Genomic DNA, 260,250 nt, shown 5'->3' with positions numbered 1-260,250 from the left:
GTGAACCCTCCCTTTTGGATGGTTGTGAGGATTAAGTAAGAGAATATGTGCATTGCTTTTCAATTGTTGTGTAATAACAAGGCTTTTATTTAAAAAAATTATGTATTTGTTAGTTTACCATTCTCTAGGTCAGACGTCTGAGCAGACTCAACTGGGTTCTTTGCTTAGGGCCTCACAAGATATCAGCCAGACTTGGCAAATTTTTTTTTTTTTTTTCTGACTGTAACTGCAGCATGCAGAAGTTCCCAGGGCAGGGACTGAACGAGAAGCATAGCACCCAGGCTGCTGCAGTGACAATACCAGATCCTCAACCTGTAATACAACAAGGGAACTCCCAGACTGAGCTCTTATCTGGAGACTCTGGAGAAGAATCTGCTTCCAAGCTCATTCAGGTTGTTAGTAGTATTCAGTCCTTGTGGCTGTAGGACTAAGGCCTCTGTTTCCTTTCTGGCCCTTCTTTTTTTAACCTTTTTTTTAGGGCTACACCTGTGGCACATGGAAGTTCCCAGGCTAGGGGATCTAATCAGAGCTATAGCCGCCGGCCTACACCACAGCCACAGCAACACCAGAACCAAGCCGCATCTGCAAACTATACCACAGCTCACGGCAACACCAGATCCCTGACCCACTGAGTGAGGCCAGGGATCAAACCTGCATCCTCATGGGTACTAGTCAGATTCGTTACTGGTGGGCCACAGTAGGAACCCCCATCCTTTCTGGCCCTTGGCCAGAATACATTCTAAGTTTCCAGAAGTGGCTCTCCTCCATCTTCATGATCATTATCAGAATGTCAAACACTTCTCATCCTTAAAATCTAACTTCCCTTCTGCTTTACAGGCCTGAGAAAACTCTATGCTTTTTTTTTTTTTGTCCGCACCCGTAGCATATGAAAGTTGCTTGGCCAAGGCTCAAATCTGAGCTACAGCTATAATATATGCCACAGCTATGGCAGTTCTGGATCCTTAACCTGCTGTGTCACAGCAAGAATTCCACAAACTCTGCTTTTAAAGTGATCTTGTGATTAGATTACATCTACCTGGCTAAGCTCCTGTTGACATATAATGTGATATAATCCTAGTAGTGGTATCTCAGCATATTCTCAGGCCCCGCTCACACTCATACTGGAGGGGATTTTAGCAGGGTGAGGATCTTTGAGGTCATTCTTACAAGTCTTGCCTCTGAAGATAGAGGTAAAACACCTCGCACAGTGCCTAGCACCTGGAAGTCCCCCAGATCCCTCCCGCCTTCTGAGGAACCACACCTAGACCTTGAAGGCAGCCTGATGTGATTAAGAGTCAATGTAGCCCCCATTGTCCCCATTATGGTAATTGGCACGCCCCCCCCCCCCCCCCCGCATTGTTCAGGCCATAAATCTTGGAGTCGTCTTTGATTTTTCCCTTTCTCTTACACACCACATTCAATCCGTCAGCAATTCCTATCGATTCTACACCTAAAATGTATCCAGAATCTAACTACTTCTCCCACCTCCATCATGACAACGCCCAGCCAAGCTCCTATCATCTCTCACCAAGCTCCCTAAGACCAGGGCAGAGGGGAGACAGGCCAGAGCAAGAGCAGAGAAGGCCTTTCAGGAGGGCCAAGGACAAAGGGGAGGGCAGAGAAGCTTGGCCTGGAGTTGGGGAAGGAGTCTTAGGCCCCACGAGGAGTATCTGAGATACCAGCAATGAGACAGCTTTAGAGGGTTCAAATTCCAGCTTCTCTGCTTATCATCAGGGTCCCTGTGGTAGCTTTAAAATGTATGCGCAGAAGTTCCCTGTGGCTCAGTGGGTTAAGGAGCCAGCGTTGTCACTGCTGCAGCTCGTGTTGTCTCTGTGCCATAGGTTCCATCCCTGGCCTGGTAACTTCTGCATGCTGCTGGCAGGACCAAAAAAAAAAAAAAAAAGTGCATTCTTTGACTGTCCTCCCATTGAGAAATAGGATCTGTGTCTCCTCTTCTTAAATCTGGGTCAGTCTTAGTGACTGGCTCGCAAGCAGTAAAATGCAAGACAAGTGCTGTGCATAACTTCTGAAGCTGGGTCAGAAAGTTTCTGCAGCTTCCTGGCTTGCTTGGGTTACACACTCTGGAGGAAGCCAGCCTCCAAGAATGAAGCCTGACTACCCTGAGATGGCCGTGCTGGGAAAGCCACAGCAGGTACAGGCGAGCTCCCAGCCGATAGCCAGCATCAACTGCTAAGCACAGGAGTGCGTGTTCTTGGGTGTCCGTGTTGGATGCAGTCCCAGCCAACATCTGATGGCAACGTCTTGAGAGATACTGGAGCAAGAACTGCTTAGCTGAGCTCCCTTGCCCAAATTCCCAACCCACAGAGTGAATGGTTGTTTTTTACACCCCTACATTTGGGGGTAATTCTTTTTCAGTGCAAACTAGTATTTCTTCATGGCACACTTCACCCCACTACCCAAAGATAATCACAGTTAAAATTTTGATATATTGCCTTCTTGAAATGCAAGATTAAAATTACTTTAAAAATTTAGGAGTTGCCATTGTGGCTCAGTGGTTAATGAACCTGACTAGTACCCATGAGGTTTCAGGTTCGATCCCTGGCCTCGCTCAGTGGGTTAAGGATCCGGCGTTGCTGTGAACTGTGGTGTAGGTTGCAGACTCGGCTTGGATCCCGTGTTGCTGTGGCTGTGGTGTAGGCTGGTGGCTACAGCTCGGATTAGACCCCTAGCCTGGGAATCTCCATATGCCACAGGTGCGGCCCTAAAAAGACAAAAAGACACAAAAAATTACTTTAAAAATTTAAAACTTCGATAGATAAATTGTTTCTTACCGTTGTTTTAATGTGCATTCCTTTGATGCCTAACAATGTAAACACTTTTTTGCATTTACATGCTCTTTAGATTTCTTCTTCAGCAAATTGTCTATTCATACCTTAATACTTTTTTTTCTATAAAACATTCATTTTTATCTTTTTTACTTGGAAAAATATTTTATATATTTGAGAATTGTCTGGGGAGTTCCCGGCGTGGCTCAGTGGTTAACAAATCCGATTAGAAACCATGAGGTTACAGGTTTGATCCCTGGCCTTGCTCCGTGGTTAAGGATCCGGCGTTGCCTTTAGCTGTGGTGTAGGTCGCAGACTCAACTCAGATCCCGAGTTGTGTGGCTCTGGTGTAGGCCAGCGGCTACAGCTCCAATCCAACCCCTAGCCGGGAACCTCCATATGCCATGGAAGTGGCCCGAAAATTAGCAAAAAGACAAAAAAAAAAAAAAAGAATTGTCTGGAGTTCTCTTGTGGCCCAGAGGGTTAAGGGTCTGGCGTTGTCACTGCAGCAGCTTAGGTCACTGCTGTGGTGAGTGAGGATCCATCTCTGACCTGGAAACTTCAACACGCCACAGGCATGGCCAAAAAAAACAAAAAAAACAAAAAAAAACCACAATAGGGTATTGTCCTTGTAGCAAACATTAGCATTTTCCCTTCTTGACATTTGCCTTTCTACTTTGTTAATTCCTGTCTGCATATATATATATAATTTTACAAATTTTGTATATAAACAAATCTATCCATCTTTTCATTGTGGTTTTTGCCCTGGAGGTCGTGTTTACAGTCTGTCTCAATTCCAAGATTAGGATATATTTACCAATCTTTTCTTCTAGGATTTAATCACTTTGTTCTTTCTTAAGTCTTTAGTCTACTAGGGATTTACTTATTTGAGTGTAAAGTAGGACAGAAAAATATAACCTAAAATGTTTCCTGAATGATTAGGCCAGAAGAGCTTTCACCAAAGACACATGCATATGCTCTTCCCAGGACAAGGACCACCAAGTAAGGGCTGTCACAGCGACTTAGTGAATAGCCCATTCTTCCCTGACTCGGTTAAAGTGTTGCGTTTGTTATGTACTACTGCTCACAAATCTGTTTCTGGACCTTTGCTCCTGTTCCTTTGTCTGTCGGTTTTGAAAATAGTAAGTGATTCTAATCCTGTAGTCTAACTTTACAACATAGATTTTATTTTCAAATATTTTCTGGCTCCTCTTACACACTCAACCTTTAAGATGAACTTTAGAACTTTTTTCAAGTCCTCCCCACCAAGAGTGCATTGGGATTTTGATTTTGTTATTGCTGTTGTTCTTGTCTTCATTGTATCATTTTTTATCAGACTCCACATATGATATCACATGATACTTGTCTTTGTCTGACCTATTTCACTTAGTGTGATAACCTCTAGATCCAGCCATGTTGCTGCAAATGGCACTATTTCCTTCTTTCCTTTTTTGGATTTTTAGGGCCCCACCCGAGGCATATGGAAGTTCCCAGACTAGGGATTGAATCGGAGCTGCAGCTGCCAGCCACAGCCACAGCCACAGAAACGTCAGATCTGAGCTGTGTCTGCAGCTACACCACAGCTCACAGCAACACCAGATACTTAACACACTGAGTGAGACCAGGGATCGAACCCTGGCCCTCATGGATTCTAGTCAGGTTCTCAACCCACTGAGCCACACCAGAAACTCCTATTTCGTTCTTTTGTGTAGGGTAATATTTTATGCCACAATGGAAGTGTGACCATGAGGAAGTGAATTATTCTCTTCCAGGCCTCAGTTTCTTCGAATGTAAACTGGGAACAGTGCCTCCCCAATGTGTGTCATCATCCAGCGGGGAATAAATGTCGAATACTTAGAACAGCATCCAAACCATAAGTTCCCCCCAAGTGTGAGCTCCTGTTACTAAGGACAGGACGGCACCATCTGTCAGAGGTAGACGGCCAGCGCTGGAAGGAATCTGAATTTCCTCTTGGGAGAGAGAGGGAAGTCGAGGCCAGAAAATGCCAGGGCCTGCCTAATACCATGTAGCACGTGGGGCAGAGCTGCTGCCAGGACAGAAGCCTCCCAACCTGGGCCAGTACTATTCCTACTGTGCTTTGGGTAACCTGCTCACCTGGCAAGGGTGGCCGGGGCCTCCCAGGGGTTAATGGGGATGAGGCTGGTGGTGTAGGGGAGGCCAAGGATGTAGACGGTGGACTCCTCATGGGATTTCTCTGTTCTTTTTTTTTTTTTTTTTGTCTTTTTGCCATTTCTTGAGCTGCTCCTGCAGCATATGGAGGTTCCCAGGCTAGGGGTCGAATTGGAGCTGTAGCCGCCGGCCTACCCCAGAACCACAGCAACGCGGGATCCGAGCCGCCTCTGCAACCTACACCACAGCTCATGGCAACGCCAGATCCTTAACCCACTGAGCAAGGGCAGGGACCAAACCCGCAACCTCATGGTTCCTAGTCGGATTCGTTAACCACTGAGACATGACAGGAACTCCCTAGGATTTCTCTGTTCTTGATTAGCTCCTCTCTCAAATCCTACCAGCAGGGTTTGGACCCGAAAGCTTAAATGTTTGACCCCTTTAAATATGTCATTTCCTCATGGGAAACCTAAATTGCCTGCTACTCACACCTGAGTATGAATGACATATTCTAAGAAGAAGATCACTGGTGAGATGCTTGAGGTGGTGGGTCGGGGACATAATGAGTTCAGAAGAGGGAAGCGGGGTCTCTTGGTGGCCTAGAGATTAAGGATCCAGTGTTGCCACTGCGGTGGCTCTGGTTATAGCTGTGACACAGTTTTGATCCCTGGGCCAGGAACTTCCGAGTGCTGCAGGCGGAGCCAAAAAGAAAAAGAGAGAGACGTGGGAACATAAAAGATAAACATGCCAACTTGGGCTTACAACCCAATGAGATGGAGGCCGCCTGAGTTAAGTGGCCCAATGGATTGGAGCTGAAGTATTGCCTTTCCTTGGGATCCAGTGCTTGTCCTTATTTTAACTATGTGACCTTGGGCAAATCCCCTCGGGGATCACATTCAAAAAATGAGTATCATCAACATTCACTTTGCAAAGTCATGGTGAAGACTGGATGTCTGTATAGTGCCTGGCATGTTCTTACTTCATCAAAGTTCTGAGTGTCCACCCTGTGCTAGCCATCGAATCTGGCTCTAAGAACACGGAGGTGAAGGAAACGGACTGGTCTCATGGAGTTTAGAGTCTGGCAACATTAAATGAATACTTATGCCAATAATTACTTAAATACATCATTATATAGCAGTGTAACTATAATAATAATTTTAATTAGAATTTTGATATGTCAAGATATATATATTAACACTTAAAAGATATATACGATACATCACATATATCACTTATAAGACATACATGTACTTTTTTTTTTCTTTCTTGGCCACCCCGAGTCATTTGGAGTTCCCTGGCCAGGGATCAGATCCAGGTCACTGCAGCTGTGGCAATGCCAGATCCTTAACCCACTGTGCTGGGCCAGGGATCGAACCTGCATCCCAGTGCTCCAGAGATGCCACCAATCCCATTGCACGACGGTGGGAACCCCTTATTTTATTTTTCTAAATAGTGCCTTTTTTTGGCTATGCCCACAGTATGCAGAAGTCTCTGGCCAGGGATTGAACCCGAGCCACAATAGTGACAACATCAAATCCTTAACTGCTAGGCCACCAGGGAACTCTCACGACATATATATGTACTTTATAGAGTATGTTTGTTCACCTGCAATTGTGTGTGTGTGTGTGTGTGTGTATGCACACATGCACATGCACACTCAGGTATATAAGGGTATCTTACCCAGCCTGAGGGGATCTAGGAAGGCTTCTTCGGGGAGGTGACATTTAAGCTGAAAATGGCATCTGCTATGTGCCTGGCACTGTTCTTGGCATGGGGATATATATACCAGCGAATGAATAAAGTCACTGCCCTCACATTTGCATTTTAAAATAGTCTCTGGGCCTGCTCTGGGAGGAATGGATTGGAGTGAATTCAGAGGATTGCTTCCCCCCTTCTCTTCAGATAAATCCTGATTTGAACCAAAACGCCACTGATGGTTTTTAAAATGCAAATGGCAGGGGGAGGCTGAGAAAGAATGTCCCGTGGGAAGGTGAAGTGGAGGAGGTGGGGGGACTGTGGGTCCCGAGGCCAGATGGCAGGCTGTGGGCCTTGGGTGGGAGGCGACAAGGGCCAAGGCTGCGGAGAGGGCAGGAAGGGCTGAACCTGAGAAAGTTTCCGAGCTGACTTGGGCAGGATTAAGAGACAGACTGGAGGGTGAGATCGGGAAGGGACAGGAGGGACAGAGGCACTGCCAAGCTTTGCTGCACCAAGAGAAGACAGCACATATGGATGGAACTCCTCCTCTTCAGCATCTCTCCTCTAAGAGGAAGCACAGAGGGAAGTGGCCCTGAAATTCTGCATATGTAGCAAGAGCCAGGTGAGTGCCTTTCTGGAGGAAGGGAGAGGTGGCTGGAATGTAGCTAAACCCAAGAGGGCCCTTGCGGCTGCTTTGTCACCAAGAAAAAGACTGAGCCTGTTTATGTTCTATATGCTGGGGTAGGGTGTGTGTGTGTGTGTGTGTGTGTGTAAAACATCTCTGTGAACATGTTTCTGAATAGATGGCCACATCTGCATATCTGTGTCCTTGTCTGTGAATGACCTTGTCTCTAAATATGTCCTCGCAAGATGCATGTTCTTGTGCCAAGTGAATCCAGTCTGGCTTTAAACGCAACATGCATCCTGGTCTTTGTGTGCATTGGGTGTGTGTTTGGGGGTGGGGGAGAGAGGGAGACAGAGACAGAGAAAGAAACAAAGACAGAGAAGGACAGAGACGAACGCAAGGGAGCGCTTGTCCATTCTCTGGGCACAGGACCCAGGTGTCCCAGTCTTTGTGTGGGTCTGCATCTGCTTCAGTGGGTGTGAGCTGGTATCTCCCATTGACAGTGTGTCCTTGTCTGTGTCTGCTTTATGTCTGGGTGTATCAGTGTCTGAATGTGTGTGTATGCAGCTGGGCTGGGCTGTGTTGATTACATTTGGGTATCGCTGTCAGATTTCTGTTCTCTGTGTGTGTGTGTGTGTGTGTGTGTGTGTGTGTGTGTTTTCTTCCCAGCATACTGGTCAGTGTGAATTTATCCTTGAGTCTGTGTGAATGCTGCTGTGTATGAACTTGTCCATGCGGACTGGTAGCTTGAGAGAACGCTCATATTTTCTTGGATTCATCTTTGCCTTTAAATGACTCATACATGACTGAGCTGATGGGAATAGAGATATTAAGGTCTTTTATTAAGTCCAAGTCCCCTAGCCAACTGCCCAACCATCCTAATCCTTAATTTATGCTTCATCCATCCATTCAACCATCCATCCATCCGTCCGTCCATCTATCCGCCCACCTACCAAACCATCTCAGTTGCACTGACGTTAGCTAGCTATATATTTATCTCTCTTAGACAAATTACTTAATTTCAGGAATTCCTGTTGCGGCTCATCAGGTTAAGAACCTGACTAGTATCCATGAGAATTCAGGTTCAATCCCTGGCCTCACCCAGGGGGTTAAGGATCCACTGTTGCCGCAAACTCTGGCTAGGTCACAGATGTGGTTCCGATCTGGCATCGCTGTGGCTGTGGCATAGGCCGGTGGCCATAGCTCCGATTCAACCCCTAGCCTGGAAACTTCCATATGCATGGGTACAGCCCTAAGAAGACCAAAAAAAAAATTACTTCATTTCTGTGTCTCCGTTTTCTCATCTATAAGATGGGGATGATACCTGATAGGGCTGGGAGTGGGGGTGTGAAGAGTTAAGAGAGATATTGCATATAAAACACTTAGCATATTGCATGGTGCATAACAAGTGCTTACTATATTAACTATTATCATCATCATTGTGGCAGCCAGTATATGTCAGCAAATTCTCATCACCAGCTTCCTAAGAGCCAGCCCTGAGCTAGAAGCTAGTGAAGCCCTACCGGTAGAGGCTATTAAGTGCCTCTGCCACCACCTTCTTATGTGACCTCAGATAAAGCCTATGCTCACTCTGGACCCATGGAATGGATAGAGCACACTTGCCTTACCTCCCTTATGGAGATTCTGAGCATATTCGCCCTTTAAAAACTGCAAAGAGCTGTGCACAGTTATGAAGCAGTCTGGGGATGCCCCAGAGCCTCAGAATGGCAGAGGGCCATGGAGTTCCCATTGTGGCTCAGCAGGTTAAGACCCAACTAGTATCCATGAGAATGCGGGTTCAATCCCTGGCATCACTCAGTGGGTCAAGGATCCAGCGTTGCCACAATCTGTGGCATAGGTCACAGATGTGCCTTGGATCTGGCCTTGCTGTGGCAGTGGTGTAGGCTGATAGCTGCAGCTCGGATTTGACCCCTAGCCTGGGAACCTCCATATGCCGCAGGTGCAGCCCTAAAAAGAGCATCTTCATTTACTACTTGGTGAGGGACCTTGTGGTGTAAAAAATAAATACATAAAGGAACTGCGTAGGCTGTGTGACTTCTGCCTTAATAAAGCAGCCCTTGGGACAAGAAACAGAGAAAGAAGGAAACAAAGGGTCAAAAGAGACAGAGACTGCGACATAGTAACAGAGAGACACAAGAGGCAAAGGACAAAAGAGGCAGAGGCAGAAACAAGAGAGAGGGAGGGAGAGAGAGACAGGAAGACAGAAGGAATGAAGTCAGGCTTTATTGCAGAACTGCTTGGGGAGCCCCAAAGCAGCTTCCTGTAGCAGCCCCTGAATCCAGGGCTGCTATACTTCCTGAATCATCCTCAACAAACACACACAGACACACTCACACACACATACACACTCTCTCTCTCTCACACACACACACACACAGAGCACTGGGAGGGGAGGTGGTGAGGGTAGAGGTAGGGACAGATTCTGTCCATAAGCAACTTTCTGTATGACCTTAGGCAATGCTAAGCAGTAATTTGGGTCTCAGTTTTCTCATTTGGAAAAATAAGCCCACAAACCTCATTCTGTGGTTTCAAGGCTAAATAGGAGAATGCGTGTCAAAGATTTTAGAAATAATGAGGAAAAAATGGAAAAGAACCTTTGGAACTAGACAAGCTGATTTTACAGTTCATAAAGAAAAACAACCTTGTAAAAATTGTAGGGAAAAATGTGGAGTTGGGGAGAGTACAGAAGAATCACAGGAAATAATGAGCTCTGTCAGAGAATAAAGTATTATAAAACTCCAGTAAGTTTTTTAATGGCTAAAAAATGATGGATTTCCTTAATAAATAAAGAGCTTTTACAAAGCAATGTGAAAAGGCCATTGCTCCAATAGGAAATGGAGAAAAGACATGAACAGACAGTTCACAGAAAAAGAAATACAAATGATACATAAATAGCAAAACATTGCTCAATATCTTTGAATACAATTAAGGGAACCTCAATTAAAACAAAAGTGAGCCATCATTTTCCAGCCATCAGTCTAACAAAGAAGAAATTGCTTGACAATAAATCGTATGGTAAATGGACATGGTCACACGTTGATTGATGCAAATTGCTGAAAACTCTTTGGAGATTAATTTGGTGGTATCTATTAAATTTTCAAACCCACAAATCATTTAATTTAGAAATTCACCATTTTACTTAGCAATTCCACTGCTATGAATTTATTCTATAGTACACCTGCATATATGCACATATATAATACGTATAAAAATGTTTGTTGCAGCATTGTTGCAGTAGCAAGAGATTGAAAACAAGACACATGTTAATTAAATAACTATGGTACATCTATGCAGGGAATTCTACAGTCATTTTAAAGAACAATATAGGTCTCCATATGCACTGATATCCTAGATATACAATTAAATAAAAAAGCTAAGTCTGAACAGTATATATAGTATGAACCCATCTGTGTATATGTGTTTATATCTATGTATATGCATGTATGCATATATATATATTCATATTTAAATATTTATCTTTGAATAGACATACAAATTTCAGGAGCAATATATAGGAAGATCCTAACTGTGGTTTCCTCTGGGAAGTAAGACAAAACTTTCAAACTGGAGTATCTTTTGCTTTGTGCTCTTCTTTATGATAGGAATTTTTTTAACCACAAGAATGTATTATTCTGAATAAAATAATTTAAGTACATTTTTCACCAAAAAAGGGGTGAGTATCAATGATTAGTAAATAGTTGAAGTGTTGTTGTGTTAATTGGGCCACAGTTACACACTAACTCCCTGTTAACTCTGACTCCAGCAACATGGGTTAGGTGGGAACATGCTTCAAAGTCCAGTCTCTTGGGAGCAGGGAAGTAGGCCAAGCTGCCCCAAATAACCGCCTGCCATCTCCCAAGCCATCACCTGCTCTCCCAAGCCAAGGGAGGCCCTACCTGGGGGCAAATGGTCAACTCTTCCTACTGCACCCCTTCTCTCACCAGGCAACCTCCACATCTGAAGCTCTCCTTTGATGACACTTAGATCAAAAGAAGGAGGCAGCTGGGGTCTAGAAGCACAGAGCAAGATGAAGATTTGCTCTGTCACAAGTTCGTGGTGTGACCTGGGGAAGCCATTCTCTCCCTCTGGGCCTCACATGTCAAAAGGGTGTGGCAAAGCATGACCACTAAAGGCCCTCCCAGCTCTGCCATCTTGTTGAGTCTAATTTGGTTTGGGTGTTCCTTCCATTTCTGTGAGTGACTCCCTTGGGTTGGAGAGTCTTGCGTTCAAAACTGAGCCTCTGAAAGTCACTAGCTGTGTGATATTGGGCAAGTCACTTCTCTCTGAGCTTTAGTTTGCTCATCTGGAAACCAGGGAAAATAAGAATATACCTCATAGGATAGTTGGCAAAGAATAGCAGCTCGATAAAGACTAACCTTCATCAGTTTTCTTCTCCTCCTTCTCCTTCCCTTTCCCTTTCTCCTCCTCTTCCTTCTTCTTCCTCTTCTTCTCCTTCTTCATCATCCAGAGTCTCACTTAGACCTGTCCCTCTCTCAGAAGTAGCCCCAGTTAAGGACTTTTCCCATCCTACCTCCTACTCCTGACCAGATAGGAGTCCGTCAGCCTAAACCCCAGTACTTACTGCTGAATTCATGTGAAATCATGGCTTAACATGCGGCCTCTGTCCAAATTACCCTTGAGTGTTACAATTAACTCACAAAGGTTTAGCATCCAAGATGGGCAGGAAAGGCTGGTGGGTGGAAAGAATTGGGGGATGGGGCATCTTGGAATTCACCTGGGCTTCATTAGCAGTATATTTTCCAGGAGTGATCTTTTCCTTCAAGATACAGTGACAATCTCTTAAGATTCGGGGAAAGTTTAATTTTGGCACCAAGTAAATTATGCTACGTGGGTCAGCTCTGTTTTCACCTCTATGTCCAGTTGTCCCCACTGAGAAGTAGCTGAATATTCCTCCACTTCCAAATATCCCTCCCATCCTGATAATAAGGGAGTGGACTCTCTCTCCCTGTTGTATCTCGTGCCCTTTTTTAACCATGGCACTCATGTCCTCTTGGAGCTCCATCTCTCCATCTTCAAAAAAGAAGCAGTTTCCAAACTGCTTTCCTGGCCGTAATTTCGCTTCATCCTTACAGCGGTCATTGCTGGGTAAATAAGTACATGAGGTATGGCGGGAGCAAGGGTTCATTCACTTGGGATCAGGGTGATGTTGGCTCCATAGCATGAACTCTCCTCTCTTTATGACGTTTCCCATGTTCTTGGACACTCATGTTAGTGGGGTCATATATTATTTAATTTTTTTCTAATTTCTTTTTCTCACCAATGTGTGTATGAGATTCATCTACATCATTGCACATAATTCTAACTCATTCTCTTTTATTGCTGTGCAGTACTCAGTTATATGACTACAGCACAATTTATGTATCCACTCTACAGTTTGCTGGTTGATTCCAGGTTATGACCACAGTCAGCTCTCTGTATCCATAGGTTCTGCATCATTTGTGTTCTTCACAGAGCCGTTTATCATATTTTAACAATTTAACAATGTTAGACACATTGAATCCCTACATCATGTGGAACCTGCAGATTTGGAGACCCAACTTACTACAGCATTCAGATAAGGGATTTCGGGAGTTCCTGCTGTGGCTCAGTGGAAACAAATCTGACCAGCACCCATGAGGACGAAGGTTCGATCCCTGCCCTTGCTCAGTGGGTTAAGGATCCGGCGTTGGTGTGAGTTGTGGTGTAGGTCGCAGACACAGCTCGGATCTAGTATTGCTGTGGCTGTGGTGTAGGCAGGCTGCTACAACTCTGATTCCACCCCTAGCCTGGGAACCTCCATATGTTGCAGGTGCAGCCCTAAAAAAAGGACTAAATAAATAAATAAATAAGGGACTTGAGCATCCATGGAAGTTGGTATCTGCAGGGATCCTGGAACAAATCTCCCTTGGATACCAAGAAATGACTGTATCATAAATTAACTACTATAGGAAATACTACTATGAAAGTATTTGTACATTTTTTGGTAAATAATACATGCACTCATCTCTCTAGGATACATAGCTACAAGTCAAATTGCTGAATCAGAGTGTGGTCATGTTGATTTTTAATGGGTACTTCTAAACAGTTTCCAAAGTATTCTCAATTTACAGTTTCATCAGCAGTATGTGAGAGTTCCAGCTGCTGCCTATCCTCACCAACACTTTGTATTGTTCGTCTTTTTAAATCCTACATATTCTCCTGGTTTTGTAGTGATATCTCTTTGTGGGTTTTCATGTTCATATTTATCTCTGTGATGCATCTTAAATTGTTTTAATGTATAAGGTAATGTATAAGGTAAAATCTTAATGTATAACATTTAATGTGCAAGGTAAAAGGTCAGAGTTTTTTTCCACATAAAAATCTGATTGACCTAGTAGCATTTATTGAAAAAAACCATCCTTTCCCCATTGTGGCCCCTCTGTCATCAATGAGGGACTATACAGGTGTGTTTATGGACTTAGACGACTAATACTTTGATGAACTTCTTACCGGACCTCTCATCCTGCAGAAAAATGCATTCATTTTTAAATAAACAAGGTCAGATTTTGTTACCTCTTATAAATTATCCATTATTACATGAATCAACAAATAAGCACAGGGCTCCATCATAGGGAGGTCTCTACGTCCCCGTAATTTAATCAACCCTTTTTGGATGACAGTTGCACTGTATCTAACTTAGAATATTATAAACATCCCTGTGAAGACCATCCACGCATATACCTCATTGCGCTGTTGACTTATTCCTCCTCAGAATTGATTTCCAGAAGTGGCAAAGTCAAATCAAGGGGCATGTGTTTGTTACATACTGACACTTACTAAAATTGCCCTCTAAAATAGATACTCAGAGTTCCCGTCATGGCGCAGCAGAAACAAATCCAACGAGGAGCCATGAGGTTGTGGGTTCGATCCCTGGCCTCGCTCAGTGGGTTAAGGATCCGGCGTTGCTGTGAGCTGTGGTGCAGGTTGCAGACGCAGCTCAGATCCCACATTGCTGTGGCTCTGGCGTAGGCTGGTGGCTACAGCTCTGATTAGACCCCTAGTCTAAGAACCTCCATATGCTGTGGGTGTAGCCCTAAAAAAATAAATAAATAAAAATAAATTAATTAAATAAAATGTTGTATCCTCCACCAGTGTATAGGATTTCATGGCAGAATTAAAAAATACCTCATCCCCCAGACCCTGATCTTCCCAAGACTACATTTTTCCCACTTGGCTTTAATTATCATCTTTTTTTTTTTTTTTTTTACCACCACACCCATAGCATATGGAAGTTCCCAGGCTAGGAGTCGAATCGGAGCTGCAGCTGCTGGCCTACACCACAGCCACGGCAACGCTGGATCCGAGCTGCATGTACAGCCTATGCTGCAGCTTGCGGCAATGCTGGATCCTTAACCCAGTGAGTGAGGCCGGGGATCGAATCTGCATCCTCATCCTGAGCCACAAGGGGAACTCCTAGTTATAATCTTTCTAAAACGGAGTAACTAAATGTGGCACAGTCTTCTCAGAATTGAAAGAAACTAGGAGTTCCTGTCGTGGCGCAGTGGTTAACGAATCTGACTAGGAACCATGAGGTTGCAGGTTTGATCCCTGGCCTTGCTCAATGGGTTAAGGATCCGGCATTGCTATGAGCTGTGGTGTAGGTTGCAAACTCAGATCCTGCATTGCTGTGGCTCTGGTGTAGGCTGGTGGCTACAGCTCCAATTAGACCCCTAGCCTGGGAACCTCCATATGCCATGGGAAGCGGCCCTAGAAAAGGTAAAAAGACAAAAAAAAAAATTTAGAGAAACTATACAATTTCTATAACGTTTTCTCATAGGCACTGCTAGATTGTACTCCCCAGCCTCCTTTGTAATGAGAAAGGGCCCAGGTGGCTTAGATCTGAGTAGTGGAAGGTAGCAGGCAGTGAGAGATGTCACCTCCAAGCCTGTCCCATAAAACCCTGGAGCCTTCCCCATCTCCCAGCTGAATGGAGAGGGCTCCACAAACTTAGAGGAGGACAGAGCCAAAAACACAGGAGTTAACTGGGTGACTGAATGACTACCTAGAGCAGAGTGCCTGTGTGTGTACACACACACAAATTGGATTGTGACAGAAGCAAGAAATAAAATTTTAGGAGTTCCTGTTGTGGCTCAGTGGGTTAAGAACCCAACGTGGTGTCTATGAGGATGCGGGTTTGATTCCTGGCCTTGCTCATTGGGTTAAGGATCTAGTGTTGCCACAAGCTGCGCCATAGATCGCAGAGGCGGCTTAGATCCACTGTGGCTGTGACTGTGGCATAAGCCTCAGCTGAAGCTCCGATTTGACCCCTAGCCCAAGAAGTTCCATATTCCGCAGGCGAGGCCATAAAAAGAAAAAAAAAAAAGATAAAATTTTATCATCTGAAGGCACTGAGATTTTAGACTTCTTTGTACAGCCATTAGCCTCTCTTGGCTACTACTGGGTCTTGAACTTGAATTGGGAGGAGAAATTAAGTTGGGGCCAAAGAAGCCTTGTCTGGACCATGGGCCATGTGCCGTGTGGGGTGAGGAAAGCCAAAATTCCCAGAGAAACAGGAGAGTGAACAGAGAAAATCAACATGTGGAAATAGGAAGGGGCCAACCTTGGTACCTGATTCCTCAGTCGTGAGATCATCTGAAACACACATGTTGGGTTGCTCCCCAAAATCCATCGTCCTGCCCCTTCCTCTGTGTTTATTGGGGTAATTCAACCTCCACTACACAGCCCTTCCTCCCGCCAGTGTTTGATTTATGTGTATGACTCAGTTCTGGCCAGTGTGAGATGAGTAAAACTTTAGGGGCAAGTAGCTCCTTGGAAAGCATCCCTTGCTCTTCAAAAATAGACATATTAGACAGAAACATTATCTTTCCCATTGCTGAATGTATACTAACTGCAAGGAGGAGAGAAGCAGCTAAATTAGGACAAACCTGAAAAACTGGATGGCAGAGCAGGTGAAAGAAAGAACCCAGATCCTTAATGATGTCATCGAGCCACTGAATTAACCAACCTTGGAGCTGCCCTACTTAGCGGCTTAATGTAATTGTTAGCATGTACATTTCATTACTGTTTAATACATATCGCTTTGGGCTTTTTGATTTTGTTTTTGGTCACCAGAAAGCATCCCAGTGGATACATGCATCTGACTGTATTTCCTGCCAATGATTCTTTGACATTCCCCTGCATCCCTTCAAAACATCTTGTCTTGTTTCTTAAAACCAAGTAAACCCAGACACAACCGGAGCTTCTCACAGCAACCTCTAAATGTAGATTTTAATGGCAGGCATCCTTGTTTCTGATTCAGGGAAGAAAGGGGCAGGAAGGAGGGAGGAATGTGGGTTCAGGTCCTGGACCGGGAGAGAAACGTGGGAGAGAGGAGGAATGTAAGAGTAGCTATCCCCAGCCTTGTATCCCCAAATCAGGCCAACTCCCTTGCATATCCCAGAACCCTTAGATAGTAAATACTTACTGAGAGTAATTTCCACTGTGGCTTGGCGTGTTTAGAAACTGATGTTTTTCTCTGTGAGGATGTGGGTTTGATCCCTGGCCTCACTCAGTGGATTAAGGATCCAGTGTTGCCACAAGCTGTGGCATCGTTTGAAGATGCAGCTCAGATCCCAAGTTGCTGTGGCTGAGGCGTAGACCAGTGGCTACAGCTCTGATTTGAACCCTAGCCTGGGAACTTCCATATGCCATGGGTGTGGCCCTAAAACAAATAAAAAACAATGCTCAAACAGAAAAAAATATCTGTTGTCATGAAGATGATATTCTAGTGGGGAGAAACAGACAATGAAGAGAAAAGCTAAAAACTGTGATAGTGTGGCGCTCCCACTGTGGCACAACAGGATTGGCGGTGTTTCTAGAGCACTGGGACACAGGTTCGATCCCCGACCTGCCACAGTGGGTTAAGGATCCAAGTTGCTGCACCTGTGGGGTAGGCTGGAATCTGATCCCTGGCCCTGGAACTCCATATGCCTCAGGGCAGCCAAGAAAGAAAAAACAAAAATCTGGTAGTGTTTAGATGGTATTAAGTGATGTTGAAAAAAAAAGCAAAGTAGAGAAGGAGTCTTGGGAGTGTCTGGAGAAGGATTTATAATGTTATGCAGGATGGCCAGGGAAAGTATTATGAGAAGGTGACATTTGAGGAAAGACTTGAGAGGGTGATTCATGCAAATAACTGGAAAAAGTGTTATAGGCAAAGGAAACAGCGAGTGAAAAAGCCCTAAGGTGGGCATGTGCCTTATGTGTTGAGGGAAAGGCAATGAGGCCAGTGTGACTGGTGTGGATGAATGAAGGTTCTGGAAGGTGGTACAACATGCGGTCAGAGAGGCAATAATGGAGAGTTTGGAGAAGAGAGTATAAAGCCTTCTTGATTTGTGTAATAGTCATAAGCCACAAATATTACTGTTTTGTTATTTTTCCTCAAATAGATTTATTTCTTGTGGAGATGCATTTTTGAGGTGATGATTTTGTACTACCATCATCAATGAGGAACCAGTATCACTTGCCGTAAATAGAAGGTGACCAAGTAAATAAATAGGACAAAATTGAAACGACATTAAATTGTAGGGAGATAATGTGGCCGGCAGAAGGCATGAGCCTGAAGTTATCAATCTCTTTGATAAAAGGCTGATTGGCAGTCTAGGGAAGTGATAAGACACAGTAGCACCAAACGAAGACTTTCTCGGTGAAATGGAGACTACTTAAAATCATCTTACATTGTAGGAAGTAGAGTGACCAACAGTTAGGGCTTCCCTAGGATTAAGGGTTTCCCAGGATGTACTTTCATTGCTGTAACTGGGAGAGTCTAGAAGAAAACAGGATCGTTGGTCATCCTACCACCAGGGGGCGCCATACACTCTTTGGTCTCGGACCATCTTGCTTAGGCTCGTCTTCTCTAAGTTGCTCTCTGGGATGGGCTGACCCTAAGATGATCCTTGCCTCTTGGATTCGTACCCAGGCACAGGGCACCCGCGAATACCTTTGAGTCTGGGCACAACCTGTGACTTGTTTCTAATCAGTAAAACATGGCCAGAGGGTGGCCAATCAGTCCCATAATTAGATTACAAAAGATGGTGACTTCAAAAGCCTGACATACTCTCTGGCTTGCCTTCTCAGCTTGCATGCTTAGAGCAAGTGGCTGAGGGCAACTCTGGCCAGCAGCCAGCTTGGAACAAAGACCCTCAGTCCCAAAAGCCCAGAGGAATCAAATGTTGCCAAAAAGCATGTGATCTCAGAGGCAGAGTCTTCCCGTCAAGCCTTCACATCAGAGCCCAGCTCTGGCCGACACCTTGGCTGCAGTTCCGCAAGAGACCCTGAAACAGAGGACCCAGTGAGCCCTGTCCTAACTCCTGGTCCAGAGAAACTGAGATAAAAAAATATATCTGTGTGCATTTTTAGGACATTGTTTGTGGTAATTTGATACTCACCAATTCAGTAGTTCCTTCCTTATCTGCGGTTTCATCTACCTGCAGTCAACCGTAAGTCCAAAAATATTAAATGGAAAATTCCGGAAATAAAGTATTCATGAGCTTTAAATTGCATAGCTTTCTGAAGAGTGTGATGAAATCTCGTGGCATCCTGTGCTCCGGACATGAATCATCCCTTTGTCCAGGGTACCGCCTGTCCCGCTTATCAGATCAGCTGTCATGATATTGCAGTACTTGTGTTCAAGTTACCTGTGTTTTACTTAAGAATAGCCCCAGATCGCAAGATTAGTGATACTGGCAATTTGGATATGCCACAGAGAAGCTGTTAGTGCTCCCTCGAAGTGAAAAGGTGAAAGTTCTCAACTTAATAAGGAAAGAAAAAATCATATCTAGAAGTTGCTGAGCTCTAAATTAAGAACAAATCCTCTATCCACAAAATTGTGAAGGAAAAAGAAATGTGTGCTGGTTTTGCTGTCTCATCTCAAACTGCAATTTGTGGCCACAGTGTGTGATAAATGGTTAGTGAAAATGTTTAGTGAAAATGGCAAAGACGTTAAATTTGTACAATAAGATATTTTGAGAGAGAGGGACCACAGTCACATAAATTTTATTTATAGTATATATTATAATCATTCTATTTTATGAATAGTTGTCATTAATCTCTTACTGTGACTAATTTATACATTAAGATTTATCATATTGGAGTTCCCATCGTGGCTCAGTGGTAACGAACCTGACTAGTATCCATGAGGATGCGGGTTCAATCTCTGGCCTCACTCAGTGGGTCAAAGACCTGGCGTTACCGTGCGTAGTTCACAGAATTGGCTTGGATCCCGAGTTGCTGTGGCTGTGACGTAGGCTGGCAGCTGCAGCTCTAATTTGACCCCCAGACTGGGAACTTCCATATGCAGCAGGTGTGGCCCTAAAAGAAAAGAAAACAAAACAAAACAAAACAAAACACAGGAGTTCCCGTCGTGGCGCGCAGTGGTTAACGAATCCGACTGGGAACCATGAGGTTGAGGGTTCGATCCCTGCCCTTGCTCAGTGGGTTAACGATCCGGCGTTGCCGTGAGCTGTGGTGTAGGTTACAGACGCGGCTCGGATCCCGAGTTGCTGTGGCTCTGGCGTAGGCTGGCAGGTACAGCTCCGATTCAACCCCTAGCCTGGGAACCTCCATATGCTGTGGGAGCGGCCCAAGAAATAGCAAAAAAAAAAAAAAAAAAAAAAAAGGCAAAAAAAACCCCCAAAAAACAACAAAAAAAAAAACCCTGGATATCTCAAGTTTTAAGGAATTTAGTGCTTTTCTTTGTATGAGAAGATGCAAGAGTCTGGGCTCACTGAAATCAATCCTTTGATGTGCACCTGTGGAAAGTAACATGCTGTCTTTTCTATCAAAGGAAATCTTGATTACTCCATTTTGCTCCGGTTTGGGCTGAAACACCTTCCTGCGACCCCCCTCCTCTTTCCCTCTTCTCCCAGTAACAATTTGTTTCAAATTAGCCAACTGGGAAGAATGTGCGCCCTGACCTGACCAATGGGAAGGGGACAGCTACATCACCTGCGTTAGGGATACATAGGGGAGGGTCCTTTGTTCGGCGCACGTGCTTTTTGGAGTACCCTTCTGCAGAAGTAAAGAGCCTTGTCGCACTCTCCTCATGTTCATGTGTCTCATTTTTTGACACGGACCATCCAAGCCACGTCCCCAACACACTTCAACTCTCTGGAGCCAGTATCCTCTGCTTTCTCATCCCGAGTCTCCTCAGGGTGCACCATGGGGGTGGCAGCAGCAGGTGACTACTAGAGGGTGGGCATTCTGTTTCCATCCTAAGTTCCTTCAGGGCTCACCATCAGGGCAGCTGCAGAGTGACAGCTTGATGGCTGCGACATCCTTTGTTTATTGATATGGCAGGCAGGATTTTTTTCATTGATACTTTCTCTTGTAAACATTTTCCCACAGCAACAAGCCCACCTCTATGTCATTATTTTAAATTATTGAATAACATTCCGTATTGTTTAACTCATTCTTACTGTTTTTTGCTCTCATGTTAAAGTTTAAAGAAATACTCTTCCAGCTAAATTGCTGGCACAGCCATTCTAGGTTCACTGGCAGTGGAACCCCTGGGTGAAAAGTGTGGCCTGAACACCTGTGCTGAATAGAAACTCGGAGCCAGAGTTTTGGGTGAAGGAGGAAAAAAAATAGCTTCTATTGCTTTGCCAGGCAAAGGAGGCCACACAGCAGGCTAATGCCTTGAAGACTGTGCCTTCCCTTGGGGAAGAAATTCAGGGAGCTTTACAGTCTAAAAGGAGAAAAACAGGGGCAGATAAGAATCAGAATTGGGGCAAACATGCATTCTTCTTTCTTTGGGGGAATCTTCGTCATCAAAGCTGGAGGCAGGAGATCTCAGCCTGATCCCAGTGGTAGTCTTCTGCATTATTGCCTGGAGTAACAGTACTTGCGAAAAGGCATATCAATCAAAGATTAGGACAAACTAGAGAGTTCCCAAAAAACATCATGTGCTAATAATCTTTAATCCATAGGCAGTTGTGCTCAGGGTGCCTACTATTTAGCTCACAGGTGCTTGTATTTAGGGTTCAATCAAATGAGGGAGAAGCACAAGGAAGGGCTCCAAGCTGTTCAGTTTTTCAGCATTCATTTCTTTTCTTTCTTTCTTTCTTTTTCTTTTCTTTTTTTTTTTTTTTTGTCTTTTTGCCTTTTCTAGGGCCACTCCAGCGGCATATGGAGGTTCCCAGGCTAGGGGTCCAACGGGAGCTGCAGCCACCGGCCTACACCACAGCCACAGCAACGCAGGATCCGAGCCACATCAGGGACTTACACCACAGCTCACGGCAACACCGGATCCTTAACCCACTGAGCGAGGCCAGGAATCAAACCCTCAACCTCATGGTTCCTAGTCGGATTCGTTAACCACTGAGCCACAATGGGAACTCCCTACAGTATTCATTTCTAAAAGAAGCATAAGGAATAGAACTTTTCTCTTAGGTGTATAAGATGCCTACGCCATCATGTGTATCCCTTGAGAGGGAACCAGGATCCTGCCCCAAGGCGGTGCTATTGTTTCTGGATGAGTCCTCCCTTGTCTTTGCAGCCCCTTCCCTCCCTGATCAGCGGCTGTATGAACCCGCCCCTTGGAACTCAGGGAAGGCCATGGAGGTGATATGAGACCCGTTTCCTAAAAACAAGAAATGGGGGACACAGAAAGGTCTTTGTGCCCAGGAGCCCCACAGGGGCCTGCTTGGTGATGTTCCCCCCCCCCTTTTTTTTTTGCTACTCCTCCATCTTGGAGAGAACAGGTGTTGGGAAAGAAAGGGGATAATCTTTTTTTTTTTTTTTTGTCTTTTTGCTATTTCTTTGGGCCGCTCCCGCTGCATATGGAGGTTCCCAGGCTAGGGGTCCAATCGGAGCTGTAGCCACCGGCCTACACCAGAGCCACAGCAACGCGGGATCCGAGCCGCGTCTGCAACCTACACCACAGCTCACTGAGCAAGGGCAGGGACCGAACCCGCAACCTCAAATTTCCTAGTCGGATTCATTAACCACTGCGCCACAAGGGAACTCCGGAATAATCATTTTGGATGGAGACATTAGCCATGAACCTGGCAAAGGAGCTCGGTTTTAGGGGAACTTGGCTTGACATCCCCACTTCTGTTTGAAAAGGATGTATGTTTTCAAGGCTTCTGATAACTATTGACAATCTCCCCTAATAATATTACAACACTCTTTACGCTCTCCAGGAGCCTGTACATTATTCCCCATTCTCCCAAACTAGCTCTGCTCTTTGTGATTCTTTTGTTGCTGTCTGCCGTCACAGAGCCAGGATTTCACAGCTCCCACCGCTGCCAGACACCCACCCACTCTGATGTGTCAAATGTATAAACGTAGACAATCCACCCTCAAAACCTTTATGCACATGTATGTATATCCACAAACAATATGTAATACTGGTTTGGGAGAGCATTTTTATTTTTTTGTCTTTTTAGGACCGCACCCCTGGCATATGGAAGTTCCCAGGCTAGGGGTCGAATTGGATCTGCAGCTGTGGGCCTACCCCACAGCCACAGCAATGCTGGATCCGAAACCCACTGAGCAAGGCCAGGGATCGAACGTGCATCTTCATGGATACTAGTTGGGTTCATTACCACTGAGCCACCACAGGAACTCCTGGGAGGGCATTTTTAAAACCTCCTGTAAATGCTGTTGTGTTAGTATTTTATTCTATTGCCCCTTTTTGTTCAATTGATACTTTTTTGAGGTCTGTGTTTATTGAACTACTGTAATTTTTGTCTTCACTTTTTATAAATTCATTTTCAGACAGATGTAACTAGGGGCCATCACTTTGCTGTTATAAACAATGCTGTGATGGTTGTCTTTATACTTTTCTCCTTTTTCTGAGCAGAGGTGGAATTGCTGGGTGGTAGGATTGGCAGTGTCTTTCAAACGTACTTGGCTGTGACTCACAAGGAGAAATACATCTTACATCAAAAGCCGGTAAGACCTCCTCCGTACACAAGAAAAACAAAAGTTTCATGAAATAATACTTATCCTTATTATGAGAAAAGCTTTTTGATGTGTTTTATTCTATTTAAGTCAACTTCCTATTTGGATGTTGATCACAACCTACTAAACAGATTATTTAACATATTAATGGGCTGTGACTCACAATTTGAAAAATAATAGCTTAAAATGTATTCGGTCTCACTACATTGAAATTACTCCTTAGAGTGGCTACACTAATTACAAAGCATTAGGTTCTTTTTTCTTTACATCCTACTTGGCACTTGAATTTTTTTTTTTTTTTTTTTTGCCAATCTGATGAATGTAAAGCAGTATGTCATTGTTGTTTCAATTTTTCTTTCTCTGGTTACTAATAAATTGAGTTTCTCTCCATATGTTTATTCACTACTTGACTTCCTCAGAGAGTGAGTTTGCCTATTCTTCTATTGGGTTGCCAGATTTTTTCTTGCTGACTTACTGAGTTTCTTGTATAATTTAGATTTTAATCCCCCCCCCTTTTTTTTTTGGCTGCATCCACAACATGCAGAAGTTCCCAGGCCAGGGACTGAACCAAGCCACTGCAGTGTCAACACCAGGTCCTTAACTCACTGACCCAGAAGAGAACTCCTGGATTTTTATTCATTATTGATTGTTGTTGCAAATATGCTGCAAGTGGCTTTTCCCAATCTGATAATTACTTGTTAACTTTGCCTGGGATGTCATTTATTGAATAGAAATCCATCAGTCATTTTCTTTATGATGTTTTATTTAAGAAATGCTTTCTTCACTCCATAACAATTTGCTTTTCAATTTTTTTTATAGCTTCTTAAACCATCTGAGGTTTGTCTTTATATGGTATGAGATAGGATGTAATTTTATGTATTCCATAGAGTGGATCTACTTTTCCCAACACAATTAAAATAATCCATCCTTTCCCCCTCTAATTAATGTTGCCACTCCCATCACATACTGAATAGCCGTATACATTGGTCCATTTCTGGATTTTTCTCTTCTGCTCCATTGATCTAACATTAATAGAATACTTTGAAAAACTAGACTCTATGTTTTAATATCTGGTAGGGTAAGTTTCCCACCTTTGCTTTTATTTTATTTTGTTTTTTGTCCTTTGTCTTTTTAGGGCTGCTACCCATGTCATATGGAGGTCCCAGGCTAGGGGTCTAATCAGAGCTGTTGCTGCCTGCCTACACCACAGCCACGGCAACGCCGGATCCGAGCTACGTCTGTGAACTACACCACAGCTCACGGCAACGCTGGATCCTTAACCCACTGAGTGAGGCCAGGGATTGAACCTGCAACCTCATGGTTCCTAGTCGAATTCGTTTCTGCTGCGCCACAACAGGAACTCTGGGTGCTTTTATTTTTGTCTTAACTACTTATGGAAACTTATTTTTCCATGCAAATTGTAGAATTAGCTTATTCAATTCCTCTCTTCAAAATATTAGTGAGAAATGTATGAATTCACACCATTACAGTGCTTCCAGGAACAGTATGTTTTTCCATCAGGAGATAAAAATCTCCTTTAGTAGGTCTTCTCTGGCATGTTTGGCTAAGTTAATTTCTAGATACTCCCTTTTGTTTCTCTTTTTTTTTTCTAAAAAAAATTTCTCGAATTTAATAGATGGGAATGGTACCTTCTTTCAGGACAGCCAGGGTTTTCTATAATCTTCCCTTCATGACTCTATCTCCTGGATCACCTCTTTGGTAAGGGATGACCCCAAAGATCTCAGAAACTCAGGGCCCTAAGGATGAAGCAAAACCGGTACCCCTTGTGTTAAATGGGCAGTTGCCAAGAGTATCAGAATAATAGAAGATCTATAGCATCCCTGAGGTGCCACAGCAACTCTGGGTATGAAAGTGAGATGAAGAGAATTACATTGACTGGAATACCTCTCAGATTTATCACTATACCTATTAGAAAGTGATATTTTAAAAAACTACTTGGGGTGTTAGGAGAGGAAAGAGATGCTTTGGACTGTTAAACTGCCTTCTAAGGAAGATGGGTCTGCTTCACTTCAGGACACAAACCTCAGTAAGCCAGATATGCAAGTTTGGGGCCAGAGCTGAATTGCTTGTTGCCACAAGGAGCCTTCCTCCTCAGCTGTTCCCTCATGTTTCATAGAGCCTCTCTTCTAAACAAATAGCTGGGGTCCTAGCAAGCAGGAAGCAGAAGCCCAAACCTAGAGGAACCAGGATATCAGGTGAGAACTTGAGAACAGGGACCAAGACCAAAGCCCTCTTACAGGGACTGCAGCCCATGCAAGGTGGAATAGGACCTCTTGAATTGAGTCATGACACAGTTATTAAAACACCAGCACCTTCCCCAAAAGAAAAAAAGTGGCCAACGACCTGACCAGGCAAATTTCTTTTTTTTATTATTATTATTTTTTTTTGGCTTTTTTTGCTATTTCCTGGGCCGCTCCTGCGGCATATGGAGGTTCCCAGGCTAGGGGTTGAATTGGAGCTGTAGCCACCGGCCTACGCCAGAGCCACAGCAACGCGGGATCCGAGCCGCGTCTGCCACCTACACCACAGCTCACGGCAACGCCGGATCGTTAACCCACTGAGCAAGGGCAGGGACCGAACCCGCAACCTCATGGTTCCTAGTCGGATTCGTTAACCACTGCGCCACGATGGGAACTCCTAGGCAAATTTCTAAGTGAAGAAAAACAAGTGGCCGGTATTAACAAAGATGTTCAACTTCACTAGAAAGCAAGACAATAAGAGATTTTGCCCCTCTCTGATCGGCAAGGTTGCTTTTTTTCTTTTTCCTTCTTCTTGCTTCGTGTTCTTTCTTGCTTGCTCGCCTCCTTTTTTAATGATGATACTCATTGTGGAGAGAGAAGGGAAAGGGCATTCTCACACACAGCTGGTAGTTCTGTGAATTGGCACAGCTTATCGGGAGGGCAATTTGGCAGATTGTGTTAAAAACCCTAAAGACAAGCAATCTTTCTGATCCAGCACTTCTACTTCTAGGAATTTTTCCTACAGAAATAATTAGAAATGAACACACGGATGAATAATAGCAGCTCAGCATTTACTGGGTGTTCACTCTGTGCCAGACAATATGCTAAGAACTTTATTCTTTACTCATTTAGCCTTTGCAGCCACATACGATGCGTATTGCGTCTAATTTCAGATGGAGAGGTTGAGGCTAAAATTGCGATGTAGTAAACTGCACAAGTTCATGCAACAGGTAAGTGACAGACTGGGGCTCACATCCCTTTGACTCCAAAAGCCATGATCTGAACCACCCCACTATACTACCTTCTGGAAAACTATGAATAAAATGATGCTCCAGGAGTTCCTGTTGTTGCTCAGTGGTTAACAAACCTGAATAGTATCCAAGAGGACACGGGTTTGATCCCTGACCTCACTCAGTGGGTTAAGGATCTGGCATGGCCGTGAGCTGTGGTGTAGGTCTCAGATGCGTCTTGGATCCTGCATTGCTGTGGCTGTGATGCAGGCCGGCAGCTGTAGCTCTGATTCGACCTGTAGTCTGGGAACCTCCATATGCCATACGAGTGGCTCTAAAAAGACAAAAAAAAAAAGATGCTCCAGTAGCTCCCTGGTGGCCTGATAGGTTAAAGGTCCATGGTTGTCACTGCTGTGGCTCTGATTACAGCTGTGGCAAAGATTTGATCCTTGGCTCGGGAACTTTTATCTGCTGTGGGTGTAGCCAAAAAAAAAAAAATAATAATAATAATAAATGATGCCTCGCCTGGTACTCTACAAAACAGCAAAAATTCAGAAATCATTTAATTGTGCCAAAATTGAGGGAATACTTAAATAAATCATGGAAAATCATATGATGAAATACATAGTCATTAAAAAATAAGTTTTGAAAAAATTAGGACGTGGGGAAATATTTACGGAATACTAAATGAAAAAAATGGTGTAAAACAGTTATGTCCCATTTAAAATTTTTAGATGCATATATGTCATTTTTATGAAGTTCAAAACTAGGGAAGACTACTATGGTGATCAAGATTTGGGGTTGGTGTATCAGATGGGAAGCCCGTGGGGGCACTAGAAATGTTCTAGATCTTGATCTGGGTTCTAGTCCGCTTGGTGTATCATACATAAAAATTAATCCAGTCGTACAGTTAAAATGTGTGCTTTATGTAAGTGTATATATTCTATCTCACTGAAAAAGAAAAAGAGCATAAATGCATAGAAAAATCTTGTAGGAAGAGAACAGAAAAACGTTAGCAGTTAGCAATCAACAAAAATGATTGTTGCTCAGTATAATTTTCATTTTATTCTTTGTACTCTTCCATATTTCCTTTTCTTTCTTTTGTTGTAATAAGCCTGTATTGTGTTTATAATTAGAAAAATAACGTTAAGTTTATTATTGTGGAAGAGGGGAGGGGAAAAAGCCACGCGCATGTGAACCATCTGTGGTCCAGACTTGAGACTCTAGGGGTGGACTGAGCTCTGCAAGGATCTCCAGTCCTGGATGCCCTCCTGAGGCTGGCCTTACAGGCAGGATGCCACGGTTCGAAGGACAGAGAGAATGGAGGAGAGAAGCGCAGTGCCCAGCCCCGCTTGATAGATGAAGCTGAGTGACTGGCCCTGAGGAGCCTGGGATGGACTAGAAGCAACACCCTTCAGACAAATTCCTCCAACTTTCAAATCCAGCTGCATGGGTGCTGCACAGAGGCATCCCGGTCACGACAACAGCCCATCATTCCGCTGCCAGTTGGAAACCTTGTTGTTCACTGGTGAGGACATCAGGCCTCCAGGGAGCATGTGGCCTGTCAATCAGAAGTTTCTGTTCCCCTCTGTTTCCTCTCTCTCTCTCTCTCTTTCTGATGCTCATTTTTTAAAAATTAAACTATAGTTGATTAATAATGTTGTGCTGTTTTCTTACCTCCTCTCTCTTTTAAAGGAGCAATTTGTGGGGTTCCCTGGTGATCCGGCGGTGAAGGACTCGGCCATTGTCACTGCTGTGTCACAGGTTCAATCCCTGGCCCAGGAACTTCTGCATGCCCTGGGCACAACCAAAACACAAAAAAAAACTTAAATAAATAGATGGTTAGTTTCTGCCTAGATAAGGCAGCCAGGTTTGGACAACTGTGATTTTTTCCCATTTAAGAGTCTTGATTCCAGGGCGGTAGAGAAATTAGGGCGGTGCAGGGCAGGTTTCTGTGGGTGCTTCCTAAGGGTACCCTTGACAAAGAAATCCTGTCAAAAAAGATGTAAATCACATAAAGAATTTAAGTATAAGGAAGATTGAGGATATGTGATTATAATATTTAATAGTATAAATTAGAATATTATAAATACTAAATATGCTTAAATATAAAATAAGAAAAAAATAACAGAATTAGCTTTCTTTACTAAGAGATACCAATTTTATTAGGGCCATCAAATGTTCCTAGGACAAAAAAAATCCAACCTTTCCTCTCCTCTGTTGCAGCTAAGGGTGGCATATAACACAGATAAGCCAATGAAAGTTTTCCTTTCTTTCTTTTCTTCTCTTTTTTTTTTTTTTTTTTTTTTTTGGCCTGCAACATGTAGAAATTCTGGGCCAGGGATCCAATGCATGCCATAGCAGCGACAATACTGGATCCTCAACCTACTGAGCCACTAGGGAACTTCTTTCCTTTCTTGATAGGAAGAAGAATGGGATGCCTGGAGCTGCAGTAGCTCTGTTGTCATCATGAGGAAAATCCCAGAAGAATTGCATAGAACCCAATCCTGACATCCTTAAGGCACTGAACCAGTAACAGTAACTGCCTAACACTTCACTATTTGTTTATTGAAGCCACTTTCTGCTCAAGTTTTCTTCTCATGCGTCATTACTAAAGGGAATCTTTAACTGATTACTCAACAATGTAAAATAAATAATGTAACTAATACACGACAGGACACTTAAGGGAAAGAGATGCAAAAAGTGTAAGAGCGCCAGTGTTTCATTGCAGGTAGTCACTATCTAAAATTGAAATTCATGGTTAAAAATGATCATGGCTGCAACCCCGATGCTTTCCAGAGGGGTCTTTGGGGAGCTAATATCTCCTCTAGTGTGGAAAAATCGCTATCTAAACTTCAGAAATTCTTGGAGTTCCCGTTGTGGCTCAGTAGTTAACAAATCTGTCTAGGAACCATGGGGTTGTTGGTTCAATTCCTGGCCTCGCTCGGTGGGTTAAGGGTCCTGTGTTGCCATGAGCTGTGGTGTAGGTCCCAGACTCGGCTTGGATCTGGCATTGCTGTGGCTGTGGTATAGGCTGGCAGCTGTAGCTCTGATTAGACTCCCAGCCTGGGAACTTCCATATGCTGTGGGTGGGGCCCTTAAAAGACAAAATAATAATGATAATAATAATAATAAAGTTCAGATATTCTTGGGAATTCCCATTTTGGCACAGTGGAAACGAAACCTACTAGTATCCATGAGGATGTGGGTTCAAGCCCTGCCCTGGCTCAGTGGATTCAGGGATCTGGCATTGCCATGAGCTATCGTATAGGTCACAGACGTGGCTCTGACCTGGCATTGCTGTGGCTGTGGCCTAGGCCAGCAGCTGGAGCTCTGATTCAACCCTTAGCCTTGGAACTTCCATATGCTAAGTGTGTGGCCCTAAAAAGCAAAATAAAATAAAGTTCAGAAAGTCTTTCATTCTTACTTTTATCTTTAAAATACAGTTAAATCCAAGGAAAATAAATAAAATATCTTTCAAAATGTAGGAAGAGTATTATGAGACAATTTATGTACATATATTTTATGGCTGCACCCATGGCATATGGCAGTTCCCAGGCCAGGGATTGAGTCCAAGCCTCAGCTGCAGCAATGCCAGAACCCCAACCCAATGGATTGGACAAGAGATCAAACCAATGCCTCCACAGCAACCCGAGCTGCTGCAGTCAGATTCTTAACCCACTATGCCACAGTGGGAACTCCCGTATGGGACCATTTATATACAATTATCTCTGATGATCTCCCTGTATACCTGCATGGAAAGATGTTTGGCATGACGTTCATCTCACTGAATCATGGAAATTTCAGACTTGTTTGTATTTCTTGTTTTGTTTTTACTTTTTTGGCCACCCATGGCCTATGGATTTCCTGGGCCAGGGATCGGATTCGAGCTGCAGTTGCAACCTACTGCCACAGCTGTGGCAACGCCTGCTCCTTAACCCGCTCTGCTGGGCTGGGGGTCGATCCTGCCTCCCAGCACTCCAAAGATGCCACCAAAAACATTGTGCCACAGTGGGAATGCCTATTTTTCATTTTAATTTTGAAATGACTGCAGATTTATGGAAGAGTTGCAAAGATAGTACTGCAAGTACCACCCCATCTACTCTTCCCCCAACTTCCTTTAATGTTAACTTCTACCTAAGCCTGACACAGTCACCAAATCAAGAAATTAGCTTGGTGATTGGCATAACACTGTTAACTACAGCAACGGCTGCATTCAGGTTTTTCCACTGACGTCCTTTTCCTGTCACAGATTCCAAACCAGGATACCACGTGGCATTTAGATGCCCTGGTTCTTTGTCTCTGTTGGCCTATGCAACTTTCTCCATCTTTTCCTTGTCTTGACACTTTCAAAGTCTAGCAGTCAGATATTTGGTAGGATATCCCTCAGTTATGGAGTTCCCATCGTGGCTCAGTGGTTAGCGAACCCAACTAGCATCCATGAGGATGCAGGTTCGATCCCTGGCCTTGCTCAATGGGTTAAGGATCCGGCATTTCAGTGAGCTGCGGTGTAGGTTACAGATGCAGCTTTGATCTGGCATTGCGGTGGCTGTGGCCTGGGTCAGCAGCTATAGCTCCAATTTGACCCCTAGCCTGGGAACTTCCATATGTCACAGGTACAGCCCTAAAAAGACAAAAGACCAAAAATAAATTTTAAATAACAAAAAAGAAGATCGCTTGGGAGTTCCCGTCGTGGCACCATGGTTAACGAACCCAACCAGCATCCATGAGAATGCAGGTTCGATCTCTGGCCTTGCTCAATGGGTTAAGGATCCGGTGTTGCCACAAGCTGTGGTGTGGGTTGCAGACTCGGCTCGGATCCCGCATGGCTGTGGCTCTGGCGTAGGCCAGTGGCTACAGCTCCACTTAGACCCCTAGCCTGGGAACTTCCATGTGCCGAGGGAGTGGCCCTAGAAAAGGCAAAAAGACCAATAAATATATAAAAGAATATCACTCAATTTTGGCTTGTCTGACGCTTTCTCATGATTAGCCTGGGGTTATAGATTTTGGGAGAAGAAGACCTCAGAGGTGATGTGTCTTCTCATTACATCATGTCAGGGGCACGTGACCATGACACGACTCAACCACTGGTGGCGCTGACCCTGATCACTTGAGGTCTTTAAACTTTCTTCTTCGTACTTTTCCATATGGCTTTCATTCCTATAGTAAGTATGTGAAAACAGTGAATCTGGAAGCGCTTCATAAATCGAAGACCTCCATGAACATGAGGGTTAAATTTTGTCTTTGAAAAAGAGGATTGATGGCCAAGGCTGAAAGAGGGAAGAGGAGATAAGTATAGCTGCAACATCAATGTTTAATTGCTCAGGAGGCTCGCCAGGGTGGCAGGGAGTGATGGAGGATGACTTGGAGATATATATAACTGCTAGCAGAACAAAGAATTAGGGCCTCATCCAGATATTTTTAATAGAATATTTTCCCCTTTATCCTATAACCCTGCATAAGAGTGGTAATGGCAGAACAGCGGGGTGGGGGGGGGGGGGCTGATTCCAATGGAAAGGCACGTGGGAATGGAAATGAACACTGACTAAGCATCATTTATGCTCCGGGGGCTTCACTTTGTTCGCTGGTTGAATCTTCACACCTCCACTAGGTAAGTACAATGGTCATCTCCATTTTATGGATGGGGAAATGGAGACTCAGAGAGGAGGAGGGACTTGCCCAAAGCCAGGTAACCATCACCCGTCACTTAGGCAATGCACTGGGCGTGTGTGGGAAAGCCACGGCTTGAATCATTAAACTTATGCTGTCTCTCCCACAGCACCTGCTGCCCAGGAAGAACTGTGGGTGAAAGAATTCCAGTCGTGGGGAAAAGTGATGAGCTTTGGTGACTGTCCCCTATCAATCACAATCTCCCTGTCTCCACATTGATCAGAGAATCCCCTGGGCATGATGCCCCCTGGTTCAGGATCCCATGACCCTCTAGGTGCCTTGAAAAACTACCGCCTGCAGTCAGAGCTAAGGGCCTGGGGTGGCTGGGACAGCCTTCCCTTAGCTCCTCTGAAGAAGGATGCTAGTTTGCAGACAGAAACAAAGAAAGATTTGGAGAAAGGAGTAAGAGAGAGGAGAGGAATTCAGGCTAGTTCAAGTTTGGTTTCTACAACTCGAAACCAAAGTATCCTGAGGAGCAATTTCTACTTATTCTAGTTTCTGCTCTTTCATATCATCACTGTGTCTGTGCTTTTTGCCTGTCTAAGCCCCCAGCTCTGCATCCTGAGTGGTTATGAATACAGGCTCTGCAGGCAGAAGGACAGGGAATTGAATCTCAGTTCCTCCATCAAGCAATGTGGTCTGGGGCAAGGACTTGACCTCCTTGAACTTGTGCCATCTGATAAAAGGGATGATAGTATTCCTGCAAGGGGTACTATAAGAACTATGCAAGATGATGCATGCCACTTTAGCTTAGCCTGCAATAAATGCTAGCTATGATGATTATCTTTATTCAACTCTACTTGCCAATTGACTGCAATTTATTGATTTCCCAATTCCATGAGACATCTGCTGGCCTAAGCCATTTTTTCTCACCAGACCACATAACTCATAACCACTGAGTCTATCTCAGTCCCCTGAATTACAGCTTAGGGTTGGAATTCCAACAAAAGTTTGAAATAGTGTGGCCAACCTGTGCCTGGTCGTATGCTGGTGACTATGAAACAACTAGCACCCCAAAGCAAACAAACAATAACAGCAAAAGGTGTCTGCCCATTTCCATGGTGTAAATATCCCCACCATGGCTGCTCTCAAGCCATCCATGTGATGTCCCTGAACACAGAGGTGGCAAGGTTGGGGGTGACTAGCTCTCATGAGCTAGAGCTGGCCACTCCAACACACCACTGCCTGTGCAGGAATTCCCTCAAGGAGGGGTGTGGACAAAGGAAAGCATTCCAATATACGTCCACTAGAACAGGCATTGAAGTGGTATGAGTGCATCTTATGTTGAGTTTCTGTGAGCAAAATCTGAAATGGGATTCTTGTACAAGTGATTTATCAAGGGACTTCTCAAGTGAACTCTGTTATGAGATAAGGGAAGCAGAATAGGACAAGGGAGAAAGCTAAGCAAGAAATACGGGTTCAGGAGTTCCCATCATGGCTCAGCTCAGTTCTCATTAATGAACCCAACTAATATTCATGAGGACATGTGTTCGATCCTTGGCCTCACTCAGTGAGTTAAGGATCTGGCGTTGCTGTGAACTGTGGTGTAGGTTGCAGATGCAGCTTGGATCCCGAGTTGCTGTGACTGAGGCATAGGCTGGCAGCTATAGTTCCAATTTGACTCCTAGCCTGGGAACCTCCATATGCTGTGGGGTGCAGCCCTGAAAAGACAAAAAAGAAAGAAAGAGAGAAAGAAAGAAATATGGGTTCAACTGAAGTCTAGCTTCAGCCTGATCCCAAGGAGCGCTTTGGAGCATGCGTATCATCAGTCCTGACGTCCAACGATGGGACTTGGTATTTTTAAACATCACAGGGTGCAAAAGTGATATTCGTTCAAGAGAAACTGTACTTTGGAGTTCCCATTGTGGTGCAGTGGAAATGAATCTGACGAGTAACCATGAGGTTGCGGGTTCGATCCCTGGCCTCGCTCAGCGGGTTAAGAATCCAGCGTTGCCATGAGCTGTGGTGTGGATCAAGATGTGGCTCGGATCTGGCATTGCGGTGGCTCTGGCAGAGGCCAGCAGCTACAACTCTGATTGGACCCCTAGCATGGGAACCTCCATACGCCCTAGGTGCAGCCCTAAAAAAAAGGGAAAAAAAGTGAGAGAGAGAGAGAAACTGTACTTTGAATTTTGATCTTTTTCCCAGGGTAGCAATTTGTGGTACAATAGTCTTGCGATGCCGCAAAGTGGCAGGCAGCAAGCCTTAGCTCCCAGTCAGCCATGAGATCTCGAGGGTTAAAAAACTAATACATTTCCAGCTCTTCTATTCCAATACAACCATTCTGTTTTCTTTCAGTGCGGTGTTCAGTAAATCCCATGAGACATTTAACACCTGACTACAAAATAGTTTCCGTGTTGCATGAATTAACCAACTGTAGGTTAATGTAAGTGCTCTGAGCACATTTAAGGCAGGAGAGGCTAAGTAAGCTAAGCTGTTTAGAAGGGCAGGTGTACTAAATGCATTTTTAACTCACAATATTTTCAGCTTGTGAGGAGTTTATTGGGATGTCTCCCCATCATGAATTGAGGGAGTCCCAACCTGAGGCAGGAGGGTCGGGGACTTACACCTCCCAGCTAATCAGTCATTGGGTGCAAGCTGCCTTCAGGGGTGTAACTTCCCTGGGTGTTCCCTGGCAAGGGTGTTCCGCTGGCTGAGGGGAATCCTTAGGAGAAGGGAGTAGCTGCGACCTGTGAGCCACCACCTCTCACAGCAGCTGGGGGATGAGTGCACCAGCCTGGTAAAGAGGCTGCGGGGGGGGGGGGGTGGGAGGCAGGATCCTGTGCTGCGTAGTGATGGCAAGGCTGATGCTGATTCCCACAGGGAGGATGATAGAGATGGAGATGCATGCATTGTCAGGGGAAGAGTCTACAGAATGGACATCTTTTCATCCATCTCCGTGTCTGCCTGGATCTCCTCCCTCCCTCCCTCCCTCTCTCCCTCCCCAGAGTGAGGTGATGAGGCAGGAGAGGCTGCTCCCATTCCACTCCAAGGGGCTCTATCACATTAAACGTCTGACAGAATAGCTCGCTGCTTAAGAGCTATTCTGGGACGAATGTAAAATGCGTTCGCTCATTCACCAAACACGCATTGAGCGTCAGCTACAAACCATGCACACTAGTCTGGGTGCTGGGGATACAACAGTGATGGGAAAAGACAAAAATCTCTGCCCTCAAGAGCATATATCCTGCTGGGTTTAAGTGAGGAAATTGATGGTAAAAGAGGTGAATTGACTTGACCAAAGACAGCAAAGAGCAGAGCTAAGGTTTTTCTTTTTTCTTTTCTTTTTTATGGCCACACCTGCAGCATATGGAAGTTCCCAGGCGAGGGATCAAATCTGAGCCTCGGTTGCGACCTACAGCCGCAGCTGTGGCAACACCCAATCCTTAACCCACTGTGCAGGGCTGGGCATCGAACCAGCAACTCCGAAGTAACCTGAGTCACTGCAGTCAGGTTCTTAACCCACTGCACCACAGCAGGAACTCCAGGCAGAGCTAAGATTTTTTTTTTTTTTTCTTCTCATGGCTGCACCTGCTGCATATTGAAGTTCCCAGGCTAGGGATAAAAAAAAAAAAAAAAAATCAGAGCTACAGCTGCAGGCCTACCCCACAGCCATAGCCACACAGGCTCTGAGTTGCATCTGTGACCTATGCTGCAGATTTTGGCAACACTGGATTCTCAACCCTCTGAGCAAGGCCAGGGATCAAACCAGCATCCTCAGAGAGAGAACTTCAGGTCCTCAACCTGCTGAACCACAACGGGGAAGTCCCAAGAGCTAAAATTTTAACTAAGGTCAGCCAGCTTCCCAGACCCATGCCCTTGACATTCTATACTGTCTGCAGGGGACACTTTTTTGGTTTGTTTTTACCACCCAACTTCCTCTCGCCGATCTTCTGGTACTTGAACCCTCAGATGGCTTCAGGAAAACCGCTCTTCCCAATACCATCCAGAAAGACCGTCTGTCAAGGTGTCTGGTCCTCATTTAACTGTGGAGTGACCAAGCCGTCACCCCAATACTTATTTCTGCCACCCAGACCTTCCGGAACTGTGTCTGCCTTTGTATCCAAATTGGTTTTTCAGCCCCATCTCATATTCTTCCCCCAAATTAATTTCTCTCCTGTTAGAAAGCCCACCTGGTTACTTGAGTGATGTAACACAGGGGGGCTCCACTGTCTGGACCTCAAGCAAGTTTTGTTGTCTGCTGACACTGAGGTATGACACCCACCTTGTAGGAGGCAGGAAGAATAGAGGTTTTATCTCCTTGAGCCAGGTCTTGCCAGCCTCCCCGGTTTTAGTGCCTTTTCAGACCCTAACCTCCCAGGAGAAGCTTCCTCATTCTTCGCTGGGGCTGCCAGACGTGAGGCTTCTGCACACTCAGCAGAAGCACTGGAGGAGCCTGAGCTATATTTGAGCTTTCCTGAGAAGGCACAGCCGCAGCCTTCTGTGCTCTGCTGGCCGGGGAGAGGATGGAACAGGTGATGACTCAGCGAGTTCAGAATCGCATCCATGTCCAATCCCTCCTCCCCACCCAGGTCTATTTTTGGGTCACCCACAGATGCTTATGAAGGCCACATGTCACAGCTACAGGGCAGAGGACAGACTTTTCTTGGAGAACCAGTCAGTTAGGGTTGCACAGAGTTGCATGAAACAGAAATCTGACCCAGTCAAGCTTTCCTTTTCTCACATAACAAGAAGTCTTGGGGTAGGCAGTCCAGGCTAGCACAGAGGCTCAAAAACACCATTAAGAACTGAAGTTCCTTCTATCTTCCTGCTCTGCTATCCTGAGCAGGTGGCTGTCACCCTCATGGTCACAAGATGGCTGCTTCACTTCCAGAAATCTCACCTACATTCCTGGCAGAAATGAAAGCAAAAGCAAGGAGGAAAAGTACATGCCTTCTAATTTCTCCCACCCCTTCGCTGAGGAAGACAATAGATTCCCAGGAAGTCCTACCCCAATTTCTACGTACATCTTATCAGTCAGACCTGGGTCAGAGAACCACCCCCAGCTGCAGGGGAATATGGGAGGTATTTTTAACGGAGCACATTTTATCCAAAGTTGGGATTCTGTTACTAAGTAAGAAGGGAAGAATAAATTTTTGTTAAGCAATTAGCAGTGTCTGTCAAAGGAGGTGAGATGGGAAATGGATGGAACTGTCACAGCAATAATCAGAGTCACAGCAGTAACAACACAATTCTTCTTCTTTTTTTTTTTGGCAGAACATGCGGCTTGTGAAAATTCCTAGGCCAGGGATCAAACCCGCAACACAGCAGCAACAACGCCAGATCCTTAATCTGCTGAGCTACAAGAGAACTCCAACACTGGATTCTTAACCTAAGCCACCAGGGAATTCCAACAATTTTTTTTTTAATCTTTTTGTCTTTTTAGGGCTGCACCCGTGGCATGGAGGTTCCCAGGCTAGGGGTCTAATAGAAGCTGTTGCTGCTAGCCTACACCACAACCATAGCAATGCCAGATCTGAGCCTCATCTGCAACCTACACCACAGCTCATGGCAACGCCAGATCCTTAACCCACAGAGTGAGGCCAGGGATCGAACCCACAACATCATGGTTCCTAGTCAGATTCATTTCCACTGCGCCATAATGGGAACTCCCCAACACTTTTTTTTTAATGGTCACATCCACGGCATATGGAAGTTCCCAGGCCAGGGGCTGAAGCCAAGCCACAGTTGCAGTAACACTGAATCCTTTAATCCCCTGCATCAGGCTGTGGATGGAACCCATGCCTCTGAAGCAACCCACAACACTGAGGTCAGATTCTTAACACCAAAGGAACACGGCAGGAACTCCTCCAACACTTATTAATATAACTAAATGCATGAATGAATGTGTGAATGAAAGAATGAATAATGCCAGTCTCAACAGCCGCATCGTGAGATTTGGAAATAAACAATGTTATTAATTTACGTTTTAGATACCAGGGCTCCTTTTTCTTTCTTTCTTTCTTTTTTTTTTTTTTGCTTTTTAGGACCACACCCACGGCTTCTGGAAGTTCCCAGTTCCCAGGCTAGGGGTCAAATAGGAGCTGTAGCTGCTGGCCTACACCATGGCCACAGCAACACAGGATCCAAGCCTTGTCTTCAACCTACACCACAGTTCACGGCAACGCCAGAGCCCCAACCCACTGAGCAAAGCCAGGGATCGAACCCACATTTTCATGGATACTAGTTGGATTCATTTCCACTGCACCACAACGGGAACTCCCAGATAGCAGGGCTCTTGATAGTTCAGTTGAACAAAAAGATTTAACAGAGATGAAGGTTGGACAACTCCATGGTTTCACACTTGAGGGATCATCAGAATTTTAAGGAAAGTTTGTTCAAAATGCCAATACCCAGTGCCTACCCGCAGAGATTCTGGGGACGAGGCTGGCCATCAGTTTTTTTTTTTTTTAAAGCTCTTCAGGTGACACTGATGGACCTCCACAGCTGAGATTCCCAGCCCTGGACCTCCTGAAACAATCTCTTCGACAGCGGATCTCAACCTTGAAAGCTTTGGAAGGTACAGGTGTGGGAGTCCCACCGCCAGTGATTCTGAAGTCATTAGACTGGGGTGAGGCCTGAGATTCTTTATTTCAGTGATTATGCTTTTCAGCTCCAGAATTTCTATTTAGTTCATTTTTATCATATCTATTTCTTTTGATAGAATATTGATATTCACATCTTGTTCATACATTGTTTTTCTAAGTTCTTTTAGTTCTTTGTCCATGGTTTCCTTCTGTTCAGTAAACATATTTAAGACAGTTTGTTTAGAAGTTCCTTGGTAACTCAGTGAGTTAAGCATCCGGCTTTGTCACTGTTGTGGCTTTGCTCACTGCTGTGGCACAGGTTCAATCCCCAGCCCAGGAACTTGTGCATGCTGGGGGCACAGCCAAAAAAAATAACAATTACATTTAAAAAAATTTTTTAAAATAACTGGTTAATGGTTAAAAGTCTTTGACTGATAAGTCCAATGTCAGGGCTCGCTCAAGGATAATTTCTGCCCATTTTGTTCCTTTGACTGGACCATACTTTCCTGTTTCTTGGCATGCGTTGTGATTTTTTTTTTTTCTGAGATCGGACATTTGAATATTATAATGTGATAACTGGAAATCAGATTCTCCTCCTTCCCCAGCGGTTGCCGGTTTGATTGATGAAGGCTGCCATCACTACTGGCTTAGTGATTTTCCCAAACTATTTTACAAAGGCTGTATTTCATGTTATATGTAGTCAAAGAAGTCTGTTCCTTCAGCTCATGTTCAAATAGCATGTTGATAGAGATTTCCCCGAATGCCAGGATCTAAAAAAAAAAAAAACACAAGATAAACACAACACGCCTCCCAGGGCTTGCGGATGGGCTTTATTTGCAACCTGCCTTAGACAATACTCACTGCTTGCAGGGAGCCATCTTTACGATGCTTTTTTTTTTTTTCCTTGCTTCAGCATTCACTTGGTTGCTGTAAACCTTGATGGTTTTCCAGAATTCTTACAAAGTTGGTTCTGACAGTTTCTGCTTATTTTTTCAATGTTTCTGCGGAGGAGCTGGGAATGCCTTTTCTTAGCAGTGGTGCGGGCTGCTAATAACAGAAATACTATACACTGAGTGGCTTAGCATCAACAGCAATTTATTCCTCACAGTTCTGGGGGTAGAAGTCCAAGGTCAGGGTGCCAGCATGGCCAGGCTCTGGTGAGGGTCCTATGCACTTGCAGACTGCCGGTTTCTCATTGTATCCTCACATGGCAGAGAGCAGAAAGAGGAAACGCGCTCTCTGTGAGTCCTGTAGGGGAACTATCCCCACTGGTGAGGCCTCCACCCTCATAGCTGCATCTAATCCTGTTTACCTCCCAGAGGTCCCCCCTCCTCATACCATCACAGGCTGGGGGAGGAGGTATGGTTTCCACATGGGCATCTGGGGAGGACACAAGCATTCAGTCCTTAACACACTGACTCCGCCATTTTTTTATTTTTTATTTTTATTTCTTGCCTTTTGTCTTTTTAGGGCTGCACCCATGAGTATATAGAGGTTCCCAGGCTAGGGGTCCAATCGGAGCTGTTGCTGCCAACCTACACCAGAACCACAGTAACACTAGATCTGAGCCGCATCTGCAACCTACACCACAGCTCATGGCAATGCCAGATACTTAACCGGCCAGGGATCGAACCTGAAACTTCAAGGTTCTTAGTCGGCTAGTCGATTCCTTTCCGCTGCACCAAGACGGGAACTCCCTTTTTTTTTTTCGGTCTTTTTGCTACTTCTTGGGCCGCTCCCGCGGCATATGGAGATTCCCAGGCTAGGGGTCCAATCGGAGCTGTAGCCACCGGCCTACACCAGAGCCACAGCAACGCGGGATCCGAGCCGCGTCTGCAACCTACACCACAGCTCATGGCAACGCCGGATCGTTAACCCACTGAGCAAGGGCAGGGATCGAACCCGCAACCTCATGGTTCCTAGTCGGATTCGTTAACCACTGCGCCACGACGGGAACTCCTCCTTTTTTTTTTTTTTTTAAAGCTCCCCAGGTGATTCTAATGTATAGCCACGGTTCATACCCACTACTCTGGAAGCAAAACTTTGGCATGACGGCTTTCAACAAGCTCCTTAGGTGATTCTGATGTAGCCATTCCAAGCTCTGGGGTCCTGCAGGTTCAGTAAGCCTTGGGTGGGAGCTCAGGAAGTCCACCTTCTGTCATCTTCCGCCACTTCCTGGGACCCAGATGAGGAGGTCAGGCTGAAGGAGGAAGAGATCAACCTTTGTGGGCGTGGCTCACCATCCAGGGACTCCAGCACACGGTGCCACGGGGACACCTAGTGGTGAGTTGCTCCATTGGGGGGTTAAGGAGAGGAACTGGCTTATTGCTCCCATTTGCTTCAGAGGAATTAGAACGGAAATTAAGAAAGGAGCCCAGGATGGGCCAGATTCCTGCCTCCACGTGTGACCGATGAGTTAAAAGTTTTTCAGCAGTAGATTTCTGTTGGGACTCAGCATATGGGTCACCTGCACCCGAGCTAGCGGCCCCTGAAATTGCTAAGACTTCCAGTTACATAAGGTACAAGCTCTCAGGTAAATGCAGCTGAGGATGAAGGCTTCTCAGTCCAGCTGAGCTCCAGGGTTCACCCCTCGCAGACATGAGGTCCTCAAAGAGTAAGTAGTTCTGGGATAACCAAGAGATTTTTTTCCCTATCTCACCAGGTGTGATCATGGACAGGGCTTTAATTATCTGACTCTCAGTTTCTTTACCTGTATGGTGAAAGTAATTACCTGCCTCAGTTCTTCTATGGAAGATAAACGCAATGTATTACCTAGTAAAAGAATTTTAAAAATAAGGGAGTTCCCGTTGTGGCGCAGCAGAAATGAATCTGACTAGTATCCATGAGGAAGTGGGTTCGATCCCTGGCCTTGTTCAGTGGGTTAAGGATCCCACGTTGCCGTGACCTCTGGTGTAGGTTGCAGGCATGGCTTGGAACCCACGTTGCTGTGGCTGTGGCGTAGGCTGGCAGCTGCAGCTCCAATGAGACCCGTAGCCTGGGAACTTCCATAAGCCGCAGGTGTGGCCTTAAAAAAAAAAAAAGGCAAAAAAATAATAAAAAATAAAGTAATAATAATAAATGTGTAGTTTGATCCTGTTTTGTTTAAAATCATGAATATATCTTTATACATATATTTATCTTTATATAAGTTAGTATGGGTGTGTATATGTATATTTACGTATGTATGCATACAGCGCTAGAACAGTGCTCACCAAACAGGTAGTGAGGTTGGAGGTGATGTTTGCTCTCCTTTTTGTACTTGTTTATGACGTGCGTGTACTGTTTTTTACAAAAGAATACTGAACCTTTGGGTCAAGAGGTCTGATTAAATATATCTGTTCATCTCTCATCTCTCCTCGCTCCAAACATCCCACTGAAATGACAAAGTGAGCATTTCCAAGTACTAATGAGAGTTCTTCAAATAATAATAATAATAATAATAATAATAATAATACTCTTAGAATAATGAGGATTAAAATCTGGCACATAGCACTTGCAGTAATTACCTCCATTCCCCAACTACTTGTAGCTCTAAAGAGAACACGAATAAAGGGATTTTTTTTTGACTCTTTGTGTGCCGTAGACCCATGAACCTGGTGAAGCCCAGGGACCTCTTCTCAGCATATTTTTAAATGAATAAACAACCACACATAGGATTACAGAGGAAATCACTTATATCAAAACGCAGTTATCATAATATTTTTAAAACAAATCTGTCATAGAGTAACATATGTGCTTCTATATTAGAATTTAGCAATGTGTCTAATAAATAGAATGAACAGAAGTGATATTTTGAGATAACTTCAGCAATATCACCATGATAGGAAACTATCTGTTTTCCATTGGTGATAAAATCACAGGAACTGCCAAAACCACCATGGTTTATTGCTTATGTTCCTATGTGAATGTGATGCGGAATTTAAGTTCAACTTCATGAAAATAAAGACCATTTTTCTCATCCAATGTCATGGACCTCCAAAGATAATAAAATAGGTGCTCCCATAGGTCTTTGCTTAAGTCTGTTTGATTTCTTTCTCTATTTGCATCTTTTTTTGTTGTTGTTGGCCACGTTCACAGCATGCGAAAGTTCCCAGGCCGGGGATCAAACCCGAACCACAGCAGGGACCTGAGCCACAGCAGTGACAAGTCCCGATCCTCGACCCACTGGGCCAACAGAGAATTCCCTTGCGTCTTTCTTCCAATATGTGATGATCCTTGGTTATGGCTTTGGTGTGACTATCCATTAGGGAGCTCCCAATGTCAGTATCTTTCTATAGGTCTTTCCTCCTAGCTGGTCAAATTCTCCAGAGAAGACTCTTACAGCAGCTCTTTAGGAGACCCTAATCCTCTGGGCCAGCATTCTGGAATCGAGGTTGGGAGAGAAGTCTGAGGGGAGGAGATGGCGCAGGGCATCTCAATCTTCCCCTGTAAATATTCAGGTAACCCCGCTGCTCTCAAGATGGCGCCCCATCATCCACTGTGCATGGTGGTTCCCAACCCAGTGCCCTTCTGTTCCTCTACAGCTGCACTTGCCAACACAGCAACCTCTGGTCTCCTGCAGCTATTTACATTTAAATTAATTAAAATAGGAGTTCCCGTCATGGCTCAGTGGTTAACGAATGCAACTAGGAACCATGAGGTTGAGGGTTCGATCCCTGGCCTTGCTCAGTGGGTTAAGGATCTGGCGTTGCCGTGAGCTGTGGTGTAGGTAGCAGACGTGGCTCAGATCCCCAGTTGCTGTGGCTCTGGCCCAGGCCGGTGGCTGCAGCTCCAATTCGACCCCTAGCCTGGAAACCTCCATATGCCACAGGTGCGGCCCTAGAAAAGACAATAAATAATTAATTAATTAAAATGAAATAAACTTTCAATCTCTTAATCGCACTAACCACATTTCACACAGTCAAGAGCCACATGAAGCTAGTGGCTGGCAACTGTATTTTTTTTCTTTTTTTCTTTCTTTTTTTTCCCCCTGCTTTTTAGGGCTGCACCTGCAACACATGGAAATTCCCATTTCCCAGGCGAAGTGTCGAATCGGAGCTACAGCTGCCAGCCTGCATCACAGCCACAGCAATGCAGGATCCGAGCTGAGTCTGCAACCTACACCACAGCTCATGGCAATGCCAGATCCTGAGCCTACTGAGCGAGGCCAGGGATCAAACCCTCATCCTCGTGGATGCTAGTTGGATTCGTTTTCACTGCGCCGCAATGGGAACTCTAGGCAACTGCATTTAGACAGTACATGACACTCCTGGTCTTTGAAGAACGTTCTCTTGAATAGAGCTGCCGTAGAGCAAGGGTAGGCAAGTTTTTTTCTCTAAAGGGCAGACAGTAAGTATTTTTGGCTTTGTGTACCATAGGGTCTCCATTGAGAGTTCTCAATTATGTCACAGGGGCATGAACACAGCCATTAACAATGCAGGGAATATGCACTGAAACACACAGCTTTGTTCCAACAAAACTTTATTTATGAATACTGAAATCTGAATTTCCTAACATTTTCATGTATCATAAAATGTTATTCTGCTTTTGACTTTTCCCCAACTATTTGAGAATGCAAAACTAGTCTTAGCATATGGACTGTTCATAAACAGAGATCCTTAACCACTAAGCTACCAGGGAACTCCTTAGGCTATTTTTTTTTTTTTTTAATCCCTGTTCTGTTAGTTTTAGTAGGTTCAGAGAGGAAGCAGAGCTTAAGGTGTGCTTATCTAAAAGTCTCATGATTTGCTCTGGGCCTGTCTTCTCTGTGTATTTTAGGGTCTATGAGCACAAAACTCCATCTCTCTTATTGACTGTTCTCTGCCTTGGGTCCAGCCTTTGGTCCAGCATGACACTTGACATGTAACAGGCTCTTAGTCAATAGGGCTGAACAAAGACTCATCAAGCCATCTTTTTTCCATTATTTGGCACGATTTCACTTTTTCCTTAGATTCACCTTCAGGGAAGAATGTACTGTCATGCTGATGGGAAAATTGCAGTCTGCTTAACAATCCAACTTCTGGTTATCAGCGAAGACACAGACATTCCGATTTTCCACATCAGTCCCATGAGCTTGCTAAATGTAATTCCACCTCTGAGAGAAGACATCAGTACCTAAGCCTGCGTAGGATCAAACAAATCTTGGCTACAGAAGTGTAAGTCTCAACCGAATCTGATAAGAAGGCTTGTAAAGAGAACGGAAGTAATCTGGCGAACACGAGTACTTGGAGATTTTAAATGCTGGGCTGAAATTGCCTTCTTAGCAAGATAAGGAAGAGAAGGTTATAGAATGTTAACACTGCCAAGACTGTAAGAAGATAATAAGCCAAGGGCATTATTGGAAACCAGTTGGAGGGGGGACAAAAGCCACAGGCTAGATGAAAACTATATGTCCCCCTGAGTTCCCTGGCGACCTAGTGGTTAAGGATCTGGCGTGGTCACTGCTGTGTCTTAGATCACTGCTGTGGTGTGGGTTCAGTCCATGGCCCGGGCACTTCTGCATGATGTGGGCATGGCCAAAATTTTTTTTTAATTAAATTAAATTTTTAAAAAACTATGCATGCCCCAAACTCCTACAAGCTAACAGGGGCTAGCCTTGGGTATGGTAATATCTTTCAAAATATAACATTGAAGGAACAGTCCATGAAAGAAAGAATTGATAAACTGAAATTCATTAAGGTTAAAAACTTCTGGAGTTGTGACGCAGTGGCTTAGGGATCTGGCATTGTCTCTGCAGCAGCACGGGTTCAATCCCCAGCCCAGCGCAGTAAGTTAAGGTGTTGCTGCAGGTATGGTGTAGGTTGCAGCTGAGGTTTGGATTTGATCCCTGGCCTGAAAACTTCCACATGCCACAGGTGTGGCCAAAAAAGAAAAAAAAAAAAAAAGGCTAGGGAGTTCCCATTGTAGCTCAGCAGAAAGGAACCTAACTAGTAACCATGAGGATTCAGGTTCCATCCCTGGCCTCACTCAGCGGGTTAAGGATCAGTGTTGCCATGAGCTGCGATGTAAGTCCAAGATGTGGCTCGGATCTGGTGTTGCTGCAGCTGTGAAGTAGGCCGGCAGCTGTAGCTCTGATTTGACCCCTAGCCTGGGAACCTCCATATGCCGCGGGTGCGGCCCTTAAATGCCAAAAGATTAAAAAATAAATGACCCAATTCCAAAACACTGACAGCATCAAATGCTGGTGAGGATGTGAAACGAGAGGAATTCTCATTCACTGTCTCGAGAAAGTGTTCCTTCCCTATTTAATGGCCTTCCACCTCACAGTCTGCCTGAACCGGATCCGAGGACCGTAGGTTTTCTGATTATTGGTTTTTTTTTTTTTTTTTTTCCCTGCAGTGAGCAGCAGCTTGATGTGGGATCTCAGCTCCTTGTCTAGGAATTGAACTCAGGCTGCAGCCATGAATATGCTGAGTCCTAACCACTAGACCACCAGGGAACTCCTTGGTGGTGAAGGTTCTGGGAGACCATCGAACATACCTGCTTGTGCTGCCCTTGGGCCTGTGTGACTTGGTCTTAACGGAGGAGTCAGGCCTTGTGGCCAGGCTGAGAACCGGCTCCTGACTTCCAGCCCAGGGCCCTGCGGGCCACCCCTGCAGTCTCAGATTCCTAAGTGCATTTGGCTCTGGGCATAAGAGAAAAGAGAGCCATTTGGGAGGAATTGAAACATTTCCTCCTGTGCAAATTGTTTCTTTTTCTGCTGGCAAGTCCAAGGTGTTCTGACAAAGGTCAAACGTATTTATTTTCTTGAATATTCTAGGGGTGAGAGTGAAACACATGAGGGCGAGAGCCAGAGCGGTTGGGGGTGGAGATTTGCCAACTTTGAGAGCCCAAGGGGCTTCTTTTTATCCCAGGAAATGGTTGGTGTTTTGGGCACAGAAACAACCTCTGGTTTTCTTTTCAAAACAGCAGAAATTATAATGTGGGAAAATTAGGAAATGGCTGAACAGACCCATGAGGCGCTCGAGGCCATTCCCCATGGGGGCCCTGGGCTCCAGCCCAGCCTCCCCTCCCCCTCTCCCCACCCCCACCTGATACCTGAGCTTTTCCGGCCCAGCACGGAACTCCCCTGGGCTGTTACCTCTGCCTGGACTGGCCCCCGCCCCAATTCCTCCGTCTGCTGAGTGCCCCCCCCCAACCCCCAGGACTAAAATTTGACACCACCTCCTCCTCGAAGGCCCCCTCCCCCACGCCCGCTTCTCGCCTCTGCCACATTATATCACGTCTTTCAGTCTTTGCACGTATCAGGATGTGTCAAATCTGCCCATACACCCATCTATCTCTCCCTTGGGGCTGGAGCTCATGCACTGGACCGTCTGGCTCCGATCTGACCCTCAAATAGAATCCTGTTTTATTTGGCCTGCACCGTTTGGGCCTATGCAGGGTTTTTCAGGGTTTTTTTGCATTCATTGCCAAAAATTCAAAATCAAGAGATTTCACAGAGTTCCCTGGTGGTCTGGGGGTTAGAATTTATGCTTTCTCTGCTGCGGCCCCGGTTCCATCTATGGTCAGGGAACTGAGATCCTGCAACAAGCTGCTGCATGCTGCATCCAAAAAAAAAAAAAAGGAAGAAGAAAGAAAGAAAAGAGAGAGAGATTTCAAGTAAAAGTCCAGATTTCTATGCTCTTGACAACTTGGAAATCCAGCAACCCGGATGCACTTCCTCACCCTTGTGACGGGGTCTAGTTTACGGAGAGCATCGTTTCCCCATTTGGCCACAATTCCCAGAATGCCCTGTGTCGTCTCAGCATTGAAGCCTCTCATCAGAGCCATTTGTCATAATTCTTACAATATTGTTTTTTCTGTTTTGTTCTGTTTTTACAGTGGAGTGAAAAACTAAAATATTTCTTTTACCCGTGTTCCGCCCTCCCACATGGCCCACTGAATACCTCATAGGTAACCATGTTTGTAAATTTTTTCCTTTCAAATCTCTTATTTTTGCACTGGCTAGGATCTTAAACACAATGATAAATAAAAATTGACGTATCGAGAATCTCTTTTTTCTTTTTTTCTTTCTTTTTTCCTTTTTTTTTTTTTTTTTTTTTTTGCTATTTAGATCCACACGTGTGGCACATGGAAGTTCCCAGGCTAGGGGTCAAGTCTGAGCTACAGCTGCCGGCCACAGCCACAGCGACACCAGGTTCAAGCCACGTCTTCGACCTACGCCACAGCTCATGGCAATGCCGGATCCCTGACCCACTGAGTGGGGCCAAGGACTGAACCGGCATCCTCATGTATACTAGCTGGATTCGTTTCTGCTGTGCCACAGCATGAACTCCGGGTTTTGTTTTTTTTTTTGTCTTTTGTCTTTTTTGTTGTTGTTGTTATTTCTTGGGCCGCTCCTGCAGCATATGGAGGTTCCCAGGCTAGGGGTTGAATCGGAGCTGTAGCCACCCGCCTACGCCAGAGCCACAGCAACGCGGGATCCGAGCCGCGTCTGCAACCTACGCCACAGCTCATGGCAACGCCAGATCCTTAACACACTGAGCAAGGGCAGGGACCGAACCCGCAACCTCATGGTTCCTAGTCGGATTCGTTAACCACTGCGCCACGACGGGAACTCCCGGTTTTTTTCTTGATCTCAGTGGAAATGCTTTCAATATTTTCCCATTAAACATGATGGTTGCTATGTATTCTATGTAGAGAATCTTTATCATATTAAGGAAGTTCCCTTCTACTCCTAATTTCTTAAGGTGTTTTTGGTTTTGTTTTGTTTTGCTTTAAGAATAAACTTGTCTTGGAATTCCCGTCGTAGCGCAGCAGAAACAAATCCAACCAGGAACCATGAAGTTTCCGGTTCGATCTCTGGTCTCGCTCAGTGGGTTAAGGATCTGGCGTTGCCGTGAGCTGTGGTGTAGGTCGAAGATGCAGCACAGATCTGGCGTTGCTGTGGCTGTGGCGTAGGCTGGCGGCTGTAGCTCTAACTGGACTCCTAGCCTGGGAATCTCCATATGCCGTGGGTGCAGCTCTAAAAAGCAAAAAAAAAGAATAAACTTGACTTGAATATCAAATACTTTCTTTGTACCTACTGAGATGGTTATATATTTCTCCTTAATCTGTTAAAGTGGTAAAGTTTATGAGTTCATCTCCTAGTGTTAAACCCACTTTATATTCCCGGAGTAAAAAGTCATATTGGTTTAATAATAATTATTATTATTATTATTATTATTATTTTATTCATAGACACTATTTTTCATGTGATTGTTTTTTCTGAACTATTCCTTTCTTTCTAGTTTCTCACCCTCCATTAACTTTACTCTCCACCTTTGGCTCAAGATAACCCATGATTTTTTTTTTATTTTTTTATTATTCGATGAATTTATTACAGTTAGAGTTGTACAATGATCATCACAGCATTTCCATCCCAAACCCCCAGCGCATCCCCCACCCCACAAACAGTCTCCTTTCGAAACCATAAGTTTTTCAAAGTCTGTGAATCAGTATCTGTTCTGTAAAGAAGTTCCTTGTATCCTTTTTTCAGATTCCACACGTGAGTGATAGCGTTTGATGTTGGTGTCTCATTGTCTGACTGACTTCATGATAATTTCTAGGTCCATCCATGTTCCTAACAATGCCAGTATTTTGTTCCTTTTAATGGCTGAGTAATATTCCATTGTGTACATGTACCACATCTTCTTCTTCTTTTTTTTTTGTCTTTTTGCCTTTTCTAGGGCCGCTCCCATGGCATATGGAGGTTCCCAGGCTAGGCGTCCAATCTGAGCTATAGCTGCCAGGCTATACCAGAGCCATAGCAACTCAGGATCTGAGCTGCATCTGCAACCTACACCACAGCTCACGGCAATGCCGGATCCTTAACCCACTGAGCAAGGCCAGGGATCAAACCTGCAACCTCATGGTTCCTAGTCAGATTCGTTAACCACTGCGCCACGATGGGAACTCCGTACCACATCTTCCTGATCCACTTCTCTGTCAATGGACATTTAGGTTGTTTCCCTGTCTTGGCTACTGTATAGAGTGCTGCAATGAATACTGGGGTACATGTGTCTTTGCAAGTCATGGTTTTCTCTGGATAGATGTCCAGGAGTGGGATTGCTGGATCAAATGGTAGTTCTATGTTTAGTTTTCTGAGGCATCTCCATACTGTTTTCCACAGTGGTTGCACCACTTTACAATCCCACCACCAGCGTACTAGGGTTCCTTTTTCTCCACACCCTCTCCAGCACTTCTTGTTTGTAGACTTTTTGATGATGGCCATTCTGGCTGGTGTAAGGTGGTACCTCAGAGTGGTTTTGATTTGCATTTCTCTAATAATGAGTGATGTTGAACATCTTTTCATGTGTTTTTTTTTGGCCATCCATATGTCTTCTTTGGAGAATTGTCTGTTTAGATCTTCTGCCCATTTTTTGATGGGGTTGTTTGTTTTTGGGGTATGGAGCTGCAGAAGGTGTTTATAAATTTTGGAGATGAATCCCTTGTCAGTCGATTCATTTGCAAATATTTTCTCCCATCCTGTGGGTTGTCTTTTTGTTTTGTTTAGGGTTTCCGTTGCTGTGCAGAAACTTTGAAGTTTAAGTCTCATTTGTTTCTTTTCGTTTTTACTGTCATTACTCTAAGAGGTGGATCTGAGAACATGTTGCAAGATAACCCATGTAAACAACTGCTGTGCACATGTACAGACTTTTCTCTGAGACGGTATAATCTCACACACACACACACACCCCTCTACCTACCTATATAGAAGGCCTGCTTTTACCTCCTACAATACACATTTTAAAGGACAGTGAATCACTAAAGGTGGCCTTTGGGGCCGAGACTGGTTGCTGAGGGGGCGATGGGGTTTCTGCCCATGCCGGGAGCCCTTCTTGGCACCCCTATGCTGCACTGCTGAGATGACCTTCAGGTAAGCTCATTCCTCCAAGGCTCTGGAGTGAGTGAGCGAGGCTGAGGGTGGGCACCCTCTGTCCCACCAGGTTCTCAGCGGGTCTCACTGCTTCCAGGAATGCTGGCTGGCCAGCTGCAAATCCGAAGGCACGGCAAAGTCACTTCTATGGGGAGCTTCTGAATCCAGGCCAGCTAATTGCTCCCCCTCCCAAGCCCTCCACACTTCCTTTATGGGTTTTTCTTTTTTTTCTTTTTCCCCCTGCTTGGTAATTTTAATCAGTCCAAGAACCAATTGCTGTGCCCTCAGATCAATAGCCCCTGGGAGGGACTGAGGATGGTGTCGGGGGAGGCCCTTCAGCTGCTCCTGCAGGGGAATCAGTTCCTTCCTGCCTCAGATTCACTCTAATCAAGCTTCTTCCACTTCATTGCTTTATGAAAGCAGCCTCCTCCAAGAACCTGAGCTGGCACCAAGTCAGGATGACCAGAATAAAATCAGTGGCTAAAACGTATCTTTTCATATCTTAAAATCCAATTTTCCAGCAAGGGCTTGGAGTTTTGTTTTTTTTGTTTGTTTGTTTCTTTCTTTTTATTCTTTGTTTATTTGTTTTTTGTTTCTTTGTCACCATGTTTTAGAAGGGATTTAAAGCTGCTCTTTAGCTGAAGTAAGAGCTCAATAAGCATGCATTGAGGAAGAGATGAAAGAATAAATGATGGACTAGTCCGCACTTGGTAAAGGTTAATGAAGGAGAACCAAATAATATAATGTATGCGAAACATATGTTATCAGTGAAGAGTGAGAATTATAACTGAGCTGGACAGAACTGCAGTCTTACTCTGTGGCGCCATCTGCTGGAAGTAAGTTAGCACTACATGTCCATTTCTGCTTTAGAGAAGCAGGCGGACATGAGGAAAATACAAGCAAAGGGCTGAGTAAAAATGGAACACATTTCAGCAAAATCTAACATTTGCCAGATACCGTGCGAGAAACATGCATTATTTCTCTTCATCCTCACTGTAACTATGAGAGGCGTATACTATGATTATTTTATCTTTAGAGATTAAATATCTGAGGGCTTCTTGGCATTCCCTGGTGGCTCATTGGGTTTTAGGATCCAGCCATTATCAGTGCTGTGACTTGGGTCCCTGCTGTGACTTGCGTCCTGCTGTGGTACCAGTTGAATCCTGGCCTGGGAACTTTTGCATGACACAGGAGCAGAACAAAAAAAAAAAAGAAAGAAAGCAAAAAGAAGGAAAAGAAAATGAAAATCTAAGGCTTATCAAGGATTCTAGCGAATATATATATGAATGTCTGAGCCCACAGAGCTAGTGGGTATTTGGCATAAGACTCAAAACACAGTTCCATCTGACTTCAGAGCCTCTCGTGGGTTAGTTCCCCAGGAATTAAACTCAAACATGGGGATATGCATGCAGGAAGATTATTACAGAGTGTTTTAGGATCACAGATGGAAGGGAAAAATCAAACTTCATGCAGCCTCAGCAGAGGCCTCAGCTGATGCCAAGAGGTTAGAATGGAGCTGGGATGGCAAGAAGGCTGGGACTCCCGCTTCATCCAATCTTTGCATGTAGAACTTGGGCTAGGTTGCTTTCCTCAGCCAAGGGCAAATCCTCAAGGACTCAGCTGAGAACTGTCAGTAGCCTAAGATCCCAGCAGCTGGGGGAATAAACAAGCACCGCATTCCTGGAGTGCGGAGGTCTGCGCATCATGCCACAGTATCCACTACAGAGCCCCTATACTTGTCACATCTGCACTGCTGCTCAAATAGGGGGTAGGTAACCAAGGTCAATGTCATGGGTAGTAGGGGGGCAGGGGTTAATGAGCAAACATAGTTCTGCCCACCAACCACTCAGTGAAACTGATTCAGGCCATGCCTACCATTCAGTTGCAATAACTGATTTATACAGAAATAATATATAGATTGCTTTATGGGTTTCAAGCCATTAACAAAGAAGTAAAATGCAATGTTCAACTAACTGGGCAAGTGATTGGTGATGGATTCCTTGATACATTCAAATAAGAAATGGGGGGAGTTCCCGTCGTGGCGCAGTGGTTAACGAATCCGACTAGGAACCATGAGGTTGCGGGTTCGGTCCCTGCCCTTGCTCAGTGGGTTAACAATCTGGCGTTGCCATGAGCTGTGGTGTAGGTTGCAGACGCGGCTCGGATCCCGCGTTGCTGTGGCTCTGGCGTAGGCCGGTGGCTACAGCTCCGATTCAACCCCTAGCCTGGAAACCTCCATATGCCGTGGGAGCCGCCCAAGAAATAGCAACAACAACAACAACAACAACAAAAAAGACAAAAAGACAAAAAAAAAAAAAGAAATGGAAGAATCGAGGGCCACATATTCACTAATGTATAAATCAAGAGTTCCTGTCATGGCTCAGCAGCTAATGAACCGGACTAGCATCCATGAGGACATGGATTCAATCCCTGGCCTTGTTAAGCAGGTTAAGGATCCGGCATTGCCGTAAGCTGTGGTGTAGCTCACAGATGTGGCTTGGATCCCACGTTTCTGTGGCTGTGGTGCAGGCTGGCTGCTGTAGCTCTGGTTCAACCCCTAGCCTGGGAACCTCCATATGCTGCAGGTACAGCCTTAAAAAGACAAAAAAAATCATTCGTGCCATATATTCTACTCCAGACAGATCCTGCTGTATAGAACAGGGAACTATATCTAGTCACTTGTGATGGAACATGATGGAGGATAATGTAAGAAAAAGAATATATATATATATAATGTATTTTTTTACATTTGTATGACTGGGTCACTTTGCTGTACAGTAGAAATTGACAGAACACTATAAACCAACTATAATGGAAAAAATTATAAAAAATAAATCATTTAGTGGCAAATGAAATTGTTTAAAAACATTTCGCTCCCTCTCCCACACCACTTCTATAGGAGGAGTGAAATTTTAATGTTGGGAGGTGTTAGCCTCGGTTCTGTCAGCCACCCACTGACCTTAGGCTTGGTCATGTGACTTGCTTTTCCCAATGAGATGTGTGCAGTTACTGGCACAAGCAGAGGCTTGAAATGTACTTGGGTGGTTGGCCTTGCCTTCTTGTGCTTCTGTCATGCCCTGGCTGCTAGGTCACTGAGACTGCAGAACTATACATCAAAGTCAGTAGGAAAATTGTTGTTTTATATCACTAAGTTATGAGGTGGCTTGTTTGGCAGCTTTGGTTAATCAATACACATTTACCAAGCTGTGGAGGATAACATACAGGAATGTATCAATAATAATTTTGACTGTATATGATTTTTCCTAAGAACAGTCCTTAAACCTTAGTCTCCATAAATGATCTGAATCTCATGCTTAAATATGGGAAAAAATTGGGCCAGGCATTATTTTGGGCATCTGTGGCAGAGACCACTAAATGCCCCTTAGTCAATGTCTCTATATTTATTTCTTGAGCAATGATAAACTCCAGTGTCCCCAAACCATCAGGAAACAGGGGTATAATATCTGTGCAGTCCTCCCAGAAAGTGATACTAGAATCTGTTCAATTTGGCCATGAGGATACTGGACAAGGAAGAGTGTCCCCAAGGGAAGAGCCAAGGGTCATGGAGGTCAGAGGTCAGGTAGGAGGTCAGAGGACAGGTACACTCATCCTAGAAAGCAGGATCAACTCACCTGACAAAGGAGGATGTCTGTCCAATACCTGGACTTATTTATTTATTTATTTATTCATTTATTTATCAGGCCCATGGCATGTGGAAGTTCCCAGGCCAGGAATGGAACCTGAGCCACAGCAGTGACCATGCCAAATCCTTAACCGCTCGGCCACCAGGGAACTCCTGAATTTTTTAATAATAGTATTTAGAGGTCATTTCCCTTGTGCCCAGGCACATGATCCCCCAAATACATGCTAATCTTCCCAACCTTCCTTATAGCCAAGTGTGGGCATGTAACTGAGTTCTATCCAGTGGGGTGCAAATCAGATAATCACATAGCAGATTCTAGAAACTTCATTAAGAGACAGCTGGGTTACACCAAATACCTCTACCTTTTTCGCTCTGATATCTTCTTTCCTTCTGGTTTAGATGCAGGTGTAATGGCAGGAGCTGGACCAGCCAATTTGGACTATAAGGTAAGTTTGATTCAAATGGGCAATTAATGTAGAATGAAGCAACAAGACTAAAGGAGCCTAAGTCCTGGAAAATTTGATGGCACAAACCGCCAAATCAACCCCAAATTTCCTATCTCTAACTTTTACAGGAGAGGGGGAATAAAACAACTTCATCTTATTCAAGTCAATGATATTTGGCCTCTCTGGTATTGGCAAACACACCTAAACCCAACTGATACAGCATCCAACTATTGACAACTCATAGTCCTTACATTTAATTAGAAGGAAAGAGATCTTGTTACTGTTTATAAAAAGACACTCTAGATAGAAATTTATGTTGGAGTTCCTGTCGTGGCGCAGTGGTTAAGGAATCTGACTAGGAACCATGAGGTTACAGGTTCAGTCCCTGCCCTTGCTCAGCGGGTTAAGGATCCGGCGTTGCTGTGAGCTGTGGTGTAGGTTGCAGATGCGGCTCAGATCCCGCGTTGCTGTGGCTCTGGCGTAGGCTGGTGGCTACAGCTCCAATTCGACCCCTAGCCTGGGAACTTCCATATGTCGCGGGAGCGGCCCAAGAAATAGCAAAACGACCAAAAAAAAAAAAGAAAAGAAAGAAATTTATGCCTGTGATTCAGTGTGCTGGAAAAAAGACTATACTGGAGTTAGAAGAACCAAATTCTAGCCCTGGCACTGTTGCTGATGAATCATATGACCTTTGCCATATTTCTCTGATAAATAAAATGAGAGGGTTGGGAGAGGAATAAATATAGGAAAATCAATAAACATAGAAGATGCTTACCATCATAAGAGAGGTGCAAATTAAAACAAGCAGATACACATTCACTCCAATGAGATTGGCAGAATCAAAGTGCCTAATAAGTCCAGGTGTTGATGTGGACATGGGGGAAACAGAATTTTCCTACAATGCGGGTGGAAATGAAACTTGGTACAACCAGTGAAAGTCAACCATTTGCAATAAAGCTGGAAATGTGCCTGTCTTGTGATCCAGCAGTTCACCTTCTAAATAAATACCCTAGAGACTCTTGCTGTCATGTCCCGTTTGATGATCTAGGCCACCGATGAAAAGACCTATGATCTCCACATGTATTATAGAAACAAATTAGGTAAGGACATTGTCATATATTCAGGCAATGGAGTACTATCACAATAGGAAAATGCTCCTTCAGGCTTAGCCTCACTGTTACCTGTCCTGGGGTAGCATACTATTCTTTGTAAACCCTGTGAAATTCTCCTAATGGGTGCACCATATTAGGATACAGAGAGAAACCTAGCAGTTCCTTTGGAACGATTCATGAGCTCTTCATGACCCATTCCTCTTCTCGGTACCCATCCCAGAGAAAAAACTTGCATATGTGCATGAGGGCCAAGTACAAGGATATTTGCTATACTTTTATTTGCAATAATAAAAAGTTAGAAACCATTAAAATGTCTTCAAGTAGGATTATTATTTATCATCATCATCATAATTATTATTATATAATGCAGCTTGGATCTAGTGTTGCCGTGGCTGTGCAAGTAGGCCAGCAGCTACAGTACCAGTTGGACCCTTGGCCAAGGAACCTCTATATGCCACAGGTGCAGCTTCAAAAAGAAAAAACTTAAATTAAGTTTAAAAATACATACCCACCCTACTGAAGTGAGCTTGTCCATGTCATTTTTTTTTTTTTTTGACCAAGGAAATGTAGGTAAAAGTGACATGAGACTTCTAAGCAGAAGCTTTAAGAAGTTCCACTACTTCTTTTCCTTCTGCCTTGAGATTAGCATAACCTACCTGCTTCTTCGACCTGTGTCCAGAGATACACCTGAAGCCAACCCATGACAAACATGAAAGGATCAAGAAATAAACTTTGTTGTTATAAGGCACTGAGATTTTGGGGGATGTTTGTTATTGCAGCAAAAGCTAACCTCCCTTGGCTAATGCAGGCTGTTATATAATTGATACATGGGTACTTTCTGGGGAGGATAAATGGCATTGAGGGCTGGTGATCAAAAGAGACTTTAGGGTTTTGTTTTTGTTTTTTTTGCCTTTCAGAGCCATACCTGCAGCAAGTTCCCAGGCTAGGGGTCAAATCAGAGCTGCAGCCATAGCCATAGCGACATGGGATCCAAGCTGTGTCTATGATCTATGCTACAGCTCAGAGCCACACTGAATCCCCAACCCAAGACCAAGTGAACAAGACCAAGGATCGAACCTGTATCCTCATGGATACTAGTCACGTTCATAACCTGATGAGCCACAACAGGATCTCCAAGACTTTAGTTTTTAATCTTTAATATTTTAGGTTTCTTACACTGAAAATATATTCATACATCACCAGGTAATAAAAATACATGATTAAAAATGAATACAGCAGGTGTTTGCTTACTTAAAATTAAATGCTAAAAAATATCATTCTTAAAATACACACACAAATGCCCCAAAAAATTAATGGTTCTTCTCCCCCAGCTGGCACTCTGAAGAAAGAGACTGGAGGCGGATACCTCTGTGAACTTTCCAAGGCTAGAGGAAGCACTGGAGCATGATGATACCTCACCACTTTCTCCGCAGGTAGAAATTTGCAAAGCCTACGCACACCATGAAACTTATTTCGGGTTCAGTTCTCATGAAATTGAAATATGGATCCACATTTTTTTCATTAATGATGCCTACCTTCCCAGTGACCTCATTTAGATAAGAGCCTAGGTGGTGATTATGTCATCAAAATTCAATCCAGTGAGTTTGGAGAAGTCTGGTCTCCTTGACCCAGGCTACTCTTGTCTGCCAAAGTCAGTGAGAGCTATTAGAGCTCTGTTTCTGATTATACCTATAGAACTCTCTGAGTCAAGGGTTCGCCTTTTGTTCCTTTAAAATGAAAAGCCAAAATTGGCTGGATGGATATCAAAGTCCTCATGCAAGCTCACATGTCATAGACACCCCTGCAATTTCAAACTCTTATTCAAGCCACACAACCACCCCCTTGTCTTTGAACTTCACTTCTGAGTCAAATGTCAGTAGACAGACTTCCTGATCCAGTGCCCAGTCCCTGGCTTCATGTAGTCAGGAAGTTACTGTGGCAGCAGCAAAGGCAGCAAACCTGACCTCTCAATCACAGCTATGGTGACTTTGAAACAAAAGTCCCTCCTGACTTCAGCAACCCCAGCTCTTCCAATGAGTCTGCAAGGACCAATTCCCTGTATTAAATCTCTTTCTGCTTAAAATACCTAGAGTGGCTTCTGAGCCTATCTTCTGCACAGAACTCCGACTAAATACAAGTTGGAAGATCCTATTCAGAACGTAGACCCAAACACAAAACGATAAGAAAATAACAGAGAGGAGGAAAACTAAAACAATAAAATTAGAAAACCATTGTAAGACCTCAGCTATCCAAATACTTGGGGTTCTAGAGAGTGAAGATGTGGATAGAAAATAGGAAGATGAAGGAAGGAAATCTTTGAAGAAATAACTCACGAAAAATATTTTGGAACTGAAAGAAATGGGTTTTCAGATTGAAAGAGGTCACTGAGGAACAATTATATGCTTCCTGATCTGATATAGGAAATAGTCCCACCTATAAAATGCTCTTGCCAAAAACTGAAATGTAATCAAGACTCTACCAGTTTACAGGACATTCAAAGGACAATGTCACATTTTTAAAACAATGCAAGGATCTAGTCAGTCAAAATCAGATGGTGAGAAACTCTACAGGAGAATTTACCCAGTTTCTTCAACAGTTCAATTATATATTTTTTTAAAGGAGGGGTAGGAATAACTGTTACAGAATCAAAGAGAATTAAGAGACTTAGAAGCTAAATGCAAAGTGTAGGCATTTTCGGATCCTGATTTAAATAAACCAATGTGACAAGTCATTTTTGAGATAATTAGAGAAAATTGATCCTGGATTATGTCTTGCAAGATTGTAAGGAATTGTTATTAATTTCGTTCAGCATGATCATGGAGTTATGGTTGTTATTTTTTTTTTATTCTTACTGTTGGAGATATATACTAATATGTTTATGAATGCAATGATATGATACCTGGGATTTGCTGTAAGATAGTGCTGTTAAAAAAAAAGTGGGATGGAGTTCCCTTCGTGGCTCAATGGTTAACGAATCCTACTAGGAACCATGAGGTTTCGGGTTTGATCCCTGGCCTCGCTCAGTGGGTTAAGGATCCGGCGTTGCCGTGAGCTGTGGTGTAGGTCGCAGACGCGGCTTGGATCCCGCATTGCTGTGGCTCTGGCGTAGCCTGGTGGCCACAGCTCCGATTGGACCCCTAGCCTGGGAACCTCCACATGCCTTGGGTATGGCCCTAGAAAAGACAAAAAAAAAAAAAAAGTGGGAGTTCCCATCGTGGTGAAGCGGAAAGGAATCCGACTAGGAACCATGAGGCTGCGGGTTCAATCCCTGGCTTTGCTTAGTAGGTTGAGGATCTGGCATTGCCGTGAGCTGTGGTGTAGGTTGCAGACCAGGCTCGGATCCTGCGTTGCTCTGGCTGTGGTGTAGGCTGGCAGCTGTAGCTCTGATTCTACCCCTGGCCTGGGAACCTCCATATACCACAGGTGCGACCCTATAAAGACAAAAAACAAAACAAAAAAAAAGTGTGAGAGCTTGCAGAAGAGTAAAATAAAGCTGAGTGATGGGTACATGGAGTTTACTGTACTATGCTCTCTACTGTTGTGTTGCTTTGGAAATTGGTACAATAAAAAGTGAAAGAAAGAGAATGAAAAGAGGGAGTTCCTGTCATTGCACAGAGGAAACGAATCCGACTAGGGACCATGACGTTGTGGGTTCGATCCCTGGCCTCTCTCAGTGAGTTATGGATCTGTCATTGCCGTGTGTTGCGGTGAGCTGTGGTTTAGGTTGCAGATGTGGCTCTGATTAGACCCCTAGCCTGGGAACTTCCATATGCTGTGCAGGTACGGCCCTGAAAACAACAACAAAAACAAAACAAAACAAAAACCCAAAGGGTTTAGAAAGACTGGCGCTGGCATGTTGGGAGGATAAGGAATCATCCAATAGAACTGGAGTTTTGTGATGAGGAAGAAATAGCAGAAAGAGGCTGAAGGATAGGGGCAGCTTCTAGAAAAACTTGATTGCCACACACAAAGAGCTTATCAATAAGGATTAAATAAGATCTGAATAAAGAATTTAAGCAAGAAAAGAACACAATTAGAATGTTTTTTTATGTTTGTTTTTTGACCTCACCTGTGGCAGGTCAGGGGTTGAACCTGTGCCACAGCAGTGACAAAGCCAGATCCTTAACCCACTGAGCCACCAGGGAACTCCTAGAATGGGGTTTTGAAAAGATCATTTCAGGGAGTTCCCATTGAGGCTCAATGGGTTAAGAACCTGGCATTGCAGAGGGCTACGGAGTAGGTCACAGATGCGTCTCGGATCTGACGTTGCTGTGTCTGTGGCTTAGGCAGGCAGCTGCAGTTCTGATTCACCCCTAGCCCAGGAACTTCCATATGCTGCGGGTACGGCCCTGAAAAGAAAAGAAAAGATCATTTCAGCAGTTGATGGGAGCAGGGCTTGAGGTAGCATGAAGAGTTAGAAGTCTATCATTAAGCTAAAGCAAAGGAGAAATGACAAAGGCTTATTTACTTACTTTGTTCTATTTCGTATCAGACTATAAACTCTAAGACAGCAGGGCCACGTCTATCTTGTTCTTGCTGTGTCTCCCGCACGAAACAAAAAGTCTGCTTCATAAATATTCGCTGAAAGAATGAATGAAAGGGAGGCAGTGGAGGTGAGGCATTTTGAAGAACTGGGCTTAATAGTCAATGGCCTTGGCAAGGGCAGAATGGTGATAAATGGTGAGAGCAGATGGGAATGGAGTGGGGGGTGTCGTGGAGCCTGGTTCCTTAAGATTCCTTTAAGAGCTTGGGTAAGGGGGTATTCTATCACGGACACAGGCTTCCAAAAAACAAAACAAAACAAAACAAAACTTCACAGGTCTAATTCCTGGCCTCCTCAGTTCACAAAAGGAGGAAATGATCAGTACTTTGAAAGACTGAAGGGAGAATTAAGGAAAAATTTAGCAAAAATTTCTGTCCTTCCTTAAACGCAGTGTTTCCAAAGCACACAGCAAAAGGGGACTAACTTCAACCTCACTCTGTGACGATGGTTTTTTGGGTGGGGTGGGAACCAATGACCTCAGAGACGCTGGGCCCGGCCAGGGCGACTCCCTAGCCTAAGCCTCAGGCCCGCCCAACCCTAACCTTGCCCAGCCCCCTTGTTTCCACAAGTCGCTTTTCTAGATTCCCCCCTCAGCCCCGCCTCCACTCCGCCCACCTCCTTTTTCAGCTCCCCGCCCCCATTTCCGTCCCCCTACACCCGCCTCCTCCTAGCTCCCTGCCCCGACCCCCGCCCTCCCCCCCCGGCCGCAGCATCCCGGCCCTTAGCTCTCGTTCCTCCTCCCTCTGTCCGCGCCCCTCTCGGGCGGCCGGGGCAACCCCGTGCTCTGCTCACCCAATGAGGAGACTGCGCAGGGGCGGGGCCCGAGCCGAAGCGGAAGTGGTGACCGGAGCGGAAGTGGAGCCGCCGCCACCGCCGCCGCCGATTCCGGAGCCGGGGTAGCTGCTGCCGCCGCCGCCACTGCAGCTGCCGCCGCTGCCGCCAGAGGAGTGGGCTTGGGAAAGAAGCGGTCACCGCGCCGGGAGCTCCGCTCGCAAGCTTTTTTGCCCCCTGCAGCCCTCCCACGGTGAGTGCGGCGCGGGGTCCGCCCGGGGCCCCCAGGGGCCCGAGCCCCAAACTACCCCCCCACAGGCGGCGGCTGAAGCAACGAGGGCGACCCGCAGGTGGGCCCGGGGGGCAGCGGCGCGCGGCCTGTTCAGCCCCGTGCGGCCGCCTGCGGCGCGGGCTCGGTCTCGCCGCGGCCCCTCCCTGTTTCCGGGGCCGGGCCCTTAGCTCTGGGAGAGGCCCCGGCTGCCCTCGCCGCCTGCGGCCCTGCCCGGCGGGCGGGGTGCGGCTCCGTGCCGGGCCGGAAGGGAATCGTGTCCCGGACCCCTGACCGCCCCTCATCACCCATCTTCGATTCCCTCGAGACCCCTCCCTGCGCCTTGAGCAGCCAGAACCGACCCTTTCAGCCTTGTCACCCCCTGCTCCTCGCTTTCCGGTTCCCAAAAATGAAATTTAACCAAATGCAGGCGAGTTCTTGAGCCGCAATGGCCCTGCTCGACTCCCTCTGGATGGGTAAGGGGTTTAACCTTGGGAGAGAGCAGAGAGAAGACCCCCTCCCACTTTGCAGTAAAGCCATTTCATCATCGTTCGCTGGTGCGGAAGCCTGACAGAACACGAGATTCCCTAGGAAGCACAGGGTTGAGGTTTGAATCGAGAAAATGCGTTTGGTGGAACCGGTTACTGAGTCAGGCCGGACCCACAGAAAAAAAAAATACTAATAAAAAATGTCAGAGGTTGAGAATCGGAATATTTTCCCACGTTATTTCCCATCATTTAATGCCAGAGTCTCTTTTGTTCTCGCCCCAAATTCCCCTATACTGTGGGCTAGCACGTTTTTAGGACTGAAATTTGCCTGGTGGCCTCCCCGGTGGTGGAGAAGGGGTGGGTGTGATTAGGCCCCTTTTCTTCCCAAGATGAATACATCTTTGTCTATTGCAAATGGAGAACTCACGTGTAATGGGGCTTTCAAAGGCGGCAGTATTGGTAAGACAGTTTGCCAACCTTTCTGTGAAAATTCATGTCTTTTGTCCTTGCCGTCACTGCTTTTCCCTTTGGTAAGGCTAGATGGCATCAGGTTCTGATTTTGCTTGCCCTGTGTGGGAGATGGAATTTGGCAATCAAGCGGCCACAGGAGCCAGAACAGAAGGATGAAGCACTTGGAAGAATGTGAAAATTGTCTGCATTTCTCACTCTGTCTCAGTTGTTCACATGAAACCGCACACGTATGTGGTTTATAGAACCAGACACGTGGGTACTCAGTTTTTTGCATTTTCATGTTAGAAATTCATATATGTTAATATTACTTGGTTCTTGGTCATTTCCTTCTTGACTGCTTCCAGAGCACTCCTTTTCTTATCTAGGAACGTGTCAGAGCCCTCATTTTTCTTGGATCTGTGTTCTTAGCACAGGTGGTGAGGGTAATATCTGTCAATTTGACTGGACCCAGGTTAGAATTGTACAGGTGATCTTCACAATGGAAGGCTAATAATCCAGAAGCAACTGCTGAATTATTTTCCTGGTCTCTCCTTTCAGTGAGATAAGAAACCATTCATCCATCTAACCCACAAAGTCTTTATGAGAAATAAGATGCTTTGGCCTAGACCACACACCTGGTTTTCAGGTTGAATATCCTCATTCATCAGTAGCAAATATTTATGGCCCGTCAGCCCCTGGAGTATGGCTCCTACCCTATAATCTTCTGTACATTTCCCATCATGCAGTGCTTGTATTACATTGAAGCCATTTTAGAATTGGAGCTCTGTAGATCTGGAAGCAGCCTGCAGAAAACCAGGCTGAGTAAGTTCCCACAATGCCAGTTCTCAAGGCAGAGTCTCCAGAGATTCAGGCCGCTGCAAAAAGTGCATTTTACCCATTTGGCTGTGGCTGTTGAAGCAGAGAGAGCACTGGACTTGGAGTCAGGTAAATTTGATTCCAGTTGTGTTTGCAGCATTTTCTAGCCATGGGCAGCTTAATCTCTGCTGCTTGGTTTTTCTATCTCCAGAGTTGTCAAGAGACTTTCTCACAAACTGTTAATTGTTAAATATAAGCTTCTGGTTTTGTGTTTGAATCACAGGGTTCACTATTAAGGGCTTTCTTTTTGCCTTGATTACATTCTGAGGAGACCCAATCCTCTTTGTATACATGTTGCTTTCAAAGAATGATACATTATGATAGAATTGAACTTTGTGTAGAGCCTCTTCAGCCTTTTCTGAGCCCATTTTCTCATCTGACCAGTGCCAGTGGTAATAGTGTTTGATATGTTATTGCGACAGACTCAATAATTAAAATCAAGGTGTGAGATCTAACTAGATGTTTGGTAAATGTTTTGATTGTATTCATGAATATTATGCATTTATGGACTAGCTACCATTTATATGTGCTGAGTGTTGCTCTCAGCACGTACACATTAACTAAGCTTTCATAACAACCAGTGATAGGTAAACACTGTTAGCCACATTTTACAATTGAGGAAATTGAGGCACAGAGAAGTTAAATAATTTCCCTGAGGAGGCACTCGCACACACACACACACACCCCCACACACCCCCCCCCTCACTGGGTAGGTGTTGGAGCCAGGAAATCTGGATCTACTGATAGATTTCTTCTTGTAGAACAATTCACATGTTTCAGGTGAACACCATTTAGTAGTTGGTTTTTCTTTATATGTATTTTATCCAAGAAAGCGTATTTGGACAAGAATTTTAGCAATTTTTGAAAATACGTAAGATGTAATTTATTGGGAAGGAATATATTCTTTCTGGCATGCAGGGAAGATACTGCTAGTGTGCACTAGGAAGCAAGCTTGCGAAAAACCCAGCTTTTCTAGTATTTGCTTCATACCAGGGAGAAAATTCATCTGTTAGTTTGTGGCACACTGATTTATCAAATCCTAGGTAGGTGTAATAGAATTTGGTTAGGACCAAATATTTTTATATCTATATAGGTAGTAGAAGAACCATTCTAAATTATAATGTCTGGTTACGCTGCCTGCTCTTTCAGTGGTATTAAAGTAAGCAATTTTCCTTTAAATGATAGCTTGGAGAATGAACTAACATTTACTTGTAAAGGGAATTTAAGTTCCTGGGTTCGTACATTTTTCTAGGAACAGAGGATGACAATTCACACTGGCCAGGAGGCAAGAAATTGTATGATAGCTGTTTTCAAGCTTTAGAACCATCTTGATCTCTACACGAATAGATCTTAGTCTTCTGTATGTCATGGCGGAGAAACCATGAGCTGGATTTTGAGGGAATTTTTTTTTGTCTTTTTGCCTTTTCTTGGGCTGCTCCCAAGGCATATGGAGGTCCCCAGGCTAGGGGTCTAATCGGAGCTACAGCTGCTGGCCACAGCCACCGCCACAGCAACATGGGATCCAAGCTGTATCTGCGACCTACACTACAGCTCACAGCGACATCGGATCCTCAACCCACTGAGCAAGGCCAGGAGGGATCGAACCCGAAACCCCACGGTTCCTGGTTGGATTTGTTAACCACTGCGCCACGACGGGAACTCCTGAGGGAATTTTTCTAAAGGGAATAGTTAGGGAAGAAGAATGAACAAAAGTACTTTCTATCATGTGAGTGCTAAATTGTTCTGCTTTCTCTGCTAAAAGATCCAACATAGGCGTGGCTAAACGTTTCTGATACTTAAAATGAGATGAAATTGATTGATGGCCTTGAGATCAAGGGCTTCCAGCAGACTATAGGTTAGTAAGGTGACTTTTTTTTTTTTTTTAATAATCTAGCCAGTTCTCTATCATATACGTTTTTTTCCTGTACTGGTTTATTTCATTGTTTTTCCTCAACAATAAAAGTTATTTCTGAATGGCCTTGACCAGGACAGAGATTGGAGGTGACAGTAAAGTGGATATGAGCCTTGGCCATTGTTATTGTTTGCCCACAAACTTCTCCCTAAAGCTTGTTTGACATTTTGATGAGTTTTTGGCATCGATGTTTTTAACTGCCAATTTGATTTTGATTTTTAAAGCTTGGTAAATTAAATCCAATTCTCATGATTGGATGATTGGATGATTCTCTGAAAAATTGTTCATTCTCTGTTTTCCTTAATTAACCATTGAATATCACAATTGATCTTTAGGAGATGGTGCTGCATAGAGGAAAGAGCATGTACTAGATACACTTCTGTGACCTTGGAAGGCAATTGGCATCTACAAAAGAGGACAGTGACACCTACCTCATAGGATACTTGGATTAAAGGAGTTGATATAAACTCCTAACTCCACATTTAGGCAGATCATAAATGATGGGGGGTTTTGTTGTTATTTATTAAGCCAATGGCTTTTTGTATAGCTAATTGGTTGGACTTTAGAGGAGTCCAAGGGGTTTTTGAAATTCAGTTTGAATCTATAAATATAGCGATTGGTACCTGAGAAACGACTGGTCAGAAAACATAGTGTTGTCTCCTGATTGGAACTGAGGTGGCTCTTCGCAAAGAGGAAGCCAGGACAGAATATAAATTAGTCTGTATTTTATAGGTCAGATGTAGTCTCCTTACCTCTGTCCACATAGGAGATTGCAACCTTGTTCACTTTAAAAAGTGCATCAGGGAGTTCCCTGGTGGCCTAGTGGGTTAAGGATCTGGTGTTGTCACTGCTGTGGCACTGATTCCATCCTGGCTCAAGCCATGCTGTGGGCGTTGACCCCCCCCCCAAAAAAAAAGTGCATCGGTTGATCAGGTAGTTTCACATTCAGGGTAGCCGGCATTGTGCTATGTGTGGTGCCCAAACACAGTCTGGGTTCCTACCTTAAGCTCACAGTCTAGCGTGGGAGTCAACAAAGACATTTACGCTAAACAGTGAAAAGTGTTTCTTTAGAAGTAGGCATGGGTGGAAGTTCCCTTGCAGCTCAGTGGGTTAAGGATCTGGCATTGCTGCAGGTGTGGCCAAAAAAAAGAAGAAAGGCAGAAAAGAAATAGGCATAGGTAAATTAACACGTGCCTTCCCTTTAACAATCTTAAAGAAAGCCACTTGGCTTTAAAAGAAATGAGGCATGTAATAAGTGTCCCTTCAGTGGCTAACCATTTTTTTTTAATAGACTTTTGTGTGAAATGTACTGTGGCTGCCATTTTAGTGCTTACAGTGTGCAGAGACTTGCTCAGTGTTTTGCATCATGAACTAATTTACTCCTTACTCAGAACCCTGTTATGTAGATTTGCCTATTTTATGCATGAGGAAACTGAGACTCAGAGAGGTCAAATAACCTATTGAGTTGGCACGTGATACTGAGAAATTGGACTGGGTCTTTGCGTTAAATTGGTTGGCCCAAAGCCTTTGACACCTATTCACAAGATTGACCAGTTGGATTATCCTTATGGATCAGAGTTAGCATACTTTTTGTTGTATTCTGTTTTATTGATTACTTCCAGGCCAAGAGATCAATTTATGTCATATATGTTGTTGCTTCACATTGTGTGACCTTGGGCATATCACCTAACACCATCATTGTTTTAGGTTTAATTCTGGCTAATTATATGTAATAACGATATTCAGCAACTGATTAGAAAGTGGAATAGGGTTTTGAAATAGAAGTGATGTTTCCCTCTGCAAGTCAGTGTTCGTTGGATATCAGGGCTGTTGCCGTATGTTTTAGACATGGTGCGTCTCATTTTCTAACAAAGAGCCTGCAAATGTGTGAATAGAATTAAGTTTATTACAGGACTCTGAGTTTTGTGTGTAGAATGGCACACAGGCATTTTTTATTTTTTTTATTTTTTATTTATTTATTTTTTTGTGTTTTTGCCATTTCTAGGGCCACTTCTATGGCATATGGAGGCTCCCAGGCTAGGGGTCTAATCAGAGCTGTAGCTGCCGGCCTACGCCAGAGCCACAGGAATGCAGGATCCGAGCTGCGTCTGCAACCTACACCACAGCTCACTGCAACACTGGATCCTTAACCCACTGAGCAAGGCCAGGGATCGAACCCACAACCTCATGGTTCCTAGTCGAGTCATTAACCACTGAGCCATGATGGGAACTCCGAACACAGACATTTTTCGAGCGGGTGTTTTTCAGTGAGTAGTTGGACTTCTTTAAGAGCCCGGAGTACTTCATTTTTTCCGGGCAACACCCACTAAACACCTGGTCCCACTGACTTTCTCAGTCCTTCTTTCCACTGTAGCTTGGCATCTCTTTTTCTTTCCGCAGTGACTCCAGAACTGAAACTTTGACTTGATGGTGCTGTGGCTGCTGTGGCTGGATGGTACACCAGCGAAGGCTGTGCAAAGTTTACTGTCAGTTCCTTACCCCATGGCACCTTTTAGCCTAGGTTTTTAAGATGCTCCTGTCAGTTTCCTCTCTCCAGATTTGTAACTGTTCTCATTTCCTCCTTTACTTTGGCCTGCAGTTTGTTTTATCTAGAAAAACATACATGTAATTTATTCATCCATCTGTGTTTTGTGTCCCTTCCTGGAGCCCCATTCTCTCCTACACAGAACCCTTCCAGGTTTAGTTTAGTTAAAACTAAACCTCTTCTCTTGAATTCTACATGATTGCTTCTTCAAGGAGAAGCTTTGTAGCCCTTAGATACGTGCTTCCTTCTCATCTTCTTACCCTAGAAGTTAAGCTCTCTAACGGGAGGACCATGCTATTCTGAACTCCAAAAAAAGTTCTTGGAAATACTGGTGGTTTTTTTCTTTTTTTCTTTTTCTTTTTTGTCTTCTTAGGGCTGCACCCAAGGTTTGTGGAGGTTCCCAGGCTAGGGTCCAATCCGAGCTGTAGCCCCTGGCCTACACCACAGCCACAGCAAAGCCAGATCCAAGCCGCATCTACAGCCTACACCAGAGCTCACCGCAATGCCGGAATCTTAACCCACTGAGCGAGGCCAGGGATTGGACCTGCAACCTCATGGTTCCTAGTCGGATTCATTTCCGCTGCACCACGTTGGGAACTTCTCTGGTGGTTTTTTCATTTGCAGTTATTTCAACACACATTAAATCATTTGTGTGAAGTAACTTAAGGGTAAGAACGTGCGCCTGTTGAGTTTTTACTTTGACCAGCACTGTCTTTGCATTTTATGTACATTATCTAATTTGGTAGCTTTTACTGTTTCTGTTTAACATTGAGGAAACTGAGATTCAGAGACATTGTTTTTACAGATTACCCAATTTCTCTTTAGAAGCCCAGATTTGTCATATGTAGTACTTTCCTAAAAACAGGTCCCACTCATATGTATTTCATATTAGACCTTTGGTAATTCTGACACATGATAGATAGTGTTTTGTTTTAAATTTCTAGCAAAGTATTAAACTCAAAGCTCAATATTTTGAAATTAAGGGTGTCCTTTTCCTTGAAAACACAACATAGCTGAAAGTTAATACCATCATTGACATGAGGTCTTTTTGAAACTGACAGTATTAACGACCTGAACTAGCCAGAACACAGATTGGGACTTGAACCCAAGGTTTTATTTTATTTTATTTTTTTAAATTTTTATTTATTTTTAATTTTTTTATTTTTTGTCTTTTTTTGCCTTTTCTAGGGCCGCTCCCGTGGCATATGGAGGTTCCCAGGCTAGGGAGCCACCTGCCTATGCCAGAGCCACAGCCATGCGGGAATCCAAGCTGCATCTGCAATCTGCACTACCAACTCATGGCAACGCCAGATCCTTAACCCACTGAGCAGGGCCAGGGATCGAACCTGCAACCTCATGGTTCCTAGTCGGATTCGTTAACCACTCCGCCACGACGGGAACTCCCCAAGGTTTTAAATTAGAATCACTCACCCTGTGCCTGGACTCACTGAGGTTCAGGTTCTTCATGTCTCCGCATAGAAGGAATTCAGCGAGAGACAAAGTGATAGGCAAGAAATAGATTTATTAGGATAGGACGCTTGTGAGAGATGCAAGCAGGCAGGCACGGAAGCTCTGCCCCTAGGAGGATCCGGATCCAGTGGGCCACAGTTTTATCCTCCAAGGGGAGTGGGGGTTGGAAAAGCCCCCCTCTTCCTTTCTGGGAGCAGTAGCTCCTCCTTAGTAACCGGTAAGGTGTGTATTCACATCCACAGAAGGGTGATCCTCAAACTCCTGCCCTTGGTCTGACCCTGAATGCAGGCCTCATTCCATCCCCACCACCGACCTGAGGTGATTCTCTAGGCTCCACTAATGGAGCAAAGCTGCCTTGTTCTGATGGCTTTTTTGAGCAGTTTATTTACTTACAGCGATCTCTCAGTGTTCCCTAAGTTTCCCTCGTTATCTGTGGTCCTTTAGTGGGACTTCTAAAAATGCCTGTGTCTACTCTATCACTATCACTTTGCGGTGCCTTTTTTTTTTTTTTTTTAATGTAGACTGACAATGGATAGTCATTCTTGTTTTCATTCCCCCCCCCTCTTATCCTTGGATGTCTGCTGCTGGCTACTGGGACATGACCTCTAGCCTTCTCCCCTAGCTAGAAACATGTCCCTTAGGCAAAGAATTGAGGTAAAGGGGCTACGCGGTTCAGCGTTTACTGTCTGATTTAGGGTTTTGTTGATTTGAGGGAAGCTATATTATTTCCTGGGCACTTTTAGAACTAGCCTTCGTAATATTCCTTAGGGGATATCTTATACAAATGAAAGACTGTTGTGCAGGAAGCTCCCCCCCCCCCCATTACACCTCTTTAACAACTCTTTCTATGACATTAAATCCCATCTTTGGATGGCCATGTAATCTTGTACCAGCTATGTCTTTTTAATGGCTCCCCATTAGATATTTGGGTGGTTTCCTATTTTCACTAAGCAGTTGTTGGTTTAATCAGCACATGCTCCCCATCCTCTGAAATGCCGCCTGCAGTGGCTAAGAAGAGAGAGATGCTCGGGCTGGAGAACTCTGTTCTGAGACGTGTCAGGGTCTTCCTGATCTGGGAAATCTCTGGGTCCAGTGCAGGGTTAGACCCCTTGTGGCCTCTCATAAGTTTGTCTGCTTTGGAATCCTGACTCTCTTGTTAGCGCCAAGCCTGACTGTAGTCTCTTTAGGAGTAAAGGAAGGCTCTTACTGTTGGTTTTCTTGGTTCCAAAGTCTCAGGAGAAAAGTAGGTCCTGATTATAAACCATCATTACTTGACATCTAGTAATTAGAAACTAATGAAAGTGTTACGGTTTACAAGTGTGTCCATTTTTCAGGACATTGAGGGGTGGAGTCATAGCTAGGATTGTTAACATTGTAACATACTCACTTCCTGTACAAGATTAATCTAGACCTGTTTTTCCTTCTCATGGATTGTATATTAAAAAAAAAATTTCAAGCTCACCTTTGTGGGCTTTGACATTTGTGTAGGTACTGTGAGAGGAATAGCATAATTCCAGTTTGTTTTGCACTATGCGCTTTTTTAAAAGGTTGCCACACTTCTTATTCTTTCATCGCCTGCCCCTCATCTTCACAGCAGCTCTTCTGAGGTGGCTGCTGTTAGAGATGGGAGGACTACGATAGGCCTGGAGCCCAGGGGCTTATGTAGTGGCAGCTCCTGCTCTTACACGCGGGCCTCTTGCCTTCCTGCCACACCACATACAGGCGGCCTCCCAGGAATGGCTGGCTGAAAACATTCACAGGTACTTATTTGAGTATAGTTTTATACACTTGGCAAAGTTTTAAGCGTTAAATGAGAAACAAATGTGAAGCTTTCCTTTGAGGACATACACACACGACCCTGTAAATGGTACACCGTCCATCACCGGTGCCGTAGACATAGAGAGTGGAGGCCTGGAGAAGCCGGGATTGTGTAAGATGCTACAAGCATGTTTGGATTCATAGACAGGGAAGATCAGTGGGGGCTGGGGTGGTCAGGGAAGGCTTTCTAGCCCTAGATGGATGCATAGAGTGTGCAGAGACCGGAAGTAAATAGGAGAGCTTTCTAGATGGGGGCCAGTGTGGCAGTAATTTCTGGCATGTTTTAAGCAGGGCATTTAAGGGTATGCCCTGACAGCCAGCCTGGGAGAAAGGAGCATGTCGGAGAACAGTGGGTGAGAAAGCCTAATAGGTGCAGAGGAGCCAGATGCTGAAGGACTCCGCAAGCCAGGTAGAGTTTAAATTTGATCAAATAGCCAAAGAGAGTCCGTAAAAGGTACTGAGTAAGAGCGGGGGGGATTTTAGGGTGCAGAGTACATGGAGTGAGGTAGGAATGTAATGAGGATTTCATGTGCTTGTGAAGAAGAGGTGCTTTGACTTATCTGAGAAGAGAGAGAACTACTAAATTTGCAATTTTAGGATCTGTTCGTTCAGTCAGTGAAAATTTGTTCATGCGGATTATATGCAAGGTGCTGCGGGGGATGTGCCCTAAAGGAGTTGATGGTGTAGGAAGGGACTTGAAGGATATAGACAAATAATTTTAGTACTGAAGAAATGGGATGAGAGAAATGTGACAGAGGTATAGGTGAAATGCTTTGGGAAAATATTTCCAGCCTAGAGCAGTGCTCTCTAGGAGAAATAGAATGCAAATCCCATGTAATTTAAAATTATCTAGTAGCTACATTTAAAAAGGAAAAAAAAAGGTGGAGTTAATTTTAGTAATTTTTTTTTGGTCTTTTTTTGTCTTTTTTGTTGTTGTTGTTGCTATTTCTTGGGCCGCTCCCGCGGCATATGGAGGTTCCCAGGCCAGGGGTTGAATCGGAGCTGTAGCCACCGGCCTGCGCCAGAGCCACAGCAACTCGGGATCCGAGCCGCGTCTGCAACCTACACCACAGCTCACGGCAATGCTGGATCGTCAACCCACTGAGCAAGGGCAGGGACCGAACCCGCAACCTCATGGTTCCTAGTCGGATTCATTAACCACTGCGCCATGACGGGAACTCCTAATTTTAGTAATTTTTAAATATTTAATTCCATATATAAAAACAGTACAATTGTAACATGTGGTCAACGACTGTCTTATTAGACAGCTTAGGTTTAGCAGCTTGAGAAAGGCTTCATGGAGGGAGGGGGTGCCCTTTGTGTTGTGCTCTGAGAATTTTATATGCAGAAGAAATGGGGAAGGACATTCCAGGTAGAGGGCGTGGCTTGGTGAGCAAGCACATGTCAGAAAACCGTTTTGGCAGAAGCACATGCTGTGTGGAAGGCAGGTTTTAGGGGAAGTGGGAATATAGCTTGGAAAACGTTCCCTGACAGAGGAGGAAATCTGACTCTTCTGTCGGTAATAGGGAACTTTAAAGAATTTTGAGCAGGAAGTGACGTGATTAAAGCTTTAAGAATGGCTCTGATAACGCCCTGAAGGGAGTTAAAGATGTTGAGAGACTGAAAGCAGTGGGGAAGGTGATGGATGGGAGGTTATTAGAGATGTGGAAATAGGAACAGTTTCATTCCTCCCTTGTCTGCTGCCTTCCTCCAAACTGCTGGGTGTTGTGTAATCCATTTCCTGTTGAAATTGGTCTGCTGCTTCAAAATCCATGTTATATAAGTCAAAAGTTACATAAGCAGTAAGCATCAGGACATTGAGCTATGAATTTTTGTTTGTTGTAAGCTGTTGGTAGGGGGTATGTGTGTGTGTGTGTAGTTAAAAATTTTTAAGCAGATGGATAAGTGTTTTAAGGCATACCTTCGGTTTTACCATATCATGGTGGTTCTCTGTCTCCAAGAGCTCTTGCAGTAATCCCAAAAGAAGCTTGAAATAGTTGGCCCCAAACCAGAAAGGCCACATTTTATTTTGAGAAATAGGGCGTGTACATGTGGGAGGTTCCAAGGAGTACTCAGGAATCTTGAAAGAGCTATGGTTTAACTTTTAATGTTTGGGAAGAGAGAAGTGTGCCCCGGGGTAGGGGAGGGCTGGGAGGGATATTAGGGGGCCTTAATTGATGGGCCCAATAGGGCCAAAGAGGTTCATGGCATCCTTTAGCAGTGCTGATCCATTACACTTGTAACACTGCTTGGGTGGCTTAACTTTTAATTGGCTTTGGCTGGTACCTTTATGAATTGGAATCTGTCTGGGTAGAGTTGCACAGATGCCGTTTTATGAACTTTAGAGCAGGTAACTAAGTGACCTCTAACTTTGAATGAGTCTACAGACTGGAATATTTCTAAAGTTTGTTGAAAGTTGGCTTCCCTTAAGGGACAATGAAGTAGGGTAATTTAATGATGGAGATAGTATCCTGATCAGAAAGACTTTATGATCAAGAAAGTTAGACATATGGGGAAAGCATATAATTTTAAGAGGTTGAATGATGTCCTTGTGATGTCCTTGTGTTAGAGTAGACTAGGTTGCGTTGCGGTAACAAACTGCCCCAACATTTCAGGGGCTTCGGCCAACAAGGATTTCTCTCCTTTTCACAGTGCATGTCCAGTGTGGGCCTGCAGGAGCCTCTGTATCACAGTCCCTCTGGGACTTGGGCTCCAGAAGCTCTGCTCTTTCTTGATAGCGCCCTCATGATGGCGTCTTGCAGTTTCTTCCAGCACCTGGGAGTAGCATCATTTTGCTGTTTCACTGGGTAGAACTGTTTGACCCCCTCCTAAGTGTGGGGGTGGGTGAAATGTAGGGAAACAGGTGGATCGTTGTCTCTGTTATAGTCTCATTCTAGTGATTTGGGTGAAGCTGTCAGACAAATCAAGGTGAGACTTGCTTCAGAGTGTAAGGTTAGAATTAGTGAGCCTTATATGGGACACAGCTCTGAATATGATTTAGATAGTAAGTGGTGGGAAGAAAAATCATAGTTCTGAACTAGAAAACGAACGCTTTCTGAATTATCTAGATTCGGGGTGTATCTTAAAATCGTGTTCCATCTAATGAAACATTTTTATGTGGTAGGGTCCTGCCTATAGAATTTCTCCCTTGAAAATACAGAAATGACTTTTGAGACAAAACCAGAATTTGAAATTATGAGAACGTGTAACAAAAAGATTTGTTTTAAACATACTCGTATTTCTGGAGTTCCAGCTGTGCCACAGCAGGTTAAGGGATCCGGCGTTGTCTCTGGCAGCACCGGTTTGATCCCTGGCTGGCGCTCAGGTTGTGGATCCACAGTGTTGCTGTGGCTGTGGTGTGGGTCATGGCTGTGGCTCACATTCAGTCATTGGCCTGGGAACTTCCACATGCCGCGGGTGTGGCCAAAAAAAGAAAAAAAAATAGTGATAGTCCTACTTCTGTTTAAAGTAGTATTTTATCTTTTTACACCTTATTAATGTATATTTACACTGTAGCACAGATGGGTGTATAATTGAAATTTAAGCCAGCAGTACATAAAAGTCTTACGGGTTAATACACAATTTTTAACATGTTATCCAAAAATGATTACGTTCTCTGTTAACGGTGATTACTGCAGTAGAGAATTGACTAAGGTGAGGTGAATAATTCAAGAAGTATTCATTGATTGGTGTATAGAATGACAAAATGACAGATTGAAATCACTGAAGTTTTTGTCTATTTTAGAAAAGCTTAAATTCATTTCTGGCTCATAGTTCTCTTGCCGTGCATCTTGGTGATACGCCATCTCTTTCTGCAGCTTGTACCCCACACACAATTAGTGCCTGGCCTTTGTATGTCAGGCTCTAACCCTTGCATAGCGCCTTCCCCCGGATTAGGCCGCTTGCTCTCACGGCCTCCTCCCCGGGAGGGTCTGTAATGTTCTTATTCTCCCGTTAGGAAACGGAAGCTCTCAGGGGCTGAGTGATTTGACCAAGGTCATACCACTTGTAAGTAGTGGAGCGGGTGCCAGAGAAAGCCATATCTGCCGCCCTTGGTCTGTGCTCTTGTGGACAGTGTGTCCTTGTGACCAAGTTGGCGAATTGCAGAAGCTAAAATAGAAATGGCTCCTATTTTCTAGGTACCTGCTGCTTGATAGGCCCTGCCTGATAGAACCCTGAAAGTCGTGTCTTTTGCTTTAAGATTGATTGAAGCTGGAGTTCCCTTGTGGCCTTTGCTCAAAACCAGACAAGTCTCAAAAGAAGAAAAGGACGTATATTTAACACAAGTTTCTAACGATTTAGGCAGTCTGTGTGTATTAAGGAGGCAGCTTAGGAGAGTGGAAGGAAACAGCTGAGAGACAGAGAGACCTGCGTTTGAGCTCTGGCTTTCCCACCTCGTATGGAGCCTTGGGCACATCACAGCCCTGGCCTTCTCTGAACCTCCATTTCTTTACTTCGAAAAAGGGGAAAGGGATTGTGAACATCTCTCTCCAGTAGGACTGCTGGGAAACGAAAATGACCAAAACAGTAAAAGCACCTGAGCAAAGCACTTAACCCTGTAAGCCCCCGTGGTCAATACCATTGAGGACGTTGGTAGGAAATGTTCCCCATTTAGGTATGTTTCTTTCCGGAAGGGTCAGAAGATTTGCACGTGCATCTCCCAGGCCCTGAAGCCTGACATTTGCTTTCTCTCCCTCTTGCTCCTGGTCCAGGGAATGACCATGGATAAAAGCGAGCTGGTACAGAAAGCCAAACTCGCCGAGCAGGCTGAGCGCTATGATGACATGGCCGCGGCCATGAAGGCAGTCACGGAGCAGGGGCACGAACTCTCCAACGAGGAGAGAAATCTGCTCTCCGTCGCCTACAAGAATGTGGTTGGTGCCCGCCGTTCTTCCTGGCGTGTCATCTCCAGCATCGAGCAGAAAACAGAGAGGAACGAGAAGAAGCAGCAGATGGGCAAAGAGTACCGTGAGAAGATCGAGGCAGAGCTGCAGGACATCTGCAACGATGTTCTGGTAAGAGGCCAGCGTTTCTGTCCTACAAAGGATTTCTGATAGTATTCATTTAATGTACACATGCAGACCTTCAAACAGCTCAGGAGAGAAAGGTGTCTGACTGTACTGGAAAGCCGCACACCATTTGCAGCTCATTTTTAAGCATCTAATGTGATTTTTTTTTTTTTCCCCCCTCTCACCTCTTACTGATCAGAGGTTGCTCATCACTCATGGGGTACTTTGCTTACCCTTCCAGAGACCCCTGAAGAACAGGAGCACTTGGTCAACATCCCTCCAGCTTTGCTTTAGAAATCGAGGCCAGAGAGGCAGGATTTTTGATGGGTGCAGCCTCGGAGAGGCAGTTCTCCGTGTTGGCCTGAGTGGCGATGCCGTCCCCAGTCAGGGAGAGAGGAGCAGAGAGCTGACTGCCCGCCGGCCTCTCCCCATCAGGCCTGCACTGTGTAAAGTCCTGTTGGAAAGTTGGGCGCCTCTGTCAGGTGGGGCCTGCGTTCCAAAGGCAGATCCGAAGGGGTCTGGGGGGGATTCTCTCCCCTGTGTTTTGTGTACACCTCAGGCAGATGCTTGACTCCTCACGCGCTCACCTGGGCTTGGAAGGGAGGGTGCGGATCCCAGAGCAAATCATGGCCATGTTGTCTTTCCCTCGCATCCTGAGCCCACTGGCACCTTTGTTTTTCTTCCGGGTGAAATCAGGTAAAAATGAACGCTGAGGGCCGCTTTGAAGGGAAAAGGAATTCACACGTGTGGATCTGCCTCCTCCCCTGCTGGCTGCCTCTCCGAGTCACTGCCCATGACACCTTTCTTTTGAAAACCAGTACAGAGCTTGTCAGCCACCAGGCAGTGCTCCTCATCCTTAACCCATGAGGAGTCACACCCTGTCTGTCTGCAAAGAATATTAAAACGACTACTGCCCCCTGCATCCTCTCACTTTTGATGAAACCCCCTTACAGCTAAGCTTTTGCCTTGAGCTGCTCTTTTCTGTTAGACTCTCGGTGGTGTAAGAGTGTCGTGGCTAAATTTGTTGCCCGTTGGTAATTGGGGGGGGTTGTTAATGGTGCACTAATTCCTGAATGTTAGGTCCATCTGGTGTTCAGATGAAGTATGGCATGCATTCCAGAGGCAAGAAAAGAAAGTTCCCTAATTCCTGAACTGTAGACCAGCTTATAAGAGCATCTGAGAGAATGTGAAGAAAAGCATGGTACTTACTGCCTCTTAACCAGTTTTTCAGGATGCCACATTCTAAAACAACTCTTCGAAAATATTGCTCTGTATACGAAGCTTGGACTCCTTCAGAACTGCTTTTGTTGTAAGCATAAATGTTTAAAGGAATTTATTATTAATAATAGAATTAGCTACTTTTGGAGTGCTTACTACGTGCCAGGCAACGTGTTAAGCGCTTTCTGAACCTCAGCTCATTTCTTCTCCTGACTGCTCTAGGAGCTGGCTTCTGGGCTTCCTCGTGCCGTGGCGAGGAAACTGAGGCTCAGGGCGATGAGGTCATTTGTTCAGGGTCATGCAGTTAGTTGGCGGCAGAGGAGGGATTTCTACCCAGGTCTGACTAATTCTAAACTTTCTTCTTTTTTTTCCCAAAATGGAAAGATTTTTTTTTTTACCTCCTCTAATTACAGAAATAAGTTCATTGTTTTAAAAAGCATAGGGCAGAAGAGTATAAATAAATAAGAAAATGAAAAATCATTTCTAATCCTACCACCTAGAAAACCATTAACATCTTGGTAAATACCCTTCCAGACTTTTCCCCTAGGTATTTGTGTGCGTGTACACATACATGTTTTAATATTAAATTAGATTCGCATGGTATTCACGATGTCCTTGTTTTTCCCACTTAGACTTCTTTGTGAGAGCCTTTCCACGTTAGCAGTGTAGTTCTACATCCTCGTTTTTAATGCCTCTGTAGCATTCCATTGTGTGGCTGTACTTTAATCAACCCCTTATGAATGGTCAGAGTGATTTTTAATGAATGAATACAGGCATCTGTTATGACCTGGGCTAAACATTTAAAAGCTCTGGATAAAAATTACGTTTTTTTCAAACTTCCAAAAAGACATTTAGGAGTGGTAGTGTGAATCTTGAGTCTCAAACATAGTTTGAACATCTCGTAAGTAATATTTCCAGATTCTTAACAGAACGTGAATCATTTTTTAGGAGCTGTTGGACAAATACCTAATTCCCAATGCTACACAACCAGAAAGTAAGGTGTTCTACTTGAAAATGAAAGGAGATTATTTTAGATATCTTTCTGAGGTGGCGTCTGGAGACAATAAACAAAGTAAGTAACTTTTTTATTTTTTTAAGTTTTTGTTTTGTAGTCAGAAATTTAAAGAGCCACAGCACCGTGCTGACCGATGATGAACGGGGTCCTGGGGGTGGACAGCTGTATCTAAGGAGCAAATGTGAAGGGCATGAGAAGTCTGGTGCAGTAATGCATTTAAAGAGTCCTTCATTTTAAGGATTATTTGGTAGTTCTCTTTTATTTTTATTTTTTAGCTTTTTAGAGCTGCATTCGCAGCATATGGAGGTTCCCAGGCTGGGGGTCTAATCGGAGCTGTAGACACCGGCCTACGCCAGAGCCACAGCAACTCGGGATCTGAGCCACGTCTTCGACCTGCACCACAGCTTATAGCAACGCCGGATCCTTAACCCACTGAGCAAGGCCAGGGATCGAACCCACAGCCTCGTGGTTCCTAGTCGGATTCGTTAACCACTGCACCACGACAGGAACTCCTATCCATTTTTTCTGATAGGGAAACCCCGAAGGCTCACAGAGATGTTCACTTAGTCCAAACCACACAGCCGGTGAACAAGAGTTGGGGATTCCAGGTTTGAGTCTGACTCTGAAGCCCATGATCTTTCCGTTAGAGCATATTGTCTCCATGCTGTCTCTTGTTCAAGGTTGTTTCTGTATTTCCTAACGGCTTTTGTCGGCTTTACCACCATTGTCTTTGTTTTCCCTCAAAGCATTTAATATAGTCCGTGGTTAGAGTAAACATTTAATCGCTGCTTGTTAATCAAGAGACTTCCCGCCCCTCGTTTGATAGCACATATGCTCCCAACCCAGTTTGGTAAAATAATTGATAGTGGATCCAGCTATGATGCAACCTCTGAAAGACCCAACCTTTGATCTTTTTTATCTTTGTTCCAGCCACTGTGTCGAACTCCCAGCAGGCCTACCAGGAAGCATTTGAAATTAGTAAGAAAGAAATGCAGCCTACACACCCAATTCGACTGGGCCTGGCACTTAATTTCTCCGTCTTTTACTATGAGATTCTAAACTCTCCTGAAAAGGCTTGCAGCCTGGCAAAAACGGTAAGAAAAGACTCTCTGGGGTTTCTGATGATAGTAAAGCTGCGTGTGCTTTCTAGTACCCTTTGTTTTAAATGACGTGAACATAACTAATTGTCTTGGACTTTTGTGAAGATTTCTCTGGGGGTAGGAGTACATCTTTTATGAAATAAATATAGACCTATTACTTCTTGATTTCTTCTCAGCATGTCTTGCTGATTTTTGTGTTGTTTGATTATTCTTTGCATTGCTTCTCCTTGTCACACTTTGGGCTATGGGCCTTCCCTGTTCACTTTCATCCTTGTGCCAAGATTGGCGGTTAGGGCTGTGTAAAGGAAGGAAATCAGATCTTGGTGGGTTTTTTTGTATTGAAAGTACCTTTGGTAACCCAACTGCCATTTCTACATATTTTTACAGTCTTTGAACATGCACGTCATTGAAAACAATTTTAATTAGTAAAAAAGTGTGTGAAATGAATGCTTAAAATTCTGTCACTTAATTGAATTAGATTTAGTGGTATGGACTTCTGTACTCCATTTATCCCTTGTATCCAGGGCTTTTGAGTTTCAGCTTAAAGAAAAAGGTAGGGGGATTACTAGAAATGTCTTTGATAACTAAAGAATCATACCAATTTGCTTAGAATGAGTGTGCCGGGTTAACAGTAGTACCTATTAATAGGTACAGTGAAGTTTTCTTATCTAGGAATGTTTGTCACTTGTTGCTTCAAGCTTTATAAACCAGCATTATATGGTTGCTGACATAACTGGCAAACAAGGTAACAGAGGCCTTGGTTCCCCCAAAGTACTGTACAGGGAGAGAAATGACGCAGGGAAAGAATTGGGCTGAACTAGTTCCAAGGCACCTGTGACTTCTTTGCTAAAGGCTCTTTGTTGTAGGCATTTGATGAAGCAATTGCTGAATTGGACACCCTGAATGAAGAGTCCTACAAAGACAGCACCCTGATCATGCAGTTGCTCAGGGACAATCTCACTGTAAGTACTGCTCATACCAGTGACCACTTCTGGAGGCTTTCGCTCATTCCTATTCCCTCTGCCTCATGCGTCAGTCCTGCCCAAGACGCAAGAGGGGATTTCTACCCTGTGAGTACAGTTCAAGTTTTTGTTCATTTGCTTATCAGGGCCTGCTGAAAGTGCGACCCTTGTAATCACTGTCTACAGTAATAGAGGAAGAATTTTTTAAACAGTTGAGTGAGATGAGGTGATACAGACTGGGCCACCTCCCCGAGGACAGTTTTGGTAGGCCTGCTTTGATCATAGCTCTCTTTCTCTTGCAGCTGTGGACGTCGGAAAACCAGGGAGATGAAGGCGATACTGGGGAGGGAGAGAACTAATGTCTGTCGTGCTGCGTGATCTCTTCAGTGTCACTCTGTACCCTCCACATATACCCCTTTGTGCGATAAAAAAAAAAAAAAAAAAAAAGAATCGTACGTCGACTTCCAATTTTTCACAGCCTCAGCCTAGCAAAAATGGTCCATGGGATAAACAGCTGGTATTTGTATCTAAAACTCAGATTGGTCACATCAATGCCACGGCATTCCCAAATTTTGATTTCGATTAACATTGACAGGATTACTGTGTTTAATTTTTTAAAAAACTGAACACTGTGATTATGGGGTTTTGTAATTTAGCAGAACTCTTACTGGTAGAAAAAAAAAATAGACCTGAATTATGTGTAACTTTTTGGAAAGTTTAATCCAATATCAAAATAGTCACTGAAATACAGTTCCATTGTAAAGTTGTACAGAAAGTTATAGAGATTATATTGTGACACTGGGACTTGGAGTGAGACACCTTGGTTGGCATTCGAGTTTCATCGTAATTCACAGTAATTCTGCCCGTTCTGTTCAGGGCTTGTAGACCCTTGACTGGTTGGGGCTGTTGCCACTCAAAAGTTGATGACTGCAGATGGCCACAGCGCCTTCCTCCAAGGAAACTCGAAGCCAGAAATTAACATTCTTTGTGGCAGATAACTGGGTTATGACACCATGAAAAGGTCCAGTGCTCATAGACCACTCGTGACTCAAACCCCTTTCCTACAGCAGCGTGTTACTGACTGGCAACTTGCGCCTCAGTGGTGGCATCTGTTTTCCTTGAAACCACAAGCGAGAGAAGAAAAAAAAGCCGTGTATCTTAGGAATGGCCTTATCTGGTTCTTGGGTGAACCCTCTTAAGAATCATGTTCTGCAGAGATTGCCTTTCACTTGAGGAGTAAGTACTCAGTCTGGGTTCTTCCTAGCTCGGGGCCTTTTAATTTTAAAATCTAAACATTCTTCCCCACTGTCCTTTTTTGACTGTTGACTTTGGTTTTCTCTTCCCTCTCTAAATTTCTGTCCTTCCTTCTGCTTCCTTACATTGTTTTTTTCCTTCTGACTTCTCTCTCGGCCCGTTGTTTCTGGTTTAATACTATATGGGCAGGGACAGGGGCCCTGGAGGGGGTGAGAGGCGTTGGTGAGCACTTGAGTGAGCCAGCCTTGCTTCAGAGAGTCGAAAAGAGCTTCCCACGTCACAGCTCTGTCTTCCTCCAGTTCTCTGCACAGTGGTTGCTCTCCAGTCGTACCAAGATCTGAATCAAAAAAGAATTTTAAAATATCCATGCTTTCTCGTTATTGCAACCAGCCCTGATAATGCTTGTTAGCACCTGTCACCAGCTCTCCCAAGTGTGCCCATCCAGTCAAGTTCACAGACATGTTTCAGCAAGACCCTGTGCTGCAGGGAAGTTGCATGAACACTGCAATGGGGAGAGTCAAGAATAGCCAGGCCTACCAGTCTCACAGTATCCCCCCTTCTCCCTCGAACATTCCACATAGCCGTAGTGTCCATCTGTTTGTCCATCTGCTGAAATGAGAAAAGAAACATTCATGCACTGATTTCAAACAAACCGAAAGAAAAAAGAAAAAAAAAAGAAACCCTCTCTCCTTTCTAGCTGAACAAAAATGTGCAGTTCATACTTGGCGCTTGAAAATGCAGTAGTGACTGTGGAACGAGCCTGTCTGTATATCTGGTAGCTCTCTCTTGCTTTGTTTTTCCTTACCAGTATTCTGCCTCACGTTTGCTTCTGTGATGGTTATATTGCCTAGCAAGCACACCCGTGGTTGTGAAAATAGTATAGCAAAAAAGAAAAAAACCCCGGTTATTGATGTACTAGATTTGTGTATGTCTTTTAAACATTTCTAGTTTCCACCTTCTACAGAATAATCAGGAAACGTGTAAAAACTCAAAAGTGAAATAAAAAATTTTATCAGTTGGCCTGTGCATTGATGTGTGGCGCCACCCATGTCACCACCAGAACTAGCTGACTACTCTGATCACACTTGGGGCCTTGCTCTTAAATGGAGGCAGCAACTTAATTTCATCTTTTAGAACCAAAAGTCAGCGTGCTGTGAAGAGGGGGAAATTGCCATGAATTAACACAGAGCCGGAGTTCCTGCCGTGGTGCAGTGGTTAACAAATCCGACTAGGAACCATGAGGTTGTGGGTTCGATCCCTGGCCTTGCTCAGTGGGTTAAGGATCCAACGTTGCTGTGAGCTGTGGTGCAGGTTGCAGATGTGGCTCGGATCCCGAGTTGCTGTGGCTCTGGCGTAGGTCGGTGGCTACAGCTCCAATTGGACCCCTAGCCTGGGAACCTCCACATGCCGTGGGAGTGGCCCTCGAAAAGGCAAAAAGACAAAAAAAAAAAAACAAAAAACACGGAGCCTCTCTACGTTGCACAACAAACCATCCAGGTGTTGGGTCCACTTTTGTGGCTTCTGAGATTGGGTGTGGACTGTGGTTTTGCATCCTATTCATAGATGACGCCCCCCCACCCCTTTTTAAATCCTGAGATGTAACCAAGCCAGGGAGAAATGGTTGCATAAGTCTTGATCATCTCCAAGGTTAGGCCCATCTCCGTCCTCCCTCCTAGCACTGTTTAAGGTAGCCTGCAGCGCTGACTTTCTTCCTGGGGCTTGTCCCCCACGCCCCAGTCTAAAAGCATCCATTAAAAAAAAAAAAAATCAAGATAGGTTTTTTTGGGGTTTTTTTTTGTTGTTGTTGTTGTTGTTTTAAGCCCAGGATTAGAACTGGTTGATGCTTTCTTGCTAGTGTAAGCTGGGCAACCAGACGGGCTCCTGCCCTTCGTTCCCAAGGCTGCTTGTTCCATCTGTCACACCCAACCAAAGGTCTCTGGGAATCGGTTTTATTGAAGCAGGAAATGAGAAGCCGGGTGAAATATCAGTTTTCAAAACTGGCCCTACATCACAGGTTGGGGCTGCAAACTCTGACACTTGGTGCTTTTTGGGGGGCCAGCACTCTGACCTTGTCCTGTTGGGTTCCAAGAATCGCGGTGAACCTTCCTGGTGGCCTGCGGGTGGGATGGATTCGTGCGCAGAGCCTCTCCCAATGGCCTTGCTGGGGTCAAGGAAGGTTTTCACTAAAACTGGAAATGCTCACATGGAGCCTTCAGTCCCAAGTCACCCAGCCGGGTCCTGAAGGCTGGGACTGGATCCGTGCCTTCCGGACGAGAAAGCCTCCTTTCGGGAGGGTAGGCAGTAGGAACACAAGCCTAGAAGTCGGGCGTCCCGCTCGGAATTCGTCCGTTACTGTGTGAAACATGCGCGGGGCACACGGTCCCTCGTGTAGAGGGAATCCTCCCAGTTTCACAGAGAAGGTTCAGGACAAAGGCATCTTGGGGATTAGAACCCAGGGCTCCTGCCGCCCGGTCCCCGCTCTCTCCGCGCTGCTGGCGCGGGCTCGGAGCTCCCCCGGCTTCCCCGCAACTCTACCCGGGGCCAGGTGAGGGCTGTCCTCGCCTCTCGTCACGGAGGCAGAGATGCCCCCACCTGGGGCTTCTCGAAGGCTGAGGGGTCGCAGGTGTGCGGCGGGGCCGCGCGCGTCCGCGATTGGTGCGCCGGGCTTCGGGGGCCGTAAAAGCCGGGGGCCGACGCGGGTGGGAAGAGCCCTGCCGCCCCGCGCGTCCCCGCTGCCGAGGCTCCCGCCGGGGTGAGCGCACCCGGGCGCCGAGCGCGGGGCCGCGCCCACCATGAACGCCAGCGGCCCGGGCTACCCGCTCGCCTCGCTCTACGTGGGCGACCTGCACCCCGACGTGACGGAGGCCATGCTCTATGAGAAGTTCTCGCCCGCCGGCCCCATCCTGTCCATCCGCGTGTGCCGCGACGTGGCCACCCGCCGCTCGCTGGGCTATGCCTACATCAACTTCCAGCAGCCCGCCGACGGTGAGCGGGGGTGGCGGGGGGGGGGAGACGGACAGACCCACCGACCGACAGACAGCTAGACAGCATCCCGGCCCCCCGTGCCCTTTCATCTCTGGCTGCTCTTGCATCTTCCGTTTTGCAGCCTGGGGTCGAGAGATACAGGTGGTTAGAAGGGGCCCTGAGATGAGAACTGGCAATTAGTGTGCGCCTACTGTGTGTTTTGCTGGTGCTCCGTTTTTACGGAGGAGAGGTGTTACGGCTGAGGGAAAACGGCCAAGGGCTTTGGGGTCAGCCAGACCTGGGATGAGAAAGCCGGCAGCTGTGCGGCTTTGACCAAATAAACCATTCTGAGCTTGGGGAGGGGGGCTGTCTGCAAAAGCGGGTGGTAGCTGCCTTATAGAGGGGTTGGGAGGATGGGCAATTCAAAGCACCTGGTGAGGAAGGTGCCAGAGGAGACCCAGGTGATGACTGGGGAAGCCAGAAGAGCTTTCCCGGCAGCGTGACCCGAGGTCGGCCCCAGCCGCCCCTATTTTTCGGAACCACGAGGAGCTGCCTCCGCTCCAGGCTGCACAGCCGGTTCTTCAGAGCTGATAGGACTGGTCGAAGCCGCCAGCCGTCTGTCCTCACTTCTGTTGAGTGGAGAGCTTGCGCGCCGGGTTTCGCTCGAGCTCTGCCGCTAGGGCGCGAGCTTGAGCAAGATTTCACCCTTGGCCGCCTTTACCTGCAAAAACGCGGCTAAGACTTCTTCCCCAGGGGCATGGAAAGCAGGAGGACTGTGTCTAGGCAGTATCTCCAGCACTACCTCATGTGGTGCATTGTGAGCGTTCAGTAAGTGCTAACCTAAGAAATAGAGTAACTCTCACGTTCAGCTGTAAGATTCCAGAAACGAAGCATAAAAGGCCTTGCCCCAGCCAAGTCCAAAAGAGGGCACCTTGACTCTGAGTCTTCTGGGAGGGGGAGGAGGTTCCCTGAGCTGGGAGTTTGCTGGGGTGGTTCTGTGGGTTTCCCGGCAGGTGGCTGAGCTGGGTTCCAGGGAGCCCTCTGCTCTGCTCAGCTTTACCTGCCCCACTGCCTCTTCCCACCTTCCTCCCAGCCTGTACCACCTGACCTTTTTTTGCCAGACTTTGTAGATGGGGAAACTGAGTTCCAGACAGGAGAAGGGTTTTGCTCCTGGGTGTTGATGGCAGGGCTAAATGGAACACCCAAACTTGCAGAAACTTGTCCACTGAGTATTCCACAGTTTGCCAACACGCCTCTGAAACCAGACAGTGTACCACCTGGGGCGGGGGGTGGGGTGGGGGGGTGGGGTGGGGTGAGGACAGGCTGTAGCAGTGGCAGGAGGATGGGCAGAGGCTGCAGTTTTTAGACACACTGCCATTTGCCAGACACCTATTTTGTGCCAGGCACAAAGGACAAGACGCCTTGCAAACCTTGTTTAATGTTCAACCTGACAACCTGGATACAGATGCTATTCCCTCCCTTTGTTATGTGTACAAAGGTGGGTAATATTATCATCATCTCTTTACAGGTGTAGAAATGGGCTCAGAGAAGCGATGTTCATGTCTCCAAAAGTCATTCACCTTAGAGAGTTCCCTGGTGGCCTAGGGGTTAGGATTCAACACTTTCACCACTGCAGCTCAGGTTCAATCCTGGGTCTGGGGACTGAGATCTGCTGCATACTGTGGCAAAAAAATAAAATAAAATAAAAAATTGAGATTATACTCCTCGGGATCAAATCTCAACTCTGCTGCTCAGCACCATTGAGCTTCTGTTTCCTCAAACTGCTGCCGCCCTTGTCACAGAAACCCTTTAGATCTTTCCTCTTTCTGAGCCTCAACTTGCCCTTCGTAAAATGGCATAGGTTTTCACGCTCACATCACCATGGTGAAGAGTCGAATGAGAAGGTGGGAGGAGTGCCAAACACCTGGTTTCTTTATGTTTATCCCTCCTGAGCCTTCAAGTTCTTAGCTCAGGTGAGACCCAGACAGTGGCTTTTCTTTTTCTTTTTGTCTGTCTTTTCTTTTCTTTCTTTCTTTTTTTTTTTTTTTTTTGAGATTCAATTCCCGATTAAGCTCTTCGGAACTCGAAAAGAAAACACCTTTAAATTTGGTCCTTTCTCTTCTCCTGTGCAGCGGAACGGGCACTGGACACAATGAACTTCGAGGTGATCAAAGGCCAGCCCATCCGAATCATGTGGTCCCAGCGAGACCCAGGACTTCGCAAGTCTGGTGTGGGCAACGTCTTCATCAAGAACCTAGAGGACTCCATTGACAACAAGGCCTTGTACGACACCTTCTCCACCTTCGGGAACATCCTCTCTTGCAAGGTGGGTGTGCCTTTTGTTTGCATTAGACGCCTGTGTGGTGCTAGAGGGGATACCACGCAGCCCCTCACTTTCCAAGGTCTTGTCAGTAAAGCTCCAGGTTTAGCCAGCGGGCGAATGGTAGTTTTTCTCAGTATTATTTTCATAGAACTGTCAGTGGTCACCTGTGTATCAGCTAGCTCTTTCTAGGTAACCACCTCATAGCTTAGTAACTGTCAACAATAACCATTTCTTTTGCTCATGATTTGCCATTGGCAGTTGGGGCTGAGTTCAGCTGGGCTGTGCTTTCTCTTAGCTGGCCTCCTTTATATGCCAGCTGTGAGCTGGATGGCTTGGGTGGCCATCGGCTGGAATGTCTCAGCTGTCCTTGCTGTGGTTTCTCATCATTCAGCAGGCTCACCCAGGCTATTCTTCTAGCAATGGCAGGGTCCCAAGAGATGGAGAGTGGAAGCTTGCTAGGCCTCTAGAGATCTAGGCTCCGAACTGGCACACCGTCACTTCCAGTGCATTCTACTGGCCAAAGCAAGTCATGAGAACAGCCTAAATGTGCGTGAGAGGGCAGTAAAAATTATAGCACAAGGCAGGCGCATACAGGTTGGCCATCAATCAGGGCAATGATAGCAATGGACCACATTTTGTTTGTAACAGTTCTCTTAGAGTGGATGTTCCCTAAGACTAGGGATCTTGGAGTTCCTGTGGTAGCTCAGTGGTCAACGAACCCAACCAGTATCCACGAGGACGTGGGTTTGATCCCTGGCCTTGCTCAGTGGATTAAGGATCTGGTGGTATTGTGAGCTGTGGTGCAGGTTGCAGACATGGCTTGGATCCTGCATTGCTGTGGCTGTGGTGTAGGCCAGGGGCTACAGCTCCGATCTGACCCCTAGCCTGGGAACCTCCATATGCCGCGGGTGCAGCCCTAAAAAGCCAAAAAAAAAAAGAGAGAGAGAGAGAGAAGAAGAAGAGAGGCATCTTGTTCTTATTCACCACTCTATCCCAGTCCCTAAAGAAGATGTGAAGACATAGTAGGTGCTCAATAAATATTTGTTAAGCTAATGGCTGTTCTCATTTGGGAAAGGCTGTGTTCATTTCTCTGACTTTGTAGTTGAGGGTCAGGGCCATGCAGAAGGTCAGTCTGTTCTGACAGATGGCTTAACCCTGGGTGTTTTGCTCCCTTTTTTTTTTTTTTTTTTTGGCTACACCCGCAGCATATGGAAATTCCCGGGGCCAGGGATTGAATCTGAACCGCAGCTGTGACCTACACCAAAGCCATGGCAATGCCACCTCCTTAACCTACTGTGCCACAGTGGGAACTCCTGCTCCCAAGATTTTATGAGGATGGCTGGTCAGTTACCCTGCAGCCTTTGGTATGTTGAGCTTTCTGGGGAGGCAGCAGGGAGATGGGGAGACAGTGGGGAATGACAGCACCCTCTGTGTTAGAACTCTCCCTGGACTCGTCCTGGGTGGCAGGCGCAGTCTTAAAGATCTCAAGCGAGGTGTCACCACCTCCCTGTTAATGAGGAGCAGACAGACTGGAGGATGCGCAGTAGCTGCTAAGGACTCCTCATGACGGACAGAAAGGGCTGGTTCCTGCCTTCGAGCATCAGTGGGGGAGAGGGAGAAAAAGAGAAAGAGTCTTAACTGTGTGCTAAGTTCTTACAATAAAAACAGCAGATTGGAGTTCCCTGGTGGCTCAGCATGTTAAGGATCTGGCATTGTCACTGCTGTGACTCAAGTTGCTGCTGCTGTGGCATGGGTTTGATCCCTGGCCTGGGAACTTCCACAGGCGTGGCCAAAAAAATGACAACAATAACAGCAGGTCATCCAGTACTTTCTATGTGCTGGATTTTCCGCATACACATGCTCATTGAATTTCCCACAGCAGCATCTTAAGGTATAAGTTGGAGGATCCCTGAGTTACCTTTGAGGGCAGAGAGGCTCAGAGTCGAGGGTCACTTGTTCACAGTTGTATATTGGGGTGGGAGGTGAGTGGCTGGGCCAGGATCTGAACTTATGGCTTTGCAGGCTTAGTTGAAGCTAACCTAACAGGAAAGAGTATGTCTGTCCCCATTATCTGGGCCTTGAGACTCCCTCTGGGCCACTGAGGCTTGGACAGAAAAGCTTTGGACAGAAAGCTGTGTGTGACTCGGGCAGGTCTTGGCAGGCCTGAAGAAGCCCTGTCGTGGGCCTGGTTGGATACAGGGCACTCAGTGTGGTCCGTACCCCCGTGTGTTTGCCTTTAGGTTTTATGGGGATGGCTGGTCAGCTTCTCTGGCGTGTCTCCCCTTCTGGAAGGTGGAGGGGGAAGGTGGGGAGGATGGGAGTGATGGCGCCCTCTTCTGGGAGTGCGACTAAGTGCTCTCAGGGTCTTTGGCGATGGTGAGATTTTTAGGAACAGCCGGAAATTGGGCTCTGAGGGAAGTGCACGAGACCCATGACGTCCAGGGCCCTGGAAGGCGCTTGCCCTGTGGCAGAGGAGAGGTTGCTGAGCAGGCGGGACTCCACCGGCCTGCAGTCAGGCCACCCAAGTGCGAAGCCTAGTCTACCAAGCAGAGAGGCGACATGACATAGTGGCCCTGACCTTGGACTTTGGGGCCAAGTGTCCCGAGTTCAAATTCTGACTCTTGGAGTTCCCGTCATGGCTCAGTGGTTAACGAATCTGACTAGGAACCATGAGGTTGCGGGTTTGATCCCTAGCCTTGCTCAGTGGGTTAAGGATCTGGCGTTGCCGTGAGCTGTGGTGTAGGTTGCAGACGCCCCCATGTTGCTGTAGCTATGGCGTAGGCCAGCGGCTACAGCTCCAATTCGACCCCTAGCCTGGGAACCTCCATATGCCACGGGAGCAGCCCTAGAAAATGGAAAAAAGACAAAAAAAAAAAAATTCTGACTCTCGCATTCACTCCCTGGCACTGTGGCCTTGGGCTGGTTGTTTAACCTCTTCCCACCCCAGTTTCCTCTGAGGCAGTGGTAGAACCTGCCTCATAGATGGTTGTAAATGTTTCTTAATTAGGACAATGTCACAACATGGGTAGCCCTTGAAAGAGTAGCGGGCGCCTGGTTAAGCATCTGAGGAGTAACTGCAAGAATCAAATGGTGGAGCTCCCCTGTGGGCGCAGTTGGCTACGAATCCAGTGTTGTTACTGCAGCACCTCAGGTTCGATCCCTGGCTCAGAAACTTCCATCTGCCATGGGAATGGTCAAAACAAAATCAAATTGTTATTTTTGCTGGCTGGCTGACCTTGGACAAGTCATTTATTCCCATTTTCTCTAGTCAGGCAGCTGGAGCTCAGAGCTTAATAATTGGCTGGAAGGGTTCTTATGACAAGTATGACAGTATGTGATGCCCTGAGCAGGTGCCTGGCCCAGAGTGGGACCAGGTCAGTGTGATTAAATCTGTATGGAAGAGCTGGGCCTGAGTTGAAAGTCGAGGATGCTGCTCAGGGCTGGAGAGGGGCCTATTGGGTGTGGATCTGGAAGCAAGACTTGTGCAGGGCCAGTTGGAGAGCAAGGTGGTGTCATTGTGTGGACAGCAGGGGCCACTGGAGGCTATTTCCCCGAGGGATGTGGTCACAGGCACATTTTAGAAAAAGCATCCCAGGGGTCAGCCTGGTAGTGGGGCTGGGAGATTGGGGTGGGGGTCAAGGCAGAAAATGCCACTTAGCTGAGCTGGGGCAGTGGCTGAAGGGTCGAGAGGCATTAGGGGCCTTAATGCAAGTCTAGCCATAGGGACGAGAACTATGTGAACCGAAGATCTTTCCTGTTCTTAATGTTTGTCCTAATAACTTGAGTCAGGAGCCTTGCAGACTGGGGATAGGATGTTTGTGTCAAAATTTGAAACAAGGAGTTCCCGTTGTGGTGCAGCAGAAATGAATCTGACTGGGAGCCATAAGGTTGCAGGTTCAATCCCTGGCCTTGCTCAGTGGGTTAAGGATTCTGCGTTGCCATGAGCTGTGGTGTAGGTCGAAGATGCGGCTCGGATCTGATGTTGCTGTTGCTGCAGCTGTGGTGTAGGCCAGCAGCTGTAGCTCTGATTGGACCCCCTAGCCTGGGAACCTCCATATGCCACAGGCGTGGCCCTAAAAAACCCCAAAAAAAAAAATTGAAACAAGTTTGCTGTTGAAATAATATTGGTAAAATTTAAACAGTGTGGAAAGGGATAAGGTAAAAAAGTTTCCATCCTGGAGATAATAATTAACAGTTTGGAGAGTTCCCATTGTGGCTCAGCAGTTTAAGAACCTGACTAGTATCCATGAGGGTGTAGGTTTGATCCCTGGACTCACTCAGTGGGTTAAGGATCTGGTGTTGCCATGAGCTATGGTGTAGGTCGTAGATGCAGCTTAGATTCTACCCCTAGCCTGGGAACTTCCATATGCTACAGGTGCAGCCCTAGAAAAATAATAGTAAATGAAAATAAATAAGTAAATAATTAACAGGGTTTTTTTTTCCTGTGCGTGTATTTAAAAATTTCTCTGCCAAGGTATATGGAAGCAACCTAAGTGTCCATCAACAGATAAATGGATAAAGAAGATGCAATAGGGAGTTCCCGTCGTGGCACAGTGGTTAACGAATCCGACTAGGAACCATGAGGTTGCGGGTTCGGTCCCTGCCCGTGCTCAGTGGGTTAACGATCCGGCGTTGCCGTGAGCTATGGTGTAGGTTGCAGATGCAGCTCGGATCCCGCGTTGCTGTGGCTCTGGCGTAGGCCGGTGGCTACAGCTCCGATTCGACCCCTAGCCTGGGAACCTCCATATGCCGCGGGAGCAGCCCAAGAAATAGCAACAACAACAACAACAACAAAAAGACAAAAAAAAAAAAAGAAGATGCAATGTATGTTTATGTGTGTGTGTATACACAATGGAATACTACTCAGCCCTTAAAAAGAACAAAATTTTGCCATTTGCAGCAGCATAGGTGAACTTGGAGGGCATTATGTTAAGTGAAATAAATGAGACTAAAGGCAAATATTATGTGATATCACTTATATGTGGAATCTAAAAAATATAACAGACCAGTGAATATAACAAAAAAGAAGCAGACTCAGAACAAACTAGTGGTTACCAGTGGGGAGGGGGCGGAGGGGTGGGGGAGTGGGAGGCACAAACTATTGGGTGTAAGATGGGTTCAAGGATCTGTTGTACAACACGGGGAATAGAGCCAATATTTCGTAATCACTGTAAATGGAAAGTAATCTGTAAATACTGTATTAAAAATTTTTTTTAAATTAAGTAATCATCCCACACTTTCTCTCTCAGTACTTTCCTTCTTTCTTTCCCCTCTCCCTTCCTTACTTTCTCAATCTCTGTCTCTCTGGCTGTCTCCCACTTTCCAAAAAATTTCCACTGAATATGTATTACTGTTAGTGGAAATATAATTAAATGTTACCGAAAATGTCAAAAAATTCTCAAAAGTGTAGATGCCCACTTTAAAGCACATGAGCTTGATTTTATTTAATTTTTCACTTGACAATATAACTTGCTGTGGTGCAGTGGGTTAAGAATCTGACTGCAGTAGATTCTTAACCCACTGCAGTGGAGGTTGAGGTTCAGGTTCAGTCCCCAGCCTGGTCCAGGGGGTTAAAGGATCCACCGTTTGCATCTGCAGCATAGATCACAGCTGTAGCTCAGATTCAGTCCCTGGCTCAGGAACTTCCCTATGCAGTGAGTGCGGCCATAAACTTAAACAAAACACAACATACCATGCGGATAATTCTACCAGCTGTGAACTTGATCACATCCTCTTTGAATAGATTATGCACATCTTTGTAATTTACTTAACCAGTCTCCTCCTGACGATCCTGGAGTTGCTTCTAATTTGCTGTTAGAAACAAAGATTCAGGAAGGAGGGGAGGTGGTTTGAATTTAATCCTTTTATCCATCACCTTAGGAAGATCATTGAAAGCTGGTCTGTGGTATATGTGAGACCTATGTTCAATTTCTAGACTCTGTCCCTCCTTACTGTGTGATCTTAAGCAAGTAGCTTGACCTCTCTGAGCTTTCATTCCCCACCTCTAAAATAGGGCTGTTGTGTGGTGTGGGAATGTCTTCACAGGCACAGTGCAAGCTCTCAGATATTAGTCATTATCACCATTGCCATTCTTTTCTACCGAACCCTCTGTTGGATGCTCTCCATGTCCTGCTTCCCTGTGGCCCAGGTGGTGTGCGACGATCATGGCTCTCGAGGCTTCGGCTTTGTCCATTTTGAGACCCACGATGCTGCACAGAACGCCATCCGCACCATGAACGGGATGCTGCTGAATGACCGCAAAGTGTGAGTGGTGCAATGTGGGGGCGGGACCAAGGCTGAAGGGGCAGAATCATGGGTACCCCACCCCGGGACTGAGCAGCCTCTGCCTTTCTTCTTGGCACTGTGACCTCGGCTGACTCAGTGTCAGGGACTCCCTTTCTCCCAAGTAAAAAAAATGGTGCTGCTGTGTTAGATTCTGAGTAACAAATGATGTGGATGCTTTAGAAATTTTAACAGGAGCAGCGAATAGCCAAATCATCAATGAACTGGGTGATTTTTGACTTGTTTTCCAGCCTTCTCAGCATGACTGTGAATTTTATTTATTTATTTATCAACTTATTTATTTACTTACTAATTTATTTCTGCACCCACGGCATATGGAGGTTCTTGGGCCAGGGATTGAATCTGAGCTGCCGCTGTGGCAACACAGGATCCTTTAACCCACTGCGCTGGGCTGGGGATCAAACCCACACCTCCAGTGTGACCGAAGCGGCCATAGTCAGTTTCTTAACTCACTATACCACAGCGGGAACTCCCATGGCTGTGAATTTCACTGGACTTTTATTTCCTGGGATTTGGGGACCGAAAGGAAAGTTGGCATATACTTAGCCTGCCATCTTCATGCCTTTAAGCTTAGCATCATCCCCACTTCACAGATGGGACAATTGAGACACAGATGCTGGGCAGCTCCCTCCCCCAGTTCTGATGCTGCTCATCTGAAGGGCCCGAGGCTGAGCAGTGGAGGAGGCTTTGAGGTGGGAGATGCAGCCAGAGCCATTTTGTCCAGAGTTTCTCAGGGGAGTCACCTGTCAGCAACCCTTAACTTTGGAAGGCTTATCCTGATTCTCCAGAAGCGTGTTTCTCTCTTTGTTGGCTTTATTTTGCCTCTTTTCCCTTGTCATTCAGTTTCCTCCAATTTGGGGGGCCAGCTATAACTCATTTTACCTAATGTCTTATAGATACCATCAAATTTTGTCTTGCTTGCTTTGTTTTTCATAATCTAGGATACTTTCCTAGATGTGTTTATGTGAACTAGGAAATTCTAATTTTAAAAATTAGCATTGTGATTAAATGATTTCAGCCCCCTGGTCTCAGCAACCCTGGCATAAACTGCATCTAGTTCTCTTATAACCACTTCCCCAGTGCACCCAGCACATGTTAAATGAATGAGCAAATCCCTGTGAAGTGAGTTTGCCTTTTTTTTTTTTTTGTCTTTTCTAGGGCTGTACCCGAGGCATATGGAGGTTCCCAGGGTAGGGGTCCAATTGGAGCTGTAGCTGCCGGCCTACACCACAGCCACAGCAACGCCATATGCTCAACCCACAGAGCAGGGCCAGGGATCGAACCCGCAACCTCATGGTTCCTAGTCGGATTTGTTAACCACTGAGCCACGACAGGAACTCCCCTAGTTTGATCCCTAGTTTACAGGAATGAACCCTGAGGCTCAGAGCCATTGAGTAACTTGCTCAGGGTCACACAGCTTGGCACCTGTAGAGCAGGGATTCAAGCCCTTGTCTCTGTGACTCCGTAGTTCGTACCCTTATCTCCTGGCATGCAGGAGGAGATCCCTGTGCATTTGCCACAAGAGTGAAGTCATCTTTTTTTGGGGGGCGGGGGGCACCCTGAGGCATATGGAGTGCCTGGTCGGGGACCAGATTGGCGCCGCAACGCCAGATCCCTAACCCACTGTGCCTGGGATCCAGCCTTCATCCCAGTACTACGGAGATGCTGCTGATCCCTTTGCAGCACAGCGGACACTCCAAGAGGGAAGTCATCTTGACCTTATTCTGGAATACAGAATCTTGGCTGTTGGAGGTGCCGGCTTTGGATGCATACCCTCTGCCCTGTCCCCTGATGAGGGGTACAGAGGTCTGAAGGCTGGCGGCAGCTGACCTAGGGTTGCTGGGTGGGCTGGGGCTGGGCAGGGGGTGGCTGATGGCAGCTGCCCACCCTGTCCATGTGTCCACAGCTTCGTTGGCCACTTCAAGTCCCGACGGGAGCGGGAGGCGGAGCTGGGAGCTCGGGCCTTGGAGTTCACCAACATCTACGTGAAGAACCTCCACGTGGACGTGGACGAGCGTTGCCTGCAGGACCTCTTCTCCCAGTTTGGTGGGCTTGTTTCCCAAAGGAGTCGGGGATGACTTCTCCTCCAAGCTTGGGCTGGGAATGGGGCGGCCCTGGGGCTTCCTAAATAGAGACTTGGGAGAAGGGAGGGGGACCCCCGTGGGGCTGCTTCGACTCCCTTTTGAGCCAAGTTGCGCTTCCCAGGGAAGATTCTGAGTGTCAAGGTGATGAGGGATGACAGCGGCCACTCCCGAGGCTTTGGCTTTGTCAACTTTGAGAAGCATGAGGACGCCCAGAAGGTAGGAGCCTCCCCATGGCCCTGTCTTGTGGAGGAGGTACGGCACCAGGACTAGGAAGAAGGGGGATCAGGAGCAGAGGGCTCCAGCTGCCTGTGGAGGAAAAAAATCCCTCCCCAGCTTGGGTCCATACAAGCCAGGGCCCTTCCTGCCCGTGGTGAAGGCAGCCACCTTCAGCCTCCTCTGGTTGCTTCCATACCCTGAGGCTGGCTGGCTTTTCATAGAATCTTTTCCCATGCAAAGGAGCTCAGATAGGGGCCTTTGGGACAGCCATTACCCCTTTCTTGACTTGATGGTGGGCTTGAGGTCAGCCTTTGCAAATATCTTCTCCAAACACTTCCCTTCCCCTACTCTTTAGACCCATGTGTCCAATAGAAATGTAACATGAGCTGCATGTGCAGTTTCAAATTGTTCAGTAGCCACATTAAAAAGGGTAAAAAAAACCAAAAACCTGTAATCTTAATATGTTTTACTCAACTTATTCAAATTATCACTTCAATGTGATTTAATATGGATATAATTGATTGTGATATTTATGTTGATAAAAATTGAGATTTCACATTCCCATTTTTGGCTAATTTTTTTGAAACCTGGTACCTCTGGCATCTGTTGGTTCAGACTAGCCATTATTTCAGGTGTTCAGTGGCTGCATGTGACTGGTGACGCCGTACTGGACAGTGTAGCTGGCAGTCATTGATGGGTCTCGGCTCCTAACTTTCCCTCCGTCAGGAAGCCCCCTCTTCCTGGCTTCACGTGCTTCTGATGAGCTGCCCCTCCTGTCTGTCTCCATCCTTAGCACAGATCTCCCTGGAGAGAACCGAGGGTGGGGGCTGGCTCTCGTTTCACCATTAAATCTCCAGTATTTCATTGCTGGTAGGTTCCAGATATGCATTTGCTGAGCAAGGGAATGGGCCAAGGTCATACCATTAGTAACGAAGCAGGACCACTGTCCTGTTTGGCCTCCCACCATGAAGCACTTTCTACAGATTTCATTGATCACAGAAGAGCTCTGCTCATGGTGGATTCTGGCTGGAGACCTGGATCCTGGGGCCATCGGGATGGCGGCCACTTCTCACTAAGCACTGACCACGGGCTGGGCACTGTCTGCTTTTGCATACCCTCTCCTGTCTCCTTCCACCCATACGGGCTGTACGGTTGCTCTCAGCTTCCAGCAGGCTGCAGCTCGGAAGAGAGATCCACTGGGATGAGAACCAACCCTTTCTGACTCTCAAGTTTTGTTCTTAAGTAAAGGGCTCCTTTGAAAGGTAACTTTTTGAGTGTCCTCGGGCAAGTCCCGCCCTCTCTCTAGAGTTTGGTTTCCCTAATTCTAAAAGGACACCTTGAGTAAATGGGTGAAGCTGATATAGAACAGGCAATTCTTGGAGCCCCAGGTCACTTTGCATATATTTACATATATTTGCGTGTCTAGGTAAGGAAGCAATTCATTATGTGAAAATATTTATTAATGAACTGACCACTTAAAAAGTCAGTTCCCTTTCAAACATTTCTCCTCCCTAACACCAGTGTCTAATCCAAATCTTTTGAGTCAGTGTACATGTGGGTCTGCTTTTTGCTGAATTTTGCAGGTAAGTCAGTGCAGATTGAATTCAGTATAAATGGATTGCAAAGATATTGCTCATCTTGCAGAAGATGTACAATTTCATGCAGTCAAGGCCACTGGTGATGTGGGATCTGGCAGCCTTAGGCCAGTTAACTGAAAAAAAGAAAAATCAGCAAAGGTTAAGACGTGTGTGTGTGTGTGTGTGTGGGTGTGGGTGTGGGTGTGTGGGTGTGGGTGTGGGTGTGTGTGTGGGTGTGGTCTTTCTAGGGCTGCACCAGCAGCATATGGAGGTTCCCAGGCTAGGGGTCCACTCAGAGCGGTAGTCGCCAGCCTACGCCACAACCATGCCAGATCTGAGCCTCATCTGTGATCTACACCACAGCTCATGGCAACGCCAGATCCTTAACGCACTGAGCGAGGCCAGGGATCGAACCCACAACCTTATGGTTCCTGGTCAGATTCTTTGCCACTGTGCCACCCCAGGAGCTCCAAGACGCCAATGTTTTTAAAACTAAAGCCCTCCTAGTTAGCCTTCCCTGTCTTGGCCCAGGAGATGGGACTGGAGGCCAGGGCCTCTTGGGGGTGGTTACCAAGCGCTGGTTGCCTCTTCTCTGCACAGGCGGTGACAGACATGAATGGGAAGGAGGTGAGCGGGCGGCTGCTCTATGTGGGCCGGGCCCAGAAGCGGGTGGAGCGGCAGAATGAGCTGAAGCGCAGGTTCGAGCAGATGAAGCAGGACCGGCTGACCCGCTACCAGGTGAGGGTCAGCCTTCGTGAGGGCAGCTGCTTCCATGTGAAAGTGTCTGTGCGTGGATGGCCCTCTCTCCTCCAGCAATCCCACTTCCAAGAACTTGCTTGTAGGGACGGGGGGCGGGGGGGAGAGGCTGCAGCTTCCAGGTGATGGGCTGAGTGATGGGTGGGGTGCATGGGTGCTTTGTGAGACCGGGAACTAGAGGCTTGGTGGGGGGGGGGCTTCCCGTGCCCAGGTGGCCCATATCGACCCCTCCCCCATCCCGGGGCATTCACAGCTACATCTAGGGGTCTTAACTCCTAGGGCGTGAACCTGTATGTGAAGAACCTGGATGACTCCATCGATGACGATAAACTGAGGAAGGAGTTTGCTCCCTATGGAATGATCACCAGTGCCAAGGTGAGGGCCAGGGGCACCTACAGGGGATGCACAGCCTTCCCCTCCTGCCCTCACTGCCCCACCCCCGCCCTGTGGCTTCCAGGGAGTTGGTGCTGTGCTGCTCCGTCTCGAGTTTGGGGGCTGTATCTGACCCCACTGGAGCTTGTTGTCCATCTGTGGGCTGGTCTGGCCTGGAGGGGAAGAGGGTAGAAATACAGTCCCAGCCACACAGCTGAACTTAATTGTAACCTAGGTTTATTCAGCATTTATTGAGTGCCTACTGTATGCCAGAGTCCAGAAACTTATGTCACAAAATTTCCATTGACTTTTGTTGTCTGGGCTTGGCCCATGACATAATTCCTTTCAGGCCTCAGTTTCCCCATCTGGAAAATGAGAGGGTTGGACTGCATTATTCTTTTTATTTTTTTAATAATGGCTACACCCATGGCATATGGGAGTTCCTAGGCCAGGGATCAAATCTGAGCTGTAGCTGTGACCTGTACCCCAGCTGAGGCAACACCAGATCCTTTAACCCACTGCGCGCCTGGCCAGGTATTGAACCCATGCCTCCGTGGTGACCCGAGCTGCTGTAGTTGAATTCTTAACCCACTGTGCCACAGCAGAAACTCCAGGCTGCATCATTCTTCATTCATTCTTCTCCTTTTATTGAGCACCTACTGTGTTCCCAGCCCTCCTAGCACCAGAGATGTGATGTTGGCTCTGTGACCTTGAGCAGATGTCTTCTGAGCATCTATGAGATGGTTCTGAGCTCTGGCTTCTTATTAAGATCCCCTCAGGAGCTCTTAAAAAGACACTGGGGTCAGGCAGACTCAATGTAGGTCTCTGAGAGTAGGGCCTGAGCATCCGAATTTTAAAAGTGCCCCAGATGATTTTAAGATGACCCAGTGTTTGTTCATGTCATACTCAAGCACCTACTTGTTTGCCAGGCCCTATGGGTAGCACACAGGAACAAGTCAGCCGTGGTCCTTACTCTTGGGTTGCTTATAGTCTCGTGTGGAATTCGGACACATCACTGATTCAAGTCTACTCTAAGGTGTGATAAGGGTGGGGTAAATAGAGGAGGCAGAGCTGTGGTAGCTCAGTGGAACAGGAAGGAGGGCTTCCTGTAAGAAGTGGCAGTGGCAGCAGAGTTCGACTGGGCTGTGAGGAGGTAGGGAGCTGTAGGTGGGAATAAACAACTTTCCAAGGAGATCAGTGTGTGTCATGGAGCCAGTGTGATGTGATGGCTGGGCTTTTAGGAAGTGGTCTAGAAGTTCTTTTATCTGTCAAATCCAATTTTGAACGTCCTTTGGAGTTCCCTTGTGGCACAGAGGGTTAAGGATCTGGTGTGTCATTGCTGTGGCTCTGGTTACAGATAAGGTGCAGGTTTGATCCCTGGCCCAAGAACTTGCTCGTGCTAGGTGTGGCAAACAAACAAGCAAACAAAAAACACTAGGTCTAAATCCCAATCCTACCATTAGCAAGCTGAGGAAGGCTGAAGGAAGTGATTTTGCCATTTGGACCCTACTTACCCATCTGTAAAATGGGAGCAATGTTACCCACTCCTAGAGGTGTCTTGAGAACTCAGAGACCTGTATGTGGAGCACCTGCCCATAATAAGTAGTAAAATAATGATTTAATTGTTCATGCACATTGCATATACTTTCAGGAGTTTCACTGACCTCCTGAGGCCCTCTTGAATGAAAGGAGTCGTAAAAGTCTGGATTGTTTCCAGCTGAGGCACATTGGAGTGACTATATTGTTATAAAATGGGAATTTTATTTAAGTTTATATATATTTATACAATTAATGTATTCTATTTTATAAAATTGTGATTGTAAATGAGATCATCTATATAAAGTGCTGACAACATATCAAGTTCATAGTAAGTGCTATATCACTGTTAGTTATACTAATCTTATCTTTTTTTAACTACCTAACAGAAGTTCTTATTAACTTGTTCTGACAATATTTTTTGTACCAAGAAAATTTGGCTGTCTGACCCCTCCTGAGGATATTTTTAAATGCATAAAAAGAAATTCATAGTGCTACACAAAACAATTATATTGAAATATATTTATTAAAATACTGGGGCAACAGCAGTGTGTGCTGCTGTGTTAATGCATCACATTTATAAGATCTAGTGAAGCAGCAGCATAAAAGATTTTGAGGTCAGCAATAATTAATGTGATGACATATTTTATTCTTCCTGACAAAGTCAGAAGCATAGCTAATACTACTATAGCTTTCATTGCCTGTTTTCAAAATAGAAGAATATGCTAATGTGAAAATAAAGGTGCCATTTTCCCCCCATCTGAGCTCACAGATCCCCTGAATTCTATCCGTCCCCGGGGGAGCTGTGAATGCTCAGGTCAAGGCCCCTGTGTACGGGTAGCCAAGTGCAGCTGAAAATCACCAATGTTAGAGCAAGAGCGCCAGTAGAGCAGATTTAAAATTTTCTCAGCTCAGATCCTCATTCAGTTGGCCAGTGTCTCAATCTAAAAAAAGAATCAAGAATCATGAATGCAATGTGGATTGGATCCTTGAAGAGAAAAATGTTAGAAAGGCCAGCGAAATCTGAGTGAAGTCTGCGGTTCCGTTAACAGCGTTGTAGTTAATATTGCAGATGATAATTAGCAGTATTGTCTCCATGTTGATATTACAGTTTTGACAAATGTACCGTGTTAACATTGGGACAAGCTGGGTGATAGATATACAGCGACTCTATACTATTTTTGCAACTTTTGTATAAATCAAAAGAAAAAGGTTATTTTTTAATAAAAATGGCTAACAATATCTCCCCCAGATTCCTCAAAGAACTTGGCTTTATGCCTTGCTGGTAAACCTTGCAATGAAGGTTTACCAGAACTGTGGATTGGGTTCAAGTCATGGCTGATGTGTGATCCACTGGCTGGATGACCCTGAACAAGTCCCCCCCCTTTTTTTTTTCTCGTGGTATTGACTTTTGTTTCTATTTTAATCAAATGAACATTTGAAAGCACCAAAAGCATAAATTCAAATTATTTTTTCCTATTCCACACAAATCTCCTTATTGAAGTCTCTAAGAAATACAGCTCTTAAGAGCATTCCACTTGGTCCATGATGCACAAATGAACTACAGAATTGTATGGGTGGCTTAATAAAATCCAGGGAATAGTTGAAATTGCAGGTTTTCATCCTAGCGTCCTCAACCGAAAGGTTTAAGACTGTGATCTGGCTGATGGACTCTGCCCCTAGATGTTAATGGGTCCCAAACTCTGGTCCCACTTCATCACTGCCCCGCTGGCAAAGGCGGATACAGTTAACAGCTTAACCCTGCTTTCCATCACAGCTTAGGAGAATCTTTTCAGAAAGAAACTTGAGAGAGAAAATTAGCTCTGCAGAGCAGCTGTTCTCACTAACTCTGAGGGACAGTCTAGTAAATTAGCGCGTGGACTGGTCTCGCTAAGTCGCTGAGCCTCAGCTCCAGCACCTGTCAAGTGGGCGTGGCCATGCCCGCCCATCAGAGGGCCGTGCCTGTCCAGTGAGAAGGCGTGTCAAACATCTGGCATGCGGTGGGCCTCAGTAAATGTGGGGGTGACAGGACCCACCTCCATCGCAGTTTCTCCTGGGCCTGCTCAGGGTGGGGCTGGGCCCCCCCGGGAGGGAGGGGAGCATGGTCCCCGGCGTCTTCCTTCCCCGCCCCCAGCAGCCCTTGTCTTGTCTTGCTTTTAGGTGATGACAGAGGGTGGCCACAGCAAAGGGTTTGGCTTTGTGTGTTTTTCCTCTCCAGAAGAGGCGACGAAGGCCGTGACAGAGATGAATGGGCGCATCGTGGGCACCAAGCCACTGTATGTGGCTCTGGCCCAGCGCAAAGAGGAGCGGAAAGCCATCCTGACCAACCAGTACATTCAGCGCCTCTCCACTATGCGGGCCCTGGGCAGCCCCCTCTTGGGCTCCCTGCAGCAGCCCACCAGCTACTTCCTCCCCGCTGTGCCCCAGGTGAAGGCCCACCCATGTCCTTTCCCTGACAGTCAGACAGGGCAGGAAGATAGAGCTGGATCCTCAACTTGCTTCTGCTGGAAACTCACTCGGCAGGCACCTGTTTTCACCCCATCTCTCTCTCTCTTTTTTTTTTTTGCTTTTTACTGCCGCACCTTTTGTATGTAGTATTTCTCAGGCTAGGGGTCGAGAATCCGAGCTACAGCTGTCAGCCTGCACCACAGCCACAGCAACGTGGGATCCGAGCCTTGTCTGCAACCTACACCACAGTTCACCACAATGCTGGATCCTTAACCCACTGAGCAGGGCCAGGGATTGAATGCACACCCTGAGCCACAATGGGAACTCCATTTGTTTTCAATCTTTTTTTTTCTCTTTTCATTCCGTGCCAGTGATTTCCACTAGTCTGTCTTCCACCTCACTTATTCATTCTTCTGCCTCCTGTTTTCTGTTGTTCCTTCTAGTGACTTTTTAATTTCAGTTATTGTATTTTGCATCTCTGATTGCTTCATCTTTAAATCTTCTATTTTTTTGTTCAGTGTTTCTTGTCATTATTCAATCTTTGCCTCCAGTTTATTTCCAAGATCTTGAATCATCTTTACAATCATTAGTCTAAGGTCTTTTTCGTGGAGTTTGCTAATCATCAGATAGCAAACTGGAGATTAACTGTTTTTCTGTTTTTTTTGTTTTGTTTTGTTTTGTTTTTCTTGTTCCTTTATATGGGTCACAATTCTAGGGCTTTTCTTTTTCTTTTTAGGGCTACACATGGCATATGGAAGTACCTGGGCTAGAGGTCAAATTGGAGCCACAGCTGCCAGACTACTCTGGAACCACAGCAACTCAGGATCCAAGCCACAACTGGGACCTACACTGAAGCTTGTGGTGACGTCAGATCTGTAACCCACTGAGGCCAGGGATCAAACCCGCATCCTTGTGGATACTAGTTGGGTTCTTGACCTGCTGAACCACAGGGAGAGCTCCTTCCTTTTCATTTTGTGTAGATTTTTTGTATGGTCTCATTGCAGGCAATAGCGTTGTAGCCTTTCTTGCTTCTGATGTCTGCTCCCTTGTCGCTGAAGTTGGTACAGGGGCTTGCTTCAGGCTTCCTGATGGTAGGGACTGGTACCTGCCCATTGGTAGGTGGAGCTGATTCTTAGCCCTCTAGTGGGTGGGGCTTTGACTCCAGGTGTGATTAGAGGCCACTGTGTGCCTAGGAGGTCTTTAGGCAGCCTGTGCTTATGGGTGAGGATGTGTTCGCACCTTGTTTGTTTGCCCTGGGGCTTCTCAGTCCTGATGGGTGGGGCCAGATTTTTCCAAAATGGCAGCCTCTGGGGAGTTCATGCTGATGATTCTTCCCAAGACCTTTGCCTCCAATGTCCTTCCTCCACAATGAGCCGCAGTCGCCCCCTGTGATCCCCAGGTAGGTCTGACCCAGATTCTTACGGAGTCCCTGCTTTGCCCTGGGACCCAGTGCCCATGAAAGCCTATGTGTGCTCTTCAAGAGTGGAGTCTCCGTTTCCCCCAGTCCTGTGCAGCTCCTGCACACCAGCCCTGCTGGGCCTTCAATGCCAAATGCTCCAGGGGCTCCTCCTTCCAGTGCCAGACCCCCAGGCATAGGACCCTGACCTGTCACTCCTTGGGGTGAGTCTTTCCAGTCTGTGGGTTGCCTACCTGGTGGGTATGGGATTGCTTATGTCATGTAGGCGCCCCTCCTACTATCTGGATGTGACTACTGCTTTGTCATTTGGTGTTAGGATATCTTTTTTGGTAGTTTCCAGTCTATTTTGTTGATGGTTGTTCAGCAGTTGGTTGTAATTTTGTTGTTTTCATGAGAGAAGGTGAGCTCCAGGCCTTCTACTCTGCCATCTTAATCCCGTCTCCCACCCCATCTCTAAAAGGGGTAATAGCTTTGCTGTCAAACAGTGCTTCCCAATCTGTGGTCAGATACATTTGGGAATGGAGTTCCTGTTGTGGCTCAGCGGTAATGAACCTAACTAGTATCCATGAGGACTCGGGTTTGATCCCTGGCCCCACTTAGGGGGTTAAGGATCCAGCATTGCCAGTTAAGGATCCAATGAGCTGTGATTGCAGATGTAGCTTGGATCCTGCATGGCTGTGGTGTCGGCCCAGCAGCTGCAGCTCCAATTCGACCCCTAGCCTGGAAACTTCCATATGCTGTGGGTATGGCCCTAAAAAGACAAAAAAAGAAAAAAATACATTTGGGAAATATTGTATTCATCCAGAGAAGCCTGGATTTCCCCCTTCCCCATAGCAGGCAGCAGCTCGATGTGGGATCTCAGTTCCCAGACCAGGGATTGAACCTGAGCTGCAGTGGTGAAAGCACCAAATCCTAACTATTAGACCACCAGGGAACTCCCTCGATTTCTTTACTATATACCTTCTTCTACCCTAATATGCCAGCGTGCGCTGTGACTTTCCCAATGTGGCAAAGAGTGTGTAGCATTCCTCCAACTTAGATGGTCATTTTTTGTGGGATGTCTGCCAGCATCTCTCCTGGATGTTGCTGTCCGTGGGGCATGGTTTGGGGAAGGAATCTGGGAGACTTGGAGGAAATAGAAAGATGTCAGTAGAAAGGCGAGTGGCTCTGAGGCTGGGAACATTCCTCCCCCTTCAGCAGTTACACTGGCACAAGTTACAGTGGGAGGTGTCACTATTTTATCCAGGTTCCTGGGCAGGTAGTGCTGATCATTGGGGCAAGGATTGAACCTGAGATCTTGCCTGGAAGGGTCCAGGACTAGGGGACCTCCTGAGATGGGAAGTGAGAGCCTTCTTCCCAGCATCGTGGGTCTCTACTAAGCAGTCCCCTGGCGGGGGCTGGCGGGGGTGTGTGTTCCTGCAGCGCTGTGCCTGCTAGGAGGCAGTTTCTCACCTCCCCAGCCGCATCTCCCCACCCCTCACTCTCGGTCCTTTCCTCCCATGCAGCCTCCAGCCCAGTCGCCATACTATGCCTCTGGCCCACCCGTCCAGCCTCCCCCCAGGTGGACAGCCCAGCCACCCAGGCCCTCATGTGAGTGACCCAGGCTGTCCCCATGGGCCCCACGGGGCAGTGCGTAACAGCGGTTCAGGACACACGAGGTTGGGAGTCCAGCCTGGCCCTGCCCCTTCCTGGGGTGTTAGTTCGGGTGGGTAACCTTGCCTCTCTGAGTCCGTTTCCCCTTTCCAACGTGGGCCTGAATGAGATGTGCGTAAAGCCCCGAGAACCACGCTGAGCCTGTAAAAGACATGCCCTGTAGCCGTTATCCTCAGGGAGCTCCAAAGGCTCTAAATCCCTGCAAAACTGAGAAAATGTTAACTCCTGGAGTTCCCTGGTGGCTCAGTGAGTTAAGGATCTGGCATTGTTGCTGCTACGGCACGGGTTTGATCCCTAGCCCAGGAACTTCCATATGCCTCAGGTGCGGCCAAAAAAAGAAAGAAAAGAAAACATGGAGTTCCCATTGTGGCGCAGCAGGTTAAGAACCCGACTAGTATCCAGGAAGAGGCAGGTTCGATCCCTGGCCCCCTCAGTGGGTTGCCATGAGTTGCAGTGTAACTTGGATCTGGCATTGCTGTGGCTGTGGTGTAGGCCCACATCTGCAGCTCCGATTTGACCCCTAGCCTGGGAACCTCCATATGCTGCCCTAAAAAGGAAAAAAAAAGAATGCAAAAAGAAAAAAAGAAAATGTAACTCCTTTGGCCATGCTGTTGATGAATGGCCCTTCTCCAAGAGTGCAGTTCACCCTGACCTGAAGCTGCCCTGGGGACCAGGGTTGTGTGGTCCTGGTACCTGTGCTTCTTGAGGCTCTGGGGAGACAGAAGTTGGCTTTGTGATTGCAGATTTCCACCCCCTCCCCTGGACTTCTGGGTCTGCTAGTGAATTCATTCATCTTTCTGCTGATGAAGGTTCTGGTTCCCCTTCCGATCCCCTTCCCTCTACCTCCAGAACCGTCAGGCTGCCAGGTGCCCTCCCCCCCGCCCGATTGTCCCCTTCCACCCAAACTTTCTCTACGTTCTCTGTGCCACCAGCCGCCTACCCACCTGCTGCCTCAGTGGTCCGGCCAGCAGCCGTGTCTCGGCGCCCCTCCGTCCCCATCAGCAGCTCCAGGCAGGTCTCCATCCACGTGCCACGCCCGGTGCCCCAGACCCAGGGAGTAGGTGAGTGTGGGCAGGGTCCAGAGGAACAGAACAGAACCGCTCGGGGGTGGGGGCAGAGGCTTGCTGCTGGCTTCGGCATCAGAGGAGACTCAGAACCCACCTCCATGGTGACCCTGCCACTCGCCCGCCTGGAGGCGGTGCTGGATTTGGAGGCCCCGTAGTCTAGTAGTCAGCGTGGGCTCCAGGGTCCTACAGGCCCAGTTCCGGGCTGGCTGACTGTGTGGTCTTGCTCACTGCTGTATCCTCGTCTCTAACACTGGAGTGAAAATAGTACTCCCATTTTGTCATGTGGGCGATGCGATCAGACGTGCAGGGGCTCAGCACCAGCTCTGAACCCAAGTGCGGCGGGTGGCAGCTGTGAACAGAGGTAGAGGTTTTGGCTGTCAGACAAGCACACCCATTCTCGTTCAGCAGATGTTTGCGTTTCTGTGTGCTGGCCCATGCTTGGGCGCTGGGGATCTATGTGAATGCTGGTCTTGAGGTTTTATGCCTTTAGTGTTGCTGCCAGGCCTGACCGTCCCTGCTTCTTATAGCCAACATTGGTACCCAGACCACAGGACCTGGCGTGATGGGATGTGCTACACCAAGCGGGCCTCTCCTGACCCACAAATGCTGTTCAGCAACGCACAACAGTCCCAGGGTAAGGCTGGCCCGGCTGCCCTCTTAGCTGGGGCTCTGGTGGGGGGCCTGGCTCAGAACCTGTCTGAGGCCTTGGTTTCCTTTCTTTTCTTGGCTTGTAAAGTTTCATTTATTAATGTGTACCATCAAGAAGAGACCTCCCCCCACCCTTACAACAGAAGAGGAAAAGAGGCCCAGGGGCACTCTTTTTTTCTTTTTAGGGTCACACCCACTCGGCACATGGAAGTTCTGGGCTAGGGGTCGGAATCAGAGCTGGAGGTGCCAGCCTACACCACAGCCGCAGCAATGCCAGATCCAAGCTGCATCTGTGACCTACGCCTCAGCTTGCAGCAACGCTGGATCCTTAACCCACTGAGCCACAGTGGGAATTCCACGATCACATTTTGTGTATTCATCATGATTTGTTTTGCCTGGGTTTTTACCAAAACTAATTTGGCTTAGTATTAATGTGGTGAATAGCAAGAATGTAATTAATCTGAAGAACAGAACTGAAAATATCTTCTGTGACGTTAAAAGGCTGTGTTTATCTCCCGCCCCCTAAAAAAAGTCTCCAACTCAGCATTTTCTTTTTTTTTTTTTTTTGAGTTTGAAAATTTTATTTATTTTTTTCCGCTGTACAGCATGGGGACCAAGTTACACATACATGTGTACATACTTTTTCCAATGTTTCCTCCCATTGTTGTGTTGCAATGTATCTAGACATAGTTCTCAATGCTACATAGCAGGATCTCATTGTGAATCCTTTCCAAGAGCAATAGTTTGCATCCATTAACCCCAGGCTCTCGATCCCTCCCACTCCCTTCCTCTCCTCTGGGGCAGCCACAAGTCTGTGATTTTCTTTTCTGTGGAAACATTCATTTGTGCTGTATGTTAGATTCCAGTTATAAGTGATATCATATGGTATTTATCTTTCTCTTTCTGGCTTATTTCACGCAGTATGAGTCCCTAGTTCCATCCATGTTGGTGCAAATGGCATTATGTTGTTCTTTTTTATGGCTGAGTAGTATTCCATTGTGTATATATACCACATCTTCCTAATCCAATCATCTGTCAATGGACATTTGGTTGTTTCCTGCTCTTGGCTATTGTGAATAGAGCTGCAATGAACATGAGGGTGCATGTGTCTTTTTTTTAAGGAAATTTGTGTCCGGATAGATGCCCAAGAGTGGGATTGCTGGGTCATATGGTAGTTCTATGTATAGTTTTCTAAGGTACCTCCATACTGTTCTCCATAGTGATTGTACCAGCTTACATTCCTACCAACAGTGCAGGAGGGTTCCCTTTTCTCCACACCCCCTCCAGCACTTGTTATTTGTAGACTTATTAATGATGGCCATTCTGACTGGTGTAAGGTGGTATCTCATGGTAGTTTTGATTTGCATTTCTCTAATAATCAGGGATGTTGAGTGTTTTTTCATGTGCTTGTTGGCCATCTGTATATCTTCCTTGGAGAACAGTCTATTCAGGTCTTTTGCCCATTTTTCCACTGGGTGGTTGGCGTTTTTGCTGTTGCATTGTATACGTTACTTGTATATTTTAGAGATTAAGCCTTTGTCAGTTGCATCATTTGAAAATATTTTCTCCCATTTTGTAAGTTGTCTTTTTGTTTTCTTTTTGGTTTCCTTTGCTGTACAAAAGCTTGTCAGTTTGATTAGGTCCCATTGGTTTATTTTTGCTCTTATTTCTGTTGCCTTGGGAGAATAACCTGAGAAAATATTCATGAGGTTGATGTCAGAGAATGTTTTGCCTATGTTCTCTTCTAGGAGCTTGATGGTGTCTTGTCTTTTGGTTACGTCTTTCAGCCATTTTGAGTTTATTTTTGTGCATGGTGTGAGGGTGTGTTCTAGTTTCATTGCTTTGCATGCAGCTGTCCAGTTTTCCCAGCAATTCTTGCTGAATAGACTTTCTTTTTCCCATTTTATGCTCTTGCCTCCTTTGTCAAAAATTAATTGACCATAGGTGTCAGGGTTTATTTCTGGGTTCTCTATCCTATTCCATTGGTCTGTCTAGTCTGTTTTGGTACCAGTACCACACTGTTTTGATGACTGTGGCATTGTAATATTGCTTGATGTCTGAAAGAGTTATGCCTCCTGCTTGGTTTTTGTTCCTCAGGATTGCTTTGGGAATTCCAAGTCTTTTATGGTTCCATATAAATTTTTTGGATTGTTTGTTCTAGTTCTGTGAAAAATGTCATGGGTAATTTGATAGGGATTGCACTGAATCTGCAGATTGCTTTGGGTAGTATGGCCATTTTAACAATATTCATATTACAACCCAGGAGCATGGAATATCTTTCCATCTCTTTGAATCCTCTTTAATTTCCTTGATTAATGTTTTATAGTTCCTGATTTTTTTGGGGTGCAATATTATTTATTTATTTAAAAAAATTTTTTGTCTTTTTACCTTTTCTTGAGCCGCTCCCGTGGCATATGGAGGTTCCCAGGCTAGGGGTCTAATCGGAGCCATAGCCACTGGCCTACACCATAGCCACAGCAACGCCGGATCCTTAACCCACTGAGCAAGGCTGGGGATCGAACCCGCAACCTCATGGTTCCTAGTCTGAATTGTTAACCACTGTGCCACGACGGGAACTCCTGGGGTACAATTTTAAAAGGTATTTTTGTATTCTGTTTCTAATATTTCATTGTTAGTATACAGAAATGTGACTGATTTCCGAATGTTAATCTCATATCCTGCTACTTTGCTGAATTTGTTAATCAGTTCAAGTAGGTTTTTTTTTTGGTCTTTTTTTTTTTTTTTTTTTTTTTTTTGCTATTTCTTTGGGCCACTTCTGCGGCATATGGAGGTTCCCAGGCTAGGGGTCTAATCGGAGCTGTAGCCACCGGCCTACACCAGAGCCACAGCAACGCGGGATCCGAGCCGCATCTGCAACCTACACCACAGCTCACGGCAATGCCAGATCCTTAACCCACTGAGCAAGGGCAGGGACTGAACCCGCAACCTCATGGTTCCTAGTCAGATTCGTTAACCACTGCGCCACAATGGGAACTCCTCAAGTAGTTTTTGGGTTGAGTCCTTAGGGTTTTCTATGTATAGTATCATGTCGTCTGCATACAGTGACAGTTTTATCTCTTCTCTTCCTATTTGGATGCCTTTTATTTCTTTTGTTTGTCTAATTGTTGTGGCTAAGACTTCCAAAAGTATGTTGAATAGCAGTAGTGAGAGTGGGTATCCCTGTCTTGTTCCAGATTTGAGTGAGAAGGCTTTCAGTTTTTCTCCATTGCATATTGGCTGTGGGTTTGTCATAAATGGCTTTGATTACGTTCAGGAGTGTTCCCTCTATACCCACTTTGGCGAGAGTTTTTATCATAAATGGATGTTGGACTTTGTCAAATGCTTTTTCTGCATCTATTGGGATGATCATATGGCTTTTGACTTTTCTTTTGTTAATGTGGTATATGATGTTGATAAATTTGTGTATGAACTCAGCATTTTCATATCCTATATAGAATTCTTATGTGTATATTTTGAACTATTTCTTGTAAAATGAGGTAGGCTTTACAGAATAAAATGATTTTCTTTTTTTCTTTTTATTCTTTTTAGGGCCGCACCTGTGGCATATGGAAGTTCCCAGGCTAAGGGTTGAATCAGAGCTGCAGCTGTGGCTTACACCACAGCACCTCTGGACCTGTGACCTATGCCACAGCTTGTGGCAATGTCATAGCCTTATCCCACTGAGTGAGGCCAGGGATTGAACTCACATCCTCATAGAGACTATATCAGGTTCTTAAGCCGCTGAACCACAATAGGAACTCCAGCAAAATGATTTTATTTATTTTGTCTTTTTCTTAGGGCCACACCCTCAGCATATGTAGGTTCCCAGGCTAGGGTTAGAATCAGAGCTGTAGCTGCCAGTCTACACCACAGCCACAACAATGCCAGATCTGAGCCACATCTGCAACCTACACCACAGCTCATGGCAATGCCAGATCCTTAACCCACTGAGCAAGGTCAGGGATGGAACCTGCATCCTCATGGATACTAGTTGGGTTTGTTAACTGCTGAGCCACAACGAGAACTCCCAGCAAAACTTACCAAGACGTGAAAGGGTGAGAAACATGCAGGGGCATCGGCCACAAAGCTACTTGATTTTATTTGGCACCCAGTGGTCAAGAACATGTGGCTTTCAGTTGGCAACATGCATCGGGTTTCTGACACCATGGAAAACATCTGCATCAGAACGAGACTTTGGGAGTTCCCGTCGTGGCGCAGTGGTTAATGCATCCAACTAGGAACCATGAGGTTGCGGGTTCAATCCCTGGCCTTGCTCAGTGGGTTAGGGATCTGGCATTGCCATGAGCTCTGGTATAGGTCGCAGATGCGGCTCGGATCCCGCGCTGCTGTGGCTGTGGCTGGCGGCTACAGCTCCGATTAGACCCCTAGCCTGGGAACCTCCGTATGCTGCAGAAGCGGCCCTAGAAAAGGCAAAAAGAAAAGAAAAAAAAAAAGAACGAGACTTTGTCATCCAGTCCACCGAGCCCTTGCTAGAGCTTTTGTCCCACCTGATCATCCCTCCCTTGCCCCCTGCCCCCTGCTTTCCAGAGCCTTCCTGAGGCCTGACAGGGGTAAGGGTTTTGAGGCCTTGCCCATCCATTTGGCTAAGGGACGTGTCCCTGGCACCATGTGTAGGTCCAGGAGCCTGGTGTGCGCGTCCCCAGACAGGAGCCCCTGACCGCGTCCGTGCTGGCTGCAGCCCCGCTCCACGAGCAAAAGCAGATGATTGGTGAGTGGCTGGCTCCCCTGCTCTGGAGCTGGAAGCAGGTGCTGTGAGCTGGCTTGCCTGGTGGGAAGCACCCTAAGCAGAGGTCAGACCTGAAGACAAGATCCCCAGCCTTGCGCTGAACTGCCTGCCGGATGGCCTTGCCCAAAGCGCATTTACTGGCTAGGCCCCCATTCTCTCGTCTTAAAGCACTGTTTAGACCACATGGTCCCCAGGGTTCTTCCAGCAACACCGCCTCTGGCTTTGCTTCAGGGTGGGAGAGCCCCTGGGTGTGGGGAGATGAGGAGCCGGGAGGAGGAGTGGAAGGGTGGGGTCTTGGGTTTCTGCCAGGAACTGGCCCAGAAGGTGGGTGCTGTGGTTCCTCACGCCTCTCCTGATGTCTCATTAGTCTCCCAGTGCCCACCGCAGAGAGGTAGGACATAAACGTGCACGGGGGAATGAACCGTGTCCCCCACTGGCCCCTGAACTCCTGGGCCATGCACCTGCACCCCAGCATCTATGGCAGGCCCGCTAAAGGAGGCCACCACCTGTTGAATGACTGAATAAGCTTACTGCGGTTCCCAGGCTCTTCTGTGAAGGCCCGCATTGCCACCACCCCATCGTTAACCGGCTCTCTTGGAGTTTGGCCACTTAACTACCTACTCCTCAAAATTTCTCAATGGGCTCAGCGGAGGTAGAAAGCTGTCTGCACTTCCCTGGATGCATTGTCACTCTTCTTGTGGGAAAAGCCGTCCCCCTCAAGGCACCCGGCACCCCATCCTGGCTACACCCTCCACGTGTCGCCAAGATGGGCCAACCATCAACACTAGGCCCTGTCGCTAGAAGTGCCCAGTGGTGGAAGGTGAATTTATCTTGTGTTTGGCTCTCCTGTCCCTCTAAAGAGTCAAGTTCAGCATTAGCATATCCTGTGTTGAATTTCCACGTGATACTTCAAATGATTTCTGACAAGCTGAACAAGAGTAGTCTTTACAACACAACCAACTTTGTGTCCGACTCTCCTCTGCAGTGTCCTTTATGTGTAATGTCAAATCTGATTCTTCAAACCGGCCTCCAAGGCGAGGTCTGCTATGCCCTCTTTCCAGTTAGGGCTCCTGCTAAGGCTCAGTGACACACCTGGAAGGAGCCATTTGGGGACAAGAACCTGGATCCCTCTCTGCTCTGTAGCCCAATACCACCTGGGGATGCTGGGCTGTCGCCAGGTGTGTGCTGTTCCGTGCAGGTGAGCGTCTCTACCCCCTTATCTACAATATGCACACGCAGCTGGCCGGCAAGATCACGGGGATGCTGCTGGAGATTGACAACTCGGAGCTGCTGCTCATGCTGGAGTCCCCGGAGTCCCTCAGTGCCAAGGTGGGTTGGGGCCTTTGAAGGAGCAGGGAGCCCTGAGGGCCAGAGGAGGGTAGCTGCTGCTCAGACAGATGTTTACCTTCTTGCTAAAACCTGGAGTTCTGCTATGGTGCAGGGGGTTAGAGATCTGGTATTGTCTCTCCAGCAGCTCAGGTCACTGCTGAGGTGCAGGTTCAATCCCCAACCTAGGAATTTCCATGTACCCTGGGTGGACCAAGCCCCCCCCCCAAAAAAAAACCCTGCAAATACCTGCTGCATGTGGGTGTGGGAGAAGCCCTTAGTGAGGGGCTGCGCCTTCAGCCCCTCCAGACTCCCTGAGGCTCCCACAGGCAAGGAGCTGTGTGGCGACTGAGGGTTAGGATTTCCTGGCTGTTGGGCAGTGTAGGCAGCGACCACGGGTTTGTCCTGGGAGCTGGTAGCAGTCAGGTGGCAGCTGTGCCACGTGGCAGTGGACAGAGGGTGGGGGAGCCCTCGAGTCTGCATGCTGAGCAGGGGGAGGCAGGGCTCTCCTGCGGAGGCAGCTGCACCAGCCCTTCCCACGTGTGTCCCGCAGGTTGAAGAGGCTTTGGCGGTGTTGCAGGCCCACCAGGCCATGGAGCAAGTGCACGTGCGCTGAGACCAGGTGCGTGGGTGCGGTGGGAGGATGCTGACAGAGCAGCCGAGCCCACGACCTGTAAGAGCCTGGGAAGGGACACTGACAAGAGTCACAGAGAACCCTGTAGTGTCAACCGGCTTTCTCTGAGGCACCAAGGAGGAGTCCAGGGGTAGCTGTGATGATTAAACACAAGGACAGCCTGTGTGATGGGAACTGCGTGGACTATGGTGCAGAGCGGAGGGGGCGGCCCACCCTGGCACCCCACTCAGATAGGTTGGCCTCATCCTGGGCCCGGCCTGGCCCTGCGCTGCCGGCCTGGCTTGGTCTAGTCTCTGTCCTTACTTGAAGGTGGGGCATCTGCCATACTTTAGAAACAATCATTTTCTTTTTCCATCCCCAGAAAATGGAATCCTCAGCCCTTGGCTGATGGACCGACCAGCATCTCCTGCTCTTGGCTCTAGGGCCTTGGGAACTGTTAACTTCCCCGCTGGGCTGTATCTGTACTTGAGCTTTTTGTGGAATGAGGGCTGGTCACCCAGCCAGCCTCTTATCTGTTGCTTTGTGTATTAAAAGTGTTGCAAACTCCGTCTTGTCTCCCAGGAGGCCTTCTTGTGTCAGAGGGAAGCGGGCAAAGGGTGGCTTGGACAGGGTCGGGACCTCGGCTTCAAGGAACAGACGCCCACAGTGTGCCGAGCACAGAGCGGGGGTAAAGCCTGCACCTGACAAAGGAGGGCCTCTGGTAATAGCCCCCAGGGAGCAGCTGCCACCCGCCAATGGCGCAGCGGGGACTACAGGGTTGTCATCACAGCACAGAGAAAACGAGCTGCAGCTTCAGGCACCCACATGTTCCTGGACGCCTGTCTTGAGCAGGCGAACACCCTGGGAGCGGCACCTGCTTCTACACTCCTGGCTGAGTGATTGGGGGGTTGCTGACGCTCTACTCCTATAGAAAGGCTTTAGGGTACCTCCCCAGGGTGGGGATCTTCCTCCCCTACAGGGAGAAAAACCTCTTCAGGTAATAAATCCAGATACCTGCTGTACAGGCCCCAAGAAAAGAATGTCAGGTGTGACTAGATGTCACCTCTAAACCTGCCCCAAATCAAAGTGATGCCTGAAGAAAGAAAAGGGGTACAGCTGCCTGTTTTGAAATGGTCCCTGGATCAGACCCATGAGTGTATCTGTGACGTTAAAAATCCGCTTCAGCCTGGAGGTCTGACTGCTCCGAAGGTAGGCTCGGCCCTCGGGGGCAGAAGCAGCAAGCCAAGGGCCGCTGTGATGCAGGAGCAAAGGGCTGAAAAACCCTGTCGGCTCCGCTTTATGGAGTCATCAATCTTCTTCTTAGGGCAAGGGACCCTTTTCCTCCACAGGGTCGAAGCTCCCTAGGTAGGGAAAGTGTTGTGGGGCCACTTCTTGAACCCGGAGCTGGCTGCAGTGTCACTCTCGCATGACCACTCTCCCGCATCCCACTGGATGGACGGCCCTCTGAGAGCAGGGACTGTGTCTCATCACTGCTCTTTCCCCAGCACTCCATACACACAGGGCCTGGCCCAGGCAGACAGGCCGGTGAATTTGCTCAAAGAATGGATAAATGCTCACGCAGTAGTTTTTTCTGGTTTTTTTTTTTTTTTTTCAGGTTTTTTACAGCCATGTTCCAAAATGAACCAAAGCTGGAAAAGCACAAACAAAAGTACAATAGACACTGACGGAGAAGATGTTTACTTCAACAGCGGAAACCCACAGCTCAACAACTCAGTTCAGTTCAAATTAACATCAACATATAACGAACCTAAGAAGCCCAGAGGGGCCACCACTGGGGTCAAAAGGCAAGTCCCTGCTGGGAATGGGACACTGACTTCAAAAGGGCCCTTCTCCCATCCCACCTTCGGGAGCAGCAGCCACCCCTCTGGGCTCTTGAAACAGCTTAGGTACCTCCGCACGGGAGGTGGCAGCACAGAGCCACAAAACTAGCCAAGGGTCAGGTTCTGCATCCCCACCAAAGGAGGGCTCGGCCAAAAGGCACTGGGGTTCACAGCATGAAGCATGGGCCAAGGACAGGGCCGGGACAGCAGCCCTGGAGAACCAGCTCAACAGGCTGCATTGGGTGAAGGCGGCCAGGGTGTTCCAGCCACCAACCCCACCCCAGCTTGGGTTGCTCAGATGGACTGTGGTGAGGTGGCCTGGTGACACTGGAAATGCAGCACTCAGGCTGGAGCATGCTGGGTAGGGACAGAGCCAGAGCCAAGTGCTTGGCTGACAAGGACCCATCTGTGTGACCCACTAGCTGTCTGCAGCACAGGGGGATGCAGAACAGGGAGAGACCTTTTTAACAAACGTCTGATTTTTGGCTATGCTGAGCTTAGCTTGAACAAGCAAAGCCTCTAAATGGGCAGGAGGCCATCAGGTCTGAGGAGGGAGCTCTGGGGCACGTCGGGTCCCACGAGCAGGCACAGGAAGGAGGTCAGGCAGGTGTCCCACTGCCCTTTTGGGATTTTAGTTTAAGCTCCGGTTGACTTCCTGCCGCAACTTCTGTGCAGGGCCGTTCCTGGGCTCAATCTGCAGGAGGCTGTTGATGTCTGCAAAGCTGGATGTATAGTCCTGAGAGGAGACAGAGGGTTGGGGGGTGCAGCCCTGACCCAGGGAGACCAAGCAGGGTGGGGGCAGCTGCTGAGACGCCAGGGCCTTCACACCCCAGCCTGGAGGCCTGCCCCGAGCACCTGGACCCGAAGGGACAGGGCAGCTACCACCTTGCTGTGACTGCTCTGGAAGTGCCACCATAGGCACAACTGGCTGTGGCTCTCTTGGTGCCTCTGGTCAGGATCTTTTTACCTTGAGTGCCTTGTAGGCTTGAGCCCGTCTGTAAAAGGCCTTCACATTTCTTCCGTCCAGCCTGAGGGCTTCGGTGCAGTCCTTCACGGCCTCCTTGTACTGCTTCAGCACCAGATGGCAGAGCGCTCTGGGGGAAAGACGGATGCAGAGGTTTCAGCCACTCCCTCCGGGCCACCCCCCAGCCACACAGTCCGAGGAGTGACCTGTGATTCCCTGAACACCTCCTGTGCTGGCTGCTTCCTCCCGAGCCCCTCCCCCTTTTACAGAACAGAAGGGCTGGTCAAGGTACCACCACTTCTGAGGGGCAGAACTCAATCCAGGTTCGAATGATCTAGATCCTGACAGTGTTCAGTGCCATCATTCCATCCACCTTACACTCCCACACTGTACTCTTTCAGGCAAAACAAAAAAAAGGATTTCTTGAAACCTTCCCTTTAATAAATTATCTACCTTAACAAAACCCACAAAAGTCCTACTCTAAGTACATGCATGTTGACATGTTAGGAGTGAAATGTAAAGGTGTATACAGCTTATGCATCAAAAATCATTTAAGAGGAGTTCCCGTTGCCACTCAGTGGGTTAAGAACTCAACTAATATCCATGAAGACGCAGGTTCAATCCCTGGCCTCACTTGGTGGGTTAAGGATCCAACATTGCCATGAGTTGCAGTGTAGGCTGCAGATGTGGTTCGGATCTGGCATAGCTGTGGCTGTGGTATAGGCTGGCAGCTGCAGCTCCAATTTGACCCCTAGCCTGGGAACCTCCATAGGGTGGGGGTGTGGGCATAAAAAGAAAAAAAAAAACCCAAAAACAAAAATTAAGATAGCTCTATAGATGGCTATAGTGATAAAGTGAATATAACAATGCTTTTTAAAACTGAGGTATAGTTGATTTCATAACAATGTTCATGAATTTACTTGGGAAGTATATACAAGTGTTCAATGTAGAATTCTTTCAACCTGTATTTTGAAAAACTTCACATTCTGCATCAATGGGGGAAAAGTGCATGTGTGTTTCTTTCTCATTCAGTTTAGTCCTTTTCCCCAAAAAGAGTCACTAAAAACAAAACAGACATCCACTCCACCTATTTCCAATAGGTGCAGAGTATTCTCCTGTATGTACCATAATTTATTAATTCCTTGTCAGGAGATATTTTTCGTGGTTTCAAGTTTATAAGTAAATGACGCTGCCTTGAACATCTTGGTGCATAAAACTTAGATGCCTATTAGGAGGAACTGCTGCATCAAAAGTTTACATGCATTTAAAATTTTGAAGCACACTATTTCATGATAAAAAGATCAATTCAAGAAGAGGATATTACTACACTTGTCATTATATATGCCCCTAATATAGGAGCACCCAAATACATACAACAAAGACTAACAGACGTGGTAAAAGGAGGAATTGATGGGACTGCAGTAATAGTAGGAGACTTTAACACCCCACTCACATCAAGGGACAGATCCTCTAAACAGAAAATCAATAAGGCAACAGAGATCCTAAATGACACAACATAAAAGTTAGACTTAATTGATATTTTTAGGACATCACATCCAAAAAAAATCAGTATATTCTTTTCAAGTGCACATGGAACATTACCAAGGACTGACCACATACAAGGGCACAAAACTAACCTCAACAAATTTAAGAGTGTAGAAATTATTTCAAGTGTCTTTTCTGACCACAATGCCATGAAACTAGAAATCAATCACAGGAAAAGAGAAAAAACTGACTACATGGAGACTAAACAACATGCTACTAAAAAACCAATGGGTCAACAAGGAAATCAAAAGGAAAATTAAAAAATACCTTGAGACAACTGATAATGAAAACACCATTCGAAATCTACAGGATGCCACAAAAGCAGTTCTGAGAGGGAAGTTCATAGCAATACAGGCCTTCCTCAAAAAAGAAAAATCTCAAATCAACAACTTAACCTACCACCTAAAAGAATTAGAGAAAACAAAACCTAAAGTCAGCAGAAGGAAAGAAATCATAAAGATTAGAGAAGAAATCAATAAAATAGTCAAAAAACAATAGAAAAGATCAATAAAACCAAGGGCTGATTCTTTGAAACGGTAAACAAAATTGACAAACCTCTGGCCAGACTCACCGAGAGGAAGAACTCAGACAAAATAAGAAATGAAAAAGAAGAGGAGTTCCCGTCGTGGTGCAGTGGTTAACGAATCCGACTAGGAACCATGAGGTTTCGGGTTCGATCCCTGGCCTTGCTCAGTGGGTTAACGATCCAGCATTGCCGTGAGCTGTGGTGTAGGTTGCAGACGCAGCTCGGATCTCGCGTTGCTGTGGCTCTGGTGTAGGCTGGCAGCTACAGCTCTCATTGGACCCCTAGCCTGGGAACCTCCATATGCCACGGGAGCGGCCCAAGAAATGGCAAAAAGACAAAAACAAACAAACAAAAAACCCCCCAAAAAAAACAAAAAGAAAAAGGAGAAACCTCAATGGATACTGCAGAAATATCAAAAACCATAAGAGAATACCATTACAATTATATGCCAACAAATTTGACGGCCTAGAAGAACTGGACAACTTTCTAGAGACATGCAGCCCACCAAAACTGAATCAAGAAGAAACAGATCAACTCAACAGACCAATCACTAGAAATGAAATTGAATATGTAATAAAAATACTCCCTCCAAACAAAAGGCTAGGACCAGATGGCTTCATAGGCAAATTCTACCAAACATACAAAGAAGAACTTATACCCATCCTTCTTAAACTTTTCCAAAAGGCTGAAGAAGAAATAAGCCCAAAGACATTCTATGAAGCCACCATCACCCTAGAATCCATACCAAAGACACAACCAAAAAAGAAAATTATCTTTGATGAATATAGATGCAAAAATTCTCAACAAAATTTTAGCCAACTGAACCAAAAACAGATAAAAAAGATCATACACCATGACCAAGTGGGATTCATCCCAAGTTCACAAGGATGGTTCAACATAGGCAAATCAATCGACACGATATACCACATTGAAAGAAATGTCAAAAACCCCGTGATCATCTCAACAGAGGCAGAAAAAGCATTTGACAAAATCCAACGTCCATTCATGATAAAAATTCTTACCAAAGTGGTTATAGAGGGAACATACCTTAACATAATAAAGCCATTTACGACAAACCCACAGCCAATATACTACTCAATGAAGAAAAGCTGAAAGCCTTCCCGCTAAAATCTGGAACAAGACAAGGATGCCACGCTCAGCACTTTTATTCAACAAAGTACTGGAAGTCCTAGCCACAGCAATCAGACAAAAGAAATAAAAGGTATCCAAATTGGAAGAGAAGAGGTAAAAGTGCCCCTCTATGCAGATGACAGTGATATTATATATAGAAAACCCTAAGGACTCTGTACAAAAACTACTCAAACTGATCAATGATTTCAGCAAAGTAGAAGGAGACAAGATTAACATTCAGAAATCGGTTGCATTTCTGTATACTAACAAATATCAGAAAAGAAATATAAAAATGCAATACCTTTTAAAATTGCACCCACAGAGTTCCTGTTGTGGTGCAGCAGAAACGAAACGAACTAGTGCCCGTGAGGATGGGAGTTCAATACCTGGCCTCACTCAGTGGGTTAAGGATCTGTCATTGCTGTGAGTTGTGGTGTAGGTTGCAAATGAGGGGCAGATCCATCATTGCTGAGGCTGTTGCATAGGCTGATAGCTGCAGCTCTGATTCAACCCCTAGCCTGGGAACTTCCATATGCTGCAGGTGTGGCTGTAAAAGCAGAAATAAATTGCACCCCCCAAAATTAAATACCTAGGAATAAACCTGACCAAGGAGGTGAAACACTTATATGCTGAGAACTATAAAACATTAATCAAGGAAATTAAAGAGGAGTCAAAGAAATGGAAAAGATACCCCATGCTCCTGGACTGAAAGAATTAATATTGTTAAAACGGCCATATTACCCAAAGCAATCTACGGATTCAATGCAATCACTATTAAATTACCCATGACATTTTTCACAGCACTAGAACAAACAATCCAAAAATTTATATGGAACCATAAAAGACTTGGAATTCCCAAAGCAATCCTGAGGAACAAAAACCAAGCAGGAGGCATAACTCTCCCAGACCTCAGACGATATTACAAAGCTACAGTAATCAAGACTGTGGTACTTGGAGTTCCCGTTGTGGCTCAGTGGTTAACGAATCCGACTAGGAACCATGAGGGTAGGGGTTCGATCCCTGGCCTTGCTCAGTGGGTTGATGATCTGGCAATGCCATGAGCTGTGGTGTAGGTTGCAGACGCAGCTGGGATCCCACGTTGCTGTGGCTCTGGCGTAGGCCAGCGGCCACAGCTCCGACTGGATGCCTAGCCTGGGAACCTCCATATGCCGAGGGAGCGGCCCTAGAAAAGGCAAAAAGCCAAAAAAAAAAAAAAAACTGTGACACTGTACAAAAACAGATGAGAGACCAATGGAACAGAATAGAAAACCCAGAAATAAACCCAGAAACCTATGCTCAATTAATCTTCAACAAAGGAGGCAGGAACATAAAATGGGAAAAAGTCTCTTCAGCAAATGGTGCTGGGAAAACTGGACAGCCGCATGCAAATCAATGAAACTAGAACACACCCTCACACAGTGCACAAAAATAAACTCAAAATGGCTTAAAGACTTAAATGTAAGGCAAGACACAATAAAACTTGCAGAAGAGAATACGGGCAAAACATTCTCTGATATCAATCATACAAATGTTTTCTTAGGTCTCCAAAAGCAAAAGAAATAAAAGCAAAAATAAACCAATGGGACCTAATTGAACTTTTGCATGGTAAAGGAAACCATTAAAAAAAAAAATAAGATAAGCTATGGAATGGGAGAAAATAGTTTCAAACAACACAACCAACAAGGGCTTAATCTTCAAAACATACAAACAACTCATACAACTCAACAGCAAAAAAACAAACAACCCAACTGAAAAACGGGCAGAAGACCAGAATAGACAATTCTCCAAAGAAGACATACAGATGGCCAACGGGCACATTAAAAAATGCTGAACACCACTGATTATCAGAGAAATACAAATCAAAACTACTATGAGGTACCACCTCACACCAGTCAGAATGGCCATCATTAATAAGTCCACAAATAACAAATGCTGCAGAGGGTGTGAAGAAAAGGGAACCTTCAACACTGCTGCTGGGAATGTAAACTGGTACAACCACTATGGAAAAGAGTGTGGAGGGACCTCAGAAAACTAAATACCGAACTACCATATGACCCAGCAATCCCACTCCTGGACATTTATCTGGACAAAACTACCATGGAAAAAGACACATGCACCCCTCTGTTCACTGCAGTGCTATTCCCAATAGCTAAGACATGGAAACAAACTAGATGTTCATCAACAGATGAAGGATTAAGAAGATGTGGTACACAACAGAATACTACTAGGCCGTAAAAAGAACTAAATAATGGCATGTGCAGCAACCAAGATGGAACTAGAGACTCTCATACTAAGTAAGAAAGAGAAAGACAAATACCATACAGTACCACTTAATATCTGGAATCTAACATATGGCACAAATGAACCTATCTAAAGACAGAAACAAACTCATGGATGTGGAGAATAGACTTGTGGTTGCTGAGTGGGAGTAGGAGGGGAGGGAGTGGGTGGACTGGGAGTTTGGGATTAGTATGTGCAAACTATTGCATCTGGAGTGGGTAGGCAATGAGATCCTACTGTAGAGCACAGCGAACTCTATCTAATCACTTGTGATGGAACGCAATGGAGAATAATGTGAGAAAAAGAATGTGTATATATGTATGACTGGATCACGTCGATGTACAGTAGAAATTGACAGAATAGGAGTTCCCGTCGTGGCGCAGTGGTTAACGAATCTGACTAGGAACCATGAGGTTGCGGGTTCGGTCCCTGCCCTTGCTCAGTGGGTTAACGATCCAGCATTGCCGTGAGCTGTGGTGTAGGTTGCAGACGCGGCTCGGATCCCGCGTTGCTGTGGCTCTGGCGTAGGCTGGTGGCTACAGCTCCGATTCGACCCCTAGCCTGGGAACCTCCATATACCACGGGAGCGGCCCAAGAAATAGCAAAAAAAAAAAAAAAAAAAAAAGACCAAAAAAAAAATTAAAAAAAAAGAAATTGACAGAACACTGTAAATCAACTATAATAAAATTAAAAAAAATTTTTTTTGATTATTACCAAAATGGTCTCCAAAAAAAGCAGGTGACCCTTGAGCAACATGGGTCTGAACTGAGCAGGTCTCCTTATATGCAGATTTTTTTTTTTTTTTTCCAGTAATAAGACTGTTACAATACCACATGGTTCGCATTTGGTAGACTCAGTCATGTGGCAGAACCGCAGGATGTGGAAGGCTGATTTTTGACTACAAGGAGGGTCAGTGCCCCAACAGCCATCTTATTCAAGGATAAAGTATACTTAAGAACAGTTCCTAACAGAGGCTACCTTCCTGCAACTATACCCTGGGTCTCAAAGTTTAACTTTTGCCAATATGGAAGAAAACAGTGCCTGCTTTAATGTAGTTGATTTAAAGCTGAATATCTTTATATAAGGCTTTTTAAATCTCATGAAATAAAATTTATCCAACTTCTTTAGTGACTTCTGCACCCCCCCATCACTACCTAATACCTTCCCCACTGCAAGATAATTAACCCACACATTATTCTAGAACTTGGCTTTACTGTTTACATTTGAAGCTGTGATCCACGTAGAATCTATTTTAAAATAAAGAGTGAGGGTAGGGATTCAGGTTTCTTTTTAACTCTCTCCAGCCAACCCAACACCATGCATTGAATAATCCTGCTTTTCCCCACACTTTCATACACTAAATTCCCTTATGCTGTTATTTTTTTCCTGACAAATTAGAGATTACTAAGAATGGTAAAAAAAAAAAAAATCCAGAATTTTCATTGAGATTGCATGGAATTTATAAATTAATTTAGAAAAAGCTTCTCCCTGTAGGAATTTAAAAGCAGGCACAAATTCTGCGGCATTCTTCCCATTGCAGGGGTCCTACGAAAGGGGTCTCTCTCCTCCAGCTGAGGCAGGTTCCATGACTGCTCTGACCAGGAGGGTGCAGAGGAGGCCCACAGTGTGAGTTCAAGCCTAGGTCACAGAGGTCTTGTAGCTTCTGCCCTGGTCTCAGGGAACACTTGCTCTTGGAGCCTTTAGTTGCCATGTGAGAAGCCAACTACTCTGAGGCCTCCTTGCTGTGAGGAAGCTCAAACCAGCCCATGTGAAAAGGCTGCCAGGAGAGAAGAAAAAAGGCTCCTGCTTGCTCCATCAGTTCCATTCTCCAGCCATTCCAGCCACCCCAGCACCGGTGCCGGATACCCAAGAGAAGTCTTCAGGTCACCCCAATCCCAGCGACCATCTCATTGACCCTGAATAAGAGACCCTGAGTAAGAACCGCCCCTTCTGGATTCCTGGCTCACAAATCACGAGCAAAATAAAATGGCCGTGGTAAGCCACTAACTTTTAGAACCATAGTCCTTGACTTAAATCCAAACACAGAACAAGTCTAAGGAAACTAAAGTGTTCTCTCAATGGCCTCCAGTGATTTAAAGAATTAGCCAAGTTTCTGGCAAGTAGAGGAGCCACAGCATAGGCATTACGTACCATTTGGTGACTTTAGAATGTGAACGTTGTTGTGAAAGGGATTATACATGGGCTCTAGAGTATATTTAAGATGTTAAAAATGCCTGACTTTGGTGTATAAAATAAACACCCTCGGCTTCTGGTAAACAGAATGATTTTATATCCAATCAGAAGGGTTTTCATTACAAAGGCATCTGGGAGATGACATGGGTGAGGGGAAAGGAACCCCGGCTTAGGAGTCACAACCCCTTGACTGAAATCCCAGCGCTACTATGTATTCGTTGTTTAACTTTATGGTCATTAATTCACCTTTCTGAACCTGTTTTCTCTTAGGTAAAATGGGACCATGCCTGCCCTGAAGAAGTGCTCTGAGCACTAAATGAGAGTTTTGCGGAGGTCCATTCCAGGCCTGGCCAACCACAGGTGCCACGAGCCTGAGTGATGACACCCACTCAGGTGTCAACTGCACAGAGACCTGAAGCCGAAGAGGACTCGGTGGCCCACACAGATGCATTCGCACGAAGTGGGGCATTAAAGTGGCATCAAGGATTTCAGCCACAGGGGACAGAAAATTCCGTGTTGTATGAAGTTTCCGTTTTGGATAAAGTTATCTGTCTTCTAAATCACATTTATAAAATCGATGTAATTACAACCAAAGACCCAACAAGATATGGTTTGGAATTTGTCAGAGAGTTTAAGGTTTAGCTAGATCAGTTTCCTTGGGAAAACTTCTAAGGACACTCTGATTAAGAAGAATAAGGAAAAGACCAGCCCTTCAAGCAAATGTAACTAAAACAGTGGCAGAGACACATCTGCATGAAAACCAGCATTTAAATAAAACATGGTCCTGAATGCGGTAAAACTCCAGCAAAATGGGTTAATAGAGGCCTCCAGCAACATGCGGTGAGCAAGGCCCCCGACCACAGAGAGGACTGAGAAGATGCTGCTGAACAAACCTGGATGGACGGGCTGCGGCCTTTGCCCCAAGTTAGCCTGGCTGACAAGGCACCCCAGTCCCGGCACCCAGTAAACCACAAGTCCAAAATGCCAAAATCCAAGCTTTCAGAGTTTCCCTTTCAACTAATTTTGCAGCAAAACGTGACCTGAACGGACATGAGGCTGCTTAGTCTTTCTTCACACCATCCCACATGACTGTGCAATTTCCACGTGTTTCTCTGCAGAAATGCTAATGATTAACTTCTGAAAGCTGCCCAGGCCCTGCTGGATGGAGTGCTCTGTGACTCAGTATATGCACCATCGTACCCTCCTAAAATCTGAAACACTTCATCCCAAGGGTTCTGGGTAAGGAATGGTGAGCCTATAGCAGATCCAAGATTTTTGAACCCAAGAGTCGTATGTATATATGTTGGTTGGGAAGGAGAAATAGGCTCACAAGATTTATTGATAAATGTTTTATAAGATATGTTTGGATCAGATCAGGACCCTTGCTGAAAGTTTCAAGCTGCTGACAGTAAAACTCACAGATCTCACTGGAGCCAGGTTCCAATTCCGTCTCTGCCATTTATGGGCTGGGTGAGCTGAGGCAAAGCCTTTCCTACTCTTAGCTTTCTCAACTTTAAAACAGGAAGAGTGGAGTTCTTGTTGTGGCTCAGTGGGTTAAGAACCTGACACTATCTCTCTGAGGATGTAGATTCAATCCCTAGCCTTGCTCAATGGGTTAAGGATCTGGTGCTGCTGTGAGCTGTGGTGTAGGTCACAGACACAATTCGGATCTGGCATTGCTATGGCTGGGGTGTAGGCAGGCAGCTGCAGCTCCTAATCGACCCCTAGCCTGGGAACCTCCATATGCCAGAGGTGCGGCCCTAGAAAGACAAAACCAAACCAAAGTGGGAAGAACAGCTACTACCGACGCCCTGACCTGCTGTGGCACAGCAGTGACTTCTGCACAGTAACGGGACGGTGCCCTTGGTCCCAGGCCCTTCTAGAGCCCCACTAGCAACACCTATCTCGTGGTGACCAAATCAAGTGTGAATGCATGTTTTGAGCTGTAACACACCGGCATACCTTCACAGCTATTTTGAAGATTTCTGGCAACCCTGCATCTGGCAAGTCTATTGGCGCCATTTGTGTCTCTTTCACATTTGGTAATTCTCATAACATTACAAGTTTTTTCATCATTATTATTCTTTTTGGGAGGGGGGCGAAGGAGAGAAAATAGCTTCCTTGCTTTGCCAGGCAAAGGAGGATCCCAGCAGACTAAGGCCTCAAAGCCTGTGCCCTCATTATTATACTTTTTACGGTGAATTGTGATCAGTGATCTTTTTGTGTTACTGTGATGCCTTGTTGCTCACAGGACAGTTGGTAATTGTTAGCAATAAAGTATTTTTAAATTAGGGTATGTATATTTTTCTTTTCCCTTTTCTAAAAAAGAGATAATGCTATTGCACAGTTAACAGACTACCTTATAGCATAAACATAACTTCCGTACTTGGAAACCAAAAAATTCGTGTGACTCGCCTTACTGGCTTTACTGAGGTGGTCTGGAACTGAACCTGTGATATCTGAGATAGGCACATGCTGACGAGATGCTAGGATGCCAACCCTTCAGGGTCTAAGAGAAGACTGTGGAAGAATGCCCAGCGTCCTGAAAGCCCCGAGGCCAGCGGTGCGGAAGGTACCTGTTGCTGTACGTGGCGGATTCCACGTTACTAAACCAGAGGCTCTCACTGTACTTCTCAATCGCTTGCTTATGGTTCCCCTTCTTCACAAGCTCATTGCCTTCCTCCTTCAGAACTCTGGCTCTCTCCATATCCCCAGCAGAAGGCACTAGATACAAATTCAGAAGAGGAAAAAACCATGGAGGAAGTGCCCAGCTGAGATCAAGGAGATCTCTTGGGCCCTGTCCCTTCTAAGCCGCCTACAACCCCCAGCCCCCGAGGTTGCCTGCCCTATGTAAAGCATCCTTCCTGAGTAATGAAGGCATTGATGGCTTCTGGGAAATTAAACAGAAGAGAGGCTGGAGACTCCTGATATGAACATACTTATACACACACACACAATAATATATACATGATAAAAAGTGACCCGAGTTCTGCCTGGGCACTGCCACTCAGTGGCTCGAGGTCTCATGTGACCTTCCTAATGCTTATGGAACTCAATTTCCTCACCGACATGTTGGGGTAATACCTATCCCACAGAGGGCTGCTGTCAGCGTGAAATGTGAGAAAGCACGAGAAAGTGCAGAGCACCATCCAAACTTCAAGCAGGAGAGGATTTAAATAAATAAGCATCTTTGAAAGAAAGGGTGTGGCTCCTGGGCTTGCAGAGAGGGGCAGGCATCTTCTGCTCCCCAGCTGTTTGGGGCTGAGCCCATGAGTTTCCCCTGCCACCTGACACCCAGCTCCACCCCAGCTGTCAGGAGAGAGCAAGGTGAAACCCCAGCTGCTCCACCTGGCCTCGGGGCCCTTCACCGAGGGGCCTGATGAATTATTCCAGCCCAGCTCCCATATCACCAGCTTTTTCAATTTTTAAAAACTATCTTTATAGAATACTGAATATTTATGACCAGGGTAAGGTTTTAGGAATAAAACTAATATCCTTGAACTCATCCCTCACCTTAAGAAAGAACATTTACAGGAGTTCCCCTTGTGGCTCAGCAGGTTACAAACCCTACTAGTGTATCCACAAGGACTCGGGTTCGATCTCTGGCCTTGCTCAGTGGGCTACGGATCCAGCGTTGCCACGAGCTGTGCTGCAGGCTGCAGACGCGGCTCGGATCTGGCTTTGCTGTGGCATTGGCTGGTAGCTGTAGCTCCGATTGGACCCCTAGCCTGGGAACCTCCATGTGCCATGGGTGTGGGCCCCCACCCCCCCCAAAAAAAGCAACAGAACATTTACTAAGACCTTTGAAACCTTGCGAACCTCTCCCCTAATCAATCCACGCCTAGACGAAACCATTATCCCCAGTTCTGTGCTTCCATCCCCGGCCCCCTTTTATGTTTAACTATATCCAACAGTATTTAGAAACCATTGCTTGTTTTGTTTCTGAACTTCAAATAAAGGAATATGTAATTCCCCATGTATTCTATGAGCTGGTTTTGTTTCCCCTGAGATTCGATTCCTGAGATTCACGCATAACTGCAGCTCCTTCATTCGGTCTCCGTGCTACAGTACAACACTCATTTGCGGAGGTTTGGGTTATTCCGCTTTTGCTCTAACAATCTGCTCTCAACATCCTTGTATACACCTCCCTGTGCGCATGTGCATGAGTTTCTCTAGAAGGAGAGCCAGTAGGCTGCAATGCACACACAACCTCAGCACCACGAGGCACCCCCCACTGCACGGAGTTTGTCCCTCTGGCCACCCTGAGCTTCATTCTCAACCTCCTTCCACTGTCGCTGCTGAAAACCCCCTTTCCTTCTCACTTGCAGAAGGTGCTCTTTAAGGCCCAGCTCAACCTGTCACCTCCACCGCTCCCCTTCCACGAACCTCTCCCCAGCTGCTCAAGCACAGCGCTGCCAGTTCTCAACTGCAAGTGATCCTCAAACACTCAAGACTAAAATACCTGTTTTTCTTCCTGTGTTATTTATTTACTTTGCTTTTTAGGGCCGCACCTGCCGCACATGGAGATTCCCAGGCTAGGGGTCCAATTGGAGCTACAGCTGCCGGCCTACACCACAACTCCCGAAACGTGGGATCCTTAACCCACTGACGAAGCCAGGGATCGAACCCGCAACCTCACGGTTCCTAGCTGGATTCGTTTCCACTGCGCCATGACTGGATCTCCTCCTTCCTGTATTTAAGTTGCTCTGTTTAAGTGTCTCAGTCTCTCACTGGGCCGAGAACTTCCGGAGGGCCTCTGGGCCACAATGCTTAGCACCAGGCCCGGGACACCCATGACCATGACTCCAAAAGAATGAAACAAATGGTAGGTGCCTGGAAGCTGTTGAGTTCATTAGTGCCCCACGTTCTCACTCAGGGAAGAGCAGGGAACACTTACCAGGCCCCCACACACCAGAGGAGGGCCCTCCACGGCCAGACAGGTTTCCTAGTGGGAAGAGGAGCGGCTTCTGCCCTCTGCATACCCGCGACAAGACTCCAGCCTGACCCCTCTGCGCCTCCCTCTCCGGCAGGAGAATTCTCCTGGGGCATTATGAGTTTCTCGTTACCCCTGCCTGAAGAAGGCTGCTTTGTATTCCTGAGGTGGACAGTCTCCTGCTTTGGGCTCCCTGGCTTTGCTCCCCCTTCTCTCATCCATCCTTTTCTAGGGACTCACACAGTGTTCGTTCTGGGGACGCACCACCCTTATTCCTGGGAAGCTATGGAGGTGGAGCAGATGGCTTAGGGCTGAGCTATCACAAAATCTCAGGCCCTGGACATAGTGACTGGCTCAGGAAGTGGTCTGTGACCAAAGAGGCCAGAACAAATTAAGAAAAGACAAGCTAGGGAGTTCCCATAGTGGCTCAGTGGTTAACAAACCCAACAAGGATCCATGAGGATGCAGGTTCGATCCCTGGCCTCACTCAGTGGGTTAAGGATCCGGCATTGCCATGAGCTGTGGTGTAGGTCACAGATGTTGCTTGGATCCCGCGTTGCTATGGCTGGCAGCTATAGCTCCAATTCGACCCCTAGCCTGGGAACTTCCATATGCCTCTGGTGTGGCCCTAAAAAGAAAAAAGAAAAGATGAGCTAGGAATTTTAAGGAAAGAAATGCTTTCTTAGGGAACTGTCAGGAAAGAAACCTTCCCTCCCTCTGGGTCAGGAGGCATGGTGCATGGATGTGAGACAAGGAACTGTACTGTACTATGTAGGAGGGAAGACTGCCTGCAGACAAGGCTGACACACACCATAGAGGGGCAGAGTAATAGAGCCAGAGTCTGATGATGCAGTGAGCTGCTGGAGCAAACCCTGCCTGAACCTGAACTGCATGCACACTTCTCAGGCACATGAACCAATAAATTATTATTTTTACCACATAGAGTTTTCTATTCTTGAAACCAAAAACATCCTAAATGATATACCCCCAAATGCGGCCAAAGGAATGAGAAGGGAACTAACACCGGCTACTTGGGCGCCAGGCTTAGAGTTCAGCATCCCTCTCGTCACCTGTGTGGTAGGCTTTCTTGTCACCCTCCTGTAGATCCGAGGAGACGGTCTCTAAGAGGTTAAGGCTTTTCTGTTTTGTCGTCTTCTTTGCTTGAAAGGTTTTTAAAAATGACTCGTCTTAACCGAGTTATTTTCTAGAATGACTAAATCCACTTTTTAGAGCACTTCTCTACAGAAAGAGGCTCTCTGGGCAGGAGTCACAGCTCACCTCTGCTCTTGGCGGTTGTGGTTTCTTTGGATTTGCTTTTGGCTGTCTCTTTGCGGTTTTCCGAAGGCAAACATTCCCACCTCTTCTGAGCTGAAACAGGCACCAAGGGGATAGAGGGCAGCTTCAGGCGCCACTCGGACCCAAAGGAGTCCATGAGAGCTCTTGTCATCCTGGAAAGGCAGCCAGATTACACAAAGGTTTCCATCTGGGTCAAGAAGATCTCCTCTCGTGAGCCTGCAGGAGGTGTCTAAGAGCCAGTTATCATCTCCCCCGGGCTGTACCCTTCTGACACGCAGCAGGAAAGGAACAGGAGGCTGCAACCCCTACACGTCTCAGATCAGCCACCATGGCACCCCTTCCCCACCTGGCCCTTGCCTGGTCACACTATGTTAACTTCAGAGCGGTGATCTGGAGCCTGCAAAGGCACTTCAACCTTACCCTCAAGGGACCACATTTGCCCTAAGAAAGGACCACGTGTTTTATACTTTTTAAAAATGGGTCTATTACAAGGCCATGCAAACACCTGACGTTTGCTTAATGCTCAGAGTTTTTTTTTAAATGCAAATCTTGGCGTGCCTGCCCTGGCTCAGCGGAAACGAATCTGACTAGTATCCCTGAGGACAAGGGTTTGATCCAGTGGTTAAGGATCCCACATTGCTGTGAGCTGTGGTGTATGCAGGTCACAGACACAGGTCCGATCTGGCATTGCTGAGGAATAGGCCAGTGGCTCCAGCTCCGATTCAACACTTAGCCTGGGAACTTCCTTATGCCATGGGTGTGGCCCTAAAAGACAAAAAAAAAAAAAAAGGAAATCTTACCACGCCAAGTCTCAAATTTTAAAATCCTTCAGTGGTTCCCACTTTGCTACGTTAGCCAGGCTTGAGACCCGGTCCCCTCCCGTCTCCCCGGTTTCATCATGTACCACATGCCTCTTGATCTTTATGTTCGAGCCTTTGCACGTGCTCTCCCCTCTACCTGGATAAGCTCTCCCATCTCCCGTTCCCCACTCCCACCTTCTCAGCTCCATGACCGTGCTGGTTTTGTTAACTGATCTCCAGCACCCAGCACACCTGGCACCCACCAAGGCCCAATCAGTTTGTGTCGAGTGATAATGAAGCCAACTGTAACACCTTCTGCTCCTGCAACCGTGCCCCTGTGTTGCTGGAATGAAGTGCTCGAAGTCTGGTATCACTACAAGTTCATGGTCTCTGACTAAGCCCCCAAAGCTGCTTTCCTGCCTGGCCTGCTATTTCAAACCCCTACCCTCCTTCACTCTGCTCCCTGACCCGCCTCTTTTTTCAGAGCAAACTTCCTCACTCTATAAATACAAACCTACCTGTTCGGGCACACACCACTTCCTATTTCTCTCCTGTCACAAAGAAGAGATGACAAGGCTATTCCCTCCACCTCAGCTCAGGATCCACCTCTCCCTGCCTCTCCTGGGCCACACTCAACCAGCATCTCCCACACCTGCATCTTTCTGTTCCCTCCTTCCTCCCCCCCCCCCCCCCCCCAGAGCCCTCTGCCATCACGAGGACACTCCTCTGCCCTCACAGCCAGACCCTGGGAGCTCCTGCCATCTGGCTTCTGACCCCACTGACCTGCTTCCGTGAGCATCACCAGTGCCTGCATTCCTCAACATGTAATTACTTGAGCTCAGTGAAACACCCGCCACTCCCCATGCCTTCACCCTTCTGGAAACACTCCTGCCTTTGTAACACGAGATGCTAAGTTTCCTCCTCTTGCTCTGGCTGCTGTTCCTCCGTAAGCCCCTCAAATGCTGGAATTCCTCAAAGCTCCGCCCCCTCCCCCTCCACACTGGCTGTGGTAGGTTTTGGTTTTCTCCTACAACCTCAAGCCACATCTACGCAGATGACCTTCAAATCCCTACATCTGGCCTGTATCTGTTGCTCCAAACCCATGAAAATGCCCAGCTGCCTTCCTTACATCTCTAGCCTCCTGCCCCTCAGGCACCTCCAACTCCGAGTCAACCACCTGGCTGCCTCCTCCGTTCTTCCCTCCTCCCCAACCCCAACCCCTCAAACCTGCTGAAGTACCACCTACATGTCCCCTGAATGGGTCCCACTGTCCTGTTTCCACCAGCTCTCGGATTATGGCCTGCTGCCTCCCTAGCCTCTTCTCCTTCATTGTCACCACAGCAGGCAGCCAGTCAGCTTTTCTCCCGTGTTGTCCCCTGCTAAAGTCCCTTTCACGAGGCCTCACTGTGTTTGGATTAAGTCCAAGCCCTGAGCACCAGGCCCCGGGTGATCTGTCCTCCTCACCCATCCGGGGCCGAGCAGCATCGTGTACGTGGACCTCTCTCAATTCCTGTGCCACCGCCTACTCACTCAGTGTGCACGTGCGGGCCCCTGCCCAGAGCGCTGTCCACCTCTCGGTCTCAGCTCACCTCCTCGGGGAAGCCTTCTCTGGTCTCTCCCTGGCTGATGAGGAGCCACCTTTCTGCCCCTACAGCCCCCTGTGCTGCCTCCTGCCACAGCGCTCGTCACACTGCAGGGGCCCTGCCGATGACTGACCACTGCTCTCCAGGGGACCGGGAGCCCCGTTACAGCAGGAAGGGCTGTCTCAGGCCCTAGTGCCAAGTCTGGCACAGAAACAGCAGATTTTGTTGAATGACAGCGACTAAAAGCAAGCAGAGAGAAACCAAGTCCAGCCAGAAACGACGCACTCAATAGGCACCCTGAGGTCCTGTGCGGGGTTTCTATCTGTGGTTTCTGGCTTTCTAGCAGACCATGCAGAGGGGAAACACAATCAGTTACCCAAATGAGAGCATCCTGAGATTAAAAAAAAAGAAAAGAAAACACAACTGCTCAGAAGACCAGAAAGAAATTTCACCTGAGGGGCCTTGTGAAGGGGTCACAGTACAACATACTGAATCGAATCACAAACAACAGCCCTTCAGCCCGGGGTCACGGCTGCTTGTACTATGTTTTACTTTGCCCATCCTAGTTAGCTTTTGAAGCTAGTGGGGTCTGTATCTCTTTTTCAGTTTAGTATTCCCCACTGAACCTGGCTTAAACAGAGATCAATAAAATATTACTGTGTGACTGCATTTCAGCACCTAGGCAAAAAACTAAAAAGCTCCACACATACAAAACTCTGGAGTTCCCTGGTGGCCTAGTGGTCAAGGATTCAGCCTTGTCACTGCTGTGGTGTGCGTTCGATTCCTGGTTCCAGGAATGTCCATATGCCATGGGCACAACTGAAAAAAAAGAAGTCACTTCCTTTAAAAAAAACCAAAACACAACTACTTAATATGACAGCAAGTGCTCCTGCCACACTTTCTCCACATGCTCATTAGGAGTTTCTAGGCCTGGCCCAAAGGGCTCCCCAGAGACTGACTAAGGCAACGGGTCCAAGCCAGTCAGGGAGGACAGAACGTTCTAGAGAGACTGCCCGCAGGGACTCGGGCTCACCTGCTGCTGCCTTCCAGAGCTGATGTCACACTGTCGTCGATCTGCAGCACAGTCACGTAGTCAACATAAGCCAGTGGGTACTTCTCCAGAGCCTCGTAGGCCGATGCTCGCCGCAGCAGGGGCTTCATGCTAAAGGGAACCAAGGCCAGTGCTCTAGGACAGGAGGCGGAAATGTCATCTGGCTGCTGAGTCACCAGGGCTCCCCATCCCAGGCTCCCTAGCATTCAGGACACTGCTAAGAATGTCAAATTTCAGAAGAGAGACTTCTCAACTTAGACTGAAGTGGAAACAGGGCAGAGAATCGCTACCGCTGTGAAATGTGTGTGCACATGCCTCGCTTCTCAGAGGTGTAAGCTCCTCGAAATCAAGAACAAGTGCCTTGGAGCCTTGACACTGTCTCTACAGAGTGTGGCCGGGCGGGATAACAAATGGCCTAGGAGTCTGACGAAGCAGTGTTTGAATCTCGCCTCTGCCATTAACGAGGTGACCCCAGGCCACTCACTGTGCCGCCTCAATCCTCCACCACCCAGTTCTAGCCTGGGAAGGATGGTAAACGTAGCCCAGAGAGTGGCTGTGAGCACTCCAAGAAGGAAATCTAGCACAGGGCCTGGTACAACCAGCTAAGCACAGGTTCCTGAGCATGCTCACCTCTCTCCCTGTCCATCTGTCACCAGGGCATGAATCTAAGGCAACATCACAGAGCAGACCTAAGAACACGTTAAGGCATGTGTGCTAGTTTAGTGCTGACCATCAGAGGCAGTATCAGATTAGCTGGAAGAAGGAAGCAGTATGAAAAATCTTTTCTTTTTTTTTTTTTGTCTTTTTAGGGCCACACCCGCAGCATATGGAGGTTCCCAGGCTAGGGGTCCAATCGGAGCTGTAGCCGCCGGCCTACACCACAGCCACAGCAACTCGGGATCTGAGCTGCACCTTCGACCTACACCACAGCTCACAGCAACACCGGATCCTTAACCCAGGGATCGAAGCTGCATCCTCATGGATACTAGTCGGGTTTGTTAACTGCTGAGCCATGATGGGAACTCCTCCTCCCTCCTTTTGAGGTTATTAACCTCCATCCCTCTTTCTTTCTCTCCCTGCCTTCCCCTCTCACACTCACCCGGTCCAGAAAAAACCTGAGCAAGCTGGTCACTGGCCTGCAACTCTCCCTCATCCCTAGGTCCGAAATCTCACAGAGACTGTAAGGCCCACCTCTAATGCCCACCCTGCGCCTTCCAGCAGCAGGGCCGAGACTCCAAAGACACAAGACAGGGGTCACAAGGACCAAGGAGACCTTCACATTCTCAGTGACCTGGGGACACTTAGTGACGGGTCCTACTGTCTGTCACGGAAGTAACAGGGGGACCAGGTAAGCTCGGCCTCCTCTTCCAAACCCCCCCCGCACCCGGAGGTCAGCCCCACCCGCTTACGAAGTGCAGTCCTTGATGCAGTCTACACAGTTCCCATCCTTCAGGTGGCATGCGGCTCGGTTGGAGAAGAGGACACTTTCTTTTTCTGGGTCCAAAGAACCTGCACAGGTGGAAGGAGAAAGTGTGCTATTAACAGGCTGGGAAATGGATGCCTCGGGACACCAGGGAGCATGTCACACCCGGAGCTCTCTGGGTTTTCCTACAGGGCTGCAGAGGTGACTATAACCCGATGGGCTAATAAGTGTGTCACTAAGCTTCTGGCCACTCACAGGTTCAGCACTGAACCTGGTACCAACCCAAAGAGCAAGACGAAACAGCTGGCTTTTGCCTCAAAGAAATCCATGCTGTAACTACCTGGGGGTTATGTATGCTAATTTTATTACAAGAAGCATGTGAATCCAATAAAGAAAAAAAGGAAGATGAAAATACGATAAATGCTATGACAAATCATTGTGGGGACACAAAAAACAGACTTATTCTACTTGGTCCATCAGAGAGGATTTTGCTAGGGCAAGTCCCCTGGGTCTGGCAGGACTACAGAGAACTTAATCAGGGGAAGGGCTCAAGCTATCCCGTGGGAAGGAGAATTCCAGACATTTCTCTAAAGACAGTCCTTATCTCTCAGAATCTCAGAAGCCCAAGTCCTTTATTGTGACCAAAATGATTTTCATTTATTTATTTTTTATGGCTGCACCCATGGCATGTGGAAGTTCCCAAGCCAGGGACTAAATCCGAGCCACAGCTGCAACCTACACTGCAGCTGTGGCAATGCTGGCTCCATTAACACACTGTGCTAGGCAAGGGTGGGCAGGGGATCAAACCCGAGCCTCCAGAGCCACCTGAGCTGCTTTGGTTGGATTCTTAACCCACTGCACCACAGCAGGAACTCCTGATATTCATTTTTAAAAGTACTTTTTTGGAGGAGTTTCCATCATGGCTCAGTGGAAACGAATCTGACTAGCATCCATGAGGATGCGGGTTTGCTTCCTGGCCTCAACCAGTGGATCAGGGATCCAGCATGGTCGAGCTGTGGTGTAGGTCGCAGACTCAGCTTGGACCTGGTGTTGCTGTGGCTGCGGTGTATGCGGGCAGCTGTAGCTCTGATTCGACCCCTAGCCTGGGACCCTCCATATGCCACCTGTGCAGCCCTAAAAAGACAAAAAAGAAAGAAACAAACAAATAGTGGTGTGTGTGGTAGAAAGGACACCAGAACCAATGGTCCAGCCTGAGATCCTCACAAGTCATTCAATACCCCTGAGCGCATGTGCTCACCTATCACATGAAGGTATCACTTCACAGACTCCCTGGGGGGTGGGGTTCACTGGGTTGGGTTGCTTCCTGCTCTCCTTTACAGATCAGGGAAACTGACAAGAGAAATCAACAAACTTGCCATAAACAGACTAGAAAATCAGTAGCAGGATCAGAACCAAATTCTGGTCCCTTACTAAACTGAAACATCAGCCCAGAATAAATCCATACAAATACACATGTTTTTCTAGGTCAGCTGGGGTAGGATGAAAGAACAAGACAGAAATATCAATGCTTTAGATTCCTCAGCAACTTTATCAAGTTGAGACAAGGAGGTGGGCCTACAGAAAAGACGGAGCAAAAGAATGGCTTTGAAACCGCAACAATTCAAACAAACAAAAAAAACTCCTGAAATACGGAGAGGACTTGGGGAGAAGTCTACCAAAATGATTTAAAACTTGGACTTGGGAATCAGAGAGCTCCATATTCAAATCCTGCCTCTCACATGTTTTCATGGTGTCACCCTAGAATAGACAATTTAACTTTTCTGGACCCCTCATCTATAAAGCATCTCACCTGTAAGTTGGTAGACAGATAAGGGAAAATGTCTATAATGTCTAGCAAGTACTCAACCAATGCCAGCCAACGAAACAGAAGAAGGAGGGCAAAGGGAACCAGGTACTACAGAAAAGAGTGCTGGAGTTATCACGGTAGCTCAGCAATAACGAACCCAACAAGGATCCATAAGGACGCAGGTTCGATCCCTGGCCTTGCTCACTGGCTTAAGGATCTGAATCACCGTGAGCTGTGCTGTAGGTTGCAGTCAAGGCTCAGATTCTGTGTTGCTGTGGCTGTGGTGCAGGCTGGCAGCTGCAGCTCCTATTGGACGCCTAGCCTGGGAACTTCCATATGCTGCAGGTGTGGCCCTAAAAAGACAAAGAAAGAGAAAAGAAAAAAAAAAAAAAAGCAAAGAGTTCCGATGAGGCTCTGGGATAAGCCCTTTTGGAGAGGTGTGGGACAAAGGGCTGTAGTTGGCTGTAATGAGCCAGAGGCTGGCAGAACTGCTAACAATGTGTTCTTTCTCTTGTGTAAAGATCTTCAGTAGCTTCTCATCAGGGAATAAAATCCAAACTCCTTACCATGAACTACTGGGTAAAAAGCCTACACAGTAAGGTTCTGCCTACGTAACTGTCCTCAATTTCATTACTCCGTCCACTAGCTCCTGGAACACACCACACTGATGGTCTGAGGCCTTCGGAATCACAGTTCCCTCCACTTGGAACACTCAGCACCCAAAACATTGTGCATGTGTCTTCTCACCATTCAGATATCATCTCAACTTCAAAGAAGTTGTCCTTGACCTCCCATTCTTTACAAAGGGGCTTCCCCAGTCAGCGCCATCGCATCACCACATCTGCCTTCTACAGAGCCCTGATAGGACCCCACAGCTCTTAATTACTGTTTACTAGTTTAAGAGCCACACTACACGTGCCTCCTGTCAACAAGAACCTACAACCTTGAGAGAAAGGACTTTCTCCATCTTACCATACTCTGATTCCATACAGGTGCTGAACAAATGTTACTTTAACTGAAGCCTGAACAGCTGAGGAGGAGAGCTGCCTCAGGGATCAGAATGAGGCCTGAATGAGGCCATCAGGACAGTTAAAAAGCAGGCAGCTCACACACCTACCAGGATGGCCACTGTCAAAAGAACAGGAAATTAAAATGTTGGTAAGGATGCTGAGAAGTTATGGTTGTGCCCCGTTGTAGGGAATATAAAATGGCGTAACTATTAAGGAAACAAGTGTGTAGAGTCCTCCCAAACTTAAAAATACAATCACTATTCGATCCAGCTATCCCACTCCTGGGTATATATTCAAAAGAATCCTCAACAGGATCTTGGAGATGTCTGCACACTCATATTCACCATAGCTAAGGGATGAAAGCAATTCCAATGTCCACTAAAGGACTGAATGAATAACAAAGTGTATATCCACACAGTATCATGCAAGCCTTTAAAAAGAATGAAAGCCTGTCACGTGCTACCATATAGATAGAGTCTGTCAAGAGCATTACCCAGTCATAAATGACAAATACTGTATTATTCCACTCCTTTGAAATATCTAAAGTCGTCAAAATTACTGACACAAAAAGCAGAAAGGTGGAGAGCAGGGGCTGCGGAGAGAGCAAGAACTAGTGTTTAGCGGGTCCAGAGTTTCAGCGTAGCAAGATAAAAAAGTTCCAGCGACGTCGCACAACAATGGGAATGTATTTAACCCTACTTAACTCCACACTTAAAAATGGTTACGATGGCAAATTTAACGTTTTATACCACTATAAAAAGCAATAAAACACCTCTTAATATGGAAATATATTTCTCTATGTCACTAAGTAAAAAATAAATAAATAAAACCATGCTACAACTTTTTAAAGGCGGAAAGGCCAAGGAAGTTTCTCGTAGGACGCCAAAGGTGGGGGAGGGGGGAGGAATGGGCGGGTGGTGGGAGGGTCTGGCGGGTCAGCAGGCCGCGGGGAAAGGAAGCCCCAGGCCGACAGGGCCAGAGCCAGTCTGGGTGGCTGGGGCTGGGGGAGAGGGGAAGGAGAAGCAGGCCTGGCGGAGAAACGAGGGGCCGGGGTCGCACCTTGCGCCTGCAGCATCCGCAGCGCGCGACTGTAGAGCGTGGCGGCCTCGGCGAACTGGCCGTTGCGAAAGCTTTGGTTGCCGGCGGCGCGAAGCTCCTCCACAGAGCCTGGGAGTTTGGGGGCCATCCTGGGGCCAAGCCGGTAAACTGAGGGGCGCCTCGGTTCCCTCGCCGAGTTGTGCAGAAAAGCTTCCGACTGGAAGCACACGCGGTTAGTGCCCAGGTCCGACCGCTACCCAGGCGGCGAGGGGGCGGGACAGAAGGGCGGGGCCTGAGCGAAAGAAGGCTCGTTGCCCCGCCCCCCTGCGCATGCTCAGTTCGGAATTTAGCACCTGAGGGTCCCGGAGCTGAGCAGAACCCTGCGGGTAAGACCGTGAGCAGGTCCTTGCTTGCCTCGAGTTTACATTCTAGTGGGGCCCGACAGGCAATTAACTCATGAGCAAGTGAAGACGATAATCTCATAATGTGATTAGTGCTATAGGGAAAACAAGACTTTCTAATGCTGTAGAAAGTGACCAGGTGGGGGGCTTTTTCGGTAACGGGGATGAGGAAGACTTTCTGAGAGATTCATAACTGAGCTGAGACCCGAGAAGATTTAGGGAATGCTGTTTCAGTGGCTTAGCAAGTGCAATAGCACTTAGGCTGGAAACTGGCACCTACTCATTTAGATACTGATTTTATAAATGAATACACTGATAAATTAATGTCGATCCTTCCTTGAGGGAAACAGGTTTATCTTCAGCTTCATCTGACTTCACTCTGTCCTACTTAGTACAGTTTTTTTTAAAACTGCTTGTTGCTCCCTGTGCACAGTAAGCTTTTTCTCTTGCTTCCTAACCTTTACGTATGCTCTTTTCTCTGGAATACTTTTCCAAACACTTTTTTCTCACGCCTAATCCTGACTCAATTTATAACCGACTCAAAAATCATCTCCTCCGTAATCTCCCTCTTTTGCTCCTAGTGCTCCAGGGCTTTATTCCTAATTTAGCTATTATTATTATTATTATTATTATTATTATTTTGGCCCACCCTTGGCACATGGAAGTTCCTGGGCCAGGGACTGAACCCACATCACAGCAGCAACCCAAGACATTGCAGTGACAACACCAGATCCTCAACCAGCTGCACCAAAAGAGAACTCCAATTTAGCTCTTATACTATGATTGTCAGGGTCAATGAAAATTAATCAATAGTCAATCTATGAAAAAAGTGGAAACTTTTATTTGAGCCAAATTAGAGGATTATAACCCAGGAGCAGCATGTCAGAAAGCTCCAACAACTGTTTCACCCATTGGAAATTAAGGCACAGTTATGTAAGTTTTTTTGAGACGGAGGGTTGTACACTAAATGAGGTATTATTGACAGTTACACAATCCCAATTAAGGGTCATTGTCCCTTACAAGATCAAGGAATGCTATCTTTTAAGGAGCTGTCTTATTGCCGGTAGGAGAATGTTGCTCTTTATGGCTGAGCAGGTATTTCTGCTGATGGGGGAGGTTTGCATGATGCATAAAGCAGTACACAGTGCCCAGTAGAGAGGAGGCCAAAGGCAGAGAAAAATTTTTATTTTTATTGATTGATTGCTTTTTAGGGCCACACCCAAGGCACGTCCTAGGCTAGGGCTTGAATCAGCGCTACAGCTGCCGGCCTACACCACAGCCACAGCAACAAGGGATACGAGCCTCGTCTGCGACCTACACCAGAGCTCAGGGCAACGCCAGATCCCTGACCTACTGAGCAAGGCTGGAGATCGAACCCGCATCCTCATGGATACTAGTCGGATTAGTTCCACTGCACCACAACAGGAACTCCAAAAGAAAATTTAAAAAATTTTTCTTATCTTGCCATAAAATGTGAATTTGATTTCACATCAGTTTACGGTTTTTGTCAAAGACTGCAAGGTCTTTAAAGGCGGGAAGATCTTTACCTTTCTTTCACCAGGCATAGTAAGTTCTGGCAGCCAACATGCACTTATAAAGGTTTGTTGAAAAAAACCTGGTCTCAGAGTTCCTGTCCTGGCTCAGTGGTAACGAACCCATCTAGTATCCACGAGGAGGAGGGTTCGATCCCTGGACTTGCTTGGTGGGTTAAGGACCAGCACTGCCATGAGCTGTGGTGTAGGTCGAAGATGCAGCTTGGATCTTGCATTGCTGTGGCTGTGGCATAGGCCAGCAGCTGCAGCTCCTATTCGACCCCTAGCCTGGGAATTTCCATATGCCATGGATGCAGCCCTAAAAAAACCAAAAAACAAAAACAAAAACAAAAAACCCCAAAAGGGAGTTCCCACTGTGGCTCAGTGGTTAATGAATCCGACTAGGAACCATGAGGTTGTGGGTTCGGTCCCTGCCCTTGCTCAGTGGGTTAATGATCCGGCGTTGACATGAGCTGTGGTGTAGGTTGCAGATGCAACTCGGATCCCGAGTTGCTGTGACTCTGGTGTAGGCCAGCGGCTACAGCTCCAATTTGACCTCTAGCCTGGGAACCTCCATATGCCGTGGGAGTGGCCCAAGAAATGACAAAAGAAAAAAAAAAAAAGACCAAAAAAAACCCAAAAACCCAAAAAACAAAACCAAAAAACCCAACAAACAACCCCCCCCCCAAAAAACCCCAAAACCCTGGTCTCTGCCATCACATACTTAGTCATACAGTTGACCCTTGAACAAGGAAGGAGTTAGGGACAACAACTACATAACTGAAAATCCCTGTGCTACTTCACACCTGGCCCCCTCTGCCCAAGTTTCTGCATCCTCGGATTCAACCACCCTCGGATTGTGTAGTAATGTAGTACACATTAAAAAAAAAAGCCACATGGAACCATGCAACTCAAACCTGTGTTGTTCAAGGGTTAACTGTAATTATTTGTGTAAACTCATAACCCAACCAGACCTTAAACTTTCTGAGGGTTGGGTGGCTATTCCATCTGAATCCCCTCAGCCCAGCGCAGGCCACACAAAAGCAAACAATGAACACAGTGTGGTGAGGCAGCTGGAACACACACACACACTCTGCTGGTTATCTACCCAACGACTTCCATCTTTACTTCCAGAAGTCTGATTTTGCCTGAGATTCTCCTGGCCCAGAAAGTGAATCAAGATTTCTCTAAACCAATCACAATGATCTTGTCCTTAATGGGGCAAGGGGTGAGCATGTGACCCTGATCTGACCAATGAGATAAAAGGATGTGTGCTAGGTGCTTATGGGAAAGTTATCCTTTCCTGATAAGAGAGAGGTACAGGACTTCACAACAGCCTTTTTTTTCCCCCCACTCTCTTTCTGTTGGGTTAAGGACATGATACCTGGAGATGTGGCACCCATTTTGCAACTGTGAGTCAAGAAGCACAAGTATGAAAAGCCAACATGCAGAATAGGGCCAGAAGGGGAAGATGAAGGCGACACTTGGAGGGGAAAGATGAAATCAACATTGCTGAGCCACTGAATCAACCCCAAAACTGCTAACTTGTAGACTTCTTAGTAATGAAATGCCATGGTGCCTTAAGCCACAATTTAGATTTTTCTTTTTCAGTTGCTTGAAACTGAATATATTCTAAGTAATATACCAGACAAGTACATCTATGGCAAGTTGTATTTTCCCAAAATGGCTGAAAAAATATTTCCAATTCTCCATGCTCTTCCAGAATCTTGCAACCCTTTCATGAGATGGAATCTTATGTCCATTCTCCTTGAAACAGAGAGTTTTTGAGATCCCTTCAATGGAAAATGACATTATTTAAGTTCCAAAGCTATGCCATTGAAAGGCATTAAAGCTTCTTCCTGGCTCTCCCTCAGCAATATACATTAGAATCCAGCCTTTGGAGTTCCTTCGTGGCTCAGTGGTTAACAAACCCGACTAGGATCCATAAGGATGCAGGTTCGATCCTTGCCCTCTCTCAGTGGGTTAAGGATCTGGCGTTGCTGTGAGTTGTGGTGTAGTTCGAAGAGGCGGCTTGGATCTGGTGTTGCTGTGGCTGGAATGTAGGCCGGCAGCAGCTGTAACTCCGATTCGACCCCCAACCTGGGAACTTCCATATGCCGAGGGTGCAGCCCTAAAATAGATTAAAAAAAAAAAAAAAGAAAAAGAAAAAAAATCCGGTCGTTATTCTGTGAGGAGGCTCAAGAAAAATGAAGTCAGCCTCCCATCCTCGATCACCAAGTGGGCTTCCAGCCAACAGCCAACACCAACTTGTCAGCCATGTGAATGAGCCATTTTGGACAGGGATCCGTGCAAATGCTGACTTTGTTTTTTTTTGTTTTTTTGTCTTTTTGCCTTTTGAGGGCTGCATCCGTGGCATGTGGAGGTTCCCAGGCTAGGGGTCTAATCCGAGCTGTAGCCACTGACCTACGCCAGAGCCACAACAATGAGGGATCCGAGAGCCGAGTCTGTGACCTACACCACAGCTCACGGCAACACCAGATCCTTAACCCACTGAGCAAGGCCAGGGATCAAACCTGCAACCTCATGGTTCCTTGCCGGATTCCCTAACCACTGAGCCACGACGGGAACTCCTATGGGTCATACTTTTGAGGTCATACCTAAGAAATCTTGAGGAGGAGACTGTCCCTGAAGGCTTACTTCCCAGGTTCCCATGTCAGCTGAGTTCTGGCTGGTCTCTACCGGCATTGGTGTGAATAAGAGAAAAGACAGAGCCTTTGTCTGTCCTCTTTGCCTCTGATCAGGTATCCAGCAGTGACTTCGTATTCAGTTGCTCTTAGACACGCCGGCCTTGGTTCCAGCTTCCATTCTATCAGCCTCTAAACTTTGTTAATATCACCACTTCCTGTTTATATTATGGGCTTCACCAAACCAGTGACTTCCTGCCATTGCTAGCCTGTGGGCTGCGTCACTGTCCCCTGTTGTCTTCTTGGCTCTTTTGTCACCTGTGAAGCCAATGCCCTGCATTTAAATTCCCCTTGTTTCTTTCACATCTCTTCCCTAAGCCTCGTCTTCAGAGTGAGTGTGTTTTCAGGGTACACTGTGATTGATACACCCGAGTTGAAAATCATCCAGAATAGCACGTGGGCAAATTATGATGCTGTTGACACTTCTTTCCCCAAGACTGATTGTTTTCAGCCTCGTGATTTGGATTACTGCTCTTTGAATAACATTGTTAAGAGAATGAAAAGACAAACCTCAGAAAATGTTTGCTAATCATCTATCTAATAAAGGACTTGCATCCAGAATACTAAAAACTCAAAAAAACTCAGTAATGAGAAAACAAACAATCCAATTTTAAGAAGGGCAAAAGACCTGAACAGATATTTCAAAAAGGAAAAGAGACAGATGACAAACACTTCAAAAGATGCTCCACACATCATTAGTGGCTGGGGAAATGCCAATTGCCACCCACAATGAGTTACCACTACGCACCTATTAGACTGGCTGAGATCACCACGATTGAGCTTATCAAGTGTAGGTGAGGATGTAGAGCAATTGGAACTCATGCACCGTTGGTGGAAATGGCAATGGAACAATCACCTTGGAAAGTAGTCTCTTAACACATTAGACATTGATCTGCCACATGACCCAGCTATTTCGCACCTGCATTTTAACCCCAAAGAAATGAAATGTATGTTACGTACGTGTGCCTGTTAGGCATGTCTATACAGAGATTCGAACACAAATGGGCATAGCTGTTTTATTTGTAATAACCCCAAACTGGAAAGTAATTACCATTTTAAACCACTGGGCCTTGGGATGGTTTCTAACTTCTAATAATTGTTTGTACTTTTATGTGGCCCACATTCAATCTGGCTCTGGCTCATCTACCTCCTGTCCTCTTTTTCCTTATTCACTCTGCTCCAAACATGCCACCGTTTTGCTGCTTTTCCAATGTAAGCCTTTGCACTTGCTGTTCCTTCTTCCTTCAACAATCTTTCTTTAAATATTAGTGTGACTTACTCTCTCACTTCAGCCACATCTCTGTTCAAATATCACCTCCTCAGAAAGGCTTTCCTCAATCACTTAATCTAAATTACTTCCCGCCCCGCTTTCCATACTCTTACATTAATTTGTTCCTCTTTATGTAATTTTAAATATCAGCCATATTATATATCGGGCCCTTTTTGGCTTGTTTACTATCTTTCCCACTTTACTATCAGATCTGTGAGGGTAGAAACTTGCCTGACACCTAGTACTGTGCTTGCCTCACAGCAGATACTTGGCATATGTTTGTTGAATGAATGACTGTTTGGCTTTCTCAGAGCTCTCCTGATCCTACTAGACTTGGTTAGGTGCTCATGTTTTTGTTTTCTATTATCATTTATCACTAAATTAATTAATTATCTAATAACTATCTGTTCTATTACACTGTAAACTGCAAAAATGCTAGGACCCACAAATGCTTTAAATATTGTCATATACCCAGATCCTAGCCCAGTCCCGGACACACAGAGCTCAGTAAGTGTTGAATGAATGAAGCATGAGTAGCCCTGCTCATCGGTCCTTTCTCTTAGGCTATTAGCATATTACAGTTGGCTGAGGTTTGCTACTTAAATTAAAATCAATTAATTAAATAAAAAAAAATCCAGAGTTCCCGTCGTGGCACAGCAGAAACGAATCCGACTAGGAACCATGAGGTTGCAGGTTCAGCCCCTGGCCTTGCTCAGTGGGTTAATGATCTGGCATTGCTGTGAGCTGTGGTGTAGGTCACAGATGCAGCTCGGATCTGGCATTGCTGTGGCTGTGGCGTAGGCCGGCAGCTGTAGCCCTGATTAGATCCCCTAGCCTGGGAATTTCCATATGCTGCAGGAACAGCCCTAAAATAAAAAAAAAAGAAAAAACAAAAAAACCCAGTGTTTTAATCACACTAGCCACACTTAAAGTGCCTAATAGCCACATGTGGCTAGTGGCTACTGTTTTGACCATATATAGATATTCCATCACTGCAGAAATTTCTATGGGGCAGTGCCGGGCTGGACATTATGTGGAAAAAGAAGGTGACCTTAATACCCCTCCATCTTCTGGAAAGATCCTGGGAAGCAGACAAAGGAAGGATGTTTGACATTGTGCACTGGTAAATTAACATTTGTTTTTAAAAAATGTTTATTGTGTGGACACAGTGGGAGCTTAGATTCAGAGCTGCCCTTCACGGAGGCAAAAATTCAGCGGGCAGCGGGTCTGAACACCAGGTTAAAAGTACAGGGGAAATACAGGAAAAGTGCTAGGGGATTTCAGAGGACAGAGGTGACTTCTTGCAGGACGGATCCACCATGACTTCCTAAACTGTGTGGAAGCTTTTTCCTGATCTTAACTTCCCCAGGGTTCCCTCTGCCATTTGCCCAGATTCCTAACAGAGCAAAGTGGCAAATAAAATGTGGATTTTGTGGAGTCAGAAAACTGTTAGGTTAAAACCTTTGCTCTCACTAGCTGTATATATGTGAATCTCAGCTTCTTCACCTGTAAACTGAGGATAATAATTCTTACTTCGTGGGACTGTTTTGAAGATGAAGTATTAGCCTAGGATTGCGCCTGGCACATAGTAGATTATAAACGCGTTCTCCAACTGTATCAGGGAATGCCTGTTATTCTTTTTTTTGTATGGCTTTATTATTTTTTTAATTAATTATTTTACTTACTTTTGTCTTTTCTAGGGCCGCACCCGCAGCATATGGAGGGTCCCAGGCTAGGGGTCGAATCGGAGCTGTAGCCGCTGGCCTACACCACAGCCACAGCAACACCAGATCTGAGCTGGGTCTGCAACCTACACCACAGCTCACGGTCACGACGGCTCCTTAACCCATTGAGCAAGGCCAGGGATCGAACCGACAACCTCATGGTTCCTCGTCGGATTCATGACCACTGAGCCATGACGGGAACTCATTATTTGTTTAAATTTATGTTTAGCTTTTTTTTTTTTTTCCTCCTTTTTAGGGCTGCACCTGCAGCATATGGAAGTTCCTGGGCTAGGTGCTGAATTGGAGCTGCAGCTGCTGGCCTATGCCACAGCCACAGCAGCGCCAGATCCAAGCCAAGCTTGCACCAATGCTGAATCCTTAATCCACTGTGTGAGGCCAGGGATAGAACCTGCATCCGCATGGATACTAGTCAGGTTCTTAGCAGCTGAGCCACAATGGGAACTGCTGTTACTCCATTTTCAGCATATGGAGTCCATACCTGGGTCGCCCTGAGAGGTTGCTCAGGTGTTGTTCTGAAGATGCTTTGAGAAAAGCGGGACAATTAAAAATGGTGAGAGGTTGCTTTGGGTAAATTTTCTCCGGTAACGTTATGAGTGAATTGGGCGGAATCTTCCTTTTTCTTAATATTCACTGATGGTGGTGGCAACCGAGGATTTATGAATTTCTATAGCTGGAACTGGAGCTCTGAGGGGACAGGAAGCTCTGACTCTCATGCCCAACCAGGGGTCCACAGTGACTGCCTAGTTTGACGGTGCAGACTCTGGAATCAGGTCTATCTGGATATAACTCCCCAAACCTATACTTTTAGCTATTTGAGCTTCACCTCTCTGGCCTCACGAGAATAACAAAAGTATGTACCTTACAGCCTTAAGAGTATTAAATGAATTAGCATTAGTAGGGCATGAAAACGTGGTAATGGTAAGAGTGTCAAATAATTAGCAGAGAAGATTGGGGTTAACGTTACAGGCTTGATATGAGGATTAAATGAAACAATACTTGAAAGCCAGTACATGGTAAGAGTTTAAAAAATAATAGCTATTTTTTATGTACACAGGTGAGGCTGTCAAGAGGGTGGAGCAATTTGCAGGCTGATGCTCTGTTACATCCACGAAGCGGTTTCGCACGTTCCAGCTTCCACCTGGAACAGGAATTAAATTAGTTCAGACCTGTAGAGTACCATAAATACCTCTGGGAGTCCCTGGAGCAGTGCTTCCCAGGAATCGCGCAGAACTTGACTGGTTAAGAATCGACAGTTGTTATCAAGTATGTTGCTTCTCAAGAAACCTCAGTATCTCCGTCTGAGATATGAGAGGCGCGGCCCGAGGCAGCGATGGGTTCCAGGTCTGGGGGACCAAGTGTCTCGGGCTAACACCACCGCAAGAAACAACGCCGCCGAGACTCCAGTCTGCCTGACGACATGCCCCAAAGCTGTCTCCGCGCCTCCTCGGTTCCGCCCCAGCGTGCCACGTGACTCGAGCCCGCACCACGTGATCCAGGCCCGGCCCTCGCGGCCCCGCCCCTCCCCTGAGCAGCTCGCCGCTTCCGGTGGGGGCGGAAAGCGGAAGTGTGGGAGGGTCTGCGGGGCGGGCTTGGAGAAGTCCCGGGGGAGGATGGAGCACTGAGCGGGTCTGGGCGGCTGCCGGCAGCGCCATGGAGACGGTGCAGCTGAGGAACCCGCCGCGCCGGTGAGAGGCCGCTCGCTGGTCAAGAGGAAGGGGGGCGGGAGGGAAAGGCGGGAACCGACCGGAGGGGTGATGGGTGTGTGAGCCCGTGGAGCAGATGGACCTGCGGGGCCAGGCGACCGGGCTGATGGGGCACCTGCTGAATGGGCTACCCCTGGCCGGCGGGGGTCTGGATGAGGGGGGATAAACATGGGGCTGGTTAGAGATCACTTGTTTTTGGAGGGACAGCCGGGCAGGAGGGGAGCGACAGCCGGGGGGAGCAACTGCTGAGGAACGTGGGGACAAGTTAGGGAAAGCACCTGCTGAAGGCGGGGGTTGCCGCTGGGTGAGGGCTACTATACCAGAAGGGACTCATTGAGGTAGAGAGGATGCTGAAGCTGGATGAGAACCAACGAGGGGGGATCTGTCTAAGGGATGGATCAGGAACAAGGAGAGAGAAGGGTTGGGTAGACTTTCTAAGGGACCGAGTCCCGCCCAAGGGGTGCAGTGGGGAGGATCTGCTGAGGTGAAAAGCTGTGCGCCTGAGACTGAAGATGTGCCAAGAAAGGTTGAGAATGGGTGCCAAGCAAGGGTGGTTTCATGGAGGACAGCATTAGGAAGATGTTTTTGGTAGTGTCTCCACTCTAGGATAATGACACCTTTCCTTCCTGATGTCCAGGGTCTTCCTAATTTTCTTTACATCTGACACTGGGAGGTAGATAGGGAAGTAAGAGACAATTTTCTTTTTCTTTTTTCCCCTCAAGTATAGTTGGTTTACAACGTTGTGAGACTATTTTCAAGATGGGCAAACTGAGGCCCAGAAGAGTTGAGACACAGTCCTGTATGTTTCCTTCTTTGCTCTTGATCTGGGTCACTGGACCCGGCCAGACTTGCCTTTTTCAGATCTCTCTTGTTTTGCATCGGTTCCAAAGGCTGCTGCTGCCTGGAGTTGTTTTACAACAAAATGTGGGAGAGGGGGTAGCCTATCCTAGAAAGTCTCACCTCCTGAGGGGTTGCATTTGTGTCAATGGTTTATTCAGTGGATGCCAGGGTCTTAAAGCACTCTGCCACATCTGGAGAAGAATCGAGAGTAGAGATTGAGGTGCCGTGCAGTTTGCCTCTGTTTCACAGAGACCTCTGACTTCCTGCAGTAGAATGAGCTCTAAAGTAGGAAGTGTTCAGCGTGTGGGAGTATGGGGCAAAGGAGAGGTGAAAGGAAGGGATTGACAGCCGGGGCTGCGCCCATGGGTTTGTTTGAAGTGTACAAACAGTGCAGAAGGCAAATAGCTGGTTGGGATGGATTCATAATTCATCATATAGTGTGCTGAGTCTGACATTGAACGCACAGCACTTACTGGCTGCTAGACACTGTTCTTAGTGCTCTCCATGTCTCCTGTTGAACCATATGAATTTGCTGATATTTGGCCATTTTGATGTGTAAAAATAGTGGTTTCATATGGTTCAACCTGTTATTGGCTCATTTGACCCTTACAACAATCCTATCACCTGTATCTCTGTATTTTACAGGTGATGCAACTGAGCCCAGAGAGGCTAGTGATTGGACAGGAGTTTCTCAGTTACTAAGTGACAGATCTGGGATTTTAATCCAAGCAGTCTGGTCTAAAGTCCATGCTGTTAGCTGTCTCACTCTGATGCCTCTCTGGAAGTACCCCTGTCTCACAAAGCCTTGTATATGTTAGCAGATATTTGCTCTAGTGCCGTAGATCCAGTGATAAATGGACATGGTTATATTTCTTCCTGAACGTTCATTCTTTCTCCAAGGCCCTGGTTTAATTGAGAAGAGAATCGGGAATCTGAGTTTAGTTTTTACTTTGGTCTTATGTTGTGTAATCTTGGGCAAAAGAGTAAACCGTTTTGGTTTTCGACAGGCTCATTCCTAGACCTTTTAAATATTTCATTAAGTGTGCAAGAGAAAAGTATTGCAGGGCTGAATGACTGGTGCTTTCTGCTCATCATAACTAGTGAACTGCCTAATTTGCAGCCAGTTAACTTTATTAGCATTTTATTAGTTTCTTAGGACTGCCTTGTCAGTTTCACAGACTGGGTGACTTAAACAACTGGGAAATTTATTTTCTCACAGATCTGGAGACTAGATCAAGGGGTCAGCAGGGTTGTTTCTTTTGAGGCCTCTCTCCTTGGCTTGCAGATGGCTTTCTCCTTCCTCTGTCTTCACATAATCTTCCCTCCGTACCTGGCTGTGGCCTCATCTCCTGTTCTAAGGACACCCATCATGTTGGATTAGCGCCTATGCATATGACCTCATCTTTACCTTAATTACCTCTTTAAGGGCCCTATCTCTAAATCACGTTCTAAGGTATTGGGGGTTAGGACTAACATGAATTTGAGGGGATCAGTGGGGGGGGCACATCGATTTTATTATCATTTAAAAACTTCATTTATATTATAGAATATTTGTCATAACCCATAAAAATTATATGCGGAAAGAAGGGTAAGCATACATAAGTAAAATGGCCCTTATAAGAGTTCTAGGATGGGAGAAAGAGGTTAGCCAAACCTGTAACTACTTCTTATTGGTGTTTGAAAAGATGTGGGTCTCTTTTCGGAGATTCGGATGGCGTGTGTTTGCAACAAGGGAAAGGAATCCCAATGCAGGAAGTGCTCTTTGTGTTCAGGAGTTTGACATTTGTGTGTGACTAAGTGAATGATAATAGGCAAAAGTTGATGGTTTACAGGGGAGTTTATGATTTTTAAAAGTGAGTCGCCATTAGATAACAATAGCGTGGTGGAAGGTGTAGCGTGTGCGTTTCCGGGATGCTGGCTGGCCACGTGGCCATCTGCTTTAGCGGGGAGCATCCACCTGTGTCTGGTCCACAGAGGCTGTGTGGGCCAGGCCTGTTCAGTTATGAGCAAGCAGTGAAACTACCAGGACCTGGGGAAGTCCAGCTGAGAGGGCTGAATCATCAGAGTTGGGCCATTTGGTTATAGCGCTTTTCCCAGAAAGACTCATGTATAAATGACCATGGAGACCCCCATCAAAAGATTTTCCATGGAAATCTTATTTGCTGATAACGCAGTAATACTTTTTAGGGTGAAATTGTATTTTTATTTTGAAACCTCAGACAGATTGCTGAGAAGGGTTTATGATTCTCATCGTTGCATTCCTTAGTCCCTTTAACAAATGTTTTTGCTGACCACTCTTAGTTATCAGGCGCCAGAGATAAAAAGATCCCTTAAGCCGGGACCCAAACCAAACAAAAACCCACTTAGATTGTTTTCAAGACGTATCTGAGCAGTCATATAAAGTTTGTCAAAGTATTATCAGAGGCCTGCAGCTGTCCATCATGGCAGGAGCCGTTTCCTTTGTTATGCTGAGTTGAAATAGTGAATTTTGCTTTTTGTAAACCACGGAGTCAACCCTTCAAAGGAACACATTTGATCTTCCTTTATGCGGGCTGTTTATAAAACTTTAATTATACTTGAGAAATGAGGTATTGTCCATTGTTTATACAGTTATAAATCCATTGCTTCACCCAAACCTCCCCTTTGCGCCCCGAGTTATGAGTTGTTCATTCTCGTTTCTGAGTTCATCAGAATTTCACTTCTGAAGGTGAGGAAGAGTTTCACTTCAGCCCTTTTTGTTTTGAAGCTGGGAGTTTTTGTGAAGTCATTGGAATTTTAATTTTAAGGACCTTTTGATTTTCAAAGGTCACTGTGGTCATTTTGTTTTGTTATTTTTCAAGTTATGGCAATTATTGACTTGGAGCAGTTCTCCATTTCTTTAGTCTTTGATGTATATAAAATTCTCTAAGTTTGCCTTTTTAAATGAGGTCAGTGTTTATTGGTAGGTCCACTTGGTGTGTTCAAGTGTGTGGGCTTTTGTTTTTTGGGGGCCTTCTCTTCTGGTTTTTCTCTAGGAAGGTACACATTTGTGTGTGTGTATTTTAAAAATATTTTCTTGTAAAAATTAGTATTGTCCAGCTAGTTTAAACATTTTACTTTACAAAGACATTGCCAGTGGACTACTTCCATATTTCACCATTTCCTGAGCTCTCCTTTCTTTGTTGTCCTTTGTAGTTTCAGGAAGCCCTTTTGTAGCACAGACACACGCACAAATATTCCTTAGCAAGTTCCTTCTTTATGCCTGTTAGTAATTTTCAGAGGTCTCAGAGTTAGAGGGGAACAAACCCCTGTTATTCCCTTTTTTTTTTTTTTTGTATTTTTAGGGCCACACCCATGGCATATGGAAGTTCCCAGGCCAGGGGTTGAATCGGAGCTGCAGCTGCTGGCCTGTGCCACAGCCATAGCAATGCAGGATCCAAGCCATGTCTGTGACTTACTCCACAGCTCACGGCAATGCCGGGTCCTTAACCCACTGATGGAGGCCAGGGATCGAACCCGCATCTTCATGGATACTCGTAGGTTCATTACTGCTGAGCCACAATGGGAACTCTAAAAAACCCTATATTTAATTTTGGGGTCATGTTTATCAGGTTGTCCTGTTCAAAAAAGTCTGAATTATCTGGAAGGTGTGTGCAGTATCTGTCTCTGATTTTGGGGAATAGTCAGGTACATGACTGCCTCTGGGTGTCTTGGTGAAGCTATTTGAAACTCCCAGTTGCCTGGTTATTTTTCACTTTTGATCATGTCTAAGCGTATATTCTCCACTTTCTGTTTCAGTGATACCTTTAGAATCCATGTGCTTTGACAAAATTACAAAATCTTGCTAACGAGAGCGAGCCTCTTCTATGTCTTCCTTGGCCCCCACTCTAAGACCATGTTGCCCTTCATAGCTAAGCTTGCATTAAACATCTTTTCTGAACAGATCCTTATGCCATCTTCATTCTTGGGATCTCAAGATTGGAAATGGATTCTGAAGGTTATAGCTAATGCTCGAATCCACTTTACAGCGTTTCAGCTACCTGAGGACTCAGTTTCTGTTTCGGTTCTCCAGTGATGGGGATCTAGGGACTTCTTAAGGCAGTCTAAACCATTTTAGAACACCTTGTATTGTTAGAAAATTGTTACAGCTGTGAAGCTGAAGCCAGCCTGGTGGTAACTCTTCACCCTCTGGTCCTGATTTGGCTCATCAAGGTGGCCCAGGACATGCATAACGGTTCCAGAGAACGGCCCTTCAGCTTCCTTAAAGGTCTCTTGACTTGCCTTTACTGTCACTGACTAGCAAAAACTTTGCAGAGAAATTCCCAAGAGGCTCACTGTAAAATAAATAATGCATTTTGGGTTCTAGTTGCTAGCAAGCAAACTATATTTTATGTTTATGTTTCTTCATTCACAGGCAGCTGAAAAAGTTGGATGAGGATAGTTTAACTAAACAACCAGAAGAAGTGTTTGATGTCTTGGAGAAACTTGGAGAAGGGTGAGTGCACAGAAAATGTAGGTGGACTTGTAGGTCCCAGTCTTTTTCCTGCCCCAAGACCAGAAGGATAGGAACCTTTCTCATGGCAGTCATTTGCAAAGCTAGGGAAAAGAAAGGGGCATGTTGCATAACAGCTCTGCTCTGGGTGGGAGGTCAGTTTACAGCTTGGAGTGCCCTTTCCCTCTTCCCCTAGTCACTGCTATGGGCAGATTTAGTGATTCCTGGTCTTTTTAACACCGTGGACATCTTTTGTTTTCTGTCTTGTAAAAGCTGTGGTTTGCATGATTTTATCTATTTAACAGATAACACTAGTTAGTTTATACTTCATTTAAAAATTTTTATTAATCAGATGTATTTTAATTTTCTGTTCATAGCGTCTGAGAGATAAATAACTTGTTTCTTTAAAAGGAACAGTGGAATTCAGGAAGGACTGTCACTACCTTTATAGCTTCCTAAGAGATCCAGAATCCTAGATTGGGAACCATTGAACTTCTTGAAACACAGATTTGTGTATCCGTTTATAAAATACTGGTGAAATGACATCTAGTGACAGATAATGGCCATCACTGGCTTTCGTGATACAATAAAGGTTACATCATAATTTTTTCTACTTTTACATATACCTTTAATTTAATCTTTGTATGTATGTTTATTTCCTTTTTGTAATGATTGAGACATTAAAAGATTAGTTACCCTTTAGTTTTTGTTGTTCATTTTTGAATGATCAAGTCATATGATTCAAAATTCAGAAAGCATAAAAGTGTTGCAATGAAAAATCTCCTTCCCATCTCTCTCAGCCACACAGAAGCAACCAGGCTAGCAGGTTTTTTAAATGTACTCTTCAGAGCTAGTTTATGCCTATGTAGCAAATAAGTGTGTGGGTGTGCGTTTGTGTATTTTTAAAAATCTCTTGGGAGATTTTTTAAGAATCTCAAGAGAAGACCTAAAATGTTAACTTATAAAAATGGCTATTGTCTAATTAATGTGCATGCTTTAAAATCAGCTTTTATATATCATTAGATTATTTTGGAGTTTGGTGTTATTTATGCCTAATATAGATACGCAGTGTTAAACCCAATCTTGGATTACACGGAATAGATTTTCATGGACCACCTCCTTTAAAAAACATTAGTCATTATCTTTTTGTAAGTTGGAAAAATACTCTTTGGAATCAAGCAAGGAATCAAGCAGAGACAAGAAGCAAAAAGATGACACCAGCTGTGCTGCTAAAAGACAAGTACAAGATGAATCTGAAACCACGAGTTGATTTGGCATCGTTAAAGGTACGGGGGAAGGAGAGGGGAACAGTCCCTCTATATCTCTCGCCTGCCCTTTTTAGCTTTCGTTTGATATCTTTGGCATTTTCCTCGAGGCAGTGAGTCCAAGGCCCTTAGTCTAGCCATGTTCACAGGTTGTACTTAGAATAAGATAAAGAATGGTAGGCGCACTTGACTATGTGTGTAACTAACTTGTTTCTTTCATTTTTAATGGAAGTGTGTTACAGCAGTAAAGAGCACAGACTCTGAAGTCAGACATACCTGGGTTAAATCTCTTGCTGAGCTAATTGCTTAATATTTTGAAGCTTTGCAAATCCCAGCTATAAAGTGGGGTTGTTAGTATCTCCTTCATAGAGTTATGTCGAGGATTATGTGAGATAATGGGAGTCAGTCCTTAGAACAGTGCTTGTCACTTATAAATGCTCAGTAAATGGCAACTATTATTATTTTATTTTTAAATACATCAACTGAAGCATTTTTCAGATCTTATGTCAAATCAAAGTTAAGTCTTCAAGCATATTTAGGTATTCTTAAAGGGAACTTTGGGTTGATTGCTTTCAGGGAATGTCAAAAGAAAACTACAGCTAGAGATTATATCAGAAATATAAAATAAAGAAAAACTAAGCCTAATTATAATTATTTTAAATTATGTTTTAGATCTATGGGTGTCTTCGTGAAGGATCTTGGAAATTTCCCTGTAAAGGTATCACCAGAGAGAAAACAAGCAAAGCTTCAGATCTTCCCATCTGATCACCGTATTGTTTTCTTAAGTGATATCACAAATGCTGGATTTCTGTCATGAGCCTGAACAACCTTCATTTAAGTAGCAAAATTCCGAAGGAAAACCCAAGGTGCACCTCCTTTCCAAACACAAATCGCCATGCCGTCCTTAACTGGTTCTGGAAAACGAATGGATCATGAACTCTCACTGGCTTGGGCCTTGTGAAGTGAACTCCAGCTAAAGGATTGCACTGGATTCCTGAGGCTGCAGCCGTTTTGCATTTTGAGGAAATCATGTGGATCCATGGCAGAGCAGAGCCAAAGCTCCAGACCGGGATGAAAGGACAGCACTCAGAAAGTGTTTTGGGTTGAGCCTAGCCCCTTTTTTCCTTGTATTACATTTGAAGTTTTTACCCATTGACTCATTTAAATTTTTCCCACAGGATAGTAACAAAACATCCTGCCCATGGTTTCATAGCTAGTGAGTGGTATTGTTAAGACTTGCGCCTGGTTAATCCAGCCTCAGTTCCTGTTTAATTTCTGTTTTTCTACATCGATCCTTGCCTCATATCGCTTGTGTGAAGCACCTGCTTCCCCACCATCTTCTTTTCTCTGCCAGTTAGAATTCATGAATCACTGTAGTTTTTGTTGTAGGGAATCAGATCTTAAGGGTCTTGCTTATAAGGGAGTATGAGTGCTGAAGCCTTCTAAGTCCTTTGTGCTGTAAGTGCAGTCTGTGCAATTGTGCATCTTAAGTGTTCATATATGAGCTGTTGGAGTTCTCTTTGTTGTCAGGATAGCATAGAGAGATGTAGAGGGTGTTCTGGTCCAGATTGCTGAGGAAGTGCAGGCAGAGACCTCTCCTTTCTGCTTCAAATATGTAAGAATAATGAATGAATATTAAGTTTTAAGATATAAGGATACATAGCCAGCTAGAGCCCTGGGATAGAAAAAGGTAACTGTAACAGTAAGAGGAGGTAAAGCATGCCTTGTCCTTGTTGAGAGGTAGGTGGGCCTTCCTGTATGAAGTTGTGGTATCATTTGCCTAAGGCCTGGGGAAAGGCAGCTGGACTGGTCTGACTATAGAAACTGGGCCTGGACTACATTCAAGTGTGGTTTCTTGAGGGAGCAAAGCCCCAAATCCTAGTGCAAGACCTGGTTTAAGTTGTACAGCCTAGGTAACTGAGTTAAGGGAGCCATCAAACCATCATGACATCATGAAACACTCCTGACAGTGAGCTTTGTCGAGGAGAATCATTTCAAATAAAAGGAAACCCATACAAGGAAATCCACTGCCAGGAGATAATCAGCAGACCTAATTAGCAGGAGAATTCCCACCCAAGGAAATAGAAAGAATGGGGCAATCGGAAATGGGATTTAATGTTTGTCTCTGATTTTTAGAAAGAAAAAAGGAGGGACTAGCATCCTTAAAAGAAGAACGTGAGATGATAAACATGAACAGTTGGCCCCATGAAAAAGAAAAAGTTGGGAACCTTGACAATGAACACTACAATAATTGAAATTCTAAAGCCCAGTAAATTGGAGAAACAGTCAGCTAGACAAGCTGAAAAGAGAATTTGTGAATTGAGAGCTAGAAATGAGGCTGATCACAAAATGCAGGACAGAAATATAGCATTGGAAACCAGGAAGTCTGTATTGACTGAGGAGGTCCAGTAGGAACTCTCGAGGGAGATTAGGAGGTAGAGAGGAATTAAAAAGATAATGCTGAGAATTTTCCAGACTTGAAGAAAGACATATGCTTTTGAGTGGAAGAAGCTTCTGAAGTACCAAAAACTGACTCCGAGTTATGGTATAGTAAAATTAAGAATGTTAAAGATAGGATATTTTAAAAGCTACAGAAAGATGGAGTTCCCGTCATGGCACAGTGGTTAGCAAATCCAACTAGGAACCATGAGGTTGTGGGTTCGATCCCTGGCCTTGCTCAGTGGGTTGACGATCCGGCGTTGCCGTGAGCTGTGGTGTAGGTCGCAGACATGGCTCGGATCCTGTGTTGCTATGTCTCTGGCATAGGCTAGAGGCTACAGCTCCGATTAGACCCCTAGCCTGGAAACCTCCATATGCTGTGGGAGCGGCCCTAGAAAAAGCAAAAAGACAAAAAAATATATATATATATAAAAAAATAAAAAATAAAAGCTACAGAAAGAAAAGATTACCTATGAAAAATGGTAACAGCTGACTTCTTTACAACAAAAGAAGCTGGAAAACTGCAGTAAAAAAGCTGAGGAAAAGCCATTGTCAAAGAAGAGTTCTATATCCAGGAAAAGTTATTCCAGGGTGAATGTGAAATAAAGACCTTTTCACACATACAGGACCTGGGGTATCAGGAATAATTTTGGAGGAAGGTAACAGATTACCCAGTTAACCGTGGTTTACTAGTAAGGGCACTTAATGACTAAGCGACAGTAAATCCGGGGGTGAAAGATTTCCAGAATGGCCTGCTGGCTTGGTAATAGTTTAACATTTGTTTAATTCTCATAGTCTCAAGATGGCCGTGTTAGTTTCAAGCATCATTCCTCACATGTCGGTAACCAAAGCAGGAAAGGAAGTGGCAGGTAAAAATGGGCCACCATGTGTATTTCTCTGTTATCAGGGATGAAACTCTTTCTCAGAAACTCTTCGGCAGAATACCCTTCAAATTTCATTGGCCAGAATTAGGTCATCGGCTCACTGCTACTTCAGTCACTGGCAGAAATCCTGTGACTGGCTTGGACCACCACGATATGTCCTCTAGGACCAGGCATTTGCCACCCTCATCGATCGGGGGTTGTCATATCAGGGGAGAAGGGTCAGTGGTTGCATCTTCTACATGTGGTCAGTGGTTGCCTTGCTTTGTCAAAAAGAAAGTAATTTAGGCAACATTTAAATATTTTTCTAGTTTTGCCAATATAAGGGATCGAAGAAATGGAAATGAAAATTTTTTATGTGCGCTGCATAGACTTTATTTTTTTATTTTATTTTTATTTTTTCTTTTTAGTGCTGTTCTTTTTAGTGCATATGGAAGTTCCCAGGCTAGGGGTTGAGTCAGAACTGCAGCTGCTGGCCTATGCCACAGCTACAGCAATGCCAGATCCGAGCCACATCTGCAACCTACACTTCAGCTTGTGGCAACGCCGGATCCTTAACCAGAGCGCAAGGCCAGGAATGGAACCCGCATCCTCATGGATACTAGTTGGGTTCGTTATGGCTGAGCCACAATGGGAACTCTATTTCTGTAGACTTTTTGAAATAATTCTTGAGCATCATTTTGTTAGCTAGAGCACTCAGCTACTTTAATGAATGAGGTGGCACTGTTATTTTGATCTTTTTTTCACCAAGACAGTATGAAGAGACAGATGTTTGAGAAATACGAAGGTTTACTCGTTATTTTTTCACTGACAGCCAGGCAGGGTTTTAGTGAAGATATAAGCTATGCAAGATGATGATCTCTCATTTAACCATCACAATTGTCTTGTAAAGTACCATTGTTGTCATTTTGCAGGTAAGAAAGTTGAGGCACAAACTTAACATGTCTGTAAATGACAGCTAATATCTAGTGGCGGTAGAACTCCAGTCCTGGGTCTTTAAATTCTAAATCTGCTTCACTTTTAGCCCCCCAGTTAAATGGCTACATAAGCTTTTTATTTGTTTTGATAGTAAATGCTTAAGGGAAGATGGAGCAAAAGGCAAAGGATGCCTGATCCTTAACCCACTGCTCTGGGCCAGGGATTGAACCTATGCCCCAGCAGCAACCTGAGCCACTGCAGAGATAATGCCAGATCCTTACTTAACGTGCTGCGCCACAGTGGGAACTCCAAAGGGCAGAAAAGAATCTGCATGTACTCTGTTCACCTAACACTAGCATGAAAGAGGCTTACATTTTTGGTTTTCTTAATCTTTTATGTATTATTGCAAGTAAGAGGAGCGCAGGGACTCAAAGACCTTGCGGCCCTAGAGTGAATGTAAGAAAACAGACTCCCATTTTTGTGCCCCAGTATGGATGTGGAGAGGATATAGGCTTTGTGTTCTGACACACCTGGATTCATATCCTGGACTGACCACTTACGTATCACTTATGTGACCTTGGGCAGGTCATTTAACCTTTCTGAGCCTTTTCTCATTTGCCTGTAAAATAGGGATAATGACCCTCTCATTGCTTTTTTTGTAAGGATGAATCGCAGATGAGGAGATTCCCAGCCGACATCGCACATGGTAGCTACTATAATTATTTCATGCTAATATGGTCAGTAAAATTGCAACATGAAGTTTTTTAAGATGCCATTTTGTGGTAGTTCTCTTCATGGCGATTTTCCCCCAAAGCCCTTTTAGCAGGCTCAATTTTGCAAGTGTAGCTAAGTACATATGTTTGGGGCACTTAAGGTTGTAAATTAGAACTGTGAGTTGCTTGTGTTTTACCGCTTTTTATCCTTTGACCTGCTTTGACTTTGTAAATGTTCTTCCCCCAATCATAGGTCCTATGGCAGCGTGTACAAAGCTATTCATAAAGAGACCGGTCAGATTGTTGCTATTAAGCAAGTTCCTGTGGAATCGGACCTGCAGGAAATAATCAAAGAAATCTCTATAATGCAGCAATGTGACAGGTAAAGGCATCTGAATTTGCTGTGATTATTTAGAGTTTGACACCAGAGTTGCATTTACTTAGGTATTTTGCAAAAGGGAGAGTGCAGGGGAATCACTCTGCATGTTCTTTTCAGGAAAAAAAAAGATGAAAAAGTTTGTGTGTTTTAGCAGCTAAATCTTCATCGTTTCTATTTTTACATAGTTTTGCTTTGTTTTGTTTCAGTTTAGACCTTTTCAAAACTAGGAAGAAGAGGCAAGAGGCAGAAGGTGGTGTTGACTAGCCCTTTTTTTTTTTTTTTTTTGATAATGATCTCTTTTACTTCCTTTTGAGAAAACATTTCTACAGAGACAGCTAAGAAGAGATAATTCAAATGCTTTTAGTTCCAGAAACCTTAGGATATCAAATGGACTTATAAAAGAGAACACTTATTGGGGTATTACTGTTCTGATCCTTCCTTCACAATTTTAAGAAATTATTCCACCTAGGAGTAGTTAAGTATTTTCTTTTTGAGGAACTAAGATTTGTCAAATGCTGCAAGCAGGAAGTCAGGCCAACAGCCGACCGCAGAAAAGCACGTGGTTTGCCCTAAGTTCCATGACAACATTGGGGGGTGGTGCCACTTTAGTGGAGCTGGTTTCCTCAGTTTAGATCAGTGAGAAACAGGGGCAGTGCCCACTCTAGGGAGTTGAAAGGAGAATGAGAAAGTCTTGCAGCTTGGGGCTGCCTTCATTTTTTTTTTTTTTTTTTTTTTTTTTTGCCTTTTAGAGCCTCACCTGCAGCATATGGAAATTCCCAGGCTAAGGGTCGAGTTGGAGTAACAGCTGTCAGCCTACACCACAGCCACAGCAAGGCAAGATCTGAGCTGCTTCTGTGACCTACATCACAGCTCATGGTAACACTGGCTCCTTAACCCACTGAGCAAGACCAGGGATCGAACCTGCATCCTCATGGCTACTGGTCGGATTCGTTTCCACTGAGCCACGAAGGGAACTCTCCCTTTCTTTTATTCTTTATACCATTGTGGTTACTTGCTAGATAAAACCCTCCTATTTCTTCATTAGAGGGACCAGAGTGTGGTAGCAGTTTTTCTTTTTCTCTTCCATAAAATGCATTGTAGAAGCTCTTTCCAGTTGGTATACTGAAACTTTGCCACTTCGAAAATTTTTTTATTTTATGGCCACACCTGCAGCCTATGCAAGTTCTCCTGGCCAGGGATTGAATCTGAGCCACAGCTGTGACCTGCACTGTAGCTGTGGTAACACCAGATCCTTTAACCCACTGTTCCAGGTTGGGGGTTGAACCTGCTCTACCCCAGCTGCTGCACTTGGATTCTTAACCCACTGTGCCACAGCAGGAACTCTGAAACCTTGCTACTTAAAAAAAAAACAAAAACCAAAAAAAACAAACTATTGAAGTATGATGTTGTATTAATTTCTGCAGTACTTCAAAGTGATTCACTTATACATATGTATACATTCTTTTTCATATTCTTTCCCATCGTGATTTCCCACAGGATGTTGAATATAGTTCCTTTTGCTATACAGTAGGACCTTACTATTTATCTGTTCTATATATTATGGTTTGCATCTGCTGATCCCAAACTCCCAATCCATCCCTCCTCCACCCAGGACTTTTGCCACTTTTGATAGACTGTGCAAGAACTATGTTCCAAACAGGATATACAAATATCTCTAATTAAAGAGGAGATTTCAGGGAATTCCCTGGTAGTCTAGTGGTTAGGACTTGGTGTTTTCACTGCTGAAACCTGGGTTCAGTCCCTCGTCCGTGAACTGAGATCCTACATCAGGCCACTGTATGCCCCCCCCCCCCCCAAAAAAAAGAGGAAATAAAGAATACTCTGTTCTGAGCACCGTAAGAAATACAAAGAAGGAGTGCTGGTCCTCTTAGAGTTTGTAGACTTGAATTGGACAAGAAAATCTAGTTGACAATATAAGACTGTATAGGACATATTCAGCAAGTTCCTGATGGTGATTGTCTTGTGGAGGCATCCAATACTGTAGAAACAGGGAAGGGGAGCAGGTGTGGCTATCTGTATCTTAAAGACCTATCCGTGTCTTCATTATTATTCATTTTGTGTATATGTGTGTTTTCTTCCCTGCTGTCCTTGTCATTGGCATGTTTCCCAAGGATGAAAGGGCATTTGAAATTCTGCGAGTTAATGCAACTGAGATGGTTTTAGCATCTTCAGTTACTGTATTATGTAATATTATTTAGCCCTGATCACTATCTAGCTAGTTAAAGCTAGTAGCTTCAGAGGACAAATTATTTCGTTTTAGAAGGTTGTTTGACTTTTCTCTGAAATCTGTCTTTGAGACCCCAAATTCCAGGTCTGATCCTGAGTATTTTTTCTTTTTGATATATTGTAGTGTGATTTTATTTTTTTCCTTATTACAAAGTATATGTGACCTCTTGGGAAAAATGCAAAGAAAAACAGGAAAGAAAACCACATTTTCCTTTGGAGAAATAATCGTTGTTAAGTACTACTTAGTATACATATCATTCTGTGTCTCTTTTTGGAGTTCCACTACGCTTACTGTTCTGTAACCTGTGGTTTTTTTGTTTGTTTTTTGGTAAACTAGTATATCTTCCCATATTACCAAGTATTCTTCTATAACATTTTCCATGGATTCATGGTTATTCCGTTATACAGATATACCATTACTTCTTATTATTGCAATAAACTCCCTAATGTTAGACATCTAGATGGTATCTAAATTGTCACTTTTCTACACAGTACTATGATGTTAACTATTTCTTTTTGAATATCTGTACTTCTTTTCTTAGGATGAATTGTAGAGTTAGAAATGCAGGGTTAAGGGACCCACACAGTTTTTGCACTATTGTTACTCATTGCCCTCTAGGAATCAGTACTATTTTACATTCTTATCAAGAGGATGACCATTTTAACCTTAAATATGAATAATCAATCTTTTTTTTTCTTCTTTTTGGCTGCCCCTGTGGCACATGGGGTTCCCCCGGCCACGGGTCAGATCCAAGTCACAGTTGCAACCTGCTCCGCAGTTGCAGCGACACTGGATCCTTTAACCCACTGTGCCAGGCCAAGGATCAAATCTGCCTTCTGGCACTGCAGAGGCGCTGCTGATCCTGTTGTGCCACAGTGGGAACTCTGAATAATTGATCTTTGGAGCTGAAATTAATTTTCATGTATTTATAGCATGAATTACTAGAGCTGTTTGAAGGCCATTCCACTAACTTGTATTGTGTTTCTCTCTAGCCCTCATGTAGTCAAATATTATGGCAGTTATTTTAAGAACACAGACTTGTGGATTGTGATGGAGTACTGTGGGGCTGGTTCTGTGTCCGATATCATTCGATTACGAAATAAAACGGTAAGTTTACCTTCTGGAATCATGCGGCTGAGCTAGGCTCTTACACTGTCTTCTCTGCTTTTTATTCATGTACATATACATATACCTATACAGCTCTCTTTGCTGTATCCAGAGAGAAGACTGTCCCCTTTCCATGCTTCTTTCCCCCACTGCTTTTCTTTTTAATAGCTCCTAAAGGCAGCAGTTTTATTTCTTTTTATTTTTTTTTAACTTTTTTTTGGGCCATACGCATGGCATATGGAAATTCCCGGGCCAGGGATCGAATTCCAGCTGCAGCTGTGACCCGTGCCACAGCTGTGGCAGTGCCAGATCCTTAACCCACTGTGCCACAGTGGAAATTCCTAAATGAAGCAGTTTTAATACCAACCAACACAATCCAGTGAAATGCTCAGCGTAATTCTTCCTGGAAAACAAAATGGCCATCAAATCTTGGTTAAGCAGTGAGTTCTGAGTGTTGAAATTTGGTTGGGTTTTTCCCTTCCTCCCTGCAAGTACCTAGATTAGCTTCCACAAGGTCCTCCTTCTCAGTGAAAATGCCCAGTGAAAGATGATTCACTTATTGTGATTGCTGGGAGAAAGCTAGGAGTCATGGGTTCTAGGCTCGATTCAGTTACTTTTTGTTTATTCATTCAGTAAGTGTTTCTGGAACACTGGTCCATGCCTTGGGGATCCAGTAGTAAATAAGACCACAACTGTGCTCTCATGGTAGCATGTTTTCTATTAGGGCAACAGAAAGCAAATTAAAGGGAACCAGAAGATAAATACCAGATAGTGATAATTGCTCTGAAGAAAAGGCGTGGGGATAAAGTGATGAGTGTTTGGTGGGCTCTCTGAAAGGAGATGGTTGAGAAAGGATACCCAGAGACCTTTAGTTTTTAAAGTTTGAATGCAGTGAGTTCTAAAAGAACATGCCAGGTAGGCGAATGACCAGTGCAGAACCCCTGAGGCTGGAATGATTTCGGTGTGTTTAAGTGCTAGAAAGAAGGCCACTGTGACTTGAGGGGGGGATGGGTAAGGGGGAAACTGTAGGAGATGAGGTGAGGCAGGTGGGCAGGGCCAGACTATGTTGGGTATTGTTGGCCATCATAATGAGTTTGAATTATATATAATTATATATTATAATTATAATTATATATAATCCTCACCCTCGGCATATGGAGGTTCCCAGGTCAGGGGTTGAATTGCAGCTGTAGCTGCCGGCCTATGCCACAGCCACCTATTGGATCTGAGCCGCGTCTCTGACCTATACCACAGCTCACGGCAACGCCAGATCCTTAACCCACTGAGCAAGGCCAGGGATCAAACCCATGTCCTCATGGATACTGGTCAGGTTCGTTAACTGCTGAGCTACAACGGGAACTCTCACATGGATTCTTATATACTTTATTATATCATTTGATTTTTATGACCTTTTGTTTTTGGTCCTATAACTGAATACTTTTAATGAGTTTTATGCATATATCACTCATTAAAACCTTTCATAATAGCAGCTAATGTGTGTTATGGAGTTTCTTTTAAAAAATTTTTTTTTATTGGAGTTAGTTGATTTACAATGTTGTATTAGTTTCAGGTATACAGCAAAGTGAATCCATTATGCATATACACATATCCATTCTTTTTTCCCATATAGGTTATTACAGAGCATTGAGTAGACTTTCCTGTGCTATACAGTAGGTCCTTGTTAGTTACTTATTTTATATATAGTAATGTGTATGTGTTAATCCCACCTTCCCATTTGATCTCTCCCCACCATAGTTTCCCCTTTGGTTGGTTCTCTTGACAGTCTTGAAGAAAGGTGATTTGTCTATTTTATAGATTGAGAAACTAAGAGACATTAGATAACTTACGTAAGTCACACATCTAGAAAGTAGAGCCAGGAGTGAAAACTAGGTCTTTCTAGTCCCACATCCCATATTTTTTTCACCACAGCATATTCCCTTTTAAATGTGAGTTGTTTGTCATAAAGGGGGCCGATAGAGAGTTTGTTGATTGAGTTTGTGTAGGACTGGGTTTGGATCAGCACAAAGTCACCACCAGGCTGATCAGATATTCTTTGTTGATTGCCGCCATTCTTGCTTACATTCATTCATCATCACTCAGCAAATATTTTTTCAAGACCTACTGTGTGCCAGGTGGCTTTCTTGGTGCTAGATTCAATAGTAAACAAATCAAATACATCTTTTAATGGAACTTATGTTTCTAAAAGGGAAGACATCACATAAATAGGTATACAGATCATGTATAGAGTGTCAGCTGGTGATAATGCTACATTGACCAATAAGTAAGGTAAGGGAATAGAGAATGATTTAGGAATGAAGGGAGCTCTGATTTTCTGCTGAGGCGACATTTGGGCAGAGACAGTGAAGTAAGGGAGCAACTTACACAGAAATCTGGTTGAAGGGCATTGCAGGGAGAGAGAACAGCAGTTGAAAAGGCCCGGAAGTGGGAGCATGTTTAGTGTTTGAGGAAGAGCAGAGACACCTACATGGCTGAAACAGGACAAGCAAGGTAGAAAGTGGAAGAGGATGAAGGTGGCCAGAACCCAGGTCATGTTAAGACCTTGGCGAGGACCGGCTGAATAGCTTAGGAAGCCGTTGGTGGCTTTTGAGCAGAGCTGGCTGACATTGTAGAAGATGCATTATGGCTTCCGTGTGGAAAATACATTGTAGAGGATCAAGGGCAGAAGCAGTGAGACCAGTTAGGAGATTATTAGAATAGCTCAGGCAGGACATGATGGTGGCTTGGACTAGGGTAAATACAGAGGATGTAGTTGCATATATTTTGAAGACAGAGAAGAGCAAAGGTGACCTCAAGGTTTTTGGCCAGAAGAGCTGGAGGAATGAAACTGCCTTTTACTAAGAGAGTAGAGTAGACAGGTGTGTGGTGAGAAGGGTAAGAGAATGGTAAAAATGAAGAATTCGATTTGGACATGTTATGCTTATGATACTTGTTAGGTATTCAGTTGGAAGTGTTGTATAGGCAAATATATGAATCTGATATTTGGGGAGAGATCTGGGCTGGAAATATAACTTTAGGAGTGGTCAGCATAGTGATAGTATTATAAGCTGTCAAATGCTCTTCACTCGTTGCATGAGATCTTAAATTTATATTCTAGGAAAGGAGTTTGGGTCTAAATTTGTTTTCCTTTTTCAAAATGTGCTGATTTAAACAAATAGAATTTTAACTTCTCATTTTTTTTTTTCTCCAGTTAACAGAAGATGAAATAGCTACAATATTACAATCAACACTTAAGGGACTGGAATACCTTCATTTTATGAGAAAAATACATCGAGATATCAAGGCAGGAAATATTTTGCTAAATACAGAAGGACATGCAAAACTTGCAGATTTTGGGGTAGCAGGTCAACTTACAGTAAGTAACAATGTTATTTGGTGTTTTTTTTTTTTTTTGGTCTTTTTGCTATTTCTTGGGTCACTCTCGTGGTATATGGAGGTTCCCAGGCTAGGGGTCGAATCGGAGCTGTAGCTGCCAGCCTACGCCAGAGCCACAGCAACGCAGGATCCGAGCCGCGTCTGCGACCTACACCACAGCTCATGGCAACGCCGGATCCTTAACCCACTGAGCGAGGCTAGGGATCGAACCCGCAACCTCATGGTTCCTAGTCGGATTCGTTAACCACTGCGCCACGACGGGAACTCCACAATGTTACTTGTGTTGGTAACTTTCAGCTCTGTCTTGAGAAGCAATTCCTTTTACTTATCTATTAAAATGTAATATTTGATTTAATTGTATTAGTACAAAAAAATATTAAAGAATATACTAAAGCGCTGGTAGATAATTTTAGATCTTTTTCTAGAGTTCAGGGCCCCTAGTTTAACTTTGTTTACCTTTGATAAGAATAAAAACTAAGGCAAGAAATGATAGAGCAGAAGTTTAAATTCTGTTGGGCTACCTCATCACATTTATAAAAGGAAGAAAAATAAATCTAAATGGCTTTCGTTGAATAAGACATAATGTCATCTCATTCAGCCTTCAGGTAGCGGTCACTTCACTGAAATCACTCTCCACATTTGGTTCCAAAGTACAGCCTCCTGATTTTCCTCCTACCTCAGTAGTACATGGCAGTGAAAAAAACATGTTTTCAAAACAGGAAGCCTAAAATTATCTGATTTTGTAAAACACAGAAGTATGTGTGAAATATGTGTAGAAAAATACAGTTCTGGACAGATACATACTAAAATTTGCAACAACATTATACATCGGTTTTCTTGGGTCGTGGGAAAAAATATATCATTTGTTTGTTTAGAGCTGGTATTATATACAGTTTTCATTTTTAAGAATTTTAAATCTTCCTAGAACATGTTAGGGAGTTCCATAGGTATTGCAACAGCATGGAAATCGCTTTGATGTTAAACCAAAAAACTCGGTAACTCATTCCATATTGTGATTTGCGGGCCCTTAAAAAGATTCTTTTGTTAACACATAAGTAAACTATAATATTGTTATAAATTATTATGTTATATTAATATTAATATACTATTATAATAATATAGTATAATAATTATATTAATATTATTATAACACACTATTACTATATTATAATAGTATATTAATAATATTATTAATATTATTATAACATATTATAATAGTATATTAATATTATTATTAATATTATATTAATATTATCTCAATTACAGTCTTACCGAGGAAACCAAATTGGCTTCATACTTCTTCTTTTTTTTTTTTTTATATGGCATATGGAAGTTCCCAGACTAGAGGTCAAATTGGAGCTACAGCTGCCGGCCTATACCACAGCCACAGCAACTTGGGATCCGTGCTGTGTCTGCGACCTATGCCACAGCTCATGGCAACACCAGATCTGTAACCCACTGAGCGAGGCCAAGGATCGAACCTGCACCTCATGCATACTAGTTGGGTTTGCTGTTACCACTGAGTCACAATGGGAACTCCACTAATGTATATAATATTATATAAAACATGTATATTATAAAAAGAAATTATATATGGACAAATGAATGTACACACATATATATTTTTTTCTTTTTCATTTCTTGATTTCACATGTAGTACATGCTCACACAATCCATCCAAGTGTTACAGAAATATACAGGATAGAAAGTAAAAGTCCTTAGTGATTCTGTCTTCTAGATAGAACTGTTGTTAATAGTTTGATGTATATTCCTTGGAGATTTTTTCGCTATCCATATAACAGCAATATTTATTATTATTGGTTATTTTTTTAAAATTATTGTTCTGATCATTACTTTTCTTCTACAAAGACAAGGCTATGTTATATGTAATTTTGAATCTAATATTTTTGCTTCACAGTGTGTCTCATACATTTTTCCCACGTCAGAAAAATGTATCTAGGAGTTCCTGCTGCGGTGCAGTGGGCTAAGCATCCAACTGCACTGGCTCAGGGCACTGCAAAAGCATGGGTTTAATCCCTGGCCCAGTGCAGTGGGTTAAAGGAATCCGGCGTTGCTGCACCTCTGGTGTAGTTTGCAGCTGTGAATCAGATTCAGTTCTGGCCCAGAAATGTCCATATGCTGCTGAGGCAGCTATAAAATTAAAAAAGAAATGTATCTAGCTCTTTTGTTTTGTTTTGTTTTTTTCTGGGGTCACACCCATGGCATATGGAGGTTCCCAGGCTAAGGGTCCAATCGGAGCTGTAGCTGCTGGCCTACACCACAGCTCGCGGCAACGCCGGATCCCCAACCCACTGAGCAAGGTCAGGGATCGAACCCGCAACCTCATGGTTCCCAGTCAGATTTGTTAACCACTGAGCCACGCCGGGAACTCCTAGCTCCTTTTTTTTTAATGTGGTGTTTCATTGTGTGGATATTTATTGTACTTAACTTGTTGCCTTTAGTTGGTAATTCGTGTTGTTTCCTTTTTCTTTTCTCCTTTCTATTACAAATATTTCTGAAATACTTATGCATATATCTTGGGGTACTTATACATAGGACACATTTCTAGAAACAGATTTTTTTTTATGGATGTACCTGTGACATAAGGAAGTGTCTGGGCCAGGGATTGAATCCAAGCCACAGCTATGGCAATGCCGGATCCTTAACCCACTGAGCTGGGCCAGGGATCGAACCCGTGCCTCTGCAGCATCCCGAGCCACTGCAGTCAGATTCTTACTCCATTGCGCCACAGCAGGAACTCTCAGAAATTGATTTTGGTCAAAGGATATGGACGTTTAAATTTTATAAATGTTGCCAAATTGCCTATTATCAGTACTAGTTATTAATCTAATTTTTGTCAATTTCATTTTAGTGGTTTTATTAATTGATTGTTGTTTTTATGTTTAAATAATTGAGACTCTTTTACATGTCTATGTCATTTGAATTTCTTTTGTGGCTGCTTGATCGATCATGCTTCTTTAATATGGTTTTTGTGTGTATTTCAAGTCCAAGACATGTCTTCTTGTTGGTTTGGACAGGACTCTCTTTCCCAGTAGTTTTAATGCTTGGTGTTGATCTTTCTCCTTTCTATTTTAGGATACCATGGCCAAGAGAAATACAGTGATAGGGACACCATTTTGGATGGCTCCAGAAGTGATTCAGGAAATAGGGTACAACTGTGTGGCAGACATCTGGTCACTGGGAATAACTGCCATAGAAATGGCTGAAGGAAAGCCGCCGTATGCCGATATCCATCCAATGAGGGTAAGAAAATGGACAGAATATCAGCGGGGTGGTTAGTTACCAGTGATCATTAGAAGGTTGGTTCAGCGACTTACTTGGTTAGGTACCAAACAATAAATGAATTAATTTTTTTTTTTTTTTGCCCTTGTCTTTTTTGTTGTTGTTGTTGTTGCTACTTCTTGGGCCGCTCCTGCGGCATATGGAGGTTCCCAGGCTAGGGGTTGAATTGGAGCTGTAGCCACCGGCCTACGCCAGAGCCACAGCAACGCGGGATCCGAGCCGCGTCTGCAACCTACACCACAGCTCACGGCAACGCCGGATTGTTAACCCACTGAGCAAGGGCAGGGACCGAACCCACAACCTCATGGTTCCTAGTCGGATTCGTTAACCACTGCGCCACGACGGGAACTCCTAAATGAATTAATTTTAAATAGTTGATAAGTGTCAGTCTAGACTCCAGTTGTACACTTCCACTAGTTGTAGTCGCTTATGAATTCAAGTGTAATCCACTCCTCTCCATTCCAAAGATTGTGTACTCGTAGCCCTCTGGCAGGACATGGGCCAAGAAATGCTTGGTTTGACTTGTGCATTGTGTGTGTTTTTAATAGTTCAGGTTCTCGCGTTTTAACATAACAGCATTAACTGGAGCTGAGGAGCAGTCCTGACCTTCATGTAGGGGCGTGGGCTTAGCACTTTCCCAGTCTCCACGATTCCCTATTCACCAAGTACCAGTTATTGCTTATTGCAGTGTTTTCTGTTTTTCTTATAATAGTATTAAGAGGAAAGCAGACTGTTTTCTTGAACTCATGTCACTAACACCCAGCCTGATTCATTTGTTGTCTTTTTCCTGTCTCGTCCTTACATGAGTGAGTTCTGGAGGCTCTGTGCTTTCCAGGTTCCATCCGCTTGTGGAGTATGAAGGGCCCATAGAGTCATTCTCCATTGAAACTCCTTCCGTATTGATAGCTAAGCAGTTTCCAAGCTTCAGCCACCACAGAACCCCCCCTCGTCACAGCACTGTTGCAAGAGCTCGACCCAGCCTTCAAGGGCTCCATAGTCCTCTCCAGACTGCCTATCCCAGCTCCTCCTCTCCTCTGATTAAGTAGTCCTTCTGTCAAAAGACCTAACAGTTTTTTTTTTTTTGTCTTTTTGCCATTTCTTGGGCCGCTCCCACGGCATATGGAGGTTCCCAGGCTAGGGGTCGAATCGGAGCTATAGCCACTGGCCTATGCCAGAGCCACAGCAAGGCAGGATCCGAGCCGCGTCTGCAACCTACACCACAGCTCACGGCAACGCCGGATCCTTAACCCACTGAGCAAGGGCAGGGACCGAACCCGCAACCTCATGGTTCCTAGTCGGATTCGTTAACCACTGCGCCACGACAGGAACTCCGTAACAGTTTTTTTTTTAAAGTATTTGTGTGAAAATAATATATATACAAAATAAAGTATTCATGTGCTCAAAGATAAGCTCCGTCTTTGTAGGGGGCAGAAATGGAGAAGGATGGGAAGATTTACTGGTTATATTTTTAGATTGAATGAATATAATGTAAGCTGCTTATTGCAGAGTTTTATTTTTTCTAGAAACTGTACTTCTTTTATTGGAAACACGATAAATAATATAGGCATACCTCGTTTTATTGCACTTTGCTTTATTGCTTTTAACAATTGAAGGTTTGTGGCAACCCTGCATCAAGAAGTCTGTTGGTGCCATTTTTCCAACAGCATTTGCTCACTTCACGTCTCTGGGCAACATTTTGGTAATTCTCGCAATATTTCAAACTTTTCCATTGCTGTTGTATTTGTTATGGTATCAGTGATCTTTGACGTTACTATTTCAAAAAAAGATCATAACTCACTGAAGGCTCAGATGATGGTTAGCATTTTTAGCAATACATTATTTTTTTAATGCAGGTGTATATATTGTTTCTTTAGACATAATACTATTGCACACTTAATAGACTACAGTATAGGGGAAACATAACTGTTATATGCACTGGGAAACTGAAAAAATCATGTGACTTGCTTTATTGCAGCAGTCTGGAACTGAACCTACAGTATTTCCTATAGTTTTATTTTTTTTGGAAATAGTAGAATTTAATTGCCATGTAGTAGACCAATTTTTTTTCAAGTATGTAGAATTAATGTGGCTTGGAGGCTGATGACTCTCTTGTGATTTGGGGGACTTCTAGCTTTATGACCTCCTTTCAGTCACTTTTTTTTTCTCTGCTTTTTAGGGCCGCACTCACGGCTTCTGGAGGTTCCCAGGCTAGGGGTTAAATCGGAGCTGTAGCTCCTGGCCTATGTCACAGCCACAGCAATGCGGGATCCCGAGCCGTGTCTGTGACCTAGACCACAGCTCACGGCAACCTCGGATCCTTAACCCACTGAGGGAGGCCGGGGATCGAACCTGCAACCTCATGGTTCCTAGCTGGATTCGTTTCCTGCTGTGCCACAACGGGAACTCTGCAGTCACTTATTATATCCAGGGGTGGGGGTAACTTTTAGGGAAGAGGGAAACTTGACAGCTACAGGGCTGGGGTTCTCTTCAAGATGTTGATGTTTGGTCTTGCCTTTTCACTTTGAGTGGCAGTGTACTTTGGTCAGCAAAACCCCCAAAAAGCTTTCTGGGTATCGTGAGGTTTATGGGACGAGAGTACAGATGAAAGAGGGAGAGAGAGAGAGGGAAAGCAGAGAGAGGAAGAGGGGGAAGGAGAGCTCTATCAGCTTCTCTAATTGTCATAACTTCCTTCTTTGAGATACTCAGCCTTTCATTGCAATTTGGGGGGGCTTATAGTGGGGAAGAGAAAAACCATTTCATCAAACTTCCAATGTATTTCTAGTCATATTTTTATTGGAGCATCACTTTCACTTTTCCAAATCTTTTTTTTTTTTTCTTTAGGCAATCTTCATGATTCCTACCAACCCACCTCCCACATTCCGAAAGCCAGAACTGTGGTCAGATAGCTTCATGGATTTTGTGAAGCAGTGTCTTGTAAAGAGCCCTGAGCAGAGAGCCACGGCCACTCAACTCCTCCAGGTAGGAATCAGCCTGGGGTGCAGCGGTTTCACTCACAGGCTGACAAAAAGATGCTGTTAACCCACCTATATGGAGATGGTAAGAGGTGTAAGATATTCCCTGCCTCTAGGCAGGTTTAAATGTGAATGCTTAGAAAAGATATAGAAAAGAATGGGAGATCATTGAACAAGACAATAATGCAAGAAAATACAGTGCTCTGTGGGAATTAGAAAGCAGGAATTGACATTTATTGAGCACCTACTGTGTGCTACTTTGCATGTTATGCCATTGATTAATTTTTAATTAATTCATTAATTTTTGGCCATGGCTGCAGTGGCTTGACATAGGATCTCAGTTCCCAGACCAGGGATGGAGCTACTGAAAGATGAAAGCACTCAGAGATGAAAGCACTGAATCCTAATCACTAGACCACCAGGGAACTCCCACATTATGCCATTTAATCATCACACACACGCTGTGAGAGATAGGTATTATTTATTTTTATAGGTGAGAAAATGGAGGTTTGGAGAGGTTAATCATTTAGAGCCACTCAGCTGGTAGACAGCAGAGCCAGGATGGGACCTAAGTAGTCTTTCTTTTTTTTTTTTTGTCTTTTTGCTATTTCTTGGGCCGCTCCCGCGGCATATGGAGGTTCCCAGGCTAGGGGTCGAATCGGAGCTGTAGCCACCGGCCTACGCCAGAGCCACAGCAATGCAGGATCCGAGCTGCGTCTGCAACCTACACCACAGCTCAAGGCAACGCTGGGTCCTTAACCCACTGAGCAAGTGCAGGGACCGAACCCGCAACCTCATGGTTCCTAATCGGATTCATTAACCACTGCGCCACGACGGGAACTCCCAGTAGTCTCTTTGATTCCAAAGCAGGAGTGATTCAGTGTACCCAATTCTGACAAAGAACTGGGATTAATGGTAGGTGCTGCTGTAACTCAGGGTGGGAAGAGGCCACTTTGGACTGGAAATACGAGGAATGCTTTCCCGGAGGAGGTACCCTCTGTGCTTGGGCTTTGAAGAATGGGTGGGGTTTGGCGGGCAGCATCCTTCGTGGTTAGGAGCTTGGATTCTGGAGCCCAGTTGCCCAAGTTGGAGTCCTGGCTCTCTACGTACTGGCTTTATGACGTTGAGTGAGGAACCTCACCTCTCTGCCTATACAGTAGAGGTAAAGTACCTGTCCCATATGTTAGGATTAAGTGATATCATATGTGTAACTTCGAATAGTTCTTCACACATATCGGAGATACAGTATATTACGGATTTGATGAATATCTGCTGTTGTGTCAGGCCACGCCCAATAACGGTTTTCAGTCACATCAGACCCAGTGCCCCCTTTTTATAACCAATACATTTTATTTAAACACTCCTTACCTTTCCGGCATGAAACTCATAGATGATAAAATCTACTTATACCCGTAATTTAAAAAGAATCAGTGTAATGCCTGTGATATGATGGAGAAATATAAGGATAATAATTTATCATAGCATAGATTTCTTATCATTTGTGTCACAAAAGGCAGTAGCACAAACGTAAGATGGTATTAATATTAAAAACTTTAAGCCATTAATATTAAAAACTTTAAGCCATTTCTATAAATGAAATATGTGTCAATATAGAAATGCTCCAGCTTTTCAACTTATAGACATAATAAAGTAATTAGACACCTGTACCTAGCATCACAAATGAGTTTAGATTGAAGAGCAGAGAGAAGAACAGAAAGCATTTCCTTCAAGAAACCCAGGAAAATGAGTGGAGGGACACTAACATAAATGTAATGTCAAGTAATAGCAGAGCAGACTCATTTATATATAAGGTAGAGAAATGATCTTAAAGACGTTCTCAGTAGAGAGAACAAGGAAATTTGATATTCTTGCAAATGAGCTGCGTCTTATTTCTGAGAGTAGTGATGAATTCTTTTCCTACCTGGCTGGGGTGCTGATGCAGTTTTATGGAAAAGATATCTCCTGTATTTCTATCCCACCACATGGTGAGGCTATTGTACATATCTAGAGTACTTGCAAAGACCTTGGAAATCATATCCTCTGGTGGGTGGTGATTGCAAAGAGGAACACTGGGGACAAATGTCAGAATAAGTGTGGAAAACAGCAGGCAACCCCCCCCCCAAAAAAATTTCCAGACATAACTTTCATAGCATAGATTTCTTATCATTTGTGTCACAAAAGGCAGTAATACAAACGTAAGATGGTATTAATATTAAAAACTTTAAGCCATTTCTATAAATGTAAGTCAGCAGTATTCCCAAGCATCTTTGCAGATTGAATAATATTGGGCCTACATCTGTTACATATTTGTGACCAGTTTTAGTATTTCTGTAGGAACCGCACTTTGGCACTAAAATCCTTTTTACCTGAATCTGTAGTTGGAAATTCTATAGTACATTGACTAGAAAGAATAAACAGGATGAGTAAACTATTCGGTGATTTCTAAACACTGTCTCTATTCCATTGAAGCCCCCCCTCCAAAATCACCCAAAAAATTTTCAGTATTATTTATCAAAGTGTATATGTTCTCTGAGACATTTGAAATATGTGTAGAATGTGTTACAGTTCAATGCTGTATGAGATTGTTCCACACTTCACAGGATCGCTTGTGTCCCTGCCCCCTGTCCCACTTCCATGTAGTTTGTGTTCTCCAAACAAGCTCCCAGCATGTTTACAGAACTTCCTCTAGGGGGCGATAGTAGCCTGCTGAGAATCCCTAGAGTTTGCACAGAGAAATGGAGGAAACATTCTAGCCAAGCCAAAAAAGATGGGTAAAGCCTGAATGCATCTGCTCAGTTATAAAGCGAGTATGAGTTAGCTGTTGTCCAAACCATAAAGAGAAACAGATTCACTGGCCGATTGAACAGAAGTCATTAAGTACCTGCTGTGTGCCAGGCAGTGTTTGGCACTCTACCAAAATAAACCATCTTCCACTTTCTTATTGAAGCACCCATTTGTCAAGAGTGCCAAAGGAGTGTCCATACTGCGGGACTTAATTAACGAAGCCATGGACGTGAAGCTGAAACGCCAGGAAGCCCAGCAGCGGGAGGTGGACCAGGACGATGAAGAAAACTCAGTGAGTGGCAGGCAGTGTGGTGGGCTTCGGGCGTTCATGCTTGTTATTTCATGACTACCAGCCAGGCGAGATGAGTTGGGGATGTAGGATCCACCTGGAGCTGGAGACTCTTGTCGAGTGACTCTGTCCAGTCCGGGACCAGGGCTTGCTGGAGGCTTGCTGGATCTGTGCTTGTTCTTCTCACAGCGCTTCCTGAGGCACTTCCACATTTTATTCTTTTGCCTCCATATATTTTCTTCAGTTTAACTTTTTATTCAGGAGAGAGAATGATCAGGGCTGAGTCTGAGTTTTCCTTACCCATTTGGAGAATCTGGGAGCCATACTGAATAGGTAGATTTTTACACTTAGAGACTCCCCCACGCCCTTGAGACCCCAAGGGTATGCACTCAGCTCCTTGGGTCAATGTTACAACATGTTATTAAGAAGGAGAGGGATGGGGAGAGGGAGAGGGCCCTTTAGGGTTGGATGTGCAGCTCTCATGTGGATAAATTATGATCTTCTTTGGTTAAGAGTACTCTCAATGGAGTCTAACTCGTGAAAATTGTGAATCCATGTATTGTACACTTGTAACCCATAGAGTGTCGTACATCAACCATACTTCAGTGTGAAAAAAAAAAGAGTGCTCTCGGTTCTACGTGGTGGGTTTAGAATCTAAGTGTCACATCAGAAATATTTGCACCAAGATGAATAAGAGTAATTCAGAAACCTTGTAAGACTTTGATCAAATTAGCCCTCATCTGAGATTTCATCCTCTTCCAGGAGGAGGATGAAATGGATTCTGGCACAATGGTCCGAGCCGCCGGGGACGAGATGGGCACCGTCCGCGTGGCCAGCACCATGAGTGACGGAGCCAATACCATGATCGAGCACGACGACACGTTGCCGTCCCAGCTGGGCACCATGGTGATCAATGCGGAGGAGGAGGAAGAGGAAGGCACTATGAAAAGTAAGGCTCTGACTAACTAGACCAACTTGGCAGGCAGGCCGCCCACGATCCAGGGAAAGCAGGTTCTGTGGTCCACACGGACTCAGTCCTGAAGCTCCTTTCTGTTGCCACAACTAAAGGAGTGAGAGAGCATTGGAGGGTTGGGGCGCAGCGGAGGGTCTGGGAGGGAGGAAGCTGGCACGTGGAGTCAGAGGTCAGAGGTCGGCAAGCCTCAGCGACAGGAAGGGATCGACTTTCCGACCTGGATGACCACTCTCTTAGCATTTTTTTCTTTCTTTTCCGTGATCTGTGGAGGCGAGCATGTAGGTTTTGATGCGTAATTCAAAGTGTTAGGAAATTCTGAATGACTTACCAAACATACTCTTTTCAGTCTGTTTTCGTGAAACTGTTTGTCTGACCCAGGTTGAGCAATTCTCAGTCAGTCTCTTAAGGGTGAATGTGACAACTGAAGAGTCCCTTCCAGGCTCTTCTAATTTAAACCCATCTCTGCTGCTGTTCTTCCTCTTCCGATCCTTTTTATTTGTCCTGTGACCGATGCCTGACGCCTGTGCTCAGTTCCTCGTGGGGGGCCGTCCTCTCCTCTCCCGTCGGTTTCCTTTCCCTTTACTCTGTGCGTGACAGACCGAGTCACAGAGGAAAGGAACTGGGAGTACCCAGTGGTCATACTAATTGAATTGAGTTCTCAGTGTACTGTTTAGCCTGAATTTTGCACAGGTGTAAAATATTAAGTCTCTCTGATCGTTCCATCATCTTTTTTTTTTTTCCTTTTCTTTTTTGAAAGTTAAAGCTTCCTCTTCTAAACCAAGGGCTTGATTGGCAAACAACGGTCCACAGGCCAAACCTGGCCTGCCACCTGGTTTTAGCAGTGACGTGTTATTGGAACACAGCCATGCCCATTCATTTGCGTACTGTCTATACTGCTTTTGTGCTGCAGAGGCAGAGTGAAGCCGTTGTGACTGAGACCATGTGGCCCCCAAAGCCTGAAATGTCTGTTCTCTGGTCCTTTTCCGACAGAAACGTTCTCTAACTACGGCTTTAGACCCTCTGCTCTGTGATTGGTTAATTCATTCAGTGAATTTCTCTTCAGTGTCCACTGTATCCACAGGTACTCTGCTGGATGCTGCAGCAGCCCTCGCCCTGAAGGAGGTCATTGTCTAGTGTGGGAGACAGACCACTAATTATACCTTGGTGTCTGAAACTGAGCTTTAAAACAGAGGTAATCAGAGGGTGTTGGCCAAGCAGAGTGGAAGAATATTTAACTCAGGCTGGGGATTACTGACAAATTCCTGGAGGAAGAGGGCAGGAAGGTTGGCTGTGAGTGGGGTGGGCGGAGATGTTCCAGCAGAGGTTGCCGTGTCCTCAAAGTCCCAGAGGCAAGTCCAGGGGAACGGTGGCTGGGTTGTTGCCGTGGAACAGACCATTCTAGGGCTGGGGTTCTCAGGCAGCCCCCTCTAATTTTCGCCTTCCAGGTCTGCGTGGTTTTAACCAACCTTTTGTTTTTGAAGGAAAGAGCTTTTCTTGTTTTCTTTTTTCTGATTCGGGGCCAAGGCTCAGCCTTTGTTTGGCTTTGGGTCAGAATTACACAAATGGTGAAAGAGTAGTAATACTGCTGATGGGTGTGTGAGTTGGTCTAACTTTTGTGGAATGTAGTACATATCAAGTATTTACAAAGTCCAAAGCTTTAACCAGCAAAGTCCACTTACGTATAAATTATTTATTATACCCGATAGGCATTGTAACTGTGAACAATAACTAATAATGATTAGGTATTTAATGTCTGCCAGGCACGATGCTTAATCCTTTATCAGCATTTCATAGATTTTAATCCTTATGACCATGCTGGGTAGTTTTCCATAGCCACCCCCTCGTTTACTGCTGCAGAAACTGAATCGCAGAGAGATTAAGTAACTTGCTGTGGTTACACAGTGAGCAGTAGAAGAGCCAGGACCTGAAGCCAGATACATTGGACTTCAGAGCTCACGCTTGTAACCATTCTATTGTCCCGATCCTCAGTGGAGCCCCTTCACGAAGCTGTTGAGGGACAGGACTGAGGCTCATGTTACAGGGCGTCTGTTGGCAAGCCTCAACCTGCAGTGGTGGTTTGAATAACCAGCCTCTCTGCACGTTTCCCTGGGATTTCTAGATGCAAAGCACATCGTTTTCAGATTTTCAAAGGGGACCTCCCTCTGATGGTAGGCTAATGACTTTGTTCCTTCCGAAGGAGTAGGTCCTGGTTGGGAGTATCTGAAGCCACCGCAAAGAATCAGACTGCAGTTGCGGGGGATGGGGTTCGAGTAGGGTGAGATTTGATCGCTTTATAAGACACCTCAAGAACCACACCTGTAAGAACCACAGAGGTAAACCATGGCCCACGCTGCTTTGAAAACCCAAGTCTTTGGATAAAAATATCAGTTTGGGGATCTTGGGAGGCTTCTTCTATTTGACTACATCAGTGGTTTTTTTTTTTTTTTTTTGGTAAATGTCCCAGAAGAACTGTGCCCCCACAATCCAAAGGATACATTCCTGAGGCGACCTGAAGTGTCAGTGTCAGGGTCATTATACTTTCTCTGGGCCAGCAGAGGGAGCTCTGTAATAGATTACGAATTGAATTTGTATTCCCATTTGTGTCCAGAAATTCACTTTCTGTGGAAGGCTTTATTCTAGATCAGGACCGTTATTTATTTATTTTAACATCTATTTTAAGTATCCACAGCAACGCTAGGGCCATGTCCTTATTTTATTTAGGTAGGAGATTGGATACCTCATACTTGGCAAAGTTCAAACAAGACTGAAGTCAGTCTCAAAATAGTTGAACCTTTTCCCCTCTCTGCCCAGATTTCTCCGTAGACCTTAACCAGAACTGATGTTTTCTTTCTGCAGCATGATACTTTGCAGAGAGTTTTGAAACTGTCATCTGCTAAAATGGCCCTAACAAAGAAATCGAATACATTAAAGAAATAAAAGTTAAAATTCTTGTTCAGCACTGACTCAGGGAAAGTTATTTTATGTATCAAGATAAACATTAACAATGATGGGTTATAGCTTTTGTTGTGTAGCCTCCTTAGTTTTCATCTAATTAATTTCCATGTTGACTACACAAGTCTGATGCTTTTTTTGGGGAGTAGCCTTTGCCCCTCTTCCTTTTCTTTTTTGTTACTGGTTTGCAGTGTTCCTTATATTTGGGATACAAATTTTTTTCTTTTTTAAAAAATGTTTTAATTTTTATTAATTTTTTTTATTAAAGTATAGTTGATTTACAGTGTTTCCTCAATTTCTGTTGTACAGCAAAGTGATCCAATCACACAGTTTCCTGTGCCATACAACAGAACCCCATTGCCCATCTAGTCCAAGTGTTACTGTTCGCATCCGTCATCTCCAAACTCTCCGTCCATCTGACTCCTCCTCCCCTCCTCACTGGCAACCACAAGTCTGTTCTCCAGGTCCATGTCTGTTTCTTTTTGGTGGATAGGATCATCTGTGCCATATTTTAGATTCCACATATAAGTGATTTCATGTGCTATTTGTCTTTCTCTTCCTTCACTTAGTATGAGAATCTCTAGTTCCATCTGTGTTGCTGCAGATGCCATTATTTTGTTCTTTTATATGGCTGAGTAGCATTCCATTATATATATATGTACCACATCTTCTTAATCCATTCATCTGTCGATGGACATTTAGGCTGTTTCCATGTCTTGGCTGTTGTGAATAGTGCTACAGTGAACATGGGGGGGGGGCATGTGTCTTTTTGAGTGAATGTTTTGTCTGGATATATGCCCAGGAATGGGATTGCTGGATCATATGGTAGTTCTATATTTAGTTTCTGAGATACCTCCATACTGTCTTCCATAGTGCTCGTACAGTTTACATTCCCATCAACAGTGAAGGAGGGTTACCTTTTCTCCACACCCTCTCCAGCATTTGTTATTTGTTGACTCGTTAATGACGGCCATTCTGACAAGTACCTCATTGTAGTTTTGATTTGCATTTCCCTAATAATTAGTGATATTGAGCATTTCTTCATGTGCCCGTTGGCCATCCGTGTGTCTTCTTTGGAGAAATGTCTATGCAGGTCTTTTGTTCATTTTTTTGTTGTTGAGTCATATGAGTTGTTTATATATTTTGGAGATTAGGCCTGTGTCTGTTGCACCATTTACAAAGATTTTCTCCAACATTCTGTGGGTTGTCTTTTCGTTTTTTTAATGGTTTCCTTTGCTATGCAAAAGCTTTTGGGTTTAATTAGGTCCCATTGGCTTGTTATTTTTATTGACCTTATTCTAGAAGGTAGATCAAACAAGATGTTGCTGTGATTTATGTAGAAGAGTGTTCTGCCTATGTTTTCCTCAAGGAATAGTATCTGGCCTTATATTTAGGTCTTTAATCCATTTCGAGTTGCTGGATACTAATTTTTTGTCAGTTATGTGCATTGTAAATATTTTCTCCCAGCTCGTGACTTGTGCTTTTAACTTTGCAGGGTCTTTTTTTGGACAGCATCTTCTGTTTTTATGAAGTCACATCTGTCTGAATTTTCTTATATCGTATGCTTTTTCATGTCTTCTTTAAGAAAATATTAATAGGAGTTCCTGCTGTGCTGCAGTGGGTTAAGAATCTGACTGCAGCAGCTTGGGTTGCTGCAGAGCCCCGGGTTTAATCCCCGGCCTGGCACAGTGGGTTAAAGGATCTGGCATTGCTGCAGCCATGGCATAGGTCATAGCCATGGCTCAGGTCTGGTCCCTGGCCTGGAAACTTCCATGTGCCATGGGTGTAGCCATAGAAAAGAGAAATTCTTAATAATATTGTGATAATTTTGTCCTAGACTTATGGTCATCTTTTCATAATGTATGCAAATGTCAAGTCACGTGATATACCTGGAACTAACATAATATTGCATGTCAACAATATTTTGATTAAAAAAAAAAGAAATTCTTTGCTATCCATGTGTCTTCAAAAGAGTCTCCTATTTTTTTTTTTTCTGAAGTTTATAAAGTTTTACTGTTCACACTTAGGCCTTTAATATTTCAGGAACTTTTATCTTTTTTTTGCAATATGAGCTATAGTCATCTAATTTTATTTTTTCCATCTCAAAGACTTGCTTTTTCCTCAGATCTTTGGTCCTATTACTGTCTCAGGCTTTCCTTGACCATCTATCAAAACTAAATTCCCAGAGTTCCAACTGTGGCTCAGCGGTAACAAACCTGACTAGTATCCATGAGGATGTGGGTTTGATCCCTGGCCTCCATCAGTGGGTTAAGGATCTGGCGTTGCCGTGAGCTGTGGTGTAGGTTGTAGACATGACCTGGATCTGGCGTTGCTGTGGCTGTGGTGTAGGCCGGCAGTTGTAGCTCCGATTCGACCCCTGGCCTGGGAACCTCCATATGCCATGGGTACAGCCCTCAAAAAAAAAAGACAAAAAAATTCCCCTTCCTCTTCTTATTTTTCTGTCAGCATAGATTACTCTTGAAATTTATATCATTATTTTTCCATGTAAATTTTAGCATCACGTTTCAAATTTTATAAAATGCCACTGGGATTTTGGCTGAATTGCATTGAATACATGGATTCATCTTAATGATGTTAATTCTTTCCATTCATGAAGATGGTTTATCTTTCCATCTGTTTGGCCTATTTCTTCTATTCTTAGTTGATTTTATAATTTTATCCATGAAGATGTTTTGGATCTTTTTTTGTTAAATTATTTTAAAAAAATTTTTAAATTATAGTTGATTTATATTGTTCTGTCAGTTTCTGCTGTACAGCAAAGTGACCCAGTCATACATCTTTACACACTCATTATCTTTCATCATGTTTAAATTACTTTTTATGGATTGTTTTATTTGTTCTAATAGGCTTTTGGAGGATTTTTTTTAAATGTAGTCTTAATTGTGAATTATAATCTTAGTTTTTCCTTTTGATCTTTACACTTACATATTTTTCTGTCTTACTAAGACCTCCCGTAATAGAGGTGGTAGGGGGCATTCTTGTCTTATTCTTTATCTTAAAGAAAATTCTTCTAATGATTTACCATCCTGATTTTGTAGCAGGATTTGGTGTAGATACCCATTATCAGGCTAAAGAAGCTCTTTGTCTATTTCTAGTTTAAGAGATTTTTTTTTTAAATCAAAATTGGTGTTAAATTTTATTGTTTGTTTTTTGAGTTGAACCCTTAGCTGTTTAAATTTATTGCTTACTGTTGTATTCAGCTAACATTGTAATTTTTCCTCTAAGTTATATTTTTGCTGCATTTCCGTAAGTGTCACATGGGGCATATTGTAAATATTTTTTCCCAGCTGTGGTGCGTTGTGTTTTTTTACGTATTTCTTTTTTAACCGATGAATTATTCAGAAGTGCTTTTTTAGAAACCAAATTGTAGGGAGTTCCTGTTGTGGCACAGTGGAAACGAAAACGAGGATGGTGGGCTCGATCCCTGGCCTCACCCAGTGGCTCAAGGATCCCACATTGCTGTGAGCTGTGGTGTAGGTTGCAGTCACAGCTCGGATATCTGGTGTTACTGTGACTGTGGTATAGGCCGGCAGCTGTTGCTCGGATTCGACCCCTAGCCTGGCAACTTCCATATGCTATGGGTGGGGCCTGAACAAGCAAAAACCCAAATTGTATGAATTTTTTTTTTTTTTAAATTTATGGCTACACCCAAGGCATATGGAAATTCCCAAGTCAAGGATCAAATCCAAGCCTCAGCTATGACCTACACCATAGCTGCAGCAATGCTGGATACTTAACACGCTGTGCCACAGTGGAAACTCGTGTATAAATTTTAAAAACTGCTTTTTTTTTTTTTTTTGCTTTTGGGGGGTCGCACCCACCACATATGAAAGTTCCCAGGCTAGGGGTTGAATCGGAGCTGCAGCTGCCAGCCTACACCACAGCTACAGCAACTCAGGATCCAAGCCGTGTCTGTGACCTACACCACAAGCTCAGGGCAACGCTAGATCCTTAACCCACTGAGCAAGGGCAGGGATCGAACCTGCAACCTCATGGTTCCTAGTAGATTTGTTTCTGCTGCACCACGATGGGAACTCCAAAAAACTGCTTATTTTTAATGTTTAATTTCAGAGAATTTTGGCTAAAGAATACAGTCTGTGTGATAGCAGGGTTTTTTTTAATACATTCTCGAGATGCTTGTGGCCTAACATGTCAAAAATTTTTGTAAAATTTTGTATGCCTTAGAAAGAATGTATGTTTTCTAATTGTTTGGTGTAGGAATTTGTTTATATCCAGTAAATTTAGCTTGCTAATTGTCTTCAAATATCACTATTTCCCCACTCATTTTTTATATGTGGTCTTTTGGTTTCTGAGGGAGAAGTTGTTACTCTGTGGTTGTGAATTTGTTTATTTTTGTTAATTTTGAGATACATATTTTGGTGGCTGCATTGTCTGATGCATATAGATTTAGAATAGTTGACTTTTCCTGGGAATTATTACTTTTATATTTGACTTTTACATCTTCCCTGAGCTCTGGGTCCATTAGGTATGAGACTCCTGCCATACAGGAAGTTCAAGTTGAGAGAAAAGTCCAGCATCCTGTCTAAAGTCAAACTAGGTCTCAAACCTTTGACTTCTCGTCCTCATTGCTGCTGTGGTGTACAGGGCTTCTTGTTAAATATTGTGAAACCTGCCTTTCTTGTCTTTGGACGCTTGTGTCTAGGATCTTCAAACCTAAGGATTTTGTGATGGTGGTGTTTTGGGTTATTAAGACTCCCAAGCGTCATAATAAACAGACAAGGTTTAATAGCTAGCTAGCTAGATTGATTGAAAGAAGGTAAAGCAAATGTAAAATGTTAGCATTCGAGGAATCTGGGTGAAGGGTCTCTGGATTGTCTTTGTAAATTGGAAGACTTTGTACACTGAAATTATATCAACATAAATCATTACATGATTTTTAACTTATGATTTTCATTTTCTAGAAATAAGCCTCAAGAAGTTAATTTGGGATAGCTCATACATTGAAAGAATTTCACTTAAAAGTTTCCTAATAAAATGGTATCCTGAGGTTGTCAGTTTTCACAGATTTAGCTATGACATCTATCATTAATACATTTTTTTAATGGTTGCACCTGCAGCATATGGAAGTTCCCAGCCCAGGGGTTAAATCTGAGCGGCGGCTGCAACCTATGTTGCAACTGCAACAACACCAGATCCCTTAACCTACTGCACAGGACTGGGCATAAACCCACACCTCTGCAGTGACTGAAGCCATGCAGATTCTTTTTTTTTTTTTTTTTTTTTTCTTTGTAGGGCCATACCTGTGGCGTATGGAAGTTCCCAGGCTAGGGGTCAAATTGGAGCTGCAACTGCTGGCCTACGCCACAGCTACAGCAACTTGGGATCTGAACTGCATCTGTGACCTACACCACAGCTCACAGCAATGCTGGATCCTCAACCCACTGAGCAGGGCCAGGGATCACACCCACATCCTTATGGATACTAGTCAGGTTCATTACCACTGAACCACAACAGGAACTCCCATGCAAATTCTTAACCCACTACACTATAGTAGGAACTCCATCTGTTATTAATATTGATAGAAATAAGTGCTTTAGAAAATCAAGCAGATCACACAAGTTTAGAAAAATGTTAATTTTTTAAATTAGCAGTCCTTTTATTGAAAGAAAATTATATTGTGTCCATTTTTTATTGGGGTAAAGTTATTTTATTACAATGTATTGGTTTCAAGTATGCATCAAAGTGACTCAGTTATATTACTAATATATGTCATTTAGACATATATTCTCTGAATATATGCTGGGCACTGAATATCAGTATTAGTACTATGAAAATGAAATTTTGTATATATTGCCTTCTGTGTATTTTATATTAACTTGTATGCAGGTTTTTTTGTGCATTTTAATATGCAGAAAGGTGGTTTCACCATTTCATTCTCAAGCAAGTATCTTTTTTTAAGGCAGAGAATTTCTCCCGTTTTACTGGATTGTTATCAAATAGGATATTTAGGAGCTAAAATGAGAACTTATAGTCCTATAGTAAAAATATAGAATGAGTCCAAGCTTTCAAAATATATTGACTATTTTGTCAGGTAAACTTTATTACCATACTTTAATAATCTTATAAAGTATACTCAAAAACAACAAAAACTTTTTTCCAGAGTCAGCAATAACAGAAACATCTTAGAGCAACTGAGATAGCCTAATTTGCACAAATATATAGCTTAGCAGTTAAATATTTTTGTCTCAGATGAGGCTGTGACAGGCCAAAGGATGGCTGCTAAAGATAACATGGACCTCATCTATGAAAGATTTGACACGCAGTGGCTCTCCCTTCCAAGACTCGTTGGCTATGATGTGGTTTTCTAGTCCTTACCCCATTCCCGAGATACATAGTGGCTTCTCATCTCCTAATAATGAGGCCATGGGGAGGCAGAACTTGGACCACTGAATTGAAAGATTATTTCTACTGACTCAAGCCTTTCAAGGTAGAGCTAAAGGGAGTGAATGGATGATTTCTATTTCAAACTTAAATTTTTAATCGTATTGTAGTTAATCTCTTTGAAATAGAATTTTAAAACATCGTGGCATAATTAAGTTAGGGCAACTCAGAACTATGTTTTGGGTAAACTGCTGTGGCAGTACTATGTGGTAAAACTTTTTATGTATTTGTAGTTTCCCAGAAAGTCCTAGGTCTCATGAAGGCCCCTACTATTGCTCTGAGTCTCTTCACGTTAAAACCAAAGTCCAGGATCTTGTTGAAATGATTTTATTTCAACACCATCCATCAGATGCTAATTTTGGAGCCACAGAAGCTGGAAATTCTTGACTCAGAGCCTGTTTTCTTTCCACCTGCAGTTGTTTGAAGGGGATTGTTATAACATTGGCTCCCTTGTGTGTTCTCTATCTCATGCTCTCTGACTCAGATTATAACATTTGCGAGGATGGTTAATAGAACATAAACTCCTACAGGTATTTTAACGCTTCTTTTACTGCAGGAACCTTACTGTCTAATTTCAGATCCCCTCAGGATGTTTAAAACTATCATCAAAGAATGTTAAGTGTCCGTGTATCTTGGCTGCAGCATCAGCATCATATGCGAGTTTCAGATAGCATTAGTGTGCTTATTCATACCGAAGCTGAAACTTAAAACATGTAGTTTTGTTAGAAACATGTCTCTCAATAAGGGTAGGAGAATGAAAAAGAAGTAGTGGAAAGAACATTAATTTTTGGAGCCTTCGGTTTGAAACTTGACCCAGAATCTTATAAACTTTGTCAGTTTGGCCAAGTTACTTCCTTTTTGTGAGCCTCAGTTTCCTAGCCTGAAAAAGTAGGGCATAAGAGTTCCTAATAGGTATGTAAAATGCTAAGCATATAAATGCTTAAACATTGTAAGTAGTACAATAAGTATATGAGTTTTTTAACATACGATAGTGGTTTTCTTCATTGGACCTAAAAATTCCTTCAGAGCTACTTTTCTGCATCCTAATTCATTTTCTCTTGCTAGTCTTTTTTTTTTTTAATTTTACCTTTTTTTGGTCTTTTTTAAGTTTTACTTTTGCTTGCCATTAATGGTGTTTTGTAAGTGCCTCTTTTATATCTGAGCATCAGCATGAAGATGGTTGATCTAAAGGAAGGTCACTTGTCAGTTTCAGTAATGTTTTTAAAAATGTGCTGGGGTGGGGGTGGCTTCGAATTCCTTGACAATGAGCTAACAGATGTCTTGAGAATCCGTTAAGTAACTCAATACAAGATGATAGGTTTTAAGGAAGGTTAGGCTTTGGATCCACGTGAGGCTTCCTTTATGAAGTTTCAAACTGTTATCTCAATACTGTGGAATGTATTGCCCACTGGATCTATTTTTTTTTTTCCCCATCCCTGAAAGACTATCACTGTAGTTCATTGCGCATTTATCAGAAGCTCCCTCCAGGGTGGGATTTGCAATAGAAGAGCAGAGCTCTTGGTCCTTAGACTTTGCTTACAGTTGCACAAATAATTCAAGGTCGTCCTGCCAGAGTGGAGACAAAATCCTAATTGTTTGTGCAGTTTTTCTAATTATATCCAGATGTTGGGCTCACTTTTATCTTTGGAAACCGTTAACATTCTTGATTCTTTTGCGATGAGCCAAAAAGCACAGACACGTGGTGCCTGAAAATGCGTTCAAAACACCCAGCCAGACCACGTATTATGATATGAAAGTACCGGATCTCAGTGTGACGTGGCTCAAGGCCTATATTTTGGGGACGATAAGGTGGTATTCCATTGTAGTGAAATTGGTAAAAGGCCAAGAATAGCCATGGGGGGATAATCTATTTTCCAAAAGAGAGCAGCAGCATGGTAGTAATCAACAAAGGCAAGAGTCCAAAAGATACACTTTGGCCCTTATGCCTAAGAGGCAGAGAAATCAGTTTTGATCAGGTAGGGGAATATTTTTCTTTGGTGTTCTAAGCTGTTCTGACCTACCTACCCTTGTTCAGCAAGAAAATGGAGATGCATTTTGATCAGTTTACATGGGTCTATAAAGAAAAAGTAAATGATTCTTTGGAGTGCTTATGCTCTAAAAAATATCAGCTTGGAACCAGTGTTTGTTGAAAGTAAATGTTTAGTACCCACCAAAAAGTACTTATTAGGAAGTCGCTATGTGTCATTGCTGTGTAGTGTCCAAAAACCAAATGAGATGTTTGCTGCTGACCAAGAATTCATAAGTTAAAGGGGGAAGACGACATTTGTCATTATCATTATCTAATATGTATGGAGTGCCTACTGTACTATTTATTACTGTTCTTTCTAATTCCCTATATGTCCGGAGCATTAACCAGGTGCTCCAGATAGTGGTATTTGATGTTGACATAACTCAGTTGAAGAGGTAGGACCTCTGCATATGCAGGTAGTAATATAATATTAAGCCAAATGCTGGGTAAGTGGTTCAGAAAAGTGACAAAGGGTTTGTGAGAACTTTGATATACAAAAAGGCTGTGGGAGGATATTTCAGGCAGGTGCAGAGTCGGAAAGGAAGGGACATCTATTGAACATTCAGTTTGGCTAGAGTGGAGTGGGTGCCGACCAGATATTAGAGGACCTTGAATGCCATAGTAAGAAGTTTGAACTTAATGTTGTTGGCAGTAGGGTAGTATAAAGACACCTTGATCAGCAAAGTGATAAAACAAAGTCGTTTTTTAGGAGAGTCAGTTGGGCGATACGAATATTGAAAAGACTAGAGATACACAGAAAAGAAATGCATGGACTTGGAGAACAGACTTGTGGTTGCCAAGTGGGATGGGGAAGGAGTGGGATGGACTGGGAGTCTGGGATTAATAGATGCAAACTCTTACATTTGGAATGGATAAGCAATGAGATCCTGCACCAGGAACTATATCTAGTTACTTGTAATGGAACATGATGGAGGATAATATGAGAAAAAAAAGAATGTATATATCTATGTGCGGCTGGGTCACCTTGCTGTAGAGTAGAAAATTGACAGAACGCTGTATAAACCAACTATAATGGGAGTTCCCGTCGTGGCTCAGTGGTTAACGAATCCGACTAGGAACCATGAGGTTGCGGGTTCGATCCCTGCCCTTGCTCAGTGGATTGACGATCCGGCGTTGCCATGAGCTGTGGTGTAGGTCGCAGACGCAGCTCGGATCCTGCTTTGCTGTGGCTCTGGCATAGGCTGGCAGCTACAGCTCCGATTCGACCCCTAGCCTGGGAACCTCCATATGCCACAGGAGTGGCCCAAGAAATGGAAAAAAGACAAGAAAAAAAAAACTATAATGGAAAAAAATTAAAAATCATTAAAAAGAAAAAGACTGGAAATAGTGAGACCAGTTAGGAAATTGTTGCAATAACCAAGATATGGGTCATTCTCACCTGTGAACATTTTGTATCTTTTCAGATATCCTGCCTCTATTGCTCTAGCTAGTAACCCCTTTAAATTTAGATTTAGGTCTCTTTGAATAGATATATGGTAGCACACTAGGCTTATAGAACCAGAGCATCATTGCCAGAAGTCAAGTCAGTTTATGTAGAAGCAATTACCAAAAATGGTTACTGGAAGAGTTATTTGAGTTGGACTTTAGAGAACCTTATGTTAGGCTAAGGGTAATCTTAAAACTTAGAAGTCCAGTGAACCTTATGTTGGGCTCCAGGGAATCTTATAATTTATGATTCCAGCAATTCTTAGTGGTTTTGGAGAACATTCAAAGAATATTTTTGGCCACATACAGAAACTTGGATAAATCGTAAGTTAACTGAGTCAATACATGTAAAGCACTTGGGTGCTCAGTCACAAGAACAAAACCAAAAAGCACACACACGTAATAAATGTTACATTAAGAGTTCCTGTCATGGTGCAGCGGAAACAAATCCGACTAGTATCCATGAGGACTCGGTTTTGATCCCTGGCCTCGCTCAGTGGGTTAAGGACCTGGTGTTGCTATGAGCTCTGGTGCAGGTCGCAGACCTGGCTCAGATCTGGTGTTGCTGTAGCTGTGGTGTCAGCCGGCAGCTGTAGCTCCTATTCAACCCCCAGCCTGGGAACTTCCATATGCTGCAGATGCGGCCCTAAAAAGCAAAAAAAAAAAAAAAAAAAAAAAAGTTAGATTAAAAACCAAAACAAACAATCCTATGATAAGGCATATTATTCCAAGCCAGAAGAAAACATTTGAGAGATTACTTGAGTTTTGTTCTTGTAAATATTCATGCATGAAACTGAGAAGAAAATACAAGCTCTCCCCAGTTCTCTAGTTTAAACAGAAAGTTATTGTAGACATTAAAGAAAGAATAGATTGACCATTGTGGTTTACTTAGTGACAGCCTTGAAAGCGAGCATTTAGAATGGAAGGGCAGAAAGTTTAATGTCTAGGAGATGGTCTTTCCAAAGGAAAAGATGGGCCTCGATCTTTGGTCAGGCTCCTTCCCAGTGATGACTGCCTTGGCATTGTGTTATAGTTCTTGTGAATCCAGAAATAAAAGTAGGTAGTAGAGAAAAGAGGTCTTTCTGTTTTTTTTTTTTTAATTGAGTTATTGATACATAGTTCACTCATTTAAAGCCTTTGATTCAGTGGTTTTTAGTGTATTTATGGAATTGCACAACTGTCACCATAATCTAATTTTTAAAAATTTATTATTTCTTACTTGAGATAGAATTCACATATAAAATCCACCATTTTAAAGTTACAGTTCCGGAGTTCCCGTAGTGGCTCAGCAGAAATGAATCCAACTAGGAACCATGAGGATGCGGGTTCGATCCCTGACCTTGCTTAGTGGGTTAAGGGTCCGGTGTTGCCGTGAGCTGTGGTGTAGGTCACAGATGATGCTCGGATCCCGCATTGCTATGGCTCTGGTGTAGGCCGGCAGCTGCAGCTCTGATTTGACCCCCTATCCTGGGAACTTCCATATGCTGCGGGTGCGGCCCTAAAAAGAAAAAAATGAAATAAAATAAAGTTACAGTTCTGTCATTTAAAAAAAAAATGTTAGCAAGGTTGCACAACCATAACCACTGTTGGATTCCAGACATTTTCATCATCCCCAAAGAAACCACAATCCTGTTGACAGTCAGTTCTCATTACCTTTTCTCCCTATCCCGAGGCAACCATTGATCTGCTTTCTGTCTCTATGGTTTGCCTATTCTGAATATTTTATATAAATTGAATCGTACAAAATATAGCCTTTGTTTCTGGCTTCTTTCACTTAGCTTAATGTTTTCAGTGTTCGTCAGTGTTGTAACATCTATCAGTACTGCATCCTTTTGATGTCTGAGTAATATTCCATTGTACAGCTATACCATACAGTTGCTTACAATCTAATTTTAGAACATTTTTGATCCCTCTCAAAAGAAACTCTGTATCCATTAGTAGTCACTCACCATCCTATCCACTCCCCCTGAGCCCTAGGCAGTCGCTAATCTACTTTCTGTCTCTATAGATCTGCCTATCCTAGACATTTCGTATAATTAGAGTCATAGAATGTGTGGTCTTTTGCGACGGGCTCCTTCCATTGAGCATAGTGTTTTTGATGTTCATCTACGTTGTACCAGGTATCGGTATTTCTTTCCTTTTTACTGCTGAATCGTATATTCCACTGTATGCATATACCACATTTTATTTTTGCATTCATCAGTTGATGCATTTTGGATTCTTGGCTCCTCCTGCTTTTACATAGCATTTTTCAAATAAAAATAAATGTAAGATACAGTTGCTTATGAATTCACCACCTCATGGGCTTAGACCGATTGTCCATTTAGCTGGCCAAATGCTGCTTTCAAAGAAAAATGGGCCAGTCACAGTGTAAGAATTCATGCACTCCTTCCATCAGATAAAAGAATCAGAGCAAGACATGGCTGTTTTCAAAGTTTGACTTTTCTGCTCAGTTCATTCTCCCAGTGGCATCAGGTTTCCAGTATTATCATTCAGTGGAATGTCTTCATTTCCTGGGATATGTCTGAAAAAGTACCTGGCTCACATTGAAACAAAAAGCCCACTGGCCAGCAGAAGCCCTGGAGACAGCCTTGCCCTTAGTCAGCTAGGAAGGCGTCTCACGCTTTTCAGCACCATCAGGCTGTTGTCCAGCCCACCTGATCGCCCAGTCAGGAGTACCGAAAGAGCAGTTCAGAGATCAGGTTCCTGGGAAAATTCCATTCCCCCCACTCTTTCTACGCTCAACCTAATTGCAGTTCTGATATGTCAAGAATTTTCATTTTGATGTTAGAGAATTTGCCATACGAAATGCAGCTCAACAGCCTTAAAGCCTGATAATCCTGTCTTTAGATAGTTTTAGGCAAATTTCTTACTATAAAGTGGAAATAATAGTTCATACCTCAAAAGATGTGAGGACTAAGTGAAAGGACCCATTGTCTGGCACTTGGCAGGTGGCGATGTGTCCAAATCCTCTTTCCGCCTTTGTTTACATGGTGGTCATGAAGTTGGGATGGCAGCATCTTGTGGAAGCACTTAGTGAAAAGCCTGAAACTTTTTCCTAAGTGCTAGGTAGCTCATGGCTAATGGGGGTGCCATTGCTTCAAGACCTTTTAATGAAGAAAGCTCAGCCAAAAATATTTTTTAATAAATCATGAGTTCTTATTAATACCTTAATTTAAATACAACACGCCAGCATTTTTCTTTCCCTTCTTCACTTTCATATTTTGATATTTAAATATTGCCAGGTCCCCTTGGTAGGGCTAGTACTATTTTGCACAAGTATTCAGCCACATATGAGCGTGCCTGTGTCCCTATAGCCTTACCAACAAATAGGGTATAGTCCCGCTTTTGAAGTTTTGTCAAACTAAAATGTAAGAAATTGCATCTCTAAGTAGTTTTTTTGTTTGTGTGTTTGCCAGGACATATGGAGGTTCCCAGGCTAGGGGTCTAATCTGAGCTGTTGCTGCTGGCCTACGCTAGAGCCACGGCAACTCGGGATCCGAGCTGTGTCTGCAACCTACACAACAGCTCATGGCAACGCCGGATTCTTAACCCACTGAGCGAGGCCAGGGATCGAATCTGCAACCTCAGGGTTCCTAGTTGGATTCGGATTCGGTTCCGCTGTGCCACGATGGAAACTCCCTCTAGGTAGTTTTGATTTGCGTTTCTCTTATGAGGGAACCTAAGCATTTTTTTCATTTTAAGGTCTAGTTGGGTATCTTTGTTTGTATACTATCTTTAATTTTTTTTTTTTTAATGGCCACACCTGCAACATATGAAAGTTCCCGGGCCAGGGATTGAATCTGAGCCACAGCTGTGACCTATGCCACAGCTGTGGCAACACCAGATCCTTTAATCAACTGCACTGGGCTGGGGGCTGATCCTGTACCTCCACAGTGACCTGAGCTGCTGCAGTCAGATTCTCAACCCACTGCATCACAGCAGGAACTCCTACTACCTTTTAAGTCTTTAGTCCATTTTTCTACCTTTTTTACCTTTTTTTCTTGGTCTTCTTTTCTTTTCTCTTCCCTTTTTTTTTTTTTTGGCTGCACTTGCAGCATGTAAAAGTTCCAGGGCCAGCGCCTGAACCCAGGCCACAGCAGTACCCCTAGCCACAGCAGTGACCACATCAAGTCCTTAACCACTAGGCCACCAGGGAACTCCTTGGTCATCTTTTCCTTGATTTTAGGAATTCTTTATGTATTTGGGAGGTTGTCTAACTACAATGCCAAGAACTCTAAATTTTTTTTAAGAAAAGTCTTTTAAAACCTTTATGGTGTTACACATATTTTCTTTCAGTTCATCATTTATCTTTCATCTTGGGTTACAGTGTATGTGTGCTTATTAATTTTTAAAAATGTTTGATGCTTTCTTCACACAAGGAAAACATCGTCTCCCTTTTTTATTGCATCTGGGGTTTTGTCGGGGCATGTGAGAAAGCGTTTGTCCACATCCAGGTTTTAAATGTGAACAGGGAGGGGTTCTCTCAAAGTGTGACAACTAGGATTAATTTGAGTTAAAGTCTTCTGTTTTTAAGATACCCTGAAGTGAGAAACTCTACTAAACATGATCATGTAAAGGGAACAATATGTGCCTTTTTAGGCTCTTCAGGGCAAGCGTTCATGCTTAATGAAAATTTGATCACCTAGGTCCCATCTTTATTTTATGCAAACCAATGCTCTCCCTCAGTCGAGACCCTGTTGGGGACTGCATTCACACACCTTTTCTTCTAGTACTTCACAGTTGCCATTTCTACAATTCGAACTCTTATCCATTGGGAGTTTTTCTGGTGTAAGGTATGCAGTGCTAGATACAGTTTAATCTTTTTCCAAACAGCCCTGCAGTTGTTTGGATATCTACTTGGGTTTTCTGTTTTGTTTCTAGACTTTCTATTCTGTTCAGCTGGTCCGAACCTAGTATCCAGTCAGGATATTTTATATAAAAGTACCCAGCGTACTGTGTACTGTACCGCATATGTCAGCCATCCATGGCACTGTCACAGATCCTTGGCCCATCATACCCAGAACCGAAAAAAACACATTCAGCACCTAATTGTTGACTGGTCCTTGCAAATATTGTGTGTAATCCCTAATAAATGAGAGGCAACAGTGAAGTAAGCTGTTGGCAGCATCTAGAAATGGGCACATCTGGGGTTGGCTGCCGTTGAACTTGGCCGTGGTGATAGTTAGATGACAAACATCTGAGATACAGTGGGATGCTGGCTTGAAACGGGGACTAGGCAGATGTCAGGAGATAAGATTGCTTGGAACGAGGGTGCTTAGAGAGAAACACTTGCTGTTCTTTATCTTCTGGACCCCTCCTTGTTCACTTCTTAACGCTCTGAACTTTCTGGTCTTTTTTTTTCTTTCTCTGGTTACCAGGGCAAAGGGCAGTATAAATCCACATGTTCATGAAAAGTACTGGAAAAAAAAAAAATCTTCCGTACTTCCCAGTATTAGACTACTGTGAAATAAGTACATTCAGCTAACTGGGTTTTTAAGTCATGCCAGGTAAAGTTACTCTGTTTGTGATTGCTACTAGATCACTAGTAACTGCTGTATTCTCTGTCTTATAATAACTGCTATTCCATGAGTACTGATTCTGCTCTCCTATGTGACTGCCCTGCCACATGACTGATAATTTCATTTCTCAGGGATGCAATGAGGCCCAAACTAAGCCCTTTCTACCAATCTTCCCTGACCACCCGTCTTATAAGATTTCTCCATCTCCTGGGCGCATGTAACCCTTACAAGCAGTTCTATTTGATACTTTTCCTATACTATCTTCTTTTAGAAAATATTTTAGGAGTTCCCGTTGTGGTGCAATGAAAACGAATCCGACTGGTGTCCATGAGGATGTGGGTTCGATCCCTGCCCTCGCTCAGTAGGTCCTGTAGATCTTGTGTCGCTGTGGCTGTTTTGTAGGCCGGCAGCTGCATCTCCAGTGAGAACCCTAACCTGGGAACTTCCACATGCTGTGGGTGCAGCCACAAAAAGCCAATCAATCAATCAATCAATCAATCAATAAAAAGTATTTTTAAAAATTAAATAAAATCACCTATAATCCTACTACCAGAGACAAATCCTGGTTAACATTTTGTATACTTTTTCTAGTCTTTTTTCCTCCCTTCCTATGTATATGATTTTAAGGAGTTGAGATCCTACCGAATACATAGTATTGTATCCTATTTTTTTTCTCCTTAACTTTATCATCAATTTGTAAATAATGTTTTAAAAGTTACATAATATTCTGTGGGATGGAGTGTGATTTACTGAGATTTTCTTTTGCCTGCACATTTTTCCCATTAGTGAAATTAGATCATGAAATTGCTAAGGGAAGAATCACTCTGTGGTGTCATCCCCACTTCCCTGCTCCGGCGCCTGGAGAGCATGTCACATATGTCGATGAGGAATACATATTTTTGGCTTGCTTCTCTGTTCTCAGGCGAAATATTATAGAAACTCTTTGCTACCGAGGATCCAAAAAGTACTGCTTGCAGCTGACTCAGAGCAATTGAATCCCTGAGTCTTTCCATTTAGAAAAGAGGACCCTGGGAAAATCTTTGCATGTACTTTCAGGGGGACTATGAATCTTTTGAAATTCTATGAGAATTATTTTGAGTGAGCACTTGTACATTTGCGTGTAGTTTTCGCTAGAATCTTGAAGGAGTCCTTACTTAACAAAAAGCCACTGATTTCATGACAATAGCCCTTCCTGGAGATAGACCCATTTGCTAAACATATCTGAAGTCTAAGACACTTTTTTGGCTACCCCATGGCATATGAAGTTCCCGGGGCCAGGGATCAGATCATATCTGAGATCCTTAGATCTCATCGCTGGATCCTTAACGCACTGTGCCAGGCTGGGATCAAACTTGTGTACCAGTGCTCCAGAGTCACCACTGCTCCTGCTGCAGCACCAAGACGTTGTTTGAATCCACTGATGTCAAGTCAGAAAGCAAGAGCAGAAACAAACAAGTTAAGGTTAACATTCCTGGGAACGAGAACAGGAGCACATGGGAGAGAAAAGGCCATGATCTGATCAGTCAGTCTTGCTTGTAGCTCTTGCCTAAGATACTGTATTTCACCTTTTATTTGTCTTGGTTTTCAGGAAGGGATGAGACCATGCAGCCTGCAAGACCATCTTTCCTCGAATACTTTGAACAAAAAGAAAAGGAAAATCAGATCAACAGCTTTGGCCAGAGTGCCCCTGGTCCACTGAAGAACTCTTCAGATTGGAAAGTTCCACAGGATGGAGACTATGAATTTGTAAGTAGCCTTGGAAGCCAGGGAGAGTTGTTTGAAATCTCACACATCCAGTTCTGCCGTTTCACTGAAAGTGCAAAGTGCCTGAGCGTTTTCTTGTGCAGCTCATGTCTTCTCTAAATGTCCCTGGCGGCAGCTTCTGGACTGAGGCCCTCAGGAGTCTGAGACAGTATTTTCACTGACATTTGAACCCTTCCAGAGGCCCCCAATTCCCCAATGAGTGGCATCTTTTTTTTTTTTTTTGCTTTAAAAAGTATTTATTCACTTGCCATTTTCTCCTCATTGCATTTGAAATTGTTAATGGGAAAAGAAATAGTTATCAACCGAAGATACACTGACTTTAATAATAGTTTATCTGGGATTGTGATTTTATATTTAAGAACTAGACTGGAGGGTGTTTTCCCTTGTTTTGTAGTATCTTTGTTTTTTGCTGACCATTATCCTAATTTTAGACTCTCTAAGAGGATTATTCTGAATTTTGTCTGAGGGTGAATACTAAGTTACTCCAAAGTTTCATATGAAAAACTGGGTGTGTTTTTCCTTTTTCTGCTGTGGAACATTCTCCCTCAACCATAGACACTTGTTAATGTTTACAGAGATCTAATGAGTAGAGGCAGTGGAAAATGTGGGGAAAAAAATAAGCTAAAAGGTCTGCATTCCTTTTCTAGAAAAGAATTTTCTCTTTAGGAAGATTTTGCATTCTTAAATTCTGTCATAATTCTGTTGCTGTTTATAAGAACTTGGTTTGGGCATTCTGTTTGGATTGGGGGAGGCTTTCTAGTCCCGGCTTTCTGCTATCCTACTGACTGGCCTAAAGGAAATTATGTCCCTCTTCCAAACATAGTTTCTGCTTTTGTAGAGGGGCAGGGATGTCATCGTTTATACAACTACTGATAGAGATTTTTGAGGACCAGAATAGCTCACCTGAGGTTATCTAACCAGTTAGTCACTGAACCCATGTTAGAACCCGGGTTCATTTGTTTTATCACCTGTTCGTGCATTTATTCATTCCTCATCTGCTCTTCATCGTCTGCTGTTTGTTCACTCATTCACTCACTGGCTTTTTGATTCGCCAGTATGTGCTTGACACTTTCCTAGGGATGTAGTGATGAACAGAACAGTCAAAAACTCATGAATGTTTCACTTCTGAAGAAGGAAAAGGAGTTAGTAAAATTTTTAGTGTGTTAGGTAGTGGTAAGTGTTGTAGAAAATATGAAGCAGAAAAGGGAGATTGGTGGGGAGGGAGGAGGAGGAAGCGTGTGTGTGTTTATGTTTGTGTAAATATGTAGCCGTTTTTTTCAAATGACTAGCTTTTTACTCTCTAAAACATGTTTTCATTTGAACAGTTTTTCTTGTAACTAATTAGAAAACATATTAGCTAATTTTTTCTTTTTTGTCTTCTTGGAGGAGAGTTGACTTAACGATGTTGTATTAGTTTCAGATGTATAGCAAAGAGAATCAGTCATACATGTACATATTCATATATCCACATGGTTATTACATATGGATATAGGTTATTACAGACTATTGAGTAGGTTTCCCTGTGTTATGCAGTAGGTCCTTGTTAGTTATTTTATATACAGTAGTGTGTATGTTTTTCCTATCGTCCTAATTTATCCCTCCCCCTGTAGCAATTTTAAATAATGAGTTAAGGAAGGTCTCATTGATAAGATGAGGGAGTGAACTTTGTGCCTAATCCAGAGGAAAGGCAAATGTAAAGGAATTTGCTTAGTGTGTTTGCAGAACAGTGAAGAGAACAGTGTGTTTGGTATGGCAATAAGGGACATGTAGCAGGAAAAGAGATCCGAGATGTGATGGGGAGTCAGATAACGTAGGGCTTTTTGTGTCCTAATGAGAACTTTAGTTTTTACCCTGAGTGAAATGGAAAGCAACTGGCAAGATGTGACTTGATCCTACCAATGTTTTGAGTGTTGTTCTGGTTGCCGTGTTAATACGCTACAGGAAGACTAGATTTTGTGAACACTGGTGTAGTGTTATCTCCTGTACAAAAGGGGCCAAATATGGGGCACATCCACTGCCATTTCTCTCTTCTGGGTCTTTGGCATTCGTATTTTCCACCAAGTCAGGGTTCAGCTTCAGAATCCTTCTTAACACAGTATTCCAGGCTTCCACTATTGATCAGAATAGACAAATGAGATTTGAATCATCCTGTGTGCTGTTCCATGTTGCTTCTGTGGTTGTCTTGGACATATTTGTAAGGACTGATTTTCTCAGTTTAGTGAGCCTTTAGGCAAAGATGAAACAACTTCTGGGTACCAGTCACATCACCATTGTGATGAAGGCTTAAGACTCCTCAGATCTGTATTCCTACATCTAGGGAGTGAGCCCAAGATTCCAGTCACTTTAACTTAATCATTACTTTTGGATCCGTAGTTCCAGTTTTGGAAGAATTCACTTCTCTCTACCATAGTTTTCTCATTCTAAGATCATTGGTGGAGAACTTATTTTGATTGTCAGGCTACTAATGCAAAGGGGCTGCGGTAGGTCTTTAGAAAGAGTGCTTTTTATTTTGGAAGTAGATGGCTGCTGAAGGGAGTGGTCCATGAGCACAGGAGCTAGGTAAGCAAGTTGCCCCAGCCTGTCCTATTCCTGGCCCGTGCAGGAGAAAGGGCCTGAGATGTACCAGACATTATAACTGGCATCATCCATCCCACAGACCTTTTTCTGTGCCCTATACAGTGTTTAAAATTTTTAAATTAGTTGCCTGTGTTTAAAAAGTGAAAGCTTCTACATTAGATGTTGGAACTCCAGCTTATTTTGAAAAGTTGAAAGGTCTACCTTTTTTTTTTTTTTTGGCCCTTCCCTTGGGATGCAGAAGTTTCCAGGCCAGGGATCGAACATGCACCACAGCAGTGACAATGCTGGATCCTTAACCCACTGAGCCACGAGGGAGCTCGTAGACCTACATTTTTGATTGGTGGTTGTCTGGAGCTGAGTCGAGGCTGCCCTCTTTGGGTATGACTGCTCCAGTTCTCAATGTCCAATCTACTTCATTCACTTGTATTAACTATTCAACTGTCTGGCCTGTAGGGCATTTGATCTTGGACTCTTGCTGTAAATCAGTTGGATTTGTATGTGTGCACATTGTGCTTGAGCCAACCCATCTTGACATATAAAATTTTATTCTAATTTTACTTTGAAAATTTCAGGAGAAGTTATTTTAGAATAAATAAATAAAAAGTTACAATTCTCTTAACTTTTAAGAGAATTTCAAACTACGCAATGAAAGAAAATTAAGACGGGGTGTACATGAAGTACTGTACTAAAAATTCCAAAGATCAGATGAAAACTATTTTTAATGCCTTAATATTCTTGTGGTATAGCTTTCCCCTTAATCCGAAATTAAGCATTTAAAGTAATAGTCTAAAATAGTGTTTCAGGGGAGTTCCCTAGTGGCCTAATGATTAAGGACTTGGCACTGTCATTGCTGTAGCACAGATTCGATCCCTGGCCCGGGAACCTCTGCATGCCTCAGACGTGGTGAAATAAATAAATAAATAAAATAGTGTTTTGCAAAGTATGGTTCCCAGACCAGTGTCACCATCACCTGGAAACTTGTGGAACATGGAGTTTCTCAGGCTCCTCCCGACATACTAAATCCAAATCTGGGGACAGCGTCTGGTAATCTGTGTTTTAATCTACCTAATCTGTGTTTTAACCTACCACTAAATTCACATCAATTTCTTCTTTCTTTCCTGTTAGGTACTGGGGAAATTCGGAAATCAGGATGTATTCACATGATGTTAATATTGCACAATGTGGTTTTTTGGCCACTCCACGGTATGTGGAGTTCCTGGGCCAGGGATCAGATTCACACCTCAGTTATGACCTGCGCCACAGCTATGGCAATGCTGAGTCCTTAACCCACTGTGCCAGGCCAGAGATCGAACCTGTGTCCCAAGGCTCTAGAGACACTTGCCGATCCCCTTGTGCCACAGTGGGCACTCCCAAATGTGATTTTTAAATTTCCTTTTTACTCTTCCTTTGAGTCTCTTGCGCTCTTATTGGAGGTGCCAAAGCAGTACCTAAAATCAGGAAAACGTGCATTTGAAGGTGACATCTGGCAGAGAAGGAATCAGTCCATGGAGAGAAGGACGTGTTCGGAGTAACCCCACTAAGCTCACGGGAAGATGTGTGTCAGACTGGCTGCCCTGCTCCCCACGGCGGTCTCTCAGGCAGACTTTCTGATTTACCAGCAGGCCGTGTTTAGTTGGGAAGAAGACATTCTCTCTCTTCCGTGAAGGCAATTGCTGTTTTGAAATGAAATTTTTTTGCCCAAAGTGGCAAATGGGAAGTAATTAAATCAATCAACAGTGGCAAAGTTTGATACTGACAAAAACTTCATATTTTCATCTGAAACTGAATTCTTGTTGCATTTCTAAAATTGAATTGCCTTATTTGCCAAGATGAAAAGGCAACAAAGATTTCCTTTCATTTTTCAGACATACACAGATTTAAGTGTAAATAAAAAGTGCTTGAAAATGCAATATTCCCTAAAATTAGTGTTTCATAGCCTATAAACAGTTGCATTCTTGGAAATGAATGTTGCTTTTATTAGAATTCAAACCCTCCCATTTTGTCATCATAAAGCCACAAAAAGCTGTCAGCTTAAACCCACTATGGCTCATGGATCTTCAAAAACACACCGTAATATTTTAGTCTAAGAAGGCTGGAATACCAAGCGGATGAATAAGACGGGCAAGGCCCACACTCTTCTGGAGTTGCCAGTATGGTGAGGGAAATAAACATGAAGTCAGGTGACAGACCAGTTCAGGGAATAATGGCTTTTTTTTGTTTTTTTGCTTTTTAGGGCTGCACTCATGGAATATGGAGGTTCCCAGGCTAGGGGTGGAACTGGAGCTACAGCTGCCAGCCACAGCCACATCAGATCTGAGCTGCGTCTGTGACCTACACCACAGCTCAGGGTAACGCCAGATCCTTAACCTACTGAGTGAGGCCAGGGATCGAACCCACAACCTCATGGTTCCTAGTTGGATTCGTTAACTACTGAGCCACAACGGGAACCTCCAATAATGGCTATTAAAAAAAAAAAAAAAAGCACATTACAAACTAGTGTGCGAGAAGGCCTTGCAAAGAGACAGGACACTCGGCAAGACCTAAATGAAGAAGGGAAGCCAGCCATGGGAAGGTGGAGGGAACATGTACCAAGGCTCTGAAGCAGGACATAGTGGGTGCATGTAAGGAGCAGCGTGACACATAGGATAGCAGTCCATTGTAAACACATCAGCAGTCACAATACATGTGCGTGCGTTAAAATAACCTGTTAAGGGAGTTCCCATTGTGGCTTAGCAGGTTAAGAACCCAACTAGTATCTATGAGGATGTGGGTTCAATCGCTGTCCTCCCCTGTGGGTTGGGGATCCATTGTTGCCGTGAACTGTGGTATAGTCTCAGATGTGCCTTGGCTCCTCCATCGCTGAGACTGTGGTGTAGGCTGGCAGCTGCAGCTCCAATTCGACGCCTGACCTGGGAACTTCCATATACCTACCACCTGTGTGGCACCAAAAAGCAAAATAATAAAAAATTTAAAAAATAAATAGACAAATTAATTAATTAAAAATTGCCTATTAAAAGACAAACTCTTTGGGTAAAAAAATAAGTCAAAATTCAGCTAAATGCTATTTATAAGAGATATAACTAAAATAAAATACCACTGAAAAGTTTAAAAAATGGGAATGGAAAACAATCCGCTAGGCAAGGACTCACTAAAAGAAGGGAGGTGAAACAGTATTAATACCAGATAAGATTGAACCTAAGACAAAGGGCTATTTCATGGGAAGCAGATATGTTTTATATTGCTAAAAGGTGTGCTTGATCTAGAGGGCGTAAGTCATGAACTTTTAAGCATGTATATTTATCCAAAACTGATAGAAATACAAGGAAAAATGAGAAAACTGCAGTTGATGGCTTACATATTCTTCTCTTGAAATTTGACATTTCAATTAGGCAGAAAAACAAGACTTAACACCATTAACAAGGTTGTAAAACAAAGTTGGGAGCACTTTTCAGATATTTATGAAACTTTTAAAACGTGGAATAGTCGCAAAATTCGACTGTGTTTTAAAGTGCTCAGGAAAAAAATCTCAATACAGAAATCACATAAGCCACATCCTCTGACTATAAAACAATAAAATTAAAAATCAGTGGTAATAAATTAGCTAAGCCCACTTTACTCCACCTGGAAATGTAAAAGTATATCTAAGTAATTCTTGCTTTAAAGATAAAATCAAAATAGGAATTACAAACTATTTAGAAATGAATATAAGAACCATGCAAAATCCAGATCACTGTGATTTAAACCTATAGGATGAAGCAAAAATGGTACTCAGAGGACGATTTGTAGCCTTAATGGCATTTTCTTTTTAGAATACAAGAAAGCTTGTAAGACAAAAATAAAGATAAAAGCAGAATTTAATGAAATTGAAAACAGAAACAGTTGATCAGTAAAATCAAAAGTTGGTTCTTTGAAAGGAGCAGACGTTTGGTAGATTTGGTCAAGTTAAAAAGGAAGAAGAGGGAGTTCCCACGGTGGCACAGTGGGTTAAGGATCTGGCTTGCCGCTGCTGTGGTGTAGGTCACTGCTGCATAATGGTTTGATCCCTGGCCCAGATACTTCCATATGCCTTGGGTGTGGCCATAAAATAATTTTTTTTTAAAAAGAAGGAAGAAGATACCAAAAACTGTAGTAGCAGAAAGGAGGAGAGAATGTTATTAGAGAGAGAAGAATGTTATTTGGGAAGAGAGTATTATTGTTGATTATTATTGTTGCTAACTTTATATCGTTATATTTGAAAACCTAGATAATAGATGTTTCTTATCATGCCATAGTTACTTCCTATATGGAAATGCAATTGCATGAAGACATTCAAGATACTTTTGGACAAGAAGACAAATGAGGTTGGATTTACATGCACAAAACCACAATAATGAAACATTGTGATTTTGCCAGAAGAGTAGAATATAAATCATTGGTACAGAGGATAGAGCTGAGAAACATACCTGTGTATGTATAGGAATTTATTACATAATGATGATAAAATGCAGAATGAGGTGTGATACCATTTGTGTACATTTTTTAAAAAACCACAAACCATGCTGCATATTTTTGTTATCTATGCACTTATGCAACTGCATAGGTAAAATGATAGGATATAAAACTGCTTCATAAGAGTCACTACCTTTGAGGAGAACTTTAGTTTTAACTGTTTTTACAGCAAGAGTGTATTACTATAGGAGTTCCCATCGTAGTGCAGTGGAACCATGAGGTGGCGGGTTCGATCCCTGCCCTTGCTCAGTGCGTTAACGATCCGGCGTTGCTGTGAGCTGTGGTGTAGGTCGCAGACGCGGCTCGGATCCCGCGTTGCTGTGGCTCTGGCATAGGCCGGTGGCTACAGCTCGGATTAGACCCCTAGCCTGGGAACCTCCATATGCCGCGAGAGTGGCCCTAGAAAAGGCAAAAAAAAAGAGTATATTACTATATTAACCTATTACTCACTTAAGAGATAGAGTGAAATACGTTTTTTAAAATTCTACTTCTACTTTCCTGGTTTTAGTCTAAGTAGAGTTAGCCAGAGCTTCTGCAGACCTAGATAAACCACAATACTTTTCAAGCTTGTTAACTTTGCAAGGATTGCTGATTATTAGCTCTTGGTATTATGAACTCTTGGGTTTTGAGGAAGTTTCCTATTTACTCAAAAGACGTAAATTTCCAAATTTCCAAATTTCTTATGACTTAGTCTTTAAAAAGTAATAAAGCTGACCCCCACATATTAATTAAATCTCTGTTCATTGAAGTCCTCTATGTGTGAATAGCCAAGACTATAAGATCCTTGACAGCTGGGGTTTTTACTCATCTTTGTATTTCTAACACCTAGCAATTGCCTGGCTCAAAGTTAGTACATACTTTTCAATTAAATTCAGACAGTCTCTGAATTAATTCAACAGGTATCACTACCCTAAGAAAGTACATAGTGGAGCAGAAACGATAGATAATCAAATAATTTTGATACCTTTGCTATAATAGCTTACCTTTATTTATTTATTTATTATTTTTATTTTTTACTTTTTTAGGGCTGTACCCGCGGCATATGGAGGTTCCCAGGTGAGGGGTCTAATCGGAGCTACAGCTGCAGGCCTACACCACAGCCACAGCAACACCAGATCTGAGCTGCCTCTGTGACCTCCACAGCAGCTCACGGCAACTCTGGATCCTTAACCTGCTGATCCAGGCCAGGGATTGAACCTGCAACCTCATGGTTCCTAGTCAGATTCATTTCTGCTGTACCCCGATGGGAACTCCAGTAGCTTACATTTATTGAGAACTTGCTATGTGTTAGGCGTTGGTCTAAGGTCCTTATTTATATTAGCTCAGTCCTCATCACCATCCCAGAAGGTAGGCAATATTATTGCAGTTTTATGGGTGGGAACAGAGGCTTAAAGGGAGTAATTGAATAAAGTATACAGATAGTTAGTGACCCAGCAGGGATTTGAACCAAAGCAGTTTGGCTCCAGGGCCTGTCCTCCTAACCACTTACACTCTATGGCCTCTCTCTAGGTTATTCTGGTAAATTCTGTTCATAATGCGCATATAAAAAGTATTGTAGGAGCCCAGAAGAGGGAGCAAGAACTTCAGCAAAAAGAACCCCAGAGGAGGTATCAAGAACTCTCATTTGAAGTGCATTTTGAAAAATGAATAAGAATTCTGAGAGTTCCTGTCGTGGCTCAGTGGTTAATGAACCGGACTAGTCCATGAGGATGCAGGTTCGATCCTTGGCCTCACTCAGTGGGTTAAGGATCCGGCATTGCGGTGAGCTGTAGTGTAGGTCGAAGATGTGGCTTAGATCCCGAGTTCCTGTGACTGAGGCGTAGGCCGGCAGCTCCAGCTCCAGCTCCAATTTGACCCCTAGCTTGAGAACCTCCATATGCCACAGGTGCAGCCCTTAAAAAAAAAAAAGAATTCTGGAGGTGGGAAAGGGCACCAGAGGTGGAGCGACAGAGAGGGGGAAGCGTGTGTGGAGGCGTTAGAGGGTGTGGAATGGCCATGAAGCCTAAGTGATTGTATTTGGAGCCTGGAGGGTGTGGGTGGATGAGGAAGGGGGAGACGGGGGACAGTGAGCCCTTTAGGTGGAGTTAGTGGCCAGTGTGCCCTTACTTTTTCTGGAAATATTTAGTACTCTTCCATATTTTTCTTTGATGTATCAGAGAAATTAAAAATAGAATCCTAATGCAGCACAGAGAGCTAAGCGGACATCCCTCTGAAGTTGTGTGATAATGGGTCCATCAGGATATAAAACCACTGCACTGTTAATTCAGAATTAATTGGATAAAAGTAACAGCGCCTGAACAGGATTGTTTGTATTCCATGGATAGTTAAACACCATTTGGATGGCTTTTTGTGGTAGGGAAGGATAAATTTTAGCCCTGAGTTTCTCCCTGGAGGGTGACAGCAGCCTATGATTTTCTGAGATTTCATCTTAACCATTCTTTCCTAGATCAGGGCTCCAAATTGGATTGTGAAGTAGAGATTTCTTTAGGTTTTTATAAACAGGCTTTACTGAATGTCGGGACCTAGTCAAGTACTCATTTTTGCTTTTGGCTGTACACTTTAGAAATTGGCGAGAGATGAGAATTATTGCTACCTTATTTATAATTTAAACTCGAGATTGATATAGTGGCAGAAATGTTTTATATACTCATGTTTAAATTAACACTCTCAAGGATGCATCTTAATGTTTTCTGGGAACCCAAATATCTGCAGCCTGAAACTCTGCCATTTTATAGAAACACTCTCAAAACATTGTCTTTGAACTTATTGTCCATTTGTTTCAAAATGAGGTTTTAAAAAATAATGCATGTCCTTAAATATCCCAGCCTCCATTGGTTAAGCTTGACTCTAATGAAGTTCCTAGGCTCTAATTTAGTGGAAACACCTGTCTCACAGGGGCATGCGTAATCAGTGTCCTGGCAAACATTGGTAGATGCTCCAGGTAGCAGAATGTTGCCAGGTTGGTATTAAGAACTGAAGGACTCCCTAGAGTCCCGGGATTCCTAACTCTTGCAATCAGAACCTGAAATTTCTTAGGTTTGGATCTCATTACAGTCGAAGCCAGATTTGGGTCCATTACTTTAGTTTTGCTAAATATGAAGTTGAGAAAAGAAAAAGGAAAACAACTCCAAGTTTAGTATTACTTTTCAGCAGCCAGAAGGTTCTAAGCGTTTTAAAATGTACTTTGGTTATTAATCTAGAAAGCAGAATTTTCCATTTTCAGCTGAGATGAGTGCAAATTCCTTTTTTTACGGCTGAATCCACAGCCATGACATTGAATTGTGGTCTCAGTTACCTAGACCTATCTTTTTTCACTCTTCGTCCTTTGAGCTGTCGGATGCCTTCTTCAGTCTTCTTTACTTCCCCTCCTCTTTTTTTCCCCACATGGACAAGTCTTAGCAGGTCAGTCGTCTGTATTCCTGGGACGTGAAATATTGAGAAGGCAGGAAAAGATTTATGCCGATTTTCTCACCCCCATCCAAAGACAGAATCTCTGGTAGGAGGCTGAACCTAGCTAGTATTTCCTCTTGTGCTTCTGAAAGGAAAGACATGACACAGGCCTTTTCTCATTCCCAGAAATGTAGTACTTCCTTCCCTCCCCAGATGTGACAACCTTTACTTAAAAATCCCTGTGCTTCATCCCTCAAATGAAGTACAACAGAATTGAGCTTCTTTTGTCTTTGATGCCATGTTCACCCCAAGCACGGATAGTTTTAAACTGAATGGAAGGCATGTCTCTCTTTCTTTCTTCATCTCACCGTTGCAGTTCGATGCTGATGTTACCAAGATTTTGAGCTGACAATGTAAGGAAGAAAGGGATTGAGAAGATGATTTGGTGAGGAGAAGGCTGATTGAGGTTATTTATTGTACCGTAAAGACACAACTCATTGTGCGTATTGGTTGTTCTCTACATCCAAGTTTTGGGGCAGGAAAATGTTAGATTTCACATATATTTAGAGGGTCTTTTAAGGTTGCAGTTGGGTCTAAGCAAATATATCATGCCTGTGTGCTAGGTGACTGCTGTTTGGGTTGAGGTGGTATATTTACCAAGGCAGTTTAGATCACTGCGGTCTGACTGTTAGATTTGTAATCCTGACTTTACTGAGTAGTTTGGGGCCAGTTTCTCTCTCTGCCTCAGTTTCTTCACTACAGAATGGAGATACTACTACTGCCTTTAGGGTAGATTTTGTGTGTGAGTGAGAATTAAGTGTGGTAATGCATGTAAAGTGCCCTCGACATAATAGGCATTTCATAAATGTTAATGTCCTTCTTTCCCTCCACCGTCCCTTCCTTTTTTGAAACGTCATCCACAAAGGAAATTTCAGCCCCCTAAACCCCTTTCCCCATTGATTTGCCATTGACCTTCATTGTAAAACCGGAGATATAGTCCCCCAAAAGAAAGGAGTCAGAACTCTTACCAGCTGGAATTTGATTACCCCCAAAGTGGTCATGTGTATCATTGGTATTTTTATTTTTTAATTGAAAAATTTTTTTTCTTTTTATAGCCGCACCTGCGGCATATGGAAGTTCCCAGGCTAGGGGTCGAATTGGAGCTGCAGCTGTCGGCCTACACCATGGCCGCAGCAATGCTGGATCCTTAACCCACTGAGCAGGGCCAGGGATCAAACCCACATCCTCACAGAGACAGCGTCGGATCCTTAACCGGCTGAGCCACCACTAGGACTCCGTGTTTCACTTTTGGAACTCCCCAATGCTTTTTTGCTTTCCCTTACTTCTCTGCTCTATGTAGTTTTCCTTTGTACCCACCCCTCATTTCATAAACTCTTAGCATTGCTGATATTTTTCGAATCTTGAAACACTCAGACCACTTCCAATTGCAGCACACACATTTCACCAATAGATGCCGCCCTTGTGCTTCTTGTGTGCACAGCTTCCTGGGTGGAATAATTTCCTTGTGATGCAGAGAGGTTGCCAGTTGTGTAAAATTAATGATATCACTTCATCAGCCTGGAAGGTGGACATTGCGTGAAGTGAGTTTCCTTGAAACTAGGGGTACCTTGTAACATAGACCAGGAGAGTGAACATTAAATTATGTCAGAAGAGGGTTGAATGGCCTTGGCTTTAGCTGGGAGCTGAGATGAGTGACTTTTCTCTTTCAGGTTTGTGTTCTATAAAAATCAAGCATAATTCCACCTATCCCGCTTTTTCTCCAGGGTTATAGAGGAAAGATCGAATGAAATGTAGATTAGGGTTATTTGAACCTTTAGAACAGTGATAGAATTCTATTAGTAGAGAATTATAAGGCTGTTTATGTTTGGTTTTGGTTCATTGTGTCTTAGTATTATAGCTTATTTTATTATTATTTTACTTTTGATTTTACCTTTGTAAAAAAAAATTAGATCTTTGAACAATAATGGATAATCCAGAGACAAGGCCATAGAAGCAATTAAGCCCAGACTTCTGTATGCATCTGTTTGCTCATGATAGTAAAATTATCATCACATTAGGTTAGCACAGCATTCAGTATAGTTACAGGTACATTCATATCTTCCTCTCTGGTTTGATGATTCTCACAGTGTACTTCTGAGGGAAGCAAGACAAAGTTTCTTCCCCCTCTTATAGTTCGAGGATCTGAAATCCAGACACCAAAAGGCAACTTTCCTACTTAAAGCCAGAGTCAAGTCTAGAACCCAGATCCCGGACTGCCTCCTGTCTCTGTTAATTCTTGGCTGTTTTCGCACATGAAAAACAAAACAAAACAAAAAGCTGGTGTGAGTTCCAGCAAGGTAGTAGGTACTTAATTAACTTTACAAAGCAGCTGAAAGACTCCTCTTTCTGAAATAACGTGTGACGGGAGCTGTAGTGACCAGGAAGAATGCTTTCAGGTTTATTGAGCCTTACTGGGAATTTTGTGACACTGGAACAGTATTTATTATTGGCCTGAATGATTTTTTTCATGTTTATTATGAACACAATGCAGATTGACAAGCTTTACATTTCATTAATTATTTACATAAGTAATTTCCCTGTTGGGACAGTGTAATTTTTAACTTTCTTTTGATGTTCTTTGTTATATACTTTGGAACCATGGGTTTTACAGTAACTGTGCTGTTGTTCAGGAAGTGTCATGCTAACTATGAAAAGGCGTTATTATTTCCAAAACACTTTGAGTTTTGACCAAATATAACCTCTGTGAAAACAAAGGTATCTTTCTCTCCTTTTTTTGTTTTCTTTTTTTGTCTTTTTAGGGCCACAACCACGTCATACGGAGGTTCCCAGGCTAAGGGTCTTATCAGAGCTGTAGCTGCTGGTCTACACCGCAGCCACAGCCACACCAGATCCAAGCCACGTCTGCACCGTGAATCACAGCTCACGGCAACACCGGGTCCTTAACCCACTGAGCAAGGCCAGGGATCGAACCCGCATCCTTATGGTTCCTGGTTGGATTCGTTAACCACTTAACTATGATGGGAACTCCTAAGGTAGCTCTTGTAGAGGAGTCTTAATGACTATAGCAAACACCTGATATAGCCTCTGGTGGCGTCTGTGTCTTGGCCTGCCTTTCAGTCTCATTCACGCATTTCTTCCTGAATTTTTCCTTGAGAGAGGTGTAATACCTCTTTAGTATTAGCTTTTCTGTAAATTGACTTTTCTTATCTTAGTGGTAGATACTGAATAATATCTCTCATAGTATCTCTTTAATATCACCTTTTCTTACTTTAGTGGTAGATACTGAATATTTTTAGTAATCTTTTAAAAATTAATTTTTAAGATTTTTATAGTTTTTAAAGGTTCTACTCCATTTATAGTTCTTACAAAATATTGGCTCTATTCCCTGTGTTGTACAATACATCCTTATAGAGGGTCTCAGACCCAATAGTTTGTCCCTCTCACTCCAGTAACCTTCATATTGATTGCTCATTATCTTTTCTCTCCCCCCCAACTTCTTAATTTATTACTGTTATTATTATGTATATGATAGAAACACAATGTAAGACCTACCCTCTTGGAAGATTTTAAAGTCTGTACAACACAGGACTGTAAACCGTAGGCGCCGTGCAGTGGGGTAGATCGCCAAGGCTTTTTCGTCTTGTGTGCCTGAATTCTGTGCCCTCTGACTAATACCTCCCTGATTCCCCATTTGTCTTATTTTAAGTTTTATTGATGAGGACACTCCCTCTCTCAAGTGGTAGATTTCGAGAAGAAATGATGAGAATAGCAGGTGCTGGGTGCTTATCATGTGCTGGGTCCCTGCAGAAGTCTCGTCCCACTTGCCTCTCACAGCATCCTGGCAGCAACTGGGGTGCCCACTCATGCGACAGAGGCTCAGAGCCTCCTGGTGTGTCCCACGCACAGCACATGATCCGGGAGTGATGAAGCTCACCTTTCAACTTGAATTTGCCGATGCCAAGACCATTGTTTTCCTCAGAATAACATGCTTCTGTTCTGAGCAGGGCCATACACGTGCAGATGGTGAGTGTTGATCTGATTCCGGTGCCGAATTTTCTTTCTCTGCGGTGCCCAGCACCTGGCAAATTGCCCTGGTGCACAGGTGCTCGGAATGGGTTGTTTGATTACATTGTTTGAACCCCTTGTGCCTTTTTGGAAAAACTTTCCAAATCTTTCATGTTTTCTTTCTGTAATATCCATTCATCTGTGTGTACAAGAGTATGTCAATCAGCTGGAAAAATTGATAGGTGTGAAGTTCAAGGGTTTTCCCCCCCTTCTGTGATATAAATGGTAGGAGAAACCATTGACTGGAGCAGCAGTGCTAGGAATCCCCAGGTCAGAGCTGGATAAACATGTAAGGCATCTAGCAAAGTGCCTGGCGTTCCTGCTCTATTATTAATCTGTTGATTCCTTTCAGAGTGAGTGTGTGGACTAAAGAGCCGTGGGTTGGGAATCAGATCTCGGCCCTGACAGTAACTAGCTTTGTGTCCTTGAGCAAGTTGCCTCCTCTCTCTGGGTCTCTTGTTTCTTCATCTGCTCAATAAAAGTGAGATTAAAAAGTCCTCAAGAGGAGTTCCCGTCGTGGTGCAGTGGTTAACGAATCCGACTAGGAACCATGAGGTTGCGGGTTCAGTCCCTGCCCTTGCTCAGTGGGTTAACGATCCGGCGTTGCCGTGAGCTGTGGTGTAGGTTGCAGATGCAGCTCGGATCCCGCGTTGCTGTGGCTCTGGTGTAGGCCAGTGGCTACAGCTCCGATTTGACCCCTAGCCTGGGAACCTCCATATGCCGCGGGAGCTGCCCAAGAAATAGCAACAACAACAACAAAAAGCCCTCAAGAGCCCTCAAATTCTCTCAGCTTTTGTCTGCTAATCTTTAAGCCCAGGAGAAAATGCATACCTGTTGAAGGGGTGATTTGAGCCTCAAGAGATAGCCTGACTAAAGCATATAAAAGATGCTTGGCATATGTAAGATTTTCCCCTGTCCTTTTAAAATGCATGGAGGGGCGCTGGACACCCTGGAAACCAAAATGGACGCAGGAGGCAGGGTAACACACTGAGCAAGAGCCAGGCAGACCTGGCTTCAGTCCCGGCTTCACTGTGGATGAGATCTGTAACTCTCGGCAAGGTGCTTAACCTGGAAGGAAGCGCCTCATCCTATTTTCCTCAGGGTTACAGAGAAGATTACATTAGAAGAGGCTTTCGAAGCGTTTGAGTGCCTGATGCGCTGTCGGCATTCAGTAAATTGTACATGCGTGTGTGAGACTGAGCGGGGAGAGATGAACTGGCCGAGGAAGAGTTGAAGGCCATGTGGCGGGTCGCCCTGAACCAGAGAGGCAGGAGGCAAGCCCCGAACTCATTTCACAGTTCCTTGGTGGGCCCTGCCGCCACTCCCACTTCCTCAGTAAATGGTGTTTGCTTTGAGGTATTTATTTAATACCTAAGGTGAGCTTAATTCTCTGTGACTTTCTTGTTCATGGGGCTTCAATATCAAAATTACTGATTCATACAGACCTTTTGTGTTTTCTCTGATGAGAGTGCTCCCCTTCTGTCCCTGCCTGGAAGCTGTAGGACCTGGAATGTTCCCACATCTATGTCCTTTTTTTTTTTTTTTATCTTTTTAAGGTTGCACCTGTAGCATATGGAAGTTCCTGGGCCAGGGGTGGAATCAGACCTACACCATAGCTCACAGCAACGCTGGGTCCTTAACCTACTGAGCTAGGCCAGGGATCAAACATATATCCTCATGGATAGTAGTCAGGTTCTTAACTCATTGAGCCACAATGGGAACTCCCCAATCTGTGTTCAAAACAGCTTTAATCCTGATGGTGCAGTTGTTAGCATAGAATAGCTCGTGTGTGTGTGTGTGTGTGTGTGTGTGTGAGAGAGAGAGAGAGAGAGAGAGAGAGGAGAGAGAGAGAGAGAGAGAGAGAGAGAGAGAATGAGATAGAGAAAATGATATTGAGAGATCCAGGCAGACCAATAGAGTATCTGGAGCCATCAGCTGGCAGGTCCCCTATTTGAATAGCTGAGTTCCCATCACACACATCGGATCAGGAGGTGGCCAGTGCTGGAGGAAGAGCAAATCTGCTTTATAGCCCCACTGATCCCTTCTGTTTGCTCTTTATTCAGTGCAGTCATAGTAAAGACTCTTCTAGGATTTTGTAGCCTGCAGACATCTTTTTAAAAACTTTATTTATATTCTTTTTTTAAAGAAAAGACTAGGCTTTTCATTTTGAGATAAGCATAGATTCACATGCAATTGTAAGAAATAATATAGGAGGATTGGGGCGTCTCTGCTGCTCTGGGACACAGGTTCAATCCCTAGCCTGGCACGGTGGATTAAGGATCTGACATTGCTGCAGCTGTGGCATGGGTTACAACTTTGGCTTAGATCTGATACCTGGCCTGGGAACTCCATATGCCGCAGGGCAGCCAGTAATAATAATAATAATACAGAGAGATCTTGTGTACTCTATACCCAACTTTCCCCAGTGGTAACATCTTGCAGAATCATGGCACAGTTTCACAACCAGGATATGGACATTCATCCGTGAAGACGGAAGATGATCACCCATCTGGACGAAAGAATAATTCCCTCACCATCAAGATTCCTCCTGTTGGGTTTTATAGGTACACCCTCCCCACCCCATCTCCTAACTGGTGGCAACCACTAATCTGTTCTCCATCTGATGTACCTGTTTAGGAGTTTGAAAAATCTTAAGGGAGTGGTGTTCAAAATGAAGTAAAGTCAAGGAATTGGCTGTTCTCTCCCAAGTGTCCTTACCCCCAGATGTGGCAGGACCGAGCATCGAGTTATTTGCCCTGGGGAGAAGGGTTCCATTCTGGACTCAGGTGGACATTTCCCACTTTCGATGTGCTGCTGAGACTGCAGTGATAAATTACGACCATTCTAGGATTCATTTAAACCGGTTCCTTGTGGTAAAAATACCGTACATATCATCTGTCGCATCACGATGTGGCAGCCCTTCCGTGTGCCAGCTCAGTTAATGAGGGCAACAGCTGCCCCAGCGTTTACTCCTGAAGGAATGCTTGACAGTGCTGCTATGAATCCAGCGCTTCATGTGACCATTTTTTAAGAAATAGTGCTTAAGCTCCTGCCATTTGATCACTATGTGGAGTTTTATGTAGCAGTTATACAGAAGGTCTGCCATGCGGAGGATTTCACCTTTTTTCCTTCACCCTACCTCTCGTCCCATCTCGACCTCTCGTCCCGTCTCAGTTTTGTTCTTGTGAAAGATGAAAATCCCACAGGCACGCCTGCTTCCCTGACTGCTGGCCTTCCACGCCATCCCTGGCTTCTCTTTCCCCATCTACCTCCTGTCCCAGGGCCTGTTCAACAAGGTGGCACGTAGCCTCCAGGAAGCGTGTGGACTAGATGACCTTGAAGGTTTCATCCAATCCTGGGAGCCACTGGTGCTGCATCACTGCAGTGCAACCGGGTACATGAGCATCACATGGTCCCAGTAAGGGGATCCTCCTAGGCAGGGGGCTGGGGCGGGGGTTGGTGCAGAGAGACCAGGCTGCAGCACAACCCTGAGAGGCTGTGAGGACCGGGGAAGGGAAAGGCAGTTTGGCCCAGGCACACATAGTTTGCTTACTGAAATGGGTCTGAGCGCTCTGGTTCACCACACATCACACCACTTCCTGTTGCCCTGTTTTAAATTTGGCCTGTTGAACTCATTTTTCTTACCTGTGCCAGTCCCTGAAAACATCTGCATTTGTGACCTCTGATTTAAGTAATCCCCAAATCATGAACTTTTAGGTGGCTTCTGGCTTTTTAATATTAAACATTGTTTGAATGAACATCTTTGCAAAATGCATGTCCTTGGAATGATTTCCTGCAAGTAGAATGCTTGGGTCAAACTTTATAAATTTGAGATTGTGATATGGATTGTCAGATTCTCCTGTTGTTTCGGTGTCTGAAATTGTCAGTTTGTGTTCTCTATCAACAGAATTCTGACTTTTTTTTAATTGATCTCAAGAGTTCTTCTTATGTTAAGATTGTGAACCTTTAAACGTATAAAAAATATTTTGCTATTTTTAAAAAACTTTAAAATACTGTTTCATCAGTATTTTTAAAATGGTTTTTATTTTTTCCATTATACTCGGTGTACGGTGTTCTGTCAGTTTTGTCCTATAGAGCAAAGTGACCCAGTCACACATAGATATATACATTCTTTTTCTCACGTAATCCTCCACCATGCTCCATCACAAGTGACTAGATAGAGTTCCCTGTGCTATACAGCAGGATCTCATTACTTATCTGTTCAAGTATTTTTAATTTGATGTATTTTGATTTAGCAGCTTTTCCTTTGTGGTTTCTGGAATTGTATGTGCTGTTTAGAAGTCTTTCAGATCCCAACATTATACAAATATTAACCCTTACATTGTTTTAGAATGTTTACTTTTTCTTTTTCAATATTTATTCTGTCTGGAATGTGTCCTGGTGTAAAGAATAAAGCGATTCAGCTTCATATTTTTCTAAACAGCCAGCCAATTTTTGTAACAACCAACAATTTTTAATGTACATGGTGAATTTGGAATTACCAAATCTTGATGGCTTCTAATGTCTAAAAGTGGCTTGTTTTTACGGATAGCAAGTTTCTACTTCAAACTTTGATCTAAAATATTTTTCTGCTTTTAAAACCTCTCGAAAGGAGCCGCGAACAGAACACCATATTGGTTTTGGCATTAACTTTAATGCATCTCAAATAAGCTGATTCTACAGAATTTGATCCAGAGCACTTCTGTGTCTTGATGCCTTTTTTTGCCAAGCAAAATTGATTATTTCTGACCAAACAGCCTTCAGTGCTGGACTGAAAAAGAGCCAGGGGGTCCTCTTAGGCTGGTTACAGGTTATGTAGTTTGGCATCAGGTACAATGCTTTTTATGTTTCTCTTAAGCTCCTTTCTACTCTCTAGCTTCTGATGGTTAGTGCCTCTTTTGCTGGGGACTTTATATTTGGGGGGCAAGTTCGGATCCTCTGTCCACATCCTAGTAATTGTAATTTTAAAATGTTTTTATTTTGTCTTGGCAGTTTGAGAAATAGATATCCAAGGCCTTTCTTTGACAGTGATTCCCAGCATTTTCTTATATTGTAGAATTAAATTGTGGATGGAATTTGTTGTGTTGGTATATATTATATTCACCTGCAGTGATGATTTGCTCTTTCATATTGTTTTTTTTTTTTTTTTTTTTTTTTTAGGGCTACACCCATGGCATATGGAAGTTCCCAGGCTAGGAGTCGAATCAGAGCTATAGCTGTCAGCCACAGCCTCAGCAACATAGGATCCAAGCTGTGTCTGCGACCTGCACTACAGCTCACGGCAACATGGGATCCCCAACCCACTGAGCGAGGTCAAGGATCCAACCCACATCCTCATGGATACTAGTCGGATTTGTTACCACCACGCCACAACGGGAACTCTCCATACGGGTTTTCTTTATAAAAACTTTAATTAGGAGTTCCCGTCGTGGCGCAGTGGTTAACGAATCCGATTAGGAACCATGAGGTTGCGGGTTCGGTCCCTGCCCTTGCTCAGTGGGTTAACGATCCGGCATTGCCGTGAGCTGTGGTGTAGGTTGCAGACGCGGCTCGGATCCCGCGTTGCTGTGGCTCTGGCGTAGGCCGGTGGCTCCGGCTCCGATTCAGCCCCTAGCCTGGGAACCTCCATATGCCGTGGGAGCGGCCCAAGAAATAGCAACAACAACAACAAAAAGACAAAAGACAAAAATAAATAAATAAATAAATAAAATAAAAACTTTAATTAGAAGTGCTTTTAGCTCTTCTAGTTTGAAAACATACTTGGAACCTCAGCATCTTTGCAGATTCCTCTTTGGTAGTCATATTCTCCTAAATTCTCCTAAGTGTCCTTTTCTTGCATGCCCATGCCCATGGCATGCAGAAGTTCCTGGGCCAGGGATTGCACCTAAGCCATAGCAGTGACCCAAGCTGCTGCAGTGACAGTGCTGGATGCTAACCCACTGTGCCCCAAGGGGACTCCTTAATAGTGTCTTTTAAAGAAGATTTTAGCACTGATGCTTTTTGGTCCAATCTGCAAGTAGAAAGGCAGATTCTGCTGCTTTGGCCGAGAGGCTGTATAGGTAGTGGTTAAAACCAGCAGTCATCCTGTAAGGCTTCACGTCCCATCTTCTCCATGTGTCACATCACCTGGCTAACCTTTAGGTTCCTTATCTGTCAAATGCAGAGAAAATCACACCCACCTCATAGGGCTGTTGTGAAAACCAAATGTGATAATGCATGTAAGGCACTAAGAGCAGTGCCTGGCCAGTAGTAAACACTTAATAAATGCTATTTCTCGTCTTCTTTTTTAGTGTTGGTTTGCTCTTCTAGGCCATTGCTATGCTATTCCCCCCCACCCCCTTTCAAGTGTAAAAAGAATACATACCTATTATATAAAGTTTAGAAATTGAAAAGCTTAGAGAAGAAAATTTCTCCTACGGTTCCACCACCCCCAGCAATAATCAGTTTACATTTTAATGTATTTGGTTCCAGATTTTTTATACTTGTATATTGTTGTAAACAGCTGAGATCATTCTGTGTGCATAATATGGCATCTTGATTTTTTTTTCACTTACCATTTTCTCATACCATTAGAAACATTTATAAAATGATCATTCTGATGGCCTCCTAAGAGTCCCTCACGTCTTGTTATTTTGATTGGCTTCCTCGTTCTCCTTTGATTTGGTGTTTAGTATGGAGAGCTTTTTTGGTTGGAGTTAGGTTGCTCTTAAGATCCTTCTAACTGATTAGGCCAGACTTGCTCTTCTTGTCAGTGAGAGGTTTAGGAGGTGAGGCTTTTGTGTTTGCTTTTGTGGTTGGTGTTCTGTCTGTTGAGGTGAATGAAGCCAGGATTTTAAACCTCAGATGCTACCCTCTCTGTCCTCTTGCCACCATCTTTCTGTCCTGGACTCACTCCCCGCTGGGTTTACTTTTTAACCTTTCTTTGATGAGTTTCTCTTCATAATCCTGTGCTGGAAGAAAGATGAATGGAGACCATGATTGGCGCCTTGGTCTCCGACCCTCCGGTGCCTTGTGAGTGCCTGGGAGCCAGCCAGGGTAAACACCGGTGGCACGTTAGTGGGTCTTTACTGGGTAACCATGCTGAGCGGTTCCTGGTGAGAAGACTGTCCTAAATTGTTCCTGACAAGGTATACTATTTTTGTTTCAGATTTCTTATTTTTCCTGTAAAGCTGGGCTTAAAGTATGTTAAGGCTGAGTTCATTTGAACTTGGGAATATAATGAGATCTTGTACTTTTTACTTGCAGAAAACCAGCCAAGAACAGCAATTGGAAAAAGAAATATGTATCCAAAATTACCAGGGAAACCTGCTGTTTAGATACGCTTTCTGAGAAACCACATGGCAGATGAATGTCGTCTTTGTCTCAAGTCACAGCGGCTTCTTTCTGCTGGGAAACCGCACGAGCTGATGGAGGCTTGGTTTTTCACTGGGTTGTTGAAACGGCACTGACAGCTAGGCTTAAATACTGTGGCTTGTGACCCCAAAAGGTTGCTTAAAACTGTATCAGCCTGTGTGAGCTTGACACTGCTTTTCATTTCCTCTGTTTGGTTCTGAGACTGCCTTGACCCGTGGCTGCTTGGCCACCTCCTTTCAAGTTCATTCTTCGAGGCCAGTTATTCTCTGCTGTTACAACACATAGGCTGGTTCTTATCTCAGCCACGGTGAGCCAAAGCACTCGGTCCAGACAGCAGGTTTTGTGCATTTGGGTAGCAGGACTATGAATAGTGGTAGGAAATAATTTAGACCTAGATGGCTTAGAACAGATCAGCAGTGGATCCCAGGACCTGCAGACAGGCCCTGGGAAGGGCTGTCCTGAGGTCACTTCCACCTGGCTTCATTAAAAGCACAGGTGACAAATGGCCTATGTCTTGAATTCCTGGAAGCCATTGTCTTTCTCAATTAGTTTTTCTGGCGCTGTGTCAGGAAGAGGATACAGCTTTCCAAATGGAAAGGGGCCTTAAAGAGCCTGTCTCCAGCAAGAGGCATCATCCAGAGTTTTCTTGACCACTTCTGGTCATTTCTGAGCAGGGGCAATTCCACATTTGGAAAAAAGTACATATCATTGCTTTAAAAGCTTTGTCTGAAGATACTGTATATTTTAAAAAATTTCAGCCAAAATTTATTTCAAACTTCTACCCTTGTATTTATTTTGACTGCTCCTCACAGAAGCTTTCCAGAAGGTTAGTTTGGATTATCTGAATTATCCATTTTGCAGATGGAGAGAGCCAGTCAGTTTTAGTCTCTACCCCCTTGCTGACTGTGTAACCGCAGAGAGAGTATGTCATTCTGCAGACCTCAAATTCCTCATCTGTAGAAGCAAGTGAACAATTATAGCTGTAAGATTTAATGACAATCAAACGAGCTAATACGCAGCAGTACTTAAGGTAGTGACCAGCTAATAGTGGTTAATAGATGTTTTGAAAATGCGGGCTTATGTTCTTGTTCTTATTACTATAATCATTATACAACAACTTCCTTAAATCCCAGGCAACTGCAGGAAGGCTTCTGCTTATCCTTCTGTCCTACTGTTCTTTATGTTTTCTTGATTTACCAGGCATAGCAATGTTAGTATTGTAAGAAGGTGGGGTTAGGAGTTCCCATCATGGCTCAGTTGTAATGAACGCGACTAATATCCATGAGGTTGCGGGTTCGATCCCTGGCCCTGTTCAGTGGATTAAGGATCCGGCATTGCCGTGAGATGTGGTGCAGGTTGCAGACGTGGCTCAGATCTGGCGTGGCTGTGGCTGTGGCGTAGGCCAGCAGCTGCAGCTCCAATCAAACCCCTAGCCTGGGAACTTCCATATGCCACTGGTATGTCCCTAAAAAGAAAAAAAAGAAGGTGGGGTTAGTGGGTTAGTACTATAACAGTGTTTCTAGGCTCTGGAGATTTCCCTTCTTTCATAGGAGGAAGTTTCAGGAGTTTATCAGTTGTGAGAACTGGAAATTGGGAGTTAACATCCCCCCACACCCCAGCCCCTACTTATGGGGAAGCAGCTTTGCTAATAATATCATAATTGTCTCTATTTTCCAAAGATTGCTTTGTCCTCTGTAGCTCTATTATTTAAGCATACTTTTTTTTTTTTTTTTTTGCTTTTTTAGGGCTGTGCCCGTGGCATATGGAGGTTCCCAGGCTAGGTGGTTGAATTGGAGCTACAGGTGCCTGTCTATGCCATAGCCACAGCAACTCAGGATCCAAGCCACGTCTGCGACCTACACCACAGCTCACAACAATGCCAGATCCTTACTTAACCCACTGAGCAGGGCCAGGGCTTGAACCTGTGTACTCATGGATACTAGTTGGGCTTACTACTGCTGAGCCACAAACGGAACTCCAGTTTTGGATTTTAAAATTTGTAGAATCTGCAGTTCCAGCTTGCTTTGCTTTCCTAGTGATTGTGGGGTTTTTTTGGAAGAAATTTATCAGAAGTTTTCTAGTGTTTTTTTTTTTTTTAAGTCATTTGAAAGAATTAAATTTTGGCTTTGTAGGTCCTTGCCATTGAGCATTAGGTTCGAATTCATAAATTTATATTACCTTTATCTACTTTCTATGGGTTTATTCTGGTTTTCTTCTTCTCTAATTAGCCAATTAAATTTCATAATTTAAAATCATCTCTCTTAGAGTTCCTGTTGTGGCTCAGTGGGTAACGAACCCAGCTAGCATCCATGAGGATGTGGATTCAATCCCTGGCCTTGCCTAGTGGGTTAAGGATGCAGCGTTGCTGTGAGCTGTGGTGTAGGCTTGGATCCGGCATTGCTGTGGCTGTGGCATAGGCCGGCTGGTACAGCTCCAATTTGACCCCTAGCCTGGGAACCTCCATATGCTGTGGGTGTGGCCCCCAAAAGACAAAAAAATAAAAATAAAAAAATGAATAAAATCACCTCTCCTTTGGACCATATGCACATAAGGCTGCAAAATTCCCTTTAAGTATTACTCTGTCTTCCACAATTTTTTATATGTAGTGTTTTGCTTTTACAAAGCAAATCTGACTTTACAAGTCAGATTTATTGAGGTTTAATTTATATGCCATAAAATTGGCTTACTAAATTGAGTGTGCAGGAGTTCCCTTCATGGCGCAGTGGTTAACGAATCCGATTAGGAACCATGAGGTCTCGGGTTTGATCCCTGGCCTTGCTCAGTGGGTTAAGGACCCGGTGTTGCCGTGAGCTGTGGTGTGGGTCGCAGACGCGGCTCGGATCTGGCGTTCCTGTTGCTGTGGCTCTAGCGTAGGCCAGTGGCTACAGCTCCAATTGGACCCCTAGCCTGGGAACCTCCATGTGCCATGGGAGTGGCCCTAGAAATGGCAAAAAGACCAAAAAAAAAAAAAAAATCGAGTGTGCAGTTTGATGAGTTGTGACAGTTGTGTAAACACAGCCACAATCAGGGATATAGAACATTTCCATCATCCCCAAGAGTTCCCTCACATTCTGTGTCTGGTCTTGATGGTTTTGTCTTTTCTCTGATGCCATGTGGATGGAGCCATTCAGTGTGTGGTCTCCCGTGGTGGATTCTTTCATTTAGCAGGCTGTTTTGAGCGTCATTGGTGTGGTTGCCTGACATTCTGGAGTTGTTCCTGTTGATTGCTGAGCAGTTTTGATCATGTGGCTAAACCAGTTTGTTTACCTGCTCCCCGTTAGTATAGTTTTCAGTGGGAGCACACGAGCAGTTTTTCTTTCTGCACTTGGGCTATAAATAAACACATGAGGCTATTCTGGTTTTGAAATTGCCTGGACATTTTTCAAATTGAATTTTTTCGTTGGGGTTTGGCATTTTGGATGTTTTTCCATTAGTGGGCAAGCACGTGCTCATGCGTGTGTTCTGCCTGGCACCCTTCCTCCCTGGAGCTGTCTGGGTCCAGTCAGGAGCTAGAAACCGCACAGTAGGTTAAACAGAGGAGGTTTCATACAAGGAATGATTCCCTGTGATGAAAGAGGAACTGTCAGATACCAGGAAACTCTGTATGGTTCCCTAGGGCTGAGGAAGAACAAGCTACCAGGGCTTTGCCCTCGGCAGAGAAGGTGGGGTGCAGCCCACGACAGAGCAGCCTGGCCCAAAGGTTCTGGGCAAGCCAGAGACGGCCCTCTGGAGTGTAGGCAGTGCCATGGATGTGCCCAGGGGGCCAGGGTACTGGCAGGGACAGGAGAGGCCTCCAGAGCCTGCAAGTCCCATATCCACGTTGACAGGGCTGCTGAAAGATTGTAGCCAGGCTGAGGCTGTGGTCACAGAGGAGCCAGGTTCTGAGCTGTGGCTGGGGCACGCTCCCCGCGACGTCCTCGCATCCACATCGCCAGCCCGGATGCTGGACGCTCCGGGGAGCAGCCTCCTCCCTGAACCGTCCCTCCAGCCTCTGCTGGGAAAGCTTAACATCACACACACCTCAAAGCGGAAGTGCTGGACGTGCGTCTGTTTATTGCAGAGAAGGGTGCATTTGGAGCTGAGAGGCGGTCAACTGGTAACTGATACACTCTTCCTGTTCTTTTAAAAAGAAATGCTATCAAGTCAGAAGCAGTACTAATCATATACTTGTGCTGTTAACAGACATTTCAGGAAGGGAAAAGGTTTTAAGAAAATTAGAACTTAGAATATGTTTATCGACACATATAAACATCGTATTCATCGTGAACCACCCTTCCGATTGTATTGCGCACATACACGTCGAGGTACTAGCGCCATTCTCCCCTCTCCCTGTCGTTATAGATCCCAGGTTTTGTGTCACACCCCTGACTGGAGACAGTTTCTTTGTTTATGATGCTTGCTCACTATAGAAAACATTTAGGACAGGGCTTAAAGAACACTTTTGGAGGTTCCATTGTGGCTCAGCAGGTTAAAGACCTGATGTTGTTTCTGTGGAGATGCTGGTTTGATCCCTGTCTTCGCTCAGTGGGTTAGGGATCTGGCATTGCCGCAAGCCATGGTGAAGGGTCATAGATACAGCTCAGATCTGGTGTTTTTGTGGCTGTGGTGTAGGCCTCAGCTGCAGCTCCATTTTGACCCCTTGCCTGGGAACTTCCATGTGCAGGTGCGCTGTTAAAAACAAACAAACAGATTCATACCCAAGAGGCTAAATGCTTTTAACTGTGAGCTTGGGGGTTCCTGTTGTGGCTCAGTGGTTAACGAACCTGACTGGTATCCATGAGGACGAAGGTTCAATCTCTGGGTTAAGTTTCCAGTGTTGCCATGAGTTGTGGCATAGGCCGGCAGCTATAGCTCTGATTCAACCCCTAGCCTGGGAACCTCCTATATGCTGTGGGTGCTGCCCTAAAAAGACAAAAGGCCAAAAAAAAGAAAACAAAACAAAACAAAACAAAACTGTGAGCTCAGGTGAGCTTACTGCTAGGAATATGGTGAGTGTTGTTTCTGAACCAAAAAATTGGGACACAAGGTCTTTACAAAGAATGTTTTCTGGCTTGTGAATTTATACACATTTGAAAAGTATTACCATGGCATAAATTAAAGTACATTTAATTATCCATGCTGATTAAACATTTGCTGAAGAGAATAAAGAACAAAGTATTTAGGACACATACATATTAATGCTTTTTATTTTTTGATTTAAGACTCTAAAAAAGATGACTTTTTAAAGAAACCTTAAATCAGAAAAATAGAAGAAAAAAATGGTAGAAATTCCTATTTAGCAGTTATGTGGTTTTGGCAGAATCTTTAATTCTTTTACACACACACACACACACACACACACACACACACACCCCGTTCTCTATCTGGACCTAATTTTTTTTTTTTTCTGATATTGTGAGGAATTCAGGTCCCCAAACTGGATGGCCATTGCAGAAAGATTCCGACATGCCTTGCAGATAGAACTTACCTGCTTTTATTGGCAGCATTCTTTTTTTTTTTTTTTTCCTCAAAGGGTATGGAGAGAATATTTCCATTTGCGTATTTAGGTTGTACGTCTCTGACCCTTCACCACACGGGCGTGCCCAGCAGTAAGGCTTCCAGCGGTCTTAGATACTTTCAAAAAACTGAGTGCTGTTCACTAATAAGTTTCCCCACTTTAAGAAAAAGCCCAAGCTGTGGAAACTCAGGCCTGCTAAGTAGCTTTTACGCAGAGAGCTTTTACTTTCCTTCTCAAGTAGTTTTCTGTTAACATTTTGTCCTTTCGGTGTATCTAGATTGGGCCCTTTTAAGATCTGAAGATACTTTAAAGACTACCTTCATGCAATAAAGTGAGGTTAAAGTTTGTGTTTCAGCTTTTCGGTTTTGCTTGGGATTCTTTGAGCTTCTTTTATTTGGCAAGAAAAGAGAGGAAAAGCCTGGACTTGTTGTTGTCTCGGAAATTTCCAGCCCAAGAAAGTGTTCAGAGGCACAGTGCGCAGGGATTCTTATGTGATTAGCTCGGTTGCTTCCTGAATTATTCAGCTGCATTAAAGCAGCAGCTGGGTACAGTTGGTGTTGTAGGTTTTCGTTTCATCTGAAAGATTAATATCCCACAAGAATGAAACTATCGACGTCTCCCTTTAGTGCTTTCAACTATCAGGAGCCTCCTATGCTGCTCTGTTCTTATACTCTGCCTCCTTTAGACATCAGCGATCACTTTAGGACATTTAATTATCTGGGGAGGCTTTGTGTTTGCTAACTTTCTGAAAGTTTTCCCCTCATAGTTTGGCTTCCTTAAGTGTGAAATTTATAAACCAACTTAGAGCCACTCTTAACATTTCTCTTAAAACGCAGTCTTTAGCAATCAAGACCAGTGTGAATTTTCCTGGCATTTTCCCTGGTAACTTTATTGCAGTCCTGACACTGGATGGGCTGTTGGGTTTGATTTTGGCGTGTGCGTGAGTCAGCTTGGAGTAATCATCATAACCTTACTTAACACACTTACATTATACTCTTGGGCCTATTTATTGATTACCTACTTTCAAAGCTTCCAAAAAGCCCGGAGTCTTACTAGTAATTGAGGGAACCCAATAAAAATTCAGTATCCTTTTCAAGCAAAGGCTTCAAGATTGAAGGAATTATTTCTCTATTAAATATTCGCGGAGAACTTTTTTCTGCTGGCCTGACTCTGAAAATATGTTAGATGTAGTTCCTACTCTTAAATAGCTCCCACTTTAGTAAAAGGAAAAGATAGGTGGAGCTTGGGCCGGGCTGCAAGATCAAATGGGCCCTCCCTAAACTGAAGACAGAGAAAATTCTGTAGCAGCATGAAGGTGTGAAAAAATAGGGCACCCAAAGGAATTTTGAGCAGCTGTTAGTAATATTGACACGTGAACTCATAAATCCTTTCATTTACTTAACCTAGTTTTATTAGTCCCCTGTATCTCAAGGGTGATGGTTTCTTGGAGTAACAAGATTTGCATTTCACTTTTTTTTTTTTTTTGGTCTTTTTAGGGCCGCACCACAGCATATGGAGGTTCTCAGGCGAGGGGTCAAATTGGAGCTGTAGCCGCTGGCCTACGCCTCAGCCACAGCAACTTGGGATTCAAGCCGTGTCTTCGACCTATACCACAGCTCATGGCAACGCTGGAGCCTTAATACTGAGCGAGGCCAGGGATCAAACCCATGTCCTCATGGATGCTAGTCGGGTTCATTGAGCTACAACAGGAACTCCCTGCATTTCACTTTTAAAAATTCTACATTTCAATAGATTTACAAGGAGATCCTGCTGAATAGCATTGAGAACTTTGTCTAGATACTCATGTTGCAACAGAAGAAAGGCCAGGGGAAAAATGTAATTGTAATGTATACATGTAAGGATAACCTGACCCCCTTGCTGTACAGTGGGAAAAAAAAAAAAAAAATTCTACATTTCAGACTTTTCCCTGAATTAGAGTGAGTGCCCCTTCTTTGCACTATGAACGTGGCAAGATCCTTCTCTCAGAAATTCTCACCGCAGGAATTCTTCCTTCTCTCAACTGCAGCGCATGTCGCCTTGACAACGGCGTTGGCTTGGCTTTGCACTCAGACAGGCAAGGGCTCACATCCTAACCCGACCACTTACACTTACTGGCGCCTGGGTCATGGGGAAAATTCCTGTATCGAAGTCACGTCCCACCTGGATACTATTGCTTATTTTGTGGACTCTTCTTAGAATTACATGAGCTGATGTGTGTAAAATGCTGAGCACAATGCCCAGCACATAGCACTCAATTGAAAGTTGTTCTAATTAGGGAGTTCCCTGGTGGCATGGCGGGTTAAGTATCTGATGTCGACACTGTTGTAGCTCGGGTTTGATCCCTGGCCCAGGAACTTTCACATGCCATGGGTGCAGCCAAAAAGAAAGAAAAGTAGCTCTAATTAGCATTAGCAGGTATAACAGTAATGCCTCAGATTGTAGCTTGCTTTCACGGCTTCTCTACCTCATTTATCTCCACTTCTAGGCTTAAGGGATCTTGCCATACACCTTTTGTCCCCTGTACACCCTCACTCAGCCACACCCCTCTGTCATCCCTACTCCTGCCCCATTCAGGCCAAGCACAAGTGTCTGACACAGAGCAGGCACTCATTGCATCTTTATAATTAAAGATATGGTGCTAAACATTAGCAGGGCAGTGCTTCTTGAAAGCCATTCTTCTTTTGTATTGGGGTATAAAATTTATTTATGGGTTCTTGTTGCACAAAGCCAGAATCCTGATAGTAGGAAAATCTAGGTTTGGTCAAAACTTGAGTATCTTCGTCTGTGGTCTACACCACAGCTCACAGCAACTCCGGATCCTTAACCCACTGAACGAGGCCAGGGATCGAACCCGCAATCTCATGGTTCCTCGTCAGATTCATTAACCACTGAGCCATGACGGGAACTCCTGGCCAGTGGCTGTTTATAAAACTCACAAAAACAAACCAAACCAAAATAACCAAAAGCGGGTGCATTTTGATTTTCAGAGTAAGTTGTGAAAGTTCACGCCAGAACAGAGTTGGAATAAATTGTAAACATGTAAAAAGTACTACTTCAAAAATTAATTTCGTCATGAAAGTTTGATGACTTTCAGAACATCGCAAATACCAAAGAGAATGCAAGTAATACTTTGTATTAAAGTAAAATCCCATTATTTAAAGAAAAAACTTTTGCTTTTTGTCTTTCTACTTATACCATTACTCAGATTACATCCTTCTCACATACATACACACACGCGTGCGCGTACATGCACATGTACAATTCACACTGCACCCTCTCTCGGCGGGAGGCTCTCTGGATACAATCTTCAGGTTGTTCGAGGCCAATCTTATGACCCCTGTCAGAGCTTTTGTCGTTATATCCCATGCCTGCTTAGAGCCAGATTTCTTTGTTTTACCCAGGCTTAAAGTCTGCCTTTCATTGCAGCCCACCTTGGTGAATATTTTATGTACATGCAGTCATGTTATCTTTGGCTGGAAGTCTGGTAACAGGTCCATATAGTGATTTAAAGTCATCATAGACGCAGGATGAGATTGAAAATCATAATTCACTGGTAACAGTTTTACAACTTTTCTTCCTTGTTGGAGAAGCATGAGGAAGATTTTATAAGGAACTGATGGAAGCATGATTTGACGTGACCACCATTTGAGTCAGAGGAAATCTCTCATTAGAATTCTCCCAGGTTTCATTTAGGGAGCAACATCTTTCGAAATTGAATGGTCTGTGCTTTCTTAATCCACACAAGCTGTGATTTGGTTGGCCGCATCCTTGCTTTTCTGTTTGGCTATCTTCTTACTCCCCTGCTGAGAGGCGACTGCATCACCCGAGAGTCTTATCTGATTGGAATCACCTCCCCCCAGTGGAGAATCCACACCTGGATAGAGTCAGGGTCACATCGAGAAAGGGTACGCAGCTTTGGTGGAACAAAATCAATGTCCCAGATGCCTTTGGCTTGACCTTTACATGTTTTCTCCTTTGCACTTTTGCTCACCTTCCAGTGGTGGGTGTTAAAGGTATGGGGTGACGTGCTGGTGGTAGCTTCTATCAAGCTTCCTTGCCATCTTGCTAAATTCCAAGGGTGTGTTCTTTCCTCGTTCTTGGCCGCAGTAAAACATCACCTGTGACAGGCATCAGCCTGACTTACCTATCCCGGAGGGGTGACAGTGTACATTTAAATCCCAGGGGATAGATACTAAATGGTGTTACTTCCTTTAGCTGGTGAAAACCGCCAAAGCTACCTATGTGGCCGATATGAGAATGTGCTCCATCAGGATGCTGGCTGTAGCAAAACTGTAGCAGCATGGTTAATTCACTGCAGGATATTATCCATTTGAAATTTATTTATGCCACCAAGGACCAGGAAGGTGAAATGCTACTCTCGGCGCCATAAAACCATTCTCTGAGCTCGTTTTCAGAAAAATCCATATCTGGAGGGTGTCTTCGGCTGGCTGTGTTCTCATAGGTCAGGTGTAACTTAAGCCCCCAAGGCCTTGGGGCCAGTAAATTAGTCTGAAGTGGCTGAGATAAAGGCAGGGTGCATATTGTTGCTTCCAGATTAGAATCAAGGGCGAAAGAACTGCTTAGAAATTGGAAACCTAGAAGAAGCTTTGACCAGAGACAGGCAGCAATTACTTTGTGAGAATTTTACCGTCAGGAAAACAAGAAGGAAGATGTAGGATTATGTTTATCAAAGTTGAGAGCTTATAAGAAACACCTGAATAGTTTCTCTAGCCTTTGCAGTCCAGCTCCTCACCTCCCACGGAGCTTGATCAAGCAGCTCCGGGCTGGGGAGGTGAGGAGTCTGTTTTTTCAGCAAGTGATTCTGTTGCAGGTGATCCGTGGATCGTGCTTCGAGAAACACTGGGTTTTAAAAGGCCTTTGAGATCATTTAGGCAGCCTCTCTTATACGTGGGGAAACTGAGGCATGGGGAGGCGGAGGGGCTTGCCTGTGGCGGCAGAGTGGGAAAGCCACTGTGGTCCCGCTGCCTTTCACTTCTTCATCTTGTGGTTGGGTCTTTATCCCAGTGGATGGATTGAAAGCAGGCTCATCTCCCAATTCCCATCTCCCCTTCCTTCACTGGACTTTTTCTTTTCTTTTTCGTACAGCATCACCTTCCATTGTAAGAGTCATTTACTCATTTACTATGTTAATTGTTATTTGTCTTGCCTCACTAAAATATAAGCTTTACAGGGGCAACTTTTTTTTTTAGAGCTTAATTGAAGTATAGTTGATTCACAAGGTTGTGACAATTTTTGCACTACAATGAAGTGATTCATTTATACCTATACACACATCCTTTCTCTTTCAGATTCTTTTTCCACATAGATTGTCACAGAATATAGGCAACGGTCTTTGTTTTGGGGAGCTTTTTTTTGGCCACACCCATGGCCTACGCAAGTTCCCAGGCCAGGGAGCAAACCCAAACCACAGTAGTGACAGTACCAGATCCTTAACCTTGCTAGGCCACCAGGGAACCCTGGACAGCTCTTGTTTTTGACTGCCCAGCATCTTTCCCCTTGATCTTCCCTAGGGACTCATCCCCCCTCTCCCACTGCAGTTCCAGGGAGCTCCCCTTTTTTTTGTTCTTTTTTTTCACTGAAGGATGCCATGTGCCTTGGACAGTGCCTGGCCCATAGTAGGTATCCAGTGAATATTTGATAAATGGATGGATGGAAAGTTTTGTTAAACTATAAAGACGTTAACGAGCATTGTGGGAAAGTGCCAGCCCTTAGGCATTATTAACCCAAAGTAGAGTAGAATATTTTCTCTTTGACTCATTTGGTTCTGGTTCAGATCAGAGGTTACAGGAGCAGCTTGTCGATGGGAGACTAATTAGAGACTTCCCGGTAATATTAACAATAAGGATAATATTAATATTTGTGGCATGCTCACTATCCACCAAATCCCTAACGTGAAGTTCCTTCCGCACTAAGAACGTTACACCCGGCATAAACTCAGCCACTTCTCGTTACAGCCCAACGGTGGAGGAACTGATATTGTCTGTTTTCCAGAGGAGGAAAGCGAGGCTCAGAGAGGTCAAGTTACTTGTCCAAGGTTGCACAGCCAGTTGCAGTTAGGGTCTGTCCTTAACCATCAGTAACATTCAGTATTAGGTTTGAGGTGTCCTGTCTTTGGAGAAGGAATCAGAAAAGTGAAAGACCAAGCCAGCATCACTCTGGGCTGTCCCAGGGCCAAGAACTCCCACCTCCTAGATGGTATAAAACCACACCGGCTGGAAGGCAAGATGGATTTTTTTTTTTAGCCCAACTTTCCAGCCTTTCCCCCTCCCCCCTAAGTCTTTCCACTCTCACATTACAAAGAACCTTTCGCCTTGAACTGTGAGGCTTTTCTCACTTCTCAGACCACCGCCCTGAAGCGGGCCAGGGGACATTCCTGTGGCGACAGGTCCCTGAGCCATTTCTAGGGAGGCCACTGTTGCACTTCCCACTCGTTCACACCCCACCCTCTCAAGGGAGGGGGCGCTGAAAGGGGCTCCTTCCCTGCCCTTGAACACTTCTACCCTGCTGAGGCCTCGGGAGGGGCTGGGCGAGCGATGCTTCCATAACTCTCCCGTAATACTTGAGGGAGCCTCTTGAGTTCCTGAAACACTGTGCCTTGTTGCCCCGGACTCGAGCGCACGGAATTGATCACCAGCTGCCATGGATAATGTCGCATTCATTCCCACCCCGCCAGCCTGGACTGGCCTCGCCCGGAGGCAGTGAGCGCTCCGCACACACAGCAACAGCCACGAGGCCACTGGCCCGGCAGGTGGAGATGGTGTGGCCCTGGCCGAGAGAGCGGCTGTCACAGCGCTGCCTCTAAGCACACAGGGCACCAGACGCTATGCCGGCAACTCGACAGCCACGGTCTCACTTAATTCTTACCAAAAACACCACGAGCCCTGCAGTTCTGCCTCCGTAGGTGTGAAAGCCCTGGAGAGATCAGTCACTTGCCTGTGTGCCACAGCAGCTGCGTGAGGCAGACGCGTGTTTTAGCACAGGTTGAGTTGGTCCTCAAACCTGTGCTCTTGGGAGTCTGCTTTCCTCCAGTGCTGGTTAAGAGCGGGGCCTGTAGGTTGGACTCTTGACCCTGCCACTTAGCCGGGAGGCACTGGGCAAGTCCCTGAGCCACCCTCTTCCTTGGCTTGTTCATCTGTAACCCAGCGGTAATCCGGTACTCAAAGCGCGGGATTGTCATGAGGATTCAATTAACCAGTGTTTGACGTATGTAAAGCTCACAGTGCATGGAGGGCCCTCTCTAAGTACCAGTCCGTGTCATTAATTTATATAGCACACCCTCTTTGGTCTTTCTGCGTGATGGAAACTCCATCTCAGAAGTTTCAGGCTTTCTCCACCCACCCCCACCCCCACGCCACGTGAAGGCTGCATTCCCAAGACCCTTCTGTAGATGATCCGCAGAAAGTGCTTTGAGGGGTGCCCTCGGGAAATGCTCGTGATGATTGGCATGACGGTGCCGAGACATGAGGGTGTGGGGAGGCCGAGTGGGGGACAGCATCTGGTCCTCAGTGAGCATTCGTCCCCTCAGCAGAGTGCCCAGAAGGAGACACAGCCACGTGCACGTGCCCATCTCATGGGTAGGACAAGAACTAGGAGGCAGCCGTTTTGTTACACACACCACGCTGCTGTCACTTCAGCGCTCCGGCAGGCAGTGAATACACATGTCATCAACTTACAAGAGAGGGGTGATAAAAGTCTTATTAAGTTCTTGGTCAAGGAACAGTGACATCAAAGAGATTAGCGCTTAGAACACTTCCAAGGATAAGCTGTCTCAAAAAAGCCCCGGTCCTCTGCTCCTCTTCCCCCGGGGGTCTGGAGATGCTGGGCTTCACCATCCTGCCGCTGACCTGGGCTTTGCCGTGACTGTACTCTCCACCTCTCTCCTAGCTCAAGAGCTGGACAGTGGAGGACCTTCAGAAGAGGCTCCTGGCCCTGGACCCCATGATGGAGCAGGAGATCGAGGAGATCCGGCAGAAGTACCAGTCGAAGCGGCAGCCGATCCTGGATGCCATTGAGGCCAAGAAGCGGCGGCAGCAGAACTTCTGAGCGAGGCCAGGCCAGGAGGGGGGGCCTGCCTCCGCCCCAGGCCTGCTGTCTGTGCACCTCGTGGGTTCGCAGGCTCACTCGCCCCTCCACCCTCCAGCTCCCTGACGCTTCTGCTCCATCATCTCTCCAGAGCACCGCTGTGAACACAGGAACGTGTGCCAGGGGGCAGGACCGTGACAGTCCCTGGCCGCCTTGACGTGTGTACTGAAACCAGGCAGGTACATCATTTCACAGGATTGATGCTGGCGCTTTGAAACTCACTTTTCAACCCCAGAAACAGAGTCTCCTAGTTGGGTGGTAGCTGGGAAAGTTTCACATGGTCCTTTGTTTTTCTTCTCCCGATAGCTTTCAATGGTTCTTTCTGGAAGACTTTTAAAAAATATATAAATATGCATATATATATATAAATTATAACTAGATTCCCCACATGGTGTGGTGGCATCTCTGTACAGGTACAGTTTTAAACGGTTGCCTCTTTTCTGTAAGACTATGGTACCGTGGGACACCAGGGCAGAGGACACCCGGAGGCTGCTGGGCCCCCCCCCCCCCGGGGCCCACCTCACTCTCCTGCAGGGCTGCAATGACACACGAGACGGGGGCCCGTTCCTTCACCCTCCATTCAGCCCCGCGTGGGCCATCCCTGGTTGCTGGAGCCATAAGTGACGTCCCAGGGAAGCCCTTGAGAGGCCGTGTTTACTTCCTGAGTCCCAGGAGCAGCCTGGAGCCCTCTTTGCAAGATTGACCTCTGCAGTTTCAATGCCTTTCACCCCTCTCCCCCCTCCCAACTGCCTAGAGTCACAGCACAGATACTGCCCAGTGCCTTAAGAGGAGATGTGATCCGGCGAGGGGACAGACCTGCCAGGAACTCCCAGCAACGACGCAGCGCTGTGTTCAGTCCGCACAAGGGAAAGGGTTTTCGAAGTTCTCATTGTTGACGCGAAGATTACAGACGCAGCATTTGGTTCCACGTTCCTCACAGATGGGGGTAGAGGGCATTGCTTTTGTGATCCACATTCAATCACGTGACTGTTTTCTTTTTCCTTGTACTTCTCCCGGGTCTGGAAAGGGTAAAGGAATATCAGGCTGATATTTGTTCTCCAGGAGACTCAACCCAGGCGGGTGGAGTGTGCCAGAGCCGGAAGGCCCCAAGGACATCCATCTGCTCTGACAGAGGCTAAGAGAGGGGAAGTGACATGGCCCAAGTCACAGAGCAAATTCAAGGAAGAGCTGGGGGCTCCTCACGCCTGCTTCATTGAACCAAGCAGCCCCTGCTCTGAGGAAGGCACGCGTGTGTCAGTTTTGGTGAAGCTGTTCCAGGAAACTCCGCGAACAGGAACCTGCTCTTGCCGCATCTCCTCAGTAGGCGCCTGGCTGTGAAGAGACTCCCAGGGGGAGCCAGGTCGCTGTTTCTGCCATTCCATGAGCTCTGAAGCATCTGCCAGGTAGCAGACAGGCATCACACAGGCAGATATAGGACCTGAAGCAGACCAGAGGGCTTTGCAGCCGAAAGCACTGAGCCATCCCTCCTTGGCACTGGCTCAAGGCCACGTGCTGCCACTTGGGAAAGGCAACTGTCTTTTTATTTTTGAGCATCTCTTCCCCTCAGAGAGGGGAGCTCTGACTGGGTTGCACCTAAGGATACAGTAATTTGATTCCATAATTGCCTTTGCTACCCAAGCCTGGGAATCAGTGGGGAGGCGGGGAAATGTTCCTTTTCTGTGGCCAGATTCCCTTCTTTGCAACTGCAGCCAGTTTTTAAAAATGCAAGAGGCCATTGTTGGTCTGCGAGGCTTGGCCAGTTATGCAGCTGTGTGGCAGATACAGAGAAGAGAGGACAATTCGAGGGTCCCACTGTAATAATAAATGGCAGCTACCCATCATTGACCACTTATTCAATGCTAGGCACTGAGCTAGGTAGGTAGGTTCTTTTTGTGTGTCACCTCCAAACTTCCCAGTAACTCTGTGAATTATATAATCTCCGTTTCATAGATGAAGAAACAAGGTCAGAGAGAAAAAGGTTCTTTCCCAAGGCGGTACAGCTAGTAAGTGGGAGAATCAGGATTCAGAGCATCATCATGTAGTATTTACAGGGGGAAAAAAAGGAAAGTCACAAATCTTCTTAAAACGAAGGGACCACTTTTCTCGCAGAGCCTGAAAAACTCTAACTGGCATTCTTAGGTTGGGAAACCGCTGAATTAGTAGTCAGGTCTGACGGCCAGGTAGGTTTTAAAAATCAGCTATGGAGCATGAATTTCCCCACAGCATCTGCCGTGCTAACTAACAGTCCTGCCTCGGTCGTGCTCTCTGCCCACCCCTCCCTCTCGCTAAAGGACTTTGCACGTGGCCAGACAGGAAGGGAGTGCCCATTTTCTCCCTTCCTAAACTGGATCCAAGTAAAAGAAGGTTCGGTTTTTCCCCATAAATCTTCCTGGGGGATGACTCTTGATCTGGAGTTTATTTTGCCTCAAGCATGTGTGCATCCAGCGTGCTGGTCCAGCACAGTCCCCCACTCTCCAGCCTCGCTAGACAGAGCATTTGGCCAGAAGTCAATTTATTTTGGATGAGACAAATTTCCTGACAAGGTGTATTTGTTTTCTTGTGACAGGAAGGCAGAGAAGCAAATCCTAGTCTTTTTTTTCCCTTGAATACTAAATGCAGGATAGGTCAGCCGGTTGCCACTGCGCCCTGAGCATCAGGCCTTGCTTGAGCATTTGTGACTCAAGCTTCCAGGAGACTGTTTCTCTCCTAAGAAACAGTGACCCAGACCTAACTGTCCTTTAAAAATCTCAGATTCTCTAGGAATATCTTTATTGCCTGCTCACTAGTAATTTTGAAGCAAATTTCTATTTTTCTTGGTTCCTGTTCCTTTCCCCAACCACCAACTGGATGGATTGGTGGGTGAATATTTGGCTTGATGGACAGATGGATAAAGAGACAGGCAGAACCAATACTCTGAAGCAATTAAGAAGTAGAGCCTTGACTCCTTGAGACTATAGATTCTGATCCAGGAAAAACTTATTTAGCACCTGCTGCCAGAAATTTATTATACCATTTTAAACTCAATAGCACTTACCAACATCAGGAATGAGAGCGGCGACATCAGTATAGATCCTACCGGTATTATTAAATGGCTGTTAATTTTATGAAAAACTTTGTGCTGATAAATCAACAGCTTAAATAAAATGGACCAATTCCTTAAAAGATAGAGCGTACCAAAGCTCACTCAAGAAGAAATAGATCATCTGAAGCGCCCTATCTCTGTTTTAAACATAGTGGCTCTGGTAGATAGAGGTATTCTTGTCCCCACTTTACAGAGGAGGAAACTGAGGCTCAGAGAGGTCAAGTCTGTTGCCCAAGATCACGTGGCTGGAATATAGCAGAGTCAGAATTCAAATCCACATCTTCTGAGTCTCATTTCAGTGCCCTTTCTCGCACACCACGTTGCCTCTAAAGATCGCAGCTCCTTTTTTACTGGAACCTTGTTCTGGCCAGCCCACATCCTCTCACCCCAGCCTTTCGTAAGCGCCATGTCTGTGTTTTCATCAGGATGGGAGTCATTGTACTTGGAATCCATGTTCTTTTTTATGTGTTTGGGGAAAAAAAGAAATCTCTTCCACCAGCTCGCCCTTGGACCAACTTGGAAAAAGAAGAGCTTGAGTGTTGTCGCAGATGTACCACTTAAAAAAATGTGAAGTTTGTAGCTTTAACTTTTTGTAACAAAAATGAATGACACTGGCGAAAGTGCTGACTGGAAATGCTATTTTATAAAGTGTGGGTGTAAATAATCAATCGAGGTCAGCAGTTTGTATATGTATGAGACATAGCTTCCTCCATCGCCCTTTAAAAAAAAATGAGATGCTTCCTATGTGCTTTTATGTTAGAATTAGCATTCTCCCCCTTCCTACTTCCTGTATCTTGTCACCTTTGTTTTAAATAAACTGTCCTTTGGACCAGAGACTGTTCTTTTTTTAAAATGAGGTCCTCCATCTGTAGTCTGGATAACGGTGTGGTGAACCTTTGTGAGGCTGACACTGTGGTGTGTTTATTCTAGAATCCAAAGCCAGGGGGGAGGTCGGTGGCAGAGGGGCCAAACTTTTGTTCTCCAGGTACTGAGCTAGCTGTCAGGGATATAAAGATGAGCCAGACACAGCTCTCGCAGATCACACGGGGCCACATGTAGGCTTGCAGCCCACGAGCACCCAACACTGGAAATACCGTGGTAGAAGGAAGCGCTCAGCCTGTGGACACAGGAGGAAGGAGCCACCATCAGTTCAGCTGGGATGTCTCAGGAAGCTTTTCTGGAGGAGATAAAACATCCTGAGGAAGAGATGGCCAGGAGGAGAGAGGGTGGGTAGTGAGGGAGAGGAGGCATCCTGGGCAGAGGGACCAGCCTGTGAAGGATCTGGTAGGAGAATCTGGACATAGGTTCGCCTTGCATCCCTCATCCCTGTCTGTTGTTGACAAAGCCAGGCCAGGCACATGCCAGCATTCAGAGAGGATCAGCTGGGCGGTGGCCTTGTCTGGCTCATCCTCATCCAGAAAAAATTCCCTAGCCAGAGCCTGGGTTCTCTTAGTCTTTAAAGTTTACTCCTGAGTTCCCACTGTGGTGCAGTGAGTTAAGGATCCAGCGTTGTCTTTGCTGCAGCCCAGGTCGCTGCTGAGGTGAGGGTTCAATCCCTGGCCCGGGAAGAGAGTTACACCGAAAAGCAAGTAGAGGTAGGCCTCTTTGAGTCAAACTGCTCTATGGTATTTCTTTGTTTTTCGGCCATGCGCACGGCATGCAAAAGTTCCCAGGCCAGGGGTTGAACCTGCACCACAGCAGCAACCAGAGCCACAGCGGTGAGAGTGCCAGATCCTTAACCCTCTGAGCCACCAGAGACCTCCTACAGTGTTTCATATAATAGATCCATCATCTACTTGTGCAGCTATCGTGCTGTTCTGCCAGCTTTTCTGGGAGGGGGGCTGATGTGTGTTTCTTGTTGCCTGATTTACTAGCTCACTCCCTTAAATATTTCGGCATCAGCATACCTTCCTCGCTGCTGCCAGGGTTGATGGGAGATGTCCCCTCTTGGTCAGACTGCGAACTTCTGGCCGGAGGAAGAAAGGAAGGAGAGAGAAAGCAGATAAACGTTTACTGAGCACTTACATGCCAGACACAATACAGAGCCTTTGAAGTTTTTTTTTTTTTTCCCACTGACCCTGAGGTATATAGTATGAAGCCCTTCCCCTAGCTATGTGATTCTCACAGTGGGCAGTGCTGCCCACCAGGAAGCGGCCTAGAAATGTGTGAGGGTGTTTTTCTGTGACAAGGAGCCCAGGGACCTATCAGCATTTAATGGGCAGAGGTGGGGATGCTGGAGGTCCTGCCATGCGTTCTGGAACAGTCCTGCATGGCCAGAACGTTGTCCTGCATTCAGCATCACGAGCAGATGTCCCACTGGACATGTATGTTGGTGAGAAACCCATTGATAAACACGTGGTGCTAAGACGAACCTCATTTACTTCTAAATAGAAAGTATTTTGTACAGAGTTTTACTATTAATTTGGCCAGAATGAACTATGTAGAACAGAGAGACACTTGGAAGTTTCTGTGTTGGGATCTACCAAGAGTTGGTCTCCATTTTGGAAGATCAGATGCAGCGACACCTGCAATATTTGAGTCACTCGTGCAAAACAGCACAGCAAGATCCATCATTTAGACTTGTTGCCATCATGTTCACAGTGCTTCCATGTACCATGTAAACAAACAAAAGATTGTCTTCAAGAAAGGCCAAGTGGAGTTCCTGTCGTGGCTCAGTGGTTAACGAACCTGACTAGGAACCATGAGGTTGCGGGTTCGGTCCCTGCCCTTGCTCAGTGGGTTAACGATCCGGCATTGCCGTGAGCTGTGGTGTAGGTTGCAGACGCGGCTCGGATCCCGCGTTGCTGTGGCTCTGGCGTAGGCCAGTGGCTACAGCTCCGATTAGACCCCTAGCCTGGGAACCTCCATATGCCGCGGGAGCGGCCCAAGAAATAGCAAAAAGACAAAAAAAAAAAAGGCGAAGTGTCAGAAAGAAGAGAAGGCTGAGTAATGAGACTGAGACCAGGTGCTGTGCGCACTTTAAGAGAGACGACTTTTTTGTTTTGTTTTTTGTTTTCCTTAGTTCCAAACTCCCATTTATCCCTCCCCTACTCCCTTCCCTTTTGAGAGCTGTAAATTTGTTTCCTGTATCTGTGAGTCTGTTTCTGTTTTGTAAATAAGTTCACTTGTGCCATCTCTTAGATTCCACATAGACGTGATCCCATATGAGCGGTCTTTCTCTTTCTGACTTAATTCACTTAGTGGGATAATCTTTGGGTCCATCCACGTTACTGCAAGTGGCAGTATTTCATTCTTCTTTTATGGCCGAGTGATATTCCATGGCGTGTGTGTGTGTGTGTGCGTGTGTGTGTGTGTGTGTGTGTGTGTGTGTGTGTGTGTGTGTCCATCTTTTCAAAAGAGGGAACTTTTGAAATGAGACCCGAATGACAGGGAGCCAACCAGGCAGAAGACATGGTGATAAGAATTCCAAGTTGAGGGAACAGCAAGAACAAAGGCCCTGAGGTGAGAACAAAAGTTTGACTTGCTGGAAGATGGCCAGTGCGCCTGGAAAAGAGTGTGCAAAGGAGAGAATAGATGGCAGTGAGTTCAGAGAGGTGAGTGGAAGACAAGAGTGGTCCGGGGGGGGAGGGTGTTGCCCCTGACGAGATGGACAGCCATTCTGAGCGACACTACCCAGCCCCCTGCAAAGGTAAGGGGTGGCTGTTCTCAGCCCTTAGCGTTGGTCTCAGCCAGCATCCTGCTTTGACAGTGATGCAACTGAAGCCCACGGTTTGGCCATATTGAGTCTAGACTCAAATTCAGGTTTTTTGTCCGCCCCCCCCCCCCACCACTTCATTCTTCGACCCCAGCTGTGGCCTCGAGTGCAAGAGTGAGTCTGGTTTGTGATCTCTGGTTATGCAAACTACTTCCTTCCCAGTGCCCTCTGCTCAGAGTTGCTTTACCATTTCCATGGAGAACAGGAGCTCTGATGGGGCCTGCCAAGCTCTCTTTCCTTCCTATGCATTTGTGGGGGAGTTAATATTTAACATTTATTATACCAGGCATTTGGCTTTTTAGGGTCGCACCAACGGCATATAAGAAGTTCCCAGCCTCAGGGTCAAATCTGAGCTACAACTGCTGGCCTATGCCACAACTCGCGGCAATGCCAGATCCTTAACCCATTGAGCAAGGGCAGGAGTCAAACCCGCATCTTCCTGGATCCTAGTTGGGTTCATTAACCACTGAGCCACGAAGGGAACTCCCAGGCATTTTCACATTATTATCTCACTTGATATTAATGCTGAGATGTAGATATTTACTAGCTCAGGGCAAGTGAAGGAACAGGGTCAGAGAGGCAAAGAAATCCAACCAAAACCACACAGCTAGCTCCTGGTGGCAGAGATTCGAGCCCAAGTCTCTCTGGCTTTAGGGCCCATATTCTTTTCTCTGCACCACATGGTAACCCTCACAGTATCCCATCATATGCCGATAATTTTCCTAACTCCCCACCTGAGAATGAAGCCAAGGCAGGAAGGTAGAGAAGAGAGAGCAGCAGGGAGAGAAGAGCTGATGACCTCAGCTGAGCCTCCGGACCCCTGTATGTAAGTCACCTGGTTGATTTTCTGTCATTTGTACCTGAAAGACTCCTCACCAATCCAAGTGGGAGAGAAAGGTAGGCGAGGGCTTTGGGTTCTAGCCTGGTTGGAGGTTGGAGGTTGGTCCTGAGATGAGTTTCTTGGAGATCAGCAGGTCCCATCCGAGGTCATGCAACCAGTAAGTGGCAGGGCCAGCATCTGGATCCAGGTCTGACTCAGAGAACAAGCTGTGCACAGTCCATCCTTCTGAATGTGTGAGTTTCCTGAGGGTTCTGAACCCAGTCCTTGTAAACTAGGTCAAGCACCAGTCAGCATCTGCCCTGGCCCTGCTTCTCATTTTGAGCAGCCATGATTCTGAAAGACAATGTCCCTTTCATCTGAAAGGCTCCTGCCTTATGAGGTTAGCTTCTCAACTTATTCAACTTTCTGGAGAACTCTTTCCACACTCAGGCACAGGGCCTGGCTGGCCTGAATTAGGAGGGCTGGTAGCCGTCGAGGACTGTCTTAGCCAGCACCTGAGGGCTGTATCCAGAGCTGAAGGAGAGAAGAAATTCTTTTTTAAAAATATTTATTTTTATTTTTTTGCTTTTTAGGGCCGCACCCTCGGCATGTGCCGGCCTACACCACAGCCACAGCAACACGAGAGCCAAGCCGCATCTGCGACCCACGCCACAGCTCACACAATGCCAGATCCCCGACCCACTGAGCGAGGCCAGGGATTGAACCCGCGTCCTCATGGGTACTAGTTGGGATCAAAGCTGCATGCATCCTCATGGATACTAGTTGGATTCACTTCCACTGAGCCACAACGGGAACTCCTCTTATTTTTTAAGTATAGTTGATTTATTATGTCATGCCAATTTTTGCTGCATAGCAAAGTGACCCAGTCATACATTCCCTTTCGTATATTATCTTCCATCATGGTCAGTCACAAGAGATTTCCTATAGTTCCCTGTGCTATACAGTAGGACCTCAATGTGTTTGCATTCTAAATAGAATAGTTTGCATCTTCGAACCCCAAACCCCCCATCCATCCCATTCCCTCCCCTTCCCCCACCCCCTTGGCAACCAGGACTCTGCTCAATGTCTATGAGTCTGTTTCTGTTTTGTAGATTTGTTCGTTTGGGCCATACTTTAGATTCCACATATAAGTGATATCATATGGTATTTGTCTTTCTCTTTCTGACTTAGAGAAGAAATTCTTAAGGACCCACATTTCAAAGCCACTTCTTTCAGTGGTGCCTGGGGAGTCAAGTTTGCCAAAGTGATGACCGTGGGATGTGATGCCAATAAGTAGAGTCTGGTATTAGGAGTTAATCCCTGATTTTTTTTTTTATTCACCACTTTTGACTGTCTGTGGGCTATATGTTCCTAAATCTGCCAAATAATGTTATACTATTGTATTAATTGTTGCTGTTGTCTTACAGAATTACTGTGAAACATATATGATATAAAAGATGTGAAACCCCTTGTAATCTGTAGTGTGCCACAGACATGTGAAGGGTGATCCTGTTATTTAGTCGATTGGTCCTCTTCCCTCTTGGGAGCCTCAAAAAGTAACTTAGGAGTCAACCAGACTCCTTACCACCTCCACCTTCCAGTGCGAACACACTATGTGGTCCTTATTTGGGCTAAAAAGCTTTCTCCACATAAACGGACTTAGGTATGACCTCCGATCTCTCTGGGTCTCAGTTTTCCAATCTGTAATATGGGGCTGGGGATGGGGCAGAGTTTAAATCTGATCATCCCCTAGGGAACAGTATGTCTCACTTACCAAGGAAGTACACCTGCTTCTCCCCGCCAAGGTCACTGCAAACAGGGAGAGACTATCACACAGCTCCCATCTGGAACCCTGACACCTGTCCATTGTACTTGGCGGGTCCAGGGCCCCCGTGACTCCTGAACGTCTCAGAACGTTGCGTCTCCATTTTACAGAAGATGAAACTGAAGCCCAAGGAAGCACAGCTGCAAGAGAGACCTTGAGGAATCTGTCCAGCATTCCCTCCTCTTCTGGAAAATGCCAGACTCCCACATCAGCCCTGGGTTCACGTGATGGCTGCTGGGTCCTCACAGACCCAACTGGTTTCCAAGCAGTTGAGTGACCCAGTCACCTCTTCTGGACCTGGGCCAATCAGAGCTCTTCTGCGCATTTTTCAAACTGGATCCAGTATGGAGTTCTCTGGCAGGGGTGCTTCAAAACGTGGAATTAACTGGGAGATACTGATAACCGTGTTGTCTGCCATGGGATATAGAAGTCAATCGCTGTCTGTTTCTGTCCTTCTCTCTCATTCCTGTATTCTGTTGTTGATGAAACTGAGCTGCCTAGCAACCATCATTCACCAATGAATGATATTATAATAGATATTTGTTGGGTTTCACCCATCCAGGATTCCTTTTCCTCATTGTAATGAAAGCACCCCGCCTTTTCCTCAGGGAACTACGCCTCCACCATCTGTGTCCTGGTGAGACCTCTGGTGGTAGTTCCTCCAGCCCCACCCATGTGATCAGCCTGTGACCCAAACCAGTCCATTTAGATCAGTCTTTTGTGAATCTTTAGCTTGAGCCGAGTGATACATACCAGAGAGGCAGGTGTCACCAGGCATTTTAATCGCAGTGCCCTGAAGAGGTGATTCATGGCTTCCAACTAACTTGGTTCCCATCTTGCCCTCATTCCTATCATTCTCAGAGCCTGGTTGTTTAATTTTCTTTCGATTCTCTCCACTACCTCTCTGATGCAGCTTTTTTTTTTTTCTTTGCAATTATAATTTTTTTAAATAGTTGTTTCCCCAATGCAATTTTTTTTCCCTGCTGTACAGCATAGTGACCCAGTTACACATACATGTACACATTCTGTTTTCTCACATTATCATGCTCCATCATAAGTGACTAGACATGGTTCCCAGTGCTAATCCATTCCAAAGGCAATAGTTTGTATCTATTAACCCCAAGCTGCCCAACCACCCCACTCCCTCCCCCTCCCCCTTGGCAACCACAAGTCTATTCTCCAAGTCCATGAGTTTCTTTTCTGTGGAAAGGTTCATTTGTGCTGTATATTAGATTCCAGATATAAGTGATATCATATGGTATTTGTCTTTCTCTTTCTGACTTACTTCACTCAGTATGAGAGTCTCTAGTTCCATCCATGTTGCTGCAAATGGCATTATGTTGTTCTTTTTTATGGCTGAGTAGTATTCCATTGTGTATATATACCACATCTTCCTAATCCAATCGTCTGTCGATGGACATTTGGGTTGTTTCCATGTCTTGGCTATTGTGAATATTGCTGCAATGAACATGCGGGTGCATCTGTCTTTTTTAAGGAAAGTTTTGTCCGGATAGATGCCCAAGAGTGGGATTGCTGGGTCATATGGTAGTTCTATGTATAGATTTCTAAGGTATCTCCATACTGATCTCCATAGTGGTCGTACCAGCTTACATTCCCACCAACAGTGCAGGAGGGTTCCCTCTTCTCCACCCCCTCTCCAGCATTTGTTATTTGTGGACTTATTAATGATGGCCATTCTGACTGGTGTAAGGTGGCATCTCATGGTGGTTTTGATTTGCACTTCTCTAATAATCAGTGATGTTGAGCATTTTTTCATGTGCTTATTGGCCATCTGATGCCGTCATTTTTTGCTTAAATTTTCTAGAGTTTGATTCTGTTGCTTGCAACCAAAGACCCCTAACTGATACAGAGACTGGAATTAGAGTGGTGACAGGCAACACATCCTCCATAACTGGGCTGTCATGGGGCAAAACACAGTAAGGCCACTGCTCATGCTCTAGGCTGGGACACCAGCAGACCATGGGAAACAGGGGTGAAGGGCTCTTTCCTGTTATTACTTGTTATCAACTGACCACCAAGGATCTGGTTCTCAGAGAAGGGGTAGCTTCTTGTTATCATTTGACAACCCAGGATCTGAACACAGCCACCCCCACAGCCAGGTACACTTCAATTTTTTTTCTTTTGTCTATTTACAGCTGCACTCATGGCCTAGGAAAGGTCTCAGGCTCAGGATCAAATCAGAGCCACAGCCACCAGCCTATGCCACAGCCACAGCAATACAGGATCCAAGCCACATCTGCAACCTATGCCACAGCTTGTGACAACACTGGATCCTTAACCCACTGAGGGAGGCCAGGGATCAAACCTGCATCCTGGGGATACTAAGGAGTCAGGTTCTTAACCCCACCAAGCCAGAATGGGAACTCCGTGTCACACTTCAATTTGAAGGAGGTAAGGAAAGCCCAGGCTGTGGGATGGAGTGCTTTATTTCTAACTGTACAGAATATAACATAAAGAGAAAGTCAACAAACAAGTCCAACTATAATGGGAGGGGCAGAAAATAAGGTATAGAGCATTTCTATGGCCACAGTGAAAGAATCTCTTATGACTTTCGGTTGGGCTGAATGCCAAAGGCATTCAAATTAAAAAAAACATACTAAAAATACTGTTCAGCCAAACAAAACACATCTGCAGGCCACACGTGAGGCCTCAGCTTCCAAAAGATCTTTGCTAAATGAGTGTGTGAAGAATTTACAAGGAAGTCATTTTAAAATCCTCCAGAAAGCAAGGAGGTAGAGGGAGGCAGAACTGAAAGGACCTTCTTTTCAGTCTTGCTCTGCCACCTTTTTTTTTTTTAATATACAAATATTCCCACTGAGTTGATTTATTTATTTATCTTGGCTGCGCCCACATGACAACATCAAGTCCTCAACTGCTAGGCCACCAGGGAACACCCTCGTCTCCGCCATCTTGAGAACCAAGTCTCTCCCTGGCCATTTGCTCTTCCTCCTCAGTGCTCGGCACACAGCAGGTGGTACGAATTGGTAGATCCACTCAACATTTACTAAACACCTGTTCTGCACCAAGCCGGCTTCAACCAGACAGTATTTTCCATCTTGGAGCTCAGTACAGTGGGACAGACCAGAGCCACCATCTGGTAATGACGGTACAGGGCTGGGCATCCTGGCCGCCATAAGTGCAAAGGGCTGTGGGAACCCTTCCCTCCCAACTTTCTCAGCAAGCATAGCGAGGATTCAGCAGATGAGTATAAGACATGTGGCCCCAGCAAGGATGGGAGGGCTGGACCTGGCCAAAAGGAACAGGAGTCTCAAGCATTTGCCTGGATGATAACCAAGGCAGGGCTGGAGGTCTGCATTGTGGCCAGAAGGGACCTGTCATGGACAGACTGGGGGGATCCAGGAAGGGGGGAGCTAGATGTCCATGTGTGACAGCTCCTTGCTACCAATATTTCAGAACTGGCACCCCTGCTCCATTTGGCTTTCAGGTCCCTGGGGGGCACAGACTGGGACAATTTGATAGATGGGCTGAAATCTGGAGATGGAGTAGGCCCTAGCATGGGTTGGTCTAGACCTCAGGCCTTAGGCCAGAGCCCCTTCAGACTTTCTGTATCTTAAGCCAGCCCTGGGAGGAAGCCTCACAACTATGGCTTATCAAGTCTTCCCCACCCTCTAAGGAGCCAGCCCTCTCTTCCCTCCTCCCAGACCTCATCTTTGAAAGCTGACTCCCGTTGGAAGCTCCCAGAAAAGAATCATCGCTGAAGTCCAGGGATCTGACATCTGAATCCCCCATACAGGCCTTTCCCTAGCTCTAACAGAAGGTTCTAACCCTATAAACTGACTCTGGGGATCCATGAACTCCCTTAAACCACAGGCAAACTTTGTGAGGGTAGAAGAAGGACCAGTGGAAGGAATGTTGGCCTCTGCAGACCAACAAGCCAGGATTCTAATCTTGGTTCCACCACTTCTAATTGTGTGACATTACCTCTCTGAGCCTCAGTTTCCTCATCTGTAAAATGGGGATAATTCACATCCTCCAACACAGGGCCAGTGTGACATGGCTAACAGGTAGGAGATGTTCAGGAATTGTTAGCATCCTTTTGACTTTCCCTCTTTGGCTCATGCCTGTGTCGTGGGTGGCTTGGAGGTTCATTTATAAAGGTCTCTGGGTTGCTCCCCAGGCTCATAGGATCTAGGCTAACACTAGGCTTCCCTGCATCTTTGAAGGAAAGGACCCAGCCTCCTGTGCCATTTTTGAGGCCAAAATGAATGATCCTGCGAGGTGATGCTTCCAGGGAGAACTTAAGCAGTGCAGGAATCTCTGCTCCATTTCAGCTGAATGTAGGGGGTGGGAGTGGGGGCATGGAACCCTGGTTTTAATAAACCTGAGAGTTTGGAGGCCCTTTGGAGGCCTGGGCCCCCAGGTCTTCAGATCTTCCTTCCTGGGAGGTCTCACGGGATGTCTCCAGAGACGCCTCTGACACCTCATCAATGCTGCTCAGCAAATCCTCAAACTCCTGGTGGTCGCTGTTGCGCACGGCGGCCTCCAGAGCCTTCTGGCGCCGGTAGAAGTGGGAGAACTTGTTGAAGATGATGGTGATGGGGAGTGCCACCACCAGGATGCCCCCCAGGATGCAGCCTGAGGCTGCCAGCTTGCCAGCCACCGTCACTGGGACCACATCCCCGTAGCCCACGGTGGTCATGCTCACTGTGCCCCACCACCAGCAGGCTGGGATCGTGTCAAAGCCCACATCCTCCTCCTTCTCGGCTGTGTAGGCCACGCCGGAGAACACGGACACCCCCACGGCAAGGTACAGCAGCAGGATGCCCACCTCACGGTAGCTGTGCTGGAAGAGAATGCAGGACGCCAAGTCAGAGCAGGCTGGGCTTACACACCCCGTCCAGGGCATGTGGGGACAGAGAGTAGCAGGGGTAGGTCCAAAGACACACAGCACAGCAGAGCTGGTGCCAAGACCCAGCTCTCCTGCCTGCAAACTACAATCTCTCAACTACAATAGCCAGCAAATTGCCCTGGGATTGAACACAGGCCTGACTTCTATGACCAAGGTGCCTGCCTGTTAAACCGCAGCTCTTTCTTCTGACGCTGGGGGCACTGGTGGTACCAGCCAGTTAATGGAAAGCTCAGGATTTTTATACCATTGTGGAGCCAAGCGACAACCCCAGTTTATATTCCACAAGGCCAAGAGCTGGTTTCGTGTCCTTTGACTGGTCTATCCCATTTCTGATAAGTACAAAAATATTTTCTGCCTCTCGAGGAAGCTGAGATGATACGGGATGCACCTGCCCACTGAAGGCATTGGTTCTCAAATATGGCAATTATGCCTCCCCCACCAGGGGACACGTGGTAATGTCTGGAGACTTTTTTGGCCACCACAACCAGGACTGGTGTGCTACTGGCCTCTAGCAGGCAGGGGCCAGGGATCCTGCTAAACATCCTACGGTGCACAGGACCGCCTCCCTCCCCTCGACAAGACGTAATCTGAGCCCCCAAGGTCAACAGTGCCGAGGCTGAGCACCCCTGGTCTGGAAGAGGGCCTCCCCAACTGTAATGTGCAGAGAAGTCATGTAGGGGGAACCCAACTGAGTACGTCTGGGATAGGGCCAGAGATTTTTAGCAAGCTCCCAGGCAATGAGAAAGCTGCTGCTGGCCAGGGGCCTCGCTTTGAGTGGCAAGGCTCTTGTCCAGAGTCTTACGCCCACATCTTGGACCCTGCAGCTTCGATCGATACTCCTCTTCCTGGCAGAAAAAGCTAGCAACATCAGGCCCTGGCTCCCTGCGTGGTGGACACCAGGCAGAGTTCTGGGGCGGATCTTCCCTGGAGAGATGCTGAGTTCAGAGGGTCTGGCTAATGGAAGTCTTGTACTTGCCCAGGCTTTTTTTTTTTTTTTTAAGGGCCGAACCTGCCACAATGGAAGTTCCCAGGCTAAGGGTTGAATTGGAGCTGCAGCTGCCAGCCTACCCCCCAGCCACAGCAATACAGGATCCAAGCCTCGTCTGCAACCTACACTGCAGCTCATGGTAACGCGGGATCCTTAACCCACTGGGCGAGGCCAGGGATCCAACCCATGTCCTCATGGATACTGTCAGGTTTGTTAGCACTGAGCTATGATGGCAACTCCATGCCCAGACATTCTGCCCAGGTCACACTGCCCGCACCCAGCATCCTGGCTGCCCTGCTGGGAGGGCATGAGGAAAGCTTTCCTGAGCCAAGGGTGCAAGGGTTTTTCGAGTAACTTTTTAGGGATTCTTAACAGAATTTTACGAGAAAGAGCTGAGGTCTTCTTCTCTGGTCTGTACCACTCACTCACTGAGGAACATATGACAAGTCCTGTCACCTCCTGGAGCCTCAGTTTCCACATCTGTAAAGTAGTGACCAAAAAAAAAAAAAAAAAATGCCTCTGGAGTTCCCAATGTGGCTCAGTGGGTTAAGAACCCGATTAACATCCATAAGGATGCAGGTTCGATCCCTGGCCTCACTCAATGGATTAACAATCTGGTGTTGCCATGAGCTGCAGTGTAGGCAGCAGATGCCGCTCAGATCTGGTGTTACTGTGGCTCTGGCGTAGGCCGGAGCTGCAGCCCTGATTCGACTCCTAGCCTGAGAACTTCCATTTGCCGAAGGTGAGGCCCTTAAAACAAAAAACAAACAAACAAACAAAAACTTGCCCCTGTTTAAAACTCTCCTAGGGTCTCCTATTGCCACAGGATAAATCCACGATTGTGGGCCAAAAAGTCCATGGCCCTTCAGTACCTTGCCCGCTCACCTCCCTCACTGCATCAGTGGCAAACCCTTTTCCTCCCTGGACTTCTCCCAGCATCATCCTTTCCCCTCTCTGGGGCCTTCATCCAAGCTATTCACAGCCCCTTCCTCCCTAAACCAGGCTAATTTCACCCCCTGGAGGGTAAGCTTCCCAGGGTTTCTCCCCCAGTGCAGGGCCTAACACAGGGCAGGTGCTCAGTAAGTTGCAACCAGGCTTTTAAAAGCCAACCCTCCAACCTCCACTTCTTCCTCTACAGGAAGGAAATAAATAATGGCACCTTCCTGAGGATGAAATCGATAATGCATATGAAATTGGCACAGAGTTAGCATTCAGTTAAGTGTGAGTTCTGGAGCCACTGCTAGATTTAGCCTATTAAGGGTGACCCGTGACACCTGTGCTCCCTGATAAAGCCAGCACAAAGGCTCGGGCGGAGAAGCCAGGGAGCATCCTGCTTTGCATATTTTTGTGAGGTTTGACAGATAAACCCAAAGTGACCTTGGTCTCGGTTTGGTTTGGGAAAGAAAGACAAGCAAAGCTCTGCCTCAATTTTCAGTTTCGCCGCTGGGAAAGAGAGATAACAGAAAGCCCTTCCTACCTACTAATGTATTGGGAAGGCTGGACTGCACGTGAAATGCAAACCTGGTGTCTAGCCCTGCTAACCTGCCCCATGGTTACACCCGCGTCCCTGCAACCGCCAACCCGGCCTCAGAGCTCTTACCTTGAGCGTGGCGCCCAGCGAGCGCAGCCCGGTGGAGTGGCGCGCCAACTTGAGTACGCGGAAGATGCGCATGAGACGGAACACCTGCACCACTTTGCCCAGGTCGCCCAGCTCCTCGCCGCTTGCACCGCCTCGGTCTCGGAGCGCCGCGCCGGCCAGCAGCGTGAGATAGAAGGGCAACACCGACACAATGTCAATGAGGTTGAGCGGGTGGCAGAAGAAGTTGCGCGTACTAGGCGCCAGCAGGAGGCGCGACGACACCTCGAAGCTGAACCAGGCGATGCAGAAGTACTCGAGGCGCCGCAGCACCGGGTCATCGCGCACGCCCTCCGCGCCGCGGCCCGCGGCCACCGCCGCCACAGCGGCTGCCGCCTCGCGGGCCTGGTACTCGGGCAGGCTGTGGATGCACATGGCGGCGATGGAGGCGAGCACCACGCCGATGGAGACGCAGCTAAAGAGCTTGCTGGGCAGCGAATAGCCCGGGTTCTCCATGGTGAGCCACAGGCGGCGGCGCAGGCGGCCGCAGCGCGCCGCCCCGTAGCGCGCCAGCTCGCGCTGCACGTCGGAGATCTCGTCTGGGCACGGGTCCACGCTGCTCGGCGTGTCACTGTCCTCGTCCCAGGCGCGCGGCCGCACCACGCGCCGCTCCAGGTAGCGCGCGCGGCAGCACGTGGCCAGGGCGCTCTCGCCCAGGCCCCAGTAGTCGGCCTCCTGGCCGAAGGCGAACACGCACAGCTCGTCGAGGACGTGCAGGTGGCCGGTGCGGTAGAAGTGCAGCAGGCCCAGGAAGAAGCCCGGGTGCCGGTCAAAGTAGAACTCGCGCGCCGCCGCGTCGTAGTCATCGCACAGGCGTCGTGCCTGCTCCTCGGACGTCGCAGCCTGCAGGCGACCCAGCCGCGTGCCCGGGAAGCGCGCCAGGGCGCGTGCGCTCAGCCGCCGCCGCACGCCGCCCACGTTCACGCGCAGAGCCTCGTCACTTCGCCGCCAAGGGACCCGGGTGCCGGGTCCTGGGGATTCGCTCACCATGGCTGCGGTGCACCGGCCTGCGGACACAAGACGGGTGTGCTGAAGTGGCAGGGGTGGAGGTCCCCGGACCTCCCTTCCACGAAGATCACGTTTAAATCCCTGCTCCATCCACCAGCCAGGGGTACTGGAGGATCTATGTGAAGTGTCTGGTATGCCCTAGGTGCCCAGTACCCGTCAAGTGCCCCCTGGCCTCAAGAGTTAGGCTTGGGTTTGAATGTCCCTCACTCCCCTCCTGGAGGCGGGGGGCGGGGGGTGCTTGGCCAAATCCCTGGGCCTCCCCTGTCCCCATTCCATTTACGGAGCATGACTGCTGAGGTGTACCTTGGAGGATTATGGAAGCTGTTGAATGGCAGGATGTCCTGGCACCTGGTTGGTGCTCGTCTAGGATATCTCCTTGCCCAAATTTGGATTTTTGTATACCATAGGCTTACTATGGGATCTTGGACAAGCCAGCACTCGGAACCTCAGTGTCCCCATCTGCACAATGGGATAATAATGTTTACCACCAAGGATTGTTGGGAGAATCGCTTAAACTGGAAGTTCTTAAAGTGTGTTCCCTGGACTAGCAGCTTTACCACCACCTGGGAAAGATGCATGTTCTCCGCCTGATCTGGATTTGCTGGGGACAGGGGCCAGCAGTCTGGGTTTCAGCAAGCTTGGAAGGTGATTCTGATGCCCAGTCAAGATTGAGAGCCATTGGCTTAGACTATTTAAGGCATCTTTAGAGTCACACTGAATTTTGGCCCTCTTGTGTGATCATAAGCAAGGCATGTCAGCGCTCTGAACTTCTGCCAAAGGAAAATAAAAATATCCATCTCCAAGGGTGGTGAAAAAGATTAAGTGACCAAATGTCGTCAAAGGAGTGTAAATAAATCACACTCCCGGAAGTCAGGCAGACCTGGATGTCTCGCCACCCTTGGTGCACCTGGAGCCTTGAGGAAGAAGATGCTTTTCTCCAGGTTTCAGTTTCTGGCGCAGACAATAGCACCTGCTGGGAAGGCAGGCTGGAGGATGAAGGTAGGTTAGGGATGTGCTCGGCCTTAGAGGATACGCAGGAAATGTTAGATCTTCCACTGCTCACTGTCTCCAAGCTCTGCTGGACCTGAGGGCCAGTGGCTCACCTCCTGACCCTCAGTCATCTCATCTGCCCTGTGGGTTCAGTCATGCCGGTGTCCCAGAGTGCATGCGGGCCTGAGTGTATCAAGCATCTGGCCCAGTGCCTGGCAGGGACCGGGCAGAGTGCCCTTCACTTACCTGGGCTTGGTGTTTAAACGGGTCGGGGTTTTGACCTTAGCTCTGTCACTTGTGTGAACTCCAGCCAGTCTCCTCCAGCTCTGAGTTTTGACTCTCTAATCTGCAGAATGTGGGTAACAGTACTTCTGGTGAAGGGTTATTGTGAGTGTGTGTGCAAAGCCCCTGGAATACAGTAGGCACTCAAATATTCATCTCTTGCACTTCTCTCATCAGACCTGCCTTCAAATTCTGAGTCTACCACTTAGAAACTGTGGACCTTGGGCAGAATCATTCCCCTCTCTGAGCTTTGGTTTCTTCATCTTAAACTGGGGAACAGCTCGTTTTCCTTGAGCAGTTTTGAGGCTTAAATGAAGCCAGATGTTTATCACCAGCATAGTCCCTGCCCATAATTTGTGCCCAATAAATACAAACGTGGTGCAGTTCCTACCCTCCTACCAGGACTTGGCATCAAAGGATGGAGTTTCTAATCCAGTTCCACCGCCCATTAGCTGCATGACTGTGGGCAAATCCTGTTGTCTTTTTTTCTGAAACTCACTTTCCTGCTTTTTGAAACCCGATGATTAATTCACCGAAACTTTCTCTGACAAGCCTCTGAATATCAATCAGTAAGAAAGATTAAGTGATTTGCTCAAAATGACCCAACTGTCTCATGGCACAGATGAGGTTGGAAACTAGACTTTTTGATTCAAAACTCTATCCACACACATTTATTTTGAGCACCTACTGTGCACTAGTCACTTCGCTGGGCTCCACACTCATTTCACTGGGTTTAATTCCTTCACCAACCCTGGCTGGGAGGTTTTTGAATCCCATTGTACAGATGAGAAACAGGATAGCCCCCAAAGGCAGTCATCCCACATGGCTCCCTCCTTGGGGGGGTTTTAGATCGGGCACTTGGGCACCGGGAACCCAGGGTAGCCTGGTCTCCCACTATCGAAGCCCCTGACCCTTCCCCAGACCACGCCTCCTTGCCCACCCAGGAGGTCCCTTACCTGTGGTGGCCTCTCCAGCACGCCTGCCGGCCTTGTGGTCCTCCCCAAAGGCAACGAGGCAGGGGAGCTGCCGACCGCGTAGCCCAGCGCCCCGCTGTCTCTGCCCTGCGCCCCACTGAGGTTCTTTGCTGTCGGAGGCCCTGCTGTCCCCTCCCTCCCCCTCTTCCTCCGTCCCCCGCGGCTGAGGCTTCATCGATTGCTGGCTGCCGGGGGAGGGAGGGAGGCCTCGGGCAGCCGGAGGTGGAGGCGGTGGTTTCTATTCCTGACTCAGTTAGGGAAAAGGGGGTGTATCTGGAGACAGGGCCCAGAGCTGGGGCACCCCCCCAAGTCAGGGACCAGGGGATGAGGGGTAACTTAGGGGTGGGACGGGGTCCCTCGAGAAAGGAATTTCAGCCAGAGCTTCTCTGACAAAGGAACAACAACAACAGCAGCAGTAATAATACTTCCTTAATTGAGGCCTTAGTATGGGCCAGGCCCTCTTCTTCAGGTGACTTTTCTGAGCTGGTCCTGACACAAACGACAGGGACAGAGCCGTCTGTTCCTCATTTTACAGGTGAGGCCAGTCACTTGTTCAGGGCACTCAGCTTCCACGATTGCCACCGGGAAATCTTGGAACAACTGAAGCCTGAAACTGATCAAAACCCCTACCCCCACCCCACCTGGGACCAAATAATTCAGTGTCCTCACCTGCCCCAGGATTCCTGATTTGTCCTTCCAAGTGGTGGTGAAGGTAAGAGAAAAGTGTGCCAAAGAGCTTTGTCAAGGTTGTGTAACCCACAAGCATTTATTGAGCGCCTACTGCGTGCCTGGTTGGGGAGAGGGTCCTGGAGATCAGGACCTGGGCACAAGAAAGGATTCCTCCTTTACAAGGATGAATTGTTATTAACAATAATGGCTTATTTCTTGAGCACTTACCTTGGGGCCAGTATTCTCCAGGCCTCTTCTCTTAAACTGCAAATACATCTGTGGTGTAGGTGCTGTTATTATTCCAATCTCATGGACAAGAAATGTAAGATTTTGAGAGGTGAGGTGACTTGCTCAAGGTCATGTGGCTGACTTCTGAGTTCTCTAGGCCTGTCACTGCCCAATAGATACAATGTAAGCCACGTATAGAATTTAAAATTTTCTGATAGCAACGTTTTAGAAAAGTGAAAAGAAACAAATGACATGAGGCTTAATGGATTTTATTTTTGTTTGTTTTTATTTCTTCTTGCCTTTTTTGAGAACTGAATTCCTTTTTTCTTTTTTCTTTTTCTTTTTGGCTGCCCCGTGGCATATGGAGTTCCCAGGCCAGGGATCAGATCCTTTAACCCACTGTGCCAGGCTGGGAATCAAACCTGCATCCTGGTGCAGAGACTCCATCAATCTTGTGTACCCCAGCGGGAACTCATTAATATATTTTATTTAAACCAAAATATTATAATTTCAACAAGGAATTAATAAAGAAATTATTAACAGGACAGTTTACATTTTCATTTTTGTGCTAAGTCTTCAACATCCAGTGTGTTAGGTTTTCATTGCTGTGTAACAAATTACCACAAACTTAGCAACTTAAAGCAATACAGATTTATCATCTCATTAGTTTCTGTGAGTCAGAAGTCTGGGCGTGGCATGGCTAGATTGTCTACTCAAGGTCTTACTAGGTTGAGGTTAGGTTGTTGGACAGGGCCTTAGTTCTCATCTGGGGTTTGGGGTTCTCTTCCAGCTCATAGGTTGTTGGCAGAAGTCATTTCCTTGTGGCCGTAGGACTGAGGTCCCTCTTTTCTTGCTTGCTGTCTGCTGGGGACTCACTCTCAGCCCCTAGAGGCTGCCTGTGGGTCCTTGGCACATGGCCCTGCAGGCAGTTCACAGCACGGATGTTCCCTTTCTCCTAGGCAAACTAGAGTGCTGTGTGAGCAGCCAGAGAAAATGCTCTGCTTTTAAAGGACTTTGCCTGCTTAGGCCAGGCCCACCCAGGACAATCGCCCGTTTACCTGTATTCAAAGAGGAAGCGATGAAACAGGGGCAAGGGTCACTGGTAGTCATCTTAGAATTCTGCCTACCACATTTGCCAACAGTACATATTTGGGTTAGTTGCATTTCGCATGAGCAGTAGCCAGATGTGGCTAGTGGCTACCATATTGGCCAGTGCACCTCTAAGCTCTGCCACTTCAGTTCTTCCTTCAAAACAAGAAGTTAGGAGTTCCCATTGTGGCTCAGCGGAAACAAACCTGACTAGCATCCGTGAGGACACAGGTTCGATCCCTGGCCTTGCTTTCGATCCCTGGTCTTGCTCAGTGGGCTTAGGATCCAGCATTGCTGTGAGCTGTGGTGTAGGTCGCAGTTGTGGCTCGGATCTGGCGTTGCTGTGGCTGTGGTATAGGCTGGCAGCTGTAGCTCCGATTGGACTCCTAGCCTGGGAACTTCCATACGCCGCGGGTGCAGCCCTAAAAAAAAAATGGGAGAAGTTAGAGCAGAAAGATGCGCTTGTCTGATTCCCTCATTTTACCAAGGAGGAAACCTCTTGGTATTCATGCCCTTATGTAATCCCTCCCCCTCAAGTGTGGACAGGATTTACAGATTTGCCTCTAATGAACAGACCACGGCAAAGGTGGTGGAGAGTTGCTTCCGGGATTAGGTTGCATAAGACCCTGACTTCCTGTTGGCTTTGAGGAAGCAAGTTGCCATGCTAGAGGGGCAAAGGAATGAGAGCAACTTCTGGCCAGTGACCAGCTAGGAATTGAGGAGGTCAGTCCACCAGCTTGTCAGGAACTGAAATTCCGCCAACAACCACATGAACTTGAAAGTGGGTCCTTCTCCAAGTGAGGCTAAGATGAGACCCCCAGCCCTGGCCAAAACCTTGATTTCCGCCTTGTGAGACCCAGAAGCTAAGGACCTAGCTAAACAGTGCCTGGATTCTTGACCCACAGAAACTGTGAGATAATTAAACCACTATATGTGCAGTAATTTGTTACAGGTAATAGATGACTAATATCCTGGGTTCAAGTCCTGCCTTTACCACTAAATTGTGGTGGGGCCATTGTTCAGGTGATGTCTCCTCTTGGATTCTTTTCTACCTCATCTGTAAAATGGGAGCAATGATTACCTTTCAGGATTGAGGTGAGGAGTAGTACGTGCTGTTTCCTCTCCATGGCCAGCTCTTCCTGCCCTTTCTTCACCCAGTGTGTCAGTTAAGATTGAATTAGCTGCAAAATCAGAAACTGAATTTTCTTTGGTGGTCCAGGGCTGGTGCAGTTGGCCACGAATGGCACTGAAGACTCAGGCTCCTTGGCACTTCCTTGTCCATTATTCTCGTGTGGCTTTCATCCTCACAGCAGATGACGTCAGCACTTTGCCCACATCCGCTTGGATCCCTTTACCACTTTTGTGCCCACTGGCTCCCAGGATGCCTTCTTTCCCTTCGGATTGCTCATGTCTGTATCACTTGGTCAAAGGGTTTCCTTAAGACTGCGGAGCCTGCCGTGTCTGCACACAGGGGAGCCTGAAGTACCTGGGAATGTATGTCCCCAACCCCCCACCCCACAGTTCTTAACTGCTAATGCAATGGGGAAGAACAAATCTGACTCCATATTAGATCTGTTCCTTTTATTTTGACCTTACTTTAACCTTTGTCCTCTGTCACTTGGGCTTTGCAAAAGGATGCTGCCAGTGGTCTGAAATATACAGGAAAGCCTATTCTTAAAGCCATGACCTTTAGGAGTATTACATTTTTGGATTAAAAGTTACAGAACAAGAATAATATTTGTTTTGTTGGAGGTTTACAGGAACATTCTGATCTGGCCTACTGGAAAGCTGTAAGAACAAAGGATCTGACACCAGGAAATGTCCAATAACTAACCATGTGCCCCACCCCCACCCCACCCCTTGCCTTTGAAAGTCTTCAGGGGGTTCGGGCCTTTTGGGGCAGGAGCCACCCGTTTCCTTGCATGGCTCTGCTCCAAACTCCACCAGTTCAATACCGTTTGGCTTCACTGTGCTTCAGGCACATGGACTTGCATCTGGTAACAGTAATGGAGAGGTACAGAGGTGCAGATGCTCCAGCTCCCTTGCCCCATGGGGACAACTCTAAAGAGTCACCTGCACTTGTCTCGAGAACTCCCTCTGGGACTTTGCTTGAGGTCACATGGGCAGAAGGTTGAGTCAATCTCATTTGTTAGAAAAACGATAGCTTTCTGAGCAGCCCCTCATTAGACTTCTCTTAACTTCTGATTGGCCAGTCCTGAGTCACGTGGCCATCCCTAGCTTCGAGGGATGTTTCCTAGGGAGGAAACAAGTTTTTTAAAATTTGATTTATTTTTTTGGAGTTCCCGTCTCAGCTCCGAGGTTAACGAACCCGACTAGGATCCATGAGGATGCGGGTTCAATCCCAGGCCATGCTTGGTGGGTTCAGGATCCGGGGTTGCTGTGAGCTGTGGTGTAAGTCACAGATGAGGCTCAGATCTGGCAGTGCTGTGACTGTGGTGTAGGCCAGCAGCTGCAGCTCCGATTCAATCCCTAGACTGGGAGCCTCCATATGCCGCGGGTGCGGCCCTAAAAAAGATTTTTAAAAATTTAATTTACTTAAAAAAATTCAAGTATAGTGTTCTTATAGTAAAGAGTACAGATCTTAAGTTACAGCTGAATAAAATTTTTTACAGATGTAGGCGTGTGTATGATTGCCACCCAAGTCAAAACATAGAATGTCATCAGCATGCCAGGAGCTTGGAAAATGGGCAAATATATCTAACTGAGAACATTGCTGTTGGTGTCATACTGGACAAACTTCTACTAAAACTCAAGATCTTGGCTTGACTCTCATCTCCTTCAGGAGGTCTCTGGACTCTAGACTGAGTCAGGTTCCTCCTGACCTCCCATGGTGTCCTGGGTTCCTCCAGTCTGATGCATGCCATACAGCTCTTTGGCTAGATCTGTGTCTTATCCTCTAGCGGGTGAGCTTTGTGAAGGCATGGCCTACAGTCTGTATGACCAGCTCAGCAAACACTTAGTGGATGGGGAAGGAACGAAAACAAGACAGCAGCTTGAAGACCCAGGCTTGCGGGCCCAGGTGTCCAGCCTCTCAGCAGACCTTCCAGAAGGGCAGTGGAGACAAGCAGGGGAGATAGAGCTGATCAGGCTGGAATTTCATAGCTAAGGACAGAGCTGGCACTGCAAAGACCAAAGCACAAACCTGCTGGTACAGGTAGTGAGTTAGCCAGGAAGCTGAGCAGGTGACTCCAGAATGGGCTGCATAGGTGCTGCCACCTGTAGCCAGAGAAGCCATGGCCTGTGACCTGCCATCTCTGGCTGTGCCAGGAAACTAACTCCGAACTCAGGGCCTCGGGACGTGGAGCCCCCACCAGCCAAGTTCTAAGTGGCTCACTTGGGAATCTCTTCCTCCTGATGCCTTTCAGAAAAGAAACCCAGGGCAATGAGCTGCACACCCTCCGACTCAAGTTCCAAGTGCCTGGAATTAAGGCTGGTCACTCACTCTTCTTGAGCCTTGGGTTTTGTAATCGTCATTTTTCAGATGTAGAAACTGAGTGTTTAGAGCTGGAAGGGATTTTCAAAGACAATGTAATTAATATGGTCAATAAGGTTCTAAGCTTTGACATCAGACTCCTTGGGGTTGAATCCTGGCTCTACTAATTGTAATCTGCACAATCTTGGCCAAATTAACTTCTTTTTTTTTTGTCTTTTGTCTTTTGTTGTTGTTGTTGTTGTTGTTGTTGTTGTTGCTATTTCTTGGGCTGCTCCCTCGGCATATGGAGTTTCCCAGGCTAGGGGTCTAATCGGAGCTGTAGCCACTGGCCTATGCCAGAGCCACAGCAACACCAGATCCGAGCCGCATCTGCAACCTACACCACAGCTCACAGCAACGCCGGATCGTTAACCCACTGAGCAAGGGCAGGGACCGAACCTGCAACCTCATGGTTCCTAGTCGGTTTCGTTAACCATTGCGCCACGGCGGGAACTCCCCAAATTAACTTCTTGGTGTGCCGTTTCCTCATACGTGAAATGGGCAAACATGATAAAGCCTACCTAGTAAAGCCGTGAGGATTTAATGAGGTTATACACGTCAAGTGACTAGAATGACACCTGGCACAGGGTAAGTGTGAGCAGTTTTACCTGTGGCTGATTTGATCCGTATTTAAGGAGGAACACGATATGGTTTAATTTGGGCTATTTTACCTCTTAGCTCAAAGCCTCTGCTTCTTCATTGTCAAATGGGAATAACAATAACCACCTTTCTCAGGTAGGATGGCTGGAATGATGTTTTAAATTGCGAAGCATAGCATGAGCATTCGCTAAAAAATAGTAGCCATTATCTGAATGAGACCAGCTCTTTGTGTGATAAAACTGTAAGTACTGCCCCCAAATCTCACTGGCTTCCTATCACAAACACTTATTTTTTGTTTGTTTTCTTCTTCTTTTTTTTTTTTTTTTTAGGGCCACATCCATGGCATATGGAAGTTCCCAGGCTAGGGGCTGAACCAGAGCTATAGCTGCCAGCCTACAGCACCAACAATGCCACATCCAAGTTGAGTCTGCAACCTACAGCGCAGCTCATGGCAACGCCGGGTCTTCAACCCACTGAGTGAGGCCAGGGATTGAATCCGCATCCTCATGGATACTAGTCAGATTCGTCACCACTGAGCCACAACGAGAACTCCCACAAACACTTATTTCCCTCTCAAAACCTGAGGATGAGCTGGGACACCTCAACTTCAGCCCCGCCCCTCCCCACCCCTACTAGGTATCTTTCATCCTGAGACCAGTGGCTTCTGGGTAACTCTTCTCATGGCAGAGGGTGGAAGCTTCAAGAAGCCTGGTCCCTCACCTTGAAATTGGCACCTTGTCACTTGCAGCCAAGTCGCATTGGCCAAAACAAGTCCTAGAGCCAGGACCCAAATCACCTCGCCAGGGTAGGGGTGGAGAGGGAAGATTATAGGCAAACAGTACAATGTATTGTTTTAACCACCTGAGTTTATAGATGGGGCAGCTGAGGCCCAGAGAGAGGAAGGGAAATATCACAGCCCACAGGTAGTCAGTGACTCCCTGATTGTTCTGTCTCCTCCCCCTCGCAGACCTCACCTTGAATCCATATAATTAGCATGTGCTGCTTTTGAGTCAATAGTTCAGGCATTTGAACCCCATGAGAAGGTCTATGGCAGTAAGGAAGTAAAATTCTTGCATCTTCCAACAGGGCCATCTGAAGTCCAGAGTGATGACTCACCTGTGACCACACTCAAGGTCAAGGGAACAAGGAAAGAAGATCTAGGATCCTCAAGTTCACCTCCACAGT

General features: G+C 45.1%; 6 protein-coding genes across 14 annotated transcripts; 3 read left to right on the top strand and 3 right to left on the bottom strand.

Annotated features, from left to right (window-relative positions):
- Positions 1 to 50,121: 50,121 nt before the first annotated feature.
- Positions 50,122 to 61,531, bottom strand: LOC125121855 (uncharacterized). The gene is made up of 3 exons (XM_047770175.1): positions 60,980 to 61,531; positions 60,117 to 60,225; positions 50,122 to 51,618 (listed from the first exon to the last, which is right to left on the bottom strand). Exons 1-2 carry the CDS (start codon positions 61,529 to 61,531, stop codon positions 60,133 to 60,135), a joined length of 645 nt encoding a protein of 214 aa, XP_047626131.1. The 3' UTR covers positions 50,122 to 51,618; positions 60,117 to 60,132.
- On the top strand, positions 61,079 to 82,361 carry YWHAB (tyrosine 3-monooxygenase/tryptophan 5-monooxygenase activation protein beta). Its single transcript, XM_047771031.1, has 6 exons — positions 61,079 to 61,211; positions 75,498 to 75,800; positions 77,961 to 78,084; positions 78,958 to 79,121; positions 79,994 to 80,089; positions 80,392 to 82,361. Exons 2-6 carry the CDS (start codon positions 75,501 to 75,503, stop codon positions 80,446 to 80,448), a joined length of 741 nt encoding a protein of 246 aa, XP_047626987.1. The 5' UTR covers positions 61,079 to 61,211; positions 75,498 to 75,500; the 3' UTR covers positions 80,449 to 82,361.
- A 504-nt stretch (positions 82,362 to 82,865) lies between these two features.
- On the top strand, positions 82,866 to 113,960 carry PABPC1L (poly(A) binding protein cytoplasmic 1 like). Its single transcript, XM_047771032.1, has 14 exons — positions 82,866 to 84,328; positions 86,440 to 86,633; positions 92,779 to 92,894; positions 94,840 to 94,979; positions 95,139 to 95,233; positions 97,411 to 97,548; positions 97,846 to 97,941; positions 101,635 to 101,901; positions 104,845 to 104,929; positions 105,925 to 106,053; positions 106,587 to 106,693; positions 111,343 to 111,436; positions 112,653 to 112,783; positions 113,334 to 113,960. The coding sequence occupies exons 1-14, from the start codon at positions 84,136 to 84,138 to the stop codon at positions 113,394 to 113,396; spliced, it is 1,848 nt and encodes a 615-aa protein (XP_047626988.1). The 5' UTR covers positions 82,866 to 84,135; the 3' UTR covers positions 113,397 to 113,960.
- A 1,115-nt stretch (positions 113,961 to 115,075) lies between these two features.
- On the bottom strand, positions 115,076 to 147,924 carry TOMM34 (translocase of outer mitochondrial membrane 34). Of its 4 annotated transcripts, none has more exons than XM_047771030.1 (7): positions 147,654 to 147,924; positions 134,938 to 135,045; positions 133,519 to 133,671; positions 130,085 to 130,254; positions 126,450 to 126,597; positions 116,202 to 116,328; positions 115,076 to 115,970 (listed from the first exon to the last, which is right to left on the bottom strand). In XM_047771030.1, exons 2-7 carry the CDS (start codon positions 134,994 to 134,996, stop codon positions 115,866 to 115,868), a joined length of 762 nt encoding a protein of 253 aa, XP_047626986.1. In that variant the 5' UTR covers positions 134,997 to 135,045; positions 147,654 to 147,924; the 3' UTR covers positions 115,076 to 115,865. The 4 variants fall into 4 exon arrangements, with proteins under 4 accessions (XP_047626986.1, XP_047626983.1, XP_047626982.1 ...); XM_047771027.1 differs by lacking the exon at positions 147,654 to 147,924 and adding an exon at positions 138,836 to 139,115 and having other exon boundaries at positions 133,519 to 133,647; positions 134,946 to 135,045; XM_047771026.1 differs by lacking the exon at positions 147,654 to 147,924 and adding an exon at positions 138,836 to 139,114 and having other exon boundaries at positions 134,946 to 135,045.
- A 99-nt stretch (positions 147,925 to 148,023) lies between these two features.
- Positions 148,024 to 236,691, top strand: STK4 (serine/threonine kinase 4). 6 transcript variants are annotated; one of them, XM_047771020.1, is made up of 11 exons: positions 148,024 to 148,152; positions 153,404 to 153,484; positions 159,951 to 160,079; positions 163,317 to 163,431; positions 166,640 to 166,804; positions 169,921 to 170,088; positions 172,969 to 173,106; positions 176,047 to 176,175; positions 176,935 to 177,121; positions 197,106 to 197,263; positions 232,578 to 236,691. In XM_047771020.1, exons 1-11 carry the CDS (start codon positions 148,118 to 148,120, stop codon positions 232,734 to 232,736), a joined length of 1,464 nt encoding a protein of 487 aa, XP_047626976.1. In that variant the 5' UTR covers positions 148,024 to 148,117; the 3' UTR covers positions 232,737 to 236,691. The 6 variants fall into 6 exon arrangements, with proteins under 6 accessions (XP_047626976.1, XP_047626981.1, XP_047626978.1 ...); XM_047771025.1 differs by lacking the exon at positions 232,578 to 236,691 and adding an exon at positions 219,068 to 219,913; XM_047771022.1 differs by lacking the exon at positions 232,578 to 236,691 and adding an exon at positions 208,113 to 208,800.
- Positions 236,692 to 246,412: 9,721 nt separating this feature from the next.
- KCNS1 (potassium voltage-gated channel modifier subfamily S member 1) lies at positions 246,413 to 250,737 on the bottom strand. Its single transcript, XM_047770313.1, has 2 exons — positions 249,697 to 250,737; positions 246,413 to 247,042 (listed from the first exon to the last, which is right to left on the bottom strand). Exons 1-2 carry the CDS (start codon positions 250,720 to 250,722, stop codon positions 246,572 to 246,574), a joined length of 1,497 nt encoding a protein of 498 aa, XP_047626269.1. The 5' UTR covers positions 250,723 to 250,737; the 3' UTR covers positions 246,413 to 246,571.
- Between the last annotated feature and the right edge of the window lie 9,513 nt (positions 250,738 to 260,250).

The sequence above is a fragment of the Phacochoerus africanus genome, chromosome 3 (genome assembly GCF_016906955.1).
Source record: "Phacochoerus africanus isolate WHEZ1 chromosome 3, ROS_Pafr_v1, whole genome shotgun sequence".
NCBI classification, from domain to species: domain Eukaryota; kingdom Metazoa; phylum Chordata; class Mammalia; order Artiodactyla; family Suidae; genus Phacochoerus; species Phacochoerus africanus.
This window is presented reverse-complemented; position numbering and strand designations above follow the sequence as displayed.

Bases quoted from the DNA above. Each gene is read 5' to 3' on its own strand.
- STK4 (XM_047771020.1), top strand. From the start codon at position 148,118: ATGGAGACGGTGCAGCTGAGGAACCCGCCGCGCCG. The intron at 160,080-163,316 runs GTAAAGGCATCT...GTTTCTCTCTAG, and splicing joins ATAATGCAGCAATGTGACAG to CCCTCATGTAGTCAAATATT. The intron at 173,107-176,046 runs GTAGGAATCAGC...TTCTTATTGAAG, and splicing joins CGGCCACTCAACTCCTCCAG to CACCCATTTGTCAAGAGTGC.
- KCNS1 (XM_047770313.1), bottom strand. From the start codon at position 250,722: ATGGTGAGCGAATCCCCAGGACCCGGCACCCGGGTCCCTTGGCGGCGA. The intron at 247,043-249,696 runs GTAAGAGCTCTG...ATTCTCTTCCAG, and splicing joins CGCTGGGCGCCACGCTCAAG to CACAGCTACCGTGAGGTGGG.
- LOC125121855 (XM_047770175.1), bottom strand. From the start codon at position 61,531: ATGAGGGGCGGTCAGGGGTCCGGGACACGATTCCCTTCCGGCCCGGCA. The intron at 60,226-60,979 runs GTGAGCAGAGCA...TCATTCTTTCAG, and splicing joins CTGCGCAGTCTCCTCATTGG to CGAATATTTATGAAGCAGAC.
- PABPC1L (XM_047771032.1), top strand. From the start codon at position 84,136: ATGAACGCCAGCGGCCCGGGCTACCCGCTCGCCTCGCTCTACGTGGGC. The intron at 101,902-104,844 runs GTGAAGGCCCAC...CCTCCCATGCAG, and splicing joins TCCTCCCCGCTGTGCCCCAG to CCTCCAGCCCAGTCGCCATA. The intron at 106,694-111,342 runs GTAAGGCTGGCC...CACCATGTGTAG, and splicing joins CAACGCACAACAGTCCCAGG to GTCCAGGAGCCTGGTGTGCG.
- YWHAB (XM_047771031.1), top strand. From the start codon at position 75,501: ATGACCATGGATAAAAGCGAGCTGGTACAGAAAGCCAAACTCGCCGAG. The intron at 79,122-79,993 runs GTAAGAAAAGAC...TCTTTGTTGTAG, and splicing joins CTTGCAGCCTGGCAAAAACG to GCATTTGATGAAGCAATTGC. The intron at 80,090-80,391 runs GTAAGTACTGCT...TTTCTCTTGCAG, and splicing joins TGCTCAGGGACAATCTCACT to CTGTGGACGTCGGAAAACCA.
- TOMM34 (XM_047771026.1), bottom strand. From the start codon at position 138,962: ATGGCCCCCAAACTCCCAGGCTCTGTGGAGGAGCTTCGCGCCGCCGGC. The intron at 135,046-138,835 runs GTGCGACCCCGG...CCACCTGTGCAG, and splicing joins GCGGATGCTGCAGGCGCAAG to GTTCTTTGGACCCAGAAAAA. The intron at 130,255-133,518 runs GTGAGCCCGAGT...CTGCCTTTCCAG, and splicing joins GCTCTGGAAGGCAGCAGCAG to GATGACAAGAGCTCTCATGG.